The 288,358-nt window shown below is 43.9% G+C and overlaps 1 protein-coding gene across 1 annotated transcript; it reads right to left on the bottom strand.

Annotated features, from left to right (window-relative positions):
- Positions 1–77,059: 77,059 nt before the first annotated feature.
- Positions 77,060–205,566, bottom strand: LOC126218463 (vasopressin V2 receptor-like). Its single transcript, XM_049942129.1, has 6 exons — positions 205,453–205,566; positions 173,035–173,235; positions 127,921–128,015; positions 90,842–91,068; positions 77,241–77,501; positions 77,060–77,193 (listed from the first exon to the last, which is right to left on the bottom strand). Exons 1-6 carry the CDS (start codon positions 205,549–205,551, stop codon positions 77,060–77,062), a joined length of 1,017 nt encoding a protein of 338 aa, XP_049798086.1. The 5' UTR covers positions 205,552–205,566.
- Positions 205,567–288,358: the final 82,792 nt, after the last annotated feature.

Consider the following 288,358-nt stretch of genomic DNA (forward strand, 5'->3'; position numbering starts at 1 on the left):
CGTGCAGTGGTGCACCGAGGTGAATGCGATCAACCACGTCGGTCCGTCGTACCCTGCTGCATCCAACGGTCACATATCCGCATTACAGTTGTTTGGTTTCGTCCAACACGACTAGCGATTTCTCTGTATGATAATCCACAATCTCGGTAAGCCACTATCCTTCCTCTGTCGAACTCGGATACTTGATCAAACGATGTTCGCTGTTGTCTACGAGGCATAACTGATCGTCTTCGCTATGAGGTGGCGCCACAGGCGCGTGTGATGTGCGTCTGTGCTGAAATTCTAATCAGTTGCATATCTCATTGCTGCAAACCCATGGTGTAAATTTCACATGATTCGGATGCTTCCTTCAGGGTGTTGCATTTACGGTGGCCAGCAGTGTATATGGACCACAGCAATTCAGCCCGGAAGTTTTAATTAATGAAGACGCCGGCCGTGAAAGGTTACATGTTATGAATAACCATTCCACTTCACTACTACAGTCATTACTACAAACCTTACATACTCGTTCCATTTCACAAAACTTTACAAAGTTACGCCTAGATGTTTAACAGACGTGACTGTGTCTAGCAGCAGACTAATAATGCTGTGTTCGAACGTTACGGGACTATTTTTCCTACTCGTCTGTATTAACTTATACTTTGCTGCAGTTAGAGCTAGCTGTTATTCATCACACAGATCAGAAATTTTGCGTACGTCATTCTATATTCTCCCGCAGTCACTCAACGACGACACCAGAGTGTCATGAGCAAACAGTCGCAGATTGCTGCTCACACTGATCATCTATGTTTTAGAGAATAGCGACACTTCTATCGCACTTCTGTGGGGCACTCCTGACGATGGCCTTGTCCTTGATGAACACATGCCGTCGAGGACAATGGACTGGACTGCATTACTTAAGAGGTGTTCCAGCCAATCACATGTCTGGGAACATAATAAGTATGCTCGCACCTTTGTTGGTTGAAATGGCTCTGAGCACTATGGGACTTAACATCTGAGGTCATCAGTCCCCTAGAACTTAGAACTACTTAAACCTAACTAACCTAAGGACATCACACACATCCATGCCCGAGGCAGGATTCGAACCTGCGACCGCAGCAGTCGCGCGGTTCCGGACTGAAGCGCCCAGGACCGCTCGTCCACCGCGGCCGGCCGCGCACCTTTGTTAACAGTCTGCAGTAGGGTACCGTGTCAAACGCTATTCGGAAATCTAGTAATATGGAATCAGCCTGTTGCCCTTCATCCATAGTTAGCATGATATTATGTGAGAAAAGGGCACGCTGAGTTTCCCACGACCGATGCTTTCTGAATCGGTGCTGATTTGTCGACAGAAACTATTCCGTATCAACGAAACAGTGACTTCGTAGAAAGGGTTTTACCTGTGTCTTGAAGGTAGTTGGCGAATACAACTGGATACCTAGGCAAATAAACAGAAAAATACACACATCATAAAAAGTTTTGCATCACCCAGGTTCCCAGAGCTCCTGAAGACAGACGTTGACTGTGGATATTGTGTCACAGACATAGTCCCTTTGACTGTTCAGAGATGTCAGTAAACTTGCCCAATGATGTAAACAACCATGCATGAGCAGCGCCTATTAGACGGAGGGGGTCCGACAGCCAGTCAGTTCAGTCATTTCACTAGTAAGGAGACACGCGGCTCGTGTTGTCGGTAGTTCATCCATGCCTAGATGGTCAATACCGCCGTTCTATCGCGTAGGCATTGTTACTTTGTGCTATGAAGGGCTCTCAACAAGGGAAGTGTCCAAGCGTTTCGGAGTGAACCAAAGCGATGTTGTTTCGACATGGAGGAGATACAGAGAGAGAGGAACTGTCGATGACATGCCTCGCTCAGACCGTCCAAGGGATTCTACTGCAGTGGATGACTGTTACCTACGGATTATGGCTTGAACGAACCCTGACAACAATGCCACCACGTTGAATAATGCTTTCCGTCCAGCCACAGGCCGTCGTGTTACGACTCAAATTGTGCGCAATAGGCTGCATGATGCGCATCTTCACTCCCGACGTCCATGGCGAGGTTCATCTTTGCAACCACGACACCATACAGCGCGGTACAAGTGGGGCCAAAAACATGCCGAATGGACCGCTCAGGATTGGCATCACGTTCTCTTCATCGATGAGTGTGGCAAATTCTTTCATCCAGACAATCGTCAGAGACGCGTTTGGAGGCAAACCGGTCAGGATGAATGCCTTGGACACACTGTCCAGCGAGTGCAGCAAGGTGGAGGTTCCCTGCTGTTTTGGGGTGGCATTATGTGGGGCCGCCATACGCCGCTGGTGGTCATGGAAGACGCCGTAACGGCTGTACGGTATGTGAATGCCATCCTCCGATCGATGGTGCAACCATATCGGCAGCATATCGGCGAGGCATTCGTCTTCATGGACGACAATTCGAGGCCCCATCTTGCACGTCTTATGAATGACTTCCTTCAGGATAACGACATCGCTCGAGTAGAGCGGCTAGCATGTTCTCCAGACATGAACCCTATCGAACACGCCTGGGATAGATTGAAAAGAGCTGTTTATGGACGACGTGACCTACCAACCACTCTGAGGGATCTAGGCCGAGTCGCCGTTGAGGAGTGGGCCCATCTGGACCAACAGTGCCTTGATGAACTTGTGGATAGTATGCCACGACGATTATAGGCATGCATCAGTGCAAGAGGACGTGCTACTGGGTATTAGAGGTATCGGTATGTACAGCAATGTGGAGCACCATCTCTGAAGGTCTCGCTGTATGGTGATACAACATGCAATGTGTGGTTTTCATTACCACTAAAAATGGCGGAAATGATGTTTATGTTGATTTATATTCTAATTTTCTGTACAGGTTCCGGAACTCTTGAAACTGAGGTAATGCAAAACTTTTTTTGATGTGTGGATTAAAATTTATCCAGAGGAGGTTATCAATTCATGCGTTTCGACGTACAGGTTCAATGCGATATTGCGGATTGTTTTTCTTAATCGATTTAGACTTTTATAAACAATGATTGCAAAAACACTGTAAATTACGCTATTGGTAAAGCAATGCTACCGCATTCATAAACAATATGTCGAAGTGGAGGTGATTATACAGTGTACACGTACTACCGGAATTTGTGTGGAACTTAATTGGATCCAGTATAACAACGGTTTTCATTAAAATCAGTGAATTAACTTAACCAAAACTAGATGTACTCAGCAATCACAGATACCGCGATGTCAGCATCCGTTATCCTATACCTCTTCCCTAGTCTTAAATGAATTTTTGTATAGACATGCAAGATGTTTCTGTCTCAAATTAAGTATTACACAATTTGATTGGGACAGGCCTCTAACTGAAACAGCTGTAATTCAGATTTAATGTTGAATGTTATGTTAGTACAAATTATAAGATTTGTTGCTTGCCGGCCGGGGTGGCCGAACGGTTGTAGGCGCTACAGTCTGGAACCGCACGACCGCTGCGGTCGCAGGTTCGAATCCTACCTCGGGCATGGATGTGTGTGATGTCCTTAGGTTTAAGTAGTTCTAGGTTCTAGGGGACTGATGACCTTAGAAGTTAAGTCCCATAGTGCTCAGAGCCATTCGAACCATTTGAACGATTTGTTGCTTGATGGCAGTTTACGTAAATGTTCAACATAGGAATTCGTGAACTTTGAATAAAAGAAGTCGACTGCAAGAGTGTGTCGGAACATCCGACTTCGAGAAAGTAACTGAAAAACTGGGAAAAGTTTTTTTTTATTATTCAATTTTAGCTTATCTGTTGCATAATGGGAACACCGTGACACCGCTCTTGTCTTGAAAGCTCGTCGGATTTGCTGAGCTACAACTGAGATGCGCTTGGTGTAATGCGTTCACTTTTAAGAAAATAGCAAAGAATACTTGGTTCATAACAAATCTGAATAACTAGAAATGAAAACTCGTATTATACTCTGGTTGCGGACAATGACTTGGGTCTAAATTATAACATCAAATGTAATTAGTTTCCTGATTAGAAAAGTTCTATATTGAAAAATTATCTCCTTCTATGCTTCACAAACATTAATACCCACAGAGAATTACCGTTCTTGAGTGGAAAATCCTAAGTAGTCTTTAACATCAGATGAAATCTTTTCAAAAATACAACTCGTAAAAATGTCATTAAATATTCGACAGCTATTCCTGGTTTACCAAATTCAAATTGAATATTATGCGTGGCTGTTTATCTTCCCCTATATTCAAGTCTCTAGATGTCTGGACCAAGAATGCGTAACTACAAGCTGCCGCAATAAAGCAAAAAATCTAAAACCAATTACCTTAAGCTAAATCCGTTGTAAGTAGGCTGTTTAGGTTCTTTTATTGGTAACGCCACGTAGCGCTCTGTATGAAAATCACTGGCTGTGCTGTGTGCAATCTGTGGCAGGTTTGCATTGTTGTTTGCTATTGTAGTGTTGGGCAGCTGGATGTGAACAGCGCGTAGCGTTGCGCAGTTGGAGGTGAGCCGCCAGCAGTGGTGGATGTGGGGAAGTGAGATGGCGGATTTTTGAGAGCGGATGATCTGGACGTGTGTCCATCAGAAACAGTACATTTGTAAGAATGGATGTCATGAACTGCTATATACACTCCTGGAAATTGAAATAAGAACACCGTGAATTCATTGTCCCAGGAAGGGGAAACTTTATTGACACATTCCTGGGGTCAGATACATCACATGATCACACTGACAGAACCACAGGCACATAGACACAGGCAACAGAGCATGCACAATGTCGGCACTAGTACAGTGTATATCCACCTTTCGCAGCAATGCAGGCTGCTATTCTCCCATGGAGACGATCGTAGAGATGCTGGATGTAGTCCTGTGGAACGGCTTGCCATGCCATTTCCACCTGGCGCCTCAGTTGGACCAGCGTTCGTGCTGGACGTGCAGACCGCGTGAGACGACGCTTCATCCAGTCCCAAACATGCTCAATGGGGGACAGATCCGGAGATCTTGCTGGCCAGGGTAGTTGACTTACACCTTCTAGAGCACGTTGGGTGGCACGGAATACATGCAGACGTGCATTGTCCTGTTGGAACAGCAAGTTCCCTTGCCGGTCTAGGAATGGTAGAACGATGGGTTCGATGACGGTTTGGATGTACCGTGCACTATTCAGTGTCCCCTCGACGATCACCAGTGGTGTACGGCCAGTGTAGGAGATCGCTCCCCACACCATGATGCCGGGTGTTGGCCCTGTGTGCCTCGGTCGTATGCAGTCCTGATTGTGGCGCTCACGTGCACGGCGCCAAACACGCATACGACCATCATTGGCACCAAGGCAGAAGCGACTCTCATCGCTGAAGACGACACGTCTCCATTCGTCCCTCCATTCACGCCTGTCGCGACACCACTGGAGGCGGGATGCACGATGTTGGGGCGTGAGCGGAAGACGGCCTAACGGTGTGCGGGACCGTAGCCCAGCTTCATGGAGACGGTTGCGAATGGTCGTCGCCGATACCCCAGGAGCAACAGTGTCCCTAATTTGCTGGGAAGTGGCGGTGCGGTCCCCTACGGCACTGCGTAGGATCCTACGGTCTTGGCGTGCATCCGTGCGTCGCTGCGGTCCGGTCCCAGGTCGACGGGCACGTGCACCTTCCGCCGACCACTGGCGACAACATCGATGTACTGTGGAGACCTCACGCCCCACGTGTTGAGCAATTCGGCGGTACGTCCACCCGGCCTCCCGCATGCCCACTATACGCCCTCGCTCAAAGTCCGTCAACTGCACATACGGTTCAAGTCCACGCTGTCGCGGCATGCTACCAGTGTTAAAGACTGCGATGGAGCTCCGTATGCCACGGCAAACTGGCTGACACTGACGGCGGCGGTGCACAAATGCTGCGCAGCTAGCGCCATTCGACGGCCAACACCGCGGTTCCTGGTGTGTCCGCTGTGCCGTGCGTGTGATCATTGCTTGTACAGCCCTCTCGCAGTGTCCGGAGCAAGTATGGTGGGTCTGACACACCGGTGTCAATGTGTTCTTTTTTCCATTTCCAGGAGTGTATATTATGACTTTTGAACACTAGTAAGGTAAATACATTGTTTGTTCCTTATCAAAATCTTTCATTTGCTAACTATGCCCATCAGTAGTTAGTGCCTTCAGTAGTTTGAATCTTTTATTTAGCTGGCAGTAGTGGCGCTCGCTGTATTGCAGTAGTTCGAGTAACGAAGATTTTTGTGAGGTAAGTGATTCATGAAAGGTATGGGTTATTGTTAGTCAGGGCCATTCTTTTGTAGGGATTATTGAAAGTCAGATTCCGTTGCGCTAAAAATATTGTGTGTCAGTTTAAACACAGTCATGTATAATTTTTCTAAGGGGACGTTTCATATGTCGACCCTTAGCCGAGGATACCTCACTGGAATCTTCTGATTTTTTCTTGTAGTTTGTGTAATTAGTGCAGACTTTGTTTATTGCTAGCGCGTAATTATAGAGAGAATTTCCTTTGTAGTCGTAGTTTTTCATTCTTGTACAGTAAAACAGTTGTGGCATGCATGTAGATTTGAGCCAAGTGTTTCGCAGCTGCGCTTGCAATTAACGAGATATTATTTTCAATGCTGTGTTAATGTGTTTTCTTATTTTGCTCTTCAAATTGTGCTTCTCTGTATTGTCGTGTGAAATATTGTGACAATAATGGCGTGTGAAAGTCGTAATACTAGGCTCCAAAGTAAACTGAGAAATGACAGTGAAGACGAAAGCAGTGTGTTAGCACCGCCGAGTAATGAATTAACTAATGTTCAAAGTAGTAATTTGGTAATTGTGCATAGGGAAATGGAGCGGGCTGCAAATAATGGTGTAGGCAGTGAAACAATTAGTGAACAGGGATGCATTATCGATCGGTCGGTCGGCAACATTCCAGACACTAATACATTATTATTACAATTAATGCAACAAATGAAACAAAATCAGAAACAAACACAGCAACAGTTAGACACAATGGATCAAAATCAGAGACAAACACTGCAAAAGCTTCAAAAGTTAGACACAATGGAACAAAATCAGAGACAAACACAGCAAAAGCTTCAAAAATTAGACACAATGGAACAAAATCTTCGGAAGTTAGACACCACACTTGAACAAACACGTGAAGATTTAACTACTGAGTTACATAGCATTGAATCGAAATGTCAGAAAGTCTGTAATGACGTAAAAACACAAATTTGTGAGCATTTTCAGCCTATTTTTTCGCGGCACGAAAATGCATTACAGAATCACGAAACAGCCATGAAAGAACTGCAAACTGTTGTTCATGAAAATCATGAGACCTTGTGGGCTAAAATTGACGCAGTTGCATCTACCGATTCGGTTACGCTACTTGCAAACCCCCCCCGCCATGAACCATGGACCTTGCCGTTGGTGGGGAGTCTTGCGTGCCTCAGCGATACAGATGGCCATACCGTAGGTGCAACCACAATGGAGGGGTATCTGTTGAGAGGCCAGACAAACATGTGGTTCCTGAAGAGGGGCAGCAGCCTTTTCAGTAGTTGCAGGGGCAACAGTCTGGATGATTGACTGATCTGGCCTTGTAACATTAACCAAAACGGCCTTGCTGTGCTGATACTGAGAACGGCTGAAAGCAAGGGGAAACTACAGCCGTATTTTTTCCCGAGGACATGCAGCTAGGTTAAAGTTAGATATAGTGGGAATTAGTGAAGTTCGGTGGCAGGAGGAACAAGACTTTTGGTCTGGTGATTACAGGGTTATAAATACAAAATCAAATAGGGGTAATGCAGGAGTAGGTTTAATAATGAATAAAAAAATAGGAGTCCGGGTTAGCTACTACAAACAGCATAGTGAACGCATTATTGTGGCCAAGTTGGACACGACGCCCACGCCCACTACAGTAGTACAAGTTTATATGCCAACTAGCTCTGCAGATGATGAAGAAATAGATGAAATGTATGACGAGACAAACGAAATTATTCAGGTAGTGAAGGGAGACGAAAATTTAATAGTCATGGGTGACTGGAATTCGTCAGTAGGAAAACGGAGAGAAGGAAACATAGTAGGTGAATATGGATTGGGGGGTAGAAATGAAAGAGGGAGCCTCCTTGTAGAATTTTGCACAGAGCATAACTTAATAATAACTAACACTTGGTTCAAGAATCATAAAAGAAGGTTGCATACCTGGAAGAATCCTGGAGATACTAAAAGGTATCAGATAGATTATATAATGGTAAGACAGAGATTTAGGAACCAGGTTTTAAATTGTAAGACATTTCCAGGGGCAGATGTGGATTCTGACCACAATCTATTGGTTATGAACTGCAGATTGAAACTGAAGAAACTGCAAAAAGGTGGGAATTTAAGGAGATGGGACCTGGATAAACTGAAAGAACCAGAAGTTGTAGAGAGTTTCAGGGAGAGCATAAGGGAAGAATTGACAGGAATGGGGGAAAGAAATACAGTAGAAGAAGAATGGGTAGCTCTGAGGGATGAAGTAGTGAAGGCAGCAGACGATCAAGTAGGTAAAAAGACGAGGGCTAATAGAAATCCTTGGGTAACAGAAGAAATATTGAATTTAATTGATGAAAGGAGAAAATATAAAAATGCAGTAAATGAAGCAGGCAAAAAGGAATACAAACGTCTCAAAAATGAGATCGACAGGAAGTGCAAAATGACTAAGCAGGGATGGCTAGAGGACAAATGTAAGGATGTAGAGGCTTGTCTCACTAGGGGTAAGATAGATACTGCCTACAGGAAAATTAGAGACCTTTGGAGAGAAGAGAACCACTTGTATGAATATCAAGAGCTCAGATGGCAACCCAGTTCTAAGCAAAGAAGGGAAGGCAGAAAGGTGGAAGGAGTATATAGAGGGTTTATACAAGGGCAATGTACTTGAGGACAATATTATGGAAATGGAAGAGGATGTAGATAAGACGAAATGGGAGATAAGATACTGCGTGAAGAGTTTGACAGAGCACCGAAAGATCTGAGTCGAAACAAGGCCCCAGGAGTAGACAACATTCCATTAGAACTACTGATGGCCTTGGGAGAGCCAGTCATGACAAAACTCTACCATCTGGTGAGCAAGATGTATGAGACAGGCGAAATACCCACAGACTTCAAGAAGAATATAATAATTCCAATCCCAAAGAAAGCAGGTGTTGACAGATGTGAAAATTACCGAACTATCAGTTTAATAAGTCACAGCTGCAAAATACTAACGCGAATTCTTTACAGACGAATGGAAAAACTGGTAGAAGCGGACCTCGGGGAAGATCAGTTTGGATTCTGTAGAAATGTTGGAACACGTGAGGCAATACTAACCTTACGACTTATCTTAGAAGGAAGATTAAGAAAAGGCAAACGTACGTTTCTAGCATTTTTAGACTTAGAGAAAGCTTTTGACAATGTTAACTGGAATACTCTCTTTCAAATTCTGAAGGTGGCAGGGGTAAAATACAGGGAGCGAAAGGCTATTTACAATTTCTACAGGAACCAGATGGCAGTTATAAGAGTCGAGGGGCGTGAAAGGGAAGCAGTGGTTGGGAAAGGAGTGAGACAGGGTTGTAGCCTCTCCCCGATGTTATTCAATCTGTATATTGAGCAAGCAGTAAAGGAAACAAAAGAAAAATTCGGAGTAGGTATTAAAATTCATGGAGAAGAAGTAAAAACTTTGAGGTTCGCCGATGACATTGTAATTCTGTCAGAGACAGCAAAGGACTTGGAAGAGCAGTTGAATGGAATGGACAGTGTCTTGAAAGGAGGATATAAGATGAACATCAACAAAAGCAAAACGAGGATAATGGAATGTAGTCAAATTAAATCGGGTGATGCTGAGGGGATTATATTAGGAAATGAGACACTTAAAGTAGTAAAGGAGTTTTGCTATTTAGGGAGTAAAATAACTGATGATGGTCGAAGTAGAGAGGATATAAAATGTAGACTGGCAATGGCAAGGAAATCGTTTCTGAAGAAGAAAAATTTGTTAACATCGAGTATAGATTTAAGTGTCAGGAAGTCGTTTCTGAAAGTATTTGTATGGAGTGTAGCAATGTATGGAAGTGAAACATGGACGATAAATAGTTCGGACAGGAGGAGAATAGAAGCTTTCGAAATGTGGTGCTACAGAAGAATGCTGAAGATTAGATGGGTAGATCACATAACTAATGAGGAGGTATTGAATAGAATTGGGGAGTAGAGGAGTTTGTGGCACATCTTGACGAGAAGAAGGGACCGATTGGTAGGACATGTTCTGAGGCATCAAGGGATCACAAATTTAGCATTGGAGGGTGACGTGGATGGTAAAAATCGTAGAGGGAGACCAAGAGATGAATACACTAAACAGATTCAGAAGGATGTAGGTTGCAGTAGGTACTGGGAGATGAAGAAGCTTGCACAGGATAGAGTAGCATGGAGAGCTGCATCAAACCAGTCTCAGGACTGAAGACCACAACAACAACAACAACAACAACTTGAAAAAACTCAGGAAAACTTAAAGGACACTGTAGATACTCTGAAAATTGGTTCAGAAAGACACATGGAGGAAATTAGTTCATTATCAGAGAAAGTAGTCGAACTTTCGGATCAGCTAAATAATTTATCTATGAAGGTAGATGATAGTCTGAATGACGCAAGACCAGTAGTCTTTAATGACACGGAAGAGTACGAACAAATTAGGAAATTCAAATAAAATCAGAATCAAATTAATACGCAACACCAACGAGAAATCCGGGAAGTACAAGATCAGTTGGCACAAGTAATACAAGAATTACATATTTCAGAGGACACTCGCGCTCCAACACGGGAAGAGGGACTTAGAAATACGGAAAAGCCACAAAATAATAACACAGGCCATTTCGGAAATTATGAAAGAAATTGGCAAGGTGCACCGAATCTTGAGATGGAACCGCCGACGCGACGTAACAATGACGGATATGCGACTCGCCGACACGATGATTTTGACTATAAGCTGTTCATGTTCATTATTACACGTAAATTCAAAACATTTAAGAATTCTGGCAACGACATTCATACACAAGCGTGGCTTCATCAATTCTCTCATTGTTTTCGTCCCAACTGGTCATTAAAGCATAGATTAGAATTTATGTGTGGCTACTTAGAGAATGAACCAGCTGTGAGAATGCGATCGGTCATTCACAATTGCCACAGTGAAGGAGAATTTTACCATGCCTTCCTCTCAACATATTGGTCTCAAGCCACACAAGGCCGAGTAAAACATAGCATCATAATGATGAAACATTTCGAACAATCTGAATTTTCCAGTCGTGTGAAATATATTGAAGACATGTTGCACAAGAATCAGTACCCGTCAAACCCATACAGCCCCTCAGAACTCATCCGCATTTGCTTAATCAAATTGCCTGAACATTTACGACATATTATTTTAGCAGGACGTTGCAAAGACGACATTGAAGCTTTTCAGGGACTGTTACAAGAACTGGAATTTGACACTGACAATCGAGGAACGCGAAAAGAGGAAAACACAAATTACAGGTCACATCCGTCACAAAAAATGGTTCAAATGGCTCTGAGCACTATGGGACTCAACTGATGAGGTCATTAGTCCCCTAGAACTTAGAACTAGTTAAACCTAACTAACCTAAGGACAGCACAAACATCCATGCCCGAGGCAGGATTCGAACCTGCGACCGTAACGGTCTTGCGGTTCCAGACTGCAGCGCCTTTAACCGCGCGGCCACTTCGGCCGGCCATCCGTCACAATTCCATGATGACAGAAATAATAACTGGACACGACAAGGCTATTCTTACAACGCAAATCGTGACCAAAACAGACACCACCCGTATGACAACCGTTGGCAGAAAAATAGTTACAGAGAAAGATCGCATTTCCGTTATAATGAATATGACAGAGATAACCAAGGAAACAGACAATATGGGAACCAAAGCAGTTATTATCAAGGGAGACAGAATAACTTTGGACGCAACGGTCCAGCGCGCAGTTATGATTCAGGGAGAAATTCTCCACCACATGACCGACAAGAAAGAAACTGTGGAATCTACCAGCATGACGACAGACGATATAATCATAACGACAGACCTGAATTTCATCAGAACTGGCGAGATTCAAACAGGGCAGAGCCCTCTCGACAAGGTGAATTTGTAGAAGTTAGGTCTCCTAATCCTAAAACGACGTACACCAACAAAGAGATAGCAGACAATGACTCGAACCGCAGGCAGCCACGTGCGCCGCCTGGCTCAGAGAAAAATAACATAGACGCTAACATTGAGAAAAATTTGAGTATTCTTTACCGATGTACCATACACCACATGATAATTCCGCTGAAGGTGAAACTCTGCATACTAGGAAGAGTAAAGGTTTACACCACATTTCACATGTAAAACCGTTTATTGAAAGGTAATCTGCTTTTTAACTTTGTCTTTGCCATAAAACTTTTCACTTCACGTTACTAGTACTCTTTGTCACACTTACAAACTGTTAACATGCAACTGTGTTTTAAAGTTAACTATCCAGTCAAGCACCTAGGGAACGTAGACAAGTAATTACGAATGCATTGTTACAGTGAACAGACGACACAGTGTTATTGTGTGTGTGCATTCTTGCTTGTTAGTTGCACGATTACGTAATGGCTATAAGGCTTACATACTTCGAACATATACCAGTACTGCTAATGCGACATTACTGCAACATTTTGGTTTACTTGAAAATACATTATGGATTTAAAGTGCATTCTGAGAGACACCAGATGACACAGTGGTTAGTTTATTTGACAGCTACACAATTATATCATGACGCTACTAATGTGTGACACAATTTACATGGTTGCTTTTGTGCTGTATCTGTTTTATATCTGCACAGTTTTTCTGAATTCTTCTGGAAAGGAATACATGTTTTAGTAGTAACTTTTGTGGTATAGCTACAATGAGACAGCCTTTTCTGTAGCACAACAATACGTTACAGTACAGTAGTTACTTCATCATGGCAATAAGCGTAACAACTACGATATCTATACGCATAGCAATTCATTTTGTTTATTACGAGGTAAGTACATTGACTTCTACAGAACTTTGCTTACGGACGACGATAATTACAACACTTGGCACATTTTTTACCCTTACGTAATGACAGAGATTGTCTTACAACAAGACGCACAGTTTAGCGCTACAGTATACGTATTTCAGTGATTGATTTTGTACTTAAAACATTTATTTTTAAAGATTTTTGAATTACAATGATACAAAGGTTTTCCGTGATAAATTTGATTCCATTGCTGTAATCTCTAACACCTGAGGGTATAATTACATTTATCCTCAGGTGGGTACACGCTTACTGTGTGTACCATGTGTTTGGCAAGCACAAGGAGTCCTAGCTAATATGGTATTTGCTTATACAACTTTACACATCGGTACCATATTTCTCTAAAACATAAAATACACAGCTATCTGATTATTTAACAGAGAAACAAACACTTTTTTTACTACTTCAGTGACACATGTTTACGTAATTACACAGTTGGATAACTTCACACTTATGAAATTGTATTTTGTCTGTACTTTGTGAACTGTTAATATCTTTTTTGGAACCATTGTGATACTATGAGAGCTTTGAATGATATATTTAGTATGGGATCACGATTTTTAAAGTACGTTTGAGGTAGATGACACTATTGAAATGAGAAGAGAATTTTTTAGGCTTTGACATTATTGGAGGAAGCTACGACGATTTTGAGATTTGACTGAGGTGCTATGATGTTATTATTGTGACGACAATGTGTATTATGCTGTTGAGTTACGTTTATGATCAATAAGCTGATGCTAGTGGTTGGGGACTCTGACTTGTGAAAAAGGATGTTGGAAACCAAGAGTCATACTTTAAGAGTTATGAAATGTGTGTAAATGCGTGAAAGTATTACAATGCCGACGAAAATTTTTTGGACACTGTTCTAGTAATAGGATTTTGTTTCTACACATTTGTAACGCAAATTGTGGACCTGTGAAAATTTTTATATGAGACTGTCACTGTAGCGGAAACTGCTGTCGTAAATATTTTAGTAAAGAAGGTAGATGACCTTGATATCTTGTGGAGACGCAGCTGAGCGACAGTCACCTGGAAAAAAAGCCATTAGTGTGTGCCTTTCAGAGGCACAGGTGGGGAAAAAAAGGAGGCCATTATCCTCGCTATTGACATTTCTTTGTAGAAAGCATTGCAAATACGACACACTCAAACTTGAAAACATATGATTACACTGTGGAGCTCGTAATTTATGATATTTACTAAAATGCCTAATGAAATGATGAGAATCATTGTACATCTATTGTCTTTGTAGTTGAGAGATTGCTCATTTTAATATCTAGTTTCTAGTTGCACTGCAGCATTGGTTATAATAAAATTTAATAGATGTACTAATATCACTATTTTCTGTCTACAGACCCAGTGAAGAATAATTTTATGATCTACTTTCTTAAAAAAAAGGGGAACACAAATAGACATTTCCCCTCACAGGAACTGTATAAATAATTTTTTTAACGACTTGGTAACTTTCTTGCAGAGTAAGTTTTTGTGATACATCACTCTAGATGCACTTAAGATGCGACATAGGTATTAATGATGGCCATTTTTACTGTAATAGTTTTTCTGCTTGAGCTTTGTCATGTTTAGATATAAGTTATTGCATTTGCTGTAGCTGTTTGCCAGGCATAGTACTACTGAATTTCACTTTGTATTACTCTGTTAAGCCAGTTTTACTATTGATTTATTTTTTCTTATTTGCTGCACATTGCCTTATGTTAGTTGTAATATTGCAATTGCTTTGCTAACTTATATATATTGCTGCTTGCTTTGCTAATTTGAATTTTTTTGTCATTGCTGTTTGTGTTAATTGTTTTGTGCTGCTGCATTGCCTCGTCCCTTAGTTTAGCATCTGAGCTTAAGATGGGGTAGGCTATATAAGAGAACGAGTTGTGATGAATTGGAAGAAATGCATTGAGAAGCTATAAGAAAATGGTTTGGCCAAAAAAGTATTTTGAAAGAGCATATGAACAAAAAAGTAGGGTTTAGGGACAACAGGTTTAGGTAGGATTTTCTTGGAAATAAATGATGAGGTAAGATAATGGAAAATAAATAATGAGGTAAGAAATATGTGAACATATAAATACAGAAAGCATGCTTGGATAGGATTTTTTTTTGGTGGAAACATGTTGAAATAAGACGAAAGATCTATGGAATGAAGTTTTGGGTTGGACTGCAGTACCAATTGTCACACTGAAAACAAACCCTATTCTTTCCTCCTGTGTTATTCTGCTATGTGTTTGTGTACTCTTGTGTAATTGTGTTTTTCCTGTCTTTATGTGTTTAGCTAATACGATTTATGTTGTAGAATTTTTCTAGTACTAAGCTACATTCACTATGATGAGGAATACTGTTATCCTCAAATATAATTTGCATTAATAATATGTTATTTTCTTGATAAAGATGTTTATAGACATTATTAATTCTGTTCTGTTTCAATGCTCATGTGTGAAATTAATGTTTCGAAAACTATTCTCATTATTTTATATATTTATTTATGTCATAATTCCTGTAACACTGATGTATATGTTTATTTCTATTCTTTTGTAAAGCCTGTGTTACTACAAATGTTATCTGTTCTGTTATGTTCTTTAATGATGTATTTTGTACCTTTGTAATTGTATTCTTATGTTGTAAATTTATAATTGTAATGGACACCAGTTCATCAGATTAAGTAACTTGTAAGCATTCATTTCACTGAACACATTTCTGTTGGTCATAGTATATGCACAATATGTGACAAATTGGGACTGTTAGTGTTTGCACATGTGTTAATAATTCAGCAAGGGACTGATTAACAGCACTGCTGGTTCTAAGGACAATTCCAAAAACTTTGTGAGTGCGCAAGTGTTGGTTTATGGACTTGCTATATTGTCCGCAAGACTCTTCGATGGTGATTGTGCACCTGCACAGTCGCAACAGATGGCTGCTGGCCATCTCTACGAGCACTACGGTGGGTCTGCATCTTTGGTGACCCACCAAGACCATTATTTCTACAAGGACTACAGTGGGTCTCCATCTTTGATAGCCCACCAATACCATTATTTCTACAAGGACTGCAGTGGGTCTGCACCTCTGGTGGCCCACCAATACCATAATCTCTACCAGGACTACAGTGGGTCTACTCTGTGATGATTCTTCAAAACTTCGACTGACTCTGCTGTGGGTTTGCTCTGTTGTGGCGCATTACCTGTCTGCATGTCAAGAGTCAGCACTGTCTTTCCGTTGGAAGGACAACACTACCTCTTCAAGACTGCATGGAAATCCACTACTTCCATGTGCATTTTCTTTTACTGCTCAGACTTTGAGAAAAAAAAATCTGCAATTTTACTGTGATGATTGATCAGGACTGTCTTTATGGACTGTGAGAAAATTTTATCTTTTGACCAACATTGTATCAATAAGTGTGTGCGATATCTTTGTTATTGTAAATATGAAAAATTTTTTCAAATCTGTATTGGCCACTGCCCAAGACAATTTGTAAAATTTATTGTGGGGAGCATGGGGGCTATGTAAGTAGGCTGTTTAGGTTCTTTTATTGGTAACGCCACATAGCGCTCTGTATGAAAATCACTGGCTGTGCTGTGTGCAATCTGTGGCTGGTTTGCATTGTTGTTTGCTATTGTAGTGTTGGGCAGCTGGATGTTAACAGCGCGTAGCGTTGCGCAGTTGGAGGTGAGCCGCCAGCAGTGGTGGATGTGGGGAAGTGAGATGGCGGATTTTTGAGAGCGGATGATCTGGACGTGTGTCCATCAGAAACAGTACATTTGTAAGAATGGATGTCATGAACTGCTATATATATATTATGACTTTTGAACACTAGTAAGGTAAATACATTGTTTGTTCTCTATTAAAATCTTTCATTTGCTAACTATGCCCATCAGTAGTTAGTGCCTTCAGTAGTTTGAATCTTTTATTTAGCTGGCAGTAGTGGCGCTCGCTGTATTGCAGTAGTTCGAGTAACGAAGAGTTTTGTGAGGTAAGTGATTCATGAAAGGTATAGGTTATTGTTAGTCAGGGACATTCTTTTGTAGGGATTATTGAAAGCCAGATTGCGTTGCGCTAAAAAATATTGTGTGTCAGTTTAAGCACAGTCTTGTATAATTGTTCAAAGGGGACGTTGCATATGTCGACCCTTAGCCGAGGATACCTCACTGGAATCTGCTTATTTTTTCTTGTAGTTTCTGTAATTAGTGTAGTTATTGTTAATTGCTAGCGCGTAATTGTAGAGAGAATCTCCTTTGTAGTTGCAGTCTTTCATTGTTGTACAGTAAAACAGTTGTGGCATGCATGTAAATTTGCACCAAGTGTTTCGCAGCTGCGCTTGCAATTAACCAGATATTTTTTTCAGTGCTATTTTAATGTGTTCTCTTATTTTGCTCTTCAAATTGTGCTTCTCTGTATAGTCGTGTGAAATATTGTGACAATAATGGCGTGTGAAAAACGTAATACTAGGCTCCACAGTAAACACGCCCCCTGTGCTGTACAAACTTCACGATAAACCACTGCTGTCTGAGGATTCACAGTACGAATCACATCCCGCACATCTCGCAAAGCAGAGATGCTCCAGCATGGCTCCAGGTGACACAGCATCTCTGATGACACTGCACGGTTATAATTTCAAACAGTAGAGAAATACCCATGAAATAATCTACACCCCGCCTGTCAGTGTATGCTACTTGAAACGTAAGGGCACCTCGTAAACGAGCAGGAAATTGCGCTGCGTTTTGATATGACACACTTGGGCAAATTGTGCAATGATTATTACGGCACAGTAGAGGTCTCGTCTGTCTCAGCAGGTTACACCAAACCAGTGGGCAGTTTTCCCGCTGCGGGCGAGAAAGCACTGGAAACATCAAGGAGGGCCGCAGCTAGCGCAATCACTGCCGGCAGGGTAGTGACCGGAGCAGTCTGGATGACCTGCCGGAAGCAGCGGAACGTGGGGGCCCACCAGGGCAGCGGCGCGGCGAAGACGCTCAGGGGTTGGCGGCTTAACAACGCGAGGAAAACACAGCGGTACAGCAGCGGTGCACACTGCACACTGTACTGCCGATGGACCGATCTCTATTGTTGCTGGTGTCTGCAGAAGCCTCGCGACTGGTGTGCACGAGCAGTGCCCTGTAGTCAAGTCCCCAAATGGAACACTCGTCTGCTTTGTCGAAGATTACACTGAATTGCCCCAATGTGCCCCCCCCCCTCCCTTCCCCGGCAGTGCTTAATGTAGAATGTATATGTACCTTAACCTTGCCTTCATCAGGCGAATATCCGGAACGGGTCCCTAGTCGATTTTGTCAACAACGGCCTGCCTGCAGGGTGCACTAGCCAGTTTCTTATTTGCTGTCGAGATGGGCGCCCACTTGCTGTTCCAACATTCCCACGCGTTTTTTGACTCGGGCCTGATCCCTCACAACTGACTGTGCCGACCGCCACACTTCCGTGACTTTTTAATGATTTGGTGGCACCTGGTGATGGAACTTTATGCTTCCGAAATCAGTCACACAATAAAAAAGGCAAACTGCTTACAACTAAAGCGGATATTTATTCTATTAATAATTGGTTCAAATGGCACTGAGCACTATGGGACTCAACATCTTAGGTCATAAGTCCCCTAGAACTTAGAACTACTTAAACCTAACTAACCTAAGGACATCACACACACCCATGCCCGAGGCAGGATTCGAACCTGCGACCGTAGCAGCCCCGCGGTTCCGGACTGCAGCGCTAGAACCGCACGGCCACCGCGGTCGGCTATTAATAATTGGAAGGCGACGAGATGGAAGTCTGCGAAAGATCAGTGGATTCAGATGACGTTGACAGTGATGATAATGTGCCGATCTATCGAATTCACTGGAACGTTAATGAAGCAACTGGTGACTGCACAATGCAGAAACAGTAACATTACGTCTGAAAGTGTTCTACTGGATGTTAATATTAGTATACACGTTGTGAGCAGTAGTCGCCAAAGACCTTCCTGATCGTACTCTGTGAAGCCAGGCTAAGTATCGAAGTCTAGGTAGGAGATAGCACTCCTTCACATTGTAATATACTGGCTTTCTGTCGGAGTGAGTCTAACGGCGTCAATTGGGCAAATTTGCACGTGGTCGTATTATGAGGGCCCACGACTTCACACAAGCCATTGAAGAAATTTCACACACATTACAAGGCGAGGCGTTGTTTTGAAGTGAGCATGTCTAAATAATTCTAAATCCAATCGTTTCTTTGATAGACCTAACAAATTTACTAGTAGTAGCTGCCAATGTCTGAAGCACATTGTACGCAGCCCATTCATTAGACATGTTTAACAAAGTCTACAGAATTGGTGATAGCGATATGTGTCGCAAGCCAAGGTGAGATCTTTTTCACGGCTGCGGTGCTATTCAGAAACCACCGACCGTAGGAGCCAATAGGTGATAAATTGTAAAGAAAATGACAAAAATTTTGGCGACAAGCCATGAGACAATTACACTACTGGCCATTAAAATTGCTACACCAGAAGATGACGTGCTACAGACGCGAAATTTAACAGACAGGAAGAAGATGCTGTGATATGCAAATGATTAGCTTTTCAGAGCATTCACACAAGGTTGGCGCCGGTGGCGACACCTACAGCGTGCTGACATGAGGAAAGTTTCCAACCGATTTCTCAAACACAAACAGCAGTTGAGCGGCGTTGCCTGGTGAAACGTTATTATGATGCCTCGTGTAAGGAGGAGAAACGCGTACCATCACGATTCCGAGTTTGATAAAGGTCGGATTGTAGCCTATCGCGATTGCAGTTTATCGTATCGTGACATGGCTGCTCGCGTTGGTCGAGATCCAATGACTGTTAGCAGAATATGGAATCGGTGGGTTCAGGAGGGTAATACGAAGCGTCGTGCTGGATCCCAACGGCCTCGTATCACTAGCAGTCGAGATAGGCACCTTAACTGCATGGCTGTAACGGATCGTGCAGCCACGTCTCGATCCCTGAGTCAACAGATGGGGACGTTTGCAAGACAACAACCATCTGCACGAACAGTTCGACTACGTTTGAAGCAGCATGGACTATCAGCCCGGAGACCATGGCTGCGGTTACCCTTGACGCTTCATCACAGACAGCCCGCCTGCGATGGTGTACTCAACGACGAACCTGAGTGCACGAATGGCAAAACGTCATTTTTTCGGATGAATCCAGGTTCTGTTTACAGCATCATGATGGTCGCATCCGTGTGTGGCGTCATCGCGGTGAACGCACATTGGAAGCGTGTATTCGTCATCGCCATACTGGCGTATCACCTGGCGCGATGGTATGGGGTGCCATGGTTACACGTCTCGGTCACGTCTTGTGCGCACTGACAGAACTTTGAACAGTGGACGTTACATTTCAGATGTGTTACGACCCGTGCTCTACCCTTCATTCGATCCCTGCGAAACCCTACATTTCAGCATTATAATGCACGACCGCATGTTGCAGGTCATGTACGGGCCTTTCTGGATACAGAAAATGTTCGACTGCTGCCCTGGCCAGCACATTCTGCAGATCTATCACCAATTGAAAACGTCCGCTCAATGGTGACCGAGCAATTGGCTCATCACAATACGCCAGTCACTACTCTTGATGAACTGTGGTATCGTGTTGAAGCTGCATGGGCAGCTGTACCTGTCCACGCCATCCACGCTCTGTTTGACTCAATGGCTCTGAGCACTATGGGACTTAACATCTATGGTCATCAGTCCCCTAGAACTTAGAACTTCTTAAACCTAACTAACCTAAGGACATCACAAAACACCCAGTCATCACGAGGCAGAGAAAATCCCTGACCCCGCCGGGAATCGAACCCGGGAACCCGGGCGTGGGAAGCGAGAACGCTACCGCACGATCACGAGCTGCCGACGTATGACTCAATGCCCAGGCGTATCAAGAACGTTATTACGGTCAGAGGTGGTTGTTCTGGGTACCGGTTTCTCAGGATCTATGTACCCAAATTGCGTGAAAATGTAATCACATTTCAGTTCTAGTATAATATATTTGTCCAATGAATACCCGTTTATCATCTGCATTTCTTCTTGATGTAGCAATTTTAATGGCCAGTAGTGTACTAGCAGTTAGGTGGGTGAGCATGGTGGATGCCTGGCGAACCATATTTACGTCGACTGTGGAATTCCGTTTACGAGAGTCAGGGGCTATCTTTCCAGGTTTGAAATCGGACCGTTAGTTCTGACAGGTTGCAAACAACACACGCGCTTACGAAAACAGTAGAACACTTCCTATACTGTAGCAGTAGTTCGAAATCAGAACATTTCTGTACCTGTGTAATAGTACTCGTGTTCAGAAAGTACTATTTACCAGGCTTTGAAGAAACATAGTGGGTTTCTTGTGGAGACATGCACAGACACACACACAAGAACATAGAAAAAGTCTCAACATTACGGCAGCATGTGTCCCCGTTCCCCACAGGGTCCCTGTCCACTACAGGTAATAATTTTCATAATCCCTTAGATAGCCTCGCTGAAATAATGATTACAGTGCAGCGCAATGCAGTACTGTAAAAAGTAAATCCAGAGTGACAAACTGAACAACCAGTCGATACATTGGTAAAGAGGAGACATAAAAGTATGTGTACCACTTTATTTGTAATGTACATAACAGGTTTACATGAAGGTGCTGCTATGAAACACATAACTGAATTAAACGACTCGAAACATTACATTTGTACTAATAAAATAATTTTAATACTCACTTTCTTTATGGGCCTTTGAAGGAGCTTCAAAACCTAGGTGAAACTCGTTTACTTAAGCGACAACGTAAAATACAGTTGAAAATGGTGAGCAATAGCTATTCTTACTCATAAGACAAACAGCATCCACATGCATGCACTAGTTGATAAGACTTTTGTCCATTTTCTGTGTATAGCATAGTGTGAGATTTTCTTTTTCAGGGCAGTTTGCGCAATGAAATAAGTTCTTTGCAGAAAAGTATGAACAAGACAATATTGTATTTTCGGGATAAACCTAATGAGGTACGCTGTTTTAAACAGAATGGCCTTGTATTCCGGAGGATGGAGAAACTGGTTTTCCGTCGTTTCACTACAATAGTTCAGGCAAATACCGGAATGGTTCCTACTATAAAGCCACGAGCGACTACCTGCTTCATCCTTGTCACACCAGACCTGTAAGTATGTATATGTCTGTATGTTTGTTTAAACGAATTACGTTCTTTCGTTCTGTAATTGTAGTACCCTGACATGTCCGTTGTCCTTTCAAAACTGATCCACATATGAAGGACACTACTAATGTGGTAGTAGTTCACAGTATTGTTTACTTTCAGAGAGAAAACTTTCTAGTTGGTCTGGAATGAGTACGTAGGCTACAGCCTAAACGCCTGCTGTACAAAGCGTCTCGGAGTACTTTGATTGCCCAGCGACCTGGAGACGCCTATTGTGAGACATCGCACCAGAAACGTAGATACATACGTGTGAGAAGGCCACGTGACGTATGGACTCGGGGCTGTGTGATAATACAATGGAAATACGAATCGGCTGCGGCATACGAGAGCTGCCTAATGAATCTGGCATGACGCCAGAGACACTAGATGGCTTCATTCAGTTTCATGAGATGATGAAATTCTGATGAGTGCTTTACGAACTTTGCAAAACAGGCACTCGTTGACTGAGCGAAGTACAATGCGAAAAAGTGTAACAGGAAAACTTTGTCTTGCTAGAAATATAATTCCATAAGTTGTCGAAAGATTGTTGAGCCATGAAATATTTCCTTTCGAAAATGTACAAAGCGCTTCGTAGAAGCGTTGCAAAATTTCAGGAGGTCGCAGTAATGTTATTCACTGATGTCTTCCGTACGAATCAAATGGTTCTATATTGCTAACTGTGTCTCCTCCAAGCTGTCTTTTGTTCTGAGAGTCAGACCTTGAAAGTTCAGTATTTACAAAACAGACTTGCTTATAGTAGTAATATTTGCTACGAAACGGAGAACAGATTGAAAAATACTCAAACCGTGAAGTTCCGTGCGGTGTAATTACAACTGCTCTACGAGCCAATTATAAAACACAGTAAATTACAGCTCAACGGTACGTTCAGGGAAGAAAATTTACGCTGACAGAATGGGTGTGGCTTGCAGATTTTAAAAATGCCACTAGATCTGAGTTCATGCACTACGTGATCAAAAGTATTCGGACACCCCCAAAAACATACGTTTTTCATATTAGGTGCATTGTGCTGCCACCTATTGCCAGATACTCCATATAAGCGACCTCGGTAGTCATTAGACATCGTGGGAGAGCAGAATAGGGCGCTCCGCGAAACTCACGGACTTCGAACGTGGTCAGCTGATTGGGTATCACTTGTGTCCGTACGTGATATTTTCACAATATTGTTTACTTTTTTTCCTTCATTTTTATAACAAATTGTAAAAAAATATTGTATAATTCAAGAGTTATAGCAGGAAAAGTGCAAAATTTTAGAGAAAAAATAAGCATCTGTTTAAAAAAATTATAAAACAAAAAACGATAAATATTTCTTAACATGGCATTATAAATTTGTAGAGAGATATTCACCGAACATGTAGTCCAAATTTCAGAGCAATATGTTTAATGGTTTTAGAAAAAATGTTCCTTCTATTTGCTAAAATTAACATGGAGGAGATGAATCGTTTTGGCTCCCCTTAAACCAGTTGGAAGATCGATAACTCAAAGAAAGAAAAATCTCAGTTCATGTCCATTATATCGGGGTTGTTGTGCCGTGGTCGGTTGATGAATTCTGTGTCAATTCCCAACGATTCGTCTCCGACTGCGGGAGACATCTTCAAGGGGGTCCGTAGCTCCATGGAAGGTCCAACACACCCACTGGCTCGACCTTCTATCGAGCTACGGACCCCCTTTAAGATGTCTCCCGCAGTCGGAGACGAAACGTTGGGAATTGACACAGAATTCATCAACCGACCACGGAATAACAACCCGGATAATTATAATGGACATATTTCCGGCCGTGAAAGTCTACATTTTAGTATAATCTCAGTTCAGTGCGACGGCCTTACGTCACTTTGCCTGAAGGGCCTGTGTGATCGCATGGTACCACTCTACTGGTGGACGCCTTGCTGCATCAATAAAATCCCCATCATCCACGTACTACTTCCGGCGGAGTGCATCCTTCATTGGGCCAAACAGGTTTAAGTCGGGATGTGCGAGATCCGGGCCGTAGGGTGGATGAGGGAAAACAGTACAGTGCAGTTTTGTGAGCCATTCTCGGGTGCGCAGGCTTCTATGAGGCCCTGTGTTGTCATGGAGAAGGAGAAGTTCGTTTGCATCATTGTGGCGACGGACACGCTGAAGTCGTTTCTTCAATTTCCTGAAGAAAGCGTGGTACACTTGGGAGTTGATCTCTGCACCATGAGGGGAAACAGATTAACCTCTCAGAGTCTCGGAAGACCGTCGCCATTACTTTATCGTCTGAGGGTGTGATTTTGAGCTTTTTCATCTGAGAAGAGCTGTCATGGCGCCACTCCAAGGATTGCCGTTTTGTTTCCGGTTCGAAGTCGTGAGCCCATGTTTCATCACCTGTAACGAAGTTCGACAGAGAGTTGTCACTCTCAGCCACCACCTTTCAGATCTTCATGAAACTTTAGGGGCTGAAACAGAAATATTCGATTATGTTTCACAACAAATTCGGCGTTTTTTCAACTGAAATCGACCAAGAGGAAAATGCTTTGCATTATTTATTGAACGCCCCTCGTGTTTGTCTGCCAGATTCACATATCTACACTCCTGGAAATTGAAATAAGAACACCGTGAATTCATTGTCCCAGGAAGGGGAAACTTTATTGACACATTCCTGGGGTCAGATACATCACATGATCACACTGACAGAACCACAGGCACATAGACACAGGCAACAGAGCATGCACAATGTCGACACTAGTACAGTGTATATCCACCTTTCGCAGCAATGCAGGCTGCTATTCTCCCATGGAGACGATCGTAGAGATGCTGGATGTAGTCCTGTGGAACGGCTTGCCATGCCATTTCCACCTGGCGCCTCAGTTGGACCAGCGTTCGTGCTGGACGTGCAGACCGCGTGAGACGACGCTTCATCCAGTCCCAAACATGCTCAATGGGGGACAGATCCGGAGATCTTGCTGGCCAGGGTAGTTGACTTACACCTTGTAGAGCACGTTGGGTGGCACGGGATACATGCGGACGTGCATTGTCCTGTTGGAACAGCAAGTTCCCTTGCCGGTCTAGGAATGGTAGAACGATGGGTTCGATGACGGTTTGGATGTACCGTGCACTATTCAGTGTCCCCTCGACGATCACCAGTGGTGTACGGCCAGTGTAGGAGATCGCTCCCCACACCATGATGCCGGGTGTTGGCCCTGTGTGCCTCGGTCGTATGCAGTCCTGATTGTGGCGCTCACGTGCACGGCGCCAAACACGCATACGACCATCATTGGCACCAAGGCAGAAGCGACTCTCATCGCTGAAGACGACACGTCTCCATTCGTCCCTCCATTCACGCCTGTCACGACACCACTGGAGGCGGGCTGCACGATGTTGGGGCGTGAGCGGAAGACGGCCTAACGGTGTGCGGGACCGTAGCCCAGCTTCATGGAGACGGTTGCGAATGGTCCTCGCCGATACCCCAGGAGCAACAGTGTCCCTAATTTGCTGGGAAGTGGCGGTGCGGTCCCCTACGGCACTGCGTAGGATCCTACGGTCTTGGCGCGCATCCGTGCGTCGCTGCGGTCCGGTCCCAGGTCGACGGGCACGTGCACCTTCCGCCGACCACTTGCGACAACATCGATGTACTGTGGAGACCTCACGCCCCACGTGTTGAGCAATTCGGCGGTACGTCCACCCGGCCTCCCGCATGCCCACTATACGCCCTCGCTCAAAGTCCGTCAACTGCACATACGGTTCACGTCCACGCTGTCGCGGCATGCTACCAGTGTTAAAGACTGCGATGGAGCTCCGTATGCCACGGCAAACTGGCTGACACTGACGGCGGCGGTGCACAAATGCTGCGTAGCTAGCGCCATTCGACGGCCAACACCGCGGTTCCTGGTGTGTCCGCTGTGCCGTGCGTGTGATCATTGCTTGTACAGCCCTCTCGCAGTGTCCGGAGCAAGTATGGTGGGTCTGACACACCGGTGTCAATGTGTTCTTTTTTCCATTTCCAGGAGTGTATAAGCACTATAAAGGTAGCGTACGTTCTGTCCGTAGCTAGGAAGTGCCTGGACAGTCAAACGTTTGCCTTGTTATTTGTTGAACTCTTCTGGATTCTCGTATAGCCCTGCACCATTTATACTTACCATAGTATATATCAGTAGTATTAGAGGATGGAGTATATTGGCTCGTAAAGTCAAACATTCTTTCATTAACCAAAGAACGTTCACCTGTTCCCGTTCTCCAATATTTACTCCGTTTGACAAAAAGGTAAAGCCTTAACGCAAGCGAAATGCTGTTTAATGTTATGTACATTCAAGCTTCTCGCCATATTACCCGTCAAGGAGGTGTAGTGTAAGAAATAGCGGAGGTGCTGGGCTACATTGAACGAAATCTAATTATAAAAGCTGAACATTTGTGTCTCCCTAAGAAGCTTTAAGATATGATTAAATTTCATTGATCTAAGACAAGAAAAGTCTTATAACCGTTTAACAACTAAATAAACAAGAGTTTTAAAATAAGAAATTTGAAACAGTAGTTTTGGAATATACTAGTGATATTAATTTTTTGATATGGCTTTGAGTATAACGTGTTTTCTGGAGAATATTGAAACTAGGATTTTAGTTGCTGATTAAACGTATCAAATAAGGACATTTCTATGCTAATGCTAACAGTAACGCAATGTGTCCTGCCCTCAAACAGGTTCTTATGATCTCCACTTGAGGTTTGCACCGTGCCGTCAAATACGTATCTGCATTCGGAAGTAATGGTGTCTAGAGAACTCCAGGGCGTACAGAGTAACATTTCAAATACTGTTCGTTGATCCCAGAGTAATTGAAATGGAAACCTTTCCCCTTTAAGCCCTGTAATCCAGGCAGGATGGATCCGTCCTCTCGCAACTTCAGACGCGCCAGGCGTATAATTACGCCAAGGTGGAGGTTGAGCGGAGAGAGAATTCACATTCAACGCTGATTGGCTTGTACTGCACCGACTGAAAACCTGAATCCCTGAAACATACCACTGTATGACACTGCTTTTGATGTGGTTTGTGTACGAACAACTACTTGCAGCCGTGACGCTGATGGAAATCGCCTGCTCACTATTCAGAAAACTAATGGGAAATAGTGTTGACTCTTCATTATCTACCAACTAGAAAAAGAACATCAGCTAAAGACGGACATATTGGCCCTACGTATGCGCAGGCATCCAGACCCCAGGGGAATTGAAGTAAAACTCTCACGTAGAGAAAACCAGGAAAATGATCCGGCTTCTCCGAGGGGAATGGCCCAAAAGCAAGAAAGGAAAAAAAGGAAAATGTGGTGTCGTTCGCAGAACGAGGTCTAATGCAAAAGTTAGTACCTGAATACAATGGCAGCAAGACGCTGCAACGAATCGGAGATGTCGGCGTAGACGAGCACCCAAGTGTTTCCCTGCGCTGCCGCAGACGGGAAGTTATTTCTGCCCATGTGCATTGCCGCTCACCGACTCATTATCTAATAAGCAACTAATTGTAATGAGTGCTTACGACGACAGTATCGTCATAGTACATATTCATCTACGTGCGAATAGAACAGTTATTCTGAATTTTATATCAGTTAAAGAACTGAAGCCGGCCGGGGCAGCCGAGCGGTTCTAGTTTCCTGTCATCCGTGTGGACACTGCTTGTTTCCAAATGTATTTACCACGTTCAGGTTCGAGTAAATTACTAATAATTTTTGTGTGTGTTGTTCTAGTTGCTCGCCCTTTTCCTGAACTATACTTGCTACAATACGTCACAGTGGCGACGAATATGGTCCTTCGAGTTTTTAGTACGCCACAGAAAAAAGGAACAGTGGATGCATAGACCTATGTTCACAGTATGTTGGTGGTCGCCAGCTTCGTTCCGGAGCTAGTTCTTTGAATGCCAGCTAAATGTATTTCGGTCCGTGAAGTGTGTTCCACCTTCCTCTTTGCGATAAAAATTATTTTCATAAATGCTGACGTCTGTCACGCCTTTGTACAACGTGTAGCAGTATTCTCTTGAGACTCGCAGGGTCGTATCAAACCGACTGCTGTAGTTTTCTAGCTTAATTTTCCATCGCCATTCTTAGTGTTGAAATATTAAAAAAAAAAAAAAAAACGCCGATATGTGGTGAACTGTCTGAAAATGCCACTGATGTGCTGAAAGATTATTAGGTGAAGTAATCGAGATTTTAAAAAAATTATTTGCAAAAAGTGACTGAATCATTTACTTATAGTATCATCACTATTTCAGACGGTTAAAAATCAAAGGGTGAGCAGCAACTAATTCATTAATAGTATTGCTTTTGTTTCACGTTCTTTAACTACAGTGCACTACATTATACACATGCCCATGCTGTTGTATTTTTGTTGCAGCTGAAATACATTTACTTTTAAGTACATACACGTCCATAAGCAGGTAATAAAGCAATTCATGTGATGGAAGTTTCTGAAGAATTGCACAAGAATGAGAGCAATGTGTAGCTGGAAGTAGAAAACTGTCGATTGACACACAGTCAACATGGGTTTAGAAAACATCGTTCCTGTGAAACACAACTAGCTCTTTATTCACATGAAGTGCTGAGTGCTATTGACAAGGGATTTCAGATCGATTACGTATTTCTGGATTTCCGGAAGGCTTTTGACACTGTACCATACGAGCGGCTCGTAGTGAAATTGCGTGCTTACGGAATATCGTCTCAGTTATGAGACTGGATTTGTGACTTCCTGTCAGAGAGGTCACAGATCGTAGTAATTGACGGAAAGGCATCGTGTAAAACAGGAGTGATTTCTGGCGTTCCCCAAGGTAGTGTTATAGGCCGTTTGCTGTTCCTTATCTATATGAACGATTTGGGAGACAATCTGAGCAGCCGTCTTCGGTTGTTTGCAGATGACGCTATCATTTATCGACTAATAAAGTCATCAGAAGATCAAAACGAACTGCAAAACCATTTAGAAAAAATATCTGAATGGTGCGAAAAGTGGCAGTTGACCCTGAATAACGAAAAGTGTGAGGTCATCCACATGAGTGCTAAAAGGAACTCATTAAACTTCGGTTACACGATAAATCGGTCTAATCTAAAAGCCGTAAATTCAACTAAATACCTAGGTATTACAATTAAATTCGAAGGAACACATAGAAAATGTTGTGGGGAAGGCTAACCAAAGACTGCGTTTTTCTAACAGGCCTACTGAGGAGACTGCCTACACTATGCTTGTCCGTCCTCTTTTAGAATACTGCTGCGCGGTGTGGGATCCTTACCAGATAGGACTGACGAAGTACATCGAAAAAGCAAAGAAAGGCAGCACTTTTTGTATTATCGCGAAATATGGGAGAGAGTATCACAGAAGATACAGGATTTGGCCTGGAAATCGTTAAAAGAAAGGCGTTTTTCGTTGCGACGGAATCTTCTCACGAAATTCCGATCACCAGCTTTCTCCTCCGAATGCGGAAATATTTTGTTGACACCGACGTATATAGGGAGGAACGATCACCACGAAAAAATAAGGGAAATAAGAGCTCGTACGGAAAGATATAGGTGTTCATTCTTTCCGAGCACTATACGAGATTGAAATAATAGAGAATTGTGAAGGTGATTCGATGAACCCTCTCCCAGACACTTGAATGTGATTTGCACAGTATCCATGTAGATGTAGATGTAGATGTAGACCCATTAGACGCTGAAATTTAAGGCTTAGTGTAATTTCTAGTAAGTACAACTGCTAATTGATTTTAAAAGTATGATGACGTAGGGCTAGGAGAGACTGGGTGTAATGGTATGGAGGTAGGACAGACGAGATATGGAGTTAAGGAAAAGGGGGCCAATCGTGCAGGTGGAAGGGGTACAATTTAGGTAGGCTAAATTGTTTGGGGCCTCCATGATTTTAGTTACGACTCTGACATAAAGAGCTACTACAGCCCACTCTTTACCTTACTACCACTTACTGCACGTATTTACAGTTGTCGCCTCAATCCTACACATTTCTGTATTCAATGAATCAAAGACACAGAAATTGTACTATCGAGAAACAGGGGAGATAGTGCCACAGACACGATACGTGAATTGGAGTGGCAATCATTAAAACTAAATCGTGTTTTGTTGCGATGGGATCTTCTCATGAAATTTCAATCACCAGTTTTCTCCCCAGATTGCGAAAACATTCTTTGGCACCCACCTACATTGGCAGAAATGATCAACACGATTAAATAAGAGAAATCAGGGCTCACACAGAAAAATTTAAGTGCTAGTTTTTCCCCGCGCGCCATTCGAAAGTGGAAGGGTAGAGAGACAGCTTGAAGGTGTCTAGAAAGAAATTTTCACTCTACAGCGGAGTGTGCGCTGATATGAAACTTCCTCGCAGTTCTGCAAGGTTCGCAGGAGAGCTTCTGTGAAGTTTTGAATGTAGGAGACGAGGTACTGGCGGAATTAAAGCTGTGAGGACGGGGCGTGAGTCGTGCTTGGGTAGCTCAGTTGGTAGAGCACTTGCCCGCGAAAGGAAAAGGTCCGAGTTCGAGTCTCGGTCCGGCACACAGTTTTAATCTGCCAGGAAGTTTCAGCTTAAAGGTGGTTCATTGAACCCCCATGCCAGGCTCTTTATTGTGAATAGCAGTGTAATCACGTAGATGTAGATGTAGATTATAAATCAGTACTTTATTCTTAAGGGGATGTAAAGACAGTTTTGGAATACCCCAAAAGGTTGTTGCAGGGACATCGCTGGTTACAATACACAGGGTGTCCCAGAAATGTTGCGACAAACTTCGAGGCGTTCTGGAGGATGTCTTGAAAAACAAATCGAGAAAAGGAACCCGTGTCCGGAAAGGTCATCCAACGACGCTACAGAGCGCCGAAGTTATATGCGCCGGTGCCTGCCTCTAGGTCACCCCTTCGGCGGCAAACATAAGTTTGTATGCTGAACGTCTCGCAATGTTATTTGTTATTCAGTGATTGCGAGTGATTTCCACGACTGCTGTGGAGAAACTGGAGCTAGCTGCTGCGTAAAAAGAAGCTGTCGTCCTATTACGCACCTAGTTTACTTGCTCTGGACCGCTTGAAGATGTTGTCAGTTTTTGGCTAAAACTGATGTTGAATAGTTAACAGACGTTGTCCTTGCACTTCAAATCCTAAAACTGACATTTATCTAATTGCAACTCAAAGATTTTTGAATTATAACAGCGTAAAATTAACAACGAGGCTACGATGTTTGCGAGTGTTATGTTTAGATCAAATTGTAAATGTAATTACTTTTGCATAATGTTTACAAAAGTCCTTTTTGTTTCATTACACTTACACGAAATTTTGAGTTACTAATAGTAACGAAATAAAAAAAAAATTCCAGTAATCTGACTTACTAAGTCGTTAGCGTAAGAGTGCCAGAGGATATTTCAAACATCGCGCGGCGCCCATGCACTGTAGTTTGCGTGGCTTTTGTATGTCTGTTCCAGATTCTTACCCGGTTTGATAGATCCAAAGTATTCTATATTACATTATTTGTCTCGACTTCCCTTACACTATAGTGGCATATTGTAAACAGTTACCATTACATCCTGTAGATGTAGAATCCCCGCATGAGACTGCATGAACACTTTGAGTTGCCTTCCTTCTCTCCCTCCCCCCCCCCCCCCCCCCCTCATGCCACCTCACCCGTTGTCTGTCCCTCGTAACCACTTCCCACCATTTCTGGAGATAGGATTCTTCATAACTTTATGCTGTCATTCTAATATAATAAGATTAGAATCCAACATACATTTATGTCGGAAATGCGACATTTATTAATGTTGCGGAGATACCAAGGGGTACTACGGATACTCAGTTGGTCTTGAAGTGTTGATAACCATGTCAGTAAGATTAAGTTTAGGTTTCCAGCCAGTAGAGGAAAAAAAAATCCCAGGTGTAGTTAGCAACCTAAAAATGCCCTCATCCTCGAAAGAAGATACGTCCTGCCGGTGCTTGATGGCAAAACCTTGGCTGGTAAAAGCGAGCAGCCGAAAGTGGGCTGGTGCTGGTATCAAGGGCATACGAGGCGCGTTTTTTAAGTAAGTATCGTTTTGAAAATAAAAAAAGACGTGCTTAGATATCTCAATAATTTTATTTTTACATGAAAGCCTGTACCTAAATCTACTTTTCTACATAATTTCCGTCAATATTGAGGCACTTGACATAACGTTGTACCAGTTTTTGAATACCCTCCTCATAGAAGTCTGCCGCCTGACTTGTTAACAACTGCATCACCACCTGTTTTGACTTCGTTATCGTCTGGAAGACGCTGACCGCCCAGGTGTTTCTTCAAGTGCAGGAACAGATGGTAGTCACAGGGCGCAGGATCGGGGCTGTACGGAGGATGATCTAGAGTTTCCTATCGAAAAGATGTGATGTGATCTTTGGTCTGATTGCCACAAGCGGACGGGCATTGTCATGCAGCAAAACGATGCCCTTGCTCAACTTCCATGGACTGTTGCTTTGATTCTGGTGTGACGTAGGCCACCCATGTTTCATCGCCCGAAACAATTTGGATTAAGAAATCATCACCGTCGTTGTGGTACCGCTCAAGGAAAGTCAATGCACTGTCTAAACGTTTGGTTTTGTGCACAGCCGTTAACATTTTCGGTACCCAACGTGCGCACAATTTTCGGTAATTAAAGCGCTCGGTCACAATTCCATATAAAACACTACGAGAAACATTAGGAAAGTCATCCCGCAAGGAGGAAATCGTAAAGCGCCGTTTCTCTCTCACCTTATTGTCCACTTCCTGCACCAAACTTTCATTAACGACCGAAGGACGCCCACTCCGTTGTTCACCACGCACATTTGTGCGGCTATCTTTAAATGCTGTCACCCACTTTCTTACCATTCCATCACTCATAATGTTTTCTCCGTGAACTGCACAGATCTCACGATGAATATCGATCGCTTTTAGGCCCTTATCACTAAGAAATCTTATAACAGCCCGTACTTCACAGTCAGCGGGACTCACAATTATCGGAGGCATCTTAAACACTCAGTACGCAACGTAAACAAAGAAGAATCAGACAGTAATGGCGTCAGTGCGTAGGTAAAGGTACAGGCTTTTATGTAAAAATAAAATTACTGAGATATCTTAGCACGTCTTTTTTTTAATTTCAAAATGGTACTACTTAAAAAAACGCGCCTCATACATACCTTGTCAGCTGATCGGCTCATGAGCTGCTTGCGACTCATGTTGCTCGAAAATGTGTAGCTTCTCGCAAACAGATTGTGAGCCGTGTCATATCCACGACACTATGTTCTAGCCACAAGATGTTAAAATGAACTAAGTGTACAAACTTCAACAAATATTATCGATACTACGTATAGAAAAGACTGTATCGTGTAAAAATGACGATAATTATTTCATTATTTCTGTAATAATTTAATTTCTATGCGAATTAAAACTATTATCAGAGAACTCAGAGAACTACATTCATAGACAACGAAAATAATAATCTTTTTTTGTTACCTGTGATAAATGTGGTTCAGTTGTTCTTCCTGCGCTAACCGATGAACTGTTCGGACGTGAGACGTGTGAGGTCTGTTAAAGAGAGAACCTGTAACTATATTGTTAATTATTATTTGAAAATAGAGGCACTATTGTCTAGACGTGGATTTGTATTTATTTCAATCATAATCCAATATAATTAATGTTTTTAAGTGTTAATTTTCTGCTCCGCAATTTGGAGCGCAGCCATTATCGCAAATAACTTACAGCGGAGTTTACTAGCAGCTGGTATAAAAAATATAAAACATTTTTTCATTGAGAATAATTTTAAATGCTTTTATCTGAATATATTAACTTGATATAAAAGGAATCCAGAGTAATAATAGTCAAATTGACTATCGTCTGTCTGCCGCCATCTTAGCAAAAATATATCCGCGGCAGTTTTGAATCGAGAATTTTAACAAACACAAATGTTGTTAGATATAAATGAAAGGAAATAAATGTGCACCGGTGGTCCCGAGTCTACTTTAAAAGACAGAGAATTCAACTCAGATTGAATCTTTAAAAATAGTGCTCACACCACGTTACGTAATATCAATTTCTTATTTGCTGATGTATGAAGCCTAATTATTTCGGACGATTTACATGAAATATTTTAATAGGAGACATACGTCAGTGTTGTGCGCGGGTAGTATTTTGTGACTAAATGTTCCTTTTGCTAGAGAAAAGTGCTTCCATCTTAAGTAACACTTGTGTAAAATCTGATAAATGATATGCAATTTAGTGGCACTCACACGACGTTACAGACAACATTTCTACCCAACGTCAAGTGGAGATTTCTTTAGCAGAGTGGCAAATATTAGCCGGGATAATCATATTTGAGATGAAACGAATTGTTACGCTGACAACAGGAACTGGTTTTATATTTTTTTGATCTACCTGAAATATCATTTATCTGGTACCGCGCGCCGCGGAACTTGAATCCCCGCCAGACGTCATGGACGTCGAGGACCCATAGAGGTCTCTGCACCATCGCGCCCTAAACTGTGGCGCCGCGCGCGTCCTGGCCACAGTGGAACACGTGGTAGCTGCGCCCCCGATAGAGTATTAAGTGCCGGCCTCTCACTCAGCCAGCGAATCTAATCGTTGCGTGAGTCTCGACACATCGCCTCGACAACAGACAGCGTGTTTATCGTTCTTTGCTTTCATTAATAGTGGACGTCTTGGATTCGTTTGGTTGTCTCTGTCACTCCGTTGCTTCTTGCGTGTTGTCGTCGTAAGGTCTCTCTCCATATTCCGTCGTTGTTTCGTGTCCGTCCTTCCGTTCGTTTGTTTGGGCGCGGGGCACTTTCCGTTTGGTCCCACCGCGCTTTCTCGGCCACCCCGCGTCCGTTCCGGTCGCGGTCACAACAGGTTACAGCAATTTATAAGTAGTTAAAAGTAACGAAATATTATTAACCGGTTCCGCCACAGCCTCTTGGCGCGAGCCACTGCTGTCAGTTTTTTCGGCGATCAAATGTATGCTGTCAGATTCAGTGTGGTTACGTTCTCACGAGATTTTTACCATCGTGAGCGATGTTGCTCGCAGAATACTCAGGCGACGATCTCCGCGTTAGCTTTTCTCCGATGGGCTCATGAGTCGCTTGCATTTTTCTCGAAAGTGTAATTGTACTTTTGGATGTTGGTAACATGAGACGTCTGTGATTGGGCTTTCGCACAGCTCGCCGTGGAGATGGTCGGTATGTTTCGACCTCCAACGTGGCGTCCTACCCAAGACTGTGGTCTCCGTAGGCACCAGAATCATCTCTCGTTACTCCAATCGATATTATCGATAATCACCTAAATACCCATTCTAGACATAAATAACTATGGTAGCAGTTATTAGGCTTGGCATTGAATGTTAGAGTTTCTGGATGTCCTAATGAGAGATATCGTGCCAAATTCTGTCAATTCCGAAGCGACTGGACAGGCGAGCCTATAATGCTCGAAACGTTCTCAGTCGGGGCGAGATCCGGCGCCCTCGCTGGACAAGATAGAGTTTGGCAAGCACGAAGATAAACAGTAGAAATTCTCACTAGCTGATGGCGGGCTTTATCTTAATGAAATGTAGGCCCAGGATGGCTTGCGTGCAACAAAACGGGGCGCAGAATATCGCCGATGTACCGATGTGCTGTAAAGGTCCCGCGGATGACAACGAAGCGGATGCTGCTATGAGATGCAGGGGCACCACAGATCTCCACTCCTGACTGTCAAGCAGTGTGATTGCCGACAGTCAGGCTAGTATTCCACCGATGACCGGTGCCTCTGCAGTCACCTCTCCGGCCTGGAATCTGAGTGACTGGAGTAGAATTGTCTTTAGTGATGAGTCTCGCCTCGAACTGAACCCAGATGAAAGCGAAGACGAGTCTTGATACGCCCTAGACAGCTGCCGGATACCAACCCGACTGTCGCCCACCATACAGCCCGACAACCAAAAGCGATGGTCTGGAGTAACACTTCTTTTAATAGCAGGACCCGTTCGGTTGTTACCCGCTGCACCCTTGCAGCTCAGCACTACGTAGAAACTATTCTACAACCTTTTTTGTTGCTCTTCATGGCGACCCATACTGAGCTTACATTTCAGCAAGATAATGCCCGCCAGCACCAGGCTAGACGTTCTACTGCTTGCTTTCGTATTTACCAAACCCTAATTGGCCAACGAGGTCGCCGGATTACTCCCCAACTCAGAACTTTTGGAGCATTATGGACAGCGTCCTCCAACCATTTCAGGATTTTGACGATCTAACGCGCGAATTAAAACTTGGCCCGATACCCCTCAGGAGAACATCGAACAGGCCCGCTATTCAATGCCAAGCCTAATAATTGACTTGCTCAATTTGAATTCTTTTTATTAAATAATCTGGCAACGGCCTTGTCGCAGTGGATACACCGATTCCCGTGAGATCACCGAAGTTAAGCGCTGTCGGGCGTGGTCGGCTATTACACTCCTGGAAATGGAAAAAAGAACACATTGACACCGGTGTGTCAGACCCACCATACTTGCTCCGGACACTGCGAGAGGGCTGTACAAGCAATGATCACACGCACGGCACAGCGGACACACCAGGAACCGCGGTGTTGGCCGTCGAATGGCGCTAGCTGCGCAGCATTTGTGCACCGCCGCCGTCAGTGTCAGCCAGTTTGCCGTGGCATACGGAGCTCCATCGCAGTCTTTAACACTGGTAGCATGCCGCGACAGCGTGGACGTGAACCGTATGTGCAGTTGACGGACTTTGAGCGAGGGCGTATAGTGGGCATGCGGGAGGCCGGGTGGACGTACCGCCGAATTGCTCAACACGTGGGGCGTGAGGTCTCCACAGTACATCGATGTTGTCGCCAGTGGTCGGCGGAAGGTGCACGTGCCCGTCGACCTGGGACCGGACCGCAGCGACGCACGGATGCACGCCAAGACCGTAGGATCCTACGCAGTGCCGTAGGGGACCGCACCGCCACTTCCCAGCAAATTAGGGACACTGTTGCTCCTGGGGTATCGGCGAGGAACATTCGCAACCGTCTCCATGAAGCTGGGCTACGGTCCCGCACACCGTTAGGCCGTCTTCCGCTCACGCCCCAACATCGTGCAGCCCGCCTCCAGTGGTGTCGCGACAGGCGTGAATGGAGGGACGAATGGAGACGTGTCGTCTTCAGCGATGAGAGTCGCTTCTGCCTTGGTGCCAATGATGGTCGTATGCGTGTTTGGCGCCGTGCAGGTGAGCGCCACAATCAGGACTGCATACGACTGAGGAACACAGGGCCAACACCCGGCATCGTGGTGTGGGGAGCGATCTCCTACACTGGCCGTACACCACTGGTGATCGTCGAGGGGACACTGAATAGTGCACGGTACATCCAAACCGTCATCGAACCCATCGTTCTACCATTCCTAGACCGGCAAGGGAACTTGCTGTTCCAACAGGACAATGCACGTCCGCATGTATCCCGTGCCACCCAACGTGCTCTAGAAGGTGTAAGTCAACTACCCTGGCCAGCAGGATCTCCGGACCTGTCCCCCATTGAGCATGTTTGGGACTGGATGAAGCGTCGTCTCACGCGGTCTGCACGTCCAGCACGAACGCTGGTCCAACTGAGGCGCCAGGTGGAAATGGCATGGCAAGCCGTTCCACAGGACTACATCCAGCATCTCTACGATCGTCTCCATGGGAGAATAGCAGCCTGCATTGCTGCGAAAGGTGGATATACACTGTACTAGTGCCGACAATGTGCATGCTCTGTTGCCTGTGTCTATGTGCCTGTGGTTCTGTCAGTGTGATGATGTGATGTATCTGACCCCAGGAATGTGTCAATAAAGTTTCCCCTTCCTGGGACAATGAATTCACGGTGTTCTTATTTCAATTTCCAGGAGTGTATATAGGTGACCGTCCAGGCCGCCATGCCCTGTTGCCATTTTTCGGGGTGCACTCAGCCTCGTGATGCCAATTGAGGAGCTACTAAACCAAATAGTAGCGGCTTCGGTCAAGAATACCATCATAACGACTGGGTGAGTGGTGTGCTGACCCGAAGCCCCTCCTATCCGCAACCTCCCCTGAGGATGACACGGCGGTCGGATGGTCCCTGTAGGCCACTCGTGGCCTAAAGACGGAGAGCTTTTTTGTTAAATAATCTAGTGATTCACACTATTTATACTAACTGGTATCACAAATGAGTGTAACAGGCTAGCAGATGAGCAGCGGAAGTTGCAAAGACTGGGAAGCTAGTACGCTGAGACGTTGTGGGGTATGGTTCAAAATCAATCCAACTATAATAATTTCATTCAAGTTGTATTCTGCAGTGAACTTTGAAAACTAGAGGTTATATTGAAACTACCTTGCACCCATGTCCGATGGCGTCTAGCTTAAAAGGCAAGCAAAAAACTTATAACAATCGATCACGCATTTGTTTCCACACTGTCAACCTCGCAAATTAGCAAATTTGCTTTACAAAAAGGGATGTCATTTCACGTGGTGAGAAAGGAAACCGATCTCAGCCTTCTACAATCTACGATTTACGATTAAAGAGTAAAAGCTACGACTACACCTGCAGCAACTGACCAAACAGGAATGTAAAGAAAAAGAAAATAAGATTAGAAATGAGACAGAGAGTGATGAGTGTATCGGACAGCCGAAAAAATTTGTTATTTGCTTCGGAATTTCGTTACCGTTTACTATGTCGCTGTTTGAAGACGCCCTGCTCTATTAACTGTTTTATTACATTTGAAGAATCCAATAGATTGACTGGAATACCTGAAGCCAATATCTGCAGTAGACCTGCTGTAACAACAAAACAAGACAAAGCAGAGGACGGCACATGCAAAATTAGTTTCTGCGCTGCTACTGAAATTACAAGATTGTTGTTCTACGTAATCAAGACGAGATGGTATTGGTGGTAATGGATTTAAATGGAAGTTCTGCATCCACATTCGTAGGAATCAGACGGTTCAATACCAGAAATAATTGTCATATTTGCGTAATTATCTCTCCTACAGGAATGGGTACCCAAGATTTGGACAGCACCTTGTATCACAATAGTAGACTCTGAGAATGACAAACGCCTGTATCAAGCGATCTGCTTTTTAAACGTGTCACGAAAGTTTAACCAGCTTGTGGAATGAGGGTGAGGGACAGGTAGAGTGTATGTTCTGCCGTCTGTGAGGGGAAGTGGAAGAAGAATGAGGTGATTTATGCAATTACAGCTGAAAACAATTATAAGAGAAAATTTTTGTTGACATTTGTTATTACAGTTCGGCTATATGATGTCTCCTGTCTTCTTTGGTACTGGATGAAAACAGATGGCTAAAGATACCTTTTACTCGGCTTCGTCCACTACTTACAATAACATAGGGAGCCATCTCATTAGAGACTTTACCTAATACTGCCTAGGGCTCTAATTATGAATTACCATCAAGTTCAAGTTGAGGCATTGGATAGATATCTGACTTACGGAGATTAATGTTCCCAAACAGTGGGAAAGGCCACAGCTACACGATGCTACACTCGGTCAAGGCATGGTTCTCCAGTAGACAAGGGGCAGATCTTATCCTCAGCATCTGTCCACCATCAAGAAACAGTATGTGAATGCGTAATGAATGATTCCCCCAACACGCTAGCTCCTGGTAGTACAGGATGACTCAAAAGAACGGGAAATTTTGAAATGGAGGTTTATGGGTGAGAACGGTTACTTTACTTTTTGTAGCATTTAGGAACATTTCATTCTGATGAAGACACCCCTAGTAGGTTTCGAAATATAGGTCAATGTACCTACACTTTATATGCAACCGGTTTTCTGTTTAATCCTATGTCGAAACTAGTATACCGTTGCTGAGTGACAACCATGTTCAAAACTGTAATATTTCTACTGGCTCAGGTGTCTAAGACTGTGTCGAAGTACAAAGACGTCAGACGTAAATTATAGCTATTAATTTTAATAAGCATTGAAAATAAAACGGACTTTTGCCAAATTACGTTAAATCCTATTTTAACATCAGACAGTGCATGAAGGATCCAAAACTTTTCAGTGCCTAGTTAAAAAAATTTTTTCCGATAAAATCAGTGCTTTATGCAAGAAAATCTTTCGCTCACTAAAATTTTTCGCTTACGTTTTAGTTTTCAGATTGATACATTTTGGGATTTTATTAATGATGGGTTAGATAAATGTAAGAATTGTATTGAAAAAGGACACGTGAAGAAACTGGCTAATCTTAAGTTTTTTTCCGTAAAAAAGGCTGTTGTTAGTAGTTTTCAAAGGTTTGGGCATATATTTTTGAACAGCATTCTGAATAAGACTGAAATAGATTTTACACCAGAAGAAACTGCCTTGTTGGGAAAAGGACTTAAATACAATTTAATGCTTAACTGTCAGACAAAAATGTTGTAGAAATATGATTGTAGATTTTAAAATAGGCCTTGATGGCGTCAAAGTAGACGTTTCTCGACAAACTAGAGTAGCTCATGATGTATGTAATATTTCTAGGAAACATGTAGTTAAAAACTCCTATCAATATGATTGTGATAAGAAACCGATTAAAAATATTAGTGTCAAGCTAAAAGAAAAAAATGCCCTTATAACGAAGTCTGACAAAGGGAATGCTGTAATAATGGCTACTCATAACGAAAGTGTCTAAAACTTTACAATTTTTTGAGGAGAATAATGCTTTGGAGGTAGATGAGGCCGGCCAGAGTGGCCGAGCGGTTCTAGGCGCTTCAGTCTGTAACCGCGCGACCGCTACGGTCGCAGGTTCGAATCCTGCCTCGGGTATGGATGTGTGTGATGTCCTTAGGTTAGTTAGGTTTAGGTAGTTCTAAGTTCTAGGGGACTGATGACCTCAGATGTTAAGTCCCATAGTGCTCAGAGCCATTTGAACCATTTGAGGTAGATGAGGATCCGACCTCCGTGATACCAAAAGAAATTAGGCTAGCCGTTAACAGCGCTACGCATTTGCCCAAACCATTTCATGAAGAAAAAAGCAGCTTATTAATATGAATCCACAGGCCCCAAAATTGTGTTCCACTTTATACATAAATGTCACTATCCGATACGTCCGATTGTGAACAGTATGAACAGTGCATATCACGAGTTTGCCAGGTTTCTCACGAAAAAATAAAAAAGTCCTTTGTTTTTCGAAATAATTATTCTGTCGTCAACAGTCAAAATCCAGTCAGTAAAATCAAAGATCTGCAATGTGACCAACATACTAAATTGTTTTCATTAGACATTACGAACCTATATACTAACGTACCTGTTCAAACACCTATTGACATGGTTGAAAAATTTTAAATATGCAATTTTGTCATATGATGACGTGGTTGGAGACCGTGGCTGTTATTTGAAGACAAATGTTGATGGTGTTGAGACAGCAACCAGCCACAAATTTATTTTCAGTTCCTTTATTCAAAGGGTACCGTTACCGGTTTCGAATCGTTATGATTCATCTTCAGACGGTTTACATGCTTTCTTATAATATGTGGTGCGTTTTTTACAGATTAATTGTCCTAAAATGTAAATAATACATAATTATAAGCACGCCACACACAGATGGTTGCGTTACAGATTTTCATTGGATGTGACTTACGTGAAATGTCGGTTTGGAGTGTTTGTTTTCATTATATTCGTCCAACAGATGTGAATACATTCCCATTGCATTCTTATCGTTGTACACGTAAATTTTTCTCACTGAACACTTTACATTTGTCACGAAAAAGATTTCTAGCATGCACCACATGTTCTGATACATACAAAATGCTTACAAACATATGAGTGTCAAAGATGCTATGATATATCGTAACATTATGAAGATGTCCCATGTTTGGAAAAATATCATAATTTCAGTTGCATTTTACACTAGTACAGAGAGACATTGATTTTGTGAGCTTTAGACCGAATACTGTTACATTAATTATACAGTTGTTCCATTTCTTTTTTGAGTACTGTACAGGTAAGACAGTACATTATTTATTTACATTTACCATCATGAGAATTGTAGTAACATATAAATTTGATGCTTGATCTGCAGATAGGCGTAGGAATGTTATTTGCTTTGGAAGGTGAAAAATAATTTTTGGAAATTTTTCAGGAAAGGGGTATTAGCTAACTCTGTTTCTTCATTAAGGATATAGTCTGGGGTGCTGTTTGTGTGTGTGTATTTCTTTTTCTTCTAATATATTCATAGTGGCTCCTTTTTCTGCTAGATGTAAAATTTTTAAGTTGTTCTCAATGTTTCTCACTGAATGTTTTCTTCAGCAATATGGGCTGCAAATGCAGATTTGTTCAAGTTGCCAAGCCTTAAAGCATGAATGTGTTCCTTGTATCTAACTTCAAAACTTCTGCCTGTCTATCCAATGTAGAATTTTGGGCATGAATAACATTTGAGTTGGTATATTCCTGAGTTACCGTAGGGACTCTTGGAGGTATTTACATCATGGATTACTTTTTGTTGTAATTTATTATTTGTGGAAAAGTTGATTGTGATATTTTTCTTTTTAAATAAGTTTGCTATTTGGAATGATAGTGGGCCTATGTATGGGAGAGTAGCATATTTAGGTTTGCATTCTGTTGCACATTGATTTGGCTTGGAGTGCATGTTGTTTGGATTACTGTGAAGTGGATCTGTGGTTTTAGTCTGCATTTTATTGTGGAGTTTTTCTATTATTATGGGTTTATATTCATTATTATGAGCAACTGTTTTAGTTATCAAACTGCCTATTGGCTTCTGTCTCGGGTTCTTCGGCCGACGTTCATCTAATGATTTTTCTGACGTTTCGCCAGCACGAGTGGCTGGCATTGTCAAAGCTTCACCCTCCATTGCCGGTGGTGAACTGGAGCCGAGCTCGCGGGCGCAGACTATATGTACCTGGCGCGCCAACGTCCGAAGGCTTCTCCGCGGTCATTTCCGGTGCGGTTCTCCTCTTGCTACCTGCGACGGTCGTTCGCTGCAGTACGGGAAGCCAGGATCCGTTGACCTTAAGGCTTTCCTCTTTCTTGTTCAAACTGTTCGCGTGTTTTTGTATTTCTACAGCTTCTCTGAACAAGCGCGTGTGATAGTGGTTCTCTACAGCCAGAACTTTCGTGTCGGCGAATTTTATCCTATCACACGCGCTTGTTCAGAGAAGCTGTAGAAATACAAAAACACGCGAACAGTTTGAACAAGAAAGAGGAAAGCCTTAAGGTCAACGGATCCTGGCTTCCCGTACTGCAGCGAACGACCGTCGCAGGTAGCAAGAGGAGAACCGCACCGGAAATGACCGCGGAGAAGCCTTCGGACGTTGGCGCGCCAGGTACATATAGTCTGCGCCCGCGAGCTCGGCTCCAGTTCACCACCGGCAATGGAGGGTGAAGCTTTGACAATGCCAGCCACTCGTGCTGGCGAAACGTCAGAAAAATCATTAGATGAACGTCGGCCGAAGAACCCGAGACAGAAGCCAATAGGCAGTTTGTCAACAAGTGGCCACGAAAGCCTCAACAACTTTGTTTTAGTTATATTGATTTCATTTTGTTGGTCTGTGTCACTCATTGGTACTTTTTTAATTCGGTGCACCATCGCTCTGAAATATGTCTTTTTTGTTAGTGGGGGTGGCAAGATGAGTTGTCAATACTGACATATGTGGTGGTAAGGTTTCTGTAAATACGAAATTGATGTTTATTGTTAGTACTGCAAATCTTCAGGCCAAGAAAGTTAATGCTTTTATTAGTTTCGTGTACAACTGTGAATTTAATATTTTTTTGCATTTTGCTTAGATCTGCTGCTAATGTATCAATTTCGTTGTTTGTAACATCAAAAAGCAAGATTTTATCATCAACATATCTTCTGTTGTAGATTATTTTGTTTGAGATGTGCTTGTTGGTTGAGAAGAATTTTTGTTCTATGTGGTTGACGTAAATATCAGCCAATATACTGTACCAACAACATGATGGTTTGTCAATGGGAAGTAGCTGGAACATTGGACGATATTTACATCAACTATATAGAACAAAAATGGTAAATGGCTCTCTTGAGGTGACTCGACAAGAAAAAATTACACGCTGTCGGGTGAGGCGACTTTGGGGCCCATGCAGCGAAATGACACGGACGCCGAACAATCGTCGCACAGCTCCACTCGATGTCGGTGCCGTATAGGCCGTTGCTCCGTCATGTTGAAACCAACTGTTGGCAGGGAAATGGGGCAGTTCATGCGCAACAAAACTTTGCATCACGGTGACATACCGAGTGGACGTTATATCCATCTTTAAACATTTAGGGGCCTAGAACGCCACTAGATGACATGGCGCACTTGCTACTTGCTACTGGCGGCTAGCTTTTGTGTAGCTCATGCACATTTTGCTGACGTTAATAGCGAAACTTCTGTCTATTGACTAAACCACTGACGTGAAAGTCAGCTTCGTGCGACGTCCACAGGTTGTTAATGAAACAGTGTTCGTCATACTCTTTTGCTATCATGCGTTCAGAGTATCGTCTACGAATTAGCAGATCGTTAGTCTGAAGTTACTGAACGACCTGCACCTTGTATGATGGAACTTTAAATCTACTTTCAGTATTATTTGACCACTCAAACGATGGAATTGTTGAGACCCTGCGTGACGTCGAACAGAGCGCTGTTAGCTTCTTACGAAAGCAGTTCGCGCAGCCTCCATATTGTATACCGTACTAGCCGTTGGAGGTCTCCTTGCAGATTGTTTCATCAGTGCAGAACGCGTCGCTTCAAAATTGCGGACCCAGGTGTTGATTGCGTGCTCTGAGGGAACACGATTATGCCGTCCGGTGTTGAAATGATGTCGAAATTCTCGACACGTGGCCTTCTCACTTCTTGCAATAGACTTTTACCGCTTAGGCACACTGCATACTGTGCCATTGTTCATTTTTACTGTTTGTTAAATGGCAAGACACGGCGACCAGCATTCTGTATGTCATTCGGCGCCAGGGACCTCGCAATGTATACCATAATTTCCCGTCTTTTTGAGTCACCCTCTATAACTATTTTATCTATCAGCCGTGCAGGATCGTTCGGCTAGCAAAGGCATCTTGAGTCAGGAAATGGGTTTGCTTGCAGCCAGACAGGTAGGGCCACACAGCTCGGCGCCGTCTGGAGCAACGCGGACTCAGCACGGCGACCGCTCGATCCATGAAAACTGCTCCTAGTGAAATTTGCGCGCAGTCAGAAACCTGTGAAATTACCCCCAATACCTGCTCTCTTTGAGTCATGGGTTACCTGCGCACGGGCCGCTGTAATTACCCTAAACTACCTGCTTCCCAGATATGGCCGAACTGCGCAACGATCGACCTCCTCTACCACAGTAGCCAACTCTCTGCACAAACAGCCTTAGAACTGCTCTAGCTGTCGTGGATTTGACATCATGCGACTCGCGTATTTCTGTCTCAATAGTTCCGATGTGGAAGTTTCAACAACCATTCACAGTCAGCCATGTTGCTACTATGAAGGTTATTCTTACATGGTGAAAAGAACGAAAGAAGACTGGACTGTGACGTGGCGCTGTTCAAGACAGAGAGCAAACCCACTGCCGAGGAATGCTTAAAACCAAGGATTCGACGGTGCTTTCTACACTCGAGCCTCATTATGCAGCGTCAGATGAAGCTCAATTGGATGTAAGGAAGACTTTGAACCAGGCGAAGGAAAGGGCATGAGCGGAAGAGACTTCTACTTCCAAAATGTAGTCAGAGGATATGGGTTCTATACTGAATCTTTTTGAGTATGGTATATTTCATAATATGGATGAATATTATTATGAAATTGTGGAAATTTTTGCTTCGGCTAGCGTAAATTACGATAGATGTAACCTAAGCTTATAGCATATTCATATATTGGAAATAGTTCAGTAACTGAATGACTGTTAAGCAAAATTTCTTCAAACTTAATGTATCCCGATTAAATTTTCTGTTCTACTATTATTTACATATACGCATGAGACTAGTTACCTTTAGTACTGAAATATTCACATACAACTATTAATACGAGGAATAATTAGAGGTATCACTTCTTATCCTTAATTAAAAGTAAATGAATTAGATATTTCACACACACGCCATTTCTTAACTTATTTTACTCTTTTTACCTTTCTTGCTTGAAATGAAGATCAGTAGGCAAGCAGCGTGCTGAAAAACGGTTAATATGTGTTTTTTTGAAATCTCATGGAAATTTCTAACTGTCTTCTCGCCTCGCGAGAAATTCAGAATAATTTGAGTATCGTGTTTTGAATATAACAAAGAGCTGTGCCGTATTTCGGCGAAATACTTGGAAATTACAATAATCTTAGCTCAACTCTGGAGCGAAGGAATAAAGCATTCATAATAACGTCATATTAATACTCCCAATTGGCGATAATAATACAATTATTAAATAAACTCCGAGCAGGAATACAAGTTTAGTTCATGCGGACAAAATGGAAGAAAATAGGAGTCTGATAGCGTAAGACGCTGTCGGAAAGGAGCCCGATTAAAGAAGAGAAAGAAAAGGGCGCGCATTCTTGTATAGAACAAAATACAAATGATAATGATGCGCCGCTCTCATTATTCTGGGCGTACATATTCGCTGACTTGCAGTGCAGTTCATTGACTCAGTCGTTAAATTATATCTTTAAACCTTAATATCGCGATAGAAAAAGAAAATAGTATGTTATTACGTCGCGGACAGGGCACAATATTATAGATCCATGCATAATCAAGGGCATGATTTTGTCACTGAAATGCCCGAGTAGCAAGCAACGACGAGAACTTTATACTACCAATGGGCAAAATCACAGGGAAAAGAGAGCGATCTGCATACAAGAGAAGAAATTGATATATATGAAGACAGTAACTGTTCTTGAAAGAACAGATACTGTTGATGACCGTGCAGCTTTTCCCTGAAATAAATGATGGCTAACTGAAACCCTCAGCTGCCGACAGGTGTTGTTGATATACCTCGATGTGGACAGCTGAAAATGTCCACATCGAGGTATATCAACAACACCTGTCGGCAGCTGAGGGTTTCAGTTAGTCATCATTTATTTCAGGGAAAAGTTTCACGGTCATCAATAGTATCTGTTCTTTCAAGAACAGTTACTGTCTTCATATATATAGTTAAAAGGCTACCCAGCCATTGACCTTCGTTTGTGCGAATGCGCACAGGTTGCCCAAACTCTTACGAGTAATGAGTAGATGGGCAAATCTCTATAGGGTACTTTACATATGTATAATTGTGGACAGTTGGGAATGTGAGTCTCACGGGAAGCGTGCAAGGGATAAGTCCCTGCAGTCGCGCTATTCATCTGTGTCCTCGGTGGCTCAGATGGATAGAGCGTCTGCCATGTAAGGAGGAGATCCCGGGTTCGAGTCCCGGTCGGGGCACACATTTTCAGCTGTCCACATCGAAGTATATCAACAACACCTGTCGGCAGCTGAGGGTTTCAGTTAGTCATCATTTATTTCAGAAGAAATTGACCTCAAAGCAGAGTTACTAGCTATGAATGATGGCAGCAGTTTTCTATTAAGCGACGACAAATTAGGAGAAAAAAAATTGTTTTTGGCAGAAGAGCAGGCAGAGGCCCTAAGAAGTAAACAAGAGTTTGTATGGATCGTACATTCAAGTGCTGTAGCAAACAGTTTTCGTAAATATACACCATTCACGCTGTCTTTGAGAGTACAAATAATGAAACAAACATCTATCCAGTTGCCTTTGCATTATTGTCAAACGAAAGAAAAAGAGACATTCATCCCACATTTCCTAAATTTGGTGGAAAATAGTCTAGGCCCTAGATTTCGAATCAGCAGGATTTCTGCGACTAAAGTTGTGCTACCGACAGCTAAAGTAAACAGCTGTTATTTCCACACGAAAAAGTGTCTCTGGAGAAAAGTGCAAGATATAGGACTTACTCATGAACACAAAGAAAATGAAGAAGTGAGACAACAAATTCACATGTGTGCTGCGCTGGCGTTTCTACGGCCTGGGATGTATGTGATAGTTGGCTCGAGATACATTCACAGGAGCCGGTTATTCGCAGGCTTTCTGAGTTTTTTTGGCTATTTTGTGAATAGATGGTTGGAAAATGAAGTTGCTACAAACGGCGCCATGAAGCGGCCAACGCTGCAGAGGGCTGGCACCACAAAATTAATGACATGCTTGCTAAACCAAATCCTACAATCAATGACGCAACTCAGAGTACAAAAAGAGAAGCGTTAAAATCAGCGTGCGCCTTAATGCGGGCTGAGCTGACTACGGCAGGTAAACGGAAAAAAAGACAGACTACATGAAACGGGATGAAAGGTTGGAAAAAATAGTACGAAGAGGATGGTGGGATCAGAGCTTGCTTGGAAGCTACCTCCTATCTACAAAAATTCGACTAAATTTATCAGAAGACGTATATAGACAGAACAATGTAGAAAATGTAAATAGATGATGATTGTAAGCTGATTTTAAACGTGCCTAAATGACAATAATTTACTATTGCCATTTAACTAGTCCAAAGCCTGGATAAAGTGTGATGGAAATCTGTTTATTTTTAAAAACCTAGCCTCAATTCTATGGCCGGCCATACAGAATCTGGTCCGTGGTTTTCTCAGATTATTCCAGGCAAATGATGAAATGGTTCCTTGGAGGCCACGGTTGCTTCCTCCCCCTCCCACAACCACAAACCCGAGCGAAAGCTAAAACTCTAACCATAATAACAGTCGACGCGGCGTAAGACACCAAACGCATTTTTGTTTCGCTAGATTGTTATGACGATGAGTGAAGATATACTGAGCTAAAATTAAACATATCAGTGGAATGTAAACTTTTTTTCTGCGAGTGAACTTGTCACTCACTTTATAAAGCTTCTAAAACATATTAATATACTTTAATGACATAAAGATAAGGCTAGCCGGCCGCGGTGGTCTAGCGGTTCTAGGCGCTCAGTCCGGAACCGCGCGACTGCTACGGTCGCAGGTTCGAATACTGCCTCGGGCATGAATGTGTGTGATGTCCTTAGGTTAGTTAGGTTTAACTAGTTCTAAGTTCTAGGGGACTAATGACCTCAGAAGTTGAGTCCCATAGTGCTCAGAGCCATTTGAACCATTTTTTGATATCGATTTTTTGGAGAAAGCTCTCGATGCACTTTTAACAGTGACCTTCTCAGTTGCAGAGCTGTGTACATATGGCTTGAAAAGGAGAGCTAGGAAGCCTCTACGTAGCGTCCCTCAGCTCCTCTATTGCCAGGCAAGGGGATTATGAACCCTTCCTCGACCCTTTCTGGGCACAAATTTCACTGGGCGCCAATTTCAGTGGCCGCAGTTGTCAGTACACCGACCACTCTTACTGCTTCTTCCCTTGAGGCGGCAGCAGAGAAAGACGCACTGGCCGTAGTGTTCCCAACGACAACACTGGACGCAGGGAAGCTCCTCCGCGTATTTCCAGAATGTACCATCTCTGCATGCAGCACCACGACAAACGCAAGGCTCCGAGGAGAACGAACGTTGCCATATAGCTTTCATCATCACCAGCGCCTGGCCTGGTGGTATGGGATGCCATTAGGTGAAGAACCCGCTGAGCTCTGGTCCACGTAGCCGATAATTTGAAACATTAATAAGGTGGGAAAGCCGATGGCCCTGCCTCATCTTCGAGTACTTCGTGATATTAACTTTCATTCAGAAACAGAGAGTATTCAACTGTTGCTCTGGTTAGTGGAACTACACAAACCACAGTGTTTATATGTTTCAACATGAACATCACGTTCCGTGAATTTTGAGCAACAACTTGCGAGTGTTCATTAAAAAAAGTACCATATTTCTGCACGTTTTCTTTTTGCAACAGATAGTAATGCAGAGGAAGGTAGGTGTGGAACACGAGCAAAATCTGTGTCAAGCAATACACGGCGATTCAGCTGCCTCTTCCGATGTCGTTTTATGCAGCATGCACTGTTATACCAGGTCTTCAAAAACAATACGCGAGATTTTCATATTCTCTCGCTCGCCACATGCAAACTCTTAGTCCCACACAAAAATTGACAGGACTTTTTGTAGGAAATTTAATGTAGTTAAAATCTGTACTGGAATATATTTTCGCCATGGTTTACGAGTTATTTAAAAGAACGTACAAAACTGACCTTCAAACGAACCTCCACTCCCTCACTCACCCCTCACCAGTCAAGGTTTCTGGTATATTGTGCATCCTACCATCCTACCACTGTACAAAAATTTCCAATTACTCGAACTATTCCTGATATTCAACCTTGTATGGTCTCTACTGATTGGTCTATTACGACACCAGCATTACTTATTTAAACTTGCCCATCGGAGTGATTAAAGGAAACCGACTTTTGTAAATGCCACGCTAAAATTAATTACGTTGAAGTTCGATCCAAATTTAACCCTTACAAGTACAGTAGTGTAGTAGTCAGGAGCCCCGACGAATACAATTGCTTATTTTATGCTGTTAAATTCACAAAATTGTTAGACGGAGTTTGCATTAACGTCACTTTTACAATTTGTAGGTGCTCGACTGTAATACAGCCAGTCAATGAAGACCAAAAAAAGGTGAATGTGGGAAATAATTCATGTAGCCGCAAATTCTTGTACGGTGGTAGGAGGGCGTACCACTAACAGCATACTAGAAATGCTACCGTTGGAGGCTGAGTGTGGGATGAGGGTGCGTTTGAAGGTTATTTTTGTACTTTTTTTTCAATAACTTGAAAAGTACCACCTTTAGCGAAAACGTATACCAGTACAAAATTTAATTTCATTCAATTTCCTATAAAAAGGGTCCGTTCATTGTTTTCTCTAGTACTAATACTTTGTACGTAGCGAGCGAGATCGTATGAAATCCTCCCGCGCATATTTTGAAGGCCAGATATAATATTGCGGGTTGCATAATACTACATCGATACGGACAGCTGAATCACCCTGAATAATGTTGTAAAATGGTCTTACAGAGTCTAATATTCTATTGAATAACATGAGAACAAAAGTTTTCCACTGATGATGGCTTATGTTCTGAGACATATTTAGCCAATAAAGAGATGTTTGTATAATATGCGGACCTGAATTCCCATAAAAGATCATTGAGTCAGAACTTTATCTTTGCTAATTTTCTGTTGTGCGTGAGTTGAAGCTTCCAAACAGTAAGCTATCAGTTATGCTGGTATTTTGGAGGTAGTAATGAAACATTTGGATCTTTAGTTTTTCATTATTCAGTCTGCCTAGGTGTATGAATTCACGTGTGGTATTATGCAGCAGAAAATCCTTGTAGTACATTGAACAACCAAGCGTAACGTTAAGGCTGTTGTTTAGTGTGCAGCTTCCAGGCCAGTTTTATTTTGACCACCTCATAGCCACTTCCGCGTCGAAAGCCACTTAACATAAGAGCCTGGCAGATAGACAAGTTGTTCATTTTTGTATACTAGAGTTCTGAGTGTATAAGAGGTTGGGTGCTGGGAAGGAGTGCAGAGATGAGAAGCAGTGTACGAGGCGATACATGAACCAAAGGCGTCATTTGCACTCAGTGCTTTGATGTCCTCTTTGAATATTTGATACTGATTTCTGACGTGGTGCACGTTAATTACTACATGAACAAGTGAGAATAATAACGTTCTGTGTCAATAATTTTTCCACGAGACAACGCGTACCAACGTGGAGCGCATTGCAGCGTTGCCAGATTCAAGGAGAAAGACCATCTACATCCACACTCTGCAAGCAATTTTGCAGTGCGCGGCGGAGGGTACTTTGTGTACTGTTGTCACTTCCACCCTTTCCTGTTCTGCTAAGATCAGTTCGCGGTAACAAGGATTGTTTGTAAGCCTCCACGTGAGCTCGAATCTCTCCAAGGGCCGTTTCACACGGGGGGCCGTGTATCCAGCTGCAGAGTGCCGAAGCGATTCGCGTAACGTTGGACCTTGTGCGTCCTTTCATACGAGAGACTCAGAGCGCTTCGACTTCGGCTCACTGAGTCGCGGGGTAGTTTGTCAAGTGAATCGCCTGCTACTCGCTTTACACAGAACCTTATGGGAGCTTCCACAAGGGATACAGTGAACCGCTTGTCGCCCTTCAAGCACACATTCGGTGTACTTTGTTGACCTAGCGGCTCTGTTGCTTCTGACCATTGACCAGTGTATATCACTAGTAAAGGTCCGTCGTGCGTGTCTAAAACTATGGCGAAAACAGTGCGTTCGACGTAGAGAGTTTCACTGCCGAAGTGCAACGTAGGCCAGTGTTGTGGGGCTGTTCCACACCTGATTATTCGAACAAAATAAAAGAGACCGAAGCTTGGATTGAGATATGTAGAAGGTATAACAAGGATTTTGAGACTTTGGCACCACCGAAGAAGAAAATCATAGGTAAGTACGTGTAAATATTTCTATTAATCTGTAACAAGGCAGCCGGCCGGAGTGGTTGAGCGGTTGTAGGCGCTACAGTCTGGAACCACGAGACCGCTACGGTCGCAGATTAGAATCCTGCCTCGGGTATGGATGTGCGTTATGACCTTAGGTTAGTTAGGTTTACGTAATTCTAAGTTCTAGGGGACTAATGACCTCAGTAGTTAAGTCCCATAGTGCTCAGAGCCATTTGAACCATTTTGTAACAAGGTATTTTCAATATAAGCATACGAAACTGATACAGTGTATTGCAGTTCGTTCTGTGCTAAGTGACAACACGTCACAAGTTATCTTCCTCAGTCTTTACAATTAATAGAGCTTATTTTCAAGAACATTGCCGTTCTCGTTCTCCAGTACCGCTGACGAAGCAGTCTGCAAAGTTACTGCGAATACTTTTTTACAGCAATCGATCTACTTTTAGTAACTGAGCCAAATTCTATATCTTTAATACACCACATATGAACTATCTTCAGATTTTACTCCATCTCGACTGGGGACAAAATTTTGAGGCACAGCGCACACTTTATAATGTCTTCTGCAAACCCGAGGGAGACATTCAATGGTCGGTGGAAAACTCGCCACTTATTCGACAATACTCCAAATGTATATTCAGTAAAAGGAGCACCAGTGGGCTAGTCTGCTTTCGGCTGGTGAGCGGCGAGGACGTCTTGTTTACGTCCCGTCCGCAGAGTCGCGAGCGCGCGTAGTTTGTTTACTTCCTCGCCGCAGCTAATATTCGCATCCGTTAACGTTGAGTCGCCATGGCTCATTCGTATAGAAAAGCTACCATCAAGATCAGCTTCCAGTCCGACTACACACGACCACGAGCCTTTGAAGTCGAACGATTCATCCGTGACGAAGTTCAAATACCAACACAGCACATCATCGGTATCCACCTATCCATCACAAGTAGCGTAGTTTACGTCAAGATGGTCGATGACGAGTTAAAAAAAAATGGTTCAAATGGCTCTGAGCACTATGGGACTTAACATCTTAGGTCATCAGTCCCCTAGAACTTAGAACTAGTTAAACCTAACTAACCTAAGGACATCACACACATCCATGCCCGAGGCATGCGACCGTAGCAGTCCCGCGGTTCCCGACTGCGCGCCTAGAACCGCGAGACCACCGCGGCCGGCGATGACGAGTTATGTCACGCAGTTGTGAACAGATGCGCGAACACTCTCAAGTTCAAACACTTCGATGGTCACATCGGAGAGGTTACTGTTGACCATGCTGAACGATGATTACGCACACTAGGAGTCTTCGAACTCCCTTTCGAAGTGCCACCGGACGTCGTTACCTCAGCTTTCCGCCCTTATGGAACGGTAATTAGCCACGTGGCCGAAAAATGGAACACCTTCGAGACGTACCAGGTCCTCAACGGCGTCGGACAAGTGAAAATTGAATTCAAATGGTTCAAATGGCTCTGAGCACTATGGGACTCAACTGCTGAGGTCATTAGTCCCCTAGAACTTAGAACTAGTTAAACCTAACTAACCTAAGGACATCACAAACATCCATGCCCGAGGCAGGATTCGAACCTGCGACCGTAGCGGTCCTGCGGTTCCAGACTGCAGCGCCTTTAACCGCACGACCACTTCGGCCGGCTGAAAATTGAATTAAAGATACATGTGCCATCCTACTTAGTCATAGGTGGCTGTCGAGCAATAGTAATGTACGACGGACAGCCTCGTACTTGTTCTGGTTGTGGCCAGGAGGGTCATGTGCGTTCGGCGTGTATTCAACGTCGGGTTACACAACTTCCATTACATGACACGACACCACCTCCTACGCTCACGGCCCTCCCCCTCAATTACGCAGAGGTGACACGATCGACCGTCAGGACAGACGACAAACCTGTTGGAAGACAGGAAGCAGAGATTGAAGAACGCCGGCCATCAGCTCCACATGAAGATTCGGACGAGAGAATGGAACTCGACGCTAGGGTTGTACCGACCTCTGCCTTACTACCTGAGGGGGATGCTATACGGGAACCACAAACTCTTTCGGACACAGAAACCCACGTCCGCAAACAAAGGTCACCGAGAAAACATAAAAAGCGACGTCGCACACCCTCAGACGATTGCCTGCAGCGGACGTCTTCTCCAGTTGACGTCCGGACGGCCGACGAAACGACGAGGAAATTGGATGACACAAGATTGCCCTCACCTGTCACTTTGTCTGATTTTGACAAACCAGATTCCGCTCTCTCGGGCAAACAGATGGCCAGCACAGCGCCCGCCGTTGGTACACAACCGGAAACAACTGCGGATTCACCCTTAGTCACTCAGCCCACAAGTGTTCTACCGCAGCCACCGTTAACTTACGGACCTTGGGCGGATGACATTGAAGACGATTCTACGACCGCTGTGGTGGATGAGGAGAGGGGTCTCTCCTCCCACACCTCGGCCCCTCCCGAGTAGCAAAAGATGATGGCGCGGACTCGGCCAGCAGATCACAGGCCCCACCTTTTACGGCGACAATGACGGCGGCCCCCACCGCAGCAGACGATCTACAGATCTATCGCCTAACGACCATCAACATTAACACCATTCGGACACGTACGAAGTTGTCGCTGTTCCAAGACATGCTCAATGCAGCAGACGTTGACATTGTCTTTCTCCAAGAAGTGTTCGTCGCCGATTTCCCGGGTATGTTTGGTTATACGGCTCATGTGTCCCACGCCTCGCCAACTAACAGTGGAGTCGCAGTTCTTCTCAGAGAGGGCCTCGAGGCGGACGAAGTCCGATATCTCCCCGACGCTAGAGGAATGGCCGTAACGGTGCAAGGCGTCCGGTTGATCAATGTGTACGCCCCTTCCGGAACGAATCGCCGTCGTGACCGATCGCTCTTCTTCGCCGAAGGAATAGCATCGCTTTTTCAGGGCAGGCACGATGACTTGATATTAGGGGGCGATTTCAATTGCACCCAAGCACCTAAAGATCAGCTGCCTCGCCATTCACCGTGCCCCGAACTTGGGACACTCATCGGCGATCTCTAGCTGGTAGATACATGGGAACATGTCCGAGGAAATAGACCGGGATACACCCATTTCACGAGTCACTCGTCTAGTCGCATCGATAGGATTTACGTCTCCCGTTCTCTCGCGGCAACGGTGAGTGACGCGGAGGTGTGGCCAGTAGCCTTTTTTGATCACGAGGCCTATATATGTGCCGTCACCCTTCGTCGCCAAAGGGTGTGGCGCAGCCGACATCCCTGGAAATTAAACCTTGCTCATCTCGCTTCTCCGGATCGTCGACGCGCCATCGAAGACACGTGCAGTTTGTGCGTCCGACGCCTCCCAACGTATCCTACGTCGATTAGTTGGTGGTTAACCTGCGCCAAGCCGGCCCTAAATCCTACGTCGATTAGTTGGTGGTTAACCTGCGCCAAGCCGGCCCTACGGAGAACCTTTATTACGTATGGTCGTGAGACTGCTGCTTGGAGGCGGCAGACCCTCGATTTTTATTTCACCGTCCTCCGCGAATGCGCATCCTTGCCACCCACACCGGAACGACAGTTGACAGTTCAGCGTGCGAAAGCACAGATCGTAGCCCATATGCACCGACACCTCGAAGGGACAATCGTCCGAGCGCGAACACAAGACACACTCGCAACGGAACGACCCACCATGTACCACGTCATCCGAGAACGTACACTGCGAAGACGGGCGCTGATACATGCCATCACCACTGAGGACGGCCGTCATCACACCACACAACGCGATATTGATGCAGCCTTCTTCGACCATTACGCACGACTTTATTCTGCTCAATGTTCCGACCCGACGACGGTGACGACACTCTCACAACTGGTTTACGGCATTGTCCCACAGGATTTACAAACTGAATTATTGAACGACATTACGGAAGACGAAGTTATCGACGCCATCGGTAAAGGAGGGGCGAATAAGTCTCCTGGCTCCGACGGGCTCCCTGTGGAGTTTTATAGAACTTTCCAGTATTTACTGGCTCCCAAGTTGACAGACATCTGTCGGGAGCTTATGCCCCCGCGGTGCCGCTCCCTGCGACCTTCGTAGAAGGAATAATTATACCGGTTCACAAACCTAAAGCTGGGGCTCGAATACAAGATTACCACTCGCTAACACTCGTCAACTGCGACATGAAGATATTCACCAGACTATTAGCAAACCGTCTACGACCGACCCTCCCTTACGTCATCTCACCAGATCAGACTTCCCTAGGGGGTATCAACAACATCCACACAGCACTGTGTCGATATCGTGACTTAATAGCCCTAGCCAGGGCACGCCGCATCCCGGGGGCGCTGGCATCACTAGATTTTAGCCAAGCTTTTTGATCGAGTTGATCACGCGTACCTGATGTCCGTTCTCCAGCACATGCAGTACCCACAGCAATTCATAGACGTCGTGATGCGCCTCGCAGTCCCTCCCGATTTTCCGCTCCGTGCGTCAAGGCTGTCCATTGTCGACGTTACTATATGCTCTGGCACTGGAACCGCTCCTCTGTGGCCTCCATCAACGCCTCACCGGTCTTACCCTACGTGACGTCACATTTCGCTGTGCAGCATATGCAGACGACCTGGTTCTCGTGTTCCGCAATCGCGACGATATCATCAGAACACTAGAATGGATTACCACGTATGGTGTGGCTTCCGGCAGCTGTCTCAACGTCGCCAAATCGGTCGCCATGGCTATAGGAGACGGGTTGACCCCAGCGTGTGTCGAGCCCCTACAGCTTCGTGGCACTATCAAATGTCTCGGAATAGAGTTTCACGACGACACACGGCACACTGCGGCTCTTAACTACCGCCGCTTATTACAACAAATTCGGGTCCAGATCTTCAACCTTCGTCTGTGGACCCACAGCACAGCACAGCACATTCTCCAAAGGACACACTTTGTCAATGTTTACCTCGCATCGCGCCTTCCACACATAGCGCGTGTTCTTCCAATACCGTTACTGATGGCTCGACGTCTGTTAGCTGCATTCGGAGCCTACGTCAGTACAGGCATGCTCTTCAAAGTCAGTTATGAGTCACTGACCCTTCCCCCAGAAAGGGGAGGTCTTGGCCTCGTCCATGTCCACGACAGAGCTGTGGCCCTGTATGTCAGCTCACACATCAAGCTGTGGCGCCACCACCCGGAAAGTTTGACAGGTTTGCTGTTGGAGTCCTTAGCTCCACCCTCCCTTATGCCCCCACTGACGACGCAAGACATACCCCACCCTTCTACTACTTCGGAAACTTCTACATTGAACACAGCTATGTCCGTATCGCAGTAGCACCGACGAAATAGACGTCGGCGAGGGATATATATCATATCCTGCAGCAGAGGCGCCCACCAAACATCGTAGAGACCAAAAGCCCTCAGGCTAATTGGAAGGTGGTGTGGAAGACGATTCACGCTGTTACACTGGACACAGCCGTCCGATCCACATGGTACATCACAGTCAATGGTAAACAGATCACCCGATCACGCCTCCACAAGATAAACATGGCGGAATCGCCTCTATGCGTAGACTGCGGGGTACCAGACACGGACGAACACCGTCTCACATGTGGCGCAGCAGAAGACGTACGGCGCTTGGTGCGACAAATTTTGTCGTATTTTCTACGAGTGACTCCGGAACACATTACACCTCGGTTTCTACTATTTCCGGATCAACAGTATTTCCCGCGCGACAAGACCAACGCTGTCACGGGGATCCGTGCACATGCGGTACACTACTTACTTCACAATGGACCTAAAGATGTATTAGACTTTTGGAACTACCTACAAGAATGTCATTGCACGATCGTACGGAACCCAAAATACAGACAGTATTTTTCTAATTACTTACGGAGTGCCCTACGCGACCCTCCACGCAGCTGGATCATCAACAGGTAGGAGAAGACACTCCTTGAGTGAGTTGACAAGACTAAGTTCGATTCTCGGTGGAATAACATGACATACGTGAAGACGTACCTGGATGATGAAGCGTAAGAAGAGTAGCGACACACCCTTCGGCATCATGTATGCAGCACTTTTTTTTCGTTTCCCCATATACATTCCCTCGGTGTAGGAACGTGCCGAGATATTGTTTTTTTTACTCAGAGCACCATGCGGTGCTAGATACATTTATTTTTGTTGTGGTATAAAGTAAAACCAAATTAAGAATGTATTGGTTCAAATGGCTCTGAGCACTATGCGACTCAACTTCCGAGGTCATTAGTCCCCTAGAACTTAGAACTACTTAAACCTAACTAACCTAAGGACATCACACACATCCATGCCCGAGGCAGGATTCGAACCTGCGACCGTAGCGGTCTCGCGGTTCCAGACTTCAGCGCCTAGAACCGCACGGCCACTGCGGCCGGCAAGAATGTATTAAAAACAGTAAATAAAAATAAATAAATAAATAATAATTCCCACAAAAGACTTCCCCTTCCCATCCCTGATTCCTTGATTCCTTGACGGACGAGGGGGACACTGTGACCAGGCCTCGGGTTACGACCCCTGATCGCTCTGCCCTCCTCGCCCTCCCATAAAAAAAGTCTTCCCTCGAGTGAAAAGTTTAATTCTTTTATTTTCAGACAATTATTATATAAAAAATGAAAAAAAAGTGGTCAGAGCCTCTGCCACATAAGCCAGCGACCTGGGTTCGAATCCCGATCCAATACAATTTTTTCAACTTCCCCATTGGTTTCAGTCAGTGCCCACTCCCCACCAATGTCTGTAATTCCTTTGTGTCTTAAATATATACAGATGAAGTATTGCTACAGCTGGATGCCCAGATTCTGTATTCATTTGTGATGTGTGTCGTGCTGTCCGCAGCTCGTAGTCGTGCGGTAGCGTTCTCGCTTCCCGCGCCCGGGTTCCCCGGTTCGATTCCCGGCGGGGTCAGGGATTTTCTCTGCCTCGTGATGACTGGGTGTTGTGTGATGTCCTTAGGTTAGTTAGGTTTAAGTGGTTCTAAGTTCTAGGGGACTGATGACCATAGATGTTAAGTCCCATAGTGCTCAGAGCCATTTGAACCATTTGAACCGGAATAGTCCCCCCACTCGTATCTACGCGAGGAGACTGCCAAGGGGGAGGTTACCACGAGATAAAGATTGAATAATCAACGAAAGGATAACGGCGTGGAATGTCAGAAGCTTGAACGTGGATGGGAAACTAGAAAATCTGAAAAGGGAAATGCAAAGGCTCAAACTAAATATAGTAGGGGTCAGTGAAGTGAAGTGGAAAGAAGACAAGGATTTCTAGTCAGATGAGTATAGGGTAATATCAACAGCAGCAGAAAATGGTATAACGGGAGTAGGATTCGTTATCAATAGGAAGGTAGGGCAGAGAGTGTGTCACTGTGAACAGTTCAGTGATAGGGTAGTTCTTATCAGAAACGACAGCAGACCAACACCGACAACGGTAGTTCAGGTATACATGCCGACGTCGCAAGCTGAAGAGAGAGAGAGAGAGAGAGAGAGAGAGAGAGAGAGAGAGAGAAAGTGTATGATGATATTGAAAGGGTAGTACAGTATGTGAGGGGATATGAAAATCTAATAGTCATGGGAGACTGGAATGCAGTTGTAGGGGATAAGAAGAAGAAAAGATAACAGGAGAATATGGGCTTGGGACAGGGAATGAGAGAGGAGAAAGACTAATTAATTGAGTCCTGCAACAAGTTTGAGCTAGTAACAGCGAATACTCTGTTCGAGAATCACAAGAGGAGGAGGTATACTTGGAAAAGGCCGGGTGATACCGGAAGAAATGGTTCAAATGGCTCTGAGCACTATGGGACTCAACTGCTGAGGTCATTAGTCCCCTAGAACTTAGAACTAGTTAAACCTAACTAACCTAAGGACATCACACACATCCATGCCCGAGGCAGGATTCGAACCTGCGACCGTAGCAGTCTCGCAATACCGGAAGAGCTCAGTTAGATTACATCATGGTCAGACAGAGATTCCGAAATCAGATACTGGATTGTAAGGCGTACCCAGGAGCAGACATAGACTCAGTTCACAATATAGTAGTGATGAAGAGTAGGCTGCAGTTTAAGAATCAATACGCAAAGAAGTGGGATACGGAAAAAAAATGGCTCTGAGCACTATGGGACTTAATATCTGCGGTCATCAGTCCCCTAGAACTTAGAACCACTTAAACCTAACTAACCTAAGGACATCACACACATCCATGCCCGAGGCAGGATTCGAACCTGTGACCGTAGCAGTCGCGCGGTTCCGGACTGAGAGCCTAGAACCGCTAGACCACCGCGGCCGGCTGGGATACGGAAGTACTAAGGAATGACGAGATACTATTGAAGGCTATAGATACATCAATAAGGAATTGCTCAGTAGGTAGTACAGTTGAAGAGGAATAGAGATATGTAAAAATGGTCATAACAGAAGTTGGGAATGAAAACATAGGTAGAAAGAAGGTAATTACGAAGAAACCATGGGTAACAGAAGAAATACAGGGTGATTCAAAAAGAATACCACAACTCTGCAACGACAAAAGGCAGAGCTAAGCACTATCTGTCGGCGAATTAAGGGAGCTATAAAGTTTCATTTAGTTGTACATTTGTTCGCTTGAGGAGTTGTTGACTAGGCGTCAGCGTCAGTTGATGCTAAGATGGCGACCGCTCAACAGAAAGCTTTTTGTGTTATTGAGTATGGCAGAAGTGAATCGACGACAGTTGTTCAGCGTGCATGGTGTTAAACCTCCTGATAGGTGGTGTATTAAACGTTGGTATAAACAGTTTACAGAGAATGGGTGTTTGTGCAAAGGGAAAAGTTCTGGACGGCCGAGAACGAGTGATGAAAATGTAGCACGCATCCAGCAAGCATTTGTTCGCAGCCCAGGAAAATCGACTCGCAGAGCTGGCAGAGATCTGCAAATTCCACAATCAACTGTATGGAGAGTCCTACGAAAAAGGTTAGTTATGAAACCTTATCTGTAACTACCTGAACGTCAACTACCCGAGGCGATGGATCGGCCGCCAGGCAGCCCGTGACAGAGCACATGGACTACTCAGTTTGTATATTTTGCTTATTTTTTTCATAGTTCCACACAACTTCTTCCTGTTTTCTCGATTGATCTGTGTTCAGTTTTTCAAGGCCTATCCACTGTGCCAACTTATAACGAAATCTGAGGGGGGTGCGATGGGGAGGTTCCCTTGTAAGTAGCTGTAAGAAAAGTAGTTTTGGAAAAATATATTAATGACAACTACCATATAATACACAAAGGAAGCGGAAGCATCTGGGATTACCATACGTGAGGGATATTAAATGTTGTAGAGTAGTAAAGATGGTTGTGCAAAAACTGACAAAACTAAATATATTTATTCTGACCCGTCATTTTTGCCACCTGTTATTCAAAACAAAATGTAAGTAAACAAAATATACGTTACTAGTGTATAACCGAACGTATTTAGATTCCTTTCGTTTTTTGATGCTGTCACATAAATGATTCTTTCCAGGACATGTGAAGAAGATGATACAATTAGAAACGACTAAGCTGAAGGGAATAGCGATGAACTGCAAGCTGGTATTAGTGAGAGAGAACGGATCCCTTCAAAAACAAGAAGAATTACAAATCAAAGTTCAAAAAACAGATGTGGGCAAATTGCGTAGTATTTTACACCGAAGCACTGATAGTAGAGAAGAGTACAGGACAGCATCGTCTGATAGGAGACAAATTGTATATTGTTTTATATTTTTTATTGTCTTTGGTAAAAGATTGGGCGGCTATTCCAGAACATAGAAAGCTTCAGGCAAAATTTGAAATAATGCAAGTAATTGCTAAATATAAGGTACAGACTTCTAAGACTATTCATCAGCAAGATTATACAAACTTTGCAATACATATGACACGAAAATGTGATGGTCGCCCAGCTGGTTTTTACTCACCCAGTAGTTTTTCACAAACGCCTTTGAAATAAATCACTCAGCTCCCCGACCATACATCCAAATTCGTGGTAAATCGAGCTGAGACACAACGTTCCTCCCAGCCCACTCCAGAAATCGAAAAGGAAACTGATAATTCGTCAATTGTGAGCCTTTGAAAAAACTTCTTACCTCTTTAATACAAACAGTACTTCAACTGTCGTACAATTCGGGAACACGTCCATGACATTAGATTCTGTTATGTTGACTGTCATAGTTGTATCTATGATAAATACCTTGTTGCAGTTCTAATGAAATGTTCCATGTTTTTGCAACAAGGAAGTTTGTTTTGTACCTAACTCACAGTCACATCCATAATCTCCTCCACAGTCATATGTTTTAGTCATGTTAGTGTCCAGCAACCGAAAGAATGGTATCAGCATTGCACACAGTTAATCGAATAAAGCTAATGACATACAACAGAAATTGAAAAATTTCTCAGGATCTGCTCTAAGTGTCCCATAAAGGCAATAAAAAGCTCAGCCGGCCGGGGTTGCTGAGCGGTTCTAGGCGCTACAGTCTGGAACTGCGCGACCGGAATCCTGCCTCGGGCATGGATGTGTGTGATGTCCTTAGGTTAGTTAGGTTTAAGTAGTTCTAAGTCTAGGGGACCGATGACCTCAGAAGTTAAGTCCCATAGTGCTCAGAGCCATTTGAACCATTTGAGCCAATAAAAAGCTCCTAAGCTTAATCAGGAACTAGTTATTGGCTGGCAACAATGCTTTCTTTTGTATAGCAACTGCAGCAGCAGCAACAACTACTTCCTCTACAGGAAACATTTTGCTACCAACTGCTTCTACAAACAACACGCCAACGGGCAGCAGTTCTTTTTAGGTACCACGTGACAGTCGCAGTGGACGGGAGTTGCTGCAATGAGCGGGACCTCGACTTTGTGCGTCGAAGACGGGAGGCAAAATGCGGCTCACTGCACCCAGATGCACGGCCTCCCGTAAGAAGCAGGCCTAATTTTCCTTCACGCCCTTTTTTAGAGGTATACGTAAGAAGAATTAATATATTGGTTGACTGTTATAGGAACATACGCCCTTGTGATGCAGAACACCTCTCTTGCAGCGTGTGCCAATCAGTTGTCTGAGCATCTCCGTGACGCTTTCACACTTACTAAACGGACTGCGAGGAAACGTGCTGCTCTTCTTTGGCCCTTCTCTATTTCCTCTGTCAATCCTTTTTGATACGGATACCACACAGATGAGCAGTATTCAAGGATTGGTCGAACGAGTGTTTGTAAGCTGCCTCCTTGAAATAACATGTAGACTGCATAACTGTTCAGGGTGAGCTGCTCAGCCTTAGGTCTTATAAGACGTATGTAATGTGTAACTTTGAGGGACTGAACTCTTCATACCGTTTGCTTACTTCAGGTGTTCTCGACAAAAACATCATTGTCTGGGGTGGTATCCGAAATAGGAACTCTGTCTGTTAGAAGAAATTTCTTTACAGAAATTTACTTGTAAAAAGACGTCTAGAGATTTGAGGGTGAGTACAAACGTAACTAAATTGTAAAAGGTGTCTATGAGAAAGGCTAAGCCTTCTACATCCCCCTTCCCTCTTCCACACAGGTGCTCTGCCAGTTACGTTCCCATAGACTTCCAAATTCTGCACATCGCAAACCTGAAGAACAAAATGCCATTGTATCCCCTCTTCTCATCGACCTTAGAGCGTTCCTGTGCGTCAGCACGTACGTTCATTGCCTCACTCCACATCTGCCCTGAGGTGTCTAATTAGGTCCACGCTCTTGATCCAGGATCGGTTAAGACAATTACCATTCATAGTAACTATACTCCTCTTTCATGTTCCCTCCATAATATCAAGGCAGCGTTACCTACACCCTCTTCTCGGTGAAATCCAGCTCCCACAACACTTCCATCTTAACTCCCTACAACTTTTCCACATTAACCTGCTCAGTCTCCAGCTATTCTCATACCCGCATTACCTCACTCCAAGCGCAGTGCACCCACGTAATTTTATTAGAAGCTGGGCATCATTTAATAGCTTTAGACTGTTCCATGTTATTGTCAGCATCACCACAGGGAATAATCGCATTTTGTACATTTAATGCTTTTTTCATCTTTAACTCATAAGAACAAGCACGACGAGGATCGCTAATATGACTTCAAGTGCCCTGGTAATGGTGTGGAATGAAACGAGTAATAAGGGAAAAATAAGGAAAGAAGACATCATTAGCTGTTATAACATCACATTTCCATCTCCTGATGGCAATTTAAGTTGTAGAATCATCTTTGTGCTTCATGGTATTCTGTGTGTCTTAAGCCATATTTTCACCATTCTGGAACGATAAAGAATATTCCCATTTTTACCTTCAAAAGGAAGAATGAATTAACATCTATGGGTCGAGTTAGAAACAGAATAGGCATGTGGTACATACCGTAGAATAAATGTAACTGGTTCCTCAGAATCCGCACCCGCCTTGACTGGTGTGCAAGATACACCGAAATTCACGTGACATAAAAAAGTATCCACATTCACAGTAGTCGTGAGTGAGGTATGTGGAGCGGAGGAAAGAGTCGCCACGGGATCCTGCTTGTTTAGGGCTTTAGCACAAATCACAAGAGGAACAATTCAGAATCGAATGGGAGCTACCGTCAGCAAAGGAATTTGGTTACTTTCTGGCGGAGAGCAAGAATGCCACGAGCAGTCGCTTAGGCCGGTATTACAGTATCATATTTCTTAGTCAAAGATGATGTATCAATATTTATGTCAAAGAAATTTGATGGTGTATTACAGAACTTTGTCAAATATCGCATGTCGTCAAATAAATACGAGTGTCACTCCAAAAGAAATGCACACTATTTTTTTAAAAATCCATCTTCTATACTACATGTTTGAAAGTTTTACAGTGTGTAGATACCTCTTTTACGAACAATATTTTCATTTCTTCACATGATTTCCATCCCTCTCAACTGCCTTACGCCATCTTGGAACCAGAGCCTGTATACCCGCACAGTAAAATTCTGGACCAGCCTTTTGGAGCCACTGTTTGGCAGCGCGCACAAGGGAGTCATCATCATCAAATCTTGTTCCACGAAGAGTTTCTTTCAGTTTCCCAAAGAGGTTCAAATGGTTCAAATGGCTCTGAGCACTATGGGACTTAACTTCTAAGGTCATCAGTCCCTTAACGGTCGCTCGGTTCCAGACTGTAGCGCCTAGAACCGCTCGGCCACCACGGCCGGCTTGTTTCCCAAAGAGATGATAGTCACATGGAGCCAGGTCAGGACTGTAAGGCGGGTGTTTCAGTGTTGTCCATCCGAGTTTTGTGATCGCTTCCATGGTTTTTTGACTGACATGTGGCTGTGCATTCTCGCGCAACAGCAAAACATCCTGCTTTTGCCGATGTGGTCGAACACGATTCAGTCGAGCTTGAAGTTTCTTCAGTGTCGTCACATATGCATCAGATTTTATGGTGGTTCCACTTGGCATTATGTCCACAAGCAAGAGTCCTTCGGAATCAAAAACATAACTTTTCCAGGAGAAGGTGTGGTTTTGAATTTTTTTTTTCTTGGGTGAATTTGCATGATGCCACTCCATTGATTGCCTCTTCGTCTCTGGTGAAAAATGATGGAGCCATGTTTCATCACCTGTCACAATTCGTCCAAGAAATTCATCTCCACCGTTCTTGTGCTGTTCCAAAAGTTCGCTGCATACCGTTTCTCTTGTTTCTTCGTGAGCCACTGTCAACATCCTGGGAACCACCTGGCACAAACCTTTTTTAACGCCAACACTTTCAGTATTCTGCAAACACTTCCTTCCCCTATCCCAACGTAGCGTGACAATTCGTTGACTGTGATGCATCTGTCAGCAGTCACCAATTCGTTAACTCTCTGCACATTGTCTGGAGTGTGTGCAGTACGAGGCCTGCCACTGCGAGGACAATCCTCAATATTGCCGTGCCCGCTTTCATCACCGACTAACTATACTGCGATCGACAGCAGCATCGCCATACACCTTTTTCAACCTCTTGTGGATGTTTCCCACTGTCTCGTTTTCACAGCACAGGAATTCCATGACAGCACGTTGCTTCTGACGACGTCAAGTGTAGCAGCCATCTTGAAGACATGCAGTGACGGTGCCAGGTTCAACTAACTTGTAAGTTTGAAAACAAGCGGGAAGGATGTATTTACACACTGTAAAACTTTCACACATGCAGAATGAAATTTTATTTTTACAAAAATATTGTGCATCTCTTTTGGAGTGACCCTCGTATGATCAAATCTAGAGCCTCGCTGTATATTTGATCATAAAAGTCGTTCGTCTTCTGTTCACTGCAATGTGAAACGTAATCCCTTGGAGCGCTGGCGTTGCTACACTATTTGACGTCTTCATACTGTTGGCAAACACGGCTTCAGAGTTGGTGTGTTCTTTCGACTCTTCTTTTCAGTGAACTTGCTTCGACAAGGGTGCGGGGTGAGCAAGGGGCACAGTGCATGCTATTAATTGTGTGTCGATGGGCAGGTGGAATATGCTCCAGGTGACTTCATGTCCACAATCACCGCTACAACCATCCACTTCTACATCTGGAAGCATCCAGGCAGCTTTTCAGCAAGCCGGAATAGACGATGTGGCCACACTCTAAAATAAAAAATTCTTTCTTAGCCTTCCTCTCTCGTACTTTGTCTATTTTTGAACTCTGGATGCCACACGTTACAAATTGCTTCATCTGTTTCGCACTTTTTATTAATTCTGTTTCGCAATTATTATTAATTTTGTTGTTGTTGGAACGCTAATTCGATTAATTAAATTGTTCTAAAATGAAAGCAGCTCTTATTGGAAATATAATGCACGAAACATTTATTTAACTTCACATATTCCCTCTTCAGTGCATTATAAATCGCTTCACACGTTTCTGGAATTATTTTAGTTAATGTGCAATGCGATATTTGAGTGTTGTAAACTAGAGTAGCTCTCTCCTGTACCAAAAAATCACAGTGTTACAGTGCATGTGTTCTGCAGGTATAGCATTTGTCAAGAGAGTATTCTGTATTGTAATACGAGAGGGCACTTTACTGAGTAAATACTGAAATACACTCACATCCATTCGTAAGTAATTTATACACTACTGGCCATTAAAATTGCTTCACCAAGAAGAAATGCAGATAATAAACGGGTATTCATTGGACAAATATATTATTCTAGAACTGACATGTGATTTCATTTTCACGCAATTTGGGTGCATAGATCCTGAGAAATCAGTGCCCAGAACAACCACCTCTGGCCGTAATAACGGCCTTGATACGCCTGAGCATTGAGTCAGACAGAGCTTGGATGGCGTGTACAGGTACAGCTGCCCATGCAGCTTCAACACGATACCACAGTTCATCAAGAGTAGTGATTGGCGTATTGTGACGAGCCAGTTGCTCGGCCACCATTGACCAGACGTTTTAAATTGGTGAGAGATCTGGAAAATGTGCTGGCCAGGGCAGCAGTCGAACATTTTCTGTATCCAGAAAGGCCCGTACAGGACCGGCAACATGCGGTCGTGAATTATCCTGCTGAAATGTAGGGTTTCGCAGGGATCGAATGGAGGGTAGAGCTACGGGTCGTAACACATCTGAAATGTAACGTCCCCTGTTCAAAGTTCCGTCAAAGCGAACAAGAGGTGACCGAGACGTGTAACGAATGGCGCCCCATTCCATCACGCCGGGTGATACGCCAGTATGGCGCTGACGAATAGACGCTTCCAATGTGCGTTCACCGCGATGTTGTCAAACACGGATGCGACCATCATCATGCTGTAAACAGAACCTGGATTCATCCGAAAGAATGACGTTTTGCCATTCGTGCACTCAGGTTCGTCGTTGAGTTCACGATCGCAGGCGCTCCTGTCTGTGATGTGGCGTCAAGGGTAATCGCAGCCATGGTCTCCGAGCTGATAGTCCATGCTGCTGCAAACGTCGTCGAACTGTTCGTGCAGATGGTTGTCGTCTTGCAAACGTCCCCATCTTTGACTCAGGGATCGAGACGTGGCTGCACGATCCGTTACAGCCATGCGGATAAGATGCCTGTCATCTCGACTGCTAGTGATACGAGGCCGTTGGGATCTAGCACGGCGTTCCGTATTACCCCCCTGAACCCACGGTTTCCATATTCTGCTAACAGTCATTGGATCTCGACCAACGCGAGTAGCTATGTCGCGATACGATAAACCGCAATCGCGATAGGCTAGAATCCGACCTTTATCAAAGTAGGCATCACAACAACGTTTCACCAAGCAACGCCGGTCAACTACTTTTTGTGTATGAGATATCGGTTGGAAACTTTCCTCATGTCAGCACGTTGTAGGTGTCGCCACCGGCGCCAACCTTGTTTGAATACTCTGAAAAGCTAATCATTTGCATATCACTGCATCTTCTTCCTGTCGGTTAAATTTCGCGTCTGTAGCACGTCATTTTCGTGGTGCAGCGATTTTAATAGCCAGTAGTGTATATAAGACTTGACGTCCTCCACTTGCAGCTCTCGCAACAAATTTTTCTGAATACTTTTGCTATCTCGACGTAATACCTAAGGCTTCATCGAAGAATGTTTTTTCCAAATACACACACAATGCAATTGTGGTATTAGCAACTGCAGCGCATAGTAACAAGTTACTGTTCGCCATCTTGAAATTTGACGAAAAATATGACGACAGTGTAATACCCCTCTTAAGCGCCACGTCAAAGTTCTTTGTCAAAGAAGTTTCACTAATATTTGATCATATTTCTTTGTCAAAGATTGCCGGCGACACTGAGGGCAAGTGGCGTGTCTGCTGAGGCTGATCACGCGAATGTTGTAAGTGTGTTGTCAAGAGGGGGCTACACTGACCTGCGTTTTCAGTCAACAGCCACGGCCTCCAGCCACTGATATCCAGAATACGAGAAAAGCAGGGTAGCCTCGGTCGGATCACAACTCCGCCGCAGATGGTCCGACTGCAAGCAAAACTTCTATATTCGACAGAGTCTAACGGACTACAGATTAGATATGTATTGCTTTGTGGCAATCGAAAGATTAAATAAATGATGCTTCGTCCTTCATTTTCTTCTATGTTCAGTGTATGATGTATTATGTCGCACGCTGCATCTTACTTTTTGAATCTACATCATTAGTGCCTAATATCAATAAACGTCTTTTGCAGACATGTCATTATAAATGAGGAAAATGTATCATATTTAATATCGAACTAACGAGATATACACGTAAGCGCCAAAGATACTGGTATAGGCGTGCGTATTCAAACACAGAGACATGTAAACAAGCAGAATACGGCGCTGCGGTGGGCGTCTCCTATACAAGACAAGTGTCTTGCACGGTTACATCGGTTACTGCTGCCACAATGGCAGGTTATCAAGATTTAAGTGAGGTTGAATGTCGTGTTATAGTCGGCGCACGAGCGATAGGCCATAGCACTTCCGAGGTAGCGATGAAGTGGGGATTTTCCTGTACGACCACTTCACGAGCACGAGTGTACCGTGAATATCAGGAATCAAATCTTCGACATCGCTGGGGCCGGAAAAAGATCCTTCAAGCACGGGTCCAACGAAGATTGAAGAGAATCGTTCAACGTGACAGAAGTGCAACCCTTCCGCAAATTGCTGCCGATTTCAATGCTGGTCCATCAACAAGTGTCAGTGTGCGAACCATTCAACGAAATATCATCGATTTGGGCTTTTCGGAGCCGAATGCCCACTCGTGTACCCTTGATGACTGCACGACACAAAGCTTTAAGCCTCGCCTGGGCCCGTTAACACAGACATTGGATTGTTACTGACTGGAAACATGTTGCCTGGCCGGACGAGTCTCGTTTCAAATTGTATCGAGCAGATGGATGTGTACTGATATGGAGACAACCTCAGAATCCATGCACCCTGCATGCCAGCAGGGGACTGTACAAGTTGGTGGAGGCTCTGTAATGGTGTGGGGCGCGTGCAATTGGAATGGTATGGGACCCCTGATACGTCTAGATACCACTCTGTCAGGTGACACGTACGTAAGCACCCTGTTTCAAAAATGGTTCAAATGGCTCTGAGCACTATGCGACTTAACTTACGAGGTCATCAGTGGCCTAGAACTTAGAACTAATTAAACCTAACTAACCTAACGACATCACACACATCCATGCCCGAGGCAGGATTCGAACCTGCGACCGTAGCGGTCGCTCGACTCCAGATGTAGCCCCTAGAACCGCACGGCCACTCCGGCCGGCGCACCCTGTCTGATCACCTGCATCCATTCATGTCCATTGTGCATTCCGACGGACTTGGGTAATTCCAGCAGGACAATGCGACATCCCACACATCAAGAAACCTAAAGAGTGGCTCCAGGAACACTTCCGTTAGCCACCAAACTCCCCAGACATGAACATTATTGAGCCTATGTGGGATGCCTCTCAAAGCGATGTTCAGAAGATATCTCCAGCCTTAGTACTCTTACGGTTTTATGGGCAGCCCTGCAGGATTCAAGGTGTCAGTTCCCTCCAGCACTACTTCAGACGTTAGTCGAGTCCACGCCACGTCGTGTTGCGGCACTTCTGCGTGCTAGTGGGGCCCAACACGATATTATGCAGGTGTACCAGTTTCTTTGGCTCTTCAGTATAAGAGCTATTCGTTGAAGAAATATAATGCTGAAATACCAGATCATAGCATATCCCACTGTTAGAAAACATAAGAAAGTTTTTAAAATTTGTATTTATTATACAGATAGATGTCAAAGTATAAATTTATTCCATAAAATTGATGTCACTTATAAAATATTTGAATTCTCTTAAGGATCTATAAGTGGTAAATATTGTTTTATAAAATAATTTGTGTCTTTCCTTTTAAGTAGGTACACACACAGTTTATGAAACAAACGCATTGCCTGCTCACACTGTCAATGATTTCTAAGTATAAGAACAGGTCAGTCTGTGTCACTATTAACAAAATAACTATACTTTTTTAAATTATTACGACATATCACAGCCAGTTCATATTCTAATCAAATAAATTGTTCAACACCTTCCCAGAGTTTTCTGTAGAAGGGGCATCTCACTAACCCTAAACAAGTAGGTGCATCTGTCACCTAAGTACGAAATCCATTAGCAAGTTTCAAACACCTAGGACATTCACTCTTACCTAAGACATCACCAACACGATTTAGTATCGACTGGGGTCCACAACATACACTAGGATTACATTTAGAGACGAATTAATGACCTCGCACAAATTATTTACCTCTCATCTTTTGATGTTGACGGATATAATACCTGGCCAACACATCGGCCATTTTGTTGTGCGTTTTCTCTCAGAGCACAGGATGAAATATTAATCCCAATATTATTCTGTTTTACTCCATTTTCTCGGGCGCTCTGTTTTTTTGTAGTGTGGTTGTATCAGTCGAATGAATGAACCCTCCATGTAATAGGATTAGTGATGTGTGCACTATTTCCTGTTTTGTGCTGTTTGTGTTTTTAGCTTACCACTCAACCTTTGCTTTCATAATTTTCTTTCCAATAAAGAAATCATAAAAAGGTTTTAATATGGTTTCAAGAAAATTGTAGACCGACGTAATACTGTAACTTCAGAGGAAAAGAAAATGGATATTACCAAAAATGAAAATTTGTAGTGTCTAGTAGAGTGAGAATACGTCTCCAAAATGAATCCTGTCTTGAGCCAACCACTCAGTTTTAAGAGCTAAATGAGTGCTGACAGATGTGTGTTATCCTTCACCACACATTTAAGTATCTCCCCGCCTGCTTATGTGGCGTATTTTGGATAGCGACGGTGAGATCTGACATGTAGCGACACAGATTCTTATATCATGAATCATGCCCGAATGCAGAAGCATTTTGTGGATCGCCAAAACTGACCCTTCGCAATAGTTTTCCGGAAATTTCACCTTCTTGGTCAACATGCATGTCGAATTAGATGGTATAGCGTACGACATTTTCAAAAGTAAATGAAAATTAAAATTCTTATGAATACTGAGGTTGTCCACAAACCCACAGTATTAGATATATATTTTTTAAAGCAACAGCTTTGGTAGACAGCCTTAATGTTATGCTTCTGGCTGCTTCTGGAAGAGGGGACAGAGAAATTTCATGTTCTTGTGTAAAATTAACGTTTATGGTTGCTGCAGATAGTTTTAATACACTGCATTTTAATCCTTTAGATACAAATTGTCTTCGTCTTAGATCCCAATAAGAACCTACGGATTTTTCATTGACTCTCACGTGAATTTGGATGCCCAAGGAATAATATAAGACTAGGGAAGAAATATGATGGGGTACAATGCAGCCAATATTGTGCAAATGGAATGATGCCGCTCGTGTTTGTTTTCGGTTATGCCAGCATCATGTTAGCAACATGTATGCCAGTGTTTGTTTTTCTTAGGTACTATAATCCTTTCAGCGTATACGGGTGTCATATTGGAAAGATACTAGCGTGTTTTTTTATAGTGCATGTGGACGTAGTTGTATCTGATGGATGTTAATACCCGACCATACACGACCGGTCTGGTAGACAAATGTCTGTAATCATGCTGAACATGTATGATACATTGTAGGCAAGTGGATTACAGCAATTACACCACAAAGATTATCCACCTTGGGAGGATGTTTGTCCAGCACTGGAATGCATTACTGTAAGCTATTGTGGATGGCCTGATCCACAGTGGATCCCGGGTAGTCATTCGAGAACATTACATCCCGTACTGAATTACTGGTGGAGGAACACCATTTATGGCAATTTTCATGCATGGAGTCCATGGACAGTTTTAGAGGATTCTTGGTATCTTTCTCAGTGCTTCACGAGTCATCATTATCGCAGTGGTTCAGGATGTTTCGTGTATCTCGAAGATCTCTTTTCGGCAGAAGTGTATGTTTCCAGAATGACGACTGTGTGTGATTGCAATATTAGCGATGTAGGTGTAAATGGAAAAGTGTCACTTAATAAACTGAAATGTGAAGGACCCGACTGTTGTCCATCCAATGAATTTTACGAGACTGAACGCATTTTTCACCTTTCTGCAATTTTTTTTATTATTTAATTTGATTTCTTTTTCGCGTAGAGGGAGTCATATAATACAGTAATTAATTCGAAGATGTTCCACATATGGGGTTTGTGATGAAGCTTATTTGCAAGGTAATTTATTATTAAAATACCTCCAGTTTAGCGTGAAATCCAAACTGGGTGAGTTGATCCACAGGTCGTAAGAAGACGAGGACTTCACCAGTTCGTATAGTACTATATTTGCTGAAGAACTGTCTTGTTCAAAGCAGCCCTTGGGTGATGAGTGCTTAAGTATATTTACATTTATAATAACATTTTTGAAATCAAAATATATTTATGTCTGCTTCTCCTGCAGTTACTGATTAACGATCCTTTTGGGGAAAGTACTGTCAATTGTTACTGACGAGTAGTAACATAAAATTTCGTTTACCATTCACAAAAAAGAACTGTGACCTCAGGTCACATTTATTTTAGTAGAAATTTTTGTCCGTCCTTTTTTTCAAAACGTAGTATTTCCTCATGTTCCCAAGTGTCTGTTGTCATGATAATTAACGTCAAGCTTTTGCAAAAATACAGAGGTGAAACATATGACCCCAGATTTTAGAGGGTTTATTTTTTGGTGGTCCGGAGTAGCCTTGCTATTGCATCAATTTTTTTTTGTTTTTGTGTGTAAGATCTGCCAGTTATGCAAAACACCGTTTTTCTCAGTACCCAAACATGTTTCGGCACCACTGTGCCATCATCGGTGGATTTTCGTTTTTATTTATTCTGCAATGTGAATTTTTTTGTTAAATGATTATAAAATTATGTGCATTTTTAGTTCAAACAACAGATAGTTCCTTTTTGTAAATACCTTTACGTTTGGTTGCAGATGACAAGTTACCTGTAGTAATTAACACAAAAGTGATCCAAAAAATTCATGCACACCAAATGTAAAGGTATTTACAAAAAGAAACGCTCTGTTGTTTGAACTAAAATTGCACATAATTTTATAATCATTTAACAAAAATGTTTACATTGCAGGATAAATAAAAACGGAAACCCGATGGCACAGTGGTGCCGAAACGTGTTTGGGTACTGAGAAAAACGATGTTTTGCATAACTGGCGGCCCTCACATAAAAAAAAAGAAAATTAACTGCAATCACGGCCAATACAAGGAGCTGCAAATCAAAAAGATGGATGTTGCAACAAAGTCTGTGTGCTGAATCATTAATGGAAGTAGAGCCTTGCTTTTCACAATACTAGCAAGTGAACTAAGCAGAGTTCTTGTCACGACTCTATCTAGCAGAAGCACTCCTCTACATTTGCTGCACCAATCCACATTCGCGTCCACAGAGTCTGAAGCATATAACAGTCAGGAGGAAGAAAGAACCGGATTCGATCCCCGGTATACCAGGGATTTTTCCCTCGAGGCGAGGACTGGAAAGGGGAGCACTCACCCTCTAAATGCCAATATATATATATATATATATATATATATATATATATATATATAACTGAGGAGCAAGGGCTCCAAAGGTTGGTAGTTTACAGAACTCATCGCACTGTGTACAGCACACGATGATGCAATTTCCAGAGGATGAGACGCCAGGTGGCCTGTGTCGCATAGTCTTGAGACCGTGATCGCAGAGTTCTGGTCGACATACACAGCTGAGCGTTCCCGGCGTTGGTTACCAGGTCACCGCCAGGGAAAGTATTCACCCTCCTGAGAACACGCGATGGACATACGAATTGTGTTGGTAAAAGTCGCATGGTGTGATGACCTTGAATAACGCAGTCATGGCGCCCAGTGGCGCCTTGCGCAGTGGATACCTCAGTTCCAATCCCAAAAAAAGCAGGTGATGACAGACGTGAAAATTACCGAACTATCAGTTTAATAAGCCACGGCTGCAAAATACTAACACGAATTCTTTACAGACGAATGGAAAAACTGGTAGAAGCCGAGCTCGGGGAAGATCAGTTTGGATTCCGTAGAAATATTGGAACACGTGAGGCAATACTGACCCTACAACTTATCTTAGAAAATAGATTAAGGAGAGGCAAACATACGTTTCTAGCATTTGTAGACTTAGAGAAAGCTTTTGACAATGTTGACTGGAATAATCTCTTTCAAATTCTGAAGGTGACAGGGGTGAAATACAGGGAGAGAAAGGCTATTTACAATTTGTACAGAAACCAGATGGCAGTTACAAGAGTGGAGGGGCATGAAAGGGAAGCAGTGGTTGGAAAGGGAGTGAGACAGGGTTGTAGCCTCTCCCCGATGTTATTCAATCTGTATATTGAGCAAGCAGTAAAGGAAACAAAAGAAAAATTTGGAGTAGGTATTAAAATCCATGGAGAAGAAATAGAAATTTTGAAGTTCGCCGATGACATTGTAATTCTGTCACAGACAGCAAAGGACTTGGAACAGCAGTTGAACGGAATGGATAGTGTCTTGAAAGGAGGATATAAGATGAATATCAACAAAAGGAAAACGAGGATAGTGGAATGTAGTCGAATTAAGTCGGGTGATGCTGAGGGAATTAGATTAGGAAATAGTCACTTAAAGTAGTTTTCCTATTTGGGGAGCAAAATAACTGATGATGGTCGAAGTAGAGAGAATATAAAATGTACACTGCCAATGGCAAGGAAAGCTTTTCTGAAGAAGAGAAATTTGTTAACTTCGAGTATAGATTTAAGTGTCAGGAAGTCGTTTCTGAAAATATTTGTATGGAGTGTAGCCATGTATGAAAGTGAAACATGCACTATAAATAGTTTGGACAAGAAGAGAATAGAAGCTTTCGAAATGTAGTGCTACAGAAGGATGCTGAAGATTAGATGGGTATATCACATAACTAATGAGGAGGTATTGAATAGAATTGGGGAGAAGAGAAATTTGTGGCACAACTTGGCCAGAAGAAGGGATCGGTTGGTAGGACATGTTTTAAGGCATCAAGGGATCACCAATTTAGTACTGGAGGGCAGCGTGGAGGGTAAAAATCGTAGAGGGAGACCAAGAGATGAATACACTAAGCAGATTCAGAAGGATGTAGGTTGCAGTAGGTACTGAGGGATGAAGAACCTTGGTCAGAATAGAGTAGCATGGAGAACTGCATCAAACGAGTCTCAGGACTGAAGACCACAACAAGAAACAACACCTCAGACGTTGGTCAAAAGGGTATTGTCCTCTGAGACTGCAGCACTGAGGGATGTAGTTCTAGTTTTTCAGCCGTTGATTTGATTGGTGTTTCGTCTCCAGAGTTAGACCTTGGACCCACATCGCTTCTCCAGCAACAAATAGCGTATAAAAGCAGTAGGTTGCTTTTCAGAACCAAACAGACAGTGCTCACAAATCCGTTTTCACATTTGCTTTTGGTGAGCATTGAAAAAGTGCCAAACCTGCCACGCAAAGTAGTTTCTCACAGTTGATTTCTCACGTAAAATGTCTCACTCTTTCTTTCGATAAGCTCGTGGCGATGTTTCAGACAAATTTAGTAGGTGATCGTCCAGTAGCACAGAGTTCATTTTCTGGAAGACACTTCCACTGTTGTTAGACGCTGTGTTCTAGACAGTGTTTCGGATCAACAGCTGGCGCACTGAAGTCGCTACCGTGAGAAGGAGCGCGTTAGCGCGTTCCGAGCTCCGACAACGCGTTCCTCCCTGAGCGAGAGCCTGTCACTCCGCAGCCGCAGCCCGCCGGCTGCCCACGGCGACGCGGGGCACCACCTGGATCGTTGCCCTCCGGCCGCCGCCGCCGCCGCCGCCGCCACCGCCGGCGGCCGACGCCGTTGTCCGTCGTCGCGGCGGCGCTGCCGCGTGGCCGGGCGGCGTCACAGGCAGCAGTTGGAGGAAGTGCGGCGCGGGCCCGGGTCGCGGCCGGCCGCGGAGGCGTCGGCGAGCAGCGCGGTGCGCCAGCTGCGCCGCTGCGGGCCCGCCGCCTGCGGCTGCTGGTGCGCCTGCATCGAGGTGGCGCTGTACTCCGGAGACTCGAGCGTCGCGTCGCACGCCAGCCAGCACCGCATCAGCCGCCGCAGCTGCGTGTCGAACGCCAGGAAGATGAACGGGTTGGCCGCGCTGTTCAGGCTCGACAGCAGCGTCAGGATGGTGAATGCGGGCCCTGCCGAGACGACAAACGTAGTCAGCGTTACACTCGTGAGCCGTGTATCGACTCGTGCTACACCATGTATTTAGATTGCATTGGGTTTCCTCTTCTTCCCCTTCTAATGGTACTTCAATTACGCAACCATTACGGCACCTCACCTGAACCTCTCGATACCAGCAATATTCTACTGTGTTTCTGTAAAGTAGTTGACATATTTATGAGACAACATTCCGATTTGATTTCATTAATGTAGAGGTACTTTGATACATCTGTAAGTAGGCTGTTTGTTTTCTTATTGGCAACGTTATGTAGCGCTCTGTATGAAAATCACTGGCTGTGCTGTGTGCAGTCTGTGGCTAGTTTGCATTGTTGTCTGCCATTATAGTGTTGGGCAGCTGGATGCGAACAGCGCGTAGCGTTGCGCAGTTGGAGGTGAGCCGCCAGCAGTGGTGGATGTGGGGAGAGAGATGGCGGAGTTTTGAAATTTGTAAGACTGGATGTCATGAACTGCTATATATATTATGACTATTAAGGTAAATACATTGTTTGTCCTCTATTAAAATCTTTCATTTGCTAACTATGCCTATCAGTAGTTAGTGCCTTCCGTAGTTTGAATCTTTTATTTAGCTGGCAGTAGTGGCGCTCGCTGTATTGCAGTAGTTCGAGTAACGATGATTTTTGTGAGGTAAGTGATTTGTGAAAGGTATAGGTTAATGTTAGTCAGGGCCATTCTTTTGTAGGGATTATTGAAAGTCAGATTGCGTTGCGCTAAAAAATATTGTGTGTCAGTTTAAGCACATTCTTGTATAATTGTTCAAAGGGGACGTTTCATATGTCGACCCTTAGCCGAGGATACCTCACTGGAATCGGCTTATTTTTTCTTGTAGTTTGTGTAATTAGAGTAGTTATTGTTTATTGCTAGCGCGTAATTGTAGAGAGAATCTCCTTTGTAGTTGCAGTCTTTCATTGTTGTACAGTAAAACAGTTGTGGCATGCATGTAAATTTGCACCAAGTGTTTCGCAGCTGCGCTTGCAATTAACTAGATATTTTTTTCATTGCTATGTTAATGTGTTCTCTTATTTTTGCTCTTCAAAGTGTGCTTTTCTGTGTTATCGTGTGAAATATTGTGGCAATAATAGCGTGTGAAAAACGTAACACTAGGCTCCAAAGTAAACTGAGAAATGACACTGAAGACGAAAGCAGTGTGTTAGCGCCACCGTGTAATGAATTAACTAATGTTCAACATAGTAATTTGGTAATTGTGCATAGGGAAATGGAGCGGGCGGCAAACAATGGCGTAGGTAGTGAAACAATTAGTGAACAGGGAAGCATTATCGATCGATCGGTCGGCAATAGCTCGCCTCAGGAATCCGAAATCACAGAACACAATATTGCAAATACTGTGGACTCAGGTTTTGGGTCCTTACCGTTTTCTCAAATAAGTCGAGACACATTTTCTGCTCGTCAAAATGTAAATGTTGCCGGCGCAAATGCACTGCCGAAAAGCATAGAGGAACAGATTCCAGACACTAATACATTATTATTGCAATTAATGCAGCAAATGAAACAAAATCAGAGACAAACACAGCATCAGTTAGACACAATGGAACAAAATCTTCAAAAGTTAGACACAATGGAACAAAATCTTCAAAAGTTAGACACCATAAAACAAAATAAGAGACAAACACAGCAAAAGCTTCAAAAGTTAGACACAATGGAGCAAAATCTTCGGAAGTTAGACACCACGCTTGAACAAACACGTGAAGATTTAACTACTGAGTTACATAAAATCGAAGCGAAATGTCAAAAAGTTTGTAATGACGTAAAAACACAAATTTGTGAGCATTTCCGATCTATTTTTTCGCGGCATGAAAATGCATTACAGAATCACGAAGCAGCCCTAAAAGAACTGCAAACTATTGTTCATGAAAATCATGAGACCTTGCAAGCTAAAATTGACTCAGTTGCATCTACCGATTCGGTTATGCAACTTGCAAAAACTCAGGAAAACTTAAAGGACACAGTAGATACTCTGAAAATTGGTTCAGAAAGACACATGGAGGAAATTAGTTCATTATCACAGAAAGTAGTTGAACTTTCGGATCAGCTAAATAATTTATCTACGAAGGTAGATGATAATCTGAATGACCCAAAACCGGTAGTCTTTAATGACACAGAAGAGTGCGAACAAATTAGGAAATTCAAACATAATCAGAATCAAATTAATACGCAACACCAAAGAGAAATCCGGGAAGTACAAGATCAGCTGACACAGGAAATACAAGAATTATGTATTTCAGAGGACACTCGCGCCCCAATACGGGAAGAGGGACATAGAAATACGGAACAGCCACAAAATAATAACACAGCGCATTTCGGAAATTATGAAAGAAATCGGCAAGGTGCACCGAATTTTGAAATGGAACCGCCGAAACGACGTAACAGTGACCGATATGCGACTCGCCGACATGATGATATTGACTATAAGCTGTTCATTACTACACGTAAATTTAATACATTTAAGAATTCTGGCAACGACATTCATCCACAAGCGTAGCTCCATCAATTCTCTCATTGTTTTCCTCCCAACTGGTCATTAGAGCACAGATTAGAATTTATGTGTGGCTATTTAGAGAATGAACCAGCTGTAAGAATGCGATCGGTCATTCACGATTGTCACAGTGAAGGAGAATTTTACCATGCCTTCCTCTCAGCATATTGGTCTCAAGCTACACAAGACCGAGTAAAACATAGCATCATAATGATGAAACATTTCGAACAATCTGAATTTTCCAGTCTTGTGAAATATTTTGAAGACATGTTGCACAAGAATCAGTACCTGTCAAACCCATACAGCCCCTCAGAACTCATCCGCATTTGCTTAATCAAATTACCTGAATATTTACGACAGATTATTTTAGCAGGACGTTGCAAAGACGACATTGAAGCTTTTCAGGGAATGTTACAAGAACTGGAAATTGACACTGACAATCGCGGAACGCGAAAACAGGAGCACAACAATTACACGTCACATCTGTCACAATTTCGCGATGACAGAAATAATACACGACAAGGCTATTCTTACAACGTAAATCGTGACCAAAACAGACACCACCCGTATGACAACAGTTGGCAGAAAAATAGTTACAGAGAAAGATCGAATTTCCGTTATAATGAATATGACAGAGATAACCAAGGAAACAGACAATATGGGAACCAAAACAGTTATTATCAAGGGAGACAGAATAACTTTGGACGCAACGGTCCAGCGCGCAGTTACGATTCAGGGAGAAATTCTCCACCACATGACCGACAAGAAGGAAACTGTGGAATCTACCGACATGACGACAGACGATATAATCCTAACGACAGACCTGAATTTCATCAGAACTGGCGAGATTCAAACAGGGCAGGGCCCTCTCGACAAGGTGAATTTGTAGAAGTTAGGTCTCCTAATACCAATAACGATGCGCGCCAACAAAGAGACAGACAATGACTTGCACCGCAGGCAGCCGCGTGCGCCGGCTGGCTCAGAGAAAAATACCATAGACGCTAACCTTGAGAAAAATTCCAGTATTCTTTACCGAACGTATACCGCATGATAATTGCGTTCAAGTTGAAACTCTGAGTACTATGAAGAGTAAAAGATTGCACCACATTTCACATGTAAAACCATTTATTGAGAGATAATCTGCTTTTTAACTTAGTCTTTGCCATAAAATTTTTCACTTCACATTTTTAGTATGCTTTGTCAGACTTAAGAAACTGTTAACATGCAACAATGTTTGAAGTTAAATATCCAGTCAAGGACCAAGAGAACATATTTAAACAGAAATTACGAATGCATTGTTATGGTGAACAGACGACACAGTGTTATTGTGTGTGTACGTTCTTGCTTGTTAGTTGCACGATTACGTAATGACTATAAGACTTACATACTTAGAACATGTACCGGTACTGCTAATGAGATTTTAATGCAACATTTTGGTTTACTTGAAAATACATTCTGGATTTAAAGTACTTTCTGAGAGATACCAGATGACACAGTGGTTAGTTTATGTGACAGCTACACGATTTTATCACGACTCTACTAATGAGTGACAATTTACAATGTTGCTTTTGCGGTGTTTCTGTTTTATGTCTGCACAGTTTTATGTATTATTCTGGAAAGTAAGACATGTTTTAGTAGTAACTTTTTTGGTATAGCTACAATGAGACAGCCTTTTCCGTAGCACAACAATAGGTTACATTATAGTACTTTCTTGATCACGGTAAGATACGTGATAACTACGATATCTATATGCAAAGTATTTCACTTTTGTTTATCATGAGGTAAGTACATTGACTTCTGCAGAACTTAGCTTTCAGAGGAAGATAACTACAACACTTCCACAGAGATTATCTTACAACAAGAGCACAGTTCAGCGCTACAGGACACGCATTTGAGTGATTAATTTTGTACTTAAGACATTTACTTTCAAAGATTTTTGAGTTACAAAGAAAGTTTTCCGTGATACATTTCATTCCATTGCTGTAATCCATAACACCTGAGGGTATAATTACATTAATCCTCAGGGGTAACACGCTTACTTTGTGTACCATGTGTTTGGCAAGCACAAGGAACCCTAGCTAATATGGTATTTGCTTATACAACTTTACACATCGATACCATATTTCTCTGACACATAAATTACACAGCTATCTGATCATTTAACTGAGAGAGACAAACATTTTTTTTTACTACGTCAGTGACGCATGTTTACGTAATTACACAGTTGGATAACTTCACACTTATGAAATTGTATTTTGTCTCTACTTTGTGAACTGTTCATATTTTTTTGGAACCATTGTGATACTATGAGAGCTTTGAATGATGTATTTGGTATGGGATAATGATTTTTAAAGTACGTTTGAGGTAGATGACACTACTGAAATGAGCAGAGAATATTTTTTAGGGTTTGAAATTATTGCAGAAAGCTACGACGTTTTTGAGATGTGGCTGAGTTTTTATGATGTTATTATTACGATGACAATGTGCTGTTGAGGTATCTCTATGATCAATAAGCTGATGCTATATGAGGAATTTGATTATGCTACGTATTTATTATGATGAAATATTGGAGAAGTGTCGACGAATATTTATATGTGTAACAAGGTAAGGAATAATGAGTAGTGGTTAGGGACTCTGGTTGTGGAAAAGGATGTTGGAAACCGAGAATCGTACTTTAAGAGTAATGAAATGTGTTTATATGTGTGAATGTATCGCAATGCCAGCGAAAATTTATTGGGCACTGTTATATTTACAGGATTTTGTTTCTACACATTTGTAACGCAAATTCTCGACCTGTGAAATTTTTATACGAGACTGTCACTGTAGCGGAAACTGCTGTCGTAAATATTTCGTTAAGAAAGGTAAGTGACCTAGACGTAATGCGTTTTGGGCGACCAGCTGAGAGATAGTCGTCTGACAAAAGAAAGCCATTAGGTGGAGAAAAAAAAAGAGGCCATTATCCTCGCTATTGACATTTCTTTGTCGAAAGCATCGCAAATACGACACGATCAAACTTGAAAACATATGATTACACTGTGGAGCTCTTAATTTATGATATTTACTAAAATGCCTAATGAAATGATGAGAAACATTTTACATCTATTGTCTTTCTAGTTGAGAGATTGCTCATTTTGTTTAATATCTGGTTTCCAGCTGTGTTGCAGCATTGGTTTTATAAAATAAAATTAAGTGCATTTGCTAATGTGAACACTTTCTGCCAACAGATCTATTAAATAATAATTTTATGATCCATATTCTTCGAAAAAGGAGCACTTGGAATGGAAAGAACAATAAGAAGGGATTATTAACAGTAACTGCATACATAATTTTCTTTTCAACTACTTGGTAATTTTTTTGGTAGAGTGAGTTATCGTGATGCATCACTCTAGTGTTAAGATGTGACATAGGTATTAAACATGGCCATTTTTACTGTAATTTTTTTCTGCTTGAGCATTGTCATGTTTAGATATAAGTTATTGCATTTGCTGCTGCTGTTTGCAAGGCATAGTGCTACTAAATTTCACTTTACATTACTCTGTTAAGCCAGTTTTACTACTGATTTATTTTTCTTGTTTGATGCTCATTGCCTTATATTAGTTGTAATATTGCTGCTTGCTTTGCCAATTTGCATTTTTTTGTCATTGCTGTTTGTGTTAATTGTTTTGTGCTGCTGCATTGCCTCGTCCCTTAGTTTAGCATCTGAGCTCAGTAGATTTAAGTTGGCTTAAGATGGGGTAGGCAATATAAGAGAACAAGTTGTGATGAATTGGAAGAAATGCATTGAGAAGCTATAAGAAAATGGTTTGGCCAAAAAAGTATTTTGAAAGAGGATATGAACCAAAAAAGTAGAGTTTAGGGACAACAGGTTTAGGTAGGATTTTCTTGGAACTAAATGATGAGGTAAGATAATGGAAAATAAATAATGAGGTAAGAAATGTGTGAACATATAAATACAGAAAGCATGCTTGGATAGAATTTTTTTGGTGGAAACAAATGTTGAAATACGAGGAAAGATATATGGAATGAAGTTTTGGGGTGGACTGCAGTACCAAATGTCACACAATAAACAAACCCTGTCCTGTATTTTCGTGTTATTACACTATGTGAATTTGTGTTTTTCCTGTCTTAATGTGTTTAGCTAATAAGAGTTATGTTGTAGAATTTTTCTGATAATATGTTATTTTCTTTGTAAAGATGTTTAGACATTATTTATTCTGTTCTGTTTTAATGCTCGTGTGTGAAGTTGATGTTTCGAAAGTTATTCTGATCTTTTATGTATGTACTCATGTCATAATTCCTGTAACATTGATGTATATGTTATTTCGATTCTTTTGTAAAGCTTGTACTACAAATGTTATCTGTATTGTTATGTTCTTTAATGATGTATTTTGTACCTTTGTAATTGTATTCTTATGTTATCAAATTGTAATTTACACCAGTTCATCAAATTAAGTAACTTGTAAGTTACATTTCACTACACACGTTTCTGTTGGTCATAATGTATGGACAATATGTGAGAAGTAGGGACTGATCGTGTTTGCACGTGTGTTAATAATTCAGCAAGGGACTGGACAACAGCATTGCTGGTTCTAAGGACAATTAAAAAAAAAAGCTTTGTGAGTGCACAAGTGGTGGTTTATGGACTTGCTATATAATACAAGACTCTTCGATGGTGATTGTGCACCTGCACAGTCGCAACAGATGGCTGCTAGCCATATTACAAGGACTACAGTGGGTCTGCACCTTTTATGACCCACCAATACCATTATTTCTACAAGGACTACAGTGGGTCTACACCTTTGCTGATTCACCAGGACCATTATTTCTACAAGGACTGCAGTGAGTCTCCACCTCTGGTGGCCCACCAATACCACAATCTCTACCAGGATTACAGTGGGTCTGCACCTCTGGTGGCCCACCAATACCGTAATCTCTACGACTACAGTGGGGCTACTCTGTGATGACCTACCTACCAATATTCTTCAAAACTTCGAATGACTCTGCTGTGGGTTTGCTCTGTTGTGGCCCATTACCTGTCTGCATGTCGAGAGTCAGCACTGTCTTTCCGTTGGAAGACAACACTACTTCTTCAAGACTGCATGGAAATCCACTACTTCCGTGTGCATTTTCTTTTACTGCTCAGACTTTGAGAAATACACTGCAATTTTACTGTGATGAATGATCAGGACTGTCTTTATGGACTGTGAGAAAATTTTAGCTTTTGACCAACATTGTATCAATACGTGTGTGCATTTGATATCTTTGTTATTGTAATTATGAAAAGTTTTATCAAATCATTATTGGCCACTGCCCAAAACAATTTGTAAAATTTTTTGTGGGGAGCATGGGGGCTATGCAAGTAGGCTGTTTGTTTTCTTATTGGCAACGTTACGTAGCGCTCTGTATGAAAATCACTGGCTGTGCTGTGTGCAGTCTGTGGCTAGTTTGCATTGTTGTCTGCCATTGTAGTGTTGGGCAGCTGGATGCGAACAGCGCGTAGCGTTGCGCAGTTGGAGGTGAGCCGCCAGCAGTGGTGGATGTGGGGAGAGAGATGGCGGAGTTTTGAAATTTGTAAGACTGGATGTCATGAACTGCTATATATATTATGACTATTAAGATAAATACATTGTTTGTTCTCTATTAAAATCTTTCATTTGCTAACTATGCCTATCAGTAGTTAGTGCCTTCCATAGTTTGAATCTTTTATTTAGCTGGCAGTAGTATCGCTCGCTGTATTGCAGTAGTTCGAGTAACGAAGATTTTTGTGAGGTAAGTGATTTGTGAAAGGTATAGGTTAATGTTAGTCAGGGCCATTCTTTTGTAGGGATTATTGAAAGTCAGATTGCGTTGCGCTAAAAAATATTATGTCAGTTTAAGCACATTCTTGTATAATTGTTCAAAGGGGACGTTTCATAGATCGATATGTTTATATTGCAATGATATTATTCTTATGTGTATTCTTTCTTTTGTCACTATGATCTTTGACGTACTTGTAACTCTGATTTTTTGGGCGCGCAAGCAGTTAGAGAGTCGGACCTTGAGAAAGTCAAGTCTTGGACGTCATGTTGAAAAGACGTATATTGTAGTCAGCTTATAAAATGTGACCTTTAACAGTGAGGGAGATGTTTTCAAGTATGTTTTGTATTGTGAAGTGATGTTTTGTGTGTTACGTGATATTGCAACAAAAGCAATAAAAAGGAAGTGTAACTTAAATTCGGAGTGCTGATTACTTTTTTACCAAAACTAGACATAATTGTCTGAATGGGAATTCCGCGATCGTTCATTAATAAAATATGGCGTTTCAGTCTTCGATCGCTATACTTTACTTATGACAGGGAACCGAGTGTTCTGTACGGACAAGTTACTCTGTAACTACAATATATGATCTGAAGATGGGCAGCTAGCCCGAAACTGGTAATTGAAAATAAAGTATAGCGATCGAAGACTGAAACGCCGTATTTTACTTTTTTACATCACCATTGTGCTAACTTTCTAAGGTTTAATCTTCAAGAATGGTTTGTGAAACACATCTATAAAACTTTTGAATATAGCTTAATAAAACCTAGGCCTCTTTGCATCCGAGCTTGGAATCATTACCACCTAGATTTTCGACGATTGAGCCATGATTTTACAACGAGACCGGATTGGGAAACACAAAAAGATTGCCTAGTTTATTCATTATTACATGAAATGACTTTATTAACTGTGCTCTAATGGCACCTGCCACATAATAACTTTGTTGTTGCCCGAAAATGCAGTATTTAGCAGCGTGAGAAACACCACAATCATGATTAAATTTTGACCTTTGTTGTGGTAGGGTTGTTAGACCCTGACATGTTTGTTTGATATGTTGTCTGTCATTAAATGGCTGCTTGGTTGTCTTTTCCTTCGGCTATCGATATCTGCGTTTTTGCTTCCGGGAAACTGCTATGTAGGAAGTGAGATCTTTGACCGGTTGTAACCTTGTGTGGTGGTGCAGAAGTAGGGGCGTTGCGCGCAGAGAGAGTGTGGTGGATACGTGAGGGAGTGTGGCTCTCCAGCGCGAAGCAGGCGTGGTCGGTTGTACCGAGTCGCCACGTGATGTATGTCGGTTGTGTGTAACGAGCGGGTCGAGTTGACGGAAGAGCTCCCCGCGGGTTGGTTGTATACAGAATCGCCCCACGAGTAGTTGCTGTTCATTTCACCTTGGTGGGACGTTAACAAGCGTCTTTAAGTGCTCCGTTTCAACACTGGAGTTTAAAAAGAAGACACCTAACATGAAGGAGCGCTCACTACCAGTCAACGTTGCAGAGAAGACGTGATCTCCGGTGACAGATCGTGTTGTCGTGTTGTCGCGTGACAGTGGCGTGTTGGGTACACTGGCGACGCGTGCGGGGTCGGATGTGTGGATCCTTGCCATCGGAGGTCGTGTACTGCCTGTTCGAGCATAACTGCAAGTTAAGTTAGCGGAAGGTTTAATCATTAAGTAATAAAGTTTGCGTAACCAGTGTCTCTTCTGCCTTGTGGCCTCCGGCGATCGGGTTTCCTGTACCCGGCACCGGTGTAATTGAAGACAGTGATCTTTCCTCCTCCTCTCGTTACTGCACGATGGGAGGTGTAGTTTTGGCAGTTTAATTGTTTCGCTATTCTGTCGTGTGTTATGAGTAAATTCATGCTCCTTGTTGGTTGATCATGTGGTCGCTCATTCATGACTGTGTGGTCTAATGTTTCCTTGCAAGAGGTTAGCTCTAATTCTGTCAGCAAGTTAAGCCATCTCATTACAAGTTTTCCCTGGCTAAGAGTCGGTGCAATGACCAGCGTGAGAGTGGCAATTGTGTTTACGGGCGTATTTAAATTGGTGAGTATTCTGCCTAGCCTGAGCATCCCTGAGTGGGTGATTTGTGGCCGCCTTATACAGGTCCATCATATCTATTATGTTCTAATGATATTCCAGGACAGTTTTGTTTAAAAACTTGTTTAAATTCCTCCATTCCTTTATTGCCATTAATCGCGTGTTTGCTGAGACCTTTGATTTTTTTTTAATGGCGGTGTTGGTAGCTTCACTACCTCACCGTACTTTATTAACAAAGTTCTGTATTTACTTTAGTAGCCTGTTTACTAATGTTCTTTAATTTTTTTTAACTGTTGTTTTGCTATAAACTACTTGATTGCCTTATCGGCGTGTTTTGAAAGGCTGTTATTGCCGTACTGTTAGCTTCTGTGTTTTTTTAAAGAAATTTTAAACTGTTGTATTGCTATAAATGACTGGATTGACGTTTTTAAAATACATTTTTAAACTGTTGCATTGTTGTAAATGACTTAATTGCCGTTAGCGGCGTGTTTTGAAAGGTTGTTGTTTGCCGCACTGGTACTTCTATTTTTTTAAAAGGAATTTTTTTAAAATTGTTGTATTGCCATAAATGATTGCCGTTAGCGGCGTGTTTAAAAGGTTGATTATTGCCGTACTGTTAGTTTCTGTAGGATATGAATAAAACATTTGTGTGTTAAAATCTCAACTCGACGGTAAACTATTAGAAATTTGGCCCCGTTTCCCAACTTGTGGTGTGGCTTGTACTAACCGTAACCACTGTGTGTGTGTGTCAGCTCAACTCATATCCCTGGAATACGTGAATGTTTTGAGTAGTCGGTGCTCTGTAGCTCGCGCGAAACTGAGAAATTTAATTTTTGATTAGTAGAGTGTCGAGATCAACTGCCTAGTTGGGTTGGGTTGGGTTGTTTGGGGAAGGAGACCAGACAGCGAGGTCACCGGTCTCATCAGATTAGGGAAGGACGGGCAAGGAAGTCAGCCGTGCCCTTTGAAATGAACTATCCTGACATTTGCCTGGAACGATTTAGGGAAATCACGGGAAACCTAAATCAGCATGGCCGGACGCGGGATTGAACCATCGTCCTCCCGAATGCGAGTCCTGTGTCTAACCACTGCGCCACCTCGCTCGGTAACTGCCTAGAATTTATTTTAGATTTATTATGTCAGACTTGTTCAGGACACATGTCCGTCCTCAGGGGAAGAATTCAGGTATCGTTGTCATCTTAGAAGTCCTTACAACTTCAGTACATGCATCATTTACAACAACAAACAGGAGTTCAAAACCTATCTCCAAAGTTACAAAGTGTGGCTATACATGGAATTTGTTTTTACCACAAAATGTCGAATCAAAACACCTTCTTTTGTCTAAATTTACAGTTGTTATTTTATTTGAGCTACACTATGTGATCAAAAGTATCAGGACACCTCCAAAAACATATGTTTTTCATATTAACTGCATCGCGCTGCCACCTACTGTCAGGTACTCCATATCAGCGACCTCAGTAGTCATTAGACATCGCGAGAGAGCAGAATAGGGCGCTCCACAGAACTCACGGACTTCCAACGTGATCAGGTGATTGGGTGTCACTTGTGTCATACGTCTGTAAGCGAGATTTCCACACTCCAAACATCCCCAGGTCAACTGTTTCTGATGTGATAATGAATTGGAAACGTGGTGGGACACGTACAAAACAAAAGCGAACAGGCTACCCTCGTCTGTTGACTGACAGAGACCACCGCCAGTTGAAGAGGGTCGTAATGTGTAATAGGCAGATATCTATCCATACTGTCACACAGGAATCACAAACTGCATCGGGATCCACTGCAGATACTACGACAGCTAGGCGGGAGGCGAGAAAACTTGGATTTCATGGTCGAGCGGCTGCTCATAAGCCACACATGACGCCGGTAAATGCCAAACGATGGCTCGCTTGGTGTAAGTAGCGTAAAGACTGGACGATTGAACAATGGGAAAACGTTGTGTGGTGTGACTTATCAGGGTACAAAATGTGGCGATTCGATAGCAGGGTGTGGGTATGGCGAATGCCCGGTGAACGTCATCTACCAGCGTGTGTAGTGCCAACAGTAAAATTCGGAGGTGGTGGTGTTATGGTGTGGTCGTGTTACTCATGGAGGGGGCTTGCATCCCTTGTTATTTTGGGTGGCACTATCATACCACAGGCCTACATTGATGTTTGAAGCACCTTCTTGCTTCCCACTGTTGAAAAGCAATTCGGGACCTGTTCGTAATGCACGGCCTGTGGCGGAGCGGTTACACGACAATAAGATCCCCGTAATGGACTGGCCTGCACAGAATCCTGACCTGAATCCTATAGAACACCTTTGGGATGTTTTGGAACGCCGACTTCGTGCCAGGCCTCACCGACCGACAACGACACCTCAGTGCAGCAGTCCGTGAAGAATGGGCTGCCATTCCCCAAGTAACCTTCCAGCACCTGATTGAACATATGCCTGCGAGAGTGGAAGCTATCATCAAGACTATGGGTTGGCCAACACCATTACCTATGGAGGGCGCCACTAACTTGTAAGTCATTTTCAGCCAGGTGTTCTGGTACTTTTGATCACATGGTGTACCTGTCTCAGCGCCACATTAAGTGTTTTTCAGGCCCCCTGATCGACGTGTAGGAAGAATCCCACCTGGTTTCCAGAATAGGGACCAGCATTCATTGACTGTTACCTGTAGATTTCTTCCTTCTGGTGTGTGGCAGAGGAAGTTTGTCTTCCGGTGCCACTTCGCACTTCTCCTAGTCCAGTTATGATCGGCAAGTGATGATCGAAGGGATTTCCGTGTTAAGAAGAAATATACAGATACCAGTCACTGAATGCCGGCCCCTATTTTGAATGGACCAAAGGTGAGATTCTTCTACACGTCGGTAAGGTGTGCTGAAGAAGATGTAATGTAACGCCAAGACTATATATAGTCACAAGAACGTTGACCCCATATGGCATCTTGCAGGGCAGCTAGCATCTCTCACCAGTGAGGAAGGGCGAGTTGGCGTGCCAGGAGGCGAGCAGCTGGGCGCCGCAGAAGGGTGCGGAGCATGCGGCGTACAGCGAGACGACGGCGACGCTCTGGCGCACCGAGTTGACCTTGGCGCGCGAGATGCGCGGGTGGCCAGCGTGCCGCCACAGCGAGCAGCAGATGCGAGCGTACGTCACCACCAGCACGGCCAACGGCGCCAGGAACGAGGACACGCTGTACCTGCACACACCACACACACTCTTCACAGCCAGTCCCGTAGAGATTGTTAAGGCCAGCTGCTGGTGACAGCTGTTCAAGTAACACACCTACTTGTAGTCGACTTATCAGATACACTGCTGACCATCAAAACTGCAAATCCAGAAAGATGGTATACATCAAATGTCAGTGTATACTACGTTCTTTGAAATGAAGATGATTAGGATTACACTGTAACTACACAAAGTAGTTATGCGCAATACCACCTACATTTTCCATATAAGGCAAGACCACACAGCAGAGGTTTCAGAGAGAGAGAGAGAGAGAGAGAGAGAGGCGTGACAAGCGCCCACTGGCAACAATGAGCACCGGAGTGGTACCAAGTCGTCTTAGCAGACGAGCCACAGTTCACTGTACAGCAAGATAACGACACAGGGTGCCGTTTGGGTAAACAACACGATCGTTGTAGTTCATGTAGCCGTTAATTTGTTCAGAACCATTATACACTGAGGTGACAACAGTCATGAGTTATCGTGTCGGACCTCCCTTTGGGCGGTGTAGTGTGGCAAGGATTCGGAACGTTGTTGGAAGTCCCCTGCAGAAACAATGAGCCATGATGCCTCTGTAGTGGTCCACTATGCACGATTTCGTGCACGAAACTACTTCACGATAGTATCCTACAAATGATCGATGGGATTCATGCCGGGCGATCTGGGTGGCCAAATTATTCTCTAGAATTTTCCAAAATGTTCTTCAAACCAATCGCGAACAATTGTAGTCCAGTGACATGGCGCATTGTCATCCGTAGCATAAGTCCCTGAATGGCTGGAAATGGTGTCATATAGCCGAACATTACCATTTCCAGTCTAAATCGCTTTAGTTAGATCATAGTCCATTCCATGTATACAAAGCCCAAAGCACTATCTATGAAGCCACCAGCAGCTTGCAAAGTGCCTTATTGACAACTTAGGTCCATGGCTTCGTGGGATCTGCGCCAGACTCGATCCCTACCATTAGCTTGTACGAACTGAAGTCGGGACGCTTCTCACCAGGCAACTGTTCTCCAGTCGTCTAGGGTCCAACTGATACAGTCACGAGCGCAGGAGAGATTCTGCAGGCGATGTCGTGCTCTTAGCAAAAGGCACTCGCGACGGTAGGCTGTCACAGCTCATTATCGTCAAGTTACACCACACTATTCTAACGAATACGTTCGTTGTACATTCCAGATTGTCACTGCTCTTTGTCACTGAGTGAAGGCCGTCAGCCGCTGCGTTGTCCGTGGTGAGAGGTACTGCCTGAAATTTGGTATTCTCGGCACACTCGTGACACTGTGGTTCTCAGAATATTGAATTTCCTAACCACTTCCGAAACTGAATGTCTCATGCAACTGGCTGCAACTACCATTCCAAGTTCAGAGCTTGTTAATTCCCATTGTGCGGCCATAATCATGTCGGAAATCCTTTCACGTGGATCAACTGAGTACAAACGAGTCCTCCACCAATGCTGAGCCGTGGTCGGCTCGAGCTGAACCCATTTTCTTTTTTGACTTTTTGTCACCATCGAGTGGCGTCATATTACTCCCTCAGTTACTACCTGAATGAGTTGCTCACTTGCCTCCATCAGCGGCAGCAGCAGCGTTTATCGATACTAGTACTGTTGAACCTTCTTTGGTGTGGCCGCTATATTTCCGTGACGTGGTGCCTGTGAGGCCGCTGGTCGGTTGCGATGGAGCAGCGAGGAAGTCTCCGCGGCGTGAGGTCCGGCCGGGGCCGCTGGCAGTGTGCGCATGTGGTTAGAGTTGTGTGGCACTAGCTGCGACAACTGCTAAGTTCGTCGCCCACCGAACTTGCATAGTGGAGTTGAGTAATCAGTGAACCTATTATGAAACCTCAACTACTGTGACATCTCTTCATTGATTACTGGTTGTTGCTTCCTGGGCTGTTCCTGCAAGCAGCAATGTGATGGTGTGCTGGAGTCGGCAAAATTTTGCAGCTGTCTTCCTCTATGGGGTTTAACTTTTGAAATGATTATAATTTATTAGCGAAGTCCACCAGCGGTATCTTCTGCCTTGTGGCCATTAACGTTCCAGTTACCCGTCCTGGTCGTTAGCATAGTTTCAGGCAGTGTGTTTTCCTCACCGCATTGATGCTGTCCAGCACAGCATGTAGTTCGAAAGCTTGATGTTGTTCTCCCTTTTTCTTTGAGTGGTTATTGTGCCTTGACTGTGTTTAGATACCAATTATTAAGACACACTCCTGCTGCAATCCTCGTCCTTGCTGATATTTTTGGTTATCATCCCATTGGTCAGGTGGAAGGGAATTCATTATGTTGCTGGTTGGTTCTTCAGCCGTCCCTAGGTCGTGCTGCCTCCCGATTATTTAGTGTTACGCTTGGCTGCCTGTCTCACCTAAACAGTTATTACAGTTTCCTCCCCAGGTCGACCCTTGTAACACTTCCGAGCACCACTGATCTGTTGTTTGTGATTGTTATTTTCTTTTGTCGCAAGTACTGTGCCAGGCTTTCAGCCATGTATTAATTTTGTCTGTTCTATGTTAAGTACATGGCCTTTAGCCGAACTTTATGTGAAGTATTTTAAGATTAGGCCTTCAGCCGTGTTTTATTTGAAATTTGTGGTGTCACAGCCAGACACCACACGTGCTAGGTGGTAGCTTAAATCGGCCGCGGTCCTGTAGTACATGTCGGACCCGCGTGTCGCCACTGTGTGATCGCAAACCTAGCGCCACCACAAGGCAGGTCTCGAGAGACTGACTCGAACTCAGCCCAGTTGTACGGACGACAGAGCTAGCGACTAGACGTACGAAGCCTTTCTCTCTCATTAGCCGAGAGACAGAATAGCCTTCAGCTAAGTTAATGGCTACGAACTAGCAAGGCGCCATTAGCCTTACAGTGATTGTAATTAAAGTCTCCTTTGTGCGATGTACCACAATGATTGATTAAAGATAAGTATTATACCAGCTACGTACTTTTCTTCATAGCATTAATTACGTATCCTGTTCCAGTACTTCACGCCCGTCTGCGTTAGTCTAGCGTGCCTTTTAAGCCACCTCTATCTACAAGGTGTTGGCCCAGCTGCCGACACATCAAAATTCTAATTTGGTCTGTATTTAGGCCTTCCGCTGCGTTTGTTTTAAAATTTGCAGCTTTCAGCTGTAATGTGTAAATTCCTGTGTGTAAGGTTTCTCTTTAAGTATCTTGAATTCTTAAAATGCCCTTCACACATGCTGTGTAATTGCTTATCTTAAGGTTTGTCTTTAATGATTTTGAATAATTGTTTGGGTCTTCAGCCGTTAAGATATTTCAAGTTTTCTTAAGATGGTTTTCTGTTGTATTGTGTAAATGCATGTATTCAAAGGTTGCCTTTTATTATGTTGAAATATTATTGGGCTTTCAGCCGAGGAATTAATTCAAATTTTCCTTATGGCTTTCAGCCGAAATTTGTAAATGGTTGCCTTTTAAAGACTTTCCTTTGTTGATCTGAAATATTATTCGGGCCTTTACCCGAGAAGATATTTTAATTTTACTTAAGTAAGGCCTTCAGCCATTTGTCTAAATTCTTGTGCCTTAAAAGGAATTATTTAAGGATATTTTAATTTTACTTAAGTAAGGCCTTCAGTCATTTCACTAAATCCTTGTGTTTTAAAAGGAATTATTTAAAGCTAATTATTGAGAAGTTACTTGGGCCTCAGCCTTGAATTCATCCTTGTTGTTGTAAAGAGAAAACTGTGCATTGTGTTTTCGAGGAATAAAGTGTAACTAACGGTAACTGATTTTGGCCCCTTTCCACAACCTGATCCGCTCTGTCCTGCGAAACCAGATTTCAAGTGCACTGCCCTTTTATATGTTATGTACGCGATACTACCACCATCTCTATATGTACAGATCGCTACCGCATGACTTCTGCCACCTCAGAGTATCTCTGACTTGTCAACACTAATGTCTCTGTGACGTTGTCATTCAAAACGATTACGTTGGACTGCATATCTCCCGTGCTGTCCTGACCGATCTTGATACAGAGGATGCTCGCTTGTGGCCTGGCCAGGTGTTCCAGGTCACTCACTCACTTAAAGCATGTGGTCGTGGGCTGCCGAGGGATTAGCGTAACATCACTGGGCAGCCACTACAAGTGATGAAGTTTGGTATAGAGATGATGCACCAAGGGACGATGTACCCTCATCTGTCATCCAAACGCAGATCGATTCGATGCCCAGCTGGCTTAGAACCATTACTCACGTCAGAAGTTGCAGCTCTGCGTACTAAAACCGTGTGCAACACCAAATCAATTTTATACTTAATCGTGTATTTTTCCACATCGTAATACACACGTTTATTAAGTGAAATTACATTATTTTCTATCCTTACTGATATTGCGGTTACAATGACCGGCAGCGTATAGAGGTTACCTCCGTTTTCTGACCCAAATTGAAAGACAGACATTGCAAATCGTTATACCCTATTACATTCATGTCCGTGATGTAAGAAATCCCTAAACAACATGAGAAGAGGAGAGGCTGATATTCATTAACAGCAAATAAAATTTGCACACGGCTTTACAATAGAAACGAGAAATGTATGCGTTTAAAGACGCATTTATGTACCAGAATATGGGTACGTCCATTAAAAATACTTCACTGAAACACTTAAAAGGAATAAGCAAATACAAAATTTTAAACTGCTTACCAACTTAAAACATTTTGTTACCAGTTTACGAGTATAATATCAACAGTAACTATTTACCATTGCTATTATCAGACGTGTTTATTACTAAATATTTTTCCAAATTCTCTGAAATAAATGCATTTTTTCTCTCAAATCAGTTTTCACATTTAACAAGGTTCTTTCCTTGTTAGACTTCCTGGGAATCAGACAATTTCAGTACAAATACATTCCTATGAGAACACTCTTCCACATACTTTTCTGACAACTTTATCATTGAGCTGATACCACTAATAAAACGTAACCCACCATCGCTTCCTTGCGCCACTATTATTTCAACAGTCTCTCTCTTCCACGGAAACCAAGATATACGATTGCAGAGGAGTCGCCGAACGAATTCCCAATCCCTTCAATACTTTGTTTGTTGATGCCAGGTTACTAAAGTGTGTGTAGGAGGTCTGTACCGATTCTGATCCACATTTGACCTTAACCTCGCCCTTGACCCCTTCTCTTCTCCGCCCCCCTCCATTTTGCCTACCATCTTCTCCCCCTCCCCTCTGTCAATCTCATCTCCGCCCTCCCTCTACTCTACCGTCTTTTACCCTACACTCTGTCCCCTTCAACTCTCCTTTCCCCTTTTCAAGCCGCGCCTTGGTCCTCTCGCCTTTCTATTTTATTTTTCGGAAACAGGCTAAATAACGAAATAGTCGACTACAGAGTTTCTGACCAATTGTACTACGGTAAACATACATATTTAGCTCGCCCGCAGTTCAATATTTATTGTCATAAAAAAGAAACAGCCAATCAGACAGCTTTCTATTGCAAGGATGTGCAGGGCATGACATTATTCTCGTCCAGTGGTCATGGGTTTTATTACGCAGTGGCGTAATATCTGCGTGCTTTTCCAGGAACTATGAAACAGGATGGCTGGGACAGGCATATACTTCACTTGACTGCACTCAGCCAAACCTTATACAGTGTGCACTCTGTTAGAAAGTAAGCCATTTCACGCAAGTAAAATAATAAGGTAAAACCTAGACGATAATGCCAATGATATTTTAATGCTTCTAAGTTTTTTCGGTATCTACAGCAGTAGTTTACAATCACATTTTGATAATGATCTCGGTAGTGTGTTAGAAATGTAGTACGTTATATTTTGACAATGTATTTTCAACATATAGGTTACAATTTCAGTATACTGGTTGTAGATGTATTATGAAAGACGTATCTGTAATCTAAATGTTATTGTAGAAAAGATGTGAAGGTAGTAGCAACTGGAATATCATTGGCATTGAGGTATAGAAATCAAACTTTCTTGATACGATTTTAATGATATGTAGGAATGACACACTCCAACAAACATCATTCTACAGGGGAAATTGATATGGCATAATGGTATATAATAGAAAAGTTATAATTAGTGTTGTTTTGTAGCAAATATGGGTCGTTCTTCCCATTTTTCTTCAGTTTGTGGTAGGAAAAGACGAATCATTACACTGAGAACAGTTTTCAGATGATGTTATTGCCTTTTTGCTGAAGTTTCTGTTTTTAATTTAGTTATAGCACACAGTATGTACCTAAACATTTGCATGTTGACCGCGGGGGCGTCGCCAACAGATGATAGCGTGGTGGACTAGTTCGGTCTATTTCGAATTTTGACGTTTTGTGAGAAAAAAATTTAAATCTACACTTATTGCATAACTAAATCAATAACATGTTTTTGTTTATTAATGGTGTCACCATTTTTGAGAGTTAATATAAGGTACTTGTATTTGTGAGCAAAATGTAAAATGGAATGTTTACTTACTATATAATTTAGTTTTACGCTGGTAAGTCACTATAGTCCAAATAAAACACATTGAATTTTGAAGGTATGTTGAAATATGGTGTCGTCTGCTACTTGAGCACCATCTCCTATTGAAAATAATGTTCAAGGAACGATGCGTAAGAAAGTCGATAATTTCTCACCATTCCGTGACCTGTTTGAGGTTATGTTCCACAGGGAGTACAGAAATCTAACTCGTGTCAGGTTTTGCCTTCGCAGCAAATGTTCTTCGCATGTGCGTTTAAGTTAACACGGCAAAATGTAATACACTTGGAATGTATACACAAAATTACGCCCAACTGTTCTTTCAGTCAGCACGTGCAGCCCACATCTTTGTAATGTCGGAACTACGACATGAACAAGTTTACGTCAGCAAACTTAACATTCCTGATACCTTGCTGGCTAAGTAGGATGATACATATTAAAAGCAAGACGGCCACTAGTAAGTGATTATTTCGCCGGTTGTACCGCGAACCAAAGTTGGTGCTGGCACAGTTACACGTCCTGTGTGCATGTATCACCATTATCAGCTTATTTCACTCGAAATGTAAATAATGCATATTGCTATCAATAGTCTCACATCTTATATTTACAGCAGAGTGTTCGTACGACTGAGGAGTATCTTCTTCTTGCTTGCTGCAGCTACAAAACATAGTCACAAAATTCTGGTGGCTGGCTGGAACACTGTGACATTTCCATTTACGAGCTATTGGCAAAGAAGAGAAACTGTTGCAGATAATTCTGCAGTCTGAGTAGTAGTGTATAATATACGATACAGTTATAAATAATGGGTGAGCATATGCAAAGTAGGTTGAAGTCAGTGGTAATAATAATACTCTTGAATGAGATGACCCCAGTTAGTTCTGCATTTCAGAATCTAATGCGCGCTGGCGTTGCAGCCAACTTCGACTGGCTTGTGTTCTAGGTTTCATCAACAGAGTACAATAGTCCAACGGGGCACTTAAGACAAATGTCTCACTTGTCTGCAAATTCCTACTGCCCTAGTCGGCTGACATTAGAGAAATGTATATGAATAGCAAGAATGCAACTCTTTCTCTGTGTGATAAAACCAGTGAGTGATAGTCAGTGTTACAGTCTGACTTATAAAAAAAACTGGAAGCTTTCAAAGTTTGTGATTTCAGTTGAGCATGACAGGAATGTTTGAATATTTGTGTTAGCTTGAAAATAATTAAGGAACTTTCATCAGGTTATCTTCCATTAGGAACGTAGGTACACTGAACGACTGTGATGTGAGTAGAACGCCAGTCCCGTATTGATCGGGCTTCTGTCAAAATTCTTTAAAAAAAAATGACTCTGAACACTATGGGACTTAACATCTGTGGTCATCAGTCCCCTAGAACTTAGAACTACTTAAACCTAACTAACCTAAGGACATCACACACATCCATGCCCGAGGTAGGATTCGAACCTGCGACCGTAGCAGTCGCGCGGTTCCGGACTGAGCGCCTCGAACCGCTAAACCACCGCGGCCGGCAAAATTCTTTCAAGACTGTCTTGATAGAACTGTGACAAAAGCCTGAACAACGGCGGAATGACTACTAGAGCATGCATTGATACTACGGAATGGTGCACTGATAATCGCTAGGCACTAGGCCATATCTAGATTTGCCGAACAAAACCCGCAAGAAAAGCACGACTGAATTCTGTGCTCTGTCATTTGAAATTAAAGAATTTTATGCAGGAATGAAAAGAAAATTACAAAAAATGAATATAAAGAAATATGCCATGGAAAGTGTTGAAATGTCGTTTCAAGTGATCAGTTACAGCTGGACTGTACCCTGCAGACGATCATGTAAGCTACGTCTCTATTTATCATATATACTGGATGCATCAAATTTCACTAACATTTCTTTCTCTACTGAACTGAGACAAGTATACATATTTGAGAAAAACGACGAAATGGTGTTCGTAAGCGTGTAGAATTATGATCCTGAGTGGATGGGTAAGGAGGGAAAAATATGGAGGAAAAATGTTTAGTTTCATTGCATGTAACAAAACATTATAATCATGAATATGGGAATTCAGCATTGATGTTACATAAAAAACCTGACCGTATAGCCACGCACGTTACCACGCCGCTTCCAGGGTGTGGGGAGGTGCACTGAGCTGGAACTCAGTCCTCCCGACCTGTAGACGACGAGGACTGGTGAGCTGGCGAGTCTGGATGTGGCTTTTAGGGGGTTTCCCCCACCTGACTACGTGAATATTTGGCTGGCACCCGTGTCCCGCCACAGAACGATTTGCAAACATCCCGAAAACGTTCACACACTGCTTCTTGGGATAACACTACACGCAGAGACATGGGTTACAGCAATTTCGTCTCGGAGGGGCGGAGAGAGGGGGGGGGGGGGGGGTTAGGGATGGTGATAGGAAGGGCATCTGGCCACGCTCTACCACTGACATTGCCAAATGCAGTAATTAATATGCCGAATTCTTGAAGATATGGGACAAGGCCAGGAAGAAGGAGAAGCTTTTAGATAAGAAAACTTTAACGACTACCAAGTTGTATCATTTACTGCTGATAAATAGTCAACTGCACATATGTGACCTGTTTGTGTTATTTTGACTCTAGAGAGAAATCTTCAGGACACTTCGTTGAATATTCGCAATTCAAAACAATGAACAGTGTGATGCCCGAAGAAGTTTGCACGTTAAATTCGACGAGTTTAGAAACCGATTAAAGCTATTATTTGTCCTGTATGCAGAGACCAAGTGCTTGCTACAACCAAGTGTTACTGACGAAATTCATGTATATAAACAATATAGCATTGCTTTCAGTGTGCACTGTACTTGTAGTGAAAGATACGCAAGAGTTTCAACTATGCTGATATGGTGACTATACGTTATGGTTCAGCAAACAGCTTTATCTTATTTCCAAGTGCTCGAAAAATTACTTGTTGCATAACAAAAAGATCAATATTAGTGTTGAAGATCGTTTCAAGGAGCAGGAAATTGCCATATGTGCAACGAACGCTTCAAGCAACCTAATATAAAACACAGAGAACATTGTCATTTTACTGGAGCTTTTACAGGATCTGCTCATGCAAGCAATAACTTAAATTATAGACTTAAGTTTTTTTACAGTGGCAGCAGTGTTCCATAGTCTGACGAATTACGACGCTCGTTTTGTAATTAAGAACCCCCTGCGACTAAGAGAAAGAAACGAGACAGAATAAAACAGTGAAAATAAATTTAGGTCATGTTTCTGTGATTGTGACAAACATGGTAAAGTATTAAACATATCGTGCAACCGTCACAGTGGATTATTAGCGAAAAGTAAAATTTCGGTTTCTAAATTCCTTCAACTTTTTCCCATGCTCTTGTTGTGGCTCCATTTCTTATTAGTGAAATGAGGGTTAAATTTATTTAAATGCTAATCCTATCCACAGATCCCGAACGCTAAGTGTAGTAATAATATAGTTCTTACAGTTTGTGTAGGATGAACCACCACTAAAAGGGCCCTAAAATAAAAATCCCCCGGGAAATTTAACTAACGAGTATGAATAACAGAGATGGAGCAATAGAATTCCCAGCTGACTGCATTCAATTATGTTCAACCGCTTCGGGCGCCAATATTGACAAAAGAATACTAAACGATACGTTAAAGAGCAAATAACCGTCACAGATTCACGCAGAAATTTAAAACATGCCTGCTGGCTTCTGTCTCTGGTTCTTTGGCCGACGTTCGCTTGATAATTTTTCTGAAGTTTGGCCAGCACAAGCGGATTACATTTTCAAAGCTTCATCCTACCTGCTGATGGCGGATTTGAGTCCATCACAAGCAATGAAGGGTGAAGCTTTGACAGTGCCAGGCAATCGTTCTGGCGAAACGTCAGAAAAGTCATCAAGCTAACGTCGGCCGAAAAACCCAAGACCGAAGCCAAAAGGCAATTTGTCAACGAAAGCCTGAAGAATTTTGTCATTAAAAAAGCTGCATACTGCACGGTGCGTGTAAAACAACCAAGTTGAGCCCAAAAAGACACCTTATCCGCCTCCCAGAATCAATGTCGGCAATGGGAATAACATCACGAAAGAATTTGGCGGTACCCGTCGTACATTTGGGAGCCACTTCAAAAACAGTCTGAACTCCAGAGAGAACAAAACTGGTAATAAAACTTCTTGTAAATGTACGATATCAGCACAGGAATCACAAGTAAACTAACGCAATGAAGCCAAACATAAATCAGATTCAATTCTATTAACATTTATGGTGGTAAAGGTGTAAACTTCGGGGACCAATCAGAATAAAAACACGTGGAAAAAGCAGCAAAAAAGAATAACTTATTTCACCCCTCGACAGTCACAATACATCGCCGCATCTATCGATGAATCTGAGAATGTGGAGAGGGGGTGGCAAGTTATCCTCCGTCACTCGCAGGGTGGGAGGATCGTTCATCACATTCAAGTCAATCACTGCTGGCCCTCAATCGGAAGCTGTCTGCACATGAGGAACCGCTAGCGAGAGCGACCGACTACTTCAACAAAACATACGGCAACCAGGCGTCACGCGCGGTAAATCATGTGAAACTGCCCTCTACGAGGAAGAAAATCTAGCCGTTATCGGGAGTGTTCCGACCTCTGGAGAGGTTCAGAGAAAACATCCGCGGAAATCGAAGAAGCGCTAAAACCCTCCAACTCAACTCTCGGCTCAATAGTCCTGACTCCATTCCTAACCTTCAAGAGAATCAGCAGATGCACGAGGCTGATGGGTGGGGTGGGAGACAGAAAGAGGGAACGATGCCAGCAGTATCTCCATCCTGTGTACGCCGCCTCTTACTTTGGATCGCTTGAGCATCTGTATGATGAGCGGTCGCCGTCAGAATCCATCTTCGGTCATAGCAGCGAAAAATCGCCTGTAGCGAAACTCAGATCCGTCCGTTGGGCGTTCTTAGCAGAACATTGCTCACTACTGATTCAGTTTCGGTGAGGACGAGTTCCACTGCCGTTAACTTTCGCAGCTGTTGAAGAGAAGTTCGCTAAACAAATGCCCTTCTCGGACAACTGCTACGAATATGAACACTACCATTACACAAAAAGCAAGTCCCCACCTGGCCATTGAACACTGAGGTGACAAAAATCATACGATAGCTATATGTAAATAAACAGGTGGTAGTATCGCGGACACAAGGTTCAAAAGGGCGGTGCAATGGCGGAGATGTGATCTGAAGTCAGGTGATTCATGTGAAAAGGTTTCCGACCTGATTATAGCCGTAAGACAGGAATTAAAAGACTTAGAACGCGGAATGCTAGTTGGAGCTAGACGCATGGGCCATTCCATTTGGAAATCGTTAGGTAATTTAGTATTCCGAGATCCACAGCGCGACAGAGAGCAGCGGCGTTTGCGTGAAATAACAGCAAAAATAAATCTCGGAATTTTTTTTTTGAGTCATCAGTTTTCTGACTGGTTTCATGCGGTCTGCCATAAGCTCCTCTCCTGTGCTAACGTCTTAATGTCAGAGTAGCCCTTACAACCTACGTCCTCAATTATTTGCTAGATGTATTCCAATGTATGTCTACAGTTTTTTCCCTCTACATCTCCCTCTAGTACCTTGGAAGTCATTCCCTCGAGTCGTAAGAGATGTCGTATCATCCTCTCCCTTCTTCTTGTCAGTGTTTTCCTCGTATTCCTTTTCTCTCTGATCCCACGCAGAACCTCCTCATGCATTATTTTATCACTCCATATAATTTTCAGCATCCGTCTGTAGCACCATATCACAAATACTTCGATTCTCTTCTGTTCCGGTTTTCCCAAAATTCATGTTTCACTACCACACATCGCTGTGCTCAAAACGCACATTCTCAGAAATTTCTTCCTCAAATTAATGCCTATGTTTGATACTAGTAGACTCCTCTTGGCCAGGAACGCCCTCTTTGCCAGTGCTAGCCTGCTTTTGATGTCCTCATTTCTCCGACCGTCATTGCTTATTTTGCTGCCTAGGTACCAGAATTCCTAATTTCATCTACTTCGTGACCTTCAATACTGATGTTAAGTTTCTTCCTCTTCTCTTCTCTGCTATTTCTCATTACTTTTGTCTTTCTTCGATTTTCTCTCTACCCATATTCTGCACTCATTAGACTGTTCATTCCATTCAGCAGATCATTTGATTCTTCTTCACTTTCACTCAGGATAGCAATGTCATCATCAAATCCTTTCATCATGAATTTTAATCCCACTCCTTGTGTTACACCCTTTTCAATACGAGCACTTCGTTCTTGGTCGTCCACTCTTATTATTTCCTCTTGGCTGTTGTGCATATTGTATTACCCGTCTCTCCCTACAGCTTACCCCTATTTTTCTCAGAATTTCGAACATCTTGCAACGTTTTACATTGTCGAACGCTTTTTTCAGGTCGACAAATTCTATGAACGTGTCTTGATTTTTCTTTGGTCTTGCTTGCATTATCAAACGCAATGTCATAATTGCCTCTCTCGTGCCTTTACCTTTTCTAAAGCCAAACTGATCGTCATATGGCACATTCTCAATTTTCTTTCCCACTCTTCTGTATATTTTTATTGTCAGCAAACTTGGATGCATGAACTGTTAAGCTGATTCTGCGGTAATTCTCGCACTTGTCAGGATGGTACGTCGCCAGACTCATACATTCTACACACCAACGTGGATAGTCGTCTTGTTGCCACTTCCCTCAATGATTTTAGAAATTCTGATGGAATATTATCCATCACTTCTGCCTTTGTTGATTTCAAGTTTTCCAAAGCTCTTTTAAATTTCGATTCTAATATTGGATCCCCTATCTCTTCTAAATCCACTCCTGTTTCTTCTTCTATCACATCAGACAAATCTTCACCCTCATAGAGGCTTTCAATGTACTCTTTCCACCTATCTGCTCTCTCCTCTGCATTTAACAGTGGAATTCCCGTTGCACTCTTAATGTCATCGCCCTTGCTTTTAATGTCACCGAAGGTTGTTTTGACTTTCCCATATGCTGAGTTTGTCCTTCCGATACTCATTTCTTTTTCGATTTCTTCACATTTTTCATGCAGCCATTTCGTGTTAACTTCCCTGCACTTCCTATTTATTTCATTCCTCAGCGACTTGTATTTCTGTATTCCTGAGTATCCCGGAACATTTTTGTACTTCCTTCTTTCATCGATCAGTTGAAGTATTTCTTCTGTTACCCATGGTTTCTTCGCAGTTACCTTCTTTCTACCTATGTTTTTCTTTCTAAATTCTTTAATGTTCATTCCTCTTCAACTGTACTGCCAACTGAACAATTCCTTATTGTTGTAGCTACAGTGTTAGAGAACTTCAAGCGTATCTCGTCATTCCTTAGTACTTCCCTATCCCACTTCTTAGTGTATTGATTCTTCCTGACTAATGTCTTGAACTTCAGCCTACTCTCCGTCACTACTGTATTGTGATGCGAGTCTGTATCTGCTCCTGAGTACACCTGCTCCAGTATCTGATTTCGAAATCTCTGTCTGACCATGATGTAATGTAACCGAAATCTTCTTGTATCCCCCACCCTTTTCCACGTAAACCTCCTCCTCCTGTGATTCTTGGACAGAGTATTCGCCATTAATAGCTGAAACTTGGTTCAGAACTCAATTAGTCTTCCTCCTCTCACATTCTTTGTCCCAAGCCCATCTTCTCCTGTAACCTACTCTTCTACTCCTTCCCCTACAACTGCATTCCAGTCCACCACGACTGTTAGATTTTCATCTCTCTTTACGTACTGTATTACTCTTTCAGTATCCTCATATACTCTCTCTGTCTCTTCATCTTCAGCTTCCGTCGTCGGCATGTATACCAGAATTATCGTTGTTGGTATTGGTTTGGTGTTTGGTCTATTCTGATAAGAAGAACGCTATCACTGAACTATTCACTGTAACACATTCTCTGTCCTACCTTCCTATTCATCATGAATCGTACTCCCGTTACACCATTTTCTGCTGGTGTTGATATTAACCTACACTCATCTGACCAGGAACCCTTGTCTTTGTTCCATTTCACTTCACTGACCCCTACCATTTATAGACTGAGCCTCTGCATTTTCCTTTCAGGTTTTCTAGTTTCCCTACCATGTTCAACTTTCTCATATTCCACGCCCCTATTCTTAGAACGTTATGTCTGTCATGGTCACGTCCCCCTTGGCAGTCCCTCCCAGAGATCCGAATAGGGAGATCATCATGACACTTTTCAATTACAGGCCACAGGTCCTGTGGATACACGCTATGTCTTTAATGGAGCACCGATTTCTCACTGTCACGCTGGACTGTTTAATTCATCGCCTAGCGCTGCTGTACACCTGTAAGAAATTGCCTGTGTGGAGTACTCGACTACAGGTGTAGACTCTGGACGTTTCATCACGATAGCCGTGCTCCCGTGGCCCAAGTAGTAAGGAACGCTCTAATTTGCTCGCGTCGTTACCATATGCTACTGATTGCGTCGTGTAATAGACACTGTACTTCTGATCTTCAGATGTTAGTTGTTTCGACTTCATTTATTTCCTTGTGGACTTTCGTTTCTTTTCCTGGGGATAGGGATCCTGCGTTATTCTAATATTAATGTTTGTTGGTCAGTAAATACCGTAACTGTAAAAGTGTTTATTTATTGTTGTTAGTTGCAGCAGGAGTGAATAGCGATGTAGCCTAAACATTATGTTATTGAATATGTATACAGAGCAAGTAATAAAGAAAACCAACAAGAAATTCGATAAAAGAATTACACTTCAGGAACAAGAAAAAAAAATTGGTATACCGATAACATTGTAATTCGGTCGGCAAAGGACTTGGGAGAGCAGTTGAACGGAAAGGATAACTTCTTGAAAAGAGTAAGTAAATAAAAGCAGAATAAAGGGATGAAATGTTACAGTCAGTTAATGTTGCAGGAATTGGATTAAGAAATGAGGCACTAACAGTAATAGACGAGTGTTGCTATTTGGACAGCAAAATAACTGACAATGGCAGAAGTAAAGAGAGTATGAAACGCAACTGGCAATAGGAAAAAAGCTTTACTGAAAACGAGAACATTTCAATATCTGAACCACATTTACGTGTTCGAAAGATGTTTCTTTAACTGTTTGTCAGGAGTGTAGCGTTATAGCCGGCCATGTATTATATAGGGTGTCCGGGTTAAAAATATAATAATACACACGTCAAGAAAAGTTTTGCACAACCTCGGTTCCGAGAGTTCCGGAACCTTTACAGAAAATTGGAATAGAGAACAGCATAGCCGGCCGGAGTGGCCGAGCGGTTCTAGGCACTTCAGTCTGGAACCGCGAGGCCGCTACGGTCGCAGGTTTAAATCCTGCCTCGGGCATGGATGTGTGTGATGTCCTTAGGTTAGTTAGGTTTAAGTAGTTCTACGTTCTAGGGGACTAATGACCTCAGATGTTAAGTCCCATAGTGCTCAGAGCCATATGAACCATTTTGTAGCGTTATATGGAAGTGATATGTAGAAGGTAAACAGTACTAACAAGAAGAAAATGGAGGCTTTCGAAATGTGGCATTATAGAAAACTGTCCAAGGTGAGCCGGCCGCGGTGGTCTCGCGGTTCTAGGCGCGCAGTCCGGAACCGCGCGACTGCTACGGTCGCAGGTTCGAATCCTGCCTCGGGCATGGATGTGTGTGATGTCCTTAGGTTAGGTTTACGTAGTTCTAAGTTCTAGGGGACTGATGACAACAGCTGTTAAGTCCCATAGTGCTCAGAGCCATTTGAACCATTTTTTTTGTCCAAGGTGATGTGGCCGGATCAGATAACCACTGAAGAGGTGCTACTGGAACAGGGAAGAAAAGAATTTTAGGAACAAGTTGATGAAAATAAGTGATAGCTTAGTAGAACACGTCACAAGTCATCAAGCAGTTACAGATTTGGTAATGAACGGAAGTGTGGATGGGAAACGTTGTTGATGGAGACCCAGGACTGTATGTACTAACCAGGTTAAGAGAGATGAAAGTGGCAGTACTTATACAGAGAGGAAGAGACTTGCCGAGGGTAGACTAACGTGTAGAGCTGCAGCAAACCAGTCCTCAGAATAAAGACCATGACAGCAATAGCCAGTTAACACACGACAGCGACAGTCATTTGACACGTCTGGTCATATAAATATAGTTCGGTAAGACTTAATATGAATCATAATTGAAAAGTATAACTGTACATTTCTCCTGTGTTCAGTAGTACTTGCTGTAATTATCATTTCTGACATTACTGTGAGTAATCTGAAGACAGGGACATTGTTCTGTGTTGTAGAATTGTAGATATCCTTCTTGATTTTACCTGTCCACGTTCGTAACGTTATGCCGCACATTACGTGATGGAGACGCAAAACGTTATCTTATTAGGTCGCTGTCAACCGTCAACTAGATTACGACTATTCGTCACGTTAACGGGGAATGTAAATGGCGACCGGGGGACCGCAGTGATACCGCCGTGTAGCTGCATTTCAGTCCCCACTACATACACCACTGTTTGACACAGATTCGTAGTACCCTAGCGAAGTATTCTGTTCGTGCATCGACTCCTACCGTTCGTCTTTTCGGAATAGCACGCTGCCTTCTGGTTCATCTTTAATAGGATTTCAGGAAGTGGTGGAAACAGTGTATTTTTATTTCGAGGAATGCTTAAGGAATGAAAATCATTGCCAAGGAGGCAAAACGAATGTAAATAATAGAAAGAAAAAATAGGAAAATAATGTAGTAGAAAGATAGGTGATCTTTGGCTACGATAATGAATTGTCGGAAGAATCTACGGATAAAATGCTTTGTCTTTTGTGTATTGTTACATAGTGCAGAAACATTCGACCATGAAGAAGAAGCATACGAAAAAGCAGCAAACTTTTGAAATGCCAGGTGTGCCAAAAAGGGTCTACTGGACTACGTTTATTATAAGTGGAGACGACATGACAAAACCGTTCTTGAATTACATTCAGAGAGAAAAGAAAGCAAGAACTCGAAAAAAAGAAAACTTGTTGGATGATCTAAAGGAATTCAAGAGATATAGGGAACTGAAAAAGGAAACTACTGGTTTCATGTAATAGAGACAGCAAGGACCTGCTGACAGAGCTGAAAATAAATGACAATATGAGTATCTCAAAGTGTCACTCCTACTGTTCGGCAGTCGGTGAAATGAATCACGATGAAAAGTGCGACGAAGTGCTAAATACGTAACATTGCCTGTGTCTATCACGCTGTTTAAATTAGTGCCGGAATAGTTTCGGACCACTACCGTTGTACCCGGTGTCTACAAATGCTTCTATTGCGGCGCTGGCTGTATACCAGTGCAGTAGTCAGCGATTAGTGTCTCCGGCTATCACTACAGACACAGGACTTAATAGGTGCAAAGGCGATGGAAACAACAATGGGAAATTACTTAACTGCTTCTCAAGACCAATAGAGCCAAGAGTAAATTAGCCACCGGCGATACCACAGAATCCCAAAGGGCTGAGGTTGTGACCAGTATCCGAATGTCGTGATTAGCGGAGTAGCCAGTGGAAGCACAGTATTTAGCAACCATAGACTTGTTCAGCTGTAGACGCCGACTGTGAGGCTGTTCTTCGTAAAGGCCGCCGTGTACCATTGCAGTAATATCTGCGTGGTCAAATTAATTTGAGTTATCAGCTCGAGATTAGAAATCATTTGTAATACCGTGTATTATATAGGGCGTCCGAGTTAAAAATGTAATAATACACATATCAAAAAAAGTTTTGCATTACCTCGGTTCCGAGAGTTCCGGAACCTGTACAGTAAATTGGAATAGAGGTCAACACAAACATCATTTCCGCCCTTTTATCGCTCTTGAAACCCACACATTGCATGTTGTGCCACCGTACAAATGGTTCACATGGCTCTGAGCACTATGGGACTTAACTTTTGAGGTCATCAGTCCCCTAGAACTTAGAACTACTTAAACCTAACTAACCTAAAGACATCACACACATCCATGCGCGAGGCAGAATTCGAACCTGCGAACGTAGCGGTCGCGCGGTTCTAGACTGTAGCGCCCAGAACCGCTCGGCCACTTAGGCCGGCGTCACAGTACAGCGAGACCTTCAGAGATAGTGGTTCAGATTTCTGTGCATATCCAGTACCTCTAACACCCAGCAGCACGTCCTCTTGCACTGATGCATGTGTGTATTCGTCGTGGCATACTATCCACAAGATCATCAAGGCACTGTTTGTCCAGATTGTCCCACTCCTCAACGGCGATTCGGCGTAAATCCCTCAGAGTGGTTGGTGGGTCACGTCGTCCATAAATAGCCCTTTTCAATCTATCCCAGGCATGTTCGATAGGGTTTCATGTCTGGAGAACGTGCTGGTCACTCTAGTCGAACGATGTCGTTATCCTGAAGGAAGTCATTCCCAAGACGTGCACGATGGGAGCGCGAATTGTCGTCCATGAAGACGAATGCCTCGCCAATATGCTGCCGATAAGGGTGCACAATCGGTCGGAGGATGGCATTCACGTATCGTAAAGCCGTTACGGAGCCTTCCGTGACCACCAGCGGCGTACGTCGATCCCACATGATGCCACCCCAAAACGGCTGGGAACTTCCACCTTGCTGCTCTCATTGGACAGTGTGTCTTAGGCGTTCAGGCTGATCGAGTTGCCCCCAAACACGTCTCCGACGGTTGTCTGGTTGAAGGCATATGCGACACTCATCGGTGAAGAGAACGTGATGCCAATCCTGAGCGCTCCATTCGGCATGTTGTTGGGCCCATCTGTACTGCGCTGCATGGTGTCCTGGTCGCTAAGGTGGACCTCGCCATGGACGTCGGGAGTGAAGTTGCTCATCATGCAGCCTATTGCGCACAGTTTGAGTCGTAACACGTCGTCCTGCGGCTGCACGAAAAGCATTATTCAACATGGTAGTGTTGCTATCAGGGTTCCTCCGAGCCATAATCCGTAGGTTGCGGTCATCCATTGCAGTAATAGCCCTTGGGCGGCCTGAGCGAGGCATGTCAAGGAGCATTGCTGTCTCTGTGTATCTCCTCCATATCCGAACAACACCGCTTTGGTTCACTCCGAGACGTCTGGACACTTCCCTTGTTGAGATCCCTTCCTGGCACAAAGCAACTATGCGGACGCTATCGAACTGCATGGTTGAACTACAGACAACACGAGCCGTGTACCTGCTTCTTGGTGGAATGACTGGGACTGATCGGCTGACGGACCCCCTCCGTCTAATAGGAGCTGCTCATGCATGGTTGTTTAAATCTTTGGGTTGCTTTAGTGACTTCTCTGAACAGTCAAAGGGACTGTGTTTGTGATACAATATCGACAGTCAACGTCTGTTTCAGGAGTTCTGGGAACCGGGGAGATGCAAAACTTTTTCTGATGTGTGTATGAAATGTAATAACTTAATAACTTGAGACGTTATTGAGATATTTATTGGCGATTTCTTTTTGCAAGTATGGTAACTGAAAATCTTTTTTTGTTTGTTTGCTGTAGTTACTATCGGTTGGGCATGCGCGTAACAGTATTTTTCACGTAAACACGAGTTAATAGCCACGTATGCTCCACAGCAGGAGGTGTTCTGAATGCTTTCTCTGGAGGAGGTGAAGTTTGTTACACAGGTACGACGACGATTTCGTTCTCCTCGGTAGCTGCGCCGTCAGCTTGGAGGTTTGCTAACTGACGGGCTTCAGGTTCGATTCCATGCCTGGTAGGAGATTTTCTGGGTGGTTGGGTGTTGTATTATCATTACATTCTTATCTTTATCTTCATAAATAACTTTTCACTGTCGAGGTGTCTGTATGGGCACGTGCCCAAAGCCAATAATAATAATAAAAACATCTTCGTTTTCGGCGTAAGAAAGGACCACAGCCAACTGACTATGTTCCCCTTACGTAACATTCAAAAAATGGTTCAAATGGCTCTGAGCACTATGGGACTTAACATCTGAAGTCATCAGTCCCCTAGAACTTAGAACTACTTAAACCTAAGTAACCTAAGGACATCACACACATCCATGCCCGAGGCAGGATTCGAACCTGCGACCGTACCGGTCGCGCGGGTCCAGCCTGTAGCGCCTAGGACCGCTCGTTCACCCTGGCCGGCTAAGTAACATTCAAGAAAAGGGACAGGTGGCTTAGGGAAACTAGGAGTTTGCTTTCAATATCGGACCACCACTTCAAGCACGCAGTTCCAGAGTGTACTGTTGAATTAATTCGTTCATCCTTCGAGCGGAGACCTCGTAAGTCAATCCGACAAGCAAGTAGGCAGTCACAGTTATCTAGTTCGACAGTACGCGATGTCACCCATGACACAAAATCAAGCATGACGGTAGGCCGCGATTGAAGGTATTTGCGGAGACAAATAGGGCAAAACTGGATGAAAACGAGGCATTCCTCGATTTCACTGTCTCGGACGAGGCTACCTGCGACACTTTCGGCATGGTAAACACGCACAGTTACCACATATGCGGAACTGAACGCACTCCCCCTGCCCCCCCCCCCCCCCCTTCTTGGCCCTCCTTCTCCAACGCATTGATAGAATGCGAGAGTAACTCCCCGCCAGTGAATGTGTGCTGTGGATTGTTAAAGGGCAGGGTTCTAGACCCAATCTTCTTCGGGAAGCCAACACTTAATGCAACAACATACGTATACATGTTGGAACTGTACGCTGTGCCACAACTCCCTCGCGACGTGATCTTTCAACAAGATGGCACATCGTGTCACTTTGCGAACATTGTGAGGGATTTCTTGGATCACCATTTCCTAGATATCTAATTGGGACAGATAGTTCATCGATTGCTTGGCCCCTTAAAAGCCCAGACATTACGCCACTTGATTGTTTCTGTGGGGGCTTGTCAAGAAACAAGTGTACCAGGCGCCAGTTCGTGATCTACCACACCTGCGCTGTCGCATTCATGCAGCTGTCGTAAATGTTACGTCTGCAATGCTGCAAAACACTTGAACAGAAGTGGAACACAGATTAGATGCCTGCCGCACCACTAGGCTAACCCGGCTGTTCACACTTTCTGAGACGAGAAAAACACTCTCAACGTTTTGGTTAAAGCTAGGAATAAAGCTACACAGAAATTCTGCGTTAGCTCTTTGAAGCATAATTTTATATATGTTCTTCTATTGAACTTCTTAGTCAACAGACGTTCATAACGATAAACAAGACTTCTAAAATTAAAACAGGACTCGTTAAATTTATAAATGGATTACTCTGAAACGAATCTATGATGTACAACTAAATTATGATTTTTTTTCTTTTTTTAGCAACAGCATCTCTCATCAACATGTGCGTCTCTCTGAACGACGCTACATCTTCGCAGAACGAGAATTGTCAGCAGGTATGTTCTCTAATATTTATTTAGTCTGGAAAGCACCAACAGCATGCTTGTTATTCTTTCTAAGAATGCATGTGTTACTTTAATCAACATACCGAAAACCGATGTGCAGACAGAGTGGCCGAGCGGTTCTAGGCGCTTCAGTCTGGAACAGCGCGACCGCTGCGGTTGCAGGTTAGAATCCTGCCTCGGGTATGGATGTGTGTGATGTTCTTAGGTTAGTTAGGTTTAAGTAGTTCTAAGTTCTAGGGGACTGATGACCTCCGCTGTTAAGTCCCATAGTACTCAGAGCCATTTGATCCATTTTTTTTTAAACCGATGCCTTTTAAATGTTTCTGTTACTAGATACACAACCACCAATAAACGTCTTATTGCCTTGATATGGGTGAAGACGGCGACACAAAACAAGAGTAAAACTCTGACACATTTAAAAAACGCTGTGTGCATTATTTAGGGGCCTACATTCATTTAATAAGGTATTTTGTAAATACATAGCTCAACATATAACACCAAGGTGCGAGCATCCTCGGTTTCATATTTTGACAGAGGAAGGATTTTCGATGGGAGGTAGATCTTCGTGATCCGCAGGTACCTAGAAGCCTTGTGAATCCAGAAGTTTTCCTCGAGAATAGACGGTTCCATCAATTTTCCGGCGTGCTCCCGTGAAATCATATCCTCTTTTGTGGCCGAAAATCTTGCAGCCATTTTTCTATACCACTCGAAGTAGGCAGAAAACAGTTTATGATCAATTATACTGGCAGTGACGTAGAACCGTGGGAACAAATAACCGGTTCTTGTGGACGATGACGGCGGATGTGTGGCAAACAATAGTCTTGGTTGCAGAATTGATTTTATTGCTTTATTTATTCATGACACACGTTCCGACTAATACGAGGCATCTTCAGATTGAACAAACCAGTGTGGGTAAGTGGTTTTGAATGCCAAGATTAGAGCATCGCGTAAAATAGACTGCCATCGGCTTCCACAGTAAAATAAGTCGAAGCAAGTACTTGCTCACGGCGTACCTTAAAAGTGTAACACCCGATAACAGTGCACGTCTGTGTAGCGTAGACCAGAGGATACAATGCGAATGCCTGCCTCATTTTTACTGGAGACGGTAATACACGTCGCTCAACTCTACTGAGTAGATTTCAATGCCTGTGTGTCACATATGACATAGCTGGTATATCAGTATGTCACAGTGTTTGAAAGTAGAAAAAACCACAGAGCTATTCAGTGGAAGCTGAAAATTCACTGTGGTTTTGTGAGGTGGCTCGTCATTTAAATCGAGGGGCAGGTATCAGACTTGGATACAGAGGCTTAAGAAATTTCTGTGAGAGTGAAGGCTTGGTATAAGAGAACTCTCTAAGTGGAAGTTCTTAGATTGTCTCCTAGTTGTATTTCCACTGATTTCTTCACTACAGAATTCGAAACTGATGAGGCTCGGTTTAGTATCTTAATGTTATTATAATTCATGGAATCACAGATGATAAACAGTGCACAGTCGCCACAAATTTGTTCGGACGTCAATGGTGACTGTCCTGTCGACATTGAATGCGCAGTCCTTCTACAGCGTCTGATAATATACTCAAGGAAAAACAATCGCAACACTGAAAATAATTAAGGAAGAATAATGAAATTTCGGGAATACATTTGTCTAGGTAACATATTTAAGAGATTAACATACAGGGCGTTTCAAAAATGACCGGTATATTTGAAACGGCAATAAAAACTAAACGAGCAGCGATAGAAATACACCGTTTGTTGCAATGTGCTTGGGACAACAGTACATTTTCAGGCAGACAAACTTTCGAAATTACAGTAGTTACAATTTTCAACAACAGATGGCGCTGCAAGTGATGTGAAAGATATAGAAGACAACGCAGTCTGTGGGTGCGCCATTCTGTACGTCGTCTTTCTGCTGTAAGCGTGTGCTGTTCACAACGTGCAAGTGTGCTGTAGACAACATGGTTTATTCCTTAGAACAGAGGATATTTCTGGTGTTGGAATTCCACCGCCTAGAACACAGTGTTGTTGCAACAAGACGAAGTGTTCAACGGAGGTTTAATGTAACCAAAGGACCGAAAAGCGATACAATAAAGGATCTGTTTGAAAAATTTCAACGGACTGGGAACGTGACGGATGAACGTGCTGGAAAGGTAGGGCGACCGCGTACGGCAACCACAGAGGGCAACGCGCAGCTAGTGCAGCAGGTGATCCAACAGCGGCCTCGGGTTTCCGTTCGCCGTGTTGCAGCTGCGGTCCAAATGACGCCAACGCCCACGTATCGTCTCATGCGCCAGAGTTTACACCTCTATCCATACAAAATTCAAACGCGGCAACCCCTCAGCGCCGCTACCATTGCTGCACGAGAGACATTCGCTAACGATATAGTGCACAGGATTGATGAAGGCGATATGCATGTGGGCAGCATTTGGTTTACTGACGAAGCTTATTTTTACCTGTACGGCTTCGTCAATAAACAGAACTATGGGGAACCGAAAAGCCCCATGTTGCAGTCCCATCGTCCCTGCATCCTCAAAAAGTACTGGTCTGGGCCGCCATTTCTTCCAAAGGAATCATTGGCCCATTTTTCAGATCCGAAACGATTACTGCATCACGCTATCTGGACATTCTTCGTGAATTTGTGGGGGTACAAACTGCCTTAGACGACACTGCGAACACCTCGTGGTTTATGCAAGATGGTGCCCGGCCACATCGCACGGCCGACGTCTTTAATTTCCTGAATGAATATTTCGATGATCGTGTGATTGCTTTGGGCTATCCGAAATATACAGGAGGCGGCGTGGATTGGCCTCCCTATTCGCCAGACATGAAGCCCTGTGACTTCTTTCTGTGGGGACACTTGAAAGACCAGGTGTACCGCCAGAATCCAGAAACAATTGAACAGCTGAAGCAGTACATCTCATCTGCATGTGAAGCCATTCCGCCAGACACGTTGTCAAAGGTTTCGGGTAATTTCATTCAGAGACTACGCCATATTATTGCTACGCATGGTGGATATGTGGAAAATATCGTACTATAGAGTTTCCCAGACCGCAGCGCCATCTGTTGTTGAAAATTGTAACTACTGTAATTTCGAAAGTTTGTCTGCCTGAAAATGTACTGTTGTCCCAAGCATATTGCAACAAACGGTGTATTTCTATCGCTGCTCGTTTAGTTTTTATTGTCGTTTCAAATATACCGGTCATTTTTGAAACACCCTGTAGTAAGACCACGGATCCGAGACAAGTCATTGCAAATGTGAGATGCTGGCACATTATTAACTGATGTAACCGTCAGAATGATGAATGCAAGCATGCAAACGTGGTTGCATTGCGTTGTACAGCTGTCGGATGCCAGGTTGTGGGATGCAGTCCCATGCCTGTTGCACTTGGTCGGTTAATATAGGGACGATTAACGCTGTTTGTGTATGACGCTGAGTTGTCGTCCGAAGATGCCCCATATGTACGCGATAGGAGACAGATCTGATGATCGAGCAGGCCAAGGCAACATGTCGACACTCTGTAGAGCATGTTGTGTTACAACAGCGGTATGTGGGCAAGCGTTACCCAGTTTGGAAAACAGCCCATTTGATGCTTTTCGTGAATGGCAGCACAACAGCTCGAATCACCAGAGTGACGTACAATTTGGCAGTCAGGATGCGTGGGATGGCCACAAGAGTACTCCTGCTGCCATACGAAGCCGCACCCCAGCCCATAACTCTAGTGCGCCTAGCATGCAGACAGGTTGCTTTCAGGCTCTCGACTGCCTTCCTTCTAACCAACACACGGCCATCTCTGATATCGAGGCAGAACCACATCAGGAAACAACGGATCTCCACCCTGTCCACTCATGAGTTCTCCCTTGACACTAATGAACTTACAAATGGCTGTGGTTTGGGGTCAGTGGAATGCACGCTGCAGGGCTCGGAGCTGTCCTTGAAGTAACCGATTTTTAACGTTTCGTTACGTCACTGTGGTGCAAACTACTGCTCAAATTGCTACTGCAAATGCAGTAAGATACGCCGAAGACACACATCAAACACGATGGTCTTCCCTCTCGTTAGCGCCATATGGCCGTCCGGAGAACGGTCTTCTTGTGATCGTACATTTTCGTGACTACCGCTGCTGAGAATCATATACAGCAGCTACATTCCTCCCAAGTCTTGCTGGAATATTACAGAAGAAAAATCCGGCTTCTCGTCCAAATTCAGTACGGAGTTGATGATGGCGTCTTTTTCGCCTTAACGGCATTCTTGACTACGATCAACACACCACGTCCAGTCCTAAAGGTAACTAACGCTCACGACCGTTATATCGTGTATGTAAAGCGAACATGCTTTGCATCCTCATAAAGGCACTCTTACGCCACTGTCGCGAAGTTTCAATAGAAATCATGTGTTGAAACACATCTAACAACTTTCGTTGATCTCTCATAGCTCCTTCTTTGTGCTGCGATTTTTGTTTCGTCAGTGTATTTATCACGATAGCACAGAAGTTTATCAGTTCGTTCTTACACTATCACCAGAAGACCTGCGTTATTGATGTGTAAACTGAACAACACTTTCACTTAATGTTTCATTGTGAGTCAGGCTATTTTAGAAAAAAAATTACATATTTCCGCTTAGGAAAAGCAAACCATAGATTTTGACATACTTCTCATCTTTTTGTAGTTGTAAGGGCAACTTAAGCCCGCCTGAGAAATTAGCACATTGTTCTTGTCATCTCATTAAAAATACTGGCCATTAAAATTGCTACACCAAGAAGAAATGCAGATGATAAACGGGTATTCATTGGACAAATATATTATACTAGAACTGACATGTGATTACATTTTCACGCAATTTGGGTGCATAGATCCCGAGAAATCAGTACCCAGAACAACCACCTCTGGCCATAATAATGGCCTTGATACTCCTGGGCATTGAGTCAAACAGTGCTTGGATGGCATGTGCAGGTACAGCTGCCCATGCAGCTTCAACACGATACCACAGTTCATCAACAGTAGTGACTGGCGTATTGTGACGAGCCAGTTGCTCGGCCACCACTGACCAGACGTTTTCAATTGGTGAGAGATCTGGAGAATGTGCTGGCCAGGGCAGCAGTCGAACATTTTCGGTAATGTAACGTCCACTGTTCAAAGTTCCGTCAATGCGAACAAGAGGTGACCGAGACGTGTAATCAATGGCACCCCATACCATCACGCCGGGTGATACGCCAGTATGGCAATGACGAATACACGCTTCCAACGTGCGTTCACCGCGATGTCGCCAAAACCGGATGCGACCATCATGATGCTGTAAACAGAACTTTGATTCATCCGAAAAAATGACGTTTTGCCATTCGTGCACCCAGGTTCGTCGTTGAGTACACCATCGCAGGCGCTCCTGTCTGTGATGCAGCGTCAAGGGTAACCGCAGCCACGGTCTCAGAGCTGCTAGTCCATGCTGCTGCAAACGTCGTCGAACCGTTCGTGCAGATGGTTGTTGGCTTGCAAACGTCCCCATCTGTTGACTCAGGGATCGAGACGTGGCTGCACGATCCGTTACAGCCATGCGGATAAGATGCCTGTCATCTCGACTACTAGTGATACGGGGCCGTTGGGATCCAGCATGGCGTTCCGTATTAACCTCCTGAACCCATCGATGTCACTGGATCTCGACCAACGCGAGCAGCAATGTCGCGATTCGATAAACCGTAATCGCGATAGGCTACAATCCGACCTTTATCAAAGTCGGAAACGTGATGGTACACATTTCTCCTCCTTACACGAGGAATCACAACAATGTTTCACCAGGCAACGCCGGTCAACTGCTGTTTGTGTATGAGAAATTCGTTGGAAACTTTCCTCATCTCAGCAAGTTGTAGGTGTCGCCACCGGAGCCAACTTTGTGTGAATGCTCTGAAAAGCTAATCATTTGCATATCACAGCATCCTCTTCCTGTCGGTTAAATTTCGCGTCTGTAGCGCGTCCTCTTAATGGCCAGTAGTGTATCAATTCCGTAAAAACAAGGCACTCGGAATTTGAGCTTAGTCACATTAATAGTGGTCAGTGGACAGTTAATGAAGGTTTTAAAACAGTTTCCCGATGTATTTACTAATAAAATGGGTGCAACCAATCAACGTCAATACAGAATCCATTTGGTTGATGATATTCCTGTGTGACATGCGCCTTGCCATCTTGCAAAACTTTCTAAATCTTATATATCAATATCCGTTTCTCGTGAACACGGCTAGTACGTGTATCATTTCGTGAAGAAGACTGTCATCACGGATACAAGGGCCCTGAGAATCAGGATTCTGTGAACCAAAAGGCTACCACAAGGGAGTAACAAGGGTAGTTCGCTAGAGACTCATCCTCGTGCAATAAAAGTCGTGTACTCAAATATAATATACAGACACTGTTGTCGCACTCCGTGGTGAAATTGATGTTATCGTGAACGGATGTGAGATGCTCCCAGAAGTCCAATAATCAGCCCCCACTGCTGGGTCAAACTATGTGAATTATCTTCGACGCATCTCTACCACACCCTCAAGGGGCAATCCAGTACTAAACAAAGAAGGGAAAGCTGAAACGTGGAAGGAATGTGTAGAGAGTCCTTATAAGAGAAACTAAAGAGGGTTATATTATTGAAATAGAAGAGGAACTTGGTGAAGAATAGATGGGGGAAACGAGGGAGGTAAAAAAAAATAAAAAATAAAAAATAAAAAACCTGGAATAACATTGCCGTGGGCGGAGCTTGTGTAGCACGCATTTCTGCTACAAGCGCGGATAGCACAACTCATTGTATTTCAGTGCCGCCTTCGTTGTCCACCTGGCTTGTTCTCTTCATCTGCAATGATTGTTTTTGCTAGCTCTGTTTCGTTCTGCTTTCGCTTTTTATCGTGGCAAGTTTACGTGGACAACGTGCAGCTCTGAAATTTGGTTTTTTGCTAGGTAAGAATGCTGCTGAAACTACTTTAACGTTAAAAATAGCTTACCCAGATGATGCTATGGGACAAACTCAAGTTTACGAGTGGTTTGCTCGATTTAAAAATGACGACATCTGGACGTCCATCAACTGCCCGATTCGACGAAAATATTGAAAAATTCAAGAGCTTGTGCTCGCAGACCGTCGACAGACAACTGATCAACTGTCAGAGGTTAGTGGGTTATCTCGGAGTTCGGTCCAGCGAATTTTAACGGAAGATTTGGGAATGAAAAGGGTAGGTGCCAAGTTTGTTCCTCGGGTTCTGACTGACAATCAAAAGGAACGTCGAATTGAAACATGTCGTGCTTTGAATTGAAACAACAGCTTGAAACTGATCCAGATTTTCTGTCAAAGGTCATTACTGGTGATGAGACGTGGTGCTATGGCTACGACCCAGAAACAATGCAACAGACAAGCCAATGGAAGACACCATCGTCACGCCGTTCAAAAAAATGTCGTCAAGTCAAATCAAACATCAAAACAATGCTGATTTGATTTTTTGATGTCAAGGGCGTAGTTCATTGAGAATTTCTTCCCTCAGATCATACCGTCAATAAAATCTTTTATTTGGAAGTTGTAGGAAGATTGCGCAGCAGTGTTCGTCAAAAAGACCCGATTTGTGGCAGACGGGAGACTGGGTCTTCCACCACGACAATGCACATGCACCTCTCTTACATGTTAGATAGTTTTTCGCTAAAACCGGAATGGTTCCACTGCCCCAAGCACCTTACTCGCCTTACCTGGTTCCGTGTGACGTTTTCATATTTCTAATCATGAGAAGGAGATGAAAGGACACCGATTTGACAACGGTGAAGAGACCAAGAAAAAACGAGGGAGTAGCTGTCATCCATTTCTAAAGACTACAAAAAATGTTTCGAACTGTGGAAGCAGCAGTGGGACAAAGTATTAGTGGCAGTGGAGACTATTTTGAAGAGAATAAGGTTGTTTTTGTATACAATTTGAAAATATATAGCTTTTAAAAAATTATTAGGTTTTTTTGGGTACACCCTCGTGTGTTACTGCCAGAAGAGTTCAACAGAGCACTGGAAGACCTAAGTAGAAATAAGGCCCTTTAAATATATGACATACCCGCAAAATTATTGAACTCTTTCGGATAACCGGCCATGACAAATTGTTTCACCTGATGTGCAGCACATGTGCTACAGGTCGATATACCCTCAAACTTATAGAAGAATGTAATCATTCCAGTTACAGAGAAGGCAGTTGCTGACAAGTGTGAATACTATCGAGCCATCAATTTAATTAGTAATGCGGTAAAATACGACTGAATTATTTAAAAGTGACTGAAAAAATTGGTAAAAGCCGACCTCAGAGAAGATCAGTTTCTATTCCGGAGAAATGTGAGAACATACTGAGCCAATACTAACCCAACGACTTATTCTAAAAGACAGACTGAAACAAGGCAGAATAGAATTTGTAACAGGTTTACATTTAGAGATAGTTTTCGGTAACGTGGACTGGACAGCAGTCTCTGAAATTTTGAAGGTAGCAGCGATAAAATACAGGGATTAAAAGGCTATCTGCAGCTTGTACAAATACCAGACTGCAATTATAAGAGTCGGAAGACATAAAAGGAAAGGCGTAGTTGAAAATGAAGTGAGACGCGGTTATAGCCTATCTCCGAAATTTTTTGATTTTGTACATAGAACAAGACACGAAGAAATCCAAGGTGATTTTTGGAAAGGGAATTAAAGTTCAGGGAGGACAAATAAAAATTTTACGGTTTGCCGATGTCCTTGTATTTCTGTCAGACGCTGCAACGGATTTCGAAGAGCACTTGAATGGAATGGGTCATGTCTTGAAAACAACTTATAAGATGGACATCAGCAAAAGTAAAGCAAGGGCAATGGAAAGGAATTAAATCAGGCGATGATGAGAGAATCAACTAGGCAGGTAAATAACTGATGATGGCCGAAGCAGAGAGGATATAAAGTGCAGACTGCCAATACCAAGAAAAGCATTTCTGAAAAAGAGGAATTTGTTAATATCTAATATAAGTTTATGTGTCTGGAAATCTGTACTGAAGGTGTTTTTCTGGAGTGTAGCCCTGTATGGTACCGAAACGTGGACGATAAGCAAGCCGTAGAAATTTTTGAAATGTGGTACTACAGAAGAATGCTGAAGATTAGATGGGTCGGTCGTCCAACAAACGAAGAGATACAGAATCTAACTGGGGAAATAAGAAATTAATGGCACAACTTACTTAAATGAAGGAATCGGAACTTAGGTTACATCCTTAGGCAACGAACAATTATCAGTTCAGTAAAGGAAATAAAGTTAAGAGGTAAAAATTGTGGACGGAGACTAAGGCTTCAATATGGTAGGCAGGTTCACACGGACATAGCTTGCGGTAGCTATGCAGAGGATAAAGTAGCATCGAGAGCTGCATAAAACTAGTCTCCAGATTGAAGGCCGCAACAACAACAGCAACAACAACAACTACTATTACTACTATTGCTCGACGTCTGTTCCGTGATGTCATAGCTAAGGAAGTTCCTAACTTAGGAACTCTAAAATTTAGGGTCATGAACGTTATTTTATTAGTCCGGTTACTATCCAACGCTACATCAGTATTTGTAGTTGAACTCAATAGATTGTGAGCCACAGTTGCAAGTAAAACTTTCCAAATGGAAATTCCAGTTCGCGTGTCTGTCGCGGATGTGTGTACCTGAGCTCATTTTGCAATTTTATCGCCAAGCCTCCGCTATCTGGTCGTTATCGTGTATTCACATATTAATAATAAATATTAAGTGATCGATATGTTAGCACATCTCTTTTCCACGACTAGACAAGACCTAGATTCAAAACGAAGCACTGTGAGCTCTAGTAGCGCTGACACCATGTACGACTCATTGTTATTGGTCAGTAGTACGCTTTTCTTTTTGTGTATGCATAAGTGTGAACTTGGCTTGCGGGATTACTCACATAGCTATTAAAATGTTTGTATAGTTTGTGCTGCATAACTGATAGCAACACTGTGTGATGAACAAGCGCTGGCTGGGGAGCTGGTGGACGGAGGGGGGGGGGGGGTCTGAGGGGGGGAGGCATATTCTGTTACTGTCTCTGTTTCCTCTTTGCTCCAGTCTCCCAAATATCACTTAATGTCACCCCAATTGTAAAGTGCCAAAGATGTGAACCAATTTAATAACAACATTGTAACTATGTAAGATGTTTTAATACTTCCAAGGTAGCAATATTAAATTATTTCATTACCATAAAACAAATAAAATATTTTAACGTCATCTAAAATTTTGTTAATATTAGTGAATATTACGTTGTTTAGCATACCGTCCAAGAAATTGCAATTCAGAAAAATATAGAATTTAGTGCGGAATTTTGAGAAATGTCTTGCTATTCATTCAAGAACTGTAACAGCACAACTTTGATACAGTTCTAATTTACACAATACAGAATCGAAAAGTGCGCTAATAGTTACCAGTATACAACTGAGCACTACGAGTCTAAACACTGGCCTACAAACTATAGCTACGCGACCCTTTAAATGAAGAGAATGCAGTCTTTCCGCTCAAGTTCGAGAATCGGTTTTTCCATTCTTTATTTTCTTACTAGAGAGTCTTTTCCTTTCTGTCTTGCTTTCCTCAACTTCTTTCTGGATCTACCTATAGACTCACGAGACGTGTCAGAAATGTATGTTGTTAACAGCAGGTAGGTCAGCCAGTGTACACGCGCAATTATTTTGATGAAATGTTAGGTTCAGGCAACATGCACACGCTTATTAGCCTCTCGTAAGCAACTGAAAAGTAACCTCTGTTAAGCGCAGCTTGTAACTTCTAGAATATCGTACCATTTTTGAGACAGTTTTCATGCTACTTTATTCTCCGAAAGATATTTGTGAAATTTGGAGCTTGATATACGTAAAAATATAAGTAATTATAACCAAATCCTTGGATACGCGCCCTGGTGAGGAATAACGGTTAAATAAATTTAAGAACTGTATAAATGCTTGTAAGTACTTAACACTGAAACACTAAAACATACAGGGTGTTCGGTTGAGCATATATGAGGATGGTGCGCAAGTTCGTAGCATTTTTGTTTTGCATGTAGATACTCCGGTTGCTATGGGATTATTTACCGATTGTCATTTTGTATTTGTAGTTCGCTACTGCTACCAGTGTTTACATGTTGTAGACAATGAGTGGAGCTTTGGACGCTAGAAAATCGAGTGCCAAGTGGAGAAATCGGAACATTTCCGACATATTCTTCTGTGTGAGTTCAACACAGGGGTGATAGCGTCGGAGGCAACCACAATCATCTGTGTATGGGTACAGCAGGGCAATAAAATGTTTTTCTGGTTTTTAAGGAGAAACGATTTGACATTAGTGACTCTCCACACTCAGGAAGACCTTCGGGATTTTCTGAAGCTCGTTTAAACGAATTAATCCACAATGATCCACGTCAGCGTACTCGACAACTGGATAATACACTCCTGGAAATTGAAATAAGAACACCGTGAATTCATTGTCCCAGGAAGGGGAAACTTTATTGACACATTCCTGGGGTCAGATACATCACATGATCACACTGACAGAACCACAGGCACATAGACACAGGCAACAGAGCATGCACAATGTCGGCACTAGTACAGTGTATATCCACCTTTCGCAGCAATGCTGGCTGCTATTCTCCCATGGAGACGATCGTAGAGATGCTGGATGTAGTCCTGTGGAACGGCTTGCCATGCCATTTCCACCTGGCGCCTCAGTTGGACCAGCGTTCGTGCTGGACGTGCAGACCGCGTGAGACGACGCTTCATCCAGTCCCAAACATGCTCAATGGGGGACAGATCCGGAGATCTTGCTGGCCAGGGTAGTTGACTTACACCTTCTAGAGCACGTTGGGTGGCACGGGATACATGCGGACGTGCATTGTCCTGTTGGAACAGCAAGTTCCCTTGCCGGTCTAGGAATGGTAGAACGATGGGTTCGATGACGGTTTGGATGTACCGTGCACTATTCAGTGTCCCCTCGACGATCACCAGTGGTGTACGGCCAGTGTAGGAGATCGCTCCCCACACCATGATGCCGGGTGTTGGCCCTGTGTGCCTCGGTCGTATGCAGTCCTGATTGTGGCGCTCACCTGCACGGCGCCAAACACGCATACGACCATCATTGGCACCAAGGCAGAAGCGACCCTCATCGCTGAAGACGACACGTCTCCATTCGTCCCTCCATTCACGCCTGTCGCGACACCACTGGAGGCGGGCTGCACGATGTTGGGGCGTGAGCGGAAGACGGCGTAACGGTGTGCGGGACCGTAGCCCAGCTTCATGGAGACGGTTGCGAATGGTCCTCGCCGATACCCCAGGAGCAATAGTGTCCCTAATTTGCTGGGAAGTGGCGGTGCGGTCCCCTACGGCACTGCGTAGGATCCTACGGTCTTGGCGTGCATCCGTGCGTCGCTGCGGTCCGGTCCCAGGTCGACGGGCACGTGCACCTTCCGCCGACCACTGGCGACAACATCGATGTACTGTGGAGACCTCACGCCCCACGTGTTGAGCAATTCGGCGGTACGTCCACCCGGCCTCCCGCATGCCCACTATAGGCCCTCGCTCAAAGTCCGTCAACTGCACATACGGTTCACGTCCACGCTGTCGCGGCATGCTACCAGTGTTAAAGACTGCGATGGAGCTCCGTATGCCACGGCAAACTGGCTGACACTGACGGCGGCGGTGCACAAATGCTGCGCAGCTAGCGCCATTCGACGGCCAACACCGCGGTTCCTGGTGTGTCCGCTGTGCCGTGCGTGTGATCATTGCTTTTACAGCCCTCTCGCAGTGTCCGGAGCAAGTATGGTGGGTCTGACACACCGGTGTCAATGTGTTCTTTTTTCCATTTCCAGGAGTGTATGATGAAATGTGATATTCCACCACGTGCGACATTTGCATGCAATCGAGGAAGTTAAAACATCGGGTGTATGGGTGCAGTGAGCTCTAAGTCAAACTCACAAAAATCAGCGGAGGCCCTACACTATGTGATTAAAGGTATGCGGACATCTGGCTGAAACTGTCAAGTTCGTGGCGCCCTCCATTGGTAATGCTGCAATTCAGTATGGTGTTGACCCATTCTCAGCCTTGATGACAGCTTCCACTCTCGCAGGCATACGTTCAATAAGGTGTTGGAATGTTTCTTGCGGAATGGCAGCCCATTCTTCACGGAGTGTTGCACTAAGGAGAGGTATCGATGTAGGTCGGTGAGGCCTGGCACGAAGTTAGCGTTCCAAAACATCCAAATCTGTTCTAAAGGATTCAGGTCAGGACTCTGTTTAAGCCAGTCCATTACAGGGATGTTTTTGTGTTACCACTCCGCCACAGGCCGTGCGTTATGAACAGGTGCTCGATCGTGTTGAAAGATGCAATCGCCGTCCCCAAATTGCTCTTCAATAATGGGAAGCAAGAAGGTCCTTAATACATCAATGAGGGCCTGTGCTGTGATAGTGGCACGCAAAACAAGAAGGGGTGCAAGAGCCCTCCATGGAAAACACGACCACACCATAACACCACCGCCTCCGAATTTTACTGTTGGCACTACACACGCTGGCAGATGACGTTCACCGGGTATTCGCCATACCCACACCCTGCTATCGGATCGCCACATTGTGTAACGTCATTCGTCACTCCCCGTCGTTTGGCATTTACCGGCGTGATGTGTGGCTTATGAGTAGCCGCTCGACCATGAAATCCAAGTTTTCTCACGTCCCGCCTAACTGTCGTAGTACTTCGATGGATCCTGATGTAGTCTGGAATTCCTGTGTGAATGTCTGGATAGATGTCTGCCTATTAGACATTACGACCCTCTTCAACTGTCGGCGGTCTCTGTCAGTCGACAGACGAGGTCGGCCTGTATGCTTTTGTGTTGTACGTGTCCCTTCACGTTTCCACTTCACTATCACATCGGAAACAGTGGACCTGGGGATGTTTAGGAGTGTGGAAATATCGCGTACAGACGTATGGCACAAGTGACACCCAATCACCTGAACACGTAGGAAGTCCGTGAGTTCCGCGGAGCGCCCCGTTTTGCTCTCTCACGATATCTAATGATTACTGAAGTCGCTGATATGGAGTATGTGGCAGTAGTTGGCAGCACAATGCACCTCATATGAAAAAGGTATGTTTCTGGGGGTCGTCCGGATATGTGCATTTCTGGCTGCTCGTCGTCGATTGGCTCGTGAAAAACACCGACGATTCCTGTCCTGTATCGTTAAGAGTCTTCTCCCTATACACGCTATGGCCAGAAAGGCCGTCAGCTCGTCTTCTAATCAAAACATCTCGGAAAGGGAGCATCCCATCCGTTTCGATCTCCATGGTGAACTTAATATTCTCGTGTCTGGAGTTGAGATGTGTGAGGAAGACTGCCAGTTTATCTCTTCCATGTGGCCAGATAACGAAGGCATCATAGATCTGCTGATTCAAGAGCTTCCTCCTCGTAATGTTCCATGTACGAACCTTTAAGGCTGTTCGACAGAGAGCGGAAAAGGAGAAAATATGAGGGCGTAAAATCAGGTGAATAAGGTGGGTGCGGAATAACTTCCCAACCCATCTCCTGCATGCAGTTTTGTCTGTATAGTAGAATACTGGTGGGCGTTATCGTGACGTAGCATCACTTCACGCTGCCTTCCTGGACGTTTTTCATGGATTCCTTTTGCATGGCGTCTCAGTTGTCGAAATTAAATATCAACAGTGATGGTTACATCTCATTGGAAGTAATTCCTACACTATACCGTCGCTATTCCACCAAATGCATAGTATTATCTTTTGCGGATGCGCGCAGGTATTTGTACGGGAGTTTCTGCTTTGTTTTAGCTCAACCATTCCTTTCTTTTCCTTATGTTAGCATAAAGACACCATTTCTCGTAACGATGAACCATTCTGGAAATTTGTGGTAAGGTCAAATAGGACCAATCTGTCGAAGTCGTCGGTCCCTAAGCTTACACACTACATAATGTGATTTAAACTAACTTACGCTAAGGACAACACACACACCCATGCCCGAGGGAGGACTCGAACTTCCGACGGGGAGAGCCGCGAACCATTCTGAGTGGTTAGAAAACAAGAGTGCTGCTGGGAATGCATAAAGTGGGCAACGTACCATGTGACGTAGGCTCTTTCACCCCAAGGCACTTGGAACGTCGCCCAACAGTCGTACACGCCTGGCTCCGCTTCCTGATACGAGAAGATGAACAGCTGTAACAAAGGGAATAAAAGTTTCCGTTAAAAATGAGCGTATGAGAAGTACGCACAGTGCGTGCACTTCTGCAGCACAGGGTATGGAAACGCAGTACACATATACATGGACGGCATGGGACATAAAGGTTTAATTATTATCTCAAAAATACAAAGCTATTTTTGCAAATATCTTACAGTAATGCAGTTGGGTGACGTCTCCATACATAATCATACGTCACCGTGCTGCGTTTCCTTCAGTTATTTACACATTTTATAGGCCGGGAGAAACTCAACTTTCATTAAGTTACATAAACAATTTTTGTTTGTTTGCAGATTCATGACTGCAGTTCTGGTACACATTGAAAATCCCGCTCCACAGTTTGCTATCACGCCACTACAAAAGACAAAACAAAATATTGCAACCCCTTGCAAAAGCGGAGGAGAACAGTGCGGCTATTCGCTTTCTGAGTTTGGAGGGGCACAACGCTGCGTGCTGAGTTGCTCCTAGTGTAAGTCAAGAGTGCACCATCACGTGGCAATGCACTTCCAGTATGGACACACAAGTCTAAATGACCGTGAGATAAGCAGCAACACTCTGCAGAACCGAGAAGTGCGGTCTCTGGAGTTACGAGACCGGCGTAACAGAATCCAGGCGATAGCTAAAAAAATGAAAATCAGTCGTGCATCAGTGTTCGACAGTTGTGCCGGTTTGTTTCCTCTCTCGCACTCCTGAGTTCGCGCTGTAACCACAGATTGAGTAGTTCCTCTGCTTGTTTCGCCGACCGCTGTCGAGTGGTACTAGCGACGTCCGGAGTGGTTACGAGGCATGGGGCGTTGTCTGGGAGGCTCTCCGTGCCGTGTTGTCACTGATTCCGATAACAGCGTTGTACAGAGGCTTACGGTGGGATGTCGAGTTTTGACATTTGCCTTACTCCTCGTACGTATTCTGTTTGATTCCGCAGGAGGTGGTCATAATTTAATAGCCGGCAGGTGGTGAAAGGTTTCATTGTTTGTATAGCTTAACCGCCGCTGCTTGATATTTTTAGTTCTTTCGCCACAGTGACGGAACAGGCCAGTGTAGCGTGTAGTTGAGTGGTGCTGATGGTTCCGGGTGTTCGCTTGTGTGTTTGTAGATCTTTACACCGATGTCAGCGAAGCTGTTAGTGGTGTCTTTAATTTACTGGTGAGGAGAACATGGCAAGTGTTATAACCTGATTTTCCAGAAACTTCACTCAGCTGGAGGAAGGTTCTAAATAAGCGAATACATGTATCAGCTTTTACGTAGATGCTAGAGCTGTTGATTAAAAAATCGATATATCGATGTGTTCCAGAAAAGCTATTGATATATGTAGGCCACACTTTTACCAGACTGCATCGATACATCTACATCTACATCTACATCTACATCTACGTGATTACTCTGCTGTTCACAGTAAAGTGCCTGGCAGAGTGTTCAGTGAACTACCTTCATGCTGTCTCTCCACCGTTCCACTCTCGAACGGCACGCGGGAAAAACGTGCACTTCAATTTTTCCGTGCGTGCCCTGATTTCTCTTATTTTAGGTGATGATCATTTCTCCTTATGTAGGTGGGTGCCAACAGAATGTTTTCTCAATCGGAGGAGAAAACTGGTGATTGAAATTTCATGAGAAATTCCCGCCGCAACGAAAAACGCCTTTGTTTTAATGATTGCCACTCCAAGTCACGTATCATTTCTGTGGCACTATTTCTCCTACTTTGCGATAGTACAAAACGAGCTGTCCTTCTTTGTACCTTTTCGATATCATCCGTCAGTCCCATCTGATGCGGATCCCACACCGCACAGCAATACTCCAGAGTAGGGCGGACAAGCGTGGTGTAAGCAGTCTCTTTAGTAGACCTGTTGCACCTTCTACGTGTTCTGCCAATGAATGGCAGTCTTTGGTTGGCTCTACTCACAACATTATCTATGTGATCGTTCCAATTTAGTATGTACAATGTAATCGTAATTCCTAAGTATTTAGTTGAATTTACAGCCTTCTGATTTGTGTGACTTATCGCGTAATCGAAATTTAGTGGATTTCTTTTAATACTCATGTGAATAACTTTGCACTTTTCTTATTCGTGGTCAATTGCCACTTTTCGCACCATAAAGATATCTTATCTAAATCATTTTGCAAGTCGTTTTGATCATCTGATGACTTAACAAGACGGTAAATGACAGCATCATCTGCAAACAATCTAAGACGGCTACTCAGATTGTCTCCTATGTCGTTAATACAGACCAGGAACAATAGAGAGCCTACAACACTTCCTTGAGGAACGCCGGATATTACTTCTGTTTTGCTCGATGACTTTCCGTCTATTACTACGAACTGTGACCTTTCTGGCAGAAAATCACGAATCCAGTCGCACAACTGAGGCGATACTCCGTATGCACGCAGTTTGATTAGAAGACGCTTGTGAGGAACGGTGTCGAAAACCAGATATCAATATCGTTGTATCGAGTGAAGATGTTTTTATTTTATATTACTTTTTTTAGCAATTTTCGGTAAATACTTGAAATTCTTCTTTTGAAATTGTAGTAGAACACAATTTTACTTCACTGTGTGAAAAAGTCCTATTACTTTTTGAGCTTTCATCATGTCCAGTCCCTCTCTTTGACTGTGCGAAGCAAGTAGAGGTGGCACTGGAGGGTAAGGGGGGGGGGGTGTGGGAGCGGTGTGAATGGGATAACAAAGTTTCCTATGTGAAGAAATATAACACACTAGTTGCGCTAAAAAACAATTTTTAACTCAGCTAGTGTGCTGTTTCTTCAAATCGGCATTCTTCAAAAACAGTTGCTAAAAACAATGAACAAAAACCTAAATAACAAGACTGGTCTTTACATTGGGCGGAAAGGCGTGGGGGCAAATGGTGACGTAATCGGCGCTCGGCGCTACCAACAGAAACTGGAACGTGTAACATCGCCACGAAATGTTGACACTGCAACTGCTAGGTCGCTGGCGTTGGCAGAAAAGAGAGAGAGAGAGAGAGAAAAAGCCGGGGAACTTGACATGAAGCGTTCCGAAGAAGTCTGATACCTGATGAAACCGAACGACAGACCCATTGGACACCTTTTATTGGGCTACTTATATGCAGTTACCATTGTTAACGTGTCCGCAGCCCGTGGTCGTGCGGTAGCGTTCTCGCTTCCCACGCCCGGGTTCCCGGGTTCGATTCCCGGCGGGGTCAGGGATTTTCTCTGCCTCGTGATGACTGGGTGTTGTGTGCTGTCCTTAGGTTAGTTAGGTTTAAGTAGTTCTAAGTTCTAGGGGACTGATGACCATAGATGTTAAGTCCCATAGTGCTCAGAGCCATTTGACCCATTGTTAACGAAGTGGTAACCGGCCGGTTTTAGGCGCTTCAGTACGGAATCGAGCTGCTTCTATGCTCGCAGGTTCAAATCCTGCCTCGGGCATGGATGTGTGTGATGTCCTTAGGTTGGTGAGGTTTAAGTAGTTCTAAGTTAGGGGAATGATGACCTCAGCTGTTAAGTCCCATAGTGCTTAGAGCCATTTGAACAAAGTGGTTATCGCCAAGCGTGAAAGTGCATCGTATTCCTCTTAATTCTTGCTCTAAGGAGGATAGGCAGGTTGCTAGCTTGTTGGTGAACAGAACATCTAATAATAAATCAACACTTAAATATACAGCTCCAAAACTGGCAGTATATTTACAATGTGCAGCCTTTTTTTTATTCGCCAATACTTCGATATTTATTCTGTCTACATGTCGATATATCGATTACTTTTAATATTCTGAATGCCTATAATTTGAATATTGATACATCTGACTCCCGACATTTTTAAAAATATCGACATTCGTAGCATGTACTCCACCGTCTCTGAGAAAACGACGGTCAAAGTTTTCGAGGAATTTTATGTGCACTTCAGCGCGCAAATAGTTCATTCGTAACGGTAGCACAGCGGCTAGCGTCACGACCCGTGTAGGAAACCCGATTTTTGTTGTTTTCATTTAACTACTCATGTTCAAAAAATGGTTCAAATGCCTCTGAGCACTATGGGACTTAACTTCTGAGGTCATCAGTCCGCTAGAACTTATAACTACTTAAACATAACTAACCTAAGAACATCACACACATCCATGCCCGAGGCAGGATTCGAACCTGCGACCGCAGCAGTCGCGCGGATCCAGACTGTAGCGCCTACAACCGCTCGACCACTCCGGCCGGCAACTACTCATGTCCGTAGAAGATTACTACACGAATGTTTTCCGCTGTATATTGTAATAACGTTGTCCTTATCGTCTATTAATAGTATGTGTGGCGAACAAATTAAAAAAAAATTTATATGAGTGTATGATTTCTGTTCTTTCGGATGTCCGAATATAATTGTTTCGAGTTGATGGCCAAGAAATCCACACTCTTTAGTGCGGATGCACATTTATCCTCGAACTCCAGCGAGAATCTACAATTAGCGAGCGTGAAGGACATGGACAGGAGCTACGGAGAGTTGACCCTGGAGGGGAGCGTGGGTCGCTCGGGGGCCGTGCCGAGATAGTAACCCCCACTGACGACGAACACGACGGGGGCGTAGCGCAGTGCTTACGACAACTGCCAAGTAAGCATGAGATCCGAGGTTCGAATCCCGATCCGACACACATTTTCACTCGTCCCTGCCGATTCAGCACTAAATCCGATGTAGCTGATGTCATTAGTTCCTTTCCTTTCTCTCGCGAAAGGAAGTGTTTGAAATTGTTTTCGGTGAAGTTCCTGTAATGTATCTTGATCCATCAACTGCAAGCGACAGTTTTCGGAAAAGTGATCTGTTATGCGTGAAATCTTCAGCAGTGTTAATGACGTGAGATTTACAGGAAGAAATGTCACTGTGGCAATCCTGCCTCGGGCATGGATGTGTGTGATGTCCTTAGGTTAGTTAGGTTTAAGTAGTTCTAAGTCTAGTGGACTGATGACCTCAGACGTTAAGTCCCATTGTGCTTAGAGCCATTTGAACCGTTTCGATAAAAAGACTAGTTAGATATTTCACTTTGTAATGTTTCTAAGATTTGTTAACACAGCTATATTTAATTTGATGATTTGCATTTATGTTAGATTAATGAAGTTAGATAATACTTGCTCTTTAAATCTCGTTGTATGTGAATCAATTGTGGGTAATGTGACTTCAATTGACAGATGTTTTTGAAAAGAGAAACTTAACTTGCAATATAATTTTGCAAAAAAAAAAAAAAATACTCAGTGCTAGCAATTCACCACAATCAGTATCGCCTCCCTGTCCAGGTCATATATTTTTTCAAAGAAGTTGGAATTTCTTAAATGTTCTCGTTTATCAGCCAAAAGAATTTCATGTGCATTCCAAGTATTATGACCAGCACTGCACACTGCTGGGCCTGTATGTATTTTTTTAATGAGAGACCAGAATATATCGCGTTCCCACTGTTGCTGCTCTAGAGGTAAGATAATTTATTTTTTATGTGCACAGGGGCCAAAGTTATCTGTTTTGAACAAGGCCAGATGATTCAGTGCCTAAGGTGCTGAACGTATTTTGCAGTAACAGTATTTATTTATTGGTATTGGGTGTTGCATTGCCCAACCAAATCGTGTAAAGTTCTGCTAACAATAACACAGAGAAAGCACACCACTTGCACTTACAACACGCAACATGACAATTCGAGTTCAGTACTCATTCCACAGATCAGACATTAATTCAACGTAATCGAAAAGAAATAATCTTTTTAAAAGAAAGCTACAATCTGGATACGGTGATACGGTCGCATTGATGGGTGGTTAACCCACACCACATAACTGGTGTGATTATTCAACGGTGTGCTCGGCGGCCGGGCGCCACACACGTGAAAACTTACTGCTGTGCGATGTATTTAGCCGAGGCGGCGAGGCAGACCTGTTATTCTAAAGGTGCGTTTACACCCGTGCGCCTTACGGCTCGTCCCAGCGCGGTTGTAGCTCGCCCCACACGCAGGTGTGAATGGAATCACTCTCACGCACATGTTGGTGAAGAGGCATGCACCTATACGCGTGCATCTACTTGCGTGTTGAGCAAGCTACAGCCGCACGGCGACTAACCGCAAGGCGCACAGGTGTGAACGCAGCTTAAGTTGGGTGACCGCATTGCGCTGGCGGTGCGCAGTGTCGACCGAGCAATTCTGTGCGGCGCAGTCTTCAGGGGAACGACGCGGTGACGGACAAAAATATTGCTGAAAATCACAATTTTCTTCTCCGTCCTGGAATGCAGTAGGCAAACGGGGTTTGCTTCAACGAATATCACATACGTCGAAGTTTTTATTGGTATTTTTTTATTGGAAAATATTAATATCTTCACTGTGTAATTGGGATTTTCCCGAGGCAACTCTGAAAGGAGGTAGATCGGCGGTTGTTGCTGTAATTCCTGTTGTGGTTATCTAAAACCTGAAATTAACTTATCACCCTGATCTTTACAGATGTAATTGTAGTTCATCGTAGCGACCTGCAAATTTTTTTTGGCGAAATTATAGATATTTGAACAAATGACCATATTTGGATCCTCTTTTTTGTCCGAAAAAAATACTAAACATCAACATAAAAAAATCGGCTACGGTGAATCGAAGAGAATTCTATTTTCTTCAAGGGAGACCGAAAATCATTAAAATCGGATGAAAATTGTAGCGTGGGCGACGACAATCATGCCGAAAAACATGGTTTTGAGAAAAACGCGTTTAAAGGTCGGCAAGTATTTGTCATAGAAAGAAAAGGGACAAAGCTTGAATCTTACAAGATACCATCGATGCCTGGTCCATAATAACTATCGCTCCGGCTAGTGGTTGGCCGCTTTATGCTACTTTGACCTGATAAGCCCCTATTTTCGTCCTCGAAGCCGTTCTCGTCGCTGAGCGCATCGCCGCCGGGGTCTCTATCTTCACAGAATCGGCGCGTTCCATCGCCGATTTCGATTTCAAGAGCATTTGCCACGTGCATTAATGCCACGTGGATTAATGCAGTAGGATCTACAATGAATAGACATACGGCCAACTTTGAAGCAATGTTGATAACTTAGTTTCTGCTGGATTTTACTTTTAGGGCATTCACATTTTGAGAAAGACCGGCCAAACAACGCTCCAATAAATTCGGTTCACTCAAACCGGTAAAAATAGGGGTGATGCCATCGATATGACTTGTGACAACCAGTTCTCTAACACCGAGGCGTGTCGTGCACGCTTGGCTTCAACCGCTTCCAGCATCGTTACTTTTTTGAGTTCGCGCGTAATGTTTTGGGCAATAATTCTTCAATGTGTGTACATTCGAATACCGTAATAAAAAACTTTCGATTTTTTTGACCGCCATCCTGTCATTCCCCCTTAAGGCCGTTACCTTCTGAAGGTATCGTTATCACCTTGATGTTTTGTTATACTTTAAATAGACCTAAGGTCTTATTTGAATAGTCTTTTTGTACAGTAGCTTATTCCATTTCCTTCTCGGAGGTTCCCACTTGGCTTTGTTACTAGAATGGCAAGGCAGCTTTGTTTTTTTTTAAAAAAGTTATCTAATAACTGACAGTTAAGTTATTCTTTTCAGAATTTGGTTGGTAAAGTTATTATTTCAGCTTTAAATTGGCTGACTAGCTTTAATTAAATTTACTGCTGAGTTTTGAGGGCCCGTTGCATCTGTGATATTAGGGCCAATTCTTAAATAGTACTCTCCGATATAGTGATTATTACGAGGGCAGTTCAATAAGTAATGCAACACATTTTTTTTCTCGGCCAATTTTGGTTGAAAAAACCGGAAATTTCTTGTGGAATATTTTCAAACATTCCCGCTTCGTCTCGTATAGTTTCATTGACTTCCGACAGGTGGCAGCGCTGTACGGAGCTGTTAAAATGGCGTCTGTAACAGATGTGCGTTGCAAACAACGGGCAGTGATCGAGTTTATTTTGGCGGATAACCAGGGCATCTCAGATATTCATAGGCGCTCGCAGAATGTCTACGGTGATCTGGCAGTGGACAAAAGCACGGTGAGTCGTTGGGGAAAGCGTGTGTCATCATCGCCGTAAGGTCAAGCAAGACTGTCTGATCTCCCGCGTGCGGGCCGGCCGTGCACAGCTATGACTCCTGCAATGGCGGAGCGTGCGAACACACTCGTTCGAGATGATCGACGGATCACCATCAAACAACTCAGTGCTCAACTTGACATCTCTGTTGGTAGTGCTGTCACAATTGTTCACCAGTTGGGATATTCAAAGGTTTGTTCCCGCTGGGTCCCTCGTTGTCTAACCGAACACCATAAAGAGCAAAGGAGAACCATCTGTGCGGAATTGCTTGCTCGTCATGTGGCTGAGGGTGACAATTTCTTGTCAAAGATTGTTACAGGCGATGAAACATGGGTTCATCACTTCGAACCTGAGACAAAACGGCAATCAATGGAGTGGCGCCACACCCACTCCCCTACCAAGAAAAAGTTTAAAGCCATACCCTCAGCTGGTAAAGTCATGGTTACAGTCTTCTGGGACGCTGAAGGGGTTATTCTGTTCGATGTCCTTCCCCATGGTCAAACGATCAACTCTGAAGTGTATTGTGCTACTCTTCAGAAATTGAAGAAACGACTTCAGCGTGTTCGTAGGCACAAAAATCTGAACGAACTTCTCCTTCTTCATGACAACGCAAGACCTCACACAAGTCTTCGCACCCGAGAGGAGCTCACAAAACTTCAGTGGACTGTTCTTCCTCATGCACCCTACGGCCCCGATCTCGAACCGTCGGATTTCCACATGTTTGGCCCAATGAAGGACGCAATCCGTGGGAGGCACTATGAGGATGATGAAGTTATTGATGCAGTACGACGTTGGCTCCGACATCGACCAGTGGAATGGTACCGTGCAGGCATACAGGCCCTCATTTCAAGGTGGCGTAAGGCCGTAGCATTACGTTGAAAAATAGTGTTGTGTAGCTAAAAGATTGGGGAATAACCTGGTGTATTTCAATGCTGAATAAAACAACCCATGTTTCAGAAAAAAATGTGTTGCATTACTTATTGAACTGCCCTCGTAGGTTTAAGTTCTCTCTGTGCATTCGTAGTAAATATTTTGATTGAAGGATAGATATTTTTAAATAGCCTGACCTATCGATGAAAGTGCGTTCAAGGGCAAATTACAGTTGGAGATTCTGCCGTGTTCGATCATCCGCAAGCAGGATGGTGAAGACGCCTTCCGGCAACCCGAGCAACATGTGCGCGTAACTTGCCAGTCACCATTGAGAGCTTCATCTATTCTGTAAAAGTCTTTAATTAATAGATCAGAATCAAATTATCTTCGTCAGAATAAATATCCATCCCTCCACTGCCATCAGTTGACCATACCCCAGTTCAAGCTTTTACTTCTCAAACCTGACAAAAGTCGCTGCCCACTAGTGTTCGCAACATCTTACACCCATAAAAAAGTGCCACGTAATCGAGGCAACAATGGAAAAGTGGTAGTTGTGTCGGGCCATAGTCGGCTAATTAACACGGACGGTTGCACAGCAAGCAGTGGTGTACCGCCACAGAGGAAGGGGGATGGCTATCTGGCAAGTTGATGCTGAGTATATTTTGTGTTGCTAGGTTATGGTGTTAAGCGGCAAACATTCATAGAAGAATACCACCGAACTGTCCCCAATGAGTTACGGGAGGACGTAAAGACGACAAGCAGCAAACAGCTATCGAAAGGAGCATTTCTACACCACAACGACGTCCAGTTCTTTCAGCACAGGACTATGTTACACATCGTACTCTGTCCTTCCCCTCCCACCGCCACATATATTATCTGTTTACTTCTTGTCACATTGTCCAGTCATATTTCTGCGACTACCTCTCAATAGCGTGAATAACCATATTTTGCAGCGCAGGCCGCTGTGCGACGAACAGGAGGGGAAGTTGTAGACGGGGATACGGAGCGATTGTGACACCAGTGCCGCCACCAGCTGCCCTAGATTTGCCGATCGAGGATACATATCGCGAACAGACCGATTGAGATGGCCCAGCAGATTCTCGTTTGGGTTTAAATGAGTGGAGATGGTGCCAGTGCAGTATGGTAAACTCAACCCTGGTGCCCTGCGAGGTGGGCGTCACGCTGCATTGTCCTACTGGTAGAAGCCACTGTGCCGAGGAAAAAAGGATTGCATGTAGGGGTGGATATTGTCTCAAAAGGTAGAAGCAGACTTCTGTTGATCCATTGTGCCTTCCAGAATGAAGAGATCAGACAGAGAATACCCTCCGATCTGGGTCCTTCCTACGATTGTGCTGGCTTGCTTCCAGATGTTCCACACCATAAAAACCAACGGCCATCTGTCCAATGGAGTGTAAGATGTGATGCAAGTGAAAAAGCCACCTGTCTTAGACTTCCAGAATGACGAGATACGAAAGGGAATACCCTAAGATCTGGGTCCTTCCGCCGATTGTGCTGGGTTCCTTCCAGATGTTCCACACCGTAAACCCAATGGCCATCTGCCCAATGGAGTGTAAAATGCGATTCACCAGAAAAAGCCACCTGCCCTCGACTTCCAGAATGACGAGATCAGCCAGGGAATACCCTCCGATCTGGGTCCTTCCGACGATTGTGCTGGGTTGCTTCCAGATGTTCCACACCATAAATCCAACATCCATCTGCCCAATGGAGTCTAAAATGTGATTCACCTAAAAAAGCCACCTAACCTACACTTCCGGAATGACGAGATCAGCCAGGGAATACCCTCCGACCTGGGACCTTCCGACGATTGTGCTGGGTTGCTTCCAGATGTTCCACACCGTAAATCCAACGGCCATCTGTCCAAAGGAGTGTAAAATGTGATTCAAATAAAAAAGTCACCTGTCTTAGACTTCCAGAATGACACGATCAGCCAGGCTATACCCTACGATCTGGGCCCTTCCGATGATGGTGCTGGGTTGCTTCCAGATGTTCCACACCGTAAACCCTATGGCCATCTGCCCAATGGAGTGTAAAATGTGATTCACCTGAAAAATCCATCTGTCCTAGACATCCAGAATGACGAGATCACCCAGGGAATACCCTCCGATCTGGGCATTTCCGACGATTGTGCTGGGTTGCTTTCAGATGTTCCACATTGTAAACCCAATGGCCATCTGCCGAATGGAGTGTAAAATGTGATTCACCTGAAAAAGCCACCTGTCCTAGACTTCCAGAATGACGAGATCAGCCAGGGATACCCTCCGATCTGGGTCCTTCCGACGATTGTGCTGGGTTGCTTCCAGTTGTTCCACATCGTAAACCCAACGGCCATCTGCCCAATGGAGTGTAAAATGTGATTCACCTGAAAAAGCCACCTGTCCTAGACTTCCTGAATGACGAGATCAGCCAGGAAATACCCTCCGATCTGGGTCCTACTGACGATTGTGCAGGGTTACTTCCAGATCTTGCACACCATAAACACAACGGCCAATTGTGCAATGGTGTGTAAAATGTGATTCACCTGAAAAAGCCATTTGTCTTAGACTTCCAGAATGAAGAGATCAGCCAGGGAATACCTTCCGATCTGGGTCCTTCCGACGATTGTGCTGGGTTGCTTCCAGATGTTCCACACTGTAAACCCAATGGCCATCTGCCCAATGGAGTTTAAAGTGTGATTCACTCGAAAAAGCCACCTGTCCTAGACTTCCAGATATACGAGATCAGCCAGGGTATACCCTGCGATCAGGGTCCTTCCGACGATTGTGCTGTGTTGCTTCCAGATGTTCCACACAGTAAATCCAACGGCCATCTGCCCAGAGGAATGTAAAATGTGATTAACCCCAAAAAGTCACCTGTCTTAGACTTCCAGAAAGACTAGATAAGCCAGGGAATACCCTACAATCTGGGTCCTTCCGCCTATTGTGCTGGTTTCCTTCAAGTTGTTCCACACCGTAAACCCAATGGCCATCTGCCCAATGGAGTGTAAAATGTGAATCACCTGAAAAATCCACCTGTCCTAGACTTCCAGAATGACAAGATCAGCCAGGGAATACCCTCCGATCTGGGCCTTTCCGACGAATGTGCTGGGTTGTTTTCAGATGTTCCACACCGTGAACCCAATGGCCATCTGCGCAATGGAATGTAAAATGTGATTCACCTGAAAAAGCCACCTGTCCTAGACTTCGAGAATGACGATATCAGCCAGGGATACCCTCCGATCTGGGTCCTTCCGACGATTGTGCTGGGTCGCTTCCAGATGTTCCACACCGTAAATCCAACGGCCATCTGCCCAAAGGAGTGTAAAATGTGATTCACCTCAAAAAGCCACCTGTCCTAGACTTCCAAAATGACGAGATCAGCCAGGGAATACCCTCCGATCTGGGTCCTTCCGACGATTGTGCTGGGTTGCTTCCAGATGTTCCACACCATAAATCCAACATCCATCTGCCCAATGGAGTCTAAAATGTGATTCACCTAAAAAAGCCACCTAACCTACACTTCCGGAATGACGAGATCAGCCAGGGAATACCCTCCGACCTGGGACCTTCCGACGATTGTGCTGGGTTGCTTCCAGATGTTCCACACCGTAAATCCAACGGCCATCTGTCCAAAGGAGTGTAAAATGTGATTCAAATAAAAAAGTCACCTGTCTTAGACTTCCAGAATGACACGATCAGCCAGGCTATACCCTACGATCTGGGCCCTTCCGATGATGGTGCTGGGTTGCTTCCAGATGTTCCACACCGTAAACCCTATGGCCATCTGCCCAATGGAGTGTAAAATGTGATTCACCTGAAAAATCCATCTGTCCTAGACATCCAGAATGACGAGATCACCCAGGGAATACCCTCCGATCTGGGCATTTCCGACGATTGTGCTGGGTTGCTTTCAGATGTTCCACATTGTAAACCCAATGGCCATCTGCCGAATGGAGTGTAAAATGTGATTCACCTGAAAAAGCCACCTGTCCTAGACTTCCAGAATGACGAGATCAGCCAGGGATACCCTCCGATCTGGGTCCTTCCGACGATTGTGCTGGGTTGCTTCCAGTTGTTCCACATCGTAAACCCAACGGCCATCTGCCCAATGGAGTGTAAAATGTGATTCACCTGAAAAAGCCACCTGTCCTAGACTTCCAGAATGACGAGATCAGCCAGGAAATACCCTCCGATCTGGGTCCTACTGACGATTGTGCAGGGTTACTTCCAGATCTTGCACACCATAAACACAACGGCCAATTGTGCAATGGTGTGTAAAATGTGATTCACCTGAAAAAGCCATTTGTCTTAGACTTCCAGAATGAAGAGATCAGCCAGGGAATACCTTCCGATCTGGGTCCTTCCGACGATTGTGCTGGGTTGCTTCCAGATGTTCCACACTGTAAACCCAATGGCCATCTGCCCAATGGAGTTTAAAGTGTGATTCACTCGAAAAAGCCACCTGTCCTAGACTTCCAGATATACGAGATCAGCCAGGGTATACCCTGCGATCAGGGTCCTTCCGACGATTGTGCTGTGTTGCTTCCAGATGTTCCACACAGTAAATCCAACGGCCATCTGCCCAGAGGAATGTAAAATGTGATTAACCCCAAAAAGTCACCTGTCTTAGACTTCCAGAAAGACTAGATAAGCCAGGGAATACCCTACAATCTGGGTCCTTCCGCCTATTGTGCTGGTTTCCTTCAAGTTGTTCCACACCGTAAACCCAACGGCCATCTGCCCAATGGAGTTTAAAACGTGATTCTCTTGAAAAAGCCACCAGTCCTAGACTTCCAGAATGACGAGATCAGCCAGGGATACCCTCCGATCTGGGTCCTTCCGACGATTGTGCTGGGTTGCTTCCAGATGTTGCACACAGTAATCCCAATGGCCATCTGCCCAATGGAGTGCAAAATGTGATTCACCTGAAAAAGCCGCCTTTCCTAGACTTCCAGAATGACGAGAGCAGCCAGGGAATAGCCTCCGATCTGGGTCCTTCCGACGATTGTGCTGGGTTGCTTCCAGATGTTCCACACCATAAATCCAACAGCCATCTGCCCAATGGAGTTTAAAATGTGATTCACCTGAAAAAGCCACCTTTCCTAGACTTGCGGAATGACGAGATCAGCCAGGGAGTACCCTACGATCTGGGTCTTTCCGATGATTGTGCTGGGTTGCTTCCATATGTTCCACACCGCAAATCCAACGGCCATCTGCCCAATGGAGTGTAATATGTGATTCACCTGAAAAAGCCACCTGTCTGAGACTTCCAGAATGACGAGATCCGCCTGGGAATACCCTCCGATCTGGGACCTTCTGACGATTGTGCTGGGTTTCTTCCAAATCTTCCACACCATAAACACAACGGCCATCTGCCCAACGCAGCGTAAAATGTGATATATCTCAAAAAGCCACCTGTCTCAGATTTCCAGAATGACGAGATCAGCCAGGGAATACCCTCTGATCAGGGTCCTTCCGACCATTGTGCTGGGTTGCTTCCAGATGTTCCACACCGTAAACCCAATGGCCATCTGCCCAATGGAGTGCAAAATGTGATTCTCGTGAAAAAGCCACCAGTCCTAGACTTCGAGAATGACGAGATCAGCCAGGGAATACCCTCCGATCAGGGTCCTTCCGACCATTGTGCTGGGTTGCTTCCAGATGTTCCACACCGTAAACGCAATGGCCATCTGCCCAAAGGAGTGTAAAATGTAATTTACCTGAAAAAGCCACCTTTCCTAGACTTCCAGAATGACGGGATCAGCCAGGAAATACCCTCGGATCTGGGTCCTTCCGACGATTGTGCAGGGTTGTTTCCAGATCTTGCACACCGTAAACACAACGGCCATTTGTCCAATGGTGTGTAAAATGTGATTCACCTGAAAAAGCCATTTGTCTTAGACTTCCAGAATGAAGAGATCAGCCAGGGAATACCCTCCCATCTGGGTCCTTCCGACGATTGTGCTGGGTTGCTTCCAGATATTCCACACCGTAAACCCAATGGCCATCTGCCCATTGGAGTTTAAAATGTGATTCGCTTGAAAAAGCCACCTGTCCTAGACTTCCAGAATGACGAGATCAGCCAAGGATACCCTCTCACCTTGGTAGTACCAACGATTGTGCTGGGTTGCTTCCAGTTGTTCCACACCATAAATCCAACAGCGATATGCCCAATGGAGTGTAAAATGTGATTCACCTGAAACAGCCACCTGTCCTAGACTTCCAGAATGACGAGATCAGAAAGGGAATACCCTCCGATCTGGGTCTTTCCGACCATTGTGCTGGGTTGCTTCCAGATGTTCCACACCGTAAACCCAATGGCCATTTGCCCAATGGAGTGTAAAATGTGATTCACCCGAAAAAGCCACCTTCCTAGACTTCCAGAATGACGAGATCAGCCAGGGATACCCTCCGATCTGGGTCCTTCCGACGATTGTGCTGGGTTCCTTCAAGATGTTCCACACCGTAAACCCAATGGCCATCTGCCCAATGGAGTGTAAAATGTGATTCACCTGACAAATCCACCCGTCCTAGACTTCCAGAATGACAAGATCAGCCATTGAATACCCTCCGACTGAACCCTTCCGACGAATGTGCTAGGTTGCTTTCAGATGTTCCACACTGTAAACCCAATGGGCATCTGCCCAATGGAATATATAATGTGATTCACCTGAAAAAGCCACCTGTCCTAGACTTCCAGAATGACGAGATCAGCCAAGGATACCCTGTCATCTTGGTAGTACCAACGATTGTGCTGGGTTGCTTCCAGTTGTTCCACACCATAAATCCAACTGTCATTTGCCCAATGGAGTTTAAAATGTGATTCACCTGAAAAAACAAACTGTCGCAGACTGCCCGATATACGAGGTCAGCCAGGGAATACCCTGCGATCAGGGTCCTTCAGACGATTGTGCTGGGTAGCTTACAGATGTTGCACACCGTAAATCCAACGGGAATCTGCCCAGAGGAATGTAAAATGTGATTTACATCAAAAAGTTACCTGTCTTAGACTTCTGGAATGACGAGATCAGCCAATGAATAGCCTCCGATCTGGGTCCTTCCAACGATTGTGCTGGGTTGCTTCCAGATGTTCCACACCATAAATCCAACAGCCATCTGCCCAATGGAGTTTAAACTGTGAGTCACCTGAAAAAGCCACCTTTCCTAGACTTCCAGAATGACGAGATCAGCCAGGGAATACCCTCCGATCTGGGTCCTTCCGACGATTGTGCTGGGTTGCTTCCAGATATTCCACACCGTAAACCCAATGGCCATCTGCCCAATGGAGTGTAAAATGTGATTCACCTGACAAATCCACCCGTCCTAGACTTCCAGAATGACAAGATCAGCCAGGGAATACCCTCCGACTGGACCCTTCCGACGAATGTGCTAGGTTGCTTTCAGATGTTCCACACTGTAAACCCAATGGGCATCTGCCCAATGGAATATATAATGTGATTCACCTGAAAAAGCCACCTGTCCTAGACTTCCAGAATGACGAGATCAGCCAGGGCCCCTCTGATCTGGGTCCTTCCGACGATTGCGCTGGGTTGCTTCCAGATGTTCCACACCATAAATCCAACAGCCATATGCCCAATGGAGTGTAAAATGTGATTCACCTCAAAAAGTCACCTGTCTTAGACTTCCAGAATGACGAGATCAGCCAGGCTACACCCTGCGATTTGGGTTCTTCCGATGATTGTGCTGGGTTGCTTCCAGATGTTCCACACCGTATACCCAATGGCCATCTGCCCAATGGAGTGTAAAATGTGATTCACCTGAAAAAGCGACCTGTCCTCGACTTCCAGAATGACGATATCAGCCAGGGAATACCCTCTAATCTGGGTCCGTCCGACGATTGTGCTGGCTTGCTTCGAGATGTTCCACACCGTAAACCCAATGGCCATCTGCCCAATCGAATGTAAAATGTGATTCACCTGAAAAAGCCACCTGTCCTAGACTTCCACAATGACGAGATCAGCCAGAGATACCCTCCGATCTGGGTCCTTCCGACGATTGTGCTGGGTTGCTTCCAAATCTTCCACACTGCAAACACAAAGGCGATCTGCCAAATGGAGTATAAAATGTGATTCACCTGAAAAAGCCACCTTCCTAGACTTCCAGAATGACGAGATCAGCCAGGGATACCCTCCGATCTGGGTCCTTCCGATGATTGTGCTGGGTTCATTCAAGATGTTCCACACCGTAAACCCAATGGCCATCTGCCCAATGGAGTTTAAAATGTGATTCACCTGAAAAAGCCACCTGTCCTAGACTTCCAGAATGACGAGATCAACCAGGGATACCCTCCGATCTGGGTCCTTCCGACGATGGTGCTGGGTTGCTTCCAGATGTTCCACACCATAAATCCAACAGCCATCTGCCCAATGGAGTGTAATATGTGATTCACCTGAAAAAGCCACCTGTCCTAGACTTCCAGAATGACGAGATCAGCCAAGGAATGCCCTCCGAACTGGGTCCTTCTGACGATTGTGCTGGGTTGCTTCCAGATGTTCCACACTGTAAACCCAATGGCCATCTGCCCAATGGAGTGTAAAATGTGATTCACCTGAAAAAGCCACCTGCCCTCGACTTCCAGAATGACGAGGTCAGCCAGGGTATACCCTCCGATCTGGGTCCTTCCGACGATTGTGCTGGGTTGCTTCCAGATGTTCCACACCATAAATCCAACAGCCATCTGCCCAATGGAGTGCAAAATGTGATTCACCTGAAAAAGCCACCTTTCCTAGACTTCCAGAATGACGAGATCAGCCAGGGAATACACTACAATCTCGGTCCTTCCGTCGATCGTGCTGGGTTGCTTCCAGATGTTCCACACCGTAAATCCAACGGCCATCTGCCAAAAGGAGTGTAAAATGTGATTTACCTGAAAAAGCCACCTATCCTAGACTTCCAGAATGACGAGATCAGCCAGGCTATACGCTATGATCTGCGTGCTTCCGACGATTGTGCTGCGTTGCTTGCAGATGTTCCACACCGTAAATCCAACTGCCATCTGCCCAATGGAGTGTAAAATGTGATTCCAATGAAAAAGCCACCTGTCCTAGACTTCCAGAATGACGAGATCAGCCAGGGAATACCGTCCGATCTGGGTCCTTCCGACGATTGTGCTGGGTTGCTTCCAGATGTTCCACATCGTAAATCCAACGGCCATCTGCCCAATGGAGTGTAAAATGTGATTCACCTGAAAAAGCCACCTGTCTTAGACTTCCAGAATGACGAGATCAGCCAGGGAATACCCTCCGGTATGGGTCCTTCTGACGATTGTACTGGGTTTCTTCCAGATGTTCCACACCATAAACCCAACGGCCATCTGCCTAATGGAGTGTAAAATGTGATTCACCTGAAAAGCCACCTGCCCTAGACTTCCAGAATGACGAGATCAGCTAGGGAATACCCTCCGATGTGGGACCTTCCGACGATTTGGGTGGGTTGCTTCCAGATGTTCCACACTGTAAACCCAATGGCCATCTATCCAATGGAGTGTAAAATGTGATTCACCTGAAAAAGCCACCTGTCTGAGACTTCCAGAATGACGAGATCAGCCAGGGAATACCCTACGATCTGGGTCTTTACCGACGATTGTGCTGGGCTGCTTCCAAATCTTCCACACCATAAACACAAAGGCCATCTGTCAAATGGAGTGTGAAATGTGATTCATCTCAAAAAGCCACCTGTCTTAGATTTCAAGACTGACGGGATCAGCCAGGGAATACCCTCCAACCTGGGTCCTTCCGAGGATTGTGCTGGGTTGCTCCCAGATGTTCCACACCGTAAACCCAATGGCCATCTGCCCATTGGAGTGTAATATGTTATTCACATAAAAAGCCATCTGTCCTAGACTTCCAGAATGACGAGATCAGCCAGGGATACCCTCCGATCTGGGTCCTTCCGATGATTGTGCTGGGTTGCTTCCAGTTGTTCCACACCATAAACCGAATGGTCATCTGCCCAATGGAGTGTAATATGTAATTCACCTGAAAAAGACACCTGTCCAAGATCTCCAGAATGACGAGGTCAGCCAGGGTATACCCTCCAATCTGGGTCCTTCCGACGATTGTGCTGGGTTTCTTCCAGATATTCCACACCGTACACCCAATGGCCATCTGCCTAATGGCGTGTAAAATGTGATTCACCTGAAAAGCCACTAGTCCTAGACTTCCAGAAATTACGAGATCAGCCAGGGAATACCCTCCGATTTGGGTTCTTCCGACGATTGTGCTGGGTTGCTTCCAGATGTTCCACACCGTAAATCCAACGGCCATCTTCCCAATGGAGTGTAAAATGTGTTTCACCTGAAAAAGCGACCTGTCCTAGACTTCCAGAATGACGTGATCAGCCAGGCAATACCCTCTGATCAGGGTTCTTCTGACGATTGTCCTGGGTTTCTTCCAGATGTTCCACACCGTAAACCCAGCGGCCATCTGCCTAATGGAGTGTAAAATGTGATTCACCTGAAAAAGCCACCTGTCTGAGACTTCCAGAAATTACGGGATCAGCCAGGGAATACCCTACGATCTGGGTCTTTACCGACGATTGTGCTGGGCTGCTTCCAAATCTTCCACACCATAAACACAAAGGCCATCTGTCAAATGGAGTGTGAAATGTGATTCATCTCAAAAAGCCACCTGTCTTAGATTTCAAGACTGACGGGATCAGCCAGGGAATACCCTCCAATCTGGGTCCTTCCGAGGATTGTGCTGGGTTGCTCCCAGATGTTCCACACCGTAAACCCAATGGCCATCTGCCCATTGGAGTGTAATATGTTATTCACATAAAAAGCCATCTGTCCTAGACTTCCAGAATGACGAGATCAGCCAGGGATACCCTCCGAACTGGGTCCTTCCGATGACTGTGCTGGGTTGCTTCCAGTTGTTCCACACCATAAACCGAATGGCCATCTGCCCAATGGAGTGTAATATGTAATTCACCTGAAAAAGACACCTGTCCAAGATTTCCAGAATGACGAGATCAGCCAGGGTATACCCTCCAATCTGGGTCCTTCCGACGATTGTGCTGGGCTTCTTCCAGATATTCCACACCGTACACCCAATGGCCATCTGCCTAATGGCGTGTAAAATGTGATTCACCTGAAAAGCCACTAGTCCTAGATTTCCAGAAATTACGAGATCAGCCAGGGAATACCCTCCGATTTGGGTTCTTCCGACGATTGTGCTGGGTTGCTTCCAGATGTTCCACACCGTAAATCCAACGGCCATCTGACCAATGGAGTGTAAAATGTGTTTCACCTGAAAAAGCGACCTGTCCTAGACTTCCAGAATGACGTGATCAGCCAGGCAATACCCTCTGATCAGGGTTCTTCTGACGATTGTCCTGGGTTTCTTCCAGATGTTCCACACCGTAAACCCAACGGCCATCTGCCTAATGGAGTGTAAAATGTGATTCACCTGAAAAGCCACCTGTCTTAGACGTCCAGAATGACGAGATAAGCCAGGGAATACCCTACGATCTGGGTCCTTCCGACGATTGTGGAGGGTTGCTTCCAGATGTTCCACACCGTAAACCCAACGGCCATCTGTCTAATGGAGTGTATAATGTGATTCACCTGAAAAAGCCACCTGTCCTGGAATACCGGTTGCGGTACTGGCGTGCAAATTCTTGCTTTAGTTGCCGAATAAGAGCAGTCAGCATGGGTACACGTATGTGGTGCCTGCAGCAGAGGCCCATACACGGCAATGTTCGTGGAACGTTCCTTGACATGATGCTATTGGTTCATCTGGGCGATCAGCTACTCAGCCGTTGCGCTCTTTTGTCCCAGACACACTGTCGTTCACCTGTGTCATCTATGGGCCGACTCGGTGCTGGTTTTGGATAGCTCCATTTTGCCACGGTATGCTTTAACCATGGTAGCAAAAAAATGGTTCAAATGGCTCTAAGCACTATGGGACTTAACATTGGAGGTCATCAGTCCCCTAGAACTTAGAACTACTTTAAACTAACTAACCTAAGGACATCAGACACATACATCCTTGAGGTAGGATTCGAAAGTGCGACCGTAGTAGCAGCGCTGTTCCGGAGTGAAGCGCCTAGAACCGCTCGGCCACAGGGGCCCCCGGCATCACGTGAACGGTTTATAGACTTAGCCGTTTCGGAAGTGGTTCCACCCCTGAAACGAAAGCCAATGATAATGGCCTTTTCGAAGTGAGATAAATCGCTCCGCATCTGCATTATTGGACTGCACCGTTTCCCGCATCGCCGGACGCTGTTAGTGGCGTCAGCTGTCATCTGTGGGTGGTTATTACACGTTACATCGAACATAGGCGGCGACTGAATTAATGTGAATGGACTGTGTATTTTCTCTTATGAAGAAACCATAACGTCACAATTATTTCCGCTACTGTGCCGAGGTTATTTTTGAGATGGAAATTCTTCTGAGCAACCAAATGCAGGCTTCTAGAACCAAGATCTCCAGCTATGTGCCGCATTGAAGGATGATGTGTCGATTATAAAGTTTTTGACTCTGCTCGTTTGTTTCGTAACGAGTAAACAAGAACTTCCCGCTGTCAAGCTCCGTTCTCTCTCTCCTCTCTCTGGATTTGTAGGAGATTAGTGTCTAACGCATTAAAGGCGGAGCACAAGCTGGAATTAGGGAACGATGCGGAAGGAAAGCCACTGTGCCCTTTCGTAGGAACCTTTCCGGCATTTGCCTTACACGATTTAGGAAAATGACAAATAACCTAAATCAGGATGGTCAGACGCGGGCCTGAAACTCGAGGATTCGAGTCCAGCGTGCTAACTACTGCGTCTCTCTAAATTTATATGGCTCTGACATCAGACAGGACAGCTTTCATAACGAGCTGTTTGTCGTGCCTTACTGGCGCACGAATGTCTTTCGCCCTTGAAGTACTTCCTCACACAGCTACAAGTTTCCTCAAAGCTGATTGCGCTAGTGTACAGCGACGCTTCACTCGCTGGATTGCATAATGAACACAGTGCTTGAAAACACGACCCATATGTTAATTTTTCACAAAACTAGTACAAATAAACAGACAGTTGGTGGCAGCACTGGCAGTGGAGGGTTTATAAGGCGTATCGGGTGAACGCGGGAAACAGTGCAGTCGTTGTCGTAATGCGGCAAATGAGCGATTTATCTGACGTCCAAAAGGGCATGATCATTGGATCTCGGGACAGGAGTGGAAGCATTTGGGGAAAGGGCTAAGTGTGTAAACTGTTCGCGTGCCACCGTGGTCAAGGTACACCGTGCATGGCGACGAGGGAACTGTGGTGCACTACGGGCCATAGATGATAGAGGTGAACAACTGCTGTTGAGGTGTGTACAGGGGAATAGACTGGCTACTGCTGAGCAAGTGACCGCCCAGATGAACGAAGGTGGCCAACCGCTGTGACCGAGCGGTTCTAGGCGCTTCAGTCCGGGACCGCGCTGCCGCTACGGTCGCAGGCTCGAATCCTGCCTCGGGCATGGATGTGTGTGATGTCCTTAGGTTAGTTAGGTTTAATCAGTTCTAAGTTCTAGGGGACTGATGACTTCAGAGACTTCAGATGATTAGTGCTTAGATCCATTTGAACAATTTTTGAACCAACAGGGTCTCCGCAGCAGTGCCTGATTCATGTTCCCATGCTGACTGCTGCTCACCAGCGAAAAAGAACAAAATTTGCACGCCAGTGCGGAAACTGGACGTCCACTGAGTGGTGATAGGTGGGCTTTTAGGACGAATCACGTTTTATGCTCCTTGGGACAGACGCCCGTCGGAGTGAACGACGTGAACCGTCTGAAAGCAAACACCCGGCAACCAGGAGGGATGCCTATGGCATGGGGAATGATTTTATGGTATTCCCTCGGCGATCTAGTCATTCTGGATGGAACAGTGTATCAGCACACGTATACATCTGTCTTTGGATACCATATCCAGCTCTAAATGCAATTTATTTATCCTCGGCACTAAGGCATCTACCAGCAGGACAATGACACGTGTCTCGCAATGTATGTGCGTGGTTCGAGGAGCATCTGAATGAGTTTACTGTAGTCTCCCGGCCACGAAACTCTCCGGATTTAAGGCCAATCGAGAGTCTGTGGGGCGATCTCGATCGGGATCTTCGCGCCGTGGATCTTCAGTCGAGAAACCTAGCAAAGATGGCCACGGCACTGGGGTTGGCATGGCTCCGACTTACAGACTGACTTTTTTCCTGCACGTCTCCCGTTGCAAAAAGTGTTTGAAATCTGATTTCGCAGAACAGAGCTGATCAGGTTGTGGAAAGGGGTCAAGGTCAATTACTGTTAATTATACAAGATAACATACAACTTTATTCCTCAAACCAATGCACAGTTCTCTCTTTAAAACAACAAAGATCAATTCACGGCTGAGGGTCCAAGTAACTTCTCCAGAATAAGTTTAAATGATTGCTTTTAAAATACCAGGAGTTAGAGTAACGGCTGAAGGCCATACTTAAGTAAAATTACAATATCTTCTCGGCTATATCTACATCTACATTTATACTCCGCAAGCCACCCAACGGTGTGTGGCGGAGGGCACTTTACGTGCCACTGTCATTACCTCCCTTTCCTGTTCCAGTCGCGTATGGTTCGCGGGAAGAACGACTGCCGGAAAGCCTCGGTGCGCGCTCGAATCTCTCTAACTTTACATTCGTGATCTCCACGGGAGGTATAAGTAGGGGGAAGCAATATATTCGATACCTCATCCAGAAACGCACCCTCTCCAAACCTGGACAGCAAGATCCACCGCGATGCAGAGCGCCTCTCTTGCAGAGTCTGCCACTTGAGTTTGCTAAACATCTCCGTAGCGCTATCACGCTTATCAAATAACCCTGTGACGAAACGCGCCGCTCTTCTTTGGATCTTCTCTATCTCCTCCGTCAACCCGATCTGGTACGGATCCCACACTGATGAGCAATACTCAAGTATACGTCGAACGACTGTTTTGTAAGCCACCTCCTTTGTTGATGGACTATATTTTCTAAGGACTCTCCCAATGAATCTCAACCTGTTACCCGCCTTACCAACAATTAATTTTATATGATCATTCCACTTCAAATCGTTCCGCACGCATACTCCCAGATATTTTACAAAAAAATGGCTCTGAGTACTATGGGACTTGACAGCTATGGTCATTAGTCCCCTAGAACTTAGAACTACTTAAACCTAACTAACCTAAGGACATCACACAACACCCAGCCATCACGAGGCAGAGAAAATCCCTGACCCCGCCGGGAATCGAACCCGGGAACCCGGGCATGGGAAGAGAGAACGCTACCGCACGACCACGAGATGCGGGCGATATTTTACAGAAGTAACTGCTATCAGTGTTTGTTCCGTTATCATATAATCATACAATAAAGGATCCTTCTTTCTAAAGGCTAAAGGCCGAAATAATATTTCAAATCAGCTACGAAAATTTTTTAAAAGCCAAGCATTTACAAATACCGTCTAAAGGCCATCTTAAGGAAAATTCAAGTTAATTCTTCGGTTGAAAGCTCAATTAATAAAAAGTTCTTTATATAATAAAAGAGAGACTTTAAAGATAAGCTTTTACACAGTACAACAGAAAAACATCTTAAGAAAACTTGAAGTATCTTGTCGGCTGAAGGCCCAAACAATTACTCAAGAATAATTAAAGACAACCTTAAGATAAACACTTACAGCTGAAGGCCGTTTCAAGAATTCAAGATAATTAAAGAGAAACCATACAGACATGGATTTACATATTAAAGCCACAGATTCTGAAACAAACGTGGCTGAATGCATAAATACAGAGCAACAAGAATATTCAATGAAACATGGCTGAAGGCCTATTCTTAAAGTCGTTATGAAGCTCGGCTGAAGGCCATATACGAAACAATATTAATACACTGCTGAAGGACTGGCACAGTACCTGTGACCAAATAAAATGACAATCAGAAACAACAAACAGTGGTGCTCGGAAGTGTTCCAAGGGTCGGCCTGAGGAGGAAACTCTAACAACAGTTTAGGTGAGACAGGCAGCCAAACGTAACACTAAATAATCGGTTGGCAGCACGACCTAGGGACGGCTGAAGAACCAACCAGCAACATAATGAATTCCCTTCCCTTCCCTTCCCTTCACGCCGCGGACACTTGCTCGCTCCTCCGTCGCAACCGACCTACACACACACACACACACACACACACACACACACACACACACACACACACACACACAATGGATCTGAGCAAATGGCTCTGAGCACTATGGGACTCAACTTCTGAGTCCCCTAGAACTTAGAACTACTTAAACCTAACTAACCTAAGGACATCACACACATCCATGCCCGAGGCAGGATTCGAACCTACGACCGCAGCGGTCGCGCGGTTCCACACTGAAGCGCCTAGAACCGCTCGGCCACATCGGCTGGCAGCTATACACAGTTTCACGCAAACACTTACACCAAGAACTCCGACAATCCCAAAACCAATCACCGTGGAAGAACGGGGAGAAATGACAAGTCGACACACACAGAGTTTCCATAAGCGGTCGGCGACCAAAGACACGTCGTCCGATGAGACGACCGACTGAACGACCAACCAAAGCCGTCTCCACTCAAATTATATGTGTCGGCAACGGTCGGGCGAGTCTTGGCTGTCCGGAGCTCACTGCAGCTCCAACCCGACTAAAGTCGATGTCCGTTCGGAACTCGGAGACACGGCGACCCGGGCACACTGGCTCGGACCCAACCATGCAGAGGTAACTCTTGCCCATTGGCCACGACTTCTCTTCAGAAGCAAGGAACCGACCCATGTCCGGCAAGATGACCAACTGACGATGCCCAGAAACGGTCAAAAGACGAAATACACGTCGCCCAATGAGACGTCCAACCGAACGACCAACCAGCGGTCGTTTCCGCTCCAATCTCCTTCCGTCGGACAGTTCATGTGTGTGGCCAGCGGTCGGCGAGTATTGGCTGTCCGCGCCTTACTTGCGCTCCGTCCCCGACTTCACTGCTGCAGCGTCCGGAGTCAACTCTAACAGACGACGATCCGGAAATACTAGCGGTCGCTCCAGAGATGGTACGACAGTGCACATATCGATAAGCGCTGCTGCTGCACCCACGGGCAAGCAAACCAGCAACCTAGTGACGCCAGTAAATCGAATTAAAGGAAAAAAAATTAGGCGAAATAACCATAAAAACAAGATGACGAGCAATAAACGGCATGAGCGCGAGCCGCGCTCGGCTCGGTGGTTATACGGGCTTTTGACAGGTGGTCACATTAATGTGACTGGATAGTGTGTAGTATTTTATGTTTCGAGAGACGTTTCTAAATTTAATTTAGGAAAACGCATAATGATTGTTGCATAGTCACGGCTAATAGTGAATAGAATGCTAGAAATCCTAGCCAAAGATCAAAAATAAAGTTATTTGAAAGACTAATAATTTCTGTATTAAATGCTGCAGGTTCAAATACTGTTGCATTTCAGCTGTTCAGTTCGTGTTTCATCGTGGATATCGATACCAGGCATAGTTGACAATTTTCCCCGAAGTATGCACACAGGATTACAGATTAGTTAGCCACAGGAGACATCACGCTAATACTGCGTAACGCCCCCTGTAGCCTTCATAACGGCCTTAATTCCAGAAGTCTCTACACGTATGCTATGTCCATTTGAAATCACTCATTGCCGATTATATCCCGTAGAGCTGCCAAATGGCGTGGATGTTGACTGATGTGATTCACCCGCTATTCCTGAACTACATATTCATCACGAGATACTTGCCTTATGAAGAAATAGGCTTCGTTCTACACTCGCTGCTACTGTACGCTGAATAATTAGTTACAAGTAACACCAAAGTAAGAGATCGCTGGAACAAGTTCTGCCAACACATCGTAAATTACCAAAAATGGGAATGGTTCGAGAAATACAAATGTGGGTGTCGAATTGGATAGGAAACTGTGGCTCAAATGAAATAGAATCCGCACTTTATGTTGTCGGTGCTCTGAGTCACACTATAAATGGGGTATTGTGGAATCCCCGAGTTGTGACTGTGGTACACTGAAACAATCTATTAGACAAATAAGAGAGGAGTGCGTCCTACGATGCTGTAGTGACACGTAGAATGATTTTATGAATGCCAGTGGCACGGCAGTAGAATGGATTAGAACGTAGATATTAATATTTCGTCGTTTTATTTCTGTTTTAAGAAACAAAATTCATTACATATTATAAATGTACTACATGTGTGTGGCATATACCCGTCAGCGTAGCCGAGCGCGCTAATGCGCTCCTTCCTACACTCGGGTAGGCGCGCCGACCCCGGATCGAATCCGCCCGGCGGATTAACGACGACAGCAGGTGTGCCAGCCAGCCAGCCAGCCAGCCAGCCAGCCAGCCAGCCAGCCAGCCAGCCAGCCAGCCAGCCTGGATGTGATTTTTAGTCAGTTTTCCACATCCCGCTAGGTGAATACCGGGTTGGTCCCCACGTACCACCTCAGTTACACGACTCGCAGACATCTGAACACGCTCGCACTGTTCTATTAATTACACTCGGAGCAGACAGTAGGGGTACACTAATTCCATCCCGGGGGGTACGGGGTGGCGGCAGGAAGGGCATCCGGCCACCCCTTTCCACTAACTTGCCAAATCCGTTCCTAACAATGGCGACCCTGCGTCAGCGCGGGACATGGCACCAGTGAAAGAAAGAATGTGTGTGCCATATGAATGATGATGATACTCGTTTTTGCAGATGGTTCTGTATATTTTCTGTGGGATTCGTATCGGGAGATTTAGCGGATCAGTCGAAGTGTGATAGGATCCTTGAGTTGGTTCAAATGGCTCTGAGCACTATGGGACTTAACTACTGAGGTCATCAGTCCCCTAGAACTTTGAACTACTTAAACTGAACTAACCTAAGGACATCACACACATCCATGCCTGTGGCAGGATTCGAACCTGTGACCGTAGCGGCCACGCGGTTCCAGACTGTAGCGCCTAGAACCTCTCGGCCACTCCGGCCGGCGATCCTTGAGTGTTTGTCAATCCACATGCATCTATGTGCAGCCGAGTGAAGACAGCCACTGCCATTTTGGAAGACCTGAGTATCTCCAGCATATTCATCGTGTAGATAAGGAAGAAATGGCAGCAGTTGGTCTTCCGGAACGTTGAAATAAACATGGCAGTTGGCGTTCACGGTAAACCTCAGCCAACGCCTGAAGTCACGGTACGAAAAAAATCCCAAAAACGTCACAGAACCATCTCCGGCCTGAACTGCATCCTCCAAAACCTGGAAGTTAAATGCTCCATTGGGCAATCTTCCAAATTATATCATCGCATCGTTGGGGCTAAGCAGACATAAGGAAAACATTTCCAGAGATACTGTAAGCAACAACATGCTTGTCTAGCGAAGTGTTCTTTTATAACGAAATATGTGCCTTCCATGCCTCGCCATGGCTGCCCGTCTGTCAGTGTATGCGATATGCCATATGCAACTTTTCACTATTGAAATAAGTCATTCACGAATAATTGTGTGAGAAAGCGATGGCTACTGGATATGTGCAACGTTGGTTGAACTCTTCAGGTGGTGATGGATCTTATGCACGCGCATATTATCGCCATCTTTCGGATTGAGGAATGTAGAATCATTGGCAGTAGGGAAATGCCACCATCATATGAAAGAGCGCAGACACTCGGTTGTGGTGCAACGACTACAGAACGAATGGTGACCCCTTAGACTCTAGAGCCTGAGGACTGTGATGAATAGAGCGGATGACAGCTGGAATCCGGGCTGAGGTTACAGGGAGAATGTCACTACGAACTATAGGGGACAGGTTAACAGAAGCTGGGTTGAAATCTCTTAGATTGTTGATGACACCATACCACAAACAACAGAGACTTGCGCGGTGTATAGCCAGAGTCAGCTGGGACGTTGAGTTACAGTCTGTGATGTTCATCGATGAAGCTTGCGTCTGTTTGTGGGGGTAAGACCGACGACAACTTGTCCGTAGATGATCTGGTGCTAGGTCACAGGAAGCAAAGACTCTAGACGTGTTCCTTCTTTGTTATGTATTTACTGCTGTTGCATGTGACCTCGTTGTCTTGCGTTTCTACACTCCTGGAAATTGAAATAAGAACACCGTGAATTCATTGTCCCAGGAAGGGGAAACTTTATTGACACATTCCTGGGGTCAGATACATCACATGATCACACTGACAGAACCACAGGCACATAGACACAGGCAACAGAGCATGCACAATGTCGGCACTAGTACAGTGTATATCCACCTTTCGCAGCAATGCAGGCTGCTATTCTCCCATGGAGACGATCGTAGAGATGCTGGATGTAGTCCTGTGGAACGGCTTGCCATGCCATTTCCACCTGGTGCTTCAGTTGGACCAGCGTTCGTGCTGGACGTGCAGACCGCGTGAGACGACGCTTCATCCAGTCCCAAACATGCTCAATGGGGGACAGATCCGGAGATCTTGCTGGCCAGGGTAGTTGACTTACACCTTCTAGAGCACGTTGGGTGGCACGGGATACATGCGGACGTGCATTGTCCTGTTGGAACAGCAAGTTCCCTTGCCGGTCTAGGAATGGTAGAACGATGGGTTCGATGACGGTTTGGATGTACCGTCCACTATTCAGTGTCCCCTCGACGATCACCAGTGGTGTACGGCCAGTGTAGGAGATCGCTCCCCACACCATGATGCCGGGTGTTGGCCCTGTGTGCCTCGGTCGTATGCAGTCCTGATTGTGGCGCTCACCTGCACGGCGCCAAACACGCATACGACCATCATTGGCACCAAGGCAGAAGCGACTCTCATCGCTGAAGACGACACGTCTCCATTCGTCCCTCCATTCACGCCTGTCGCGACACCACTGGAGGCGGGCTGCACAATGTTGGGGCGTGAGCGGAAGACGGCCTAACGGTGTGCGGGACCGTAGCCCAGCTTCATGGAGACGGTTGCGAATGGTCCTCGCCGATACCCCAGGAGCAACAGTGTCCCTAATTTGCTGGGAAGTGGCGGTGCGGTCCCCTACGGCACTGCGTAGGATCCTACGGTCTTGGCGTGCATCCGTGCGTCGCTGCGGTCCGGTCCCAGGTCGACGGGCACGTGCACCTTCCACCGACCACTGGCGACAACATCTATGTACTGTGGAGACATCACGCCCCACGTATTGAGCAATTCGGCGGTACGTCCACCCGGCCTCCCGCATGCCCACTATACGCCCTCGCTCAAAGTCCGTCAACTGCACATACGGTTCACGTCCACGCTGTCGCGGCATGCTACCAGTGTTAAAGACTGCGATGGAGCTCCGTATGCCACGGCAAACTGGCTGACACTGACGGCGGCGGTGCACAAATGCTGCGCAGCTAGCGCCATTCGACGGCCAACACCGCGGGTCCTGGTGTGTCCGCCGTGCCGTGCGTGTGATCATTGCTTGTACAGCCCTCTCGCAGTGTCCGGAGCAAGTATGGTGGGTCTGACACACCGGTGTCAATGTGTTCTTTTTTCCATTTCCAGGAGTGTATACTGCAGTTTCTATACTGTTTCTATACAGTTTCTATACTGCAGATCCTATACTTCTTTCAATGTAACAATGAATATGTAATGTTAAGCATCTATAGTAAAATTCTATAGCCTTATCAACAGAAAAACGCAGAAATGAAGGAGAGCAAGAAGAGTGCAGTAAAAGCGAAAGAAAAACCTACCACCACAGAACTTTTTGTTCCTAATTCCTTAAAGTGGTAACTAGCAGTCTTCTAAATGCTTAAAACTACTGATTATACAGTTCTCTCCATCTATGTTTATCCCTAAATTAAAATGCTGCTAAATAATTATACGTGGTTCGACAGTATTCGAGTCCACGTTACCATTTGTGTTCCAATGACCAATTTTTTTGCTGCAGTTTCAACATCAATGCACTCTAAATGAAGACATCATAATTAGCCAACTCATCAGCATCCATTTCTGACACATCATCTACTTCCGAACTAGTAACGTGCGATGAGCTTTTACCTTTTTGAGCTGCTTAGCGATGTCGTTCTGTTGCTGCTGTTCTTCTCGTACATCTACGCTCTGAACCCCTTTGATCTTGAGCCATTTGATTACCAGGCGTATTGGCCCATACCTCAGCATCAGTATCCTAATGTTCCGTGTAGTACACTTAAAAAGCAGTATCAATATTATAATGGCAGCAGAGTTGACTAACTACCATCCTTCGGTATTTTGAACAATTATGTCCAAGCTCTAATCATTCTGTTCGTTCCCCCTTTCTGTATGGTGGAAATTACAATGGAGCACCACATGTTCAGGTGTCCCTATTTCTCCACAGTCACAGACAGCTGTTTCCCATCTCCCTGTTCTGAATAAGTGGGTGGGGTAAGGGCCATGTACAGTAATGAAATGCACCATTCCATGGCTGGGTCATCCAAGCCCGATTGGAGTACGTCTCTACCACTTGGGAATAAGTTAGACACATTCTATCGGTGGTTCCATCATTTCAGGCGCTCTGCCATCAATCTATTCTCCCGAGTTGACTTTCGTTACTGTTACTTACGCTCGCCCTGTTCCAGGGGAAGTCTCTTACCCCGCAAGGTCTGGCATCCACAAAGGGTGGGATTACTGATAGTTGTGAGCTCGAACGTTAGGCGCGGAGAATGTCATTCCAGATGTGGAAAGGCTGCTTCCAAATGCCATGAAGAACACAGGATACAGCCAACTGCTGGTGGTGGCTCAAATGGGTTCTAACGATGTTTGCCGCTTTGAATCGGAAGAGATTCTCTCTGATTTCGGGCGGCTAGTTGAAGTGGTGAAGACTGCCAGACTCGCTTGCGAGTTGAAGGCGGCGCTCACCATCTCCAGCATCGTCGATAGAACCGACTGTGGTCCTTTGTTACAGTGCCGAATCTAGAGTTTAAATCAGAGGCTCAGACGGTACTGTGACATTGTAAGCTGCAGATTCCTCTACTTGCCATGTAGCGTGGTGGATTTCCGGGTTTCACCTAATGGGTCAGGAGCCCACTACATACAGGAAGCAGCTACGCGGGTAGCGGGGCCTGTGTGGAGCGGCTGGGCGGTTTTTTAAGTTAGTCTCGGAATACTACAGGAAGGGCGTCAGACTAAAAGGGCGCAGGGCAAACGCAGGAAGGTAGACCTAGTGATAACTGGTATTATAGTTATAAACTGTCGAAACTGTGTTGCAAAAGAACCAGAGATCCAAGTACTAATAGAAAGCACAGAAGCTCAAATCGTTGTAGGTATGGAAAGCTGGCTAAAGCTGGAAATAAGTTCCGCCGAAATTTTTACAAAAGACCTAACCGTGTCCTAATGGGGCAGATTATATACTGTTGGTGATGGAGTGTTTATTGCCTTCAGAAGTAGTTTACTTTGCAGTGCAATTGAAGTGAGTTAGTATGGGTAGAGGCTATACTTGACAACCGGAATAAATTAATAATTCATTCCATTTACGACAGTTGCTCCGCCCCCCTTCCCCCCTTTCACCTCCCCCGACTCAGATGATTCAGTTGCTGAGCTGTTCAAAGAAAACTTGAGTCTGATTCCAAATAAGTACCCTCACTCGAGTAATTATACTTGGTGGTGACTCCAACGTATCCTCGATGCGGCTGGCGAAAATACATGGTTCAAATGGCTCTGAGCACTATGCGACTTAACTTCTGAGGTCATCAGTCGCCTAGAACTGAGAACTAATTAAACCTAACTAACCTAAGGACATTACACACATCCATGCCCGAGGCAGGATTCGAACCTGCGACCGTAGCGGTCGCTCGGTTCCAGACTGTAGCGCCTAGAACCGCACGGCCACTCCGGCCGGTCGAAAATACATGTTTAAAGTCGGTGGCAGACATAAAGCGTGGTCCGAAATCGTACCGAATGCGTTGTCAGAAAATTAGTTTGGACAATTAGTTCAGCGGCCCACCCAAAGCGTAAATGATTGCGAAAACGTATTTGACCTCTTAGGTACAAATAATCCCGAGCAAATGGGAATCATGATGGGTACAGGGATTTGTGACCACAAAGTTCTTGGAACGAGATTGAATACCGAACATCCACACTCACCAAAAATAAGCACAAAATATATCTATTTAGAAAATCAGATCAAAATTCATTTGATGCCTTCAAAAGAGACAGCCTCCACTCTTTCCAATCTCACTATGTAAACGTAGACCAGATGCAGCTTAAATTCAAAGAAATAGTATCGGCGGCGACTGAGATGTACCAGACAAATAAGGCAGAGATGATACTGATCCCATGGTACACAAAACAGGTCAGAACACTATTTCAGCAACAACAAAAAAAGCATGTCAAATTTGAAAGAACGCAATATCCTAAAGATAGACGAAGTTTTACCGAAGCTCGAAATTTAGCGCGAACATCAGTGTGAGAAGCGTTTAATAGTTTCCACAACGAAACTCTGTCTCGTAATCTGGCAGTAAACCCTAAGATTCTGGTCGTACGTAAAGTACACCAGGGGCAAGATGCAAAACATACCTCCAATTCCCGACGACAATGGTGATGTTACTGATGACGGTGCCATTAAAGAGTTACTAAACACAGTTTTTCGAGATTCCTTCACAAAAGAAGACGAAGTAAATATTCCTGAATTTGCGTCAAGAAGAATTGTAAACATGGCTAACTTAAAGCTCGTCGTATGATTCGCACCAAAAACTGGAAAGTTGCACAAGCCACACCAGTACCTATGAAAGGAAGTAGGAGTAATCCGCTGAATTACGGACCCATATCGGTTGCACGATGAGTCACACAAATCTGAAGGTTGTCAATTCGACTAAATACTTAGGGATTACAATTACGAATAACTTAAATTGGAACTATCATGTACTTAACGTTGTGTGTAAAGCGAACCAAAGACTGCGATTTAATGACAATACTCAGAAAGTGCACCAGGGGTACTAAAGAGATGCTTCTTACACTACGCTTGTCCGCCTTCTTCCGGAGTATTGCTGTACGGAGTGGGATCCGTAGCAGTTAGGATTGACGGAGGACATAGAAAGTGTTGAAACAAGGGCAGCTCGTTTTTTAAAATCACGAAATAGGGGAGAGACTGCAACGGATATGATACGCGAATTAGGATGGCAATCATTAAAACAAAGATGTTTTTCGTTGTGACCGGATCTTCTAATGAAATTTCAATCGCCAACTTTCTCCTTAGAGTGAGAATATATTTTGTTGGTGCCCACCTACAGAGATCATAATAATAAAGAAACATAAATTAAAGCTCGCACGGAAAGATTCGAGAACCCTCCGTCATTGACTTAATTGTGAATTGCAGCGTAATAATGTAAATGTAGATGTACCCCTGTAATCTGTTGGATTCGGTCGAGTTTGCCTTTACCTAACCAGGAGCACGCTGCTGTATGTCGTATTTGAATGTCGGTAGGGCAGATACATAGTACTAACAGTATAGCCTCGACAGGTGTTGTACCGCAGGCCCCAGTAAACTCAAGGAGTATGCCCATCTGCGCTCGTCCAAGGATGGTTGGTTGGTTTTGGACAGGGGACCAAACAGCGAGACCATCGATCCCATTGGGTTAGGGAAGGATGAGAAGGCGAGTCGGCCGTGCCCTTTAAAAGGAACCATCGCAGCATTTGTCTGAAGTGATTTAGGGAAATCACGCAAAACCTAAATCAAGAAGGCCGGACGCGGGTTTGAACCGTCGTCCTCCCGAATGCTAGTCCAGTGTCCTAACCACTGCGCCACCTCGCTCGATGTCCAACATTGCATCGCAGCTCCTGCAGACACTGGCTGCAAAGGCAATTGCTGCTTGGGGTAGCTTGTTATTCATGGTAGTGGCACGCAGAAACTTATAGGTAGCTTAATATTATGTCATGGCAACGGCCTTGCCGCACTGGATACACCGGTTCCCGTGAGATTCTCGAAGTTAAGCGCTGTCGGACGTGGTCGGCACTTGGATGGGTGACCATCCAGGCCGTCATGCGCTGTTGCCATTTTTCGGGCTGCACTCAGCCTCGTGATTCCCATTTAGGAGCTACTCGACCGAATAGTAGCGGCTTCGGTCAAGAATACCATGTTACGACCGGGAGAGCGGTGTGCTGACCCCACGCCCCCCCCCCCCCCCCCCCTCTCCGCATCCTCCACCGAGGATGACACGGCGGTCGGATGGTCCCGGTAGGCCAATCGTGGCCTGAAGACGGAGTGCTAATATTATGTCATAAAATTCCTCTTTCATCCAACTGTACTCCTAGATATCTGCAGACCTTGCTGGCTGATATGGAGGTGTTATTCATTTTAATTGTAGGGTTTCTAGTCCGATATAGTTGGTCTTTGAGTAGTATGTACGTAGCTTTCTATGCTGCTATGGCTAGTTTATTATTTAAACACCATAACCCCATCTACTCAAGCATGCCCTTTCTTCCAGCCATGCCAGACAGTCTGCAGGTACTACCACCAGGTCTTCGTCTGCAAGCGCCACTATCCCATCGACAGTGTTCTCCTCACCGAGGTTCAATAGTTAAGTGGACAACTTATAGAGCCTCGACTGAGGCTTTTTGTTACATTTTTGAAAAAGTTTTTCCTTATTAGATGCAAGTGCGCAACACTAATTTATGAAGCTGAGGAGCTTGAACATTGCGGATCATAAGACGTCGTTAAACGCACTCGCAATATCTACCATGATTCCTATTTCGTACTGTCTACTGGAGAAATCCACAATTTCAAGGACTGTATTGATTGCGTCGTCAGATCAGCCTTTGTAGGAGTGATAATGGCATACCTTTACCACTTCTGGAATCATGTCGTGTGGAGCTATGGATATGCCAATAGGACGCATTTGTTGAAAGGAGGTTGAATGCTTTCCAGTATGTGGCAAAAATATTAAACAGGAGTATAATGTAAGACGCCATATTGCCTTCTACAGCACAAACGCTTTCAGAAATGTATGGATCTTCGATGTAGTGATTGAGGGAAAGTCATCGAAAAAACAGAAGTGATTTCTGCCGTTCCCCAACGTAGTATTACAGGCCCTGTGCTGTTCCTTACCTACAGAAACGATTTAGGAGACAATCTGAGCAGCCGTCTTACTCTCTTTACAGATGACGCTGCCGTTTATCGTCTAATAAAGTCATCAGAAGATCAAAACCAATTGCAAAACGAGTCACATGAGATATCTGTAGGGTGTGAAAATTGGCAATTGGCCCGAAATAATGAAACGTGTGAAATCATTCACATGAGTGTTAAGAGGAATCCGCTGACTTCGGTTTTACGATAAATCAAAAAAAATTCAACATAGTAATTACAAATACGAACAAATTAAATTGGAAAGAACACGCAGAAAATGTTGTGGGCAAGGCGAACCAAAGACTGTGTTTTATTGGCAGAACACAAGCAGATGCAACAGATGTACTACGAAAGAGTCTGCCTACACCACGCTTGTTCGTCATCTTTTGGAGTACCGTTGCGCGGTGTGGAATCCTTACCAGATGGGGTCAACGGAGTGCATCGAGAACGTTCAAAGAAGGGCAGCACGTTTTGCATTATCGTAAAATAGGGAAGAGAGTGTCACGGACATGATACCGGGTATGGGGTCGACATCACTGAAACAGAGGCGTTTCTCTTTGCGGAGGGATCTTCTCACGAAATTTCGGTCACCAACTTTCTTCTCCGAATGCGAAAATATTTTGTTGACGCCGCTCGACATGGGAAGAAACGACCATCACAATAAAATAAGGGAAATCAGAGCTCGCACGTTGGTGTTCGTTTTTTCCTTGCGCTGTACGAGAGTGGAATAACAGAATTATTACGAAGGTTGTACGATAAACCATCCGCCAGGCACTTGTGATTTGATGTATAGTCATGTAGATGTAGATGTAAGAAACATCAAGTCAGAGTATAATGAATATTGGACTTGCGGTACATGGCATAACGCCTTCCATTTACGTCAGTGTATGAGAGTCTCAAGCAGGGGGATAAAACAACTTATATTCTCACAGCTGCCAAATGAGAACAGTGATGAACCGTCTTGAAGGACGAATAGCAACCGCCATGCGGCATTAGCCGAGCGGTCTAAGGCGCTGCAGTCATGGACTGTGCGGCTGGTCCCGGCGGAGGTTCGAGTCCTCCCTCGGGCATGGGTGTGTGTGTGTTGGTCCTTACGATGATTTAGGTTAAGTAGTGTGTAGCCTTATGGACTGATGACCTTAGTAGTTAAGTCCCATAGGATTTCACACACACTCGAACATTCGAATAGCAGCCTTAGTTTCAAAAAACAACATAAACATAAACATTAAAGAAATATAGTGTCAAACCATTACCCGTATGTAGTGTCTCCTATTGAAGCCTTAGGCAAGCGATTAAACAGCAATCAGCCGAAATCTTCCGGTGTGGTGTCACTAGACTCGGGAGTTGGTATTTTTTTTTAATCTTTAGTCTTCTGAATAGTTTGATGCCGATCATCACGAATTCCTCCCCTGTACCAACCTCTTCAACTCAGAGCAGCTTTTGAAACCTGTATCCTCAGTTATTTGTTGAATCTATTCCAATCTCTGTCTTCCTTTACAGTTTTTACACTCTGCAGTTCCCTCTAGTACCTCGGAAGTTATTCCCTGAAGTCTTAACAGGTATCCTGTCATTCTGCACCTTCTTCTTCTTCTTCTCAGTTCCTTTCTTCGCGGATTTTGCAGAGCACCTCCTCATTCCCCATTTTATCAGCCCACCTAATTTTCAACGTTCTTCTGTAGCAACACATCTCAAACACTTCAATTCCCTTCTGTTTCGGTTTTCCCAATCCATGATTCACTACAATGCTGTGCTCTAAACGTCGATTTTCAGAAATTTCGTCCTCTAATTAAGGTCTACGTTTGTCACTAGTAGACTTCTCCTGGGCAGGAATGCCCCTTGTGTTTGTGCTAGTGTGCTTTTTATGTCCTCCTTGCTCCTCAACAGCCGGCCGAGGTGGCCGAGCGGTTCTACGCGCTACATTCTGGAACTGCGCGACCGCCACGGTCGCAGGTTCGAATCCTGCCTCGGGCATGGATGTGTGTGATGTCCTTAGGTTAGTTAGGTTTAATTAGTTCTAAGTTCTAGGCGACTGATGACCTCAGAAGTTAAGTCGCATAGTGCTCAGAGCCATTTGAACCATTTTTTTTTGAGCTCCTCAATTCTCTTCTGTTTCGGTTTTCCCAATCCATGATTCACTACAATGTTATGCTCTAAACGTCGATTTTCAGAAATTTCGTCCTCTAATTAAGGTCTACGTTTGTCACTAGTAGACTTCTCTTGGGCAGGAATGCCTCTTTTGTTTGTGCTAATGTGCTTTTTATGTCCTTCTTGCTCCGTCCGTCATGGTTTTTTTGTTTGCAATTTACCAGGATTCCTTGACTTTATCCACTTTGTCATCACCAATGTTGATAATGACTATCTATTCTCATTTTTGCCATTTCTCACTCTTTGGGTCTTTTTTTTGGTTTACTCCTAATCCATGTACTGTACTCATATAGATTATTTATTCCAGTCAACAGATCCAGTAATTATTCTTCATCTTCACTAAGGATAGCATTGTTCTCAGCGAATGTTATCATTGATATTCTTTCATTCTGAATTTTAACCCCTTTTGAACCTATTTTTTGTTTGTGTCATTGCTTCTGCGATGTGCAGATTGAACAGTAGGAGTGAACGACTCCACTCTCCCTTACACCCTTTTTCATCTGAGCACTTTGTTGCATATTAACCATATTTTCATTTATCCCACTCCTATGTTTCTCAGAATTTCGATCATCTTCCTGCCATTTTACACTGAAGAACTTTTTTTTACGTCGACAAATCCTATGAACGTGTCTTGATTTTTCTTCTGTCTTGCTTCCATTACAACGTCAGGACTGCCTCTCTGGTGCTTTTACCTTTCCTAAAGTCAAACTGATTCTTTTTCCTTTTCTTTTCCATTCTTCTGTATATTATTCTTGACAGAAACTCAGATGCCTGGCACATTATGCTAATTGTGCGATAGTACTGGCATTATCTGCTCTTGCTATCTTCGGATTTGTTTCTGCGGAATTCTGATAGTATGTCGCCAGTTTCATAGATTTTACACACCAAATTCAGTAGTAGATTGGTTGCACAATTCAAGACGATTCTTGTACAAGAAATTTACTATACCACCTATGTTTCTCATACGTTTATCAATGACTTTGTAATTACATCTACGTTTTGTTTCTCTTTGGTCTTTATTATATAAGCGCTGAACGAGCTGCATTCTCCCACTTCTCTTATCCTGTCTTACGAGAAGACACGTAATTTTTTTCCATTCAGGTGACAGTCATTCAAAATTTTTAGCAATTAAATACGCTACAATGATGGTAATAAAAATTACGACCACCTACAGATAACTGATCCAATTATAGAGGAAGTTCTCTTATTCTCAAGCTATCTACGCGAGATTCTTTTATGAATTACACCGTGTATTCTATGATGGTCAAAATTTTTGAGCGTTGTTCCGGTTCTGTCACAAAATGAGTTTTTTTAAATTAAAGTTGGATATGCTTCTCTCTGGTAATGTTGTTCCCGTAATCGGTCACGAACAATAATTCCTAATAATTATTTAAACAAATCATATCAGATTTAACGGTCTCGGGTAATACATTTATTCGATATCTTCATTGTCATCGACACATGAAAAAGCCGTAAGTAAATAGTGTTGTTGGAGCCACGCTGTAGCAATTCTGGACCTGCGGGGTGTCGTGTTGTCCTGCTGGAATTGCCGAAGTCCATCGGAATACACAATGGAAATGAGTGGATGCATGTGATCAGACAGGATGCTTACGTACGTGTCACCTGTCAGAGTCGTATCTAGACGTAACAGGGGTCCCATATCACTCCAACTGCTCACGCCCCAAACCATTGCAGACCCTCCAACAGCTTGAAGAGTCCCCTGCTGACATGCAGGGTCCATGGATTCACGAGGTTGTTTGCATACCCGCACACGTCTACCCGCTCGATACAATTTGAAACGAGACTAGTTCCGGCAAGGCACCATGTTTCCAGTCATCAATAGTCCAGTGTCTTTGTTGACAGGCCCAGGCGGGGCGTAAAGTTTTTTGTGGTGCAGTCATCAAGGCTACACGATTGGGCCTTCGGCTCCGAAAGCCGATATCGATGGTGTTTCGTCGAATGCTTCGCACGCTGGCACTTGCTGGTGGCCCAGCATTGAAATCTGCAGCAATTTGCGGAGGAGTTATACTTCTGTGACGTTGAGTGTTTCTCTTCAGTCGTCGTTGGTCCCATTCTTGCAGGATCTTTTTCCGACCGCAGCGATGTCGGCGATTTGATGTTTTATCGGATTTCTGATATTCACGGTACACTCTTGAAATGGTCGCACGGGAAAATCCCAATTTCATCGCTGCCTCGAAGATGCTATGTCCGATCGCTTGTGCGTCGATTATAACACCAAAGTCACTGAAATCTTGATAGCCTGCCACTGTAGCAGCAATAACTGATCTAACAACTGCGCCAAACACCTGTTGCCTTATATAGCCGTTGCCGCCGCATTCTGCCTGTTTACAAATCTCTGTATTTGAATTCGCTTGCCTACACTAGTTTCTTTGTGTAGACTGAGACTTCGTAGTTCCCATTTCAGGTTTTCTAATTTTCCTACCTCGTTCAAACATCTAATATGCCACACCGTGAAGCGTAGAAAGTTAGCTTTCGTTTGTTATCCTGTCTTTTTCTATTAGTCACCTACCTTAATGGCAGTCCCCTGCCGGATATTGGAATGGGGACTAGTCCGTAATATTTTGTCAGTCATAAGATCACCATGACAAATTTTCAGTTACAGGCTACATATCCTGTGAATGCACATTATGTGTCTTTAATGCAGTGGTTTCCATTTACTTATTCATTCTCGTACCGTTGATAGTTGCTGATTAATTCGAGTTTTAGGTGCAGTTTCCCATCGCAAGGGAAGAGTGTTCCATGAGCCTCTGTCCGCTTCTCGGCCCTCTTTTACAAGATCATCAGCAGAACGAGGATGACTTCTCATGCCAGAAGTTTTAAACACGACTGTTCCTCAGCAACCGTATACAATTTTCAAACATAGGAATTACATAGCCAACCGGTTGCAAATAGTTTTTTGGTATCATTGACTAAGGGTATCTTCATCAGAATATAATTTTGAGAAAGCGTAAAATTACATTGCGAGAAAGCAATGGTCAGAATTTAGAGCAGCTATTCTCAAGTCAAAAATAAAATAATTCCAGAATTGTCACCCATGCCAAGCTAGGAATAACATGCAACATGCCAAAAGTCTTCCACCGCCGTTGCTGATCATTTTTATTGGAAAATAGCTGACAAACAGAGAATTTCTCAGGTATTCATTTTGTCAATTTTCTGATAGACACAGAAACAAAAAAGTGAACTGTATTTGTCGTGGAAATATCGAAAAAAATTCATTTCGATGCATTCATGTAAACACCTTCGAAATTATGAAACAGTCGTACAAAGAAATCTACATAATGTGTAATGTATAAGTATAGTATCCAAACTGAGAAACGTAATATGCAAAATAAATATCGTGTCTTTAACTGCTGCGGCAGGCTTGGAATGAGATGATCCCGGACAGGTTCTGTACCATAACTGCAGCTGCTTCGCGATTTTGTAGACTTCTCTATAGCAAAGCTTCTTTTCTTTAGAGAGCTATTGTTTTCGTCTACAGCCGTTTCCCCATCGTAGTTGAAAGCCGTCAAAAGCACTGCCAGGTGTCAGGGATTTCATTAAGTTGGCTCGACTGTAGGAATGACTTACAATTAGAAGTCCCCAAGAGCGCGATCGAGTTTTTGAAACCATCTATACGGTGATGTAAGGCGGGGTACCAGGTATCCCACTCTGCAACCATTTATCTTGGTGGGCCCTCGTTTGCGAGTAATCGAGGAAAAACCATTTTGTAATTATGCATGAGGTTCTAGAGCCTTAAAACTGACAGCTGTACAGATAGTGGCGTTGTATCGTAGTAGTTACCGTATATGAGCCCCATGTGCCGAAGGTTATGGCGAGTCTCTTCACGTGCTTCAAAACTTTTTATTTTTAAATATTTACTAAATTGAGCTTGGTCGTTATTTTTATTCAAATAATTGGTTTAAATGCATTTTTTAAAATTTCGAATGCTTTGTCACGTCATTCTAATCATGGAATTAATTTTTACATTTACTCTTAGCTTTTCCTATATGTATGTTTTTTTTTTCATTTGAAACCTTTGAACGAGTGGTTCTAATTATTTTTTTGTATTAATTTCGATTCAATTTATTCAGTTTGAGCATCTTCGTCCCTGTTGTTGCATTCATTATTTCTATTCCTCATTTTGCGCATTTCTTTCCCTCGATTACTCGCAAACGACGGCCCACCACGGTAAATGGCTGCAAGGTGTGATGTCTGGGACACTAACCTACACCACCGTATAGATGCATTCAAAAATTCGATCCCACTGCTGGGGACATGTACTTCTTAGTAATAAAGTATCACTGTTTATAAGGTCATATCGCCTGAAATATGATGGGTAGGTGGTTCTTAACCCCACAGTGAGGCTTTCCAGGCAGTAAGTGATAAATGTACCGAGTTTGGTTGAAACTGGTCCAGTAGTTTAGGAGGAGATGTAGAAGACACATACGTATACACTGATCAGCCCGACCATTAGGACCACCGACCTACTACCGATATAAACCCGTCCTGGCAACAGCAGCATCACCTGGCGAGAAATTATTAGACACACCCACAGTGCATGCAGCATTCGTGAGCTTACTGTCTATGGGTGGAATGGGGAAGGCGTGCAATTTATCTGACTTTGACCGACTGTAGATTGTGATGGCCGGGAGGCTCTGTGCAAGCGTTTCGGAATCTGCATGAGTTGTCGGCTGTTTGAGGAGTGTCTTCAAGACGTAGCGAAACCAAGGTGAAACCACGCCCAGACGTCGGGGGTTGGGCGGTCACCTTTCATTACAGATTTCGGACGTCGTAAGCTGGGCAGACTGGTAAACCAAGACAGACGGCGAACTGTGGCGGAACTAACATCAGACTTTAATGGTGGACAGAGTACAAACGTGTCTGGACACACAGTGTGCCGAACACGCCTAACGATGGGCTTCCGCAGACGACGACCCATGCATGTGCCAATGTTAACACCATGACGTCGGGAACTACGACTGAAATGGGCATGTGATCATCGGAACTGGACGCTGGCGCAGTGGCAGAGCGTTGTATGATCTGACGAATCCAGATACCTTGTTCATCATGCCGATGGGAGGGAGCGAATCCGTCATCTTCCAGCGGAACAGCTCCTTGACGCCTGTACTGCGGGACACAGACAAGTTGGCGTCGGCACCATTATGTTCTGGGGAACATTCACATGGACGTCCATTGGTCCAGTGGAGCTCGTGCAAGGCACCATAACGGCCGAGGAGTATTGTACTCTGGTTGAAGACTACGTATACCTCTACATGACCATCATGTTTTCCGTCAGGAGTGGCATTTTTGATTGTGATGGAGTGAGCAACACAGTGACGAGTTCCAATTAATGTGCTGGTCAGAGCTTATCGCCCCAGTCCCCGGAATTAAGGGGAATTAGGTGACTTGTGCGTGCATATGTGGTGCCTACTCGCTCTAGCGACCAACCTTCCATGCCACGACGCGCCGCCTCTGTTATCCTTGCCGGCTATTAGGTAGGTAGTCATAAGGTTCTGGCTGATCAGCGTACATGTACACTACTAGCCATTAAAACTGCTGCATCAAGAAGAAATGCACATGATAAACGGATAATCATTGGACAAATATATTATACTAGAACTGACATGTGATTACATTTTCACGCAATTTGGGTGCATATATTCTGAGAAATCAGTACCCATAACAACCACCTCTGGCCGTAATAACGGCCTTGATACGCCTGGCCATTGAGTCAAACAGGGCTTGGAAGGCGTGTACAGGTACAGCTGGCCGTGCGCTTGAAACGATACCACAGTTCATCAAGAGTAGTGACTGGCGTATTGTGACGAGCCAGTTGCTCGGCCACCATTGACCAGACGTTCTCAATTGGTGAGAGATCTGGAGAATGTGCTGGCCAGGGCAACAGTCGAACATTTTCCGTATCCAGAAAGGCCCGTACAGGACCTGCAACATGCGGTCGTGCGTTATCCTGCTGAAATGTAGAGTTTCGCAGGGATCGAATGAAGGGTAGAGCCACGGGTCGTAACACATCTGAAATGTAACGTCCACTGTTCAAAGTGCCGTCAATCTGAACAAGAGGTGACCATCACGCCGGGTGATACGTCAGTATGGCGATGACGAATACACGCTTCCAATGTGCGTTCACCACGATTTCGCCAAACACGGATGCGACCATCATGATGCTGTAAACAGAACCTGGGTTCATCCGAAAAAATGACGTTTTGCCATTCGTGCACTCGGGTTCGTCGTTGAGTACACCATCGCAGGCGCTCCTGTCTGTGATGCAGCGTCAACGGTAACCGCAGCCACCGTCTCCGAGTTGATATTCCATGCAGCTGCAAACGTCGTCGAACTGTTCGTGCAGATGGTTGTTGTCTTGCAAACGTCCCCATCTGTTGAATCAGGGATCGAGACGTGGCTGCACGATCTGTTACAGCCATGCGGATAAGATGCCTGTCATCTCGACTGTTAGTGATACGAGGCCGTTGGGATCCAGCATGGCGTTCCGTATTACCCTCCTGAACCCACCGATTCCATATTCTGCTAACAGTCATTGGATCTCGACCAACGCGGGCAGTAATGTCGCGATACGATAAACCGCAATCGCGATAGCCTACAATCCGACCTTTATCAAAGTCGGAAACGTGATGATACGCATTTCTCCTCCTTACACGAGCCATCACAACAACGTTTCACCAGGCAACGCCGGTCAACTGCTCTTTGTGTATGAGAAATCGGTTGGAAACGTTCCTCATGTCAGCACGTTGTAGGTGTCGCCACCGGCGCCAACCTTGTGTGAACGCTCTGAAAAGCTTATCATTTGCGTATCACAGCATCTTCTTCCTGTCGGTTAAATTTCGCGTCTGTAGCACGTCATCTTCGTGGTGTAGCAATTTTAATGGCCAGAAGTGTAAATACATCTATTTTTAAATATGTGTAGGTTTACTGAATGGCACGTGGCCGCACCTGCGGCACGCAGCAGAGCAGCGCGGCGGCCCAGGCGACGCGCATCATGGCCCTGGAGCGCTGGTAGGTCCAGGAGCAGTAGGTGAGCGGCCGGCACACCGCCTGGTGGCGGTCCAGCGCCGTCACCACCAGCACGAACGAGCTCAGGTACGGCCCCAGCGGCTGCCCGTACTTCACCAGCTTGCACATCACCGCGCCACCCTGCCACACACCAACAAGTAGAGCCAATTCAGTTTAGCCTTTTGCACGTTCCGTGGACCACATTTCTACATTTACATACGGAGAGAAAACAGTAGAATTTTCTGAACTGCTTTTCACGATGTAGCTAGAATAGATGGATTAATATTTTTCTCACGAATTAGTGGGTGACGGCAGTTAGCTTCAAATGTGATCTAGCGACCGTAAATCAGAAATAGATTAACAACAGAAAAGTTACTCGTGTGACCTTTCGCTGCGGTAGTAGAGACTGATATCCGCGTTTTCAAAAAACATAGTTCGGAAGATCTTACGGAAGTTATTCAGTCCAGCTTTAAACCATCAGAACTGTACCTCTTTACTACCTTTGTATCCATTACGGGTAAGGTTACCCTATTTGTTAGGGTTAAAATAGTTCGCTTGCCTTTTTAAATGATTCATATGCCGAGACGAGACTTGACTGATATCGCTTGAGAGCCGAAATGCAAACGTGTCCTCTCGGTCATAATAGATTGAAAATTTCTGACGCGATACCAATTCAACGCTGCAACGGGTGTGCACATGTTTTCGTCGACGGTCCGACGTCGTGTGCTGCACGCTGAAGCGGTATCTCATTGGTTATGCTGGTACGGTCTGGTTAACTTTATCGCTGGCGCATGGAGACACGAGGCAAAACGCAGTGATTTCGGATGACTCGTAGTTCACACTGTCTTAGAGCAATGGCTGCATTCTGCATTCTACTCTGGTGACCGCAGTCTACCAGCCTGCATTGTAGAGCGGCGTAGAGGACGGACGCTATTTGTGCTGGTTTGGGGTGCAACTGCGTAGAATATTCAGCCTCGACTGATTTGTGTTGGGGGCAATATGAACAGCAGTCGCTACGTTAGATACTGGCCAATATTTCAGGAAATTATTCGAATAACAATCGGTGCCTTCGAGTTTGCATGCCTCATAGCCTTCAAAAAGTATTTCTACATCTAGATCTGTATTTACATCTACATCTGTATTTACATCTACATTTATACTCCGCAAGCCACCCAACGGTGTGTGGTGGAGGGCACTTTACGTGCCACTGTCATTACCTCCCTTTCCTGTTCCAGTCGCGTATGGTTCGCGGGAAGAACGACCAACGGAAAGACTCCGTTGCCACTCGAATCTCTCTAATTTTACATTCGTGATCTCCTCGGGAGGTATAAGTAGGGAGAAGCAATATATTCGATACCTCATCCAGAAACGCACCCTCTCGAAACCTGGACAGCAAGCTACACCGCGATGCAGAGCGCCTCTCTTGCAGAGTCTGCCACTTGAATTTATTAAATATCTCCTAACGCTATCACGCTTACCAAATAACCCTGTGACGAAACGCGCCGCTCTTCTTTGCATCTTCTCTGTCTCCTGTGTCAACCCGACCTGGTATGGATCCCACACTGATGAGCAATATTGAAGTGTAGGTCGAACGAGTGTTTTGTAAGCCGCCTCTTTTGTTGACGGACTACATTTTCTAAGGACTCTCCCAATGAGTCTCAACGTGGCACCCGCACAATTAATTTTATGTGATCATTCCACTTCAAATCGTTCCGCACGCATACTCCCAGATATACAGAAGTAACTGCTAAAGGATCCTTCTTTCTATGTATTCGCAATACATTACATTTGCTACATTTGCTACGATTACAATTGCTACGATTTCGAACTTTCTAGCAAATCTACACGAAAGAGATCTTTTCTCTGTAAAAACGTGGCTACATCTCACGATTTATATACCTGGATTTTTTTTAAAATGTTAATCGAACACAAAATTTTGTACATGTAACCCAGTCACATACCGGTCGGTTGTAATTAAGGCTCAGCTACTCACAGAGCCCCAGTATAGGTTGTAATTATCGTATGGCAGCGAAACCTCTAATGCGTTAATGCGGAACCAGTTTACGCTGGGAACAAATTAGTTCCAATTTTGGCCACCGGGTGAAAATATGGCGTTGTGAATGCGAGAAAGACGCATAGGAATGTTTCCAGATGTAATGGATTAGGAACGGGACGCGGGCAGAAAAAATGAGAAGGGCAAAATGTTGATTTTGTGTTTAACGGCCGCTTACACAATCTGTTCGATATGAGCGCCGGAAACGTCGACGAGATGCTGTACAGCACCAAGATTGCACCTGGTAGCGAAAATTGGGACTTTTTTTACCGTAAATCTGTTGTTAATGAACGTATCAGCATATCTACCAAGTTGCGCCTCCATACGATAAATTATAGCCCATACTCGACCTCTGCGAGTAGCTGCATCTTAATTATAGGTACTCATGCATCTGAGGAGTAGAAAGAATTACCATTCACAAGATGACTTTCATTTGAGGATCGATGATTAGTGAAGGGAGGATGAATGTAAAAAAACGTAAGATGCATGAATAGCCGAGTATGACCCACCACTGACTGATGTCACTTTTGACGACAAGTCACTGGAAACATTAACTATCGTAACCATGCAGATTGACCCAAAGTGGAAAAAAATACCCGGTTAAGTGCGAGTAGGACTGGTGCAACCAGGATTCCGCACAAACTTAATTATTCATACAGGTAGTTCATCCATCCCAGGTTATCGATATAGGCAAGATACACGTCTAACCATTCCTGAGAAAAAGGGCGCTCAACAGAAGCACGGACAGACAGTTTGATGACAAAAAAGTAGTTTTTTAACTGAGATATAATTATAAATTAACAATTTTCGGATTTTCTCCTTTACCTCTACAGTGAAGCTTTGCTTCTTACCAAATTTCATGCTTATAGGTCATCGGGAAGTACCCTATATGTTTGATAAGTGAATTTGCGAGTAGCATAATTGTTGTTGTTGTCTTCAGTCCTGAAACTGGTTTGATGCAGCTCTTCATGCTACTCTATCCTGTGCAAGCTTCTTCATCTCCCAGTACTTACTGCAACCTACATCCTTCTGAATCTGGTTAGTGTATTCATCTCTTGGTCTCCCTCTACGATTTTTACCCTCCACGCTGCCCCCCAATGCTAAATTTGTGATCCCTTGATGCCTCAGAACATGTCCTACCAACCGGTCCCTTCTTCTTGTCAGGTTGTGCCACAAACTCCTCTTCTCCCCAATTCTATTCAATACCTCCTCATTAGTTATGTGATCTACCCATCTAATCTTCAGCATTCATCTGTAGCACCACATTTCGAAAGCTTCTATTCTCTTCTTGTCCAAGCTATTTATCGTCCATGTTTCACTTCCATACATGGCTACACTCCATACAAATACTTTCAGAAACGACTTCCTGACACTTAGATCCATTTTCGATGTTAACAAATTTATCTTCCTCAGAAACGGTTTCCTTGCCATTGCCAGTCTACATTTTATATCGTCTCTACTTCGACCATCATCAGTTATTTTGCTCCCCAAATAGCAAAACTCCTTTACTACTTTAAGTGTCTCATTTCCTAATCTAATTCCCTCAGCATCACCAGACTTAATTCGACTACATTCCATTATCCTCGTTTCGCTTTTGTTGATGTTTATCTTATATCCTCCTTTCAAGACTCTGTACCACAATATGTGAGTTAAATGGCCGTATCTTTTGAGCGCATTGACTTAGAAGCTCCAATTTTCTATGCTGTCAAGGGACCGTAGACCCTAATATATGACATGAATGTCACCTTGATACGTATACTCATTCCTGAGAAAAGGAATTTTAACAGTCGAACAGTCAGACAGACAGACGGACGAACAATTAAGTGATCCTATAACGGTTCCGTTTTTACCGACTGAGGTACGGAGACCTAAAAACTGCAGGAAGAGCAGATTCGAGGCTGAAATTCATTGGAAGAATATTAAAGAAATGTAATTCTGTAAATGCCATCCATTCACGAAATAGGTGGCTTACAAAAAGCTTGTAAGACTAACGTACTTCTCATCAGTTCAAATGATTCAAATGGCTCTAAGCACTATGGGACTTAACATCTGAGGTGATCAGTCCCCTAGACTTAGAACTACGTAAACCTAACTAACCTAAGGACATCACACACATCCATGCCCGAGGCAGGATTCGAACCTGCGACTCTAGCCGTAGCGCGGTTCCGGACTGAAGCTTCTCATCAGTCTGGGAGACCTATTAGGTTGGTTTTATAGAAGAGACAGACAAGACTGAATTATCACTTAGCAGCGGAAAATCACTGGCAGATTAAAACTGTATGCAGGAGTGGTCCGAACCTGGGACCTGTAAGGTAGGAGAAGAGGTACTGGCGGAATTGGAACAATGAGGGCGGGTCGTGAGGCGTGGGTCAATAAACGCACTTTGCCACGAAAGACAAAGGTTCCAGGTTCGAGTCTCGGTCTGGAACACAGTTTTAATCTTCCAGGAAGTTTCGGAGCTAGACAAGATTCGAACAAGAAAGGCGAGTATTGTCACACAATCGTTTAATCAGCTTAACAAACTCCACTGGTAGACGATACCGCATAAACGCAGAGTACATCCATTGAAAAAAAGCAGATAAATATTTGCTTAGCGCCGTTCTGAGAGACAGTCTCCTTCCCTCCGCTATGTAAGCGTAGACAAGACGGTGTTTGACTCCAAGTAAATGTATCGACATCAATTGAAAGATATGCAACGAATAAATTAATAATAAATGTTACTCATTCCCCGTGGTACTTAAAGCAGGTCAGAACACTATTCCAGCAGCAATGAAAAAGCACGCCAAATTTAAATGAACTCAAAATCTCCAAGATTGGCGAAATTTTTACAGAAACTCGAAATTTAGCGCGAACTTCAATGCGAGATGCTTTTAATAGCTCCCACAACGAAACCCTGTCTCGAATTCTGGCAGAAAACCCAAATAGATTCTGGTCATATATAAAGTACACCTGCAGCAAGACAATCAATGACTCTACTGTGCGATAACAATGGTAATGTTATTGATGACAGTGCCACTGAAGCAGATTTACTAAACACTGTTTTCAGAAAGTCTTTCACCAAAGAAGAAGTAAATATTCCAGAATTCGAATCTAGAGTAAATGCCAACATAAGTTATAAGTAGATACCTTCGGTGAAGCGGAGCAGCTTAGATCACTAAAAAAAGCAACATTTCCTATCGATATTGTATACCAAATACGTTCCTTCCAGACCATCCCGATATAATAGTCCTATATTTAACAATCGTATACAACCACTCGATCATTTCAAGATCCGTACCTCAAGACTGAAAAGTTACGCAAGTCTCACCTAAATCGAATAAAGGGAATAAAGGTAATCCGCTGAATTGGAGACCCAGTAGGATTTTGGAACATATACTGTGTTCGAAGCTCATGCATCATCTCGAAGAAAACGCTTTATTGACAAATGGTCAGCATGGATTCAGAAAATATCGTTTTTGTAAAACACAGATAGTTATTCTCACGAAATAATGAGTGCTGTTCACAGGGGATTTCAAACTGATTCGCTGTTTTTAAATTTCCAGAAGGCTTTTGACACCGTTCTTCACAAATTTGTTGCTTGTGTAACATCGCCTCAGTTGTGCCGTTGGATTCATAAGTTCCTCTCACAAACGTCACAGTTCGTGGTAGTTGACGGAAAGTCATCGAGTAGAACAAAAGTAATATCTGGCGTGTGATGTTTCTGATCTACATAAACGACGTAGGAGACAATCTGAGTAGCCCTCTTAGATTTATGCCAGATGTTGCTGTCATTTACCGTCTTGTAAAGTCATCAGATGATCAGAACCAACTGAAAAATGATTTAGAGACGATACCGGTATGGTGGGAAAAATGGCAATTGATTTGGCATAATGAAAAATGTGAAGTCATCAACACGAGTACGACTCACGGAATGAGCGCAACGAAAAACATTAGAGAAACTGGTCATACGGAGATTCATCGTCATTCTTCTCACGCGCTTTTCTGAGATGGAACTGCGAAGGGTAGCAGTGCGAGAACTACCATCCGCAGAGTTCAGATGCGGATGTGCATCTGCCAGCACCTTTAGTTCACAAGGTAGCTAACGTTCTCAAGTTTCTGGCTTCACACTTTGCTCTTTCCTGTGCGCAACTAGTGTTAAGTTAAGGCTAGTTTTATTCCTAGAGTTATATTTGCGAAACCTGTTATTATTTTTTACTGTGCATGATGCTTTACAATATAGCAGGCCCTAACGACAGTACATCATCCGTATGGATGGAAGGAAGTAATATGCTGTTCGACTCTTGCTGGAACGGATTTCTTTACACTATGTCACGGCGGAGTATCTTCGGGCGAATGCAGTTGTATCTGTATCATAAGGATCCAGTACTCTTCATAATTTAAATTGTAGCACCCAGTGAAACCACTGAAATGGTTCGAACTTGGTAGGCTTGTTACACATCATCCAATTCGGTCACTGACAAGGGCACCACATGACAATTGAGTTCCTTATGTCTGTGGCACATCTAGTGCAGACCTCAAATATTAGTACCCTGAAACAGTTCGATGCACTTTCAAAAATTCTTGGGAAAATCGTCTTTGAAGTCGATGCACTGGTGTCCAAAATTAAAGCAACAAACGGAAATTTTACAAGTTTGCTTTTTTTTTGCCACAAAAGAGTATAAACAAGTGATAGTAAAGTAGACACAAAGTAAAGAAGAACGTAAGCAACTGCAACATGCGTACCGGTAGACAAACATGTTCTTCGTTTTTTTTCCAGCTTAACAGATTTGCGCACACGTTACGGCGACTGGTTAATGTGCTCAGTATGGGGTGTGACTACCTCTGGCAGCAACACAGGCCTGACAACGACGGGACCTGCAGTGAATGATGTCATCGACCTCATGTTGAGGGAATGACGCCCATTCTTCCTGGAGAGCTGCTCGCAAGTCTTGAGAAGTGATTGGTGGATGCTCACGTGATACAACCTATCTCCGTAGTGTATCCTAGACATGTTCTTTGGGATTCAAATCGGAAGAGTGACCATGCAGCGCCATCCATGCAGTATCTTCCGTTTCCAAGAAAACATCAACCACCCGTGCTCAATGAGGTCGAGCAATATTGCCCATCAATACAAAGTCTGCGCCCACAGTACCTCGCAACAACCACACATGACGTCCCAAGATCTCGTCACGGCAGTGAAACCTTACCGATTCACCTGTACACTTTCATGAAGGGCATAATCCCTGCCCACACAAATAGGGATCCTCCTCGATCGCTCTCTTTCCACAAGGTTTGGGTCCTGAAATCGTGTTCCATGTTCCCTCCAGAAGCGAATCCGTCGAGAATCATTCTGCAGACCAAATCTGAACTCTTCTGTGAAAAGAACATTGGCCCAGTATTCGACCGTCCAGGTGAAATGTTGACGACTCCATTCTAGAAGTTCCCTTCCGTGAAGACGCAACAGAGGTAAACACACTGCAAGTCTCCGACAGTAAAGGCCACTTTGCCAAAGCCTTCTGTACACTGTTCTGTTTAGAAAACAAATATCGGGAAGCCGACGAACAGTGATGGTCGGAAACGGAGCACTTACAGTTTCAGAACTTGGAGTAGACAAACCCTGGAGCAGTCGCTATACTGACAGAACAGTGGGAATATCTGATTTTATTCGTATTTCTTCCTTCGGGAGGCCAGCGAGTGTTTGATTTTATTTCTTTGCCAAAGAATTTATTTTATTTCAATAAGAAGTAACGCCAGAAAGAAGGTATTTTATTTACATAAATTGTTTTTTCATCAACTTTCATTTCGTTATCTTTTTTCGACAAGGAGTTACAGCTTTCTCTTAAAGGACGGAACATCATAACACATGAAGAACAAATTCATATTTATGAAGAATAGTTACGTTTTACACGCTCAATAACTTAATATTATTCATATTCAAGTATGAACGAGAAAACAGAGAAAACAATAAAAATAACATAAAACAAATTTTTTAAAAATGCAGAAAAGGAAATTAAAAAGTGTATAAAACAGAACAAAACTATAAATGAAACGCTTTATATTAGAGCGAAATAATAGTTTGGTTACATAAAAGGTTAAAGAAAGATAAAAAAAGTGGCGCAGTTTGTTAGCGCACGGTACTTAGAGGGAAGTAGCCGTGAGCAATGGCAGCATTGTCAGTTCAAAGCCTCTCCTGGGCCATAGTTCTATTTGGTAGCAGCTGGACGCTGAAAGCTCGAAACGATAGATGTGAGAAGAATCACGTTCTTACCAAACATTAAGGTTTATTCAGCCCAGCGACAGCTTCGGAAAGAGAAAGATAGGCTGTGTGGTAGAATGCTCGCCTGCCTTGTAGGGGTTTTAGGTTTGATTCCCTGCTGACATAAATTTGTAAACAGAGGTGCCTGTCCTAATTGCAATTCCATTAAGTTTAAAATACATGAAGATGAAAAAAATCAGTGGCGCTCGAGACTGGTAATCGCTGGTTCGCCTTTCGTTTCCGTCATTTATCAGTTTTTTTACCGTTAATTTCGAATACCTACATTATTTAAATATAAAATTTAACAAATATGCTAATTAACAGGTATATAATTTCTATTCTTATGAAAAATGCACGGCTTCTTAATTGCACTTACATATTGCACACAAAAAAACAGTTTTCATTGCAACTAAAGGATCTTAATCTCTCATATTAGATAAAAGATTGTTCAAATTAAAGAAATAATTAAAAATTATATTATTTTCTTAATCCTTATGTATTTAATGCTTCAGAGAAATGTTCGTGGAACATGTACTTTTGTTTAACATTTTGCCAGGGCTGGTAATCAAACCTGTGCCACACACGCTTTGCCGAGCATTCTGCCACACAGCTACACAACCTGTTGTGAAGAAACGATTTTGATTTAGCATATTAAAGAAAGTTGGAAAACTTCAAAGACGATTTTATCAATTTTTTGAGAATTTCATCTAACTGTTTTTCCTGAGTTTTGCGTTCTGAACTTGAAGTACCATAAATGAAAAAATAAAAGAAATACAAAAATCCATTCGCATTGTGACCCTCTTGTGAGAATGCGTCCGAAGAAAACAGCTCTAATGCTCGGCCTGCGGTATCCACTCTCCATCAAGAGAAGGTAAAATATCACGCATCGCTTGCCGATGCAATTTCCATGGAGTGTGGTGGAAACTTCCAACTGGTGCGCCGTTCAAACAGCCACAACAGCAGCACGAAAATACCCATATTTGGTACCACATAGATTCTTATGAGATCTGCAAAAGTGTTACAGCACTTAATGACTCTCATTCAGACCTGATATTGCGGCACTGGTAATTTTTGTGCCATAATAGCAGACGCCCCGGGAGTAGACAACATTCCATTAGAACTACTGACAGCCTTGGGAAAGCCAGTCCTGACAAAACTCTACCATCTGGTGAGCAAGTTGTATGAGACAGGCGAAATACCCTAAGACTTCAAGAAGAATATAATAATTCCAATCCCAAAGAAAGCAGGTGTTGACAGATGTGAAAATTACCGTACCATCAGTTTAACAAGCCACGGCTGCAGAATACTAACACGAACTCTTTACAGACGAATGGAAAAACTGGTAGAAGCCGACTTCGGGGAAGATCAGTTTGGATTCCGTAGAAATATTGGAACTCGTGAGGCAATACTGACCCTACGACTTACCTTAGAAGAAAGATTAAGGAAAGGCAAAGCTACGTTCCTAGCATTTGTAGACTTAGAGAAAGCTTTTGACAATGTTGACTGGAATACTTACTTTCAAATTCTGAACGTGACAGGGGTAAAATGCAGGGAGCGAAAGGCTATTTGCAATTTGTGCAGAAACCAGATAGCAGTTATAAGAGTCGAGGTACATGGAAGGGAAGCAGTGTTTGGGAAGGGAGTGAGACAGGGTTGTAGCCTATCCCCGATGTTATTCAATATGTATATTGAGCAAGCAGTAAAGGAAACAAAAGAAAAATTCGGAGTAGGAATTAAAATCCATGGAGAAGAAATAAAAACTCTGAGGTTCGCCGATGACATTGTAATTCTGTCAGAGACAGCAAAGGACCTGGAAGAGCAGCTGAACGGAATGGACAGTTTCTTGAAAGGAGAATATAAGATTAACATCTACAAAAGCAAAATGAGGATAATGGAATGTAGTCGAATTAAGTCGGGTGATGCTGAGGGAATTAGATTAGGAAATGAGACACTTAACGTAGTAAAGGAGTTCTGCTATTTGGGGAGCAAAATAACTGATGATGGTCGAAGTAGAGAGGATATAAATAGTAGACCGGCCATGGCAAGGAAAGCGTTTCTGAAGAAGAGAAATTTGTTAACATCAAGTATAGATTTAAGTGTCAGGAAGTCGTTTCTGAAAGTATTTGTATGGAGTGTAGCCATGTATGAAAGTGAAACATGGACGATAAAGTTTGGACAAGAATAGAATAGAAGCTTTTGAAATGTGGTGCTACAGAAGAATGCTGAAGATTAGATGGGTAGATCACATAACTAATGAGGAGGTATTGAATAGAATTGGGGGGAAGAGGAGTTTGTGGCACAACTTGACAAGAAGAAGGGACCGGTTGGTAGGACATGTTCTGAGGCATCAAGGGATCACAAATTTAGCATTGGAGGGCAGCGTGGAGGGTAAAAATCGTAGAGGGAGACCAAGAGATGAATACACTAAGCAGATTCAGAAGGATGTAGGTTGCAGTAGGTACTGGGAGATGAAGAATCTTGAACAGGATAGAGTAGCATGGAGAGCTGCATCAAACCAGTCTGTGGACTGAAGACCACAACAACAACAACAACAACTAACTCGTTTTTGGCTTATTGGGCCATATTCAGGAGACAATTAACTAGTGTCCCAAGGGACGCTAACTCTTAGGTAACCAAACAGTATAAGGAAAGGTTCAATACACTTTCTGAGTAACGCTGTGCTGAGTGTGAACACGTATAACAGCATTTCTATTACCAGAGATGAGGTGAAGTGTAAACAACGCCAAAACATTGTAAGGGAAAGGGCAAAAGGGCAAAAACTGTCAAGTGTATATTTGTAATGAAGTCTTTTTCGACATCAGCTTCCTTTAACATAAAGGGAAGAAGCAGTGGTTCGCAGAATATGTTAACAAAAGGGAGAAACGCCAATGATCGCAGCAGATGCATTGTAAATAAAAGTGAAATGCGTCTGCTGTAAAATTCTCTTTACTCAATGGCAGTAAGCTTAAGGCGGAGAAAGCAATGATTATTGATCTGTTATAGTGTTGACGACATCGCTGCTGGGTGAAATGTGTCTCGGAGATAAGATGGACAGTAATTCTGTCAGTAGCACGTGTTTTGAGAGGTCGCATCGTTGGACTATGGAAAGCTGCACTCCTATTCCGCTATACTACACATTACAGTGGTCGTGCGGACATCACTATCAACGGCTTTTGGTGATAGGGGGACATAAGCACAAGTAATAAGCAGGTCGTGCATGAACAACGTGAACTACTAGGACACAACGCTGTGTAGTCGGTCTGAAATGTTCTCATAACCCGAGCTTCAACGACTGTTGTGACTAGTACCTTTAATGACACATCTTTAATACCACAGCACCGTCGTCACAGATTCCAAGGGAGCGATCAGCGATAGGTGACGAAAACATAGTAAACACATACGTGACAAGCATGATGTGAGAGACTTTTGTAGTTTGTAGAAGATACTTACTATTTTGGAAACGAATGGCAGAGGTTTCTCTCGCTTTTTTGCACACAAGGCGCCCGACCACAGGCGTCCTTTTTTCTGCATATCTACGAGCATTTAGAGTAGATGTTCCTAAGCTGAGACAGTTTTGCTCTTAGGATAGGCTTCCAGTGTTCACCTACCTCTCTTTAAATAGCAATCTGGGCTTGCTTAAGTCGGCAGAAGGTTTACTGTGACCTCAGCTAAATTTATCTGTACACTAAGCGTGAAGTATAGTACTGGCCATTGAAACTGCTACACCACGAAGATGACGTGCTACAGACGCGAAATTTAACCGACAGGAAGAAGATGCTGTGATATGCAAATGATTAGCTTTTCAGAGCTTTCACACAAGGATGGCGCCGGTGGAGACACCTACGACGTGCTGACATGAGGACAGTTTCTAATCCATTTCTCATACACTAACAGCAGTTGTCCGGCGTTGCCTGGTGAAACGTTGTTATGATGCCTCGTGTAAGGAGGAGAAATGCGTACCATCACGTTTCCGAGTTTGATAAACGTCGCATTGTAGCCTATCGCGATTGCGGTTTATCGTATCGCGACATTGATGCTCGCGTTGGTCGAGATCCAATGACTGTTAGCAGAATATGGAATCGGTGGGTTCAGGAGGGTAATACGGAACGCCATGCTGGATCCCAACGGCCTCTTATCACTAGCAGTCGAGATGACAGGCATCTTATCCGCATGACTGTAACGGATCGTGCAGCCACGTAGCGATCCATGAGTCAACAGATGAGGACGTTTGCAAGACAACAACCATCTGCACGAACAGTTCGACGACGTTTGCAGCAGCATGGACTATCAGCTCGGAGACCATGGCTGCGGTTACCCTTGACAATGTATCACAGACAGGAGCGCCTGCGATGGTGTACTCAACGACGAACCTGGTTGCACGAATGGCAAAACGTCATTTTTTCGGTTGAATCCAGTTTCTGTTTACAGCATCGTGATGGTCGCATCTGTGTTTGGTGACATCGCGGTGAATACACAGTGGAAGCGCGTATTCGTCATCGCCATACTGGCGTATCAGCTGGCGTGATGGTATGGGGTGCCATTGGTTACACGTCTAGGTGACCTCTTGTTCGCATTGATGGCACTTTGAACAGTGGACGTTACATTTCAGATGTGTTACGACCCGTGGCTCTACCCTTCATTCGATCCCTGCGAAACCCTACATTTCAGCAGGATAACGCACGACCGCATGTTGCAGGTCCTGTACGGGCCTTTCTGGATACAGAAAATGTTCGACTGGTGCTCTGGCCAGCACATTCTCCAGATCTCTCACCAATTGAAAACGTCTGGTCAATGGTGGCCGAGCAACTGGCTCGTCACAATACGCCAGTCACTACTCTTGATGAACTGTGGTATCGTGTTGAAGCTGCATGGGCAGCTGTTCCTGCACATGCCATCCAAGCTCTGTTTGACTCAATGCCCAGGAGTATCAAGGCCATTATTTTGGCCAGAGGTGGTTGTTATGGGTACTGATTTCTCAGGATCTATGCACCCAAATTGCGTGAAAATGTAATCACATATCAGTTCTAGTATAATATATTTGTCCAATGACTACCTGTTTATCATCTTTATTTCTTCTTGGTGTAGCAATTTTAATGGCCAGTAGTGTATCTTCTCTGGTTGCCATGCATCCTAGTTTGTCGCACCAGAGATTAAATTCCTATCTCATCATAACAGGAACGTAAGGTCTCACTTATCTAGTATCCTACCTGTGACTGTTCATAAAACAAGAACATTCTCGAACTTCTTCTCTAGCGTCCGTGTGCGTCTGGAACAAGGTACCCTGCACTCCGCTTACAATTCAATGCCCTGCTGCTGTTAACAAAAAGCTAAATCACTTACCCCTATCACTCTCGTGACATTTTCCTACAAATTAACGTGTATTACCAATGTTTCTCTCTGGCGAATAGTGAAACTAATGCTCCCACCTTCTTACAGTTTTGTCACTCTCTCTCTCTCTCTCTCTCTCTCTCTTTTTCTCTGACTCACGCCACTTTCTATTCTATTATCTTCATTAAGTGTATGTAATCACGTCACTCTTTCTCCTCCTCTTCCAGTTCTTGTTCTCATGTGCATTCCTGTTAGCGTCCATATTTTAAATCCAGTTTCAGTTGATCTGTATTTGTTATTGTACTTATTATGAAAGAATGTAATCTGTGTGTTTTTAATTGCGCTATTGAAGAAATAAAAACTTTGAGGTTCGCCGATGACATTGTAATTCAGTCAGAGACAACAAAGGACTTGGAAGAGCAGCTGAACGGAATGGACAGTGTCTTGAAAGGAGGGTATAAGATGAACATCAACAAAAGCGAAACGAGGATAATGGAATGTAGTCGAATTAAGTCTGGTGATGCTGAGGGAATTAGATTAGGAAATGAGACACTTAAAGTAGTAAAGGAGTTTTGTTATTTGGGGAGTAAAATAACTGATGATGGTCGAAGTAAAGAGGATATAAAATGTAGACTGGCAATGGCAAGGAAAGCGTTTCTGAAGAAGAGAAAGTTGTTAACATCGAGTATAGATTTAAGTGTCAGAAAGTCGTTTCTGAAAGTATTTGTATGGAGTGTAGCCATATATGGAAGTGAAACATGTACGATAAATAGTTTGGACAAGAAGAGAATAGAAGCTTTCGAAATGTGCTACAGATGAATGCTAAATATTAGATGGGTAGTTCACATAACTAATGAGGAGGTATTGAATAGAATTGGGGAGAAGAGGAGTTTGTGGCACAACTTGACAAGAAGAAGGGATGGGTTGGTAGGACATGTTCTGAGGCATCAAGGGATCGCCAATTTAGTAATGGAGGGCAGCGTGGAGGGTAAAAATCGTAGAGGGAGACCAAGAGATGAATACACTAACCAGATTCAGAAGGATGTAGGCTGCAGTAGGTACTGGGAGATGAAGAAGCTTGCACAGGATACAGTAGCATGGAGAGCTGCATCAAACCAGTCTCAGGACTGAAGACCACAACAACAACAACACTATAATTTCTAAAACCCAACAACAACAAAAAAACTGGAGTTTCCAGTAGAGGAGGTGTAAACGAAATGAAACTTCACTGGCTGAGAGGGTTTGCGATGTTATTTTGGGTCCGCAGCTCGTGGTCGTGCGGTAGCGTTCTCGCTTCCCACGCCAGGGTTCCCGGGTTCGATTCCCGGCGGGGTTTGGGATTTTCTGTGCCTCGTGATGACTGGGTGTTGTGTGATGTCCTTAGGTTAGTTAGGTTTAAGTAGTTCTAAGTTCTAGGGGACTGATGACCATAGATGTTAAGTCCTATAGTGCTCAGAGCCATTTGAACCATTTTTTTGTTATTTTGGTGATTAAATAATCGAGTCATATTTCTTGTTGTTTTCCAGCCTTGTGTAGGGCAGTAAAATAGGTGAAATTTTCAAGGTCCCAGAGTGAAACTATCTCACTGCATTACGACAGTGTCGGCACGAGGCGGCCGCAATGAAAACATTTCGCCACCGAGACAGGGTCACAGCAAAACACAACGTCGGCGTTTCTGGCGAGCAAGACAGAAGACTTGAGTAGAATGTAGGGAGGGGGTCAAAGCAGCCAAACAGCTCACGTTACCTTCTTCATGTGACGAAAGAAAGGCTAAGGCCAATGCAACAAACGGCACAAAGAGCTTTTACGAACCACTTCCTTGCTATAACAAACTCGTTAAGCAAGCACGGCAGAAGAAAAAACCCCGATACCTTCGTAATAGCGAGCCCTATGAGGTCATGACGAATGACGTCGGGTAAACATTAGCCACTGCTACGCTCTGTGAATGCTGCAGCAGCTTAGCTCGTGAGGCAGTCGGTCAGACGGATCGATGGCGTACATGACGTTCACACTCGACTCCCTGATTGCAGCGAAGTGACATCGGGCACAAGTCTGTTATTGATTTTCTGCACGCTACGGACAACAGCAGCCACTGGTGGGAGAGGTGACTACCTCGTAACAATCGCCAGTCACAAACTCTATAGTCTACCTCTGTCGCAGACTTGGAGGTCTTTCCGTCACACTAGGATCAGGATGCCAGCGTTCCTGACATTCTGACGGACTGAATAGCGCCTGTGTGGACGGCAGGCCAATATCGGCGAACTTCACGGCTACACGGCAACCGTATTCGCGGTACGGCGGGTGACGAAGAAGGGTGGTGAGCGGGAGGGGACAGAACACGTCCAAGTCGGCGGCTCCATCACTCACTGCCGCGGCCTCGCGTTACAGCCGGTGCCGGGGCTTTTGCAAGCGGCGAACCGCCAGTGCAGGAGCCGGCTGGAGCGATGTGTGCGGTACCAACTGACTTGAGCGGGCTGAAGGCCGTGTACGACGCGATTCCACAGCGGGCGTTGACTGGCAATGCGAACCACAAGTCAATACACTACCTGTATTTTTATGGAAATAAATAACTAATTCGACTGTGTGCCTGGTCCCGGCGGAGGATCGAGTCCTCCCTCGGGCATGGGTGTATGTGTTTGTCCTTGGGATAATTTAGGTTAGGGGGCGTAGGACATCAAACGGGCCGACTTGGAGCAGGAGAGGCACCATACGACATTTTAATTTCCACTGTCTATACTTTTACGAAACTTTAGTACAGGAAGAGGGAACACAATCATCGAAAGTCCCAAATATGGAGTTGAAGGCCGGTCAGTATGTATCACAATGGTGACTGGCTAGAAGTTCTAAATATGCAGCTATTTTGTACAGTTGCCTTAAATTTTAAGAAATTGTTCTGTCAGTTGACTGCGGGCCCAAACGTAGTGTGGAGCAGTTTGCATCCTGTCAGATGTGGGGAAGTAGTAATCATTTTCGTTTCTCGTGTTCTGTAGGCAAAGCTAGATCAATAGTTACTTTCAAAAAATGGTTCAAATGGCTCTGAGCTCTATGGGACTTAACATCTATGGTCAACAGTCCACTAGAACTTAGAACTACTTAAACCTAACTAACCTAAGGACATCACACAACACCCAGTCATCACGAGGCAGAGAAAATCCCCGACCCCGCCGGGAATCGAACCCGGGAACATGGGCGCGGGACTGTTGCGAAACAGAGTAATTGTTTTCTCACTAGGTGGCTTCGCTTGTCGTGCACTGTTCTCTCCTCTGTCTGCATACAGGGTGTTTCAAAGTCTTTGCGACAAACATCTGATGGTGATAGCACTCAGTTTTTTTTTTATTGCAGGTGGCAGCTATCCCTCTGACCGAACACGATGAGCTACCGTGCCGGCTTTCATCTGTGCCACCGAGTGCACAGAGGATAGTGCGACTGCAGGGATTTATCCCTTGCACGCTCCCCGTGAGACCCACATTCCCAACTTAATGTCCACACACTACATTCGTAGTGCACCTGCCCATTACACTCATTACTCGTGGCAGACAATCTTACCGAACCCCGTAAGAGTTCGGGCAATGCGTGTACAGTCACGGACAAAACGACCGAAACCCCTCGCCTTTTAGATTGCGAATCTAACATCAGAAATAAATACAAGGGGAAATGAAATAGGCGTCCTTTCTCTTCCGTAACATCAAATACATTTTAGTTATTCTATCTTAAATGAACTGCGCAGAAAATCATTCACCAGAAGTGAACAACTTTTTAGCAACACCAAATGATATTAACAGCTTGCGACGTGGGTTAGCCGTGTCATATCGCGGACCGCGCGGTTGCTTGCGCCGTCAGTTCGAGTTATTCCCTGGGCTTGAATGTGTGTTAGGTTAGGTAGGTTTAAGTAGTTCTAGGTCTATGGGACAGATGACCTAAACAGTTTGGTCGCATAGTTCTTAGAGCCATTTTTTGACCTTTCGCGTAAATTTTCTTTACATAAACGGCCGTATCTTTAGATTGCGTTGACATAGAAGCTCACTTTTTTACACCACCAAGGGACCGTACACCGCAGGAAGAGCGATACATTTCCGCTTATTATGTCTACCCGTAGTCGAGGTAAACGGGTATTAAGGGTTGGGTAGACAGACAGACTAGTAGGGTTCCATTTTTACCGATTTAGGTGACGACAAGACTCACCGAGGGAGAAACACCCCTCTGAAGATGTCCAGCGCAGCTCTGGACGAAACGTTAGGAGCTGAAGAGTTTCATGGACCACGACCTTACATCCCGGAAGGTTTACTAGAAGATATGTCATCCGGTCGTGAAAGCCTTCATACTATTAATGTGGATAGCCAGACAGAATATGAACCATTGTCCTCCTGAGTACCAAGTGTGCTAACCACTGCGCCACTTCAACCAGTTTAGCTCTGTGATAATACAACGCAAGACCCAAATACTGCTCGAGCCGAAATTTCTTGTACTACCTATGCGGCAACGACGCACGAGTTATTACTGTGTTATTACGCTTTATCTTGAGCGCTATCTTTCGGAGCAATGCAGAAGGTATACCGGCTGATTACACACAAGTTTCACGCAGCATACACGTGGAATTCGGCCTTGGCTTTATCCTGCGTCAAATATCGATCTCTTCTTGCAAACAGGTACACTACACGCGCAGAAATTATTTTATCGGCGTGTTAACGGTGTTTGGTGCCCATCCTGTTTCCATAAAGAGTGGGTTTTCATTTTCCTGACATCTTTTCTGATAGACAATTTTTAGTTCTCGATTGTTCCTTTCTTTCGTTTATGCTGACTTTTAGAAAATCTTTTCTGCTGGGTTAAATATGTCACGTTTTGGTATTACTTCGTTAGAAAGACGTAAGACGTTATTAGAGAAGATGTAACATGTCATTTTTGGGCGTTGATACACGGTTTTTGTCGTTCAGATTGCCAGATATTGGAGGTTAATGTCTCCTTATCTCTGTGTTCCTGCCTCATACTGACAACGATCTTTTCGAAGGCAAGATTTTGAAATGGATTCGGAAAAAGCTGTGTGCCTACAGCGCACAGTTGCTCAACAGTGAAATCGATGCGATTTTTTAATTTATTAATTAGGGTCGCAGATATGGTAAAAGTGTACTATTCGCCAGCGTACATCATACAGAAATCTAAAAAAAATTAGACATGATATACATTCTAAATATTGAAGCAAATCCTTGTCCACCTCTTTGTGGTATTCACACCAAGTGAATAAATAACACACGAACAGTCTCAATCATATCGTTTAGACACACTAGGTGATCTGGTAGAATATTTGGTGCTATTTTGAAAAATAACGTTCATAATGTGACTTATTTACGAGGAAAGCAACTCCCTACCAAAACTATTTGCTGTACTGCACTTAGAACTGGGAACTGACCATCTTCAACAATTATTTCAAGTTATTTTAAGTTCACTAATTAGTTCAACTTATTTTTATCTTACACAACTGCATAATGCTTTTACTTATACTTGTGCGCCTGGCAATGAAAATGTTAACACAAGACGGTATCTGCTACTTAATGGACTCCGAGTCATTGCTGCCAACATGAGCTAGTGCGCAGTGGAGCCCCACGCACCTCGTATAACGACTGTTGCGTTAAAAATGTTTGCTCCAGGTTTAACTTTGTGCACAGTGTTCACAGTAAAGTGCATTAACAGCGTAAACGTATATTTCTTAAAACTATGACATAAGTTATGCAACTAAGCAAACAGTTAGGACAACTTGCAAAAATGATTTAAATCACCTTGTTAATGAAAAGAAAGGTGATGGCTGATTTCTACCTAATACCAAGAGGGAAAGAAATAAAGTTATTTAATTTAATTTGAATACGTTAAATAAGAAGCACGCGACAATTAAGATAACACATTCTGCGTCACTTTTAAGTCAGCAGTGACAAGATAAAACCACAGTAATGTGTACATTTGCAGATTTGCAAATTAAAGAAAATAATAGAAGCTAATCTAAATGTGGCCTTCAGCCGGGCAGAGTGGCCGAGCGGTTCTAGGCGCTTCAGTCTGGGACCGCGCGACCGCTACGGTCGCAGGTTCGAATTCTGCCTCGGGCATGGATGTGTGTGATGTCCTTAGGTTAGTTAGGTTTAAGTAGTACTAAGTTCTAGGGGGCTGATGATCTCAGATGTTAAGTCCCATAGTGCTCAGAGCCATTTGAACCATTTTTTTGTGGCCTTCATATTGGGCTATATCTTGTTCACATTCGGGTGATAAATACGATTAAAAGCGATGCTTTAAGGCATGTCCAATGCCAATACGACTGACTTTCAATTTTTGGAATGTATCAGATCTCTTTTAAGCACACTACGCTTTCGAAAGACTACTATCTATCTCAACCCATTGTGATGCAGTCAGTACCTTACAGGTACAGTACATGTATGTAGCATATACTAGGATTAATAACATTAAAAAAATTCTCTGGTACTATTTAGGTGACTGGCGTGACTGTCTATATAGGATTTATTTTAGAGGAAAACCGCTGTGTCGAGTTTCATATTTTTTTAAGAACTGAAAGAGTTTATAGTATTCTCTACTGCTGCTGTATAAGAATGTATCATTTGCAGAAGAGATAACACATCGATCCTGTATAAACAGCAGAGATCCAGTTGGATCCTGTCGAATTGTTCTGAAACTAGAGATGATGATATACTACTAGACATTGTAACTGTAAAATGATATATGATTTTAAGAGAGCAACGCACTTATAATAATAAAAGACTAATGATACAGGAATATCACAAATAACTTCTTGGAAAGACGTGATAGTCATTGTTTAATGTCGATGTTAGATTTAGCAACTGTCCAAGGTTGTGGAAAGGAAATGGGCCTTATTTTGGATGCATGTGCTATGTGAGTATTTACTTCAAATAATTTACGGAAAACGCGAATAACGCGATTTACATTTGAGAAAATGTTAGAGAGAGCTTAGTAGCGGACGGACGAGTGCTGAGAAAATCAAGTGAAGTCTCTTCCATATATGAAGCGCGGAAATAAGGATTTCACAATTACTTCAGTTTATTTTCAGAAGATTCCCAATTTTGAAACGGTTTTTCATGAAAAATAAATTGAGTCATTTCCCTATAGGGACAAAATTATTCGTTAGTTTGCACTATGACATTCAGAACGAGTCGCATTACTACGATTAAGGACAGATGAACTGGATGAGGCTTTTCACCTAGGAAGGGAAAAATATGCCGTAAGAATTTTTAATTTTTTGGAGGTATTATACACTGCCGGAAAAAAATTGCAATGCCAAAACATAATTAATTTCGGGATTAATTTTGTCTAGGTAACATATTTAAGTGATTAACATTGCAAGATCGCTGGTAAATGCATGCGAGAGACAAGCCAATGCAAATGTCAAACGCTGGTACATTGATAACCGGTGTAACCGCCAGCATGTTGAATACAAGCACGGAAACGTGGGTGCATTGTGTTCTACAGGAGCCGCATGTTAGGTAGTAGGATGGAGTTCCATGCCTATTACACTTAGTCGATCAGTACAGACGTGGTTAACGCTGTTTGCTCGTTGTGGATGACGCTGGAGTTGTCGTTCGATGATGTCTTTCTCATATGCGCTCGATTGGAGACAGAACATATTGGACTATAACAGCGGTATGTGGCCAAGCGTTATCTTGTTGGAAAATACCCCCTGGAATAGTATTCATGAATGACAGCACAACAGGTCCACTCACCAGACTGACATACAAATTTGCAGACAGGGTGAATGGGATAACCATGAAAGCGTTCCTGCTGTTATACGAAATCGCACCCCAGGCCCTAACTCCAGGTGTAAGTCAGTGTGTCTAGCACTCAGACGGGTTGGTTGCACGCCCTCAACTGGCCTTTTCCTGACCGACACAAGGACGTCACTGGCGCCAAGGCAGACCCATATTTCGTGAGAGAACATAACAGACCTCTACCCTGCCCTCCAACGAGCTCTCGCCTGATTCCTGGTAAGTCTCAAATGCTGGTGGTTTGGAGCCAGTGGAATGCACGTGTGTCTCGGAGCTGTCCTTAAAGTACCCTATTTGTAACTGTGTTGCCAACTGCTACTGCAGACGCAGTACTACACGCCACAGCCATACACAGAACACGATGGTCTTCCCTCTCGGTAGTGCCACGTGGTCGTCGGAAGCCTAGTCTTCTAGCGACCGTACATTCTCGCGACCACTGCTGCCAGGAATCATGTACGTTGGTTACATTCCTGCCAAGTCTTTCTGCAGTATAGCGGAAGAAACTTTCAGCTTCTCGTAACCCCATTACACGACCTCGTTCAAACACAGAGAGGATTTGATGACGGCGCCTTTGGGCTTGTTTAACATCAACACGCCACGTTCAGTCTCAAAGGTAAATAACGCTCAAAGCTGTTACAACAAGTATTCAAAACAAGGCTGATTTGCATCCTCATAGCGGCGCTACTAGCGCCACTCTTATGCGACTGGCGCAAAATTTGAATAGACATCATAATTCATGTAAAAACACACGTTCCAACCTCCGTTTATGTCTCATAACTCCTCCTTGTCGTTGTGATTTCTTTTTTTATTTTTTCGCCAGAGTGTTTTTGAACTTTGTATATGGATTTCTGAATTTTATAAATTTCTGTTATTACAAAAGATTTAAGCTGTAGTGAACTGCTGAATCAATTGTTAAATACTTTTTAATTCTAAATGAATAAAATCTATGATCTATGAAACTTCCTGGCAGGTTAAAACTGTGTGCCGGACCGAGACTCGAACTCGGGATCTTTGCCTTTCGCGAGCAAGTGCTCTACCAACTGAGCTGCCCAAGCGCGACTCACGCCCCGCCCTCACAGCTTTACTTCTGCCAGTACCTCGTCTCCTACCTTCCTTTCTTTCAGGAATGCTAGTTCTGCAAGGTTCGCAGGAGAGCTTCTGTAAAGTTTGTAAGGCAGGAGACGAGGTATTGGCAGAAGTAAAGCTGTGAGGGCGGGGCGTGAGTTGTGCTTGGGTAGCTCAGTTGGTAGAGCACTTGCCCGCGAAAGGCAAAGGTCCCGAGTACGAGTCTCGGTCCGGCACACAGTTTTAACCTGCCAGGAAGTTTCATATCAGCAGCGCACACTCCGCTGCAGAGTGAAAATCTCATTCTATGATCTATATTGAAACCCTCGTTGTAGACACAGTTTCTTAAAACTGTGTTGTGAAATAGTTATTTCTTTAGTGATTCATTGGAAGTTTATAAAGATAACGCTTCAGCTGAAGGGATTGGTGATAGTCTTAAGGCTCGAAAATGAACCTATTCTTGCACCCCAGAGGAAAATTCTTATTAACCTATCCCATAATGCTATACTTACTATCGACACACCAGTCTGACCTTGACTCTGGAAGCTTAAAGGTTTCGGTTTATAGGTGCATCGGGCTCCAAGTAATTTATAAGGCTAAATAATTATTATTACTAGTGTTTTCACTATGCTAATTAATTACACTTGTACCAAGGTATTATTTTAGAGTCGTATAAAACTGAAAATCTTGTATTTAGACGTCGTACATACTTAAAATCTAGATAATATTGTGTAAATGACATGAATGAAAGGAAAATATATACAAGTCCTAAAGGGATTGATGTGTCGGCAGCGGGGCCAACACCTTGTAGATCGAAGTGGCTGAAAGTGCACGCTAAACTAACGCAGACGGGCGTGAAGTACTGGAACATGAGACTTATTAATGAATAAGAAGAAAAGTACGTAGCTGGAATAATATACTTAACTTTATTCTCTTGTTGGAATACATCTCTTGAATAGTAGTAAGCTATAAGCACTGATACAAATGGCGCCTTGCTAGGTAGTAGCTATGGAATAAGCTGAAGGCTATTCTATCAGTCTCTCGGCAAATGAGAGGAAGACTTGGTAGGTCTGGTCGCAAGCTATGTCGTCCGTACAACTGGGGCGAGGTCATGTCCGTGTCTTGTGACCTGCCATGTGGTGGCGCTAGGATTGCGATTACACAGTGGCGACACGCGGGTCCGACATGTACTACAGGACCGCGGCCGATTTAAGTTACCACCTAGCAAGTGTGGTGTCTAGCGGTGACACCACAGGGATAACCAAGCGCTTCAGAGTAGACCGCCGACTATGTACGCGTTAGAACACAACAGTTACATGTACAAGAATAAAAGTTTCCAGAATGCTACAAGTACACAACTTGAAGGGAGTGTTAAGGAGAAAGCTGAACAGGTCCACCACGCGTTAGGTCAGTTAAACTTACCGCGAAAAGGAGGAGTAAGGCTCTGTTGAGATAAATTGTCGGCACAGATTTGGGTTGCAAAGAACCTGGGTGGACTAAGCCTTCAATAAAGAAGGTCATTTCGAATTCCTGCCTGATGGGGTCGCAGAGTAGAGTTTGGAACGAGCAGAATTCCTGAGGGCAGCATGGGAGGCGGGGGAGTGTTGCAGCGACGTCAGGGCGCGTTCCTCACATAGTGCAGGGAGGGCGCCTCCAGCATTCTTCCCGTGTTGGATTAAGGCTCCTGGCGTTCTCCGCGTTAATGTTAAGGTCTGAAAGCGGGCGCTGATCTCTGGGACAAGGCAGCTGCCAACATTCGTGATTCGTTTCATATCCCTATTTAAATAACCTACTTGGGCACTAAAATCGCCGACGACGACCAAAGTAGAGAAGTTATAAATTGCTGCTGGACAATAGCAAGAAAAGTACTTCCGAGAACGAGAAATTTTAGCACAGAGTAGACATTTAGGTTTCAGAGAGTTGCCTCGTAAAGAAGTCAAATGTGGCCGATAAATTGTATAGATAATAAGAGAATAAATGCTTTCGAAATGTGGTCTTACAGTAGAATGCTGAGTATTATATGGATAGATATCAAAACTAATGAAAAGGTACTGAATCGAAGTTTAACGGCATTGTCTGCACCAAGAGATAATCTGAGCTCATCAACGTCACTTGGACCGAAGCCTCGCGAGGGAAGTAGAACGTATGTCTTAATGAGCTCTACATGTTTACATATATGTCTTTTTTTTCTTTATTGATATTTTTAAACCTGTTTACAGGCAGGCCAGCAGCAGCATACTGCGCCGCTCTTTGGCCTCAGAGAAACACAAAAAAGACAAATGAAGACAATGTGAGATAAAAATATGGTGGACATATAAACGGAGACAAACACTTTTTAAAATACATGGAGCCGTTAACGGGCGTGGAGTCCAAGATAAAATTTGTTCAGACACTTGGACACATACATAGACGAAGATTGTCACACGTGAACGTAGGAGCACAGAACGAATAACACTGAACCACTTAAGCACAAAACGGCGGCACACACAGAAACACGAGGCGTTGATCTCCGGCGCGCAAAAGTTCACTAACCGTGTACGAGTCCGGGGACCTGCCAAGAGAGGAGGAGGGGGGTGGGAGAGGGAGAGGGGAGAGCAGATGCCATGGGCAGGGGAGATAGGGGGAAGGGAGGAAGGGGGAGGGGAAGCCCGGGGGAAGAGGGGTGGAGGAAGGGGACGGGGGAAAAGGAAAGAGAAGGGAGGGAGGGTGCCGAAAGGAAAGGACACAGGAAAGGGGGGGGAGGATTAAAGTTGATAGGAGGGGTAGATGAAGGGGAGGAGCACATCATCAGGGAGGAGCAGCTGGCGGAAGCCACCTTGGGAGAGGGTAAGGAGGGTGGAGAGATGGAGACCGGGTGGGACGTGGGAATACAGGTGCGGCAGCGGGCGGGGGTGGGAGAGGATGGGCGAGACAAGCGGGTGAGGAGGATCGAGTTTGCGGGAGGTGTACAGGCTGCATATCCTTTCAAGGAAAAGGAGGAGGTGGGGGAACGGAATGAGATCGTACAGGATCCGCATGAGGGAGGGGAGACGCATGCGATAGGCGAGGCGGAGAACATGGCATTCAAGGATTTGAAGGGATTTATAAAAGGTAGGGGGGGGGGGGCAGAGATCCAGGCCGGATGGGCGTAACAAAGGATAGGGCGGATGAGGGATTTATAGGTGTGGAGGATGGTGGAGGGGTCCAGACCCCACGTACGGCCGGAAAGGAGCTTGAGGAGACGGAGTCGGGAGCGTGCCTTGGCTTGGATTGTCCGGAGATGGGGGGTCCAGGAGAGGCGACGGTCGAGGGTGACGCCGAGGTACTTGAGGGTGGGGGTGAGGGCGATAGGACGGCCATAGACGGTGAGATAGAAATCAAGGAGGCGGAAGGAAGGGGTGGTTTTGCCTACAATGATTGCCTGGGTTGTGGAGGGATTGACCTTGAGCAACCACTTCTTGCACCAAGCGCTGAACCGGTCAAGATGGGATAGGAGAAGGTGTTGGGAGCGCTGCAGGGTGGGGGCAAGGGCAAGGAAGGCAGTGTCATCGGCAAACTGGAGAAGGTGGACGGGGGGTGACGGTGGCGGCATGTCCGCCTTATACAAAAGGTACAGAAGTGGGGAGAGGACGGAGCCTTGGGGCACACCGGCGGAGGGAAAAAAGGTGTAGGAATCCATGTTATTGATGGTGACGTAGGAAGGACGGTGGGAGAAAAAAGAGCCAATCAGACGGACGTAGTTAATGGGAAGGGCGAAGGTTTGGAGCTTGAAGACGGAATGCCATACGCGGTCATAAGCTCGTTCGAGGTCCAGGGAGAAGAAGATTGCGGAGCGACGGGAATTAAGCTGGTCGGAAAGGAGATGAGTGAGGTGAAGGAGAAGGTCGTCGGAAGAGAAGGACGGCCGAAAGCCACACTGGGTAACGGGAAGGAGGCGGTGCTGGCGGAGATGCTGGTGGATGCGGCGGGAGAGGATAGATTCCAGGACCTTGCTGAAGACCGAGGTAAGGCTGATGGGACGGTAGGAGGAGACGGCGGACGGCGGTTTGCCAGGTTTAAGGAACATCAGGATACGGGAGGTTTACCACAGGTCGGGGTAGTAACCGGTGGACAGGACTACATTGTAGAGCCTGGCCAGGGTGGAGAGGAAAGAGACAGGAGCTTCACGAAGGTGACGGTAGGTGACACCATCGTGACCAGGAGCGGTGTTGCGTTTCGTGTGGAGTGTAGCAATGAGATCCTGTGTAGTGATAGGGGCATTGAGTTCCGTGTGTGCAATGTTGTCCAAGTACTGGAAACCAGGTGTGAGGGGAGGGACAGAGGTGTCAGTTCGATCGCGGACATCCGGGAAGAGGGAGTAATCCAACTGGGGATCATCGGGGATGGAAAATACATTGGAGAGGTAGGAGGCAAAGTGATTGGCCTTACTAAGGGTGTCAGGGAAGGGGTGATCATCATGGAGAAGAGGATAGTAGGGGGAGGGTTTAGTTCTGGTAAGGCGACGGAAGACTGACCAGAACTTGGACGAGTTGCGTAATGTCATCAGTGACTGACAAATATCCAACAGATAGTGTAAGTGTGTTTTGCTCCTATAGAATTTTTTGATCGTGTCATTGTTACGATACAAGTTTCATTACGACCATAAACAGTAAACTTTCAACCATATAATTTTCTTCCGTAATAACAATGCATCATAATCGTTGGCAACACTTAGGAACTTGTCTGCTCTCATGAGTAAGGAGGCGTGGCATAGAACACACCTAACTATATGCATACTCCATCTAGTGGGTGTATTGAGAAATAGTGTTGTGAAGTGATGGTAACATAGGAACTCACTGTAACGTGCTGCCTCCTCATGGTTTAGTTGCAACTAATGGTGTTGTAGAAGTTCATGAACCATCTCTGTGAAATATGCAAATGTATAGGTTGGTTGGTTGATATGGGGGAGGGGACCAAATAGCGAGGTCATAGGTCCCATCCGATTAGGGAAGGATGGGGACGGAAGTTGACCATGCCCTTTCAAAGAACCATCCCAGCATTTACCTGAAGCGATTTAGGGAAACTACAGAAAGCCTAAATCACGGTGGCTGGACGAGGGTTTGAACCGTCATCCTCCCGAATGCCAGTCCGTTGTGCTAACCACTGCGCTACCCCGCTCGGTTGCAAATGTGTATTGTTCTATTTATTTTGTTAAAATGGTTATGTTATTAAGAATATTGTAAAATTATGTATTTCTCATTGTAAGAAGACATAGCTTCAGTATTAAGGAATATCTTGTAGGAAATCCATGCGGATGTATTGGTGAAGTTATATCCTGTCATTTTTTCAGTAACTGTAATTCCAAAACAATACAGTGCAGAGAGCCCTAGTTCAGACCTGGTGACGTGAAGACGTAGTGTGTGTGTGTGTGTGTGTGTGTGTGTGTGTGTGTGGTGTTGATAGAGCAAAATTATCAAAGAGAGCCTCCGAAGACAATGGTAGAATGCTACAATTCTAGAAGTAGAGCAGTTAAACAAATACGTGTCATTATCCAGGAAGAACTGGGCTCTGTTTTATTACAACATATGTGCCAGATGTGTTGTGGAGTCGTGGGCTCTGCAAAACTTCAACATACATGGTACTGGCTATTTGTACGAAGGAGGAAGCAGTATTATTCAAGGCCACAAAAGCGTAAGCTGCGAAGTGCATTTTATAGCAGCAGTTTTGACATAGGCTAGGACATAACTCACCACACAAGTGGAAGACTTAAGGTTACTTTTGTATGTGCTTTTGTGTAATTTGGACTATTTAGAGGGAAGCCGTATTTGAGGTGTGACAACGATTCTCTATTCTTTACTGCTGAGCACCTGCTGCACGTGATCGTTTCGAGTCTGATTGCCAAGAATGATCGTTAGAGCAACTGACATTCTTAATTAGGTAACACATTTTGTAGAGGCATTACAAAATCAGGGAAAACTATCATTATGGCCAGGTGGTGGTTTGAACCCCTTTCCTTCCGGATGAGAATCCATTGCACTAACCACTGCGGCATCTCTCGCTCGGTACAGGCTGCAGCCCGGGCTCGTAATTTCGTTTTCATAATTACACCAACAACGTGATCAGTTTAGCATCATAGGAGAATCACAGACCTGCTTTTGTTTGGTTCGGGCTGACTTTTGAAAGAACGAAGTCCTGCCTGCCTGTCCTTAGTTTATGTGCCGCCTTTCAGTACGCACATAGAGTCGTTGAGCTGCTTAGATGGTACACGAGGTGGTTTCTCGGAGGTAAAAAGATTCAGCCAGAGATGTTTAGCCAGGGGTCGCCTTAGCGTAGAAGGTATTAGCTAAGTAAAGGTTTAGCAGCCCGCCCCGTTAGCCGTGCGGTCTAACGCACTGTTTCCTGAGCGGAAAGGCGAGCCGCTCCCCGGCACGAATCCGCCCGGCGGATTAATGTCGAGGTCTGGTGTGCCGGCCACTCTGTGGATGGTTTTTAAGGCCGTTTTCCATCTGCTTCGGCGAAAGCGAGCTGGTTCCCTTCATTCCGCCTCGGTTACACTATGTCGGCAATTGCTGCGCAAACACGTTCTTCACGTACGCGTACACTATAATTACTCTACCACGCGAATATTGGGGTTACACTCTTCTGGTGTGAGACGTTCCCGGGTGGAGGGGGCTGTCCACTGCGGGCCGAACTGCACAATAACCCTGTGTTCGGTGTGGGGCGGCGGTTGGGTGAGTGGACTGCTGTAGCCTGTTGTGGGGTTATGAACCACTGAGGGCTACGGCAAGGACACAAATCAAATATATTTTGACGCTGTTCTTTTCCTGGATTTTGTCAGGTGGCGATCCTTCTGCAGCGGCTGGGGCAATTGTCATTGGCAGCAGGCTTTCAAGGGCCCAAGGACTGTAAAAGGTGTAACGCAAGGGTATAGTCCACATTTACAGAGAAGAAATAACAATATGTACCAGTCCAAATTTGGAAACCAGTCCAGAGCGTTCGGAATCATTTGGTTAGAGTCTTCAGATCAGTGTCAAATGCTCGAAGTGAGAACTGCTTAACAATATACCACATCCAGCTTTACCCACGCTAATGTGCTTCAGGTTTGACCATGTTTGGCACGGTAGTTGATCTTGAATCAAGAGTGGGGCGAAGGTTACGTGGCAAGAAACTGTAGTAGCAAGCTGCGGTTATCATCTGTTAGGGCGCTTGAACTGTCCTCTCGCACTTACAAACAGTTCACACGGCAACTGGCTCAGACACAGCCGGTGTCGCTGACTGCACTACTTAAACTGACCTGCTATCAGTCCGCAGCTCGTGGTCGTGCGGTAGCGTTCTTGCTTCCCGCGCCCGGGTTCACGGGTTCGATTCCCGGCGGGGTCAGGGATTTTCTCTGCCTCGTGCTGACTGGGTGTTGTGTGACGTCCTTAGGTTAGTTAGGTTTAAGTAGTTCAAAGTTCTAGGGGACTGATGACCATAGATGTTAAGTCCCATAGTGCTCAGAGCCATTTCAACCATTTTGAACCTGCTATCAACCACAAACAGCACGCATTCCATTTGAGACACACCCTCAGTGTTACGGTAGTGTTGTCACTACGTTTTATCCACCCCTCGTATACTGTAAATAAAAACAAGATTCAGATGTGAGATTAAAATTCAGGGTTGAAAGATATCAATAACAACGTACACTGGCACGCTCTCATTGTTAAACGCTGCTATACATAAGACAAAAACAAATGAATGTCCTAATGTAAACAACGTATTTGCTAAAGTGGTTGTCCTTGCTACCTTCAGTGAAGGTTAGGTGGTATTACAGGACCTGATGAATTTAACGAACATCTGATGAACACAGAATATGAACTGAGAATAAGCCAGAGAAAAATACAAGTATTAACAAGTAGCAGAAATCATATTAGCAACAAACTTATCAAAGACGAGGAACTGGATTCATTCTGCTACTTTGGAATCAATATGACGCATGACTGAGGAAGGAAGGAGGGTAAGAGGAACAGATTAGCGCGGCACTAATTGCCAAAAGAAGTGTATTATCAAACATAGACCTTGAGGGCAAAGTTCCAGAGAATATACATCTAGAGCACAGCACTGAATGGAATTCACTCTAGGAAAATCGGAAAAGAAGAGAGTCGAGGGATTTAATGTTACTGAAGGATGTTGTTAATTAAGTGAACTGATAAGGTAAGAAATATGGAGGTTAGCCGTGTTATTTATGATATTAGAAAAAGAGATAGGATTATAAGATCTGTATTAAGACGTCAAGGAATAACTTCTGTGGTGCTACAGAGACTTGTAAATGCTAAAAACTGTTGGGGGGGAGACAGAGATGCAAAATAGACAACAAATTGTCGTGGAGGCTTTGTAGCCTGCGACAGAGGTTAGCACAGGATAAGAAGTCGTGGTCGTTCCGATCGCACCAGTTGAAAGGCTGACGGCCCCAAAACGATTTGGTCACTTAGCTCCAGGGGACATACAGCGTCCAGTCACATTAATGTGACCACCGTCTGTATTCGACGTCAACGAGCGATAACCAGTCATAGACGGCAGTGGCAGCACTAGCAGTATATAGAGAATGTCGGTGGGGATTTTTTTTTGGGAGGAGGGGGGGGGACGTGGAAAACAGTGCAGTTGTTTTCGTAATGCGGAGATGGAGTGATTTATCTCACGTCCTAAAGGGCATAATCACTGACTTTCATGCCAAGAGTAGGAGCATTTCAGAATGGCTAAGTTTGTAAACTGTTTCTGTGCTTCCGTGGTTAAAGTGTGTTGTGGATGGGAGAATGGCGCTGTACAAAACAGGTGCTGAGGTAACCGTGGGTCACGAAGGGCTATAGATGACAGCGGTGAACGACGGTTGCGTGAGTGAATAAACGTGCAACTCAGAAATGGCTCTGAGCACTATTGGACTTAACATCTATGATCATCAGTCCCCTAGAACTACTTGAACCTAACTAACCTAAGTACATCACACAACACCCAGTCATCACGAGGCAGAGAAAATCCCTGACCCCGCCGGGAATCGAACCCGGGAACCCGGGCGCGGGAAGCGAGAACGCTACCGCACGACCACGAGCTGCAGACCAAACGTGCAACTCTTGGGCAACTGATCGCCCAGATGAACAAAGGGAACGTTGCTGCGTATGGGCTTCTGCAACAGGCTCGTGCACCCATGTTCAGTGTTGTTCATCGGCGATGAAGGCTGGAATTTGTATATCGGAACCACAGCTGGAGTCCACTGAATGGTGACAGGGGGCCTTTTCAGACAAATCACGTGTTATGCTCCATTAGACAGATGGCTGTTGGAGGTTGGGGTGTATTGTGTGAGATGTCAAAAAGCCAACACACTGCAACAACGTTTTGCTCCGGATAATGTTATGGTGATATTTCCTGGTGATCATGTCATTCTGGGAGGCATAGTGGATCACCAAATGTATGAACCTATCCTTGAGGACCATTTCCACCCACACATGTAGTCTAACATCTACTAGTAGGACGATGCCATTCGTCACATGCGTGGCTTCAAGAGCACCAGGGTGAGTTTACCATACTCCCCTGGCCCCAAACTCCCCGGATTTAAATCCAGTTGAGATCCGTGGGGCCATCGCGATTTGACTTTTCACGCCATGGACTCCCAACCGAGAAACCTAGCGCAAATGGCCACGCTGCTTGAGTCAGCATGGCTCCATCTCCCTCTCAGCACCTTCCAGAATAACAGTGCTCTCATTCTGCATGTCCGCGCTACAAAAGTTGTTTATTTACGATTTTGTGAGGTGATCACATTAGTGTGACTCGGCAATGTAGTAACTGGAAGCAATACGTAATTAAAGTAGCAAGAAGACGATGTGCAAACCCAAAGGGCTGTGGAGCGCGAGGGGATGTGAGTGTGTGTGGTGGACAGGTGTTGGTGGAGGGATTCATCAATCATCGCTCACCTTCCAGCGGAAGGTGATCTCCCAGGCGAGCTGCGGCAGCACGTTGAGCAGCCCGTTGAGCAGGTCGGCGACGCTCAGCTGCGCCATGAAGAAGTACATCCGCCGGCCGGCCCACCGCCTGCGGGCACACACCACCGTCAGACGCAGGCTGGCTCTTACCGTTAAACACAACAAAATACATGAGCACCCACGTGTAAACTTCCTAAACTCATTATCATTAGAAACGTCCTGGAAGATTAAAACTGTGTGCCGGACCGAGACTCGAACTCGGGACCTTTCCCTAGGAGGTAGAGACGAGGTACTGGCAGAATTGAAACTGTGGGGACGGGGCGTGAGTCGTGCTTGGGTAGCTCAGATGGTAGAGCAGTTGCCCGCGGAAGGCAAAGGTCCCGAGTTCGAGTCTCGGTCCGGCACACAGTTTTAATCTGCCAGGAAGTTTTATATCAGCGCACACTCCGGTGCAGAGTGACAATTTCACTCTCGAAACATTCCCCAGGCTGTGGCTAAGCCATGTCTCTGCAATATCCTTTCTTCCAGGAGTGCTAGTTCTGCAAGGTTCGCATAAGAGCTTCTGTGAAGTCTCTGCAATATCCTTTCTTCCAGGAGTGCTAGTTCTGCAAGGTTCGCATAAGAGCTTCTGTGAAGTTTGGAAGGTAGGAGACGAGGTACTGGCAGAATTGAAGCTATGGGTCATGCTTGGGTAGCTCAGTCGGTAGAGCACTTGCCCGCGAAAGGCGAAGGTCCCGAGTTCGAGTCTCAGTCCGGCACACAGTTTAAATCTGCCAGGAAGTTTCATATCAGCGCACACTCCGCTGCAGAGTGACAATTTCATTCATTATCATTAGGTTTGCTCATTTCCTCATTACTACAATATACATGTTCGGATTTTATCAACAATGGGTACGACGTCGTGGTTGTTACAGCCAAAGATAAAATTTCGGATCAACCACCTATTTACAGTGCGAGAAATGCTAAAATTTATGCGTTTCGAAGGTCAGGGCTTTAGAGATTCTTGTATAGTTATTTTGATGGCGAAGACCTTCGAAATGCGTAAATTTCAGGATTTATTCAACGGTAAATAGGAGGTTGAGCCGACATATTCAGCTTAAAAATACAGAAGGTACCAGGAATGCGTGGTCCCCAACGCCCCAGTAGGCAGGACCAACGTGATCCTCACGCTGAAGTATGCAAGATTCGAGTAGTAAGTGGAATATCGGCTATCCTTCATTAGAAAATTTACTGGCGTCCGCATTCCCAGTTTCACGATGATACGTAGAGGTTTCAGAAAGTAAGTCCACATCTCACCCCAGGCTAAGACCATTGCACAGTAAGATTGGCACATTCTCTGAAACGAGTATGTGTTGCGGATTTCCTGTAGGCACAGTTCTGCAATGGTATGGCTAACTGGTGCATTGAAGTGTGCAGGCGAAATGGTGCGACAACAGCAAAGGCCACTGATGGAATGCATTAATGTTGTTCCTGTTTAATGTTGTTGCCAGGGTCGTCACAGCGACAGATGTATCGTGATCAGTGTGAGGGGTGTTGATATTTCATGTACTCGTGTGAGATAGCGTTGTCAACACATGGCGAGTTTGAAAGGTGCCTCATTTTGGGTCTCCATATGGCTGGGTAATAGAATCGTGCAATATCCAGATTTGTAGAGCATTCATATGTGACAGTGATCCGATGTTGGACTGGATGGGAACATGAAGACGTACTCGTTTTCAGCTTTCCAGCTGACCACGTCTGACCACCACATGGAAGAATGGACGCACATCGTAAGCGTTCCACATCTGCAACTGCCGTCTGAGAACAAGTGACGGACTCCCTGCAACATTTTGTCATCCCACTCCACTGGAAGTAGATTAACAGCAACTGAACTAAGCAACTACCGTCCCATACGCACGCTGCCGGTGACACCACGATACAAATAGCTGCGTTTGGATTGGTGACGTGACTGGAAAACACAGACTGCTGATGGAAGCGTTGCAGACTCATGTTTCTGCTCTACACCAAACGACCATCGTCGGTGGGTATGGCGACGATCTTTGGTAGATGCCCCTATATTCCAGCGTTTTGGAGAGGCACAGCGATGTTACTCCTAGCATCATGGTGTGGAAACCATCCGGTATGATTTCAGGTCACGTCTGGTATTGTTTGAGGTAATTCGGGCAGTACAGTCGTACGTTACGGATGTCCAATGTCGTTATGTATTACCTGTCGTGCGACAGTACTGTGGCGCCATTTTTCAACAGGACAATTCTCGCCCACACACGGAAGGTGGCTGTATGAACTGCCTACGTGATGGTGAGGTACTCCGATCGCCAGCAAGATGCCTACATCTGTCCTAGATCGAACATGCGTGGGACGAGCTCGAACGTTATAACAATATGTTTACTTTTGTGCGTTAACATACAGCTATAATTGGCGGTGGAAATATATTTGCAGAGAAAAGCACATAATGATATATATATTATATTTTAGGCCAATAGACATAACTAGTTATTGTAGAGGTTTTGAACACCTTTACTGGTCAGGGCTAAATGACTATTGAAAATATAATTGTTTTTGGATGCCTCAACATGAATTTCTTAAGGGACCGAAGTTTATAATGCATTTACCAGTAGAAAAAGGTGCGGAGAAACTATTTCACTGTATGCAACTTCCGTCCGATTTCGACGAAACAATTTGTGACTGTGAACCATCAAAATTTGCAGAAACATAAAAGAAAATTAAATACGTATGGTTCAAAATGGCTCTGAGCACTATGGGACTTAACATCTGAGGTCATCAGTCCCCTAGAACTTAGAACTACTTAAACCTAACTAACCTAAGGACAGCACACACATCCATGCCCGAGGCAGGATTCGAACCTGCGACCGTAGCGGTCGCGCAGTTCCAGACTGCAGCGCCTAGAACCGCTCAGCCACACTGACCGGCAAATACGTATGGTCATGAAGTAGTGAGACATACGTTCTATACTACATAATTAGTCCATACACAAGTTCCATTTATCTCTGAATTTATGGCAGTCGATATATAACGAACTTACATCTTTTAACATTTCCAGATACACGTCGCACAATATAGCTTCTCACATGAATCTACTGTTATGCCGTATGGCACTTTCACATTACACTAAAATAATATTTTTTAAACAATAATAATACGGTGGCAAGACATGCGTGTCCGACACCAATTAGGAGAGACAGAAGAATGAGTAACTGTTCATCGAGAATATCTCGTACATCAAAAAAATGAGTAAAAATGTTCTTCTTTTGTCCGCCTTTCGCGCAGCGGCTTTCAAAGTCAATAGTTTACTGTATATCTGACGGCGCTTCCACAATAAACACGTCACGTCACAGAACGTTATTTGCTAACTGTAGCTATTGCCGAGTGACTGCTCGGTTAGTGAATGATTTAAAATGGTAGGGCAATCACATAATGTCACAACGTTTACCTCGTCCCGGTGTCAGTATCCATGAAGTATCAGTTTCAACATAGTGGGCCATTTTGCCTCAGTCGAGGATACAATGGCTTCATTATACCCTACCCATGCGAATCAGTGCATGAATTCACGCCACAGAAGCTGCAACGTGATACTGATTACTGTGTTCCTACTCCCAAGTTGTTTCCAAATTTGACTCGATTTTGTAATTACTGAAACATCACATACTTTCTCAACCCGTGAAGTTTCGCTCCCTCCTCCCCCCCCCCCCCCCCGGGGGTGCTTCACTTTCTTTGTCAGGCAGTGTATGACAGTATAGGGTGTCCACAAGAAACCTCCCTGATTTAAAAATGCAATGAAAAAAAAATCCAGGAATATAGATACTCGTGGTTTGGATGCGTTATGCGAAGCAGCTCATAAAGTTTTGCGTAAATTTTTTTCCAAACGATTCCTTTTTTTCATTCACGCACTAAATTGTTATCAGAAGTGAGTACACCTCAAGAGAGAGCCAAATGCGTGATGTGGTTTGCGGAAAAGTAATTATTCATTGCTGGACAAAGATATTTCGGAAGTGAATTTCAAAGGGATCCACCAGATATTAAGATGATTAGAGCTTGGTATTACAAGTTTCTATCCAATGGGAGTGCAAACAGACAGTCAATGCGTCGTCAATGCGAACAAGAGGTGACCGAGACGCGTAACCAATGGCACCCCATACCATCACACCGGGTGATACGCCAGTATGGCGATGACGAATACACGCTTCCAATGTGCGTTCACCGCGATGTCGCCAATCACGGATGCGACCATCATGATGCTGTAAACAGAACCTGGATCCATCCCAAAAAATGACGTTTTGCCATTCGTGCACGCAGGTTCGTCGTTGAGTACACCATCGCAGGCGCTCCTGTCTGTGATGCAGCGTCAAGGGTAACTGCAGCCAGGGTCTCCGAGCTGATAGTCCATGCTGCTGCAAACGTCGTCGAACTGGTCATGCATATGGTCGTTGTCTTGCAAACGTCCCCATCTGTTGACTCAGGGATCGAGACGTGGCTGCACGATCCGTTACAGCCATGCGGATAAGATGCCTGTCATCTCGACTGCTAGTGATACGAGGCCGTTGGGATCCAGCACGGCGTTCCGTATTACCCACAGATTCCATATTCTGCTAACAGTCATTGGATCTCGACCAACGCGAACAGCAGTGTCGCGATACTATAAACCACAATCGCGACAGTCTACAATCCGACCTTTATCAAAGACGGAAACGTGGTGGTACGCATTTCTGCTCCTTACACGAGGCAACACAACAACGTTTCATCAGGCAACGCCGGTCAACTGCTGTTTGTGTATGTGAACTCGGTTGGAAGCTTTCCTCACGTCAGCACGTTGTAGGTGTCGCTCCGGCGCCAACCTTGTGAGACTGCTCTGAATAACTAATCATTTGCGTATCACAGCATCTTCTTCCTGTCGGTTAAATTTCGCGTCTGTAGCACGTCACCTTCGTGATGTAGCAAGTATGAAGAAGTGTGAAAGTTTCTAAAAGGGTTTGTAAAGCACTGTGAAACTCTACGATAAGACACATAACACAGCTTCCTTACGTCTAGACTTACGAAAGGTACCCACTGAACATCGATGCAACAGTTAGCAAAAACGTGATGTCTCCGTGTTATGATATGCTTCATACAGTAGCATTAATGTTTTGTCCTTGCCGCTGCATCGCAATTGTATGTTGCTCAAGCTCTTGTTAACCAGCCGAGTGTAATGAGAACAAAACTTGAACTACCGAACAACGCAAAGAAGTGATCATCAGTCCGTCGAATCTACTACTAACCGTAAGACGTCTTTAAATAAGAACACTCTAAGAGGAACTAACAATTCAGTCCTTGTTCTTCAAATAGTGGAACTTTCCGGAGATTCTGTGATATTGAGGGTGATAGACCAGTTTTCAGTTCTTCCCACACCAAGAAAAGGGAACATTTCAAACCGTCTTCATCCAGATAAGATACTTTGGCGGTTATAGCTTCGTTTGTAGACGGTTACAAGGTTTCATGAAAAGACAATTACGTGATTTCGAATAAGTACCCTTTTAATTCTATTGCACAGAGTGATTATGGAACCATCTTAAGTGAGCACGCTTGCTCAAACACGCAAGCATTGATCCTAGTGAGGTATTCTATTTTCCAAAATATGGAAAAGGTTTCCCACTCCTCCACTACAGGTAGAGGTGAATATTATCGTGTAATTATGGCCTGTATTGGGAAAACAAAGGAGCTAGGGGTTTCAGGATCTCTTAAAGCACAATGTTTCGAGACCAAAGAGTATCTTTCATCAACAATCAGAATTTATGTTCATCATATTCCAGGGAGATAACTTTGTTTTGCACACTAAAAGCGGATGCCTGAATCATTTTGTCCAACCCTTGTGCTGACATCTTATTCAAGAACTTCTCCTACCAGTACCGACAGAAAGCTAATAATTTTAGGCTGGCAGATACCAGACCTAATGAAAAAAAAATGTACCTACAGATAAAAAGGTACAAGTGTGATGATTTCGCGTTACTAGTGTTCTCGATTCTTATCAGAGCGATGATGGATAAAATTTTACAATTTCAAACAGGAGCTATGCAATTAATTATTCGTTTAATAGATGTGTATGTGTGATGAATAACATTTTTCCGTAGCGTGCGGGCTGGCTGGCGGGTGCGGTGCGGGTGGAAATGCGGGCGGCCCTGCAAGGTAGGGCCGCGCGCCCCGCGTGCTCCCCACATGTACCCGCCACTGGCTTCTCCTAGTGAGTTGGCGCATTCCTTTTTACGTTGCATATCTGGTAATATCAATTTTGCAGAACTTTCGGCAACTTTGTTTCCATACAACATAGCTTGTATCGGTATAACGTTTGTTGCAATTGACTTGTTGATGCAGTGTTCCAAAGGATGTGTACACGTGAAAGATACATGCTCACGATCCGAAGCTAGAACATCCTCTGAAAAGACTGAAGACGTGGCATTACGGCTGGTGTGAGTACATATTTTATGTGGTTTCTCAGGCCCGTCTGCATGACTACTCGTTTACACTGCAGAATTAAAACATGAAATTACGAGGTACGCAGTTTGCTCTACACAGTTACGGCTGATTTGCTACCGTCTCTTAGCTATTCGAGTATACATTTCTTCCCTAATAACGCCGTCGTTGGCCGGACATTAAAACTTTGCTTTCTTTCCTTCCACCAGAAATATGAAAAGATTACTCAAAATCTTGTAACCGACAGCTGAAAGTGATAAATTGAAAACTGATTTTAAAAAGAAAGCCTAATCCACATATGCTAACACATTATAAAAATGGGTGTACATATATGTACGTATGTTTCACACCTCCTCCTAAACCATTACACCGATTTCAACCAAACTTGGTACAGATGTCACTTACTGTTTGGAGAGAATCTCTGCAGGGATAAGAACTACGTACCTATCAATGCGGTGGAGGCAGGGGTGAAAAAATGGTGTATCTCACGAAGCGCGAATGCGCAAAATTTTTCATGCAGTATTTGAGAATGAGAGCACTTATTAACTTGCAACAAACTTAATACAGAATTTCAAACCTTTAAGAAACTTTTTCTCCCTCGCAACCTAGACAAAATTACGAAAGGAGAAAAAAGTTTATCACCTACTACTCTTTTGTTGTTCATACAGTAAAACTGGTGCATCAGGGAAGAAGTTTTAATTTTCTGCTTCTTTACTACTAACTTTATTCATTACACATTTTCAAGCACTATTCATACAAACCATTGAATGATCCCAGAAAATTATATCACTGTTTGACACATAATTCAGGATATATGACGTTATAAACAATGAGAAGCATGTAAAACTGCCACATCATGCAATACTTTTAAATTTATTACTCCTCTGCTACTAATTTATTCGCAACAAATTTCGCACACAATATCCACATGCGGCGCTGAATGAACAAACAAAATTATATCATTGTACGACTGATAGTTCAGGAGATATGACACCAGGAACATTGAGATGCGTGAAAATCTGCCATGCTTGACGTTTTAATTTGATACTTGTTTACTTTAACTGTATTCGTGACACATTTTGTGGACTTTATTCTCCGATATCACTGAATGTATCTGTAAAATCGTCTCATTGTAAGACACACAGTTCAGGAGACCTGGCATCATAGACATTGAGCTGTGTGGAAACGAAACTACAGCGCGAAATTCGCTAGAGTTTCTAACAATACCACCACTTGCAAAGTAGGTTAGAAATAAGATTAATAATGTTGCTCACGCAGCATATGTTCACTTTATCGGGCAACAACAAAGTTATTGACTGTGGATGCTATCTTCAGAATGGAAATAATGAAGTCACTGTAAAAAAAGTAATTTTGGCACTTATATTGAATGGATTCCCACGTAGATTTCGTCGAAGTTGTTATGGCTCATCTTGTTGATTCTAGGGTGATTCCACTTTGACTGCTAGAAGGTACAGATCTGTATTTTAGCAATATTTGAAGACCTAATAAATGCGTTTTCAGGAAATTATTAATGATCAAAAAATCCCAGATCAGAACAATGGTATGGTAGAAATAATATTTGACCTGGTCTTCACGATCCACATTTTTATTAAACTTCTTGTAAATTCACATATACTTCGTAACTGTCACATCATCAAGAAAACAGTTTTGTATCAATCTTCATATATTTAATTTCCACTTTAACCAAACACAAGACTTGACTGTTCTTTTACAAAGCGAAATAACAACTTAACTTCTGCAAAGTAAAACAAAGACTGCTCGGTGCGCATTCGCGCCAAAACGGTTACAAGTAAGTCAAAGATTATGACAGTCTCACAGAAATGAATACACACAAGAACCATGTCACTGTAATATATCGATACATCGGAGTACCTATACATTAATAAAACCAAATGTGAATATTGTCACAAAAATATGTCTGTTACTTCGCAGAAAAGTAGTACGATATTACTGGTATCGAGAACTGGGGTTGGAGTGCCGTAATGGTCACGGAAATAAAGAACCGTTACAAGATACAGGGGAAATATGGGTACAGATATGAGTGAAATATGTTAAATATATGTGAAAAATGCTTACGTGGGCCAGGTCGGGGGTAAAGAGCTCCTCCTAAACCCCTGGATCGATTTCAGGCAAACTTTGTGGAAAGAAATACCGTGGAGTGAGAACCAGAAACCTTCTTTTGGAATGGGGGCTATAATGTAGGAAGAGACAGGGAAGAAGGCGATGAGCAAACAGAGAGGAGGAAGGAGGAGATGGACACAGAGGGAGGGAGGGGGAAATGGACATAGAAATGGAAGAGGAAGAGATGGTCAGAGGAGGAGATCGACTGTGAAAGAGTGTTGGAGGAGATGGTCGAAGAAATAGGAAGGAGGAAATAAAGAGAAATGGATAGAGAGAGGGGAGGAGGAGATGGACAGAGAGAGAGGGAGGAGGACAGGGAAAGAGATGAAGAGAGTAAGAAGGAGATAGAGAGGCAGGAGAAGATGGACTCAGAGAGAGGAGGTGGATATGAACGCAGGGGGAAGGGAAAGATGAACAGAGAGGGTTGGAAGGTGCATATGGGCAGATAGGGTGGGGAGGTGGGGGGGGGGGGAGTAGCAGATGGATAGAGAGAGGGACAGGAGGAGATAGTGAGTGAGAGGTGGGGTAGAGTAGGTGCATAGGGACATGGGGGAGGAGGAGAGGAACAGAGAGGAGTGCAGAGGAGATGGACAAAGGTAGGAGAAAGGAGGAACTGAGCTAATGGAATAAATACGTATCCGGTCAATGCCGGATATCCAGCTAGTAATTTTACAAAATAAGATAGTATTGGCTACCTACAGGATTCGGTCAGCAGAGCAGTTTATGGTCGGAAGGCATCCTAAGTGATCTCTCAAGTCTTCAGGGTGAGATTGATTAATGGCGTGGTCTCCGATTTTCAGGCGAATTGTTATTTTAAGGAAAATATTTGGACGTCCGATCTTGTCGGCTTCTTCAGGTAATACGAGTTGCGCTGTTGCCTGGACTCCAAATAGACTCTTGTGTCGCACCACTGTTTATAACTGTGTTCGACTCCCAGCGCCCCCTCCGCTTTTCGACGCCCATCTGATCCGCGCAGCACGCACTGATACACCGTAAAGCGCATGTTCTCTCAGCGAATCCCAGCTCTGGTGGATGAGGCGGCTGTCGAGATCGTAATAACGTCGCTGTTTATATGAGGTTTTTGACGTCTTTACTTCGATAGACTCCTAAATTGCGATGTCTGAGAGAAGCAGCGCTTTGGTACTGCTGTTATGTTATATTGCGATAGTTGCTGGCGTGTCGCCGAAGTTCACTGAATCTCTCTTCGACAGTTTCAGTAGTCTTCCCCCTGTAAGACGTGACATATCCGCATGGAATGCGGCTCACACCTAGCTACCGGAGACCGAGGTTGCTTTGGTAATATAAGAACGGCTACTTATCTTCTTTAAAGAGACCTAAATACACTGGATGCCTTGTTTCTATAGCAGTCTACCGACCATTCCGGAGACTGATTCAGCATAATATCCGAAACAATAAACACCTCATATACACACACATCAAAAAATTTTCGCATCTCCTCGGTTCCGAGAGTTCCAGAACATGTACAGAAAATTGGAATAGAGGTCAACATAAACATCAAATGGCTCTGAGCACTATGGCATTTAACATCTGAGGTCATCAGTCCCCTAGAACTCAGCACTACTTAAACCTAACTAACCTAAGGACATCACACACATCCATGCCCGAGGTAGGATTCGAACCTGCGACCGCAGCGGTCGCACGGCTCCAGACTGTAGCGCCTAGAACCGCTCGGCCACTCTGGCCGGCCAACATAAACACCATTTCCGCCCTTTCCATTGCTCACGAAAACCACACATTGCATGTTATACCACCATACACCGAGACCTTCAGAGGTGGTGGGCCAGATTGCTGTACACACCGGTAGCTCTAATACCCAGTAGCACGTCCTCTTGCATCGATGCATCTGTACCACGCTGCATGGTGTCGTGGTTGCAAAGATGGACCTCGAATGGACGTCGGGAGCGAAGTTGCGCATCATGCAGCCTATTGCGCACGGTTTGAATCGTAACACGACGTCCTGCGGCTGCAAGAAAAGCATTATTCAACATGGAGGCGTTGCTGTCAGGTCTCCTCCGAGCCATAATCCGTAGGTAGCGGTCATCCACTGCAGTAGTAGCCCTTGGGCGGCCTGAGCGAAGAATGTCATCGACAATTCCTGTCTCTTTGCATCTCCTCCATGTCCGAACTACATCGCTTTGGTTCACTCCGAGACGCTTGGACACTTCCCTTGTTGAGAGCCCTTCCTAGCACAAAGTAACAATGCGATGGCGATCGAACTGCGGTATTGACCATCTAGGAATGGGTGAACTAAAGACAACACGAGCCGTGTACCCCGTTCCTGTTGGAATGCCTGGAACTGATCGGCTGTCGAGCCCCCTCCGTCTAATAGGCGCTGCTCATGCGTGGTTGTTTACATCTTCGGGCGGGTTTAAGAAACATCTCTGAACAGTCAAAGGGACTGTGCCTCTGATACAATATCCACAGTCAAAGTCTATCTTCAGGAGTTCTGGGAACCGGGGTGATGCAAAACCTTTTTCGATGCGTGTGTATCTAAGGCGAGGACGGCAAATGCTCTCTTCAACGCGGATGCACACCAGGCTCGAACTTTTACGGGAATTGTTGAAATGCAGCGAGAAATGAGGATAATGGGCAACTGGCTCTACGTTAGGAGTGTATGGATAATTTGAGATTTTCGGTCTGACTGGGGGAGGGGCTGCTAGGGCAGTCTGTGCAGATCCGATAACCAATGTGTCTCGATAGCGCAATGGTCAGCGGATCTGCGTAGAAAGCAGAAAACTCCTGATTCGCCAAAAATTTTCAGCTTCCTCTTTGATTTAAATAAATGCCCGCTCGCAGCCGATGTCTGTAAATCCTTTTAGCATTAAATGTTTATAGGTTTGTTTATAAATAAATAAATCTTCTGCTACCAGTCACGATTTTTCTTTATTTTACTATTCGCACGACGCGTTTCGAGAAATAATTCTCATTTTCAAGTGCGTTTTTTTTTTTTTTGATGTGTGTTAAGCCATTTCTTTTGATGTTGTCAGTGTGTGTGAGTCTGCTTCATTTTGTTGACTTTTACTGTAATACATAAGAAACGCGATTTTTAGTTGGGTATCAATTCTTTCTGTGAGGTTAGTGGCTAAAGTTTGAGAACAATTTGTACTTACAGTTTTCTAATGGTCCATTTGTGTAGAGTCTCACACACACTTAACATCACACACAACTTGTACACTTTACACATCGAAAATATCTTATATAAACAAAACAGTTACAGAGATCTTCTTACAGGTAGTTCACAGAGATAACATTATAGGTCTTCCACAGATTATGATATGCTTTTGTACAGAGGTTATTTATCTTAACAGTTTGATTTTACAATTGTGCTTATTTATATGTTTTACTATTTTTATTTAAGTATATTATCGAAACATCTCAAACTTTAGCCACTAACCTCACAGAAAGAATTGATACCCAACTAAAAATCGCGTTTCTTATGTATTACAGTAAAAGTCAACAAAATGAAGCAGACTCACACACACTGACAACATCAAAAGAAATGGCTTAACACACATCAAAAAAAAAAAAAAAAAAAAAAAAAAAAAAAAAAAAAAAAAAAAAAAAAAACGCACTTGAAAATGAGAATTATTTCTCGAAACGCGTCGTGCGAATAGTAAAATAAAGAAAAATCGTGACTGGTAGCAGAAGATTTATTTATTTATAAACAAACCTATTGTATCTACAGTCGCAGGCTTTCAGAAACCATTTATAATGGATCAAATCAAATTAAAAGTTTATGGTATGATAGAGCGACTGTTAAAACACATGAATACCGATTCTGTAAGAGAAATTTTATCACAAACTAGTTGCTGCTAGACTACAATGAAACAAGACAGGAGCCTTGTGGCGACAGGGGAAATGTGCTTTGATATCTTCAGTCAGTACGACAAATGGGGGGTAATTACAGTACTGGTCATTAAAATTGCTACACCAAGAAGAAATGCAGATGATAAACGGGTATTCATTGGAGAAATATATTATACTAGAAGTGACATGTGGTTACATTTTCATGCGATTTGGGTGCATAGATCCTGAGAAATCAGTACCCAAAACAACCAACTCTGGCCGTAATAACGGCTTTGATACGCCTGGGCATTGAGTCAAACAGAGCTTGGATGGCGTTTACAGGTACAGCTGCCCATGCAGCTTCAACACGATACCACAGTTCATCAAGAGCAGTGACGAGCCAGTTGCTCGGCCACCACTGACCAGACGTTTTCAGTTGGTGAGAGATCTGGAGAATGTGCTGGCCAGGGCAGCAGTCGAACATTTTCTGTATCCCGAAAGGCCCGTACACAACCCGCAACACGCGGTCGTGCATTATCCTGCTGAAATGTAGGGTTTCGCAGGGATCGAATGACGGGTACAGCCACGGGTCGTAACACATCTGAAATGTAACGTACACTGTTCAAAGTGCCGTCAATGCGAACAAGAGGTGACCGAGACGTGTAACCAATGCCACCCCATACCATCACGCCTGGTGATATGCCAGTATGGCGATGACGAATACACGCTTCCAATGTGCGTTCACAGCGATGTCGCCAAACACGGATGCGACCATCATGATGCTGTAAACAGAACCTGTATTCATCCGAAAAAATGACGTTTTGCCATTTGTGCACCCAGGTTCGTCGCTGAGTACAGCAACGCAGCGTCAAGGGTAACCGCAGCCATAGTCTCCGAGTTGATAGTCCATGCTGCTGCAAACGTCGTCGAACTGTTCGTGCAGATGGTTGTTGTCTTGCAAACGTCACCATCTGTTGACTCAGGGATCGAGACGTGGCTGCACGATCCATTACAGCCATGCGGATAAGATACCTGTCATGTCGACTGCTAGTGATACGAAGCCGTTGGGATCCAGCACGGCGTTCCGTATTACCCTACTGAACCCACCGATTCCGTATTCTGCTAACAGTCATTGGATCTCGACCAACGCGAGCAGCAATGTTGCGATACGATAAACCGCAGCGGCTGGTCCCGGCGGAGGTTCGAGTCCTCCCTCGGGCATAGGTGTGTGTGTTTGTCCTTAGGATACTTTAGGTTAAGTAGTGTGTAAGCTTAGGGACTGATGACCTTAGCAATTAAGTCCCATAAGATTTCACACAAATTTGAACGTTTTTGATAAACCGCAAACGCGATAGGCTACAATCCGACCTTTATCAAAGCCGGAAAGGTGATGGCACGCATTTATCCTCCTTACACAAGGCATCACAACAACGTTTCACTGGGCAACGCCGGTCACCTGCTGTTTGTGTATGAGAAATCGGTTGGAAACTTTCCCCATGTCAGCACGTTGTAGGTGTCGCCACCGGCGCCAACCTGGTGTGAATGCTCTGAAAAGCAAATTATTTGCGTATCACAGCATCTTCTTCCTGTCGGTTAAATTTCGCGTCTGTAGCACGTCATCTTCGTGGTGTAGCAATTTTAATGGCCCTGGGTGTATGAAGAAAGGTAGCAAACGTGAAGAAATAAATTAAAATTTGTAAACCGTTTACTCGGGAAGCTTAGCTTCCTGGTAAATATAACATAAGACAATTTTAGTAAGAAGAAAGAGATATAAGAAAAATCTACTGTGAAGGCGGTAGGATCTTTGAGGTTTCTATGACAGTAATGAGTTACGGTGGCAAATTACGGCGTCGAGTTTAGAATATGATGTGGACTTTTTAATGGACGTTTACGGTTCTGCACAATTCTACCGCACGTACAATAATTATTTAAATAGGTTGATTGGTTGGTTGATTTGGGGGAGGGGACCGAACAGCGAGGTCATCGGTCCCTCAGTTTAGGGAAGGAAGTCGGCCGTGCCCTTTCAAAGGAACCATCGCGGCATTTGCCTGAAGTGATTCAGAAAAATCCCGGCAAACCTAAATCAGAATGGCCGGATTCGGGTTTGAACCGTCGTCCTTCCAGAATGCGAGTCCAGTGTGTTAACCACTGCGCCACCTCGCTGTACGAATGATAGTTTCCAGCCTGACAACTTGACATTAAACTGTCATATTTAACGATACACAAGACATAAAATCCTGGACGTCAATTACATCAAATGTCCTTGGTAAAGAATTACAAGATCGCTTTCCTAGAAGTGTCCTCTGGAGATGGAATGCAATTATTAGCGTTCCCACAATGATATAACGTACTAGTAGGCAATTACCCTTGTCGAATGTCTTTCACGCTCGAGTGATTTGCAATAAAAAACACTGGACTGCTTTCGGTGCAAGGTCTGTAGAGTATTGGACTGCATTTTCTAGGACTCCCCAATGTAACCGGCTCTTTTTAACGTCAGTTGGCCATCATTATGCTTGTCGTCCAGGTCATTATTTCATTAGTTCTCAAAGGTATCTAATGAGGTGCCTGGTTTTAATCGAAATGAAGTTCAGTTCGATATTTTTACAGCCGTGGCCAATAAATAGTCAGTTAGCTGTGCATTTTGGAAATAAGGTTGCTACATATTCCACACGCAGACACACACACACACACACACACACACACACACACACACACACACACACAAAATGGTTCAAATGGCTCTGAGCACTATTGGATTTAACTACTGAGGTCATCAGTCCCCTAGAGCTCAGAACCACTTAAACCTAACTAACCTAAGGACATTACACACATCCACGCCCGAGGCAGGATTCGAACCTGCGACCGTAGCAGTCGCGCGGTTCCGTACTGAGTGCCTAGAACCGCTCGGCCACCGTGACCGGCACGCGCGCGCGCGCGCGCGTGCACACACACACACACACACCCACAGCACAAATAAACACAAACACAAAACGCTTATTCATACGTGAAATTTAGATGCTAAATTATACAGCTACATCATTATCACTAGCAATCTCCACCAAATTTGGTATGTATGTGTCAACTACTTTCACGTCCTTGGTCTAGGTTGGCGAAAAACGTTTCCAACCAATGAGCTTCTTCAAAGAGAAGAAAAGAAAGAAGTGCTATACGGCAATGTAGGATTTGAAGAACAGTCAGAATAACGGATCTCTACAAATACCTGGAGCAGTAGTATAGTCAAGATACTTAGTTGTGATCTGTGCACGAAAACTTTTGTCATCATTTTGTTCTGCTATTGATCGTAAATTCGATGAAATGAGGAGCTTGATCACGCGTAATTTCTAGCCACCTGCTGAGAACGTCACCTTCCATGGCCCTAATCACAGATGAAACACCGTCAAAATGTTCCCATAGAGCCACTGTGCCACATTTTAGTTCAAAAATGGTTCAAATGGCTCTGAGCACTATGGGTTCAAATGGCTCTGAGCACTATGGGACTTAACATCTATGGTCATCAGTCCCCTAGAACATAGAACTAATTAAACCCAACTAACCTAAGGACAGCACACAACACCCAGCCATCACGAGGCAGAGAAAATCCCTGACCCCGCCGGGAATCGAACCCGGGAACCCGGACGTGGGAAGCGAGAACGCTACCGCACGACCACGAGATGCGGGCGCACATTTTAGTCAATCTAATAACTGAAACTAGTATACTGGTGCTCAGCAGTGTGGTACTGAGTTCAACATCTTCTCGTATCCTACTCTATTGCTGACGAAAATGTTTCCTGACCTGAAGATCCGACCTACATAAGATTAGTCACTGCATCTGTACCTTGAAGAGGTTGAGAACGTTTCGTTACAGGCTGCCTGACCAGACAGTTTGCTCGTAGAGAGCTGTATCGTCTGCTGTTGGTGTTTACAATTGTTTACGAAAATGAACAATTTAGACTTGCACTACTGATGTTAAACGTAATGTCCTTACTGTTGACTGCATTCGAAAATTTTCGTCAGAATTTCTTAGAACTGCTTCCATATAGTAACATGTGTTAATACTCGACAATCTCTTTAGAGTATTCACGCCTGGTCATTTCAACACATCTTAAAGCTGAGTCACAATTTCTTTTCTTCTCGAAACTAATTGTAAGCACTTATAACTTGCAGTTATCAGGAATCGTTATCTCCTCCCACACCCGATTATTTAAAGATACGAACACTTATATACAGGGTGAGTCAGGAGGAAAGGTACAGACAGTCTAACTGGCCGCCGGCCGGCCGCCACAGAGACTAAGTCCGAGTCAATCACTTAAGGTGGCCAATAAATGTCATGAGGAAGTGTTATCTACGGCATTCCGTACGGCAAGGCTGCCCACTTTCGACCCTACTCTATGCCATAAGCCTGGAGCCACTCATCGGGAGTCTGACGAGCCACCTTTCTGGTCTCACTTTGCGACAGCACAGTTTTCAATGTCGTGCGTATGCGGACGACCTCCTCCTCTTGATCCGCTCACGGAGTGAAACACACACGGTACTTGATTTGATATCAACGTGCGGCACTGCAGCGGGCAGTAACATGAATGTGGCTAAATCCGCGGCGATGCCCATGCTCTCACACGACGACTTAGCACCTCTCCCGTGTGTACAAAAACTACGATACCTTGGTATCATTTTCACCTCCACCGTGCGCCGCTCCGCTGCCATCAATTTTCGGCGTGCACTCCAAACTATCCGCACGACGGTGCGACAAAATCTTCTCCGACGACTCGATTCTTTACAACGTGTTCAATACCTCAATCAACATGTGGTGTCCAGAATGGTCCACATCGCACAGGTCCTCCCGCTGCCATCAACAATTGGACGCAGCCTCCAGGCTGCCTTCGGATACTTCCTTACGGCCGGTACGCTCTTTAAGGTCCGCTACGACACGCTCACACTTCCCCCCCGAGCGGGAGGCCGCGGCCTTGTCAATGTGCGACTCCGCGCGGCGTCCTTGTACATGTCCACCATGCACAAGCAGTGGCACGGGGGCACCTCCCTTACGCGCAGCTTGCTGGAAATTCTTGTGCCCGCGACCATAACACTACCACTACCAGTCGCGCACATCAAGCACCATCTGACACACATTTCTGATTTCATCGTTGACTTCAGTTATGCTCACACACACTTACCGACCACGCGTTTTTCTCGACCTAAAGATTTTTACACCCCACTCCTTCGTTACATATCCAGCAACATAATCGAACTCAGACATCCGTCCAATCGGTGGCCCACGGTTTGGCGTCATATCCACCAGCCTTTTCTTCCCTCCAACGTCCGGGCAACATGGTACCAAGTCGCAAATGAAAACTTCGCCACAAATCATCGCCTTCACGCCATCGGACTAATGGACTCACCACTTTGTTCCATTTGCCACCTCGTGGATAACGATGTCCATCAACTGACTTGTGCTGCCACCAGTGACGTCTGGAAACTAGCCCGACAGTTCGTTGCCTGTTACTTCCGCGTTCCGCCGGACTCGATTGACCGATGGACTTTTATCCATCCTAAGAATACTTATTTCCCCGCCGCCAAAAATAATGCGATTGTATGGGTCAAGGGATGGACGATCACCTACATGTATAACGATGGCGACAAATCACGCCTTGACTTCTGGCATGTACTTACAAACCGCCCACAGTCAAGTCGAACACCGACCGCGCTACCGCGCCTTCTTCGCCAATTACTGCCGACAACACTCCCGCCCCCCCTGCTGACATCTGAGACTCACCGCGCTAATTTCCATATTGTAACCCACAGTGGAGTAGGCGCATGGACACGCGCCTCCTTTCTTTTATGCAATATACCAGAACATTCTACCCACCAGCAATAACAAGTATTCCAGAAACAATTCCGCAGGATAGCCCGTGGCTGCGCCGCGATCATTACAGCTTACGCTCGAGCGTTTCCTCGCACTGCAGCGGCTACCGGCTACCGGCCAGACGCCACCCGCCGCCTGAAATCCGGCGCCGCCCAGGTGAACGCGTCGCGACGCTGTCAGTGTGTGTCTCAACTGTCATTTTCGAATTTGAAGTTCTAGTTATCATCTGGCAGTTAAGCGATGGATTTTGCAAACTTGAAAATCATGAACTACAGTTAAGCATTGTAAAATTGAGTCGCAAGTGGAAATAAGTGTAACATCTGCAACACAACGTTTACTTTTGGTATAACAGAGGGGTGAAAGCAGAGGAGGCAGCTAGAAAGATTTGAATTGTGTGTGGAGCGAGTGCTTTTGGGAAAAATACGCCAGAAAAAGATATTCTTGTTTTAACAAAGATCGTTCTGGCATCAATGATTTTCTACGTTAAGGAAGTCTCGGCTACTGATATATGTGATAGATTACCATTTTACCATCATGCGAAATTTGCATTCAACAGGCAAAGTTCAGAAGTAGGAGTACTGCATGCTCTAATTCGAAACAACAAAAATCAACGGAGTGACTGTTATTGAATGTCATCAGGTCGCTCATTGAGCATTCGTATGCAGTACTATTACTGGTGACGTGTTATGATGCCTTTATCGTTAACTTTCTAAGAAGAAATGAAAGGCTGAGCCCCTCCAAAAAGACATAAACTCGAGCAAAGAGTAGTATGAACATAATATTTTACATCTGATAGCTCCAAAAGTGTGTTTTGGGTTACGAATTCTGCCCCAAGGGCTGTGTGCAACACAGCTGGAATTTGTTGCAAACAACTGAGACACCTTTCGGTCTCAGCGTAAGAAAATCGAGCAACACAACTACATCACATGTGCTACTGTATGATAACGCACTTCTTGATTTGAGAAACAAAACTATCCAGGAGATTGAAATTAAAGTCGTCTCTCAGGCGCTTGTATTGATAGAGAAGTCCTCTCTCAAGCACTTGTCCCTCTCGTCATATATTCGTAAAGTTTTACCTTTCCCGCTCTGGATCGATCAACCGTCAACGCAATTCATTTCTAGACGAAAATACTCTTAAAACTACTCTGGTACAATGATATCGTTGGAACCAGTAGGTTTCTACTGGCGTAGAATTTGTAAATAACTTTAGCATTGTCAGATCGTTTTAGATATCGTGAAAGAAAATTCTTTTGCTGATTAATTTCTCTTTGATGATTACTGTTGCGTTTAGTAAACTAATGGAAAACCCAATTAAAATATTCACTGTACTAATACAGATTAAATCCAGCTTACTACAGAAACATCACGACGGCAGACTATGTTAATAAAGCATTAAGTATCTGTAAGCCGATGGAGCCTATTTTAACACGAATTAGTAGGACATTACCGACTTTTGACTTCGAAAAGATCTGTATTTACTTCATTTCCTGTATCATTCGCAATTATTATGAAAATGTGGCATTTCATAGATAAAATTATGTACTCACAACAACAAAAAATATGTCGTCATTATGAATTTGGCAGTACCGTAAGGTTTTCGCTCTGACACTAAAGGTTACTGAAGGTAGCAAGGCGCATTTTGCTCGAGCGTTGTCTTACGATTCCCTTATTGTGTTTGTATCTGCCTGCTTGTAGCTCTGCTACAAAAGAATTAAAAATCTGGCTTTCAGCGAGTCTCGAAAGGCGAACGAAAGCAGCTTGCACCAGGTAGCCAAACATGTTTCTTGGGAACAGGCTACTTCCTAAAGTGGGAAGACATTCTTTTGTGGTTGAATTGTTGGCAAATGTCAGTCAGACGTGTGTCGTTGGTCTAAGCGTTTCGGTGTGTTGAATTTGTACCAATGACTTTTCTACAGGTTTTTTCTGTTCCAAATAGAGTGTTGAAGTCTCCCATTAGTATTTTCACGTCATCTTGGTGAATTTTGCTCATAGTATTTTCGAGTGTATATCTCTTATAGGGGCTCTGAATGAGCACAGTCATAAGTCGATTGTTGATGGATTCGATTTCTTTGACAGAGTTGAGACAGATCTGTGTTCGAGAAATGCAGTGCCGAAGATTGGTACGCCTTTCGCTACCTTTTGTTGTATTTTGCTCTTGAAGATGCCATGTTTTCCGTAATGCAAGTTTTAATTGTCAATTAATCGTGGTTCTTGAAGAGCAAGGATGAGAATTTTTTGGCAGACGATTTCTTTTGTGAGATTATTTAGGTTTCTTGTTTGGATCAATGTATCGATGTTTAGTTTTCAAATGAATGTTTTCTGCTTGTAGGGAAATTTACCAGAGATCTTTGATATTCTCTGCCGTGCTAACCTGGACTTCCCAGAGTGCGCAAATCCAACTGCCGCCTATCGGTGGCCAGGTTGTGTACTGCCTGGGGTAAAGTTACCTTTGCTTGCATAGTTCATGTTTTCTTGTGTTTCATTGGTTTGGCCTGGGTGATACCAGGACTGGTCAGGACCAGAGGGTTTTGAAGCCTTTGGAAGCAAATATTTTCAGCCAAGCTCATTGAGCTAACAGACGGTGACTAGAGTAGCGGTGATTTTCACTCATATGTGTCTGGATTTTGGGTTCAACGGATTGAGTAGCCGTTCAGGATTGTGTTAGTATTTGGTTCACCCCAAGTATTTGATTTCCTCGGTACCACCCATATGGGGGAGGGTTTCCCCTATTGGCCACATGGGATTTTTATTATCCGATTCGATTAAGACAGTAAAACACAAATAATTGTCGCAGTTATTAATATATGACATTTAGTTTGCATTCAGTGCATCGATGTATTACATGTAATTGCACTCTAGCCTCTAAACCTAGTTACAGAAATGCGAATAAGACTCATGGGCATATATTGAGGATGTTGCGGCCCTTGCCACCCGCAACTTTGAGATGAAGCTATAGTCACTTCCGAGGTCACTCACAGAACACATCAGCTGGTATCCTTCCTGGCACTATAACTGAAACTTGGCAACAGCGCAGAATATGTTTGGCAACTCTGTGACCGACGTGCTACTTCCTTGATGGCACAGAACGATCCCGCTAAATTCACTTGATATTATCGTTTCATTTCAATTGAATACTGTAAGTGATTTTCTCTTGAGACGTCACATAAGGATATCAGTTAATGCTTTTGAGTCAACGAAAGTGGTTCCACACGGGAAATTCAACTACTCTCGTCTCTTATGTTGCGATTTATTTGCCATAGCGGCTACTGAGTCAGTAAGTACGTGAAAGACCCGCACCTGTTTGCTAGCTCCTAGGTAACGTGCGTGCCTGTCAGGTGCACGCTGCCTTTGTTCGCCTTTCGAGAATCGCTGAATGCAAGATTTTTAATTCTTTTGTAGCAGCCGCACGAAAATTGGTGTAGTATTATTTATGGGGAAGCATGTTCAGCACATATACTGAAAAATTATGTTTCTCGATGAAACTTTAGAGAGGGTTGTAGTGTATCTAGAGGTAGCCCTGGATGGAAAACTATTATGAACACCACACATAAAGAATATATTCCACTGCGAAAGATAATCTTATAAGCACTAGAAGCTGCTGTAGGGTAAACTGGGGTCTAAACCCAGTACGTACTGGATATATACCTCTGCAAAAATACCAATGATAATTTATTGTCATATAATATGAACAAAGTCGAACAGGAGGTAGTTGTTAGGGAGTCTCGCAAAGTGCAGAGTCTGGCCTTCTTTCACAAACAGACGGAATTAGCAGGACATCCACTCTTGGGATGGATATTAGGCTAGACATGCCCGCCTTACACCTGTGGGTTAAAATGGAGGCCGCAGCAGGGACATAAAGGCTAAAATTTGTAAATAACTGGATATAGTTAGAATATACGGAATCCCAAATCAGTATGGCGATGGCTGGGGAAATGCCGACTAACTATACAATAACTTCTAGCTGTTTCAATAAACCTTGCCATGTAACAGTTGGAAGCAGGGAGCAGTGGAAGAACGAACCACTACACCGTTCAGGAGACATAATATAGTGGTATACTGACAGGTCGAAAACAAATGAAAGTACCGGGTCTGGTGTACTGCCTAGAATCTCTTTAGGGAAGATGGCCACAGTATTACATAGTATATTCTATCAGCATGTGCACGGAGGAGAATTAGAGTAGACCCTACAAAAATCGTAGCATCTACTTTTATTCAGACAGCCAAGCAGCTCTGACATCTCTATCAGCCCCTGCGACCGAAGTTCGTTGCAGAATGCCATGAAGCATTTTCTTTCGGACATGCCCGAAAGAACAGACACCACACATATATCCATATACAGAGTGTTTCAGGAGGAATATTAGATATTTTAGCAGGTGGTAGTACAGACGAATTGCATAAAAAATTCCATATAAATGCGTCCACTTTTTATTGTGTACAGAGATACAGCTGTTAGTACGTAACCCTAACAAACTCAAAGCAAAGGCAACGAGGACATTCAAAGTTGATTTTCAAAAATTCCCCCACCAACTTCAATGCACATCTGACTTCTCTTGATAACACCACGTGTAGGTCGTCTTTGCGTTCTTTTATGAGGACTGCACTATTCATAATCCGAACGATCAAATCGGTTCTTGGGTTTACTTTTTCTTTGTATACTTCGCCTTTAACCATCACCGTAGACAAAAATCGAAATAGAGAAGGTCCGGGGACCTTGAAGGCCAAGAAAAGTGTCCATATCCAATGATCCATCTTCCAGGAAATGTTAGGTTTGGATAATGTGTCACCTGACGACTAGAATGTGCAGGAGCCCCGTCATGCTGGAGGAACATACGCATTCTAGTAGCCAAATGAACCTCTTCCAATGACGCTGGAAGCTCATTTTCAAGGAAGTGTAGACAACTGGGTCCTGTAAGGACCAACATACGAAACGAAAATGCATTGAACCCAGCTATCTGTATGTTCAATAAATATTGGACGCATGTTATATGTCATTATTTCAACAATTTGTCTATACTACCACTCCTAGAATATTTACTATTCCTCCTGAAACATCCTGTATAATTATTTGGATCTCCACGGGTCATCGAAAGTTTTCAGTGCTAGACGCACGACATCGTCCGACCCTCGCGGGAATACAGTGTGGACGCAAGCTAGTGGAACAATGGCCGGGGGGTACCGCGCATGTGGTATGCGGCAAAAATTGGAATTTGCGTCTGACGAGGAGCGTGTGTAGATAGGTGCTGCAGAGAGGTTCACTGCTGTGTCATCATAGTATCCGCCGTCGGAGGTTCGAATCCTCCCTCCGGCATGGGTGTGTGTGTTGTCCAAAGCGTAAGTTAGTTTAAGTTAGATTAAGTAATGTGTAAGCTTAGGGACCGATGACCTAAGCAGCTTGGTCTCATAAGTTCTTACCACAAATATACAAAATTTTAATACCAAAATACTGCATCTCGGTTCTTACAATAGTGCAGAAAAGCTGCGCACTGGTTAGACGTAACTGAAGAGAGTCTCCAACTCCGACTGTGGTTAAAGGCGAATCCCAAGCGCATGGCCACTAACAACTGGGAGCGGAATGTCATCCGAAACTTGTTGAAGGCCCATGACAGGACCGGACCTTCGACCCCTGCCCTCTTTGCCTCCGCCTACCTGGTGCTGAAAGTCTTCTCAAACATCAAAAAAAAAAAAAAAAGTCCAGTGATCAGAACGTCTGTCTAGTAAGCAGGAGGTCTGGGTTCGAAGCCCAGTCGGTCACAAATTTTCATCTGCCGTCGTTGCTGTATTTCAACGCGCTGTGACAGTGTGGACGTCGGTCCTTCGATATTTAAGATGCAACTGTTTTTTGAGGCAATAGAGGTGATTTGCGAACATTTGTCTTGCCATCAATGTAACAGGACTTCAACGGCATCCAACCGTTAGTGATTACTTTGTGCCAACGCTAGCTGATGTCATATATATGCGAATCAAATTGTAGTTCATATTTAGTCAAATAACGAATGGTCAGTATACAAGTATGCAGGCCAGGGTGCCAAAGCGGTTCCAGGCGCTACAGTCTGGAACCGCGCGACCGCTACGGTCGCAGGTTCGAATCCTGTCTCGGGCATGAATGTGTCTGATGTCGTTAGGTTTAAGTGGTTCTAAGTTCTAGCGGACTGATAACATCAGAAGTTAAGTCCCATAGTGCTCAGAGCCATTTGAACCATTTCTGAAGTATATGAGTATTTACGAACGGTACAAGCAGGATTGCAGCGAACTGATCACTTAACCTAGTGCAACATGGAGTACCTGTGTAATGAGTCATTCCAGCTGCATAGCTGAGGGTAAGATTTGTTAAGCATTTCATTGCATCTGGCGCTGCAGTCCGGAACCGCGGGACTGCTACGGTCGCAGGTTCGAATCCTGCCTGGGGCATGGGTGTGTGTGATGTCCTTAGGTTAGTTAGGTTTAAGTAGTTCTAAGTTCTAGGGGACTTATGACCTAAGATGTTGAGTCCCATAGTGCTCAGAGCCATTTGAACCATTTCATTGCAGAATTAATGTAATACCCGCACGATAATCTCTGCAGTCATACTGTATTAGGAGCCCGCGATTGGAGTACTATGTTCGTTGAATCGGATCACTCCAGCTGAGGCCAAATAAAGACAAGCGATGACGCCACAACACTATCTTTACTTAAGTAGGTAGTCAGCGCTGAATTATGTGCGCCACCATTAACGTTACTGTAAGCAGTTTGACAGCATAACACCACCACAACTACTGACAATCTGAACCATTATCATCACGCGGTTGTAACTCGCAGTGATTACAGGTTGCTGATGTTTGTCAAGAATAGCGGAAAGCGCCTCTGAAGTTCCATTTGCATTACGACTAGGACGGAGAGAATGCTAAATAACAGTAATAGGTCACCCAGCGAAGAGAAGAGTCCACGTATTGTCTCAAGTTCTTACAGTTTTGATATAATGCAGTTCCCGATAGATTCACACTAACGGGTTCTTTTGGCTATCGAAATACTCATATGGGAATCATAAAAGTGTAATTGCTAGAACGCTCAACTACCTTAATAACACCTCATTCTGGATTGAATACGACTCGGAAAGTGACGTTAACTTGACGTTTTCATCCATCTCCTGACGTCTCACTGAATGAAGTCTGAAGTGCACGCACAGTTGTGTTGCCTGCCGCAAGGATTCTGTGAAGTGTTGTGGCAGCTGGCAGTCATTGCTGAATACACACATGTGCAAATATCCTCACTGCTCTAGCGGAACTCGTCTTTGTTGTATTTTTTCCATACCGTAATTCGCACAATAACATAAGGCTTGTTCTGCTGAAGAACTTGATGCCCACAAGTCCTTAAATAAGAATCTCCTAGCGGGAGTAATACATGAAAGGAAACAGACTGTTGGACAAAAGAATGGACAGCTCCCTGCTTTTGGCGTTTCCGATAGCGCCTACGATAAGAATCTGGTGTCATATTATGCTTCAGAACTCTAAAATGTTTATTTTTTTACCTCATACTAAAACAAAAGTTGTGATATGAGAAGAGGAAATGACTTTAGTTTTTCGTGTTTATTTTCTCACCTCATATTAAAACAAGGGCGTAAATATGAGAAGAGGAAATGAAATATACGCTTCCAAGACATAATATTTCCTTGTGTGCTATTACTGCATACATGAAAGCCCTGCAATTAATTTTTGTATTTTGGATAAATTTTGATATCACCTCACATTCCATTGTGAGAAGGTTCCTATTTTCTTGGGATTCAAATAGAGTGGACATTTCATCACTGGTTAATATTCTGATGACTAATGACATGATACCCGTTGCAATTGCTCCATGGCACCTGTGAGTAGAGTCTCACGTTGGTTACTATAAGAACACGCAGGCAGTGATATCCGCTCACTGCAGTCAGAGCAAAGGTGATTTCTTTCTGTTTAGGGCGAAGCGTCTGCTGCAGTGTCCACGCTCAGCCAACATAAAGAAATCGCGGCGGCATTGGGCATTGCTAATCGCTGCACTTGTCGCGAGCCTCGACAACAAGAGCGCACTGTCTCTGCTAACGATACTATGGAGTTAATACATCTTACTTAACGTAATACGCAGGACGTGGGATGGGTAAAAATTCAGTTTGTAACTTCCCATCGCATTAAAATACTTTACAGTCATATTTGATGCAATATTTATTGTTGGTTGTCTCTCTAATGTTAATAGTATTGATTGAGATTGAGCGTTAACACGAAAACACACACACACACACACACACACACACACACACACACACACACACACACACACACACACACACGCAAACAGTCATTGATTCCAGTGAGGATGACAACTACTGTGTGTTGAACAACACATGCACCAGTCAGTTCCTCAGTTGGCGTCGAGTGGATGAGATTTTTCAATTACCTTGCATTGCAAGAATTGTAAGGAGGGGACTGAAAGTAAATGGATTTGTTGTATGCTAAAGAGCTGCGACAAAGCAAAGCTTGACCGATTATCAGATAATTGTCCACATGGGCTTTGTGGACGAGTTTACTTTTAGTAACCAACCCAACCATGATCATTACGTAAGATTTCTCGAGGGCGTAGGGGAATTGTTTCATTAAGTCGTCGACAGTGTAGCGTGATGGTTTACTTCCCACCATACGTTTTCTATATTCGTCCAAAGGTCGCTAGCATTTGTAGGGACACATGGCAATGACCTTGTTACCTCTGCCCACATATTCTCTATCTGGTTGATGTTCGGTGATCGTGGAACAAACGACAACAGCTTTATTCTCTCTTGGCCCTGAAACCAATCTCGCACTGCCCTGCTATGATGGATGGGTCTCTGCTCCTGTAAATAAACTGTTATCTCGTTAGTTCATATATTTATATTTAAATAACGTATTTGTAATAAGCACATTGGATTATTATTTTCCACAGTGTCTAAGAATTCAGGCCGTCATAGATAAGTGATCTGAATTCAACAGTCCCATTAAGAATGTGGTTCACCCAGTCTATCATATGATGAGAGTCGTAGTCGGATATCCACATTAAGACTGACTGGCTGAATCCGATTAGGACGATCTTGTATCGAAACGAAATTACGGCAATCGGATAATTTGAACGTCTGTATTGCAACAATGCTGCGTACATAAATTCCTATGATGGAGTAACAGCTAACCACTGTCTAAGAAAAAGTGAGAAATATGTCGACTAGCAGCAATGTAACGTAATTATAACCCATATTTATCTGATGGAAATATTGAATCGAACAATACACATCTATTACAGTGGAGGGAAGATACTCCATATCAGATTTGCTGATGACATAATAATAATAATAATAATAAAAATCCCATGTGGCCAATAGGGGAAACCCTCCCCCATATGGGTGGTACCGAGGAAATCAAATACTTGGGGTGAACCAAATACTAACACAATCCTGAACGGCTACTCAATCCGTTGAACCCAAAATCCAGACACATATGAGTGAAAATCACCGCTACTCTGGTCACCGTCTGTTAGCTCAATGAGCTTGGCTGAAAATATTTGCTTCCAAAGGCTTCAAAACCCTCTGGTCCTGACCAGTCCTGGTATCACCCAGGCCAAACCAATGAAACACAAGAAAACATGAACTATGCAAGCAAAGGTAACTTTATCCCAGGTGGTACACAACCTGGCCACCGATAGGCGGCAGTTGGATTTGCGCACTCTGGGGAGTCCAGGTTAGCACGGCAGAGAATATCAAAGATCTCGGGTAAATTTCCCTACAAGCAGAAAACATTCATTTGAAAACTAAACATCGATACATTGATCCAAACAAGAAACCTAAATAATCTCACAAAAGAAATCGTCTGCCAAAAAATTCTCATCCTTGCTCTTCAAGAACCACGATTAATTGACAATTAAAACTTGCATTACGGAAAACATGGCATCTCCAAGAGCAAAATACAACAAAAGGTAGCGAAAGGCGTACCAATCTTCGGCACTGCATTTCTCGAACACAGATCTGTCTCAACTCTGTCAAAGAAATCGAATCCATCAACAATCGACTTATGACTGTGCTCATTCAGAGCCCCTATAAGAGATATACACTCGAAAATACTATGAGCAAAATTCACCAAGATGACGTGAAAATACTAATGGGAGACTTCAACTCTCTATTTGGAACAGAAAAAACCTGTAGAAAAGTCATTGGTACAAATTCAACACACCGAAACGCTTAGACCAACGACACACGTCTGACTGACATTTGCCAACAATTCAACCACAAAAGAATGTCTTCCCACTTTAGGAAGTAGCCTGTTCCCAAGAAACATGTTTGGCTACCTGGTGCAAGCTGCTTTCGTTCGCCTTTCGAGACTCGCTGAAAGCCAGATTTTTAATTCTTTTGTAGCAGAGCTACAAGCAGGCAGATACAAACACAATAAGGGAATCGTAAGACAACGCTCGAGCAAAATGCGCCTTGCTACCTTCAGTAACCTTTAGTGTCAGAGCGAAAACCTTACGGTACTGCCAAATTCATAATGACGACATATTTTTTGTTGTTGTGAGTACATAATTTTATCTATGAAATGCCACATTTTCATAATAATTGCGAATGATACAGGAAATGAAGTAAATACAGATCTTTTCGAAGTCAAAAGTCGGTAATGTCCTACTAATTCGTGTTAAAATAGGCTCCATCGGCTTACAGATACTTAATGCTTTATTAACATAGTCTGCCGTCGTGATGTTTCTGTAGTAAGCTGGATTTAATCTGTATTAGTACAGTGAATATTTTAATTGGGTTTTCCATTAGTTTACTAAACGCAACAGTAATCATCAAAGAGAAATTAATCAGCAAAAGAATTTTCTTTCACGATATCTAAAACGATCTGACAATGCTAAAGTTATTTACAAATTCTACGCCAGTAGAAACCTACTGGTTCCAACGATATCATTGTACCAGAGTAGTTTTAAGAGTATTTTCGTCTAGAAATGAATTGCGTTGACGGTTGATCGATCCAGAGCGGGAAAGGTAAAACTTTACGAATATATGACGAGAGGGACAAGTGCTTGAGAGAGGACTTCTCTATCAATACAAGCGCCTGAGAGACGACTTTAATTTCAATCTCCTGGATAGTTTTGTTTCTCAAATCAAGAAGTGCGTTATCATACAGTAGCACATGTGATGTAGTTGTGTTGCTCGATTTTCTTACGCTGAGACCGAAAGGTGTCTCAGTTGTTGGCAACAAATTCCAGCTGTGTTGCACACAGCCCTTGGGGCAGAATTCGTAACCCAAAACACACTTTTGGAGTTATCAGATGTAAAATATTATGTTCACACTACTCTTAGCTCGAGTTTATGTCTTTTTGGAGGGGCTCAGCCTTTCATTTCTTCTTAGGAAGTTAACGATAAAGGCATCATAACACGTCACCAGTAACAGTACTGCATACGAATGCTCAATGAGTGACCGATGACGTTCAATAACAGTCACTCCGTTGATTTTTGTTGTTTCGAATTAGAGCATGCAGTACTCCTACACCAGACTTCTGAACTTTGCCTGTTGAATGCAAATGTCGCATGATGGTAAAATGGTAATCTATCACATATATCAGTAGTCGAGACTTCCTTAATGTGGAAAATCATTCATGCCAGAACGATGTTTGTTAAAACAAGAATATCTTTTTCTGGCGTATTTTTCCCAAAAGCACTCGCTCCACACACAATTCAAATCTTTCTAGCTGCCTCCTCTGCATTCACCCCTCTGTTATACCAAACGTTTTGTTGCAGATGTTACACCTATTTCCACTTGCGACTCAATTTTACAATGCTTAACTGTAGTTCATGATTTTCAAGTTTGCAAAATCCATTGCTTAACTGCCAGATGATAACTAGAACTTCAAATTCGAAAATGACAGTTGAGACACACACTGACAGCGTCGCGACGCGTTCACCTGGGCGGCGCCGGATTTCAGGCGGCGGGTGGCGTCTGGCCGGTAGCCGGTAGCCGCTGCAGTGCGAGGAAACGCTCGAGTGTAAGCTGTAATGATCGCGGCGCAGCCACGAGCTATCCTGCGGAATTGTTTCTGGAATACTTGTTATTGCTGGTGGGTAGAATGTTAAGCGAATTATCTTCGATGTTCAGTCAGACTCATAACTGTGGTAAAAAAAAAAAAAATACAGTTGGACGCGAACAGGCGACTGTAAGTTTAGAACGCACGACGCTTGCCAATTTTTTTTTTTTTTAGCAGGAACAGGTAAATTAACAAAAGATCTTTATTGGTGCAGACTGAAATACACCAGAAATGCCATCCTTCCGGCGAAAATAACACAAGACATTATACTCGTACAAGGCGAGCAATTTTTTTGTTTTTATGTGTAGGAAAAAAAGAATAATAATGCTGATGTAAGCTAAGAGGTGTGAAGCAATATACAGTGGAGTGACGGAAAAGCCAGTGTGTTATGGTATATCGCATAAAAGAAAGAAGGCGCGTGTCCATGCGCCTACTCCACTGTGGGTTACAATATAGAAAGTAGCGCGGGGAGTCTCAGATGTCAGCAGGGGGGGCGGGAGTGTTGTCGGCGTGTGGCACCATCCAACTGAGCGGGGGTGACGTAAAGATTGCATGTAGGTAATTGGCGAAGAAGGCGCGGTAGCGCGGTCGGTGTTCGACTTGACTGTGGGCGGTTTGTAAGTACTGCCAGAAATCAAGGCGTGATTTGTCGCCATCGTTATACATGTAGGTGATCGTCCATCCCTTGACCCATACAATCGCATTATTTTTGGCGGCGGGGAAATAAGTATTCTTAGGATGGATAAAAGTCCATCGGTCAATCGAGTCCGGCGGAACGCGGAAGTAACAGGCAACGAACTGTCGGGCTAGTTTCCAGACGTCACTGGTGGCAGCACAAGTCAGTTGATGGACATCGTCATCCACGAGGTGGCAAATGGAACAAAGTGGAGAGTCCATTAGTCCGATGGCGTGAAGGCGATGATTTGTGGCGAAGTTTTCATTTGCGACTTGGTACCATGTTGCCCGGACGTTGGAGGGAAGAAAAGGCTGATGGATATGACGCCAAACCGTGGGCCACCGTTTGGACGGATGTCTAAGTTCGATATTGTTGCTGGATATGGAACGAAGGAGTGGGGTGTAAAAATCTTTAGGTCGAGGAGAACGCGTGGTCGGTAAGTGTGTGTGAGCATAACTGAAGTTGACGATGAAATCAGAAATGTGTGTCAGATGGTGCTTGATGTGCGCGACTGGTAGTGGTAGTGTTATGGTCGCGGGCACAAGAATTTCCAGCAAGCTGCGCGTAAGGGAGGTGCCCCCGTGCCACTGCTTGTGCATGGTGGACATGTACAAGGACGCCGCGCGGAGTCGCACATTGACAAGGCCGAGGCCTCCCGCTCGCATGGGAAGGGTGAACGTGTCGTAGCGGACCTTAAAGAGCGTACCGGCCGTAATGAAGTATCCGAAGGCAGCCTGGAGGCTGCGTCCAATAGTTGATGGCAGGGGGAGGACCCGTGCAATGTGGACCATTCTGGACGCCACATGTTGATTGAGGTATTGGACACGCTGTAAAGAATCGAGTCGTCGAAGAAGATTTTGTCGCACCGTCGTGCGGATAGTTTGGAGTGCACGCCGAAAACTGATGGCAGCGGAGCGGCGCACGGTGGAGGTGAAAATGATACCAAGGTATCGTAGTTTTTGTACACACGGGAGAGGTGCTAAGTCGTCGTGTGAGAGCATGGGCATCGCCGCGGATTTAGACACATTCATGTTACTGCCCGCTGCAGTGTCGTACGTTGATATCAAATCAAGTACCGTGTGTGTTTCACTCCGTGAGCGGATCAAGAGGAGGAAGTCGTCCGCATACGCACGACATCGAAAACTGTGCTGTCGCAAAGTGAGACCAGAAAGGTGGCTCGTCAGACTCCCGATGAGTGGCTCCAGGCTTATAGCATAGAGTAGGGTCGAAAGTGGGCAGCCTTGCCGTACGGAACGCCGTAGATAACACTTCCTTATGACACGTCAGCCGCATGTTCTTCACCAGCACTCACGTGCGAACACAACCAAAGCGACATCAGTCTACGGACTGTTGTCTTGGTCTCCAAGCGTAGAGTGGACACAAAGGAGGAACTTCTCGCTCGTATTTTACGTTCGTGTGCTCAAGTAATGGACCGCATGAATGAGCTCACATCAGCAACACAGAAACTGTCTATAAGAGCTGCAGAGTGCATTGCAGCTGACGGTGGACTTCTTGAACATCATTTGTAAGGAAATGTAAAGAACAACACTAAACATTAGATTGCAATGTTTCACTTACTATCACGTGCCTTTATGCTTTCGCCTACTATTTTCATTAGCTTACTCTGAAACAGTTAAGAACACTGCATATGTTCGTATGAGGTTTTTTATTTGGCATCACTAATACTATCACTCCTCAAAGCATGTAAATTTCCTCCTGACGCACCTTGTCTAAAGGAGCTTCAAGCTTCTGGTTACATTACAAATGAGTTAATGTATTAAATATTTGATCCCAATGTTTATAACGTTATATATCCGGAGCTATGTGTCTTAAAATGATATAATTTTGCAGAAACACTACTGGCCATTAAAATTGCTACACCAAGAAGAAATGCAGATGATAAACGGGTATTCATTGGCAAATATATTATACTAGAACTGACATGTGATTACATTTTCACGCAATTTGAGTGCATAGATCCTGAGAAATCAGTACCCTGAGCAACAACCTCTGGCCGTAATAACGGCCTTGATACGCCTGGACATTGAGTCAAACAGAGCTTGGATGGCGTGCACTGGTACAGCTGCCCATGCAGCTTCAACACGATACCACAGTTCATCAAGAGTAGTGACTGGCGTATTGTGACAAGCCAGTTGCACCGTCTCCTTCACTGTTTTCCTAGCATTATTCTGTTACTACCAACTACGTTGCACTGCCGTTGTGTTCCTCTCTTTCTCTCACACTGCCTTTGTCTCCTTCGTTCTTTCTATACCACAACCATTGTGTACTATCTTCCAGTATTTATTACTTTTCCGTCTTTTTCTCATTACTGCTGTGTCCATCCCTCTCACCATACAAAAGTGCGAGCATGTCCACATGCCAAAATTTTTGAGAAAATTTTTAAAGTTGGTAAGAAATGTAGACTGAGGCAGGTGGTACCCCAATTTTTGGTCAGAGCCTTTTAAACAGGAGCAGAATCGCTTTTATTGTGCTCTGGTAACAGAATTTTTCCTCTGGTTACCTTCTTTTCACTGCCTTAGAACGTCATGTCACTCATATGGAAATAACTTGATGGCTCAGTAAAATTTTTGTTGTTTACTTACGTGAAACTGAAATAACTCAGGACTAATTTTAGACCTGACAACGGATTTTACATGCCCAAAAATTGTGCATGTAGTCCAGCACAACAACATGTGGGTGTCAGAACCCTTGATGATAACAGAGTCTTTTTAAAGCATATTTCTCCTTTCTACATCACTTTATAAACTACTCTTTCGCCTCATACTGGGTTTTACATGCCTATTTTACATGTGCAAGTGGGGTAACTTTGAGTATCTGTTTCTCGAGAACGGATGGAGATACCACGAAAATATTCATGGTTGTTAGAGATCCGGAACTTAAGAATATATCTTAGTAATTTCAGCCATTTACTGTGCTTAGCCATCTTCAAATCCACTGCTCGGGTTTGGTACGAAGAAATGGTAAAAAACATGGGCGGTTCCTTTGGAAAAAAAAGTTTGGCTTTAGGAAAAGTAAAGGAACGAGAGAGGCAATTCTGGCGTTACGGCTAATAATGGAAGCAAGGCTAAAGTAAAATCAAGACACTTTCATAGGATTTGTCGACCTGGAAAAAGCGTTCGACAATATAAAATGGTGCAAGCTGTTCGAGATTCTGAAAAAAGTAGGGGTAAGCAGTAGGGAGAGACGGGTCATATACAATATGTACAACATACAACAACCAAGAGGGAATAATAAGAGTGGACGATCAAGAACGAAGTGCTTGTATTAAGAAGGGTGTAAGACAAGGCTGTAGCCTTTCGCCCCTACTCTTCAATCTGTACATCGAGGAAGCAATGATGGAAATAAAAGAAAGGTTCAGGAGTGGAATTAAAATACAAGGTGAAAGGATATCAATGATACGATTCGCTGATGACATTGCTATCCTGAGTGAAAGTGAAGAAGAATTAAATGATCTGCTGAACGGAATGAACAGTCTAATGAGTACACAGTATGGTTTGAGAGTAAATCGGAGAAAGACGAAGGTAATGAGAAGTAGTAGAAATGAGAACAGCGAGAAACTTAACATCAGGGTTGATGGTCACGAAGTCAATGAAGTTAAGGAATTCTGCTACCTAGGCAGTAAAATAACCAATGACGGACGGAGCAAGGAGGACATCAAAAGCAGACTCGCTATGGCAAAAAAGGCATTTCTGGCCAAGAGAAGTCTACTAATATCAAATACCGGCCTTAATTTGAGGAAGAAATTTCTGAGAATGTACGTCTGGAGTACAGCATTGTATGGTAGTGAAACATGGACTGTGGGAAAACCGGAACAGAAGAGAATCGAAGCATTTGAGATGTGGTGCTATAGGCGAATGTTGAAAATTAGGTGGACTGATAAGGTAAGGAATGAGGAGGTTCTACGCAGAATCGGAGAGGAAAGGAATATGTGGAAAACACTGATAAGGAGGACAGGATGATAGGACATCTGCTAAGACGTGAGGGAATGACTTCTATGGTACTAGAGGGAGCTGTAGAGGGCAAAAACTGTAGAGGAAGACAGAGATTACAATACGTCAAGCAAATAATTGAGGACGTAGGTTGCAAGTGCTACTCTGAGATGAAGAGGTTAGCACAGGAAAGGAACTCGTGGCGGGCCGCATCAAACCAGTCAGTAGACTGATGACAAAAAAGGATGGCACAATTTCGCAGAAATAACTAGCATATAAAAGGCGAACTGCAATAACAGGAGAGGGACTGTGTGGGTCATCGCGACAGAAGGTTAGGATCGCATAATGATGGAAGGGGCAGTAAGTTATTTTCTCCTGAAAGTGACCTAAAGAGGTGTGCGTACCATATGTGAAGCTGTCACAACCTCATTTTGTCATTGTTATCGGGTGTGATATATTACTTGCCACATCCTTAAAGGCTGAAAAGGGAGCGGGGAGGGGGGAGGGGGGAGGGGGGAGGGGAGGAGGTGGAGGGCGTAGGGGATAGGAAGGTGCCAACGACTTGTAACATGGCGAGTAATTTTTACCCATTTTGGCGTTCAAATTAAAGGTGGGCATAATTGTATAGAAATGCACCAGTCCACGTGCTTGCGTCATGTCACGGACAGTCGCTTCCCTTTCTTCTTACGGTCAGAGCCGGCGATTTAGCTGAGCGGTTCTAGGCGCTTCAGTCTGGCACCGCGCGACCGCTACGTTCGCAGGTTCGAATCCTGCCTCGGGCATGGATGTATGTGATGTCCTTAGGTTAGTTAGGTTTAAGTAGTTCTAAGTTCTAGCGGACTGATGACCTCAGATGTTAAGTCGCATAGTGCTCAGAGCCATTTCTTACGGTCATAGGGCCTGAAACTCTGACCATTCGATACTGAACATACAATTCTTACTGGACGTGCATCGTCTACCAACGTCCGTCTACAAAATTTCGAACTGTTGATACGCTTTCCTCTTAATTTTGGTTCAAATGGTTCAAATGGTTCTGAGCACTATGGGAATTAACATCTGTGGTCATCAGTCCCCTAGAACTTCGAACTACTTAAACCTAACTAACCTAAGGACATCACACACATCCATGCCCGAGGCAGGATTCGAACCTGCGACCGTAGCAGTCGCGCAGTTCCGGACTGCGCGCCTAGAACCGCTAGACCACCGCGGCCGGCCCTCTTAATTTGAAGTTGTCTCATCATAAGAGATGTATATGTCGAGGCACAACTGTCTGAACTACTGTAACAATGCATTTGTTTATTGGAATTGCCCGCGCATTTTGCTGGTCAAACAGCGGTGTGATCCACTTCCTGCAGTTAATATTCATTGCATACTTTGAAACATACGATTATAACAATTATGTATTATCTTGATAAAAACATACTGTTTTTCTCGTCCACAACAGTGTGCAGTGTTAAGTACAAACGTGAAACGTGTTTCATATAATTTCGGGAGAACTACCGGATATCTGCAACTTCCTGCCACGATATTTTGGCGCACAATCTTCTGGCCATATTCATGTGAATATTGATCTGAAGGTGGCCAGAAGACTCTGTGCCGAAATATCGTGCCAGGAAATGGCAGAAATCCGGCAGTTGTCTCGAAATTTTATGGAACAATCTGTGCGGCGTGAAGTTTAAAATTTAACGTGAAACTTATTTAAGGTAACTTTTTTTTTACTATACATCAGATCTCGTTGCACGGATCTTGTTACCGTTTCCACGTTTTTATCAGAGAGCTACTGCCTTCCACGTAACTTCAGTGATATAGAATCCGTATCTCTGAGGCTTCTGATGGACTGCAACCGTGGATTTGTACATTGGTGTCACTCTCGTTTCGTAGAATTTATCATGGTTTTTACGCTAACGATTTCGTGAAATACTTGCAAATATACTTATCTTCCATCTCTGTCGCTTATTTCTTCCGTTTTGGCCGAGCGGTTCTAGACGCTTCAGTCCGGAACCGCGTTGCTACTACTATCGCAGGTTCGAATCCCGCCTCGGGCATAGATGTGTGTGATGTACTTAGGTTAGTTAGGTTTAAGTAGTTCTAAGTCTAGGGGATTGATGACCTGAAATGTTAAGTCCCATAGTGCTTTAGAGCCATTTAAACCATTTGAACTTACTTCTTCAATTCTGGAATTTCGCCCATCACTTCTTGACGAAAATGTCATTCGAAAAAGGTTTTTGTAGAACGTTGACGGTATTCTCGTGGTACAACCATCAACACTGCTTTAATTTGTTATCCCACAGTTATTCTCACCCACTCCTATGGCTCACCGTTCGGCGTCCGTTGCCTCTGCTCTCATATTGGACCACACCGTCACTCTCTAGCCGCACTGATTAACAGCTAATCATGCATTCGAGACAGACGTCAGGCTGCGGTTTGATACCATTTGGTGGTTGATTGCTCGACAGTTCCTGTAAAGTCCGATCGATTATCCTTCGGTGGCCTATGCGTGTAAGAACATGCGGAGAGAAAACAGTAGAATTTTCTGAACTGCTTTTTACGATGTAGCTAGGAGAGACGGATTAATATTTTTCTCACATATTAGTGGTTTATGGCAATTAGCTTCAAATCTGATCTAGCGACCGTAAATCAGAAATAGATTAACAACAGAAAAGTTACTCGTGTCATTTCGCTGCTGTATTAGAGACTGATATTCGCGTTTTCAAAAATCATAGTTCGGAATATATTACGAAAGTTATTCAGTCTTCAGCTTTAAACCATCAAAACTGTATCTGAAATTTTACTGCACGTCTTTACTACCTTTGTTCTCATTACGGGTAAAGTTATCCTATTTGTTAGGATTAAAATAGTTCGCTTAGCTTTTTAAATGATTCATATGCCAAGACGAGACTTGACTGATATCGCTTGAGAGCCGAAATGCAAACGTGTCCTCTCGGTCATAATCGATTGAAAATTTCTGATACAATACTAATTCAACGCTGGACTACTGTAACGGGTGTGCACGTCTTTGCGTCGACGGACCGACGTCGTGTGTTGCATGCTGAAGCGGTATCTCATTGGTAATGCTGGTACGGTCTGGTTAACTTTATCGCTGGCGCATGGAGACACGAGGCAAAACGCAGTGATTTCGGACGACTCTTAGTTCACACTGTCTTACAGCAATGGCTGCATTCTGCATTCTACTCTGGTGACCGCAGTCTACCAGCCTGCATTGTAGAGCGGCGTAGAGGACGGACGCTATTTGTGCTGGTTTGGGGTGCAACTGCGTAGAATATTCAGCCTCGACTGATTTGTGTTGGGGGCAATATGAACAGCAGTCGCTACGTTAGATACTGGCCAATATTTTAGGAAGATAATTCGAATAACGATGGGTGCCTTCGAGTTTGCCTGCCTCATAGCCTTCAAAAAGTATTTCTACATTTACATCTACATTTATACTCTGCAAGCCACCCAACGGTGTGTGGCGGAGGACACTTTACGTGCTACTGTCATTACCTCCCTTTCCTGTTCGCGGGAAGAACGACTACCGGAAAGCCTCCGTGCACGCTCGAATCTGTCTAATTTTACATTCGTGATCTCCTCGGGAGGTATAAGTAGGGGGAAGCAATATATTCGATACCTCATCCAGAAACGCATCCTCTCGAAACCTGGACAGCAAGCTACACCGCGATGCAGAGCGCCTCTCTTGCAGAGTCTGCCGCTTGAGTTTGCCAAACATCTCCGTAACGCTATCACGCTTACCAAATAACCTTGTGACGAAACGCGCCGCTCTTCTTTGGATCTTCTCTATCTCCTCCGTCAACCCGACCTGGTACGGATCCCACACTGATGAGCAATACTCAAGTATAGGTCGAACGAGTGTTTTGTAAGCCACCTCCTTTGTTGATGGACTACATTTTCTAAGAACTCTCCCAGTGAATCTCAACCTGGGACCCACCTTACCAACAATTAATTTTATACTATCATTCCACTTCAAATCGTTCCGCACGCATACTCCCAGATATTTTACAGAAGTAACTGCTACCAGTGTTTGTTCCGCTATCATATAATCATACAATAAAGGCTCCTTCTTTCTATGTATTCGCAATACGTTACATTTGTCTATGTTAAGGGTCAGTTGCCACTCCCTGCACCAAGTGCCTATCCGCTGCAGATTTCGCTGCAATTTTCTAGTGCTGAAACTTCTCTGTATACTACAGCATCATCCGCGAAAAGCCACATGGAACTTCCGACACTATCTATTAGGTCATTTATATATATTGTGAAAAGCAATGGTCCCATAACGCTCCCCTGTGGCACGCCAGAGGTTACTTTAACGTCTGTAGACGTCTCTCCATTGAGAACAACATGCTGTGTTCTGTTTGCTCTCTATGACTTCATGTCACGAGATTTAAAGGCTCTGACTGCAGCAAGTCTGCTCTTCACGTCAAGCTTCGCTCACTAGGGGGCGACCAGCGTGGTGCCGGCCGCGGTGGTCTCGCGGTTCTAGGCGCGCTGTCCGGAACCGCGCGACTGCTACGGTCGCAGGTTCGAATCCTGCCTCGGGCAGGGTTGTGTGTGATGTCGTTAGGTTAGTTAGGTTTAACTAGTTCTATGTTCTAGGGGGTGATGACCTAAGATGTTAAGTCCCAAAGTGCTCAGAACCATTTGAACCCGCGTGGTACCAAACAGAGCAAAGCTCGAGGTACGGCAGTGCTTCCTAGTGCCCAAGAGTTACGGTTTTTAACTACAGCGCTGTTGGCAGCCCAGTACACATTTCCGGTCATAGCACCGCGAGCACAGAAAAAGTGATACGTTCCTGCACGTATCCTGATGGGCCTGAGGCTGACTCCGTGCATTTCCTTCACCAGTAAATGAGTCCATTTATGTGTCTCTAAGAAGCAGTACTTCGTTTCTGATCGCTGTTTTTTAGCAGTTTTTCTATCTGAAGTATGAGGATGATATCAGACACAGAAACACTTAAGAGTTCAAATGGCTCTGAGCACTATGGGACTTAACATCTGAGGTCAACAGTCCCCTGGAACTTACAACTACTTAAACCTAACTAACCTAAGGACATCACACACATCCATGCCCGATGCGGGATTCGAACCTGCGACCGTAGAGGTCGCTCGGTACCAGATTGAAGCGCCTAGAACCGCTCGGCCACACCGGCCGGCACTTAAAAGTAGTAAATATTACGTAATAGAAAAGACAGGAATTTAAGATTACATTTTGAAGGAGAATACAAGTCGTGTTTCGCCTACGACGATAGAAATACATCAACTTAACATTTTAGCCGGCCGGTGTGGCCGAGCGGTTCTAGGCGCTACAGTCTGGAACCGCGCCACCGCTACGGTCTCTAGTTGGAATCCTGCCTGGGACTTGGATGTGTGTGATGTCCCTAGGTTAGTTACGTTTAAGTAGTTCTAAGTTCTAGGGGACTGATGACCTCAGAAGTTATGTCCCATAGTGCTCAGAGCCATTTTTGAACATTTACGATGTTGTTACAAAATACCAGTACTAATATGTTCTTTCATTTCAATTCTTATAACTGTTTTCTTTAGGAAAAATGTACATCAGTTTTATTGATGATGTATTCAATGAAACTGCACAATTAAACAGAAAATTCCCCATTTTCTCCGTGAGTGCTATCTGCCAAGTTCGTTCTGACTTTTTAACTCGTGGGAATCGAGCTAATACTGGAGATTACCGGAAGTGTAGTTCTTGTCCGATTTTCTTCCTGACCAAAAAAAAAAATTATACAATCACCACGAAATCCCTTTAAAGAGTCTTCGGCCGCTTGTACACCTTCTGGATGCACGTGCTCGTATCTGTCCCATCCAATGTCACACAGAAAGTGCTTTACTGTGTCACGTACGTGCTTCGACAATGTCCGGCTAGTATTCGGATACCTCCCCGCCATTCGGCCATGTGCAGTGCTTCAGCACCGAAGCCGAAACATGGCCGCGAACACATAACGGGCAGGCACTGTACTCTTAATCATTTGTATTATTACGGACATCATCTGTGATATGATTTCAATGCATTTCTTGGTGTTTCTCAGGCGTATATGAGGTTTTTTTGTGAACTGAAGTTCTAAATGAGTCATTATCAAGGAATTTCATAGGGAAATGTGAATTAAGTTATCATTTATAATATGAATTATGTATTACGGAAAGGAAAAACGTCACGTGAAGGGAAGTAGAAGTGTGGTCAGCGATAGGAAATAGGAGAAGCTCCTTTCTTCTGTCGTTCGTAACTGATTAATTATAACGAACATTCTCTGCAAAAATCAAGCGCGCTGATGTTTACATCCCGAAACCAAACATTGTACTCTAAACTATTGGCACAGTTGACAGGTGGCAAATAAACAATACAAGAGAGAGACGACATGAAATACACAACTACTGTCTGTTAAAATGGGGTTGTGGGTTAGAAATTCAAAACCGAACGAAATGGCCAGAGGTTAGGCAGAACAGTGCGAGAAACATGTGGCCTTGTGTTAGCTTGCCGGAAGGTATTGTCCCGGAGATCTTGAAGGTAGGGCACAGCCAGTTTCTTTAATAAGTTACAAACGTGATAACTGCCGTCCAAATTTACCGGGTGTGTGAAACAGAAGTGATCCTGTTTTGTACCTAACGTCGCCGCGTACCATCAAGCTACGTGCTAGGCCCTTACGAGTCTAACAATTGGAAACTGGCAGCTCTCGTTCTACTCACAGGCTCTACGTGAGTCTACAACAGTGCAGAAACAAGAAAGTTAACCCAATATTGATTTTGTACCCTTCTAGATTGACGTGCCTGTATTTGCACTGATCTAGAGCTTCTGGAATTAACATTTAACTAAAGATTTTAAATTATTACGCCAGAGACGAAGTGCCTGTAATTTTATTCAAAGCATGTATCGTTTATTGTCAGTCCAGTAATCAATCGTTTCGTGAACTGAAATGAAAACATTATAATTATATCCTGTAACTGAGGCGAGTCACAAGTTTTTTTTTTATTAAGCTGCGTGGAACTTGTTTTGCCATTTAGCATTCCTGGGAGCTTAGCGACGCCCGGAACGGTGGAACGTTATTAACGGAAGTCAGCTGCATATTCTGGCGCTACAGTCACCATTTTTTAATGTCTAATTAATATATCCCGATGATTTTTGTTTCAGGTGCCTTACAGCGGTGACTCGCCCGAGATAAATTATAAAAAAACTGAGCAGAGCTCGGGATTCTCTTCTGCCAAATCAAGCAAAGCCTCAACAACGGTCGCCGTGCTACAGCCCGTGGTGCTGTGAAATAAGAAATATTGTTCGCTCCCGAAAATTATTTTTGTGGTCAGCCAGAAAGCGATGGAGAACAAACTGACCATACTTTCCACTCAGCAAGTCCACATTCTTGTGTTTCTCAATGAAGGAAACGTTTCTGCTCTGTAATTACGCAGCAGGATCAGGAACTATGATTATAAACGAAAATTTTGAGTTCTAATTGATCCATGAATCGTCACATTGTCCGGGTGGATGTTTCTGTCGCTGAAAACAGGCACATTTCCTGGTTCAAAGCATGTGACGTGGCTGCACAATCCCTCACGGCCGAACGAACAACATCTATGTCCAAATCTAGTCCGCAGCTCGTGGTCTAGTGGATAGCATTGCTGGCTCTGGATCACGGTGTCCCGGGTTCGATTCCCGGCCAGGTTGGGGATTTTCTCTGCCCGGGGGCTGGGTGTCTGTGATGTCCTCATAATTTCATCATCATCATCATCATCATTCGTGACAGCGGCTAGACTGGATTGTATAAAAATTGGACTGTGTAAAAACTGGGACTTCGTGCGGACGCTGATGACCGCGCAGTTGAGCGCCCCACAAACCAAACATCATCATTAACGTCTACATCTACATCACACTCCGCAAGCCACCTAATAGTTTGTCGCGGAGGGTACGTCTGGTGCCACTAACTCATCCCACATTCCCCGTTCCATTCGCGAATGGCGCTTTGGAAGAATGACAGTCGGTAAGTCTTTGTATGAACTCTAATTTCTCGAATTTTCTTGTCGTGGTCACTAAGCGAAATGTACGTGAGAAAAGATAGCATGTTGTCCAGTTCGTCCTGGAAAGTGTTCACTCAAAAATTCAATACTCAGCCTCTGTGATGCACAAGGCCACGGTATAATATCTGCCACTGCAGATTCTTGTACATCTCTCTAACGTTCTTGCGCTGACTAAATGATCCCGTGACGAAACGTGCCGTTTTTCGTCGGATCCTCTCTGACTCTCTTCTATCAGTTCTACACTTCTGACCATTAAAATTGCTACACCACGTTGATGACGTGCTACAAACGCGAAATTTAACCGACAGAAAGAAGATGCTGTGATACGCAAATGATTAGCTTTTCAGAGCATTCAACAAGGTTGGCGCCGGTGGCGACACCTACAACGTGCTGGCATGAGGAAAGTTTCCAACCGATTTCTCACACACAAACAGCAGTTGACCGGCGTTGCCTGGTGAAACGTTGTTGTGATGCCTCGTGTAAGGAGGAGAAATGCGTACCATTAAGTTTCTCACTTTGATAAAGGCCGGATTGTAGTCTATCGCGATTGCGGTTTATCGTATCGCGACATTGCTCCTCGCGTTGGTCGATATCCAATGACTGTTAGCAGAATACGGAATCGGTGGGTTAATGAGGGTAATACGGAACGCCGTGCTGGATCCCAACGGCCTCGTATCACTAGCAGTCGATATGACAGGCATCATATCCGCATGGCTGTAACGGATCGTGCAGCCACGTCCCGATCACTGAGTCAACAGATGGGGACGTTTGCAAGGCAACAACCACATGCATGAACAGTTCGACGACGTTTGCAGCAGCATGGACTATCAGCTCGGAGACCATGGCTACGGTTGCCCTTGACGCTGCATCGCAGGCAGGAGCGCCTGCGATGGTGTACTCAACGACGAAACAAGGGTGCACGAATGCCAAAACGTCATTTTTTCGGATGAATCCAGGTTCTGTTTACAGCATCATGATGGTCTCATCCGTGTTTGGCTACATCGCGGTGAACGCACATTGGAAGCGTGTATTCGTCATCGCCATACTGGCGTATCACCTGGCGTGATGGTATGGGATGCCATTGGTTACACGTCTCGGTCACCTCTTCTTCACACTTTGAACAGTGGACGTTACATTTCAGATGTGTTACGACCCGTGGCTCTACCCTTCATTTGATCCCTGTGATACCCTACATTTCAGCAGGATAATGCACGACTGCATGTTGCAGGTCCTGTACGGGTCTTTCTGGATACAGAAAATGTTCGACTGCTGCCCTGGCCAGCACATTCTCCAGATCTCTCACCAATTGAAAACGTCAGGTCAATGGTAGGCGAGCAACTGGCTCGTCACAATACGCCAGTCACTACTTTTGATGAAGTGTGGTACCGTGTTGAAGCTGCATGGACAGCTGTACCTGTACACGCCATCCAAGCTCTGTTTGACTCACTGCCCAGGCGTATCAAGGCCGTTATTACGGCCCCCGAGGTGGTTGTTCTGGGTACTGATTTCTCAGTGAAAATGTAATCACATCTCAGAAAAATGGTTCAAATGGCTCTGAGCACTATGGGACTCAACTGCTGAGGTCATTAGTCCCCTAGAACTTAGAACTAGTTAAACCTAACTAACCTAAGGACATCACACACATCCATGCCCGAGGCAGGATTCGAACCTGCGACCGTAGCGGTCTCACGGTTCCAGACTGCAGCGCCAGAACCGCGCGGCCACTTCGGCCGGCAATCACATCTCAGTTCTAGTGTAATATATTTGTCCAATGAATACCCGTTTATCATCTACATTTCGTCTTGGTGTAGCATTTTTAATGGCCAGTAGTGTATCTCGTAAGGGTCCGATGAACAGTACTCAAGAGCCGTCAAAAAAGCGCCTTGTAAGTCACTTCCTTCGCGGATGGATGAGATTTCCTTAATACACTCCTGGAAATTGAAATAAGAACACCGTGAATTCATTGTCCCAGGAAGGGGAAACTTTATTGACACATTCCTGGGGTCAGATACATCACATGATCACAGTGACAGAACCACAGGCACATAGACACAGGCAACAGAGCATGCACAATGTCGGCACTAGTACAGTGTATATCCACCTTTCGCAGCAATGCAGGTTGCTATTCTCCCATGGAGACGATCGTAGAGATGCTGGATGTAGTCCTGTGGAACGGCTTGCCATGCCATTTCCACCTGGCGCCTCAGTTGGACCAGCGTTCGTGCTGGACGTACAGACCGCGTGAGACGACGCTTCATCCAGTCCCAAACATGCTCAATGGGGGACAGATCCGGAGATCTTGCTGGCCAGGGTAGTTGACTTACACCTTCTAGAGCACGTTGGGTGGCACAGGATACATGCGGACGTGCATTGTCCTGTTGGAACAGCAAGTTCCCTTGCCGGTCTAGGAATGGTAGAACGATGGGTTCGATGACGCTTTGGATGTACCGTGCACTATTCAGTGTCCCCTCGACGATCACCAGTGGTGTACGGCCAGTGTAGGAGATCGCTCCCCACACCATGATGCCGGGTGTTGGCCCTGTGTGCCTCGGTCGTATGCAGTCCTGATTGTGGCGCTCACCTGCACGGCGCCAAACACGCATACGACCATCATTGGCACCAAGGCAGAAGCGACTCTCATCGCTGAAGACGGCACGTCTCCATTCGTCCCTCCATTCACGCCTGTCGCGACACCACTGGAGGCGGGCTGCACGATGTTGGGGCGTGAGCGGAAGACGGCCTAACGGTGTGCGGGACCGTAGCCCAGCTTCATGGAGACGGTTGCGAATGGTCCTCGCCGATACCCCAGGAGCAACAGTGTCCCTAATTTGCTGGGAAGTGGCGGTGCGGTCCCCTACGGCACTGCGTAGGATCCTACGGTCTTGGCGTGCATCCGTGCGTCGCTGCGGTCCGGTCCCAGGTCGACGGGCACGTGCACCTTCCGCCGACCACTGGCGACAACATCGATGTACTGTGGAGACCTCACGCCCCACGTGTTGAGCAATTCGGCGGTACGTCCACCCGGCTTCCCGCGTGCCCACTATACACCCTCGCTCCAAGTCCGTCAACTTCACATACGGTTCACGTCCACTCTGTCGCGGCATGCTTCCAGTGTTAAAGACTGCGATGGAGCTCCGTATGCCACGGCAAACTGGCTGACACTGACGGCGGCGGTGCACAAATGCTGCGCAGCTAGCGCCATTCGACGGCCAACACCGCTGTTCCTGGTGTGTCCGCTGTGCCGTGCGTGTGATCATTGCTTGTACAGCCCTCTCGCAGTGTCCGGAGCAAGTATGGTGGGTCTGACACACCGGTGTCAATGTGTTCTTTTTTCCATTTCCAGGAGTGTATTTCTCCTATAAATCTCAGTCTGGCATCTGATATTCTTAATATTTGTTTTATATACACACATCAAAAAAGTTTTACATGACCTCGGTTCCGAGAGTTCCGGAACATGTACAGAAAATTGGAATAGAGATCAACATAAACATGATTTCCGTACCACCATACAGCAAGGCATTCAGAGGTGGTGGTCCAGATTGCTGTATACACCGGTACCTCTAATACCCAGTAGCACGTCCTCTTGCATCGATGCATGCCTGATTCTTCGTGGCATACTATCCACAAGTTCATCAAGGCACTGTTGGTCCAGATTGTCCCACTTCTCATCAGCGATTTGGCGTAGTTCCCTGAGAGTGGTTGGTGTTTCACGTCGTCCATAAACAGCCCTTTTCAATCTGTCCCAGGCAAGTTCGATAGGATTGATGTCTGGAATAGATGCTGGCCATCTGCCGATATGGTTGCACTATCGGTCGGAGGATGGCATTCGCGTATCGTACAGCCGTTGCGGCGCCTTCCGTGACCACCAGCGGCGTACGTCAACCCCACATAATGCCAGCCCAAAACAGCAGGGCACTCGCTGGGCAGTGTGTCTAAGGCCACCAAACAAGTCTCCGACGATTGTATGGTTGAAGGCATATGCGATACTCATCGGTGAAGAGAACGTGATGCCAAAACCGAACGGTCCGTTCGGCATGTTGTTGGGACCATCTGTACCGCGCTGCATGGTGTCGTGGTTGCAAAGATGGACGTCGGGAGTGAACGCATCCTCCAGCGGATTGCGCACAACGTCCTGTGGCTGCACAAAAAGCATTATTCAACATGGTGGCGCTGCTGTCAGGGTTCCTCTGAGCCATAGTCCGTAGGGAGCGATCATCCATTGGAGTAGTAGTCTCTGGGCGGCCTGAGCGAGGCATGTCATCGACAGTTCCTGTCTCTCTGTATCTCTTCCATGTCCGAACAACATCACTTTGGTTCACTCCGAAACGCTTGAACACTTCCCTTGTTGAGAGCCCTTCCTGGCACAAAGTAACAATGCGGACGCGATCGCACCGCGGTATTATCCGTCTAGGCGTGGTTGAACTAAAGACAACACGAACCGTGTACCTCCTTCCTGGTGGAATGGCTGGGAATGATCGGCTGTCGGACCCCCTCCGTCTAATAGGAGCTGCTAATGCATGGCTGTTTACGTCTTTGGGCGGGTTTAGTGACATCTCTGAACAGTCAAAGAGACGGTGTCTATGATACAATATCCACAGTCAACGTCTATCTTCAGGAGTTTTGGGAACCGGGGTGATGCAAAACTTTTTTTGATTTGCGTTGTTATTCTATGTACGGTAGCTCTGGATAGATACTCCCAGATATGTTGCAGTAGATACCGTCTCCAGAAGTTTGTCACCAATAGTGTGGCTGTACAGGAATGGATTTCTTTTCCTAACATTCGCAATTTGATCCATTTATTCACGTTCGGGATTAACCGCAAGATCCTGCGCCATTTATCAGTCCTTCACAGGACATTCTGCAAATATATAGTGTCTTCTGGCGTTTCTACTTTTTATTAGACAACTGCATCATCTGCGAATAGTCTTAAAGACCTTCTGACGTTTTCTACTAGACCGTTTACATTCATAGTAAGCAGTAACGGTCCTATCAGATTTCCTTCGGTACTCTGGAAATTGCTTTTACATCTGTCAATTTTTTCTGTTAGAAGTGACGTGTAGACTTCTATCTGCAAGGAAATCTTGAATTCAGACGGAAAACTCGTCCGATACTCGTTGAGCTCGTGGTTCTTCAGTAATTGGCAGTGCAAGACTGTGTCAGTTGCCTTCCTGAAGTTGAGGAACGTGACGTCAGCAGAGCGCCTTTGTCTACAGCGCTGTGGATCTCGTGCAGGAACAGAGCGAGCTAAGTTTCACAAGATCTCTGTCTGCGGAATCCATTTCCTCCAGCGATCTGTGATAAACTCCTGCTAGAAGGGAAGCAAGTTCTTTCGCAGAATCTTTGTAGAATCGTATAGGCATCTCAGCTGGTACTGACGCCTTGTTTCTGTTTCGAGATTCCTTATGTCAATGTCTGTCCTTTCGAGGTTCGTTAGTTGTCTGTCGATTCCATATTCACAGTGACAGTCTCGGTATCCTGACCAAGGCGAGAAAGAATATCACGGAACGATAAACAGCATCTAGACAGACCACGATCCTGTCGTAGTCGAATTCCGTTCTCTTCTGGTATGTGTTTGTTCTCACACGAGGAATAACACAAACAGTCAATACTCAAATGGGTTTTCTGATTCAGAAAGCTACTGAAAAATCTTTCTGCGTGTACAGAATGTAGATGTCGTCACTCCTACCTGATTTTTGCGGTTGCACTGAAATGTTAATCACTTTTAGAAGCTAGCATGTAGTACACATACTTACGATTTGACGTATGTTGCATGCTGTGTTCAAGGTGTTGCAATTTTAATGGCCAGCTGCGTAAATGAATGTAAGTCGTAACTCATTCTGAAAAGATCGGCACACAGAATGCAGAGAGTCTTATGTTACCCAGAGAACGCATACCACACTGTTATTCAAAGAAAGGTGAAGGACGCGCTCGAATTGCCATGCCTTGACAATTTCCTACCTGGACAGAATGCCGAATATGTTTGAAGAATCAAAATGGAAAACGCTCTAAGTGCCTTTTTTTCACAAAACTCGTTTCTTGTGCTGTTGTATTCCTGGTATTCTGTTACGTGTCCCTAGACTTGATACAGGTGCAAAAACATGGAAAAAAACTCTTTCAAACAAGCATTACACTGAAATAATGAAAGCCATGGGATAGCGATCTAAATATACATTATGGGATCAAAAGTATCCAGACACCTGGCTGAAAATGACTTACAAGTTCGTGACGCCCTCCATCGGCAATGGTGGAATTCAATATGGTGTTGGCCCACCCTTAACTTTGATGACAGCTTTCACTCTCGCAGGCATACGTTCAATCAACTGCTGGAAGGTTTCTTGGGTAATGGCAGCCCATTCTTCACGGAGTGCTGCACTGAGGAGGGGTATCGATGTCGGTCGGTGAGGCCTAGCACGAAAACGTCCCAATGGTCTCCTAAAGGATTCAGGTCAGGACTCTGTGCAGGCCAGTGCATTACAGGGATATTATTGTCGTGTAACCACTCCGCCACAGGCCGTGCATTATGAACAGGCACTCCATCGTGTTAAAAGATGCAGTCGCACTCTTCAACAGTGGGAAGCAAGAAGGTGCTTAAAACATCAATGTTGGCCTGTGCTGTGCTAGTGCCACCCAAAACAACAACCCCTCCATGAAAAACACGACAACACCATAACACCGCCGCCTCCGAATTTTACTATTGGCACTACACACGCTGTCAGATGACATTCATCTGGCATTCGGCATAGCCACACCCTGCCACGGATAACCACATTATGTACCGTAATTCTTCACTCCACACAACGTTTTTGCACTGTCCAATCGTCCAAAGTTTACGCTTCTTACACCAAGCGAGGCGTCGTTTGGCATTTACCAGCGTGATGAGTGTCTTATGAGCAGCCGCTCGACTATGAAATCCAAGTTTTCTCACCTCCCACCTACTGTCATATTACTTGTAGTGAATGCTGATGCCGGCCAGTGTGGCCGAGCGGTTCTAGGCTCTTCAGTCTGGAACTGCGCGACCACTACGGTCGCAGGTTGGAATCCTGCCTCGGGCATGGATGTGTGTGATGTCCTTAGGTTAGTTAGGTTTAAGTAGTTCTAAGTTCTAGGGGACTGATGACCTCAGATGCTAAGTCCCATAGTGCTCAGAGCCATTTGAACCATTTTTGGATCCTGATGCAGTTTGGAATTCATGTATGACGGTCTGGACATATATCTGCCTATTACATGTTACGACCCTCTTTAACTGTCGGTGGTCTCTGTTAGTCAACAGACGGCCTGTACACTTTTGTGCTGTACGTTTCCCTTCACGTTTCCAGTTCACTATTACATCGGAAACAGTGGACCCACGGATGATTAGGAGTGTGGAAATCTCGCGTACAGACATATGACACCATCACCTGACCACATCCGCTCTCTCACAGTGTCTAATGACTACTGAGGTCGCTGATATGTAGTACCTGGCAGCAGGTGGCAGCACACTGCACATGAAATGCGAAACGTATGTTTTTGGGGGTGTCCGGATACTTTTGATTGCATAGTGTATACAGATGGCGGTAGTATCGCGTAAACAAGATATAAAAGGGGCGGTAAATTGAAGGGGCTGCCATTTGTACTCAGGCGATTCATGTGCGAAGGTTTCGGACGCGATTATGGCCGAACGACGCGAATTAAGAGAGTTCGAACGCAGAATAGTATCTGCAGCCTAGAGGCATGGGACATTCCATTTCAGGTATTCAGTATTCCGGAATTCACAGTGTCAAGAGTGTGCCGATATTACCAGATGTCAGACATTATCTCTCACCACGGACACTGCAGTGACCCACGGCGTTCACTTAACAATCAAGAGCAGCGGCGTTTTCGTAGAGTTGTCAGTGCTAACAGACAATCATCACCACGTGAAACAAACTGAAGAAACGAATATGGGATGTACGACGAACGTTTCCGTTAGGACAGTGCGGCGAAATCTGTTGGACCCTAGACGTCCAGAAAACCGCAGTTTGGTCAGATGAGTTCCTATTTCAGTTGGTTAGAGCTGGAGGTAGGATTCGAGTGTGGTGCAGACCCAAGAAAGTCATGGACTCAGCTTGTCAACAAGGGACTGTGCAAACTGATGGTAGTAATATAATGGTTGGGCTGTGTTTACATGGAATGGACTGGGTCCTCTAGTCCAAATAAACCGATCATTGGCTGGAAATGGTTTTGTACGGCTACTTGGAGACCATCTGCAATCATTTATGGACTTAATGTTCCCAAATAACGATGGAATTTTTATGGATGACAGTGCACCATGACACCGGACCACAATTGTTCATGATTTGTTTGAAGAACATTATGGACAATTTGAGCGAATGGTTTCATCACCCAGATCGCCCGACATGAATCCCGTCGGAAAAGAGTGGGACATATTCGAGACGTTAGTTCGTGCACAAATTCCTGCACCGGCAACACTTCCGCAATTATGGAAGGCTATATAGGCTGCATGGCTCAGAATTTTTTCAGAGGGCTTTCGAACGGCTTATTGAGTCCATGCCACGACGGGTTGCTGCGCTACACCGGGCGAAAAGAAATTCGACACTATATTACGAGGTATACCATGACTTCTGTCAGTTGAGTGTAGTAGATGGCACGCAGTCTTTGTGCGAAGCTGTGCTTCCCTCTGGGGGCTCGAAATTTAAAAGATATTTCAAGTCATTTTGTTGACTAAGAGTTCGACTAGTTACAAACTTAATGCTGTGCAAATGTTCAAATGAGTGTGAAATCTTATTGGACTTAAATGCTAAGGTCATCAGTCCCTAAGCTTACACACTGCTTAACCTAAATTATCCTAAGGACAAACACACACACACCCATGCCCAAGGAAGGAGTCGAACCTCTGCCGGGATCAACCGCACAGTCCATGATTGCAGCGCTCTAGACCGCTCGGCTAATCCCGCGCGGCCTTAATGCTGTATTTCTGCACTTGTAGGAGGGGCGATCAGTCATTGATGCAACAGATATTTTTCTCTTCCAGTGTCGATCAAAATCTATTGTGGGACATCGTGGAATACTCTCGCTTCGGCCCCTATAATTCGACCAACTTCCGATAGATGGCGGCGTTATACAGGGTGGTCGGGAATTCCCGTTACAGACTTCTAGGACTAGTAGAGGGGGGTGAGTACATCGTATTTTGAATAGGAACCCATACCCGGAAACGTCATCCAACGAGACTACGGAGCGTCAAAGTTATAGGCGCGGGCGTTTGTAGACGTACGTATACACGGAGTGATTTCGTGATGATGTTACAGACTTTCTAGGATGATGGAGAACGATAAATGTATTAAATTGAAGTAAGTATCCCTGTACCGGAAACGAAAGAGTCGGAAGTTATAACCGAAAACCGTTCTGATACCTCTGACAGATGAATACATGCACCGGTTCTTGTGTTGCGAAGAGTGTAGGGCTGGTAACTTTATGTGGTGCTAGTGTGGACAAAAGCGAGAAATAATGTCCAGTAAACGTGGGCTCTAAATTGCGTACCTGAGGAGCTATGACCATTCGTTCATCTTCGCTAATGTGAAACACATCTCCTCTACTGAGCAAGTATTCATAGCTGTTAAGGTACGCATTTTGCTGCCCACGTTTATTGGACATTTTTTCTCGTTTTTGTCGACACTACCACCACCGAAAGTTACCAACTCTACAGTTTTCGCAGCACAAGAAGCGGTACATGTGTTCAACTATCAGAGGTATCAGAACGGTTTTCGGTTATAACTTTCGACTCTTTCGTTTCCCGTACAGGGATCCTTACTTCAAATTAATATATTTATCGTTCTCCATTGTCCTAGAAAGTCTGTGACATCATCACGGAATCACCCCGTGTATACGTTCATTTACAGACGCCAGCGCCTATAACTTTGACGCTCTGTAGTCTCGTTGGATGACGTTTCCGGATATGGGTTCCTATTCAAAATACGATGTACTCACCCCCCTCTACAAGTCCTAGAAGTCTGTAACGGAAGTTTCCGACCACCCTGTATGTTGCCATTATAATGGCGTCTGTACCGGAGGCGTGTTCCATGCACAGAGCTTCATTGAGTTTACCTTGGAGGAATAACAGAGCACCGCAGACATTCATAGGCACTTGAAGAATGTCTACAGAGTCCTGGTATTGAACAAACGAACGGCGAGTCGTTGGGCGAGGCGTCTGGCATCATCGCAACAAGGTCGCGTAAACCTGTCCGATCTCTTGCTGTGATTCCTACAAAGTAAGAACGTGCGGATTATCTCATTCGAGGTGATTGACGAATCACAATGAAACACCTCTCCGGACAACTGGACGTCTCTGTTGATAGTGCTGACACATTAGTCTACTGGTTGGTGTATACAAAGGTGTTTGCCCGCTAGGTTCCTCGACGCCTAACAGAAGACTATAAAGGGCAACGAAGGACATCTGTGAGCAATTGCTTGCACGTTACGTGGCAGATGGCGATAATTTTTTCTTGTACTTCGTCACAGGCGATGAGGCATGGAATCGACACTTCGAACCGAACACAAATCCATGTTGTGGCACTACACCACCTCTCCTCCGAAGAGAAAGTTCAAAGCCTCCGGTAAAGTTCTGGAGACGGTCTTCGGAGACTCTGAAGAGATTATTCTGCTTGACGTCCTCCCTCACGGTGCAACGATCAACTCTGAAGTGTATTGCGCTAGCCTCAGAAAACTGAAGAAACGACTTAAGCGTGTTCGTCGCCACAAAAATGCAAACAAACTTCACCTTCTCCTTCACAGCGCTAGGCCTCACACAAGTCTGCGCACCCGAGAGGACTTCACAAAACTTCACTGGAATTTTCGTCCTCATTCATCCTACAACCCGGATCTCGCACCGACTCCCATCTATTTGGCCCAATGAAGGGCGCTCTCCACGGGAACCAGTACATGGATGGTGCGGAGTCTTTTTATGCAGCAAGACATTGGCTCCGATATCTGTCAGTAGAACGGTACAGGCCCTCACAGTAAGGAGATTATGTTGAAAAATAGGGTTTTATAGACAAAGGAGTGGGGAATAAAACCAACCTGCTTTCAGAAAAAAAAGAGCTGCATTACTTACTGAACGCCACTGATATTATGACACACACAACGTACAATGATACAGGCCGTCCCAGTAAGGATATTATGTTAGCCCTTTAAGTGCTCTGGACTTGTTAACACAGAGTACCTGGTAGATGGACTGGAGGCGCGCGTAAACACGTTCAGAACACACAGGGACAGGTACAAAGGCACGCGCGTTAACACGTCCAGAGCAGATAAAGGGTTAAAAATTATTGTTGTGTAGACAGAGTGGGGATTCATATGGTATATTGGAATTATGAATAAAACCAAACTACTTTCGGAAAAAATGTGTTGCATTACTTACTGAACGCCCCTCGTATGGCAAATAGGACGTAGTGCCTCAGTATTAATGGTACGTAGGACAAATGATTTATTCCTGCTATTTTGTCGAAAACTAACATTTCTGAAGCCGTGGATGTGAACAAAATAAAAGCTCTTCCAAAGAATAGAACAACGACCAACCACATTCATAATGCTATTTATTTACACAAATTGCGCCATTATCGGTTTCGAACCGACAGATTCATCTTCAGACGGCCGTTCACGTTTATATTACATTTGTTGTTGTTTACATTAATTTTCTGGAGAACAACAGTAAAAAAAATATTCAAATGTGTATGAAATCTTACGGGACTTAACTGATAAGGTCATCAGACCCTGAGCTTACACACTACTTAACCTAAATTATCCTAGGGACAACCACACACACCCATGCCCAAGTGAGGACTCGAACCTCCACCGGGACCAGCCGCACAGTCCATGACTGCAGCGCCTCAGATCGCTCGGCTAAGACAACAGTCAATAACTAACGTTAACAGTAACATATGTAATATAAGCGTGAACAGCCATCTGAAGATGAACGTTTCGGTTCGAAACCGATAATGGCGCTATTTGTGTAAAAAACACATAAACATACAGCATTATTAATAGTAAATGGTTGATGTTTTATTCTTTTCAAGAAATAAATATAAAAACTTTCGAAATGACACATGCAACCAGTCACTTTCCTGATATGGCACTTAGAACGTTGTTAATAATGTTTTTATTTTCTGATTTGTCTCATTTCCTGCCGTGTAGCGGTGAGCAGAATAATTCTGTTGTATCAACATAGCTTTCCAATTTTGTCGATGCAAATCAGTTATGTAGAAACTGTGATACATTGTCAGATTTGCCACTAGAACGTTGTAGTTTTCCTTTCTTCGAGTGCAAATCGTATATTGTGGTATAGGTCCACTGAAGGCACCATTGAAATGTATTTTTATAATTTCTATTAAAGTTACTCTAAAGGTCAAGATATCTGCTTTTAGCAACAAAAAAGCAGGAGGTAGGCACCTAATTTTTCCAGACGTGTACAACCAGGGGACAATAATTACAGCGCAGTATTAGAATACAGCAGAAAGACGGTGAAATAAATGGCTGCATAAGATTTAAGATATTGGATTGTCTAAGAAATTCGTAACTGTTCTCTGACAAACCTCTCTTCTGTAACCATTGATGCTGAGAAATGTACCGGTACGAAACGCTGACGACCAATTTTAAAATTTTCAGCGTTGCCATTAAGTAAATTGGAGGCTACTGCATGTCAAATAAACGATTTAACTTTTTAAAATGTCTAAATATATATAATGGGAACTTTACGACAGACACTTTACCTCATTGGCTTGATGTTACTTCACACGTTGACATATGCGTGTGAAAGGGACCCTTGAGACGAAGCAGCTCTATGTCAGGTCGTTTCGGCGTAGAAATATGTCCTTCATTCGGCAATCGTACTCTGTTCTGGAAACCTAAGACTGTTATGAATTGAGAGTTTTCGCAACATCACTGTTACTTCCACTACTGCTTAAGTAAGCGTTGGAGATTCATCTCCGTATTTATGTGATAAAAATTTCTTAATGAGACAACGTGTAAATTATTTGAGGTTGCCTACGTGATACATAACAAACCAAATCAGATTACTATCAACAGTTGTGCCAGTTTTTCGGTAATAAATAGAGCAGAAATAGTCTTGTTCAGTTGTAGAAAATAATTTGCTAAAGAAATGAACCAATGTTGCGAGAAGAAAATGTTACATTGATAAAAAACAAGACAAGAAGAGAGTTTCAGTTTGACTTTATTATCTGAGGTAATATAATTGGTATAGGATATCACACAGAAACTTGCGAAACGTGAATAATGTCGACTGTTAACAAGAGTTGAAACGTCCCCTTAGAAAAATTAATGAGTTACAGTGCTGATAAACCTCTTATGTCATTTGATTTTCAAACAGCTGAGCAGAACTAAACGTACTCAGACATTTCTCTCTTTACTTATTCTGATCAACACTAAATTGACACACAATATTTTTAGCGCAACGCAATCTGACTTTCAAAAATCCCTACAAAAGAATGGCCCTGACTAACAATAACCTATACCTTTCATGAATCACTTACCTCACAAAAATCTTCGTTACTCGAACTACTCCAATACAGCGAGCGCCAATACTGCCAGCTAAATAAAAGATTATAACTACTGAAGGCACTAACTACCGATAGGCACAGTTAGCAAATGAAAGATTTTGATAGAGAACAAACAATGTATTTACCTTAATAGTGTTCAAAAGTCGTACTATATATATATCAGTTCATGATATCCAGTATTACAAATTTACTCTTTGCTGGCGGACACATGTCCGGATCATCCGCTTTTAAAATTCTGCCATCTCTCTCCCCACATCCACCACTGCTGGCGGCTCACATCCAACTGCCCAACACTACAATAGCGATATTCCAACAATGCTAACCAGCCACAGACTGCACACAGCACAGTCAGTGATTTTCATACAGAGCGCTACGTGGCGTTACCAACATAAAAACCTAAACAGCCTACTTACAGGGTGCCGAGGGGAAATTGGCTGTAAATCACGTAGGTATTCTAATAAATGAGAGCGAAAAACAATGTAGAGACTGGCGGGCGTGTACATATGCAAGAATCAAACAGTCAATGTTCGCTTTGTATCGTGGCTCACCGTTGTAATTCGGTTGACAAAACGGAACGATGAAACAGGAGAGACACAGTTTCATGTCGATTGACCAGGACATAACGAAGTGAAGTTCCCTAAGTGCAGATATTTGTATACCTGTACCCGGAATCTAACTAAATAATAGACTGTCTGTATTTACACACGTGTCTGAGAGAAACACAAGCATCTACACTCCCGGAAATTGAAATAAGAACACCGTGAATTCATTGTTCCAGGAAGGGGAAACTTTATTGACACATTCCTGGGGTCAGATACATCACATGATCACACTGACAGAACCACAGGCACATAGACACAGGCAACAGAGCATGCACAATGTCGGCACTAGTACACTGTATATCCACCTTTCGCAGCAATGCAGGCTGCTATTCTCCCATGGAGACGATCGTAGAGATGCTGGATGTAGTCCTGTGGAACGGCTTGCCATGCCATTTCCACCTGGTGCCTCAGTTGCACCAGCGTTCGTGCTGGACGTGCAGACCGCGTGAGACGACGCTTCATCCAGTCCCAAACATGCTCAATGGGGGACAGATCCGGAGATCTTGCTGGCCAGGGTAGTTGACTTACACCTTCTAGAGCACGTTGGGTGGCACGGGATACATGCGGACGTGCATTGTCCTGTTGGAACAGCAAGTTCCCTTGCCGGTATAGGAATGGTAGAACGATGGGTTCGATGACGGTTTGGATGTACCGTGCACTATTCAGTGTCCCCTCGACGATCACCAGTGGTGTACGGCCAGCGTAGGAGATCGCTCCCCACACCATGATGCCGGGTGTTGGCCCTGTGTGCCTCGGTCGTATGCAGTCCTGATTGTGGCGCTCACCTGCACGGCGCCAAACACGCATACGACCATCATTGGCACCAAGGCAGAAGCGACTCTCATCGCTGAAGACGACACGTCTCCATTCGTCCCTCCATTCACGCCTGTCGCGACACCACTGGAGGCGGGCTGCACGATGTTGGGGCGTGAGCGGAAGACGGCCTAACGGTGTGCGGGACCGTAGCCCAGCTTCATGGAGACGGTTGCGAATGGTCCTCGCCGATACCCCAGGAGCAACAGTGTCCCTAATTTGCTGGGAAGTGGCGGTGCGGTCCCCTACGGCACTGCGTAGGATCTTACGGTCTTGGCGTGCATCCGTGCGTCGCTGCGGTCCGGTCCCAGGTCGACGGGCACGTGCACCTTCCGCCGACCACTGGCGACAACATCGATGTACTGTGGAGACCTCCCGCCCCACGTGTTGAGCAATTCGGCGGTACGTCCACCCGGCCTCCCGCATGCCCACTATACGCCCTCGCTCAAAGTCCGTCAACTGCACATACGGTTCACGTCCACGCTGTCGCGGCATGCTACCAGTGTTAAAGACTGCGATGGAGCTCCGTATGCCACGGCAAACTGGCTGACACTGACGGCGGCGGTGCACAAATGCTGCGCAGCTAGCGCCATTCGACGGCCAACACCGCGGTTCCTGGTGTGTCCGCTGTGCCGTGCGTGTGATCATTGCTTGTACAGCCCTCTCGCAGTGTCCGGAGCAAGTATGGTGGGTCTGACACACCGGTGTCAATGTGTTCTTTTTTCCATTTCCAGGAGTGTAGTTTCAGTCATAAAAATATAAAAAGTGTTCAGGATAAAATCTTACTTTTGTATGTTTTACTGCGCACAAACAACATGTTGATACGGATGCACTGACATTTGTAACGTAAGAGTTTAACTGACTAAAAGCATACAATATTCGTTTCGTACTATACAATTACAACTTAGGGAGAAAACAAAGGGGAATAAAAGCTCTTGGCACAGCTGTGTAGATGTTGCTCAAATGCTGGAAATATTATTACCGGTTGTATTGCCTGCATAATCTAGTGTTTTTGACTGCCGGAGGCTCATGTTTTATGGAGGCGCTCTTTCGCAGCATCCTGCCACTCTGCAGGTTCCGACAACTACCTGGCCGTAAAAGACGACTAACGTTGCACTGTATCTTATTCAGGCAGGGTGATGATGGTACAGATACACGATGTTGAAACGCAGTACTTAATGTACCGTTACGACATTGTGAACAGCTTAATTTGGGAAATCTTGATCTGTTACAAAATGATTTGAGAGATTTGTCATTCACGGACCGTTAACTGAAGCAGTCGATTTAAATTTTATTGCTTGAATACTAACTTAGAGTCGATCCTAGATTTTCGGGAACGACCCAGTTTCTTCTTCTTCTTCTTTCGTTTCACCGTCTTTTGGGTACGCCGGCTCAATCATTTCTTTGTACGTTGTTCTTTTCTTAGGGCCCTGTATTTCTTCATTCTTTCTGATCTTCTTTTCTGCTCTTCTTTCGAGATGAAGGGTTTGGACTTTTGTATAGATTTGTCTTGGAACCTTATGTTTTCATCTTGAGTAATTAAATTTGCTGTTCGATCAATAAGTGAATTTTCTGGAATCTTTAATTCTACTCGGTCTTTCTCAGTTTCTTAAAACCAGTTGGGTTTCGTTTTGCGGTTATGGGAAAAGTCAAAGTTTTGTTTAGTTAATCTGATGAAATTCATTCTGAGAAGATGATCATAAAAATTTTATCCTCCTTTTCTCCATAGTATCTGAAAGTTTTTCAATTTTCTTGTAGAGAGTTTCATTTTTGATGTATATAACCTTATTGTCTTGAAATTTTGGTCCTATGATTTTTCTTAAATTTTTTTTCCTTTAGCTCAAGTTCCTCCATTTGGCATTTGAAATTCATGTTTAGTGTTTCTGCTGCATACCCAGTTTAGCCTAGGAGGAAATTGTGTTTCGAGGAGGAGGAATGTATCGCATGTGGTATCTAAAAGAGTTACAAGTGTCAATGAAAAGTATTATGTATACCTACAACAAAACTAGTCAGAATGTGAAATGCAAATAACATCTGAAAACATTAAAAAGAATTCATATTCTTCCTGTGTGCAGATGAAATTCTTTAATTGTGCTTTTCGAAGGGTGACTTAACAAGCCAGAAAGTGCCACTGCTAGGAATGGGGTCTCACAAAAGACAAATGAAAAAAAAAAAAAACAAAAGAAAGGTAGTTTCATCCGCTTTACTAGCCCACTATAAGATGTTGTTAAGTAATAAAATTAAAACGACAGTCAAGTTGTAGGCACGTAACATTCAGTAACATTCCGTGGAAAAACTCAGATATTACACGTAGCGTACAAAATAGGAAAATTTTCAGTAGTATTCAGGTAAATAATTACAAGTACACGCAGAAAATACAAATTCTGGGACGCTGTAATGTGGAACTCAGTAACGCCACTTCCTACGAGGTATCTTCAAAATAATGTTTGGTGGTATTTTGATCCGGGGAACTATCTGCAGAAATTTGTTTCAGATGTTTTGAAACACTTTGTACAAATGTTGCGTGTCAAATCCAGGGCCGTGTTAATATGTGTTATGTAAGCAGCTGAGGCTAGCCAAGTGCAAGACCAGCAGTTCTTAGCAGAGAAACACTTGTAGCGAGGCCAACAGGGGGTTAAGTAACGAGCCGTAGGTATAGTTAATTAAATTAAGAATTTTGTTCGCCGGCCGCGGTGGCCGAGCGGTTCTAGGCGCTTCAGTCCGGAACCGCGCGACTGCTACGGTCGCAGGTTCGAATCCTGCCTTGGGCATGGATGTGTGTGATTTCCTTAGGTTAGTTATGTTTAAGTAGTTGTATGTCTAGGGGACTGATGACCTCAGATGTTAAGTCCCATAGTGCTCAGAGCCATATGAGCCAATTTTCTTTCTGGGAGCTCCTATGATTGGACCATGTGATATATAGACGGTTAGTGAAATGTTGGGAACAACTGCACTGCAGAAAAGTAACTTTTATCAGCAGAGCATTGTAGTTGTTAATTATGGACTTACGAAAGCAGAAATTTAGTGTGCGCGAAGCAGTGTACTGCGATCGTACCGTCCCAGTTAAGGAGAGACCTTGTGATGTTTCTGGCCAAACCGGTATATCGTTATGATTTATTGTTTTTTTTTTCCTTAGCTACTTACGACTGTTGCCAATTAGGCGCATGAAAACTGGACAATTATTCTCGTAACGTCGCTACCTGTTTCCCTCTTTCGTTTAGCGATAAGACCGTTCTTATGTGGAGTGCGCATATATTCACACAAGAAGGTTTCAGTCACCTTGAGCTTCCAGACAGACATTTGGTAATTTAACAGAAAATTATTCGTAATAGTTTAAATTTTTGTTCCTACGGCATAATAGATCAGTAACAGTCACTACTACAGATGGAAGGAGAGCTAAGAGGATGTTAAATTTGGACTTGTCCCTGGCAAACCTTTTGTACGATTTGGTTTAACTCTAGTTTAATCAGTTTCTGGATGAGTATATCAACAAAACGACAGCGTATTTTCAATGTTTCATGGCTGAGCAACTGTGTACGTCAGTTTTGTTGTTTCAGATGACTTTTGTTCCAGTAATTAGGTTCCTAAATTTACAACAAAGGCTGAGTTATAAGGTCTTGAAGTGAGAGACGATGTCTTTTAAGTCTAAGGCATTATTTTTGGACGTAGTCCCACTTTTAGGTCGCTGCACTATTTCCAGCCTCGTCGAGGGTCTCCATTTCGGTGCCTGGTCGAATTATGGAATATCTATATTCGTGGGATCTTCGGATGTGACATGGTTCTATATTGGACTGCATCGAAAATTGAGGACAGACATAATCGTTAAGATTGCAGCCGAGCATATCAGACCACCACAAGGGAGCATCTCAGTATTGTGCACCAAGCGCACCGTAACTCCTTCTCATCTGCGCCTGCCATCCGAGAACAAGTTATGGACTCACGGCAGCAGAACAAATAATACACTGCCAGCGTCTGTGCCATCCTAGGGAGTCGCGTCGCCTGCGTAGAGCGCGCTTAACACCAGAACACTACAGGCTCAGTTTGGAGTAGTGCTGTGACCAGAAATCGTGGACAGAGGATGGATAGCATCGCATTGTGTTAAGCGATCAATAATGGCTCTTTACTAATCGTCGGTGAGTGTGGTGAGGACATGGGGAGCTGTCCCATTCTTCTAGGTATTACTCTTAGTGTCAAAGTGCGGGGAGCCATCGGGTGTGATTGCAGGTTACGACTGGTAGAGACTATAAAGACTGTATTGTCTTGCCATTTTCCGACAGGATAAGTCTCGTTCACAATTGGGATGCATCTCACAACAGCCTTGTGACACCCTTCACAGTAGACTTAGTGCATGCATCCAGACCAGAGGGGGTGCCACGTCATACTGATAAGCCGGCTCATGTTAATGAGTTCTTTGTAATCTGACTCAACACTGTAATCACAGAAATAACGTAACATACCCTCTCAAGGTGTGAAGTTTCAAAAATGGTTCAAATGGCTGTAAGCACTATGGGACTTAACATCTGAGGTGATCAGTCCCCTAGACTTAGAACTACTTAAACCTAACTAACCTAAGGACATCACACACATCCATGCCCGAGGCAGGATTCGAACCTGCGACCGTAGCAGCCGCTCGCTTCCGGACTGAAGCGCCTAGAACCGATCGACCACAGCTACCGGCCGTGAAATTTAATTTTGTTTGCTCTTCCCGTTCTGAACGCTTCACTATTTTGATCCGGCAGAGGAGAATAAAAAAAAGCCAAAATACATTAGATGTTTACGCCGCGCGGGATTAGCCGAGCGGTTTAAGGCGCTGCAGTCATGGACTGTGCGGCAGATCCCGGCGGAGGTTCGAGTCCTCCCTCGGGCATGGGTGTGTGTGTTTGTGCTTAGGATAATTTACGTTAAGTAGTGTGTAAGCTTAGGGACTAATGACCCTAGCAATTAAGTCTCATAAGATTTCACATACGCATTAGATGCTTACTAAAAATTTAAGAATTAAAGCGGCCAGTTGTCTACTTAGACATATTTAGACTGTAAATAATTGTTGACACACTGATATAGTGCGAGTAGTATCGTTAAACAAAGCTGGTGCTGTATGTTACCTTGTCGTACTATGCTGGGCGTTGACGTGTAGCGTGCGACAGAGCTCCACTTGTGACAAGAATACTGGTATACGCTGTCACTACCTTGCCTCTCCATCTCTGGCATAAACAGACTTTGTTGCTAGCCTGGCCAGGTTTGCAGTTCGCTTTGCCGGATATACCGACACTGTACTACGTCACAGTGACCTGAAACTTCTTCCGTCACAACCCCATTTTGAAACGTAGATTACTTGCCCCCCCCACCCCCCCCCACCCCCCGCCTATTTTTCTTTCCTTCCTCAGCACTTCTCACACTTGACAGAAAAAGGTCCTACGCTGTCTATTTACTTCTGTCTATTATTGTAACTGTCAGCTAGGACAACTACAACAAAAACAACAACAATAATAATAATAGAGAATATTCTTCGAGCGTATCAGAATTTAACATTTTTTTAAAACTTACCGTAACATTCAAAGGTGGTGAAAGTTAACAATTACAACTTTCTGTACAGTTATTGGAACTGAGCAAACATGAATATTCCATTACACATTTTTTTTCAAAATTAGTAAGTTAAAGTTTAACTACTTCTATCTGTATTGCTTTTAAGTCATTTAGGATTTCTTAGTATTTGAAAGATCACGACGATAGGACAATAATAAACATTTAAATGTCAATTTAAGAACTGTTTTATAAAACTGGTCATCCAAAAAGAAAAAAAGGAGAAAAATCACGACCCATTCTTGTAGTCTGTACTACGACACGGCGGTCACATCGCCAAGCGTCATATTGTCATTAGTGCTTATTAAATGTTTCGTAAGTAGCTAACCCTGCTGGTTATCGGTGGCGGAGGCTGCGTGATGAAATGTTGCTCAAAGCTTTTCTCAGCATTCCTGCTGACAGGATCTACTAACCAGTTCTTGTGAAATAAGATAGCAAATGAAACTGGTTCATGGAAATGAGAATCTCATGCTGGCAGTTTCTGTTCTCCGGAAGTCTTTTCCTTATATAATATGAAATATAAGTATTTCAATCAAAGCCGCTCCCCCCTCCCCACGCTTTGGAGGACAGCTGCCTAAGTACAGGACGGTATAGTTTTAATTTCGTTCCAGGTGTGCGTTTAAATCAGGGATACACACAGTACTGCCCGCCATTGATCTGATTGCGGAACTCCGTTCGTTCTTTTAAATTTTTTATTTTACTCATATTTCATTCTTTTTCGGAAAAGAAAGGGCAGGCCCTTGCACAGTCTAGTTCTTCTGAGAATACACTGTTGTAACTATATTTGTTAAATAAAGTGAATGTTTGTGAAACAAAGGACGTGAAATAATTACGTAATGTGCGGTCCTTTGGCAATCACAGTCAATGGTTTGGAGCCCGCTGGACTAGCACGTCTGTACACCCCTGATTTAAATGCTACAAAATTTAGTATTTGCTAGGCGGCCAAGGGCGCACTAAACTTTTTGTAAATTAAAAAGAGCTTGAACCTGTAAGTTTTATTAATTGGTGAGTCATAATTTGCATCGGATTACCACACGGTGTTATGTTTTCGAGGTAGCTAGTACATTTCATAATAATAAGAAATATTCTGGAAGGTCTGTAAAATAATAAACTATGGCTGCCGTAACCTTTACAGAGGAATAATTTTCTTTATATTGGGATCCACACCCGCTAAGATTTTGTTGAAGGCTAAAACGATGGATGCGCCGGCTTTGTAATTCTCTTAACAAAATTAAAAATATATTCACGTCCACTAACGGCCTATTTCTGCTTTTAACCCACTGAAACGTTGTACTACCAAACACTTCTGCATTGGTTACGTTCTCATTTTGGCGTAAATATGCATCAACCGACACTTTAGCTCAACCCTTACGTCGGTAGACATGTGCGTCAAGACGTAATGCCTACAGGACTTGGATTCAAAAAAGTTTTGGGTCGACTAAACAGAAATGTGACGGTATTTGGTAGTCAGAGGGTATCAAATCTGACCAACAGGATGGATGTCTTAACAAATCGATCTTTCCTAGCTGTAAAGCCCCTGACACTATCCTTCACAAGGGTGATATATTTTGTTCTTTTTTGTATGTCAGAACTCTTATCGCCTATTTTCGTTCAGTTTGTACAAAAAAATAATTTAATGTTCGTTAGCATTGCTCAGTTAGCATTGCGCAGTATCCCGCTGCGATAAAGGATCCAAAACAAAGAATATTATGACTGAGCGATGTTTCATATCATGTATTTGAACAAAACACAGAAATATGATTACTTTAAACAGTCCTATAAACAATGTTGATCGAGGTGACACGTGACTTATTTGATTATTATCAAGTATGAACGTAATGAAACAAAAGCTTCGCCGACCACGGTGGCTGAGCGGTTCTAGGCGCTTCAGTCCGGAACTGTGTGACTGTTACGGTCGCAGGTTCGAATCCTGCCTCGGGCATGGATGTGTGTGATGTCCTTTGGTTAGTTAGCTTTAATTAGTTCTAAGTTCTAGGGGACTGATGACCTCAGATGTTAAGTTCCATAGTACTCAGAGCCATTGTGAACAAAAGCTTCATTTACACCAACGCTATCATCGTGGCAGACCGCAACCTGTCTTTCCGTTGTAAATGGTAGAGCCTTAAAGGGAGGGAATGTTAGGGCTGTTAACATGGAGGCAATTCAAGAATACTTGCTCTTTTCGGAAAAGGTGGGTTAAGGAATTCGCTATGGCGTTGTCGAAGGAACAGTTCCAGTATTCGCCGGGTTAGATTGAGTGAAACCACAGGAATACCTGAACCGCGATGGTTGGAAGAGGGTTTTAACCTTGCTCATACCGAATGAGTTCATTGTGCATTCAACGCGCAATCAGACTATGTCCTGCTTTGATAGATTCCAGAGAAGTGGGACACAAGAAAATAATAATGTGTCAGTACAGAGTGTTCAAAAAATGTACACAGTTTGATAGTCACTATTCTCGCAATAAAATGAAATGTAGCTACTTTCGTTGTAGGATAGTGTAACTTTTTTTCAACATATGGCGAAACTCACTCAAGTTACCTTCGAGCAACCAAGAGATGTCTGTAATACGAATGGTAGACATAGGTCACCGCCGAGACTGTATTGCAGTTTTACTAAAAAAAATCATTAAATAGGTACAACAATGATTAAAGGAGGAATTAAGAACACAGGCAGCAACACATCGATCAATTGACAGTATTATAGTGACCGGTACTGCGGATCGCCACAATTATATGTACTGGGATCCTTTAAATCGACATATTCAAGTGAACACATTTGATGTATGTCCAGATAATTAGCAGATTAGAGATTGTCCATAGCCAGATCGAGATGGGTAGTATTCCGCCCATAGCCTTCTTGCACAACTATAGAGAATACCCCAATAATATGAGCAATGTTGACTATGTACTACGACCTATGCCAAAACCGTTATCTAGCTTCATGCGTGCGAACAAGTCAAACCAGCAATGCAACTTCTCTCTTTACTGATACCATGAAAACTCCAGGTTCAAATACCGTATCGGATTAGGTGTAGCTGATTAAAAAAATAATAATAATAATAATAAAACGTTCAAATGGCTCTGAGCACTATGGGACTCAACATCTGAGGTCATCAGTCCCCTAGAACTTAGAACTACTTAAACCTAACTAACCTAAGGACATCACACACATCCATGCCCGAGGCAAGATTCGAACCTGCGACCGTAGCAGTCGCGCGGTTCCGGACTGACGCGCCTAGAACCGCTTGGCCACCATGGCCGGCCTAGCTGATTTCGAATCGTACACTGGACAACCTGAGCAGTACATTCCCCATACACAACACCCCATATCTCAGAAACAGTGGGGTAGATTCATGTTCACAGATGAGTCTGTGTAACCATAAGAGCGATTCCAACACTCTTTTCATGTGACATGCTTCTGGAACACATTGCGACACTGCCAGTATTATGGAAAGGGAAGATATGGTCGCACCAGAGACTTCTTCTGGGATGGTATCATGCTACGATCACATTCACTACTGCATATATCCTACGGTATTGTGATGGGTCTCATCTATGGCAACCATATCCAGTATTGGTATGTGCGTCTTTTTCGTGGTGCGTATGGATCTGTAGTCCAACGGACGACTGTTAATGCTTGAACACAACAGGTGCAACGATGGCTCTGACATGAGGGCATCAGTGTTTCATATCACGGCCTCAAATACAATCCAGTCTGCATGGGAAGCTGTAGGCAAAAGGTTTTGTGTAGAGGCTAGTACAAAGAGATGTATTTTTTGCTTTATTTTCTTTGTCTTTTCTTTGTACCCTGGAGACAATTGCAAGATTATACACTACTGGCCATTAAAATTGCTACACCACGAAGATGACGTGCTACAGACGCGAAATTTAACCAACAGGAAGAAGATGCTGTGATATGCAAATGATTAGCATTTCAGAGCATTCACAAAAGGTTGGCGCCGGTGGCGACACCTACAACGTGCTAACATGAGGAAAGTTTCCAACCGATTTCACAAACACAAACAGCAGTTGACCGGAGTCGCCTGGTGAAATGTTGTTGTGATGCCTCGTGTAAGGAAGAGAAATGCGTAACATCACGTTTCTCACTTTGATAAAGGTCGGATTGTAGCCTATCACGATTGCGGTTTATCGTATCGCGACATTGCTACTGGCGATGGTCGAGATCCAATGACTGTTAGCAGAATATGGAATCGGTGGGTTCAGGAGGGTAATATGGAACGCCGTGCTGGATCCCAACGGCCTCGTATCACTAGCAGTCGAGATGACCGGCATCTTATCGGCATGGCTGTAATGTATCGTGCAACCACGTCTTGATCCCTGACTCAGCAGATAGGGACGTTTGCAAGACAACCACCATCTGCACGAACAGTTCGACGACGTTTGTAGCAGCATGGACTATCAGCTCGGAAACCATGGCTGCGGTTACCCTTGATGCTGCAGGAGCGTCTGCGATGATTTACTCAACGACGAACCTGGGTGCACGAATGGCAAAACGTCATTTTTTCGGATGAATCCAGGTTCTGTTTACAGCATCATGATGGTCGCATCCGTGTTTGGCGACATCGCGGTGAACGCACATTGGAAGCGTGTATTCGGCATCGCCATACTGGCGTGTCACCCGGCGTGATGGTATGGGGTGCCATTGGTTACACGTCTCGGTCACCTCTTGTTCTCGCATTGACGGCACTTTGAACAGTGGACGATTCATTTCAGATGTGTTACGACCCGTGGCTCTACCCTTTATTCGATCCCTGCGAAACCCTACATTTCAGCAGGATAATGCACGACCGCATGTTACAGGTCCTGTACGGGCCTTTCTCGGTACAGAAAATGTTGGACTGCTGCCCTGGCCAGCACATTCTCCAGATCTCTCACCAATTGAAAACGTCTGGTCAATGGTGGCCGAGCGAATGGCTCGTCACAGTACGCCAGTCACTGCTCTTGATGAACTGTGTTGAATCTGCATGGGCAGCTGTACCTGTACACGCCGTCCAAGCTCTGTTTGACTCAATACCTAGGCGTATCAAGGCCGTTATTATGGCCAGAGGTGTTTGTTCTGGGTACTGATTTGTCAGGATCTATGCACCCAAATTGAGTGAAAATGTAATCGCATGTCAGTTCTAGCATAATATATTTGTCCAATGAATACCCGCTTATCATCTGCATTTCCTCTTGGTGTAGCAATTTTAATGGCCAGTAGTGTATGTTTTATAATTTTGGTCCTATTCATGTCTTGTATTTGCTGTTTATGAAATTGTTATTTTCTATCCTTTCTCACGTTTAGTACTTACACATTTATTAACACGAGGTTTAAATCATTTCTAGGAAGATAATAATACGGAACTGTAGTTTCGCCTAAGAGCATGAATGTTGTAACCTGTGTAATGTTATCTGAGAGAGGTCGAATTTTAGAAATGTATCTAGATGTCGCTAGGTGTCATCCACAACAAAGGTGTCTGGAGTGAAGTGACTTGACTCTGATTGTTGAGTTGTTCGCGAGCGCGGGAGTAGTGTGTTCACGCCCGCAGTTTTGAGAGTGTGTAGCGCCTACGGTATTGGTACATAGCACGGACGAGGAAGCTAAAATCTGAACATATTTCAGTGCGCCAATGTCGTGGATTAACACCTCGGAAAAGAAACTTGGTAATACCGTGTGCAGTCACCAGAATCACGTGGTCGCGGAGTGTAAGGATTCCAGTGTGCACAACACGAACTGCTAGACAGAGGAGGGGAAGTTATATCGAGTTGAATATTTTCTATGTAAAGCACAAGCTGTGACATTGTGGTAAAAGAATTAACTTCTAGCCACAAACTAAATATCCACGGAATAATAATCGGAACACTATAATATACGGACTGTAATGCAACGTGTTTGACAAATGAATGACTCCTGAGACACATCTCGGACTCTGATCCGAAGACCAGTATCAGTTGCAAAGCGATTTAGAAAAGATTGCTGTATGGTGTGGCAGGTGGCAGTTGACGCTAAATAACGAAAAGTGTGAGGTGATCCACATGAGTTCCAAAAGAAATCCGTTGCGAACAACTTCAGTTGGAAAGATCACATAAATAATATTGTGGGGCCAAAGGTTGCGTTTCATTGGCAGGACACTTAGAAGATGCAACAAGTCCATTAAAGAGACAGCTTACACTACACTCGTTCGTCCTCTGTTAGAATATTGCTGCGCGGTGTGGGATCCTTACCAGGTGGGATTGACGGAGGACATCGAAAGGGTGCAAAAAAGGGCAGCTCGTTTTGCATTATCACGTAATAGGTTAGAGAGTGTGGCAGATATGATACGCGAGTTGGGATGGAAGTCATTAAGCAAAGACGTTTTTCGTCGCGGCGAGATCTATTTACGAAATTTCAGTCACCAACTTTCTCTTCCGAATGAGAAAATATTTTGTTGAGCCCAACCTACATAGGTAGGAATGATCATCAAAATAAAATAAGAGAAATCAGAGCTCGAACAGAAAGGTTTAGGTGTTCGTTTTTCCCGCACGCTGTTCGGGTATGGAATGGTAGGGAGATAGTATGATTGTGGTTCGATGAACCCTCTGCCAAGCACTTAAATGTGAATTGCAGAGTAATCATGTAGATGCAGATGTATGAAGTACCTCTCACTATAATATTATATGAAAGCAACAAGGTCAAACTGTGATAATAAATGATTAACATGCCGTGTGAAGTTTGCACACATCACGTGTTTGCTTAGTGGAGTGTGTTCGATTTACATCATCAGCTACAGATACATCGACTAACAAGGATATTGTAAATACCGCACGTCCCTTCATCACTTATTAGACTAGTGTCCACATGGAAGAGAACAACTACAACAGCGACTATTAGTGAGGATTACATTGTTTGTTTGTGGACGGCCAGCGCGTGATGATGACACGTTGACGATATTAGCTAAGCGATAATTTACTGGATATAAAAAAAGACTGGAAGCACTTCTCTCGTAGGCACATGTCATAAATAATTTTGTAGTAAATATATCATTTGCACTGAAGTTATTTGAACAACTTCTCATTCTTGTTCCGTTTTTCACGTAACTACAATTTTAAAAAGCACTACCACTAATTTTCAAATACAAAAATTTTTATTTTTTGTTTCCTTCATCTTTTGCTACATACAAATCTGTAATTACATTGGTGGAGTCTTTCGAAAGCGTGAAAACTGTGAACTTCATCGATGCGTGTTACACGACATTTGGTTTCATATTAGCACTCGTCGCGCTATGGTATTCGAAAGCCATGGTGGCGCCTTGCTTATTTGTTTGGTGAATATTAGTAATCGGTTGTCTGGGTGAGTGCAATATTCAGGTAATTTTGAGGTTACAATTTATGGCTTCAGTTACTGGTACTTCAGAATACACGTACACAATTCATTGGAAATGTATCAGGTTTCCTCTGCTTTTATTATATGAACACGATCATTTCTGGTAGACATAATATTACGCAGATTCCTGATTCGTTACAGTTTACAGATTTAGTACAGAGTAAGCCTGGAATGACAGGTGTTACCTCAATCCTTGCTGGACGGCCTGACCCACAGCATGGAGAACTCTTGTCATGTGATCAGTTTTCTAGTGCGCCCTGTTGGAAGCACTGTGGATGAAAAATTAGTCGTCATGTTTTCGTAAGCACAACAGATGAAAAATCTGTCACCCTCAGGAAGCAACACCACGCTTGAGTAGCTAGCAGTCAGTACATTTTTTGGAGCGGGGAGTCGAGTTGTCAGTCTTCTGGTTCGTTTTCCGTCAACCTCTTATCCTCTACAGCTCCCTCAGGTACCAAGAAGTTATTTCGCGATGCCTTCACGCACGTCTGTTCCTATCCTTTTTATTTCGGTGTTTTCCATACGTTTCTTCCCTCGTCGATGCTGCGGCGAATCTCGTCAAAACTTATCTCCTAGAGCACTTAGCACCACACCACAAATTCTTCGATTATCTTCATTTGTGGTTTCCCTACAGTCCGTGATTCACTGCCTTCAACTGAGACCCAAACATATATTCTCAGAAATTTATTGCTCAAGTCAGGCCGATGTTCGATGCTAGTAGACATTATGGGCGGAAATGCCCTCTTTGCCTATGATAATCTGGATTTTATGTCATCTTTGATTCGTCTGTCACTTGTTTTTTTTCTTCCAAGACAAAACAGTCTTTTAGTTCGTCTACTTCGAAGTCACCCATTTTTAAGTTAAGTTCATCGCTAATCTCGTTTCCGCCACCTCCAAATGTCTTTCTTCTGTTTACTCTCAATACCTATTGTAAGGTGGCCATGTCATTTTGGTTTTTGTATGTTATCGATGTGCATGTCAGAGAGAGAGAGCAAGTTACGTTACTGTTAAACAATCTTTGGCCTTTTTGTGGCATAGTTTTTGCCTCTGCGCAGTCTGATACATTCACAGTTGAAGTGTGGTGGGTGACGGACGTATATAGTACTGCTGCATGGACTTGTGATTGTATCTGTTACAAGAAGAAAGTTGAATGTAAAGGACAGCTGGATGAATTAGATGTATATATTAGAAAGATAAGAGAATATACATTTTCACTAATGTGCTTATTTTTGAAGAGAAGAAGTTTGAGGTAAGACTGCAGCACTGCGCAGCTAGTTTGTCAGAATGATTATTGTCAGCTAATTAACTTTGGTCATTTGCTTATAGCTGAGAGAAAGACCACCCCCTTCCCTGACCCATGCATTAACATATGAATTCTCTGTTAACAATGTACACTCTTGAAATTATTGTTCGCTTTGTTAAGCATAGTAATGTTCAGACGTATGTTATGCATGAAGAAGACGTGAAGCTCTACCCTCTATTTTTCAATATACGAGGGCAGTTCAATAAGTAATGCAACACATTTTTTTTCTGAAACAGGGGTTGTTTTATTCAGCATTGAAATACACCAGGTTATTCCCCAATCTTTTAGCTACACAACACTATTTTTCAACGTAATCTCCATTCAATGCTACGGCCTTACGCCACCTTGAAATGAGGGCCTGTATGCCTGCACGGTACCATTCCACTGGTCGATGTCGGAGCCAACGTCGTACTGCATCAATAACTTCTTCATCATCCGCGTAGTGCGTCCCACGGATTGCGTCCTTCATTGGGCCAAACATGTGGAAATCCGACGGTGCGAGATCGGGGCTGTAGGGTGCATGAGGAAGAACAGTCCACTGAAGTTTTGTGAGCTCCTCTCGGGTGCGAAGACTTGTGTGAGGTCTTGCGTTGTCATGAAGAAGTAGAAGTTCGTTCAGATTTTTGTGCCTACGAACACGCTGAAGTCGTTTCTTCAATTTCTGAAGAGTAGCACAATACACTTCAGAGTTGATCGTTTGACCATGGGGAAGGACATCGAACAGGATAACCCCTTCAGCGTCCCAGAAGACTGTAACCATGACTTTACTGGCTGAGGGTATGGCTTTAAACTTTTTCTTGGTAGGGGAGTGGGTGTGGCGCCACTCCATTGATTGCCGTTTTGTTTCAGGTTCGAAGTGATGAACCCATGTTTCATCGCCTGTAACAATCTTTGACAAGAAATTGTCACCCTCAGCCACATGACGAGCAAGCAATTCCGCACATGGGGAAGGACATCGAACAGAATAACCCCTTCAGCGTCCCAGAAGACTGTAACCATGACTTTACTGGCTGAGGGTATGGCTTTAAACTTTTTCTTGGTAGGGGAGTGGGTGTGGCGCCACTCCATTGATTGCCGTTTTGTTTCAGGTTCGAAGTGATGAACCCATGTTTCATCGCCTGTAACAATCTTTGACAAGAAATTGTCACCCTCAGCCACATGACGAGCAAGCAATTCCGCACAGATGGTTCTCCTTTGCTCTTTATGGTGTTCGGTTAGACAACGAGGGACCCAGCGGGAACAAACCTTTGAATATCCCAACTGGTGAACAATTGTGACAGCACTACCAACAGAGATGTCAAGTTGAGCACTGAGTTGTTTGATGGTGATCCGTCGATCATCTCGAACGAGTGTGTTCGCACGCTCCGCCATTGCAGGAGTCACAGCTGTGCACGGCCGGCCCGCACGCGGGAGATCAGACAGTCTTGCTTGACCTTGCGGCGATGATGACACACGCTTTGCCCAACGACTCACCGTGCTTTTGTCCACTGCCAGATCACCGTAGACATTCTGCAAGCGCCTATGAATATCTGAGATGCCCTGGTTTTCCGCCAAAAGAAACTCGATCACTGCTCGTTGTTTGCAACGCACATCCGTTACAGACGCCATTTTAACAGCTCCGTACAGCGCTGCCACCTGTCGGAAGTCAATGAAACTATACGAGACGAAGCGGGAATGTTTGAAAATATTCCACAAGAAATTTCCGGTTTTTTCAACCAAAATTGGCCGAGAAAAAAAATGTGTTGCATTACTTATTGAACTGCCCTCGTATTTACTTCATTCTAAAATCGTTGTCTTCGAATATCATATCTTAGGAATAGTTACTTTCCTAACTCACTGTTTATCATTACGCTTTATCACGTATCACAGTTCGAATATAGTTCGGCAATGTTATTTAGAAATAGAAATCTAGCTTAGCCACTGCACGCCTGCTGTTTGCTGTTGTGTTTTCGATAAATCTGCAACGATTTTGTCAAGACGCGAGGTAAGTGGAAATTCTGATTGGGGCCAGATAACTGTTTTACTTTAGTTGTGCATTTAATATAAAGATAAATTATATTCAGATCAGTTACAATTCAGTGCACGAAACTGACAGAAAGGATCTTCTTGACACCCTGCTCACACAATCAATTATTTTTTCACGTCGAGTAGGAACTACGAGTATTAAGGGTTTTCAGTATAAATTCCTGTCAAAGAGCACAATACGTTTCACGTTAAACCATACATCATTTCAGTGCCCTACAGAGAAAAGTGAAGGCAGAAATTCAATCCATGCTAGAAAAGGGAATCATTGCACTCGCAGTCGGTTCATATAACAGCCTATTACAAATTGTGAAGAAAAACACAGATTAACTTTATTATTGCAATAAAAACAATCTGACCATAAATATTAGAAGTACTCTTGTAAAAATTTTTATGGTGTGCAGATTTTATCTTTGGTAGACCTGTATAAGTTTTCGGCAAATAGAATTATACCAATATTGTAGAAAATACGTGTGCTACCAGTTTCGTAAATTAGCTTCTGGTCTCAAGATCTCGTGAGTTGGTATTATTCGAGGTTTGAACACTATTTTACCAGTGTACCTGAAAAGACACATGACATCCTATGTTGCTAATATACTTACAGCAGAAAAATCTTGCTCGCAGCATGACCGTATTTTGAGAAGCTTATTACACGTTTTTGAGGATTCGAGAATCACTGTCAACGTAGAAAAATCAGAGTTTGGAGAAACAAGAGCAAAATTTCTTGGTCTTGTCATTTCATCAGGAGGTACTGAACCAGAACTAGAGAAACTTGAAGCGATTACAACAATCCCTCCTCCTTCCACAAAATGTCAAATTCGAAGGTTCCTTACTTTAGGAAGTTTTTATCTATGTTTTTTAAATATGAAAATTCTTGAGTCTCCTACATTATATTCACTTATTGGAAAATACTGCCATATGGAACTGGAATGAACAAGCTCAGTTAGAGTTTCAGAGTTTGAAAGATGCACTCCTTAATGCTACAATACTTACTCATCCTGATTTATCACGAAACTTTTGCATATCAACGGACTCGGCAATAATTGGGCTAGGCGCTCATCTATTCCAAGAATTTGAAGAGTATGGTATTACTGTGCGGAGAAGTGTAGCCTTTGCCAGTCTTGTCGTGTCTAAATCTGAAAGAAATTATTCTGTAACCAAGGTGGAAGCAATTATTTGGGCATTTTCTACATTTCGGTTATTCTTATTTGGGAAACATGCAGTACTAAGGTACACGGACCATCGAGCACTCCAATTTTCAATGTCATCTAAACTAAACCATGATCGTTTGAAACGATGTGCTTTGTATTTACAAGAGTTTAACTTCACTGTTGTTCGCATTTCTGGTACTCAAAATATTGTAGTGGACACTTGATCCCGTGCTCATATTGGTTTTGTCAAGAACGCTTCTGAAAAAGATCCGGAGAAAAACTTCAGTTTGTTGTACATACGAAAGGTAGCCTTTGAAAACTTTATCTCTTCTTCTTTACGAGACATAGAGCGGGAGCCGGCCACGGTGGCCGAGCAGTTCTAGGCGCTTCAGTCCGGAACCGCGGGACCGCTACGGTCGCAGGTTCGAATCCTGCCTCGGGCATGGGTGTGTGTGATGTCCTTAGGTTAATTCGGTTTAAGTAGTTCTAAGTTCTAGGGGACTGATGACCTCAGATGTTAAGTCCCATAGTGCTCAGAACCATTTGAACCATTTTTGAAAACATCGCGGGACAGGATAAAGACTCTATGTGGATAGATGTAACAAGTAAATGGTAAGACAAAAGAAACGCTGCAAAAGACAATTTTATTTGGTACGCAACAACATTCTTTTCAAAAGATGTGCAGTCAGTGACTTCTGTGTTGTGTGCATGCCCAATGATTTTGTAAATAAGCTTACTTGGTACACATAACTTAGCTATATTCGCTTCGGCCAGAGAAAATGCTTTCACGAACTTCGCACAACTCGTTACTTCAATAATGAACAGAAGAGAATACAGAGAGTTTTAGCAAAATACAAACTGTGTCAGAAAATCAAACCATCAACACATCGAGCACCATTATTTCCTATAATTCCTTCTAAACTAAAGAGTTGGCTGCAGTAGACCTGTTAGGACCTTTTGTTAAATCACTCAGTGGATTACCATACATTTTTGATGTCGTTGAACTGATTTCAAAATTCGTTTCATTCGATCTTTTACGTAAAGCTACTGCCATAACCATATCTAAAGCATTTGTTAATAATTTCCTACGAGAAGTTGGTCACATTGATAAACTTACTTTCGACAACGGTCCATAAGTTCGCTAAAAGATTTGGTTACGCACTTTACGACGTCACAAAATTATACCTGTTTTATTTCACTCTATTAGCCTCAGAAAAAACCTTCAGAATGCGAGAAATTAACAATCTCTGCAGAATACGAGGGTCGTCCACAAAGTAAGTTCCGTTTCTATTTCTATCCGCGGCAACGCTACGATCGCAGTTCAGAGCATGTGCGGCAGTTATTCTGACTCAAGGAGAAGACATTTTCAGACCGCTGTTGCCGACTTGTGCTTTGTAGCGCTTCTTTAAAATGTCAGCTGTAATTGAAAATGCCGCCGCGCGGTGCAATTTCTTAATGGTCTCGCAGTAACCATGTGCATTGATTGTTTGACCTAGTGGTAAGAAATCAATCAGCAAAATGCCTCTGCTGTCCCAAAAAGCGGTGCACTTGACTTTTCGAGGTTTCAAGATTCCCTTAGGTTTAACCTTCGTTGCGGATAAAGTGTGCCTCCATTTCATTAATTGCCGTTTTGTTTCAGGGGTGTCGTACGATACCCAAGTTTCACCCCCGTGACTATCCGAGAAAGAAAACCATCGCCTTCTTCATTGTAGCGTGTCAAAAACTGAAGTGCACTGCCCGTCCGTTGCTTTTGTGTTGTTCAGTAAGAATTTTGGGTACTCAACGTGAGGAAAGTTTTCAAAATTTCAGTTTTTCAGTAACAGTTTCATGAATTAGTGATCGTGAGATTTGCAGAACTTCCCTAGGAAGGGCACTAAGTGTAAGCCTACGGTTGTGCTTAATATTCTCTTCAATTGTGTGAACCAGTTCATCAGTAACCACAGACGGGCGTCCACTTCGTTCTTCATCGTGCACTTTATCACATCCTTCATTGAACAGTCTGACCCATCTTTTAACCATTGAATCACTCATAACATTTTGTCCGTAAACCTCACAGATATTCCGATGAATTTCCTTTGCTTTAACTTTCTTTGTACTTAGAAAACGAATCACAGATCTGATTTCACACGCGGCGGCTTTTTCAATTACGGTTGACATTATAAAGGAGCACTACAAAGCACACGTCGGCAGCAGCGACCAGAAAATGGCGTACATGTCTTCTCCTTGAGTCATAGTAACTGACGCGCATGCTCGGAACTGCGATCGTAGCGCTGCCGCGGATAAAAATAGAAACGGAACTTACTTTGTGGACGACCCTCGTATATTGTCATCGTAAATACCAGAGTCTGGACAAATACATTCACACATTCCAAGAGATTCTCAGTGAATTACCACACGATTCTACATCGTTATCTCCGTTTCTCGTTTTTTTTTTAAATCAGTCTTCTGACTGATTTGATACGGCCCGCCACGAATTCCTCCTCTCCTGTGCCAACCTCTTCATCTCAGAATAGCACTTGCAACCTATGTCCTCAATTATTTGCTGGGTGTATTCCAATCTTTTTCTTCCTCTACAGTTTTTGCCCTCTGCAGCTCCCTCTAGTACCATGGAAGTCATTCCGTGATGTCTTATCAAATGTCCTATCATCCTGTCCCTTCTCCTTCTCACTGTTTTCCACATATCCTTTCCTCTCAGATTCTGTGCAGAACGTCCTCATTCTTTACCTTATCAATCCACCTAATTTTCAACATTCGCCTGTAGCACCGCATCACAAATGCTTAGATTCTTTTCCGTTCCAGTTATCCCACAGTCTGTTTCACTACCATACGATGCTGTGCTCTAGCCGTACGTTTTCAGAAATTTCTTCGTCAGATTATGGCCTATAATCGACACTAGTAGGCTTTTCTTGGTCAGGGATGCCCTTTTTGCCAGTGTTAGTCTGCATGTGATGTCCACCTTGCTCCGTGCGTCATTGGTTATTTTACTGCCTAGGTAGCAGAATTCCTTAACTTCATTGACTTCGTGACGATCAATCCTGATGTTAAGTTTCTCGCTGTTCTTATTTCTACTACTTCTCATTACCTTCGTCTTTCTCCGATTTACTCTCAAACCATACTATGTACTCATTAGACTGTTCATTCCGTTCAGCAGATCATTTAATTCTTCTTCACTTTCACTCAGGATAGCAATGTCATCAGAGAAACGTATCATTGATATCATTTCACCTTCAATTTTAATTCCACTCCTAAACCTGTCTTTTATTTCCGTCATTGCTTCTTGGATGTGCAGAGTGAACAGTAGCATGGAGAAACTACATCCCTGTCTTATACAGTTTTTAATCCGAGAGCTTCGCTCTTTTTCGTCCAGTCTTATTATTCTCTCTGGACTCTTGTCATACTGTATATTACCCGGCTCTCCCTATGGCCTACTCCTATTTTTCTCAGAATTTCGAACACCTTGCACCATTTTACATTGTCATCATCGTGATACTTTTTCAGTTACAGGCCACATGTCCTATGGGTACACGCTACGTGCCTTTAATGCAGTGGTTTCCATTGCCTTCTGCATCCTCAAGTCGTTAATCATTGCCGATTCTTGCACCTTTAGAGGCAGTTTCCCTCCCCAAGGACAAGGGAGCGCCCTGAATCTATGTCCGCTCCTCCGCCCTTTTTCACAAAGTCGTTGGCAGAATGAGGCTGATCTCTTATGTCGGAAGTCTTCGGCCGCCAGTGCTGATTGTTAATCAAAATTTAAATGGTGGTGTGTTTCGAAACAGTGACAGAGGACGTTTTGATTAGTAACCAAAGACACCACACCTAATCGTATCAGGGAGTTAATACTATTTCCAGCTTCGAAAAAACTACGTCATAAGTAAATAGTAGATATAGCGCTAAAACGTCAAAGGGGGTGCAGAAAGAAGAGAGAAATCTCAGCAAGAACAAGTAAACATCAAAAAACTACAGTTTGGACAGAAAATACTTAGTAAATCTCCTCCCCTGTCTTGTAACAGCAAGCATCTTAGTCACAAATTCTCTCTTGTATATAAGAGACATTACAGCATTCATAGAACTGTACACAACTATGGAGTGGAAAATGAAACTGTTCGGACACACATGAGCAAGGGAGTTCATCATGTTTCACATATCAAACCACATATATAATATAATCCTATTTACTAAAGTTGTACCCAGATGATAGAGCTACATGTCACCTATATTGAAAATATTTCTTGCATTACAGCGCACAGAAATAGTTAGCAATAAACAATGCTATTGTACCGCAAGCCGAAGCGAATCCCTTCGCGGCTGGCCGGAGTGGCCGTGCATTTCTAGGCGCTACAGTCTGGAGCCGGGCGACCGCTATGGTCGCAGGTTCGAATCCTGCCTCGGGCATGGATGTGTGTGATGTCCTCAGGTTAGTTATGTTTAATTAGTTCTAAGTTCTAGGCGACTGATGACCTCAGAAGTTAAGTCGCATAGTGCTCAGAGGCATTTGAACCATTTTTGAATCCTGTCGCGCAGCGGGAAGCTTTCGATGAGAATCGGGCGACTGTCGTCGCGCAACAAACTTCATTTATCATGCAACGAATCGAGCGATGTGCCGCCACGACACATAAGCTAAACAAACTGCTAGGAACTCCGAAATTTCACCTAGAATCCGTATAAGGACAAATAATTTATAATAAAATGAACATTAACAGTATTTTTTAAACCAATTCTGAGAGGATACACAAGTTATCAGCGATGTGTTGTTCGCTTGAGGAATATTTTTGGCTGTACACAGCGATGGTAATACAGACATAACATTTTCTACCACTTTTGATGAGATACAAAGGCTGTTAGGACACTAATTTTGCTGTCTGGAAAGAAGCGTGGTAAATATTTTTTATGTAAGAAGTTTCCTAGGATCTGTTTTGAGGCAGTCAAGTTGTGTTTGCTGAACTATAATTTTTACGATTATAGCTATGAAGTGTTATTTATGTGGAAATAAATGGACGAAAACAGAGCACGGAACCGTTATTTGAAATGTATATTAAGACGAAGACAGCGAACATGATTAATGTTGTAATATAATAATGAGATTTATGTTGGTGATGTACGTGAGACCTCAATTACGAGATTAATGATGCACACTGTAATAGAATGAGGCAATGATTATGATAATTAATGAAGAGAAAGAGTGAATGAGTAATAGTTAGGGAATAGGGACCCTATTTCTTGTAACAGTCAGTTTTTATACTACGTGGATGTATTTCGAGTTTATAAGCGTAAGAGTAAGTTTTTGAAAAGATGTGGCTCGATGATAATATTGAATTTAGGTAAAGTGACTTGAGATGACGCAGTTATTTCTTTGATGTGGAATTTATAATTATCTGATGCAAATTATTCAACCTTTTTACTATACATATATTTAATTTTTTTCATTGGAACAACACAACATGTAAAAGTTACACGTTACAATAATATGATAAGTATATATTTCTGTGTCTATTTGTGCACGAAAAATGTTTTGCGAATATGTGGCTCAGCACTCTTGCTACTATGTACTAATACACACTCTTTTAGCATATGGTAACTCAATCAACTTTTTGTGACTTGTCTTTGTGTTGGTGTCTATTTTCTTTTTGTTACTGATGGTTCAAATGGTTCAAATGGCTCTGAGCACTATGGGACTTTGTGGGGCGGCGGGTGGAATAATAGAATAATGTTCCTATTATTTATTTAATGCTGTTGTTTGCCATTCCCAACAATGGCTCTCTAACTACAAAACTGGCAACCAGAAAGTGATTAGCGAAACGTGAAGCCTGTAATTAGAATTCCTAGTGCCCACTTCATCTGAGAAATACATTTATAGCTACAGCTTATAGCTTTGAGGAATTAGGAGATTTCATAATCAAAACCATTCTCTCTAAAATATTCACTATATTCTGAAAATCGACCAAAAAGGAATCCACACAATCCAACTACCAGAGCAGTTCAGAGTCTAATGCGCTGATGCAACTATAACTGTTCAAATTAAATGTTTAAGTGAATGCTCGCCATAATTTGATGATAATGTTCATCAAACGCCACGCTAATAATGGTAGAATGTTTGTCCTGCGGCGGCACGTGAAAATACGACTTACGCAAACTAAAGATAGATCATTAACGTCATCCCAAAAGTAACACTTCACTCGAAAACGATTTCATGGTTACGTGCATCCGAGGCTGTTTATATCAACGATACCGACGCGACGCGTCTTCCGGCACAGGTGGTGCGCTAATCAGCATCTGGAGAGAACTGGGGCCTTCCTTTTCTCGCGCAGCGTTCTTACATATAAAGCCGCGGTGCGGACGGCTAAGGGAACGCCTGATCAAATCTGCTCTCCCGACTAGCCGCTAGGCTAGTAATGCACCACTTTAAGTTATCGAATAAATCATTGCTTCCTTTGCTGATGGCCAATGAAGCTTTCAATTTAATTGTGCAATCAGCACACAACTAAGTAATCATAATAAAAGTCTGACATGGCTAAGTCAAATATTTTGGGCGAGAGAATTAATTTAATTACACTACACGCAGTAGACGAGCTCTGAACTTGCTCCTTGGAGATACGGTATAGCTATAGGTTTATAGTTATTCTGTTGACACTTCTCACATTTTTATGATTATAGCGGATCTCCCTTCTACTTAAATGTAAACATCCTAGCTTTATTTATTCGCCTACTTAATCTATCTTGCTTCCTTAATTTCTAAGACAAAAACCAGAAAATCATGAATTTCAACTAAAATTTTAATTTGTGAGATCCAGAATACTGTTTCTATTAAATTATTATGCAAAAGGAATCTAAATATAAATTTTTAAGTTTCTAGCTCTTTTCTGTTGCGCCAATGATTTTTACAGAAAAACATCCAAATTTCGAAAATGGTTAAAGTTATTGAACTGATATCCAACACATATTGATTTTGTATTAGTCCTGATGTGCTAGAAACATTTATGGTTGTTTACTTGATTTTTAAAGTATTGCGCAACATTTATGACGTCAGAGCTAGTTACAGCGGACTAGGCTGGCACACAATGGAAAGACTGATGTGAATTTTATAAGGCGTGAGTAGGCTCCTTCCCTACAACTTAACTTCTTAGGTCATCAGTCCCCTAGAACTTAGAACTACTTAAACCTAACTAACCTAAGGACATCACACACATCCATGCCTGAGGCAGGATTCGAACCTACGACCATAGTGGTCGCGCGGCTCCAGACTGCCGGCTGTTACTGATGAGTGACATTTTTTTCTGTTTTTTACATAGCAACATGCACGCGAAAATTTAGCTTCTACTGAATTCTGTTGTCTAACAGATAAACTTTACGTATGTATGAAAGCATGTGACCACAATATTGTCCATTAATCTAGGTATTTGGGAAATTTTAAATTTTGGAAAATGAAATTCATCACTAGCGAGGTGTGACATGGGTAGACAATATTCAGGGAGTACATGAGATACTAATGATGAATTTTTTTTTTTAGTTTTCCGCTTTACCCTTTTTGCCATGGTATAGGATAAGATT

Source organism: Schistocerca nitens, chromosome 1, assembly GCF_023898315.1.
Source record: "Schistocerca nitens isolate TAMUIC-IGC-003100 chromosome 1, iqSchNite1.1, whole genome shotgun sequence".
NCBI classification, from domain to species: domain Eukaryota; kingdom Metazoa; phylum Arthropoda; class Insecta; order Orthoptera; family Acrididae; genus Schistocerca; species Schistocerca nitens.

Bases quoted from the DNA above. Each gene is read 5' to 3' on its own strand.
- LOC126218463 (XM_049942129.1), bottom strand. From the start codon at position 205,551: ATGTACTTCTTCATGGCGCAGCTGAGCGTCGCCGACCTGCTCAACGGG. The intron at 173,236-205,452 runs GTGAGCGATGAT...GGTGTGTGGCAG, and splicing joins AGATCACCTTCCGCTGGAAG to GGTGGCGCGGTGATGTGCAA. The intron at 128,016-173,034 runs GTGCGGCCACGT...CCTTTGTTACAG, and splicing joins TGCTCTGCTGCGTGCCGCAG to CTGTTCATCTTCTCGTATCA.